At 43.4% G+C, this 265,446-nt stretch overlaps 7 protein-coding genes, 1 long non-coding RNA gene and 3 pseudogenes across 19 annotated transcripts; 4 read left to right on the plus strand and 7 right to left on the minus strand.

Annotated features, from left to right (window-relative positions):
• Positions 1-33,680: 33,680 nt before the first annotated feature.
• On the minus strand, positions 33,681-49,545 carry LOC113201112 (uncharacterized). Of its 8 annotated transcripts, XR_013344012.1 has the most exons (7): positions 48,791-49,545; positions 48,295-48,432; positions 43,681-43,882; positions 39,444-39,521; positions 36,633-36,717; positions 35,547-35,825; positions 33,681-34,892 (listed from the first exon to the last, which is right to left on the minus strand). It is a non-coding gene; the product is annotated as an uncharacterized LOC113201112 (long non-coding RNA). The 8 variants fall into 8 exon arrangements; XR_013344015.1 differs by lacking the exon at positions 35,547-35,825 and having other exon boundaries at positions 33,682-34,892; positions 48,791-49,543; XR_013344013.1 differs by lacking the exons at positions 33,681-34,892; positions 35,547-35,825; positions 36,633-36,717; positions 39,444-39,521 and adding exons at positions 41,375-41,479; positions 41,948-42,114; positions 42,880-43,108.
• Positions 40,413-77,217, plus strand: Synpo (synaptopodin). 2 transcript variants are annotated; one of them, XM_026414650.2, is made up of 3 exons: positions 40,413-41,368; positions 67,025-69,426; positions 74,551-77,217. In XM_026414650.2, the coding sequence occupies exons 1-3, from the start codon at positions 40,957-40,959 to the stop codon at positions 75,217-75,219; spliced, it is 3,483 nt and encodes a 1,160-aa protein (XP_026270435.2). In that variant the 5' UTR covers positions 40,413-40,956; the 3' UTR covers positions 75,220-77,217. The 2 variants fall into 2 exon arrangements, 1 of the variants encoding a protein (XP_026270435.2); XR_003303117.2 differs by lacking the exons at positions 40,413-41,368; positions 74,551-77,217 and adding an exon at positions 46,370-46,978 and having other exon boundaries at positions 67,025-67,112.
• Positions 77,218-79,209: 1,992 nt separating this feature from the next.
• Positions 79,210-92,829, plus strand: Myoz3 (myozenin 3). 3 transcript variants are annotated; one of them, XM_026414637.2, is made up of 7 exons: positions 79,210-79,473; positions 80,637-80,698; positions 85,811-85,965; positions 86,891-86,944; positions 87,087-87,213; positions 87,561-87,723; positions 90,565-92,829. In XM_026414637.2, the coding sequence occupies exons 2-7, from the start codon at positions 80,638-80,640 to the stop codon at positions 90,731-90,733; spliced, it is 729 nt and encodes a 242-aa protein (XP_026270422.1). In that variant the 5' UTR covers positions 79,210-79,473; position 80,637; the 3' UTR covers positions 90,734-92,829. The 3 variants fall into 3 exon arrangements, with proteins under 3 accessions (XP_026270422.1, XP_026270419.1, XP_026270421.1); XM_026414634.2 differs by having other exon boundaries at positions 79,211-79,473; positions 86,891-86,986; XM_026414636.2 differs by having other exon boundaries at positions 79,212-79,473; positions 86,891-86,965.
• Positions 92,830-94,280: 1,451 nt separating this feature from the next.
• On the minus strand, positions 94,281-105,269 carry Rbm22 (RNA binding motif protein 22). The gene is made up of 11 exons (XM_026414640.2): positions 104,937-105,269; positions 104,449-104,502; positions 103,475-103,504; positions 102,621-102,753; positions 100,896-100,996; positions 100,563-100,735; positions 99,692-99,892; positions 98,537-98,701; positions 96,934-97,022; positions 96,618-96,749; positions 94,281-95,443 (listed from the first exon to the last, which is right to left on the minus strand). Exons 1-11 carry the CDS (start codon positions 104,988-104,990, stop codon positions 95,313-95,315), a joined length of 1,263 nt encoding a protein of 420 aa, XP_026270425.1. The 5' UTR covers positions 104,991-105,269; the 3' UTR covers positions 94,281-95,312.
• Positions 105,270-114,416: 9,147 nt separating this feature from the next.
• Positions 114,417-147,185, minus strand: Dctn4 (dynactin subunit 4). Its single transcript, XM_026414654.2, has 13 exons — positions 147,010-147,185; positions 143,975-144,045; positions 141,794-141,972; positions 137,562-137,605; positions 135,376-135,483; positions 133,731-133,804; positions 132,977-133,089; positions 132,571-132,680; positions 127,587-127,660; positions 124,299-124,353; positions 122,882-122,989; positions 121,072-121,169; positions 114,417-117,039 (listed from the first exon to the last, which is right to left on the minus strand). Exons 1-13 carry the CDS (start codon positions 147,142-147,144, stop codon positions 116,826-116,828), a joined length of 1,383 nt encoding a protein of 460 aa, XP_026270439.1. The 5' UTR covers positions 147,145-147,185; the 3' UTR covers positions 114,417-116,825.
• A 16,619-nt stretch (positions 147,186-163,804) lies between these two features.
• Positions 163,805-164,214, minus strand: LOC144253992 (elongin-C pseudogene; annotated as a pseudogene).
• A 4,413-nt stretch (positions 164,215-168,627) lies between these two features.
• Positions 168,628-193,829, plus strand: Smim3 (small integral membrane protein 3). The gene is made up of 2 exons (XM_077796777.1): positions 168,628-168,871; positions 192,608-193,829. The coding sequence occupies exon 2, from the start codon at positions 192,619-192,621 to the stop codon at positions 192,799-192,801; it is 183 nt and encodes a 60-aa protein (XP_077652903.1). The 5' UTR covers positions 168,628-168,871; positions 192,608-192,618; the 3' UTR covers positions 192,802-193,829.
• Positions 181,976-182,175, minus strand: LOC113201104 (H/ACA ribonucleoprotein complex subunit 3 pseudogene; annotated as a pseudogene).
• A 26,276-nt stretch (positions 193,830-220,105) lies between the features above and the next one.
• On the minus strand, positions 220,106-228,505 carry LOC113201111 (interferon-gamma-inducible GTPase 10-like). Of its 2 annotated transcripts, none has more exons than XM_026414642.2 (2): positions 228,375-228,505; positions 220,106-222,134 (listed from the first exon to the last, which is right to left on the minus strand). In XM_026414642.2, exon 2 carries the CDS (start codon positions 222,111-222,113, stop codon positions 220,824-220,826), a length of 1,290 nt encoding a protein of 429 aa, XP_026270427.2. In that variant the 5' UTR covers positions 222,114-222,134; positions 228,375-228,505; the 3' UTR covers positions 220,106-220,823. The 2 variants fall into 2 exon arrangements, with proteins under 2 accessions (XP_026270427.2, XP_026270426.2); XM_026414641.2 differs by having other exon boundaries at positions 228,344-228,505.
• On the plus strand, positions 222,620-226,179 carry LOC113201105 (RNA polymerase II elongation factor ELL2 pseudogene; annotated as a pseudogene).
• A 13,587-nt stretch (positions 228,506-242,092) lies between the features above and the next one.
• Positions 242,093-242,869, minus strand: LOC144253996 (small integral membrane protein 3-like). Its single transcript, XM_077796788.1, has one exon. It carries the CDS (start codon positions 242,861-242,863, stop codon positions 242,681-242,683), a length of 183 nt encoding a protein of 60 aa, XP_077652914.1. The 5' UTR covers positions 242,864-242,869; the 3' UTR covers positions 242,093-242,680.
• Between the last annotated feature and the right edge of the window lie 22,577 nt (positions 242,870-265,446).

Genomic DNA, 265,446 nt, shown 5'->3' on the forward strand with positions numbered 1-265,446 from the left:
AGGAAGCAGCTTTTGCCTCTGCAGAGATGGATTCTGAATCTGAGGCAACTCCCAGAAGCCCCAGGGCTTTGCTCCCGGAAGTGCTGGGGCGGAGGCTCAGGAGCCCAGGAGCCAAGGGGCCCAACCCAGTCAGACAAAGCAGGCATCCTGATACACAGGGTGCTGGGGGCTGGGCTGGGTTTAGAGGACTAGTTATGGGGTGGGGAGGGGGACTCAGCAGGGGAAGCAAGAGCAAGCCTGGAGGTGGAAGCCAGAGGGCAAGGACAGCCAGGCCCTGACCACTCAGTCTGCCCAGGAGAGGTGGGAGAGGAGCCAGGGAGAGGTGCAAGGAACCGGGGACCTTTGCTGAACTGGAGTCCCGTGGGGCCTAGTGCAGGGGGTAGGAGCCTAGTCAGGATCTCCCTGGTCCAGCAAGGAGAGGTGGTGAGGTCTGGCCTTCCCCGGACATCTCTTTTCTCTCTTCATTCTGTTCTCAACGCCCAGCAGCCCCTTCTCTGTGCTGGGTGGGGGGATGCTCAGGTCGGGGAGAGGAGGAGGACATGGGTCCTGGGCCTTGGAAATGAGCTTATGGAATCTTTGTGGGTGGGAAAGGAAGCTGGGCAGGGGTGCTGGTGTGCAAAACAGCCCTGTCCACGGGAGGCCCACCGGGAAGTCACCCTGAGCTCTCTCAGGCAAGCTGCCCTCAGGTGGGACATGATGGTCTCATCAAAGGCAAGGTGCTCCCACCCGAGGCCACCCTCAGGTGCCGCAGGTGGGACATGGTGCTCCCTGGAAAGGCGAGAGGTATAGAGGCAAGGTCGGGAGCTCTGGAGCGGTACCCTTGTGGCTTTACAGCCCAGGTCCTCCTCCCCAGAGCTGCTTGGCCGTGGCCTGGCTGCCCTTTCTGACTCTGAAGTTTGTTGTGTGTAAATGGGAACAAAAACAAAAGAAGGAAGTTACTTGAGTCAAGGCCTGAGGTGCCTACGGCACAGCACCCAGTGAGTGCTGGGGGACATCAGTTGCTGCTGCCTGAAGCTCTGGCTGTCACTGAGTGGGAGGCCGAGGGCCCTCAGGTGCTGAGGTCTCTCCTGACGCTCAGGCAAGACTCCTTTGAGGTGAGGAAGGGGCAGCAGAGGCCCAGGCCCCAGGAGCTGATGAAACCCCAGAGCCAACTGTAGCCTCCCTCTCTTCAGAAATGCCACCCCCTGGCTCCTGGAGGCCAGCTCCCTTGCTCCTATCTGGGTCCTCTGCTGTCCCAGTAAATCTGGTTTGTGAGTTTCCTGCCTGTGCCCCACTCCAGGTGTGAAGTGCAGTGTGTGCCAAATGTCCCCTCACTGAGTCCTCACAGACCCCATCAGAGGCTCTATGACCACCCTTGTGGACTGAGGGTGGGCCCAAGGCTCAGAGCGGTCCCCTCAGTGGCCTAGACTCAGACTGTGAGTGGCAGGGCCAGGACCCGCCCCTCTCTGCCTGACCACAGGCCTTGGCTGGTAACTGCTGTGCTGTGCTCTCCCCTGTCCCTGCCCCTTCCACCACTGGGGTCCCCCCACTCTCCTCCCTCCCGGAGGTGGCCCCACCTGGCGCAGTCCTGCCGTGGAGGTGAGCCCTGTGGCGTTTTCACAAGGCGCCATTCATCCAGGCGGGCTGCTGATTAAAACCATGTGTGGTGTGGCCGGCCAAGGTGGCGGCAACTCCGGAAGCCAGGCCTGGCCCACAGCCTGTGGGCTCTGGGAGGTGGGGGAGGAGGGGGGCCTGCTGACCCACAGGTCTACCAGGCTGTTGGTGCTCGGGGCAGGGGCAGGGAGGGCTGACCTCCTCCCATCATCTACTCACACCAAGGGCACCCTGGACTGGGACCCTGAATCCTGGGTCAGGCTGGGCATGTGGGAGGCAGAGAGGCTCCCTCCAGGTGAGGGTGGGGAACCAGGCTTGGAATGCCTCAGCCCCTTGCAAAGACCTTTCCAGGAAGGTCGGACCCTGCCGGCAGCATTTGGTTACTAAAAAAGAGGTGCGTGTTTGCACATGGTGCGAACATACATGTATGTCTGCTGAAATCTATGAACTTTGGACCCATGATCCCTTCAGAGTTTCCCAAGCTTGGTTTGGTGCAGGCTTTAGAGGTCACAGACCTGGGCTTGAGTTCCGCTTCTGCTGCTTCTGGGCTGTGTGACCAAAGGCAAACTGCCCAGCCTTTCTGAGCCCTCTGTCCTCATTCACTGCATGATGATCTAGGCCTAGTTAATGTAGCTGAGTGAAAAAAAGATGGAGCCTTGTTGGCTGGGGTGGGGTTCTGGATGTCCATGGCTGGCTCTGCTGGGTTGCCACTCCTAGTCTCCCAACCCCAGGTTGGCTCCTGATCTCTGAGCTGTCACTTGTCAGGGAGCGAGGACATTCTGTGTGTAGACCATCTGGGTTTCCTCCAAGGCCCCAAGGTGTCTGCTGCTGGTGAGGGTGAGCAGGAGCGTAAGATGCCCAGCAGTGTGAGGTGTACCTGAACTAGCCACCCCCTGCTCAGCCCTAGAACAGAGTGGGCATTGTTCACAGGCCCGCCTCTCCTGGCACCGAGGCCCCCACAGGAAGGGGTGGGTGGGTAGGCCAGACCATGGCCAGCACTGACCGCAGGCTTGGCTTAGCTGCGACCCTTTGGGGGCTGGTTTCTGGGACTCTGGTTTCCCAAGGAATGCACGTTCTCTGGGGCTACTCTGGGCCTGTGTAGCTTGAGGCTGGGGAGAGGGGAAATTGGTCCTGAATGATTAGCGCCCTCCTCTCCTGCTCCCGAGGGTGGCCTCTCCTCAGAACAGCAGCTGTCTGCAGTCAGGACCCCCAGACTCTATCCTGGGTTCTGAGGCCAGGTCCTCAATGGGAAGCCGGAGGAGCCTCCTTACACAGGGCTATGCTGAGGCCAAGGGGAAGTGAGTCCATGGTCCCCAGGGTTCACGTGGAGCATCTGCAAGTGTGGAGGGCTGCTGAGGGGAGGGGAGGGACTAGAGCCTTGGTGGGACGGCCCTCCTCTCCCCAGCTAGTGGCCACTGCCTTCTCTGAGCCTCCAGGTCTTTAAGGCAGAGCAGACCATCCCACCAAGGAGGGCTGCAGGAAAACTGAGGTGGTGAGTTAGTGTCACAGAGTCCCCAGCGCCCTGGAGGCCTCCTGGGCTCAAACCCAGCTGTGTGACCTTGGGCAGATCACATTCTTCTAGGAAAGAGTTTTTAAAAATCTTCCTCCTGGGCTGGGGATGTGGCTCAAGCGGTAGTACACTCACCTGGCCTGCGCGGGACGCTGAGTTCAATCCTCGGCACCACATAAAAATAAAGATGTTGGATCCACCAAAAACTAAAAAATAAATATTAAAAAAAAATCTTCCTCCTGGGATTATTGGGGAAGCAAATCAGCTGATAGGGGTTTGGCATTACTTTTGGCACACGTGGTGGTCAGTTGATGTGTGAACTTGGCCAGGCCACAGTCCCCAGGTGTGTCGTTAGACACTTACCTATATGGCCTGAAGAGATCTAGTAGTGATTGAATCCATAATCCATTCACTCTAAGAGAGGGAGATTATCCTCAATGACCTGGGTGCACCTACTTTAGTCAATTTGAGGACAAGCAGATCTGAAGTCCCCTTGCAGAGGATAGTTTGCCTGTGGATTTCAGCTTCAGCTTGTGCTATGCCCAAGAGTTCCAGCCTGTCCTTCCTGATGACCTGCCCTCCTGGAACACTCAGGGTTCTTCAGAGGAAGGGTGTGTGTGTGTGTGTGTGTGTGTGTGTGTGTGTGTGTCTGTACAAAGAGGTCTGTTATAAGGAATGGTTCAGGCGACTATGGAGGCTGACCAGTCCTAAGACCTGCAGCTAACAAGCAGGAGGTCCAGGGGGGCCAAGGGGATAGTTGTAGTTGGAGTGTGAAGGCCTGAGAACCAGGAGAGCCGATATTTCGGTTCAACTTTGAGGGCAGCAAAAAGCTGATGTTCCAGTTCCAAGGTAGGCAGGCAGAAAGAATTCTTCCTGGGGGCTGGGATTGTGGCTCAGCTGTAGAGCACTCACCTACCACGGGTGGGACCCGGGCTTGAGCCTCAGCACCACATAAAAATAAAGGCATTGTGTTGTGTCCATCTACACCTAAAAAATAAATGAATATTTTTAAAAAGAAAGAAAGAATTCTTCCCAAAGGGTCAAACTTTTTGTTGTTTTAGGTCTTTAATTAATTGAACACCCACATTAGAAAGAGTCATCGTCTTTAATCAGTTCAGGGATTCAGCTGCTGATCCCATCCAAGAACATCCTCATGGGAACACTCAGAATCATGTTTGATCAAATATCTGGGCACCCTGTGGCCCAGTCAAATGTATGCAGAAGATCAGCCGCCACACCTGTGGATGTCAGACCTTCTAGTCAGCCTCCGCAGTCCTAGGACAGATCCGGGGAATCACTGTCGTAATAGAAATCTCTCACTATGTTCCTCTTCTTGAACCCGGACTGGTCACACAGTGAGCTGTCATAATAATAATCATGATCCTCTTTGAGGACTTCCCAACAGTGGGGCTGCACATAGTAGGACCTTGGCAATTACCAAGGGATCCTGTCTTAGAAGGGGGAGCAGAAGTTACGGCAGTTTTTTTCATAATTCCAAAGGGGTACAGGCAGCAAGAAGAGGTCCCTTCCCAGGCTCCCCCAGTATGAGAGTGGCCTACCCCACACCATACCAGGCTGGCTTCTCTGGGTTCCAAACATGCAGAAGAGGGACAATTCATAGAGATCCATGGCATGCCAGTCTCTATTAAATACTTGACCTATTAACTAAATCGATCCTCACAACAGCCCTCTGAGATGGCTGCTGTAGTTTACCCCATTTCACAGAAGGGCGAACTAAATTGCAGGGAAGCTCTTACGAGTCACTTTCCCATAGCTAAGAAGTGAACTATCAGACTCTCCACCTCCCAACAGCTCCGTGTCTGCCACTTGTAGAGCTTTAAAGGGGTTTTGAGTGACGGTGACGGGCTCCTTTCGTTTGCCCCTCAACCAGATGGAAGTGTGAGTCTGCTCGGGCTTTCTCAGTTTGAATTCCAGCTTTGACTGTATCCTGAGTCCTTGGCATGGAGTAGGTGTTTGGTAGATATTAATTGTCACATCTCAGGGGGCATCCTGGTAGGGTCCTTAGGAATTTTAGGTATTTAGGTATCAATACACTGACTGGATTTCTTTTCTTTCTTTCCTCCCTTCCTTCCTTCTTTTCGTCTTTCTTTCCCACTCACCTTGTACATACACTCTTCTCTCCTAATATCCCGCTCTATCCCTACTAGGGTGGAAGGAGGGGAAAAGGAAGCCTAGGAAGGAAGGGGGGTCATGCAGGGCATAAAGAAGAAAAGGGCCAAGACAGGATGCCCACTTTGGCCTCTTCTGTCCAACATTGAACTTGAAGTTCCACTCAGGGCAATTAGGCAAGGTAAATAAATAAATAAATAAATCGATCCAGACTGGAATGAAAGCCATTAAACTGTCTCTCATCACAGACGACATGATCTCATATATAAAAAATCCTAAGGAATCCACTAAATAATAATTAATAAGTTCAGCAAGATTGTGGAATACGAGATCGGTATAAAAAAAATCAGTTGTCTTCCTGTACATTCACAGTGAACAACCCAAGATTAATTAAGAAAGCAATTCTATCCACGCAGCATTCCAAAGAATAAAATCCCATAGAAATAACTTTAATGAAGTACATCATTTTAAAAACTACAAAACTGGGGGGATGAGATTGAAGATCTGAGTAAGTGGGAAGACATCATATATTCATGGACCAGAAGACACATTCACATAGTTAAAAAGGCAACACTTCCCCCAAACGATCTACAGATTCAACACCCTTCCATCAAAACCCCAGCTGATTTCCTTGTTCAAGCGGACCACCTGATTCTAAAATTCATACGGGACTCTGAGGAATTCAAAATAGCTAGAACAATCCTGAAAAGAAGAACCAAGTACAAAAATCCAGATCCAGATCGCAAATCTCAGGACGTAACAACGGTAATGAAGTCAGTGTGGTACCAGCCCAAGGCTAGCCCCTAAGATCAAAGGGCTAGAACTGCAAGTCCAGAAAACCCACACACCTCTGGTCAACGGGTTTTCAACGTGTTGCTAAACATTAATTGAGGAAAGAATAATTTTTTTTTCAACAGGAAGAGAAGGGCAAGGAAAGAACTTGAGTTTGAGGATCAAGCAAACTCTGCCATGGTCTTGCTGTTTGACTCTGAGCAAGTGACTTAATATCTCTGAGCCTGAGTTTTCTCATCTGTTAACATGAACGTAATGAGAAATGTTCCCAGTTCATGAGCAGAGACACAGAAGATGCCTTAGGTGAAGCATGCTGCAGAGCTGGCCCCTTGGGCAAGTCCATGTGCAGGGCAGGGGGCGTGGTGGGGGCATGCTGGTGAGCACTAGGGTCTGATGCTCTTGCAGCCTCCCCAGGGAACCTCATTCCCCAGGACAAGGCAGCACTGGTGGGGCTTGAGTCTGCAGACTGGGCTTGGCGGAGCTCTGTGGGCTGGTAATAAATGGACAGGAAAGGAGATTCCATTACGCAGGAATGTCTGGGAAGGGGGTGGGGAGAAGCCTGCTTCTCTCCCCGCACCAGCCAGCTCTGCAGCCTTGATTGATGTGCCTTGCACTGCGGCAGGCAGCCTCGGGCCTGGGCCTGGCGGAAGGAGGCCCCCCATCACCCTCTTGGAGTGAGGCCAGCAGCCAGATGTTCTTGGCCTTTGGGGAGCTCAAAGTGGGGGCAGGGAAGGCTGGCAGTGGGCCGGAGGGCAGTCACCCAGATGTTGGGCCTCTACCTCCTCCTAAGCAACTGGGCTCAGGTGGCTTTGGTTTTGTTGCTGACCTTGGCCATTAGCTGGGTCTCCCTGAACTTTGACTCTGTGCAGAACTGGGGATGGTGGTCCTCATTTACCCTGTCCTGCTGGGAGAGGCACATGGCTGCCCAAGAAGGGGCTTTTTGCTCCAAAGAGGACCATGTTCCACCTGCCTGAGGTGCTCGTGTTTTTCTATTCAGATGTGACCAGGGTCTGAACCTTCCAGAGGGTGAGTAGATACAGAGGAGGCTCCTCTATTCTGGTTTGGGTGGTGGGTCCGAAGGCAGACTGGACTCCTCAAAGAAGGTTCCAGCAGAGGGTGCCAAGACAGACTGGCATGCTGTCTCATGAGCTCCTCTCTAGCACCAAGCTTGGAGCAGAATTGCCAAGTTCCCAGAACATGAGGGTAGCTCCATGGTGGGGCCTCACCTAGCATGTGCAAGGCCTGGATTCCATCCTCGGCACCCCAAAGAAACGAAGAGAAAGAAAACAAAAAGAGATTCACCATGCAGAAAGATCAACTGCTAGCATGTTGATATAAATTGTTCTCGTATTTATATTCTAGGTCAATGAACATAAATATCTGTGTGTGTACATATATGTTCACCTGTGTGTGTGTGTGTGTGTGTGTGTGTGTGTGTGTGTGTATATATATATATATATATATATATAGAGAGAGAGAGAGAGAGAGAGAGAGAGACTCCTCATCTCTGTCTAGCTTCCTAAACTGCCTTTCCCCACTCTGTAGCAGGCCATGCACATCTGCTCACATTAGGAAATGAAAAGCCACATCGACCTTTTTAGTGCACTGTATAGTCACCCGTGTTGGAGGGATTCTAGGTGATTTTCAAAAATTGCCCTAATATGGTCAAGACAGCCCAGACTCTGACTCTGCACACTGGTACACATGTGGATTGTTTGCTTGGAAGAAATTCCAAGAGATAAAACTGTTCAAAGTCATATGAATCGGCTGCACTGGCCCGGGCAGGCCCTCCTACCCCCCTCCGGCCTTCAGCCTTCCCTCAGGAGATCCTCTCTGTGTCTGCCATGCCCTGGCCCTGCCTGGGGAGGAAGGTGGCTGATGGGCCCTGCAGGGCCCTGGCCTGCGTCTGTGGTCCCAGGGTTCCCTAGGAGTCTCCAAGGAGGGTAGGTTCCTGTCTGGTTCGCACTTTCCCATCGGGACCTGGGGAAGCCAGTGTCCAGATCCTTGGTTCATCCCACCTGGAGGCAGGGACTTCTGCAACGGGGGTGGGGACTGGTGGACACAATTAGGATGCCCATGTCATGAGGGATTGCCCCAGGCACCGGCCCGTGCAGGGTCAGACTGGCTTCTGGCCACAGGTGGGAGACCTGGCTAGGGTGGGAGCAGGGCAGCCCTCAAGTGGGCAGCTCAGGAAGAGTTGGCTGCTCCTCCCTGGGGACAAGGATGTGTGATGAGGCGGCCTGAGCTGTGACCCTCAGAGGAGGTTGGAGGAGGAGTTCAGACTTGGGGGTGATGACTCAAGGCTTCCAGAAACCCAAGAATCCTGTCGACTGCATGGAACCAGCACTTTTGTGACATTTGAATGCACATATTCACCTTGAACTTTGCTTGAAAACTTGTTGGTCAACTACTCCCAGTAGCATGCTTTGCCCTATGCATGTTCACAAGCACGCACACACACACACACACACACACACACACACACACACATATACACTGAAGCCTGCACTTTCAATGCCACAGGCACTCACGTCATTGCACGAAGATACACAATAATAGAATGATACTTTTAATAGCACACTCATTGATTTATTGAGCATTTACTATGTGCCAGGCCCTTCCCAGGCATTGTTTAATCCTTCCATTGTTAACTCCATTGCATGGAGGAGGTGAAATCCCTTGTCTAAGGTCAGAGGAGTGCTGAGCTGAGGAGCCCCACCCTGCACACACACACTGCCCTTATCCCACTTGGACACTCCCTGGCCTGCTCCCTCCGCTGCTTGCTGCCTTCCTGCCCAGGCTGTGGTGGCTCAGCGCTTGCCACATCGTCCCCACCTCGCCTCACCCAACCCTTGGTACACAGTTGAACAGACCTGACTTGTCCAGATTTAGGCTGCTGGAGATGCAGTAAATCTGGGTTATAAACTACCTTCTTGGATTCTCGTGTAGACAAGAATCTGTCCCAAACCTGAGCTTCTTAACTGGAAGGTGACAGCCGCCACACCCCCTCCATGTCTCAGAGTCCCCTTTCTTTCCCTCCCAGGCCTCTCCCCTTGCTCCCCGTTTGCCCTCTCAAGCCAACCGTGAGGATCTACCTACTGTGTGCCTGGCCCTGGGATGGATGCTGGACCTGTGTCGAGAAGAGGCCTAGCTGAGGCTGCTCATCCACTCCCACGAGGCCCAGAAGGAAGGGGCTTGCTCAAGGCCACACAGGAAGGAGCAGCAGAGCCAGGCCAGATGGCTGAGGCTGCTCTGCTCAGGCCAGGGCTTCCATCTGGGAACCAGTACCGGCTTGCCAGAAGGAACAGTGGAAGGCAGTGTAAACTGCGGCGCAAACTCATGGCTCAGATCTGGAATGCTCTGGAGTACAGCGCAGCCCTGACACAGGCCCCGGCCCCCAGGCATCAGCGCGTGTCTGCCAGGCACTCCTGTGCATTCTCCTTCTTACCTGTCCTGATGACCTGGCAGGTGGATACCGTGATGACCATCTTATTACCATTTTATAGGGAAGGAAACCAAAGCTCACAGACAGCCAAGGTCTAGGTCTGTTTTCTTCAAAACCCAAGCTCTCCCACCAGGTTGCTCTGCCCTGGCTGACGGCTTTGACCAGGAGCTGGGCTGTGAGCAAGACTTCAAAGGGATGGGAGGAGCTGGGTGCAGTGGCACATACCCATAATCCTAGTGATTCAGGAGGCTGAGGCTGGAGGATTGCAAGTTGAAGGCCAGCCTCAGCAACTTAATAAAATCCTGCCTCAAAATAAAATAGAATAAAATAAAATATTCCGAGGAAGTAGCTCAGGAGAAAGTGTGCCTGGCTTCAAACCCTAGTACTGCCAAAAAAAAAAAAAAAAAAAAATGATGGGGGGGGGGCCGTGGGAGAGTGTTCTGGGAAGTGGGCACTGTCTAAGCCAACATATGGAGGCAGAAATGATCCTTGTGAGTCCCTGCAACCCATGAGGGGACACAGCAATTAAGGGGCGATGGCTGGGGAAGCAAGGTGGGCTCTTGGTATCCTTCAGATTATTTCTCAAAGGAGGCGCCACCAAGTCAGTCTGGCCCAATACCGAGGTCCAGGAAGCCCTTGGAGGCTCTGCCAGAGGAGCTGCAGGAGTCCCTGAGCTGGTCAAAGGTCTCTTCAGTGTCATAAACCAGGCCTCATGGAAGGAGGAGCCAAGAGAACTCTAGTGGCTGTGCCACCCCCGAAGAGGGACACTATCAGGGGCGGGCACAGGTACCAGGCTCAAGGTCCTCAGGATGCGTGAGAATCCAGTTCCCCTGTGTACGCGGTGGCTGCAGGCCAGTACGCCAGGCTGACCCGGGTGAGTCCAGGCAGAGGCTGCCCTTGGCAGGCCTGCGGAGGGTGGTGGGGGTGGCTGGAAAGTGGGGACAGGAGAAGGGCGACCCCGCCGCCATGAGTCATCTCTCTGTAGAGTGGAGCATCTGAGGCCAGCAGAGTGAGGTGCAGGTACATCCCCAAATCAATGGAAGAATCAGCGACACGACGGGAGAACCCTGTAGGTGACCCTGTAGGTGACCCAGGCAGAAGCCTGCAGAGCTGCAGCCTGCTGCCCTCCTTGAGCTCCATCTCCCCTCTTCTAGCCAACACCTCCTCGTGCTTCAGGTCTCAGCTCAGTGACTCCTCATCTGGAAAACCTGCCCCACCCTCAAGGATGTGGTTCAACTCCTCTAGAATAGCCGTCTGCAGCCGGGCTGCTCCTCCTCTCAGTTTGTCCTTGTACCCTCACTTGTGGGACCATTTGATTGACATTGGGCCCTTTCTAGCTGCAGCCTCTGAAAGGGCAGGAAATATTTCTGTAATATTTACCAGGGAGATCTCAGGCACTGGCATTGAGTAAGAACCCAAGAAATGTTTGTTGAACAAAGGAATGGGCGGATGGGGACAGGGACCTGTGGATGGATGTGGGATGGATGGATGGATGGATGCGGGGGGTAGGTGGATGGATGGGTGAATGGGCGAACAGGAGGACAAATGGATGGGTGGGTGGTTAAGGGAAAGGATGCTTAGATGAATCGATGCTGGGTAGGTGGGTGGGTGGATGGCAGGGTAGACGGAAGGACGTGGGGGTGGAACTTGTGATGTTAGACTGTTAGAATATTAATGAGCATGAAACTCTAACTGCGAACATGAGGTATTATTTATTCGTATGGTTTGAATGTAACAGCCTCCACATCATCAGAAGGGACAATGACAGAGCTCACCTCTGTCATATCAGAGACCAGACGCACTCTGTGAGATCTGTCAAAGGTCACACAGCAAATTAGATGACCCCCAAATCCTTATTTTCTCACCACTGTGTGAAATAACCTCTGGGAAAAGGGTCAAAATCCCTCATTCCAGCCTTGAAGTCTCTGTGTGACCTGGGACAAGTTATTTGACCTCCATTTTCTCCCCAAGGATCCAACATGCAGCGTTTCCTTTGCCTTCTCTGGGCTTTGTCAGGTCTGGGTCCTGATGCCCCTCCTCATCCCTTCCTCAAAGCCACAAGGATCTAAGCAGGATTGCCGCAGGTGTGGGGTGAGGCCCCAGGTCTGTGTAGAGGACCAGCCTCCATCCCTATTTGAGGCAGCCTGGCCACCTGCCGGGTCTCACGCGTGATTTCCACTCCAGTGTGCTGGGCGTGGTCAGTGGTGGAAGCCCCTCAGAGCACATGTGGCCCTGCCTGGGACTTCCTCACTGTCCAGGACTCCTGCAGCCCCTGCCTCTGAAACTGGGGGATGCGTTTGGCCTTGGGCTGCCGGTCCCAGCCCGGAGGAAAAGGGTCTCCTGTTGGTAAGTAAGGACAGTCATGGTGCTCGGAGGCCCAGACACAGGGCTACAGAGTCAGGCGAGGAGGGCATCTCAATCTCTGCTGCTGGGCCCCGGGAGAACCATGCCACGTGACCATGCAAGAGTTGGGTACAGGAAGGGGCAGAGAGAAGAGGCAGGGTGACACTCCCAGGGGCCATAAAAATCAGGCTGAGGCCTTTGGACTTTATCCTCCATGATTACTCTGTTTTTGAAAAGGCTTTGGACAGTTAAAAATTCATATTGAATGCTTATTGTAAAAATGATTAAAAAAGCAAAGTGTACAAGTGAACTCCCTTCCCCTCCACTGAGGACCACTCTGACGCACATCTTTGGAGAGATATTTTTGGTTATATTGACTCAATGTGTCCATCATTTCCTTTTTATTGATTGATTTATGTGTTTATTTATTTTTGTGGTGCTGGGGATTGAACCTAGGGTCTTGCACATGCTCAGCAGGTGCTGTACCTGTACACTGAGTTACACCCCAGCCCAGCCCTCCTTTTTCACAAATGGTATCCTTTTTATTCTACACGCCAATCTGTCCAGTGTGGACTTTAGACAGCTTTTTCTTGGCAGCACACATAGGTCTGTGTCATTGATTTTACCCTTCAAGCTGGCCTGCTGCTATGGATGCTCTGCACTTTGTTACTTGGTCCTTACTGATAGACATTGACATTGTTTCTAGCCTTTTGCTTTTGCAAATAACCCTGCAGTGAATATACTTCCTGGCGCCTCCCTTCGAGCACACGGTCTGGTTCACGTGCTGGGTAACCTCTGAGAACTGGTGTTGCTGGGTGTGTGCATTTTATTCAGCAGATATTACCAAATTGTCACCTCCATGGTCTAGTTCACTGCTGCTGATGCATTTGGCAGGGAGTGGAAAGAGCCAATGACTGGATTATGAGCCGCACGGTCTCAAGGTCTGAGACAGGCTGGAGGGTCTTCTAATGAATCCATCCTGAGGCCCGGGAGCTCTTTCCTAACCTTGAACCCTGGTGGTCTGTGTAGTGCTTTCTGGAGCCTGGGAGAGGGGCCTCGTGGAGACCTTTCCTTGCTGTGGGGAGAGGCCCAGTTCCCTCAGCCATGCGAGAACCTGTCTCCCCCAGGGGCAGCAGCCAATGGCCTGGTAGGGAGAGGACAGGCTGCCGGCAGCTGCGCGGGCTGGGTTCAGCCAAAGCCCGTGAGCAGGCTGCCAAGTTTCTTCTTCTCATTTCTTGGGGCCTCGCGCTTGACTGGGGCACAGCATCATCCTCATGTTTCCTATTACTCTACAAGGCTCCCATCAAAGAGCCAGCCGCGCAGGCCCTTTGATGTCTGGGTCGGAGCCTGCCTCCGCCTTGGGGAGACACATCTTTGCTGAGGATCAAGAAGGGAGTGAAGCCTGAGATGGTCCCCAGGCCTTTCCTCGATGTGTTCCCCTGGCTGCACTCCAGCTGGGACTGCAGGCTCCCGGAGAGAGCAGAGGGACCCTCACAGTCTTGTCAAACTGCAAGGCCCTGCGATGGAGCCCAGGCGGGGAGGCAGAGGCCTAGAAAGGGCAGGGGCTGTGCAGGCTGCAGGGTGAATTGGGAGAGTCCCACAGCTGCCAGCATCCAACAGAGCCTGGCAGCCTCTGTCACTCTCGATCTGTTTCCCTGGTTGCTTCCTTGAACTCGTTTGGTGCAGATATTCTGCCACCGAGGGCGGTGATGTGTGGGCGTCTGCAGTCGCTGCCTCGTCAGATCCTAGGCTCTGTTCCTAATACCTTGTGACCTTGGGCAAGTTACTTAACCTAGGTGAGCCTCTACTCGCTCCTCTCTAAAACAGGACCATAGCAGTTCCCACCTTGGAGGGTCCCTGCAAGGGTCAAATGAGATCGTGGGACGCACTTAGCAAGCGCTTGATGTATGGAGAGTCTCAGAAAGAAGAGCTCTTGTTGATGATGGTGATGTAAAGAGGGTGGAGAAGGGTTTCTGCACGGGGGGCCAGTGCAGAACGGACTTGCTCATATACTTCCTCTCCCCTGGCTCGGTCAAGGTCCAGGAGGGACTGGGCCTTCACTGCAATCTGGAGAATTAGTGCCTTCTCTGCCCCCACCCCCAACCTCACACCTCTAATTCGAAGGCTGCCTTCTGAGCCCCAGGGTTGGAGTAGGATGAGGGAGGGGTGCCAGGCCCAGGGTGGGGGCCTGACTCTGTCTGGTCCGGAAGGCCTGGCAGGTGGGGGTGGGGGTGGGAGTCTGGTGGACACGGCCCTGCAGCCCTGACTCCTGGAGGCAGCCCGAGTGGAGAGGACGGGTGGGGGTGGTTTCCTGGCAAAGCTGAAAAGGTTTGGATTTGACTTGGAAACACATTGAGAAGTCCCTAGAGGCTGCCTCCTCAGAAACAGCCTCTCTGAAGTCGAGCCCGGACTGGGGAGGCTGTTTTGTATAAAGGGGCTCCAGGGAACTCAGCCATGGGGAGCGGGCTGAATCCTCTTCCCTGGAATTGTAGCACAGGCTGCGGTTTCTCCAGAGCCCCCCAGTACTTCCTGAAAGTGTGTCCCCCCAGGGTCTGGAGAAGTCCAGCCCTGGAGCTGTGCGCTAGGCACAAGGGACCAAGGCAGAGGAGGAAGGAGCCTTGGAGCCCAGGGGGGAAGAGGAGAACCACCTTCTCAGACATTCCAAGTCTCCGTCTCCAGGGCTCCACCTTCCAATTTTTCTGTCATATCCATGTTTGGCCTGTTACATGACATTTTTTTCTTTAAATTGAGTCTCGTTGAAAAACTTGAATACATTTATTTCAAAGAACGTTATATTGCTACTGTAAATGGAAGACTTATCTGACTTCCTTTACATAGTCACCGTCTAAGTAGAATACATTAAGAAAGAATGAAATGATGTTTAATTTTACCAAGTGCCTGGGATTCCTGTTCTTTCTGACGAGGGAAGATGGATAAATGTGAGAGCTGCTTTCAAGACAGGCTAGCACCCAGCTAAGAATCTCTCCTCCATTCCACTTGTCAGATAAGATACAAGGTGTAAACAGTTAAACTCTAATGTCAGATAAACAAGGAATAACCTTTTAGTAGAAGTCTATCCTAAATCTTGCATGGGCTATACTTGTAAAACTTATAAAAACTAAGAAAATGTTTACTCCATTTATCCAAAATTCAGATTTCATGGGGCATCCTCTATTTTCTTTGGTAAATCTGGTGGATCCTACCTTTGAAGAATGAAAGAAAGTTTTCAAAGGAAGAACTTTCTTACTGCTGAGAGAGTCCATGTTTCCATGGGGTGTCCCTATGCCACCAAAAATAATCTCGAGGAAGCCTGTTCTGACTCAAGGTGGGATTAGCCCAACCAAGTGTCTTTCTGTGGGACTTTGGAGGTAGGACAGAACATTCCAACAGGGGGATTTCTGCCTGGCTTCATGGAGGAGGAGGAGGAGGCTCTGGAGCTGGACCTGAGGGGACAGCTGTGCAAGGCTACAACTGAGGACAGAGGACACTCCTCAGGGATAAAGGCTTGACCCTGCCCTCAGAGGACAGAGGGGCTTGTGTCTGAGTGACTGGCATATGGGCGTGAATGACTGTGTGTTTGTCCTAATCACACCCTCTGGGGACAGAAAAGGGCTTTTGAGGCCATCTCCTGTTGCACCTCCTCCTGTCTCTGCCCGTCCCCTCCAGGAACCTGAAATTTGTGTCCAGTGGGGCAAGCTCACCACCTACCAAGCCTTCTCTTCCTGCCACGGGGCAGCTCTGGCCATTAGAAAGCTCTTCCTGGGACAGCAGAAATCCGGCCTATCCGATGTCTCTGCAGACGGACACAGTCCCTGCCCCAGGACAGTCTCTCTGAGATCTGCCAGCCCACTGTGTTGATAGCCCACTGAAGTCTGAGTAGACCCGATTCTTTGAGCCCTCCTTCTTATGGCTTGGTCTTGGACCCCAAACGGGGGACTCCTACATTATGCTCTGTCTTCATGCAAGAGCAAGGAATAGGCTGGCCCTGGGGGAAGGCTGGGGCCCGAGGCCACACAGAAGCAGAACAAAGAGAGAAGTTGCTTTCTCGAGATGCTCAGTCTGCAGGAACTGTAGGAGGAGCCCCGGAGACCTGGGTTCTGGTTTTTGCTCAGTTCCTAATTTGCTGTGTGACATTGGGTAATCTCCTCCCCTTTCCTGGCCTTAGCTATATTTTATATAGTGCTTGGGTTTTTTTTTTTAACAGTAAAAATATTTGTGCCTGTTCTAATTGGTTAGTGCCAACTGGAGTGCCGTAGTTGCAGGATCCAGAGCTGTGTTTGGGTTTGGGGGGGGCAACAGGCAGCCAGTGGCCAGTGATGGTGATCTGGGGGCAGCACAGGTGCTGATGGTGGTCTTGAGGGGCCTGCCAGCTTTGGCGACCTTTGGCTCAGGAACAAGAAAGCAGGAAGGCAGATAGAGCCAGGGGATGTCCCTGCTGGGTGGCAGAAGTGCCCTGGGCTTGGTCCTGTCTTCTCCAGCCTGCAGGCTGTCACATGTGTTAGCTCTGTCCTGCCCCTAGACCACCAGAGGACCAGGGCTGTCTGTGGCCCCTGTGCCCAGGCCAGGAGTCCTGGCTGGAGGGTGCCGTGTGAGACAGAGGGGGTGGGGGTGGGGCTGCCCAAGTGGGTGGGGGTGGGGTGCATGAGGGTAAGGATGTGGCTTTTCTCTTGGGCAAAGTCTTTAGGGAACAAAATCACGGGTCAGGGTTTGGACTCAGCTGCCACTGAAAGGGGCTGTCTCCCCACTTTGTCAGGAGGTTGGACCAGGGGAGGCCGGGCCCTGAGCATCTTGGAAAGGCCGCATTGAATCCTCAAGCTGGGAAGAATCTCTAAATCTAGCCAATGTTTCCTTGACCTATGGATAGGCTTTCCTGACAGATGACCAAAGAAGTGGGTCTCGCCACCTCCCTGCCCTCTCCTTTGTCCCTGGTCTGCTACTGTCTCACTGGCTGTGTGACCTCTGTCAAGTCCCTCTCCCTCTCTGGGCCTCATTTTCCCCAACCATATGAGGAAGAATTTGGATAAAGGGCCACGAGTCAAAAGGCCTCCCTGGCCTCGCCTTCCTTTGCAGACTCCAAGTCCTCCATGAACATCTTCTTAAGCTCTTAGGTTTACAGAGCACTTGTCTATTTTTTTCCTTTTAATTGACACAATAATCATACATATTTACGAGCTCCAGTGTGATATTTTAGTCCATGTATACCAAGTGTGATGATCAGATCAAGGTAATTGGCATATCTCTCACTTCAAACATTTATCATTTCTTTGTGTGGGGAGCATTCAAAACGAGCTCTACTCGCTGTTTCGAAATATGTAATTAATCATTGCCAACCACCCTCCTCCTGCAAGCGCTTCCCTATTTACTCTCCTATTGATCTGTCAACAACCTGGGGAGGTGGGCACGGGCGGGGAGGGGGCGCCAGCCCTCCAGCTTTTTTGGGTGATAAATTTGATCACGTTCTCACAGTGAGACTGGTCGAGTTGGGACTCCTGCATGCGCCCCGCCTGCCACTGACCCAGAGGAGCTCCAGGGGGTTTAGTGGGGTCCCGGGTGCTGTGGCAGAGAGCCAGGGGCCTGGAGGGCACACGTGGGGGGAAGTGGGGACAGGCACGATTGCTTCACATATCTGTTTTTCCCTATGGGTTTCATGTAGGATGTATTTTGAGGGAAAAAAAAAATATTTGGTTCTAAACACATTGAAAGCCCTATCTTGCTGTAGGATTTCTCCAGGGAGAGCTGAGAGGGACCCTCTTCTGAGTTGGGTAGCTTTGCTCGGGGCTTAAGCAAATGCTTTACGTGTCTCATGGAAGTAAAGGAGATTTGCACATTTTAGATTAGAGACATTTAGCATGTGATGGCATTTTGGGTGGAGGTTGGAAAACTTCCTACCACACAGAATCACAGAGCACAAAAATGTCAGCCTCAAGGAGTGTCACTGCTGGAAGGATCTTTAAGAAACCATCTGGTCCCTCCCTCCCTCCCTCCCTGCCCTTTTTTGAAGGGAAACTGAGGCCCAGAGAGGGCAAGGAATTGGACCCAGGTCACACAGCATCAGTGACAGAGACAGGACTAAAGGTGGGTCTTCTGGAGGCCCTGACAAATGTTGGCACTGGCTGCAGTCTGAGGAGCTAGCAGGGTGGGGGGACCGGGGAGAGGGAGGAGAAAAAAGAGGCCTCCAAGGCCCAGGGACAGGCAGACAGAGGTATGTGGGGCCCAGCTGCCTGCTGATAAGAGACCCCAGTGCCATTCCAAAGGGATATTTTATCAAGATGTAATTTTCCCGCGGCAGACACTATTTTCTTTCTAGCGCAGACTGTGCTGGCCTTCCCGATAAGGAGCCTAGACGTGTTCACACTAAGGCAGCCAAAACATGAGGCAGGAGGCAAACATTCCCTGCTTAATCTGCCCCCACCCGAGTCCACCCCCCCCCATTTCCTCTCATTCTCTCCAAGTTCTCAGGCCCCCCCTCTCCACTGGCTGGCCTCTTCCTGCCTTCCAGTAAAGCCAGCCCAAAGGAGCCAGGAAGGTATGTGGCCCCGTGGAGGTCAGAGGAGAGAAGCGTGCGGGGCCTCCCCTGGGGCGAGAGGCCCAGGCCACAGGCTGTCCTGGCTGTGCCAGGGCACGGGCGGGGGCTGGGGACACGTCGTCTGGGGCCTGGACCCAGAGAGCTTTCTCCCCACAGCCCACCCCCATGGTCTCAGCTAGCAGAGTGCCGTCCGCTCCAGGCTGGGGCTTAAGCTGGAGGTGATCAGGGCCTTTCCCTGTGGCCGATTCCCTACTTCCTGACCCCCCTCCCCCTGACCTCCAGATCCCAGGCTCCATGAGGATTTCTGGGGAAGAAGGTCGACTTCCATCTAAGACCCCAGGCAGAAGAGACCTGGCCTCCAGTCCCTGTGGGCCTCCTTGGCTCTTCTGCTCTCTGGGCCTCCGTTTTCCCCTCTGTCCATCCAGGGGGACGGGGAGAGACCCTGGCCTGGAAGTGCCCCCTGGCTTGTCGGAGGACGACGCTCTGCTCCCGTCTTCCTGGGTTGTTGGCCCCCGGGTATCCGTGCCCCGCCCCGGCCTTGCTCAGGAAGTCCACCCCACCCTCCACATCTGGATGGAATTTACCCCCCAAAGCCACTCAATTACCAGTGATTCCATCAGGACGGCTCATGTGTCTAAGGGGGCCCTGGTGAAGGCTGTTTTGCCAGAGATGCGGGTTCTCGGGGCCTGCGATCCATCTCTCTCGCCGCCCAGGGTGCCTTCTCCCCTGGGGAGACGGAGACTAATGAGCAGTGTTCTGCTGGGCAGGGGAAGGGGACATAGGAGAGGTTTCCCCCCTGTTCAAAGACTGAGCCGGGACGTTGAGGCTGGAGGGTGAGGGAAGATGGTATATGGATTTTTTTAAAACATTTTTTTGGTACCAGAGATGGAGCCAGAGCACTTAAATACTGAGCCACATTCTCAGCCCTTTTTTATATTTTATTGAGAGACAAGGTCTTACTGAGTTGCTTAGGGCCTCAATAAGATGCTGAGGCTGGCTTTGAACTCACGATCCTCTTGCCTCAGCCTCCTGAGCTGCTGGGATTACAGGCCTGCACCACCACCCCTGGCTTGGTATATGGATTTTTTTTATCCACTGGCCTCACCCAAATGCCCAGCTCATGGAGTCTGCAAGGGGTGATGGGCCTCATGTCCCTATTCACATCCTGAACCCTAGACAGGATCCTCCGTGGTCAGGCTGAGACCGTGAGGGCTTGGGACCTAGTGCTGGGTCTTGGTATACTTGCTTTGTGAACCACGATGATCCTGCTGTCTTCCTGGGGCTTCTGCTGAGTTGAGTAGTCAGGGACAGTGGCCTTCCTGTGATCAAATCTCCTCTTACTCTGAACCCCTACTTCAAGGACTGCTTTCCTGGTCACGGTGGCTGTTTGCTACCCGCTCCCCCACATCAGTTTACACAGGAGGATCAGGTGCCCAGGCGTTGTGTGCCACAGTACACTGCTGACTGGGTCTCCCGCTGCACTTAAGAGCACAATGGTGGCCTGGGGGGGGGGGGGCTGGGGTCGTGGCTCAGTGGTAGCATGTGTGAGGCACTGGGTTCGATCCTCAACACCATATAAATAAATCAATAAAGGTATTGTGCCCATCTACAACTAATATATATATATATTAAAAAACAAGAACAACGATGGTCTCAGGAGTGGGGGATCATCATATTGCTCCAGGGGTGACCTGGCTTAGGTGACAGCGGGTTTAAACCTCACGCTCATCTAAACCTCACTGCTCAGCTCTGCTGCAGACAGAAACAGGGTCTAAGGTTGAGTCCCACGCCCCTGGGACTCGAGCCGTCACTGGGGCTAGAAAAGACTGACCCAGAGTCAGTCTTGCGCAGTGGGGAGCGCGGGCTGCGGGTTGGCGTGACACTTGCATCCCAGCTCCGTGGTGCAGGCTGGGGGGCTTCAGGCCGGCAGCGTAGCCTCCCTCCTACTTCCACGGTGGTCAGGAACGGGAGGACTGAGCAGGGTGCCAGCAGAACCAGCACTTCACCAACAGCAGTGTTATTATTTTATGAAAACCTCACATCGAGACTGTAGTCTCTCGTCCTGGAAAACCTCCTGACGCAGGACCCAGCCCAGAATTTAGAGGAGCCCTGCTTCTAGAAAGGCCCCTGTGTTCACCAACAGATTCCACATCCAAGCGGCAAAGGGCGTGGACTTTCCTCAACAGTGAGTTGGTGACGGAGGTGGGAGGGATGGGCAGGTGACAGTGCAGGGTGTCCTGGAGGCCTGAGGGCCAGGCTGATGTGGGTAGAGGGTCTGGGTGGGGAAGAGAGGGTCCAAGTTCACAGGGGTCTTGAAGGCTCCCCTGGGCCCATGAGTTGTCCTGGGGCAACCAGAGCTGCTGTCAGTTCACTGTTGGGGTGTCAAGATGGAAAGGCTTCTTCAGGAAGCTGGCTCTGGGGGCTGGTGCAGGGCCACCCATGGGCAAGGGGGCCTGTCGGGGCCTGTTGGAACCCAGACAGAATTAGTGCCAGGATCCATCTATCACGAGATCCCAGACAGGGAAATCACCACGTACCGGTCCAAGCCCTTCGCACATCCTTGTGTCATGTGATTGTTGCTGGCGAAATGGGTTCTCTCTGCTTCATCCATGAGAAAAACCACGTCCTCAGAGAAGGGACCACTCACAGCTCGATGGCTGCCCAAGAGGCCAAAAAGCCAGGTGTCCAGCTCCTGTGCCAGTGGCCCCTTTCCATGAAGGGCTTGGGGGCGCTCTGCCTGGCAGGGCTATGACGCGTAGAGAGGCTCAGAGAGGTGCTGTGCAGTTCTAGGCCCAAGGCTGGGGACAAACAATAAGTGAGCCACAAGAAGGTCATGTGCACCGGCTCCAGACTCAGGACCTGGCTGGCGGCCCAGCCTGTCGCTCACCACCACTGTGGCCTGAGGAGCTCTGCAGCGCTCTGAGCCTCAGTTGCCCCTGATGGGAGTGACTGCGGTGCCCACGGCAAAGTGTGAGTGGAGGATCCCTGAGCAGCCACCCTTGAAGATGGAGGTGACATCCGCACTGTGAGCGTGGGGAGCTGCGGGCTCATCTCAAGGTAACTCACAGCCTCAATGTCGGGCACAGACTTAGGCACAGCAAAAACTCAGTCCCTATCGGCATCCTCTAGGGTTTGTGTTTTTAATGAACACTTTCTAAGTGCCGCGCTACCCGCTTAGGAAGTGCACACTGGACAGTAAAATGAGACTGAATGTGCGTGAACAGGAGGAGGGAGCTAAGGCCACCTCTGGAGGATGGCTAGACATGGTGGGGGGACTCTGTGCAGACCAGGAGGAAGTGGTCCCAGCTGGAGAGAATTGGAGATCTGCTTAGCAAGAAAGCCAGGCCCCAGGCATAGGCCTGAAGATCCGGGTTCAGTTTTCTGCCTGCTGTCGACTTGCTGTGTGACTTTGAAGGCCCATTCTCCTCTGGGCGTCTGTTTTCCTTCCCGGAGGACAGATGGAGGGCACCAGAGGACCAGGAGTGGAGCTGTCAGGGAAGGAGGCTCTTGCACCTGAGGCCTGTTGGGATCTGCCGGCCTGAAGGGGATTTCCTGGGGCCGGCCCAGTTCCCAGCCCTGCTGACGTCGTCTTTGGATGGGTGCCCGGAGTTGGGGGGTGCCCAGAGCAGTACACCAGTGGGAAAGGCAGGCGGGCACGCTCCCAGCCCACACGCTGGTCTTCCTTCCAAGGCCCTGGGGTCTCCCCACCTTTACCCCCGAGGGTGAGGAAGTGGGGGATGCCTCCTGTCGAAAGAAGAAGCACTGCCCCTTGGCCCAAGATCCTGATTTGTTGGCTGTGTGACCTCAGGCAAGTCCCTGCCCCTTTCTGCGCCCTGGCCCCGGTCTCTGTAATGAGGAACACAGAGATTTCCAGGCTCTCTTGGAACTTTGACGCTCTGGGATGGGATGGGGGTCTGGGGTCCTGGAAAAAGAAATTGGGAGAGGGGGCTGAATCCAGGGACTTCTTTCCCACATGGAGCAGAAGGTGTAGGAGCTTGGCGGGGGAGTGCTGTGGGGGAAACGGAGCCCCAGGGCTTCCAGGTGGCTCCAAGCGCGGGCAAGCCGAGGTTTGGAAGCATATTTATTTTTAAGTGTCCCGTGTCACTGGAGGCTTTTTCTTTGGGTTTGAAATGCTCCAGAAGTCAGCGCCCTGCCTGTGTGTTTGCTGAGCAGAATATGGGCTGTATTTATTCATCCTTTAGCCCGAGCCCTTAAAAATATAGACGGCTAATGTCTTCAGTATGTATGAAATATCCCATATGCTCGGAAACAAAAGGGGCTCTGTTATTAAAGTTTCATTTCCACACGCCCCCTCCCCTCCCTCCCGCCCGCCCCCTGACACCCTGCCCTCCTCCCATCCCTTCAGCCTGCTGGAGACAGAGCGGGAGTGAGGAGGCTGGCGGGCAGCGGGGCAGCCGTGGACGCAGGCTGGGCACAGCCGGTCCCCATTGAGTGGGTGCAGAGTCTGGCTCCAGGTGAGGGGTGACTGCAGGAAGGGATGGCACAGTCTTCCAGGGGAGAGGGGCTGAGGGTCCCTGGGATGGCCAGTGGGGAGTGAGGGCTGAGGTGGCCCTTCTCGAGGGCTCCAGTGGGGCTGGGGCCCTGGCAGGGCTCCGCTGTCTGGGACGGAAATGCCCGCTCTGCCGCTAACTGAAACCACATGTGTCTCCCAGGCAGCGGGACAAGGACGCCGCCAGGCCTGGGGCTGGGGACTGGGGGGAGCGAGAGGCAGGATGGCCCCATGTGTGCCCCGGAGTGGGTGAGGGGCTGTGCCGGCGGCTTGGGGTCGTTGCCTTTGTACCACGAGAGTGTGTCCAGGAGTGTCGTGGATGTCTGTCGTGTGTGCACGTGTGTGTGCGTGTGTGTGTGCACATGCATGTGTGTACGTACATGAGCCCATTTGCAGGTCGGAGGAGTGTCCCCACTCACTGGGCCAGTGTGGCCTCCCTCTTGGCCTCCTGTGGCACAAGTGCTGGGCAGACTCCTACCTGTCACCTAGAACTTGGGAGTCTGCTGGCTGCCTGGGGGAGGCGACAATCCAGCTGAGTGGGTGGGACCCCGGTATGGGCTGCCTCCCACCCAGGATCCCCTCCGTCTCCTCGCACCTGCACAGGCTCTGCCTACCTCCCAGAGGGAGACGCCGCCCAGAAGCAGAGCGAGGGGGTGAGGACGATCCCACCTTCCACATCTGCTTTCCTGGTTTGCAGCGTAGTCCTCTGCCTTCCTGGAGTCTGGCGTCGTCACTGTAGCCCTGGAAGGTGAGGAAACCAAGCCCGAGCGAGGGACCACTTGCCCATCGCTGTCAGGGAGACCGTGGCGGGGAGGGGGGGGTGTCCAGACCCATCCCGAGGGATTCCTGGGAGTAGGGGAAAGTTGGGGGGCCTGTGCTCAGGTTCCCTGGCAAATGGGCTCATTCCTGAGGGGCCCAGGTGACCCTGGAGAATCTCTCCCTAAAGAATGAGCCTTGCTGGGAGCTGGTTCTGTTGGTGGCCTTGCCAGCGACTTGCTGTGGATGTTGGACAGGTCCCTTCCCATCCCGGCCCCCTTTCCCCTTGGTGTTGGCAGGGTTGGGCCAGGGTGGTGTTTCCAAAGCCCGGTGGGCACACCTCTGGCAGCTCGTCTACGACGCCCTGTGGACTGTGAGTTTTCATTTTAACAAGGAATGTGTGTTACTTTACCCACACTGGGGGAAAATATAGAAGTAGCATAACGTCCAACCAGTGAGTAGATTTAAATTGCTCAGATGAATGAAGCCTAGGGACCAGTAGAAAGTCCTCTGGGTCCTGTCCATTGTGGCCTTGGGCTCTCTTCATGCTTTCACCATTTCAAACGTTTTTAAGGGTGTGGCTGCTGGGTGTGTGGGTGCACATTTGTAATCCCAGTCACTGGGGAGGCTGAATCAGGAGGATCACAAGTTCAAGACCAGCCTGGGTAACTTAGCAAGACCATGTCCAAAAAAATCAGCTCCGTGGTAGAGTTCCCCTGGGTTCAATCCCCAATACCCTCTCCCACTCAAGAAAAGTGTTGGTTCTGGCTGTCTAGGGCCAGGGGGTATGATCTGCTGTGTAGACTGTCTCTTGGCCCCCACAAATTAGCAGCCCAGTAATTCTGTGATTACAGAGTAGAGAGCCCAGTTACCACCTTGGGTGTGTGTGGCATATGCTGTGTGGGAAGGGGCAGGGGTGGTCCGAGCAGAGCTGGGGGGTCAGATGCACAAGGTTAAAGGCAGGAGCTTGGGAAAGAGAGTGTCCTCTGAGTAAAATGTTCAAGTGCTTTGTCTAGCCTCAGCCGTGCTTTGAATTGTAGGGGTGGTGGGTAGCTGGGAGGCCACCCCGGCTCTTGCCTTTCCTGCCATTCAGCCTGGGCTGCAGGCCACCTGGCTGCAATCTATCTACCCATCCAGGACTGGCCCAGGTGGGGTTCACTGGAGGGGTCAGGGGCTATTGGACGCCCCCCCCATCCTTGGCAGAGGGAAAAGTCACTTTTCCAGGCTGAACTTGTCGGAGCTGCCACCCTTGAGGACACAGCCCTCTCCCTCCTGCGCGGTTCATGGTGGCTGTTATTATTTCTTGATTTGGTTGCTTGCGTGTGGATCTTCCCTGGTGATGTTTCATTACCAGCTCCTTAGAGGAGCCCTGTTCTGCTCTGGGGCTGAAGGGGCAACTTCTAGAACTGTTCTTTCTTGTCTCATTCTATAACAGGTAGGGATGTGAAAGTTCAAAGACATGAATAGCACTCTTGGCCGGGGGTGAATTCATGACCCCTTTGTGGGAGGCAGCAGGTTCCAAGTAACCAGACCAGGACAGGTTCATTTTAACTTTGCTGCGAACATGCTGTGTGATCCTGGGCAAGCTCCTTACCCTCTCTGGCCCTTCTTTTCTCTGACCTCAGGCGTCATTGTCCTTGATGAGGCTGAAGTGATTCTCTAGCTCTGCCCTGGGGATTCTTGTTCCTCCAGATGGGTACTTTCTCTGGTTGGAAAAAACCTGTGTTTGGGGGTTGGGCTCCCTGAAGCACAGAAATTGCCCACACTCCTTAGGCCTATGTTCCCAGGGGCCCGTGCCAGCTATTTTAAACCTTGAGGAAGCAGCTGGCCAGGGTCAGGGGCACAGTCCCTGCCTATGGAACTTAACAATCGAACTGGCCTTCGGTGCCCTTGTGAGTCCTGCTGAACCACCAACAGCTACACCCAAGGCCAAGGGCAAACGGAGATGGGCTTGATGCTGCCCTGGGCGCCTTGGTCATCATTATAGAGGTCTGCCTGGCCAGGGAGTGGGGACATGGGAGCTGAAATGGCAGCTCCTCCCCAAGGAAACACCATGTAGAAGATGAAGCAGTTCACGCTACCATGAAGTAAAGGAGTCGGCCGCAGCGGGCTGCGCAAGGGGTTCAGAGGGAGCAGCGGTCGGAGTCCCCCAGGGTGACCCACCCACAGGGACACTGGACGCCCACTTCCTTAGATTTCATCTTGATTCTGCTTTCCTGGGTTTGGTAGAGGCCGTGTGGACTGGTTGATAAGGGAGTGTCCCTATAAAGTCCCACTGCTCCTACCGGTGACAGTTTCAACCTCAGGCAAAGGAAGTTTGCTGTCATGTGAGGAAGAAATAAAAAAGCAGAACGGAGTCCGGTGAACGGGCTCTGCACTCGGGCACAGCTGTGGGGCTTGCCAGGCTCTGCGTGTCCCCGAGCTCTCCTTTCCCCACCTGTGAAATGGGTCGTCAGGAAGGGTCACGAGGGCACAGTAGAGAAGCCCTGGCACACGCTGTGGCTGGCCCCGGGGTGAACAGAAGCCCGAGGTATCAGTCCCACCATTAGCTCCGCCAGCTTCAGGAGGGAGGTGAGCATCCCCCACAGAGGCACAGGGAGACGCCAGCCCTGGGCAGGATGAGGGAAGAGTGCCAGCTCCTTCCCAGGCCTGTCCAGTCCCAGCCCTGCCCCTGCTGGCTGGCGACTTCCAGCAGGTTACTGAACGCCCGAGTCTCGGTTTCCTCATCTGGACAGCTGAGCAGGGGCAGCACCCACCCCACAGCAGCTAAGGAGGCGAAATGAACCCACCGAAAGCTCTGGGCACACCGTTCGGTGCTCGGCAAACCCTAGCTGAACGGGGACCTGGAGGAGTTTGCTCCTCAAACTGATCCCCTGCATAGTCCCCTGTCGGCTCAGCCCTTGTCATCAGTGAGGCCAGGCGCCCAGAGACTCCGGGACCCCCAGTGGGGCCCTTTGGGGTCTTGAATCTTGCCATAAAGAATGCCTCCTGGAATGTTCTGCCTCGAGCCTCCTGCAATGGCAGGTGGTCACAGGGAGCTCCTCACTATCACTGAGAGCGGGCAGAGGGGACAGGGCTGACCTGAAGGGTATGAAGAGAAGGAGGGAGCAAGGGAAACTGAGTCTCAGCAAGGGAGGGGGCCTGTGTGGGCGGGGACCAGAGAAGGGAGGTGAGAAGACCTTGCGGAGAGGGTGGAAGGGCCGGGAGCTCCCTGGCAGCTGCTCCCTCCTGCTCCCTGGAAGCAGCAATGGGTTAAAGGGGAACCGGAAAGAAAAGGAGGAAAGCAAACAGAAAGGCTGGAGCTCGCTCACTGGGGTGCTTGGCCCAGCCCAGCCACCGCCAGGGCCACTCCCCACCACTGAGTGTGTGTACACACAGTCATACACACACCAACAGATGTGCACATCACACAGGCACACACACAGAGACACCCAAAGACATAAACATACAGCTACACCCAGGAGTACAGATGTACCAACATCACAGACACACAGATCCACACACATATATACAGAGATACACACAGACTCAAGACACACACAACACACGTGCACAATCATAGACACGCAGGACGACAGTTACACAGGTGCACACACAGACGCACGTATGGACGAGACATAGAGGTATGTGTGGACCGAACATGCGCACGTGGACACACGGATGCAGACACAGCCACACGGAGACACGCACATGCACATGCAGATACACATAGAAACAGACATGCACACATAAAACACAATGCACACGTGCACATGCAGACCCACGTGCAGACACTCACACACGTGCACAGACACACAGTGGAGAGGCTCCATGCTGGAGGGCCGCTGCCAGGCTGAGGGTTTCTGAAACTCCTTCCAGCTCAATCTCTTCCTGCCCCTCCGTGCCAACAATTGGTACCAAGTCAACCCCTTGACTGCAGTAAGGAGAACACCCACCGTGTAGTGAGCCCCTACCCTGTGCCGGACTCTAACTCCTCTCTGATATGGACTAATTTAATCCTCATGATCCCCATGAGGTGGGCACTGAGATTAGCCCTAACTGAGGCTCAGAGAGGGAAATCAACTTTCCCAGGGTAACACAGTTTGTTTAGCAGCTACTCCAAAACATGGCACCAGAAACACATGTGCACACATAGACACAATGCACACACACGCGTGTAGACCCACACGCAGACTGGAGTACAGGCTGACGACCGTTCCACTCTCTGGGGCACCAGGCTCTTGCTCTGGGGACAGCTGTTCACCTCTGCCATGGCTCCCTGTGAAGAAGCAATAGAATCTGACCTTTCTCAGGCCCAGGGTGGGGAGTGACCTGCCCTTGGTCACAGAGCATGGACAGATGAGGACAGGACGTCTTGGTGTGTGCCAAGCTGAGGCTTCAGTGAAGAGGAGTGGGGGAGGTGGAGGGAGGAACTCTCAGGCCTGCAGCTCGGCCCACGCCCCACGCCTCCTCCTGCAGTCTCTGCCCCAGGCTGCTCTCCTCTACCTGCCCCAGCCCGGGGACTGCACCTGGCCCCTGGACCTGACCCGTCCAGTATCTTGTTTTCTTGGCTGGACATTGCCCAACTGAGCTTCCTTAATAGTAAATCGGGAATTGTTGACCCAACACATTTCTCTCCTATTATTTTGTTTCAGCCTGGTGGGTGGTGGTGGGGGATCTCTTCTTTTGATAAGCTTGAGTCTTGACTTCATCCCTTACTGAGAGTCTTTGCCCACCGGGAGTCAAATTAACGAAAATATTTGTCAAGTCCTCCATTGGGCTAAAAATGCCAACTGCACAGATACGGGATGTGGAAGATATGGCATAAGAATACCAATTGTACTGTGAGGTCTTTGTGGACCATAGTAAGATCTAGCAGGGATGGAATTATTGAAAGAAGAAGAAGAAGAAACAAACAAGCAAACAAACACTAGTGTGATGTTAGGTGTATTAATAAAGGTAGAAGTCTCAGAAGAAGGGAGGTCATGGTCTAGCCATACCCTGTGCAGGCTTGGTTTTCCTGGAATGTTGTATTCCGTCCGTTCACTTCTGAGAAACTGACAAAGGGGGCTGATTGCAGGGAGCAGGAAGAGCATGTGAAGGGCTCTGAAAATTCTTTAAGGTATGGAATAGGCAAGGGTACTGAGGTTTAGCTGGAGGGAGGGGGGAGGAAAAAGAAACGAGGGGTGAGTTGTTCTGGACATCCTCTGAGGATGGGATTGTCAGTGGTGGGAATGGGGAGCCTCCAGGAGGGAGATGTCACCTTTATAGAAAAGGGAATTTAGCAGCACAGTGGCACATGTCTGTAATCCCAGTGCCTTGGGAGGCTGAGGCAGGAGGATCTCAAGTTGAAAGCCAGACTCAGCAACTCGGTGAGACCCTGTCTCTAAATAAAATATGAAAAAGGGCTGGGGATGTGGCTCAGTGGGTCGGTACCCCTAGGTTCAATCCCCAGTACCAATAAAAGGGGGGGATTCTACGGATGGAATGCCTGAGTCTGCTCCCCCTCACCCACAGGTGAACAAGCTGGGGTTGGGGGTCTGAGTGAAAGGGGTTCAACTGTCACGGCTTTGCTCCTGACCTGTCCCAACATTTCACCACCTTGAGTCTGTGACTCCTGACTCCTGGCTCTCTCCATGCTCCGTGCTGAGGACGCCTGTCCCCTGGGGAGACCTGGCCAGGCCCTGCCACCTCCAGTCTCTGTGTGCCGCACGGCCTCTGCTCACATGCCCATCCCACGGTCCCCCTGCCCCAGGACCAGGACAGGGTCTTAGGCAGGGGAGATCCCCAGACTCCCAAAGTCGGGGAGCCCTTGGTGAGCACCTTGTCTACCCCCTCACTTTATGGAAGAGCAAACTGCGGTGACTGAGGGAGCTGTCTTGAAGTCAGAGGGCTCCCAGGAGGTGGCAGAGCAGGTCTGCAGCCCTGGCTCCCGGCTCCCAGCCTGGCAGGGCACCGGGGGGCAGAAAATCTGACTCCCCCATCCCAGAAGGCGTCCAGGAAGAATCTGCCCCTCTCTTTCCCACACCCCAGGATGTTTCTTGTTTGTGATCTGTTCTCATGCACTTATTGAGCACCTACTAGATACCAGGCCAGCAGTGGAGTAGGTCTAGGGACCCGGTGGCTGCCGGACCAGAGGAGGAAGTGACACTGTCCCCCTGCCCTGCCGCCTTGGGAGTACTTTTCATTTTCTAAGGTTACCTGGCAGGGGTAGCAGCCTCCTAGCTCGTCTCCCCTGCCCTCCTCCCAGCACTCTGCAGTGCAGGACGGGCCCCGCCCCAGGCCCCCAGCTCTCAGAGCACTCCCTGCCTGCAGTCCATGTTCCAAAACGACTTGCCCAATGCATGGATGGCTGAGAAACCGCCGCGGTCCACCCACAGGGCATGGAGAAAGCCTTCCCCAGCCCGACCCAGGGCCTCGAGTGGTGTCTGGCTTTTCCTGCATCATTTCATTCCTGTAACAGGGCCTGGGAGCTGGCACAGTCCTTGGCCCCATTTTACAGATGAGGAAATTGAGGCCAATGATTAAGAGGCTGCTTGCAGCCTTGTCACCTCCTACCTTGATCAAAGACACTCAAGTCCCTGCATCATGCCCTCCTGTCCCTTCTAGAGTAATTGAAGGCAGGAGCACATCTGCCTTTCCTTGATCCTTCCCACAGCATCCTGTAGGATTCTGGCCCAGTGGGACCTATAGGGGTTTATCCCGTTCAGCTGGACTGAATGAAATCTGGGGAAGGGAAAAGGGCAAGAGGCAGGTAAGGGAGGATGAGTGGCAGATGCCAGGCAGGGGCGGAGGCCAGCAGGGGCAGAGGCCAGCAGGGGCGGAGGCCAGCCTTCCTGCCTAGCGTGTCTGCTGGATGCCATCCTCAAAGACCATTGCCCAGTGCAAAGTCCCAGGTTCCTTGTTTGGACTTTGCCCAGGGAAAGCTGATGATGTCCTTCCCAGGCTCTGCTTGTTCCCCACTGGTGAAGGGAGCTCTGTATCTACTGGGACATGTGACAATCTAAGAAAATCACCTACCGGTACCATGTGGTCCTGTGTCCTAATCTTTTTTTTTTTTTTTTTTTTTTTTGGCACTGGGGATTGAACCCAGGGGTGCTTAACCACTGAGCCACATCCCCAGCCTTTTTTTTGCATTTTATTTAGAGACGGTGTCTCTCTGAGTTGCTTAACGCCTTGCTAAGTTGCTGAAGCTGGCTTTGAACTTGTGATCCTCCTGCCTCAGCCTCCCGAGCCACTGGGATTACAGGTGTGTGCTATTGGCCCTGGTCCTAGTCTTTCTCCATGCCCAGCACAGTTGAACCTGCGCCACAGCTGTGAGAAGTAGGTACTGTTATCATCTAACTCTTACAAATGAGAAATTGGAGAGGCAGGGGTCATATGACCCATCCAAAGTCTCTCAGCTGGTAAATGGCAGAATGCAGAATGTGATTTGAAGCCCAGGGGTGTGGCATCAGACAGCATATCCCCCTGGGCTCTGTACCAGTGCTAGCCACCAAAATATAATATGACTGCATATGTAACTTTAGTTTCTAGCCGTCACACTAAAAGGTTTTATAAAAAGTCAGTGAAATCATTTTTCAATAATGCATTTATTTAAAAACCAAATAACATCATTTCAACAAGCAATAAACTTGTAAAAGTTATTCATGAGACATTTTAAACTGTCCTTTTTATATTAAGCCTTGGGAATATGGTGTGTATTCTTTATACACACATCTTGACTCCAATTGGCCACAGTTCAAGTGCTTATGTTACATGTGGCTGTGGACAGCACAGTTTCATACTGTATGGCCTTTCAGGGTCCTTACTGTGGAGTACCCTGGGGCACAGGAAGAACCCAATAAATGTCATCCACTTGTATGATTATTTTTACCACTGGTTGTTGTTGGTCCAGGAAGACGCTGGGTAGAGGTGCCAAGCCCTTGGCATAAACTGTACACTGATGTCCCTAGTCTTAATCCTCCAGGCCAAGAGCTTGATGCCTCCTAGGCTCAGCCAACTTCATGAACCTTTGGCCTGTGGGTTGAGAAGACCCAGCTTGACTCTCTAAGAGGGGAGGAGAGGCTGATCGAGACCCCTCCTATCCCTGCTGGCCAGCCGGGTACCACAATGAAGTGAGGCCTCCTGGGGGGTCTGAGCCTGAGGCCCATCTGCTCTGGGTTGTGCTGGTGACCAGGTCCACAGCTGCAAGGGAGGGGACAAAGACCTCTCCTTCTCAAGTTCCTGCATGCCTTCAGCCAGCTAGGACTTTAACAGGGGAACAACAAACAAACAAACACTATCTTTAATGTTGTTTTTTTTTTTAATATTTTTTGTTGTTGTAGTTGGACACAATGCCTTTATTTTATTTATTTTATGTGGTGCTGAGGATCAAACCTAGCACCTCGCACGTGCTAGACGAGCACTCTACTGCTGAGCCACAACCCCAGCCCCTTAATGTTGATTTTTTTTAATGGAAACCCCATGAATTAATAAATGGAGCAGGGATGTAGGGTCTGCACTGTCCCCTCCTGTCTGTGGTCCTAGGAGATACAAAGAGTGCTTGCAAAGAACCAGTGGCTCCCAGAGAACACAGGGATCACCCGGGAAGCATCAAAGGTTGCCAGTGGCCAGATCCTCTTCCCAGAGGTTATGATTAAATTCCCCTGGGTGTGGCAGTGGTTTGGGAACATATCAAAGATCCCTGGGTGGTTTTAATGTGTGGGCAAGTTTGGGAACCTTGTACTCTCCCTTGGGGCACATACTCAGGTAGTCCTCACAATAGGTGTGATACAGGTGTGGTATGGGTTCCCATTACCCATGAGGCTTAGCGAGGTCAAGGAACTGGCTCAAGTTCAGACCTCCAGGACACGAGCTTGCTTGGGATTCGCTGGCCAGGGTTTTAAGCAGTGCCGTGCTGATAAACACCACAGCGGGTGCTCTAGGGAAAACAAGGGCCTTGGTTTTCATCATCTGCCCGTTTCCATGGTGTAACTACTCCCACCATCGCCTATGCTAAGCTACCAAGTGACACCCCTAGGTGCAGAGGTGGGAAGAGATTTTCTGAGGAGTCAGCATGGTAGCCTCAGTCCTATCAGGTGGGTGGGAGAAATGGTTAGGAATTCTCTGGATGTTTTATCCTAGAATCTTTTAGCCAATGAAATATTTGAGAACCCCAACATATACAACAGATGAAATATGGCATCAGCAAAAGTATCAGAAACTTCAATCATACTCTCATGCTCTGGTTCCAATGGGGCTAACCCCCCATTTGAGCCTATAGCGCAGGGTGAGGGTGGCTGTAATAGCCTGAGAGTTGGGGGCCTTATGCTCCATGCCCACCCTTGACCCTCACTGGCTCCCTCACCTTGGGCAAGTCCCTCCCTATCTGGGCTCCATTTCCTCCCTCAGTCAGGAGGAGACCCCTGGGTGTGCTTTCCCAGGATGGCCTTGGACCTGCCATAACCCACCGGACCCCAGCCAGCCTCAGGCCTGTATTTATAGCCATGACTTCAGTTCCTCCAGTTCTGTTGAAGCTGGTTCCCTGGCCCATGTATTTATAAACCCAGCGGGGCAGAAATAGATGTGACATGCAGGGGACTTAGGTGATTTGTGAACAAGCTGGATTCCGTGAGTCCCTTTGGATCGGGCTCGAGTCCTTAGGTGCCAGGTTCCACAGGCAATCCTGAGCTGGAAGGGGGCTTCGAGATTCAAGCCCCAGCCCTGTGATTGTACAGTGGGGGTCACAGTGATCCAGGAATGGAGGGATGTGGCCAGAGTCATAGAGGGTGTGGCAGAGCCATGCCAAAGTGACGTGTTCTTTGTGCAGCATGAAATGGGGAACCCCAAGGACCACCCCTTGTCCCAGGCACCCGTCAGGTTCCAGCTTGGTCATTTCCTTGCTCTGGACAGGGCCTGAGTCTCTCTTCCCTCATCTGTTAATTGGGAATGGTAGTAGGTAATCCCAGAATGCTACTGTGAGGAATCAACAAGGTCATATTTGACACTGTGTGCCAGTACAGTGCCCAGCACACTGGCATGTTCAACAGGTGGCGGCTTTTGTTCTTATTGTGTCCTGAGTCACCCCCTCACCAAAGTAATTTTTATGACAATGATAATCGCACCATCTCGTTGAGCACTTATTTAACTTTCCCAGTACGATGTCATTCTTCAGGAGATGCCCTATCAATTTAATGAACTTGGAAGAGAATATTCTCAAGGAAAAAAAATGCTAATATATGAAACAGTATGTTTATATATAGATTACAAAAACATCATATCCTAAATGGTCAGCATAGTCATCGTGGAATAGAAGGTTCTACAGTGGTGAGCAATTGTATAATCGACACATTAGCATAAAAACTCATCTCCCCTGGGGCTGGGGTTGTGGCTCAGTGGTAGAGTGCTTCACACACACACACACACACACACACACACACACACACACACACACACGAGAGGAACTGGGTTCAAGCCTCAGCACCACATAAAAATAAATAAATAAAATAAAGATATTAAAAAAAAATACAACTCCCGGGGAATTTTCAGGGCTTACGTTTCTGAGTTTGCTACCTAATATTGATTTTATGTTTGTAACAGTTGCATATGAGAATTTAACATAATAGTGAACTTGAAATACACATGCCAAGCAAAGCCCAGAAAGACATCTGTCGAGGTTTCTCACGGTTTCCTCTACGGTGGTGATCCATAGCACCCCGCCTCCCGGCCCATCTTTTTTCCTGCTTAATTATTTTTCCATGCCATTTAGCACCATCTGATATGCTTTCTTATTTATTTATTATCTGTCCATCCCAACTAACATGTGAGCTTCCCGTGGGCAGGGTTTCTTTCTCTTTTGTTCACTGTGTACTGCCAGCGCTGAAAATAGCAACGGCATAGAGCAGGCGTTGGGTGAGTGTGTGCTGAGTGAACGAGGGGATAAATGAATGACTGAGTCCCCCGTGCTGCCAAGAGGGCATCTGACATTCACGGAGATGAAATGACTCATCCAAAGTTGCTCAGCTCTCGTGAGGCTGAGCTGAGACCTGGCTGGCACACGGGGCTCTTGAGCCCACCCAGAGGGCCAGCCGGGAGTTCTTCTCGGCCCTCCCTTTGTGCCAGAGAGGGTTTTCTGCTGCTCCCTGGGGGAGCTCCCCCGGCTCCACACACTGCCCATCCAACACCGGCCCCTTCTGCTGCAGGACGTGGACAGGAATGGAGGGAAGAAGGAAGGAGGAGGAGAGGTCCCGGTGGGCTGTGCTGCCGACTGTAGAGGCTGAAGGCTGCTGAGACAGGGAGGGAAGAGGCCAGCATCCCTCGGTTTATCCTGCAGGATGAGGAGCTGGGTTGGCAATGTGGGGTCACCACTCTCGCATCCCTCTGTGACTGCACTCATCCCTTGGAAGACAGGGCGTGGGGGCAGGTGCCGGGAGGAGTCAGGAGCAGCATCAACCCTGGCTGCCTCTGCTCCCGTCAGCCACGGGCTTTTCCAATTGGGGAGACAGAGGCCCAGTGACAGGAGGTGACACTTGCAGGAATGCATAGCAAGGAAGTGGCAGAGGCTGAATTCCCTTGTGCCTGGCAGTGCTAGTGTGGGGACGGGCTTGGGATCTTACCTTGGGCGCCAGGTAGAAGGAAGCCCCTCCCTCGACTCCCGTCCTTCCCTTGGGAGAGGAACAGGAGGAACGTCCTCTCAAATCGGATTCTTGAGGACAGCTCAAGTTCTCTTCCCAGTGGCAGGAGCAACTGGACAGGCCAGACACTGCCCCTCGCATACCCTCAGGCTAACGCTGCTGCTGGCAGTGGGGGGGGGAAGGCAGAGGCGCCCTGAGGCATCTGAACCTGTTCTGAGCTACCTCAGTCCCTGGGGAGACCGTTTTTGACCGTGGGATACAGAGACAGCTCTACCTTGGTTTCTCCACATTCCTTGTTTCACTTAATGGGTGCCTACAAGGTTCTGGAGAGAATCCTCCTTCCCCACCTTCCATCCTTCCATCTTCCCCTCCTTCTCTTTATTCATCCATCCTTTCATTTATTCATTGTGGCTGGGACAATGCAGGCTGGTAGATGAGTGATATCTGGAGCCAGACAATCAGGATCAGGATATGAAGCAGGACTTGGCCACGCTCTCTGAGTGAGCTTGGCAGGCCTGGAAGCTCAACTTCCTTATCTGTAGAATGGGGATAATAATAGCACCTTCCTTCCAGGCTCGTGATGAGGATCCGATGAGTTCACGCACACTCAGTGTCTGGAATAGCACCTGACATAGTACACGTTCGTGGCCGTCAGTTACCATCATCGTCATTGTTTTATCCGCCTGGCACTGTTCCAGGTGCTGAGGAGCTTGCCCCAACATTCTCCTCTCCCAGGGATCCCTCTAGGCCAGCCCTTGCTTCAGCCTCCTGCTATCTGCTCTGGCCTCACTGCCTTCAGCCCCCACCCATGGGACACTCTTGCTCAGTTCCCCAACCTACAGTCTCTTCATCATCTCTCTTCAGCCAGCAGGAGAGAGTCCAGGTCATCCAAGCCTGTCACGATCTGGCCCCCTTCTCCCTTAGCCCTAATTCTCTTCATCTTTTCAAACATGCTGCTGCCTCCGACTCTCTACACTGGATTCATCCCCAGTGGCCCTGCCTTCTTGTTCTCCCTGGGCCTTGATAGGTATTCTTCCTGAGGAAACCCTCCTTCATTCCCCTCAATCAAGAATCATGAAATCTGCCTTTAAATTCCCATTTCCCTTTGTTGGCAACATGATTTTATTCTGTGAGCAGTGGGGAGCCACGGGATGCTCTTGAGCAGGTGAGCAACACATTCAGAGCTGCACTTTGGGAAAAGAGGTCAGACTATAATAGTATAGAGACAAGGAAGAAAACTATAGGTGGAGGGAGGTCAGGTAGGGAGAATTCTGGCAGAAGGGCCTTGGAAGGAGTGAATTGGCTACTTCTCTCCTCTCAGCCTACTTTTGTCTTCCATGTGTGAAATCAGATGCTGTGATTTCCCTAGCATGACCCAGCGAGGCCACTAGAGAGATAAAACAAGGACTCCATGGCCGACCCCTGTCACGTACCTATTTGTGCCCTGCTGCTCAGAGCTCCTCATTCCCTTTAGCTTCCTCTGCAGGAATATCCATGCTCTTCCCGCCTGTGGAGCACCTGAGGGAGGCGGGACATGCTTTGTGCTCACTGCAGCCTGAGCACAGGCTCCAAGGAGCAGCTCCCCAAGCGCCCGCCGAGCCCAGCGGGTGAGCACACAGCAGTGCCTTCTCCTGCCCTGCTAGGTGCTGCAATGAGCCTATGTTTTCTCTATTAATCCCTGCAACAACCCTGGGGAGTAGGCCTCATTTCAAACCCTGTTCTGCAGAGAAACTGTAGCTCAGAAAAATAAGGCACTGGCCCAGGATCAGGCAGCCACCGGATGGTGGAGTCGGAATTAGAACCTGGGTCTGACTCCAAGCCAGTGCCCTTCCTCCACTCCAAAAGAAGCCCTGGAAAGAATGTGAGGGTCTCAAGGCCACGATCCCTGGGCCCACCCATCCAGAAGCCAACAACAGAAGCCCCAGCATGTCCCGTCAGGCCTTCAGACCACGGGGCCTCTGATGCTCAGCTGTGCCTCTGGTGCTGCAACCGGTGCCCCAGAACCTGCCTTATATAACCTGGGCTCAGAGTTCCCTTCTGAGATGAGATCAGCAGCTCTGAGGGCTCTACCAGCCCTGGCTGCCAAAGCTCAGGAGTTTTAGAGCTTTAGGGTCAGATGAGGGGTATGCAAGTGGGTAGAAACGGAACCAGAGCTTGGAAGGACCCTCTCCACTTCTGCTGAGGCCAGAGGTGGTCCTCTCTTGCCTATGGAGGGGACTGGCTCACACTGATGGGCCTGCCATCCAACTCAGCAGCCTTAGGGGCTGTGGGGACCCCTGGAGACAGAGTCCACAGCCAGAGAGCAGTAGGTGGAGCACAGATCCCAGCAACCTTGACCCACACCCCGCTTTCCCCCTCACCCCTGTGTTTTCCTCCCCGTGCCTCAGTTTCCTCATCTGTGGACCATGCTCATCCACCTGCCTCACAGGAGTGTATGGTCAGGGGCTGGCCCAGCACTTGGAAGTGGCAGTTACCATTATCACTGGGTCCTGGGCACCAAGGATGGGTGTTCCAGGGCTCAGGCCTGTGCAGGGCCTGCCCACACCTTCCAGCGGGGTTGGGAGTCCTCCCTCCAGGGGAGGGAGGCTTGAATTGGAGTGCTCCTGCCAACCCCTCCCTCCTGGCTTGGCAGCCCAAAGACAACGCCAGCCAAAAATATTTGTGTGGGTGGCGGAAAGTTAACTTTTCCGCCTCTCTCTTCTTTCCTGGAAACCGTGGCCACTGTCAAATGCAGCAAAACAGAAGCAGGGATAGAGTGAGGCGAGGCCCCTGCAGGGAGTCGGAGAGCCCTGCCCCCTCCCCTCGCCCACTCCCTCTGCCTCCTGCCATCTGGCTCTGGTGGCGGTGGGGGTGGCTGACTCCAGAGCTTAGAATCATGGGATCCTGCAACGCCAGAGCATAGGGCCCCTCCAGCACCATCTGTCTCAACCCTAAATTGTGCCCTTGGGGAAACTGACTCCAGAGTGCAAGGCCATCTGCCCAGGATCACATAGCCATTTAGGTCTCTTCAGAATTCTCCTGGCCCTTCAAGAGATGCTAAGATCTTTGAAGCTCAAATGGTAGAAGTGTGGCAGCAGCTGGTGAGTGAGAACGCTCCAGGAGAGGACTGAGGGCCGGCTGCCATCTCCTCTGTGTCCCTGGCTCCAGCATTACTGTCAAGGTGTCACAGCTAGGTCCCAATCCCAGCCCTGTCCCTTAATGGCTGTATTGCTTCACCTCTCTGAGCCTCGACGTCCTCACCTCTGAGATGAGATAATAATAAAGTGCCTGTCTTGGAGGCTTGTGAGAATTTAGGGTAATAACCTAAGCACTGGACCCACCTGGATCAGGGTAGGTGCTCAGCCTGGGAGCTTCTGTTCCTCCCCAGGCACGGGTCGTCAGCTTTCTCCTGATTCCCGCTGCCCAGGCTGCTCTAACAGGTGCCTGGTTATCTTTCTGATTCTGACGTACCTTTGCCTTTGCCCTGGTTGGCTCTGATTTGTCCCAGCGCCTGGTGATGCACTTATCTCTCCGCATGCCTACCAGACTCTCCTGGCCCAGCCCCAACCAGCAGCCAAGGCCTCCACCCAGCTTGCTGCAGTGGGGCGGGGGCACATGACCTCTGCTCGGGACGGAGGGGTGAGTGCTGCCACTGAGGTCGGTCCAGCCCCTGAGGTCATCCATGTCCACAGATTTCATGGCATGTGGCTCTCTCCCCATTTTCCAAAAGGATACATGAGACTTAGAGAGTCCACACAGCTAAGTCATTCAATATGATGAGGTGCAATCTGCCCTGAGCCCTCTCTGAAGTGCTACCTGCTCAACCTACGGGATCCCGTCTGCTTCCACACTCCACCCCCACAAACACTTTCCAAACCTTCCATCCCAATCTGGAACTCTCCCCCATCTGTGGACCTACTGCTCATCTCCCCCTGAAAATTCAAAAATCAAACCCATCTCCCTGCTCCACTGAACACCACCAACTCCTTCCCATGTATTCCTGATCTTTATTAACAAAATCACTCTGTCACCAGAGCTGGGGACCTGCGCTGTATCCTGGGCTCCTCCCCCTTCCTCCACACCCACTCTCCATCTGCTTCCAGGCCTGGCCAATTCTTCCGCCCAAGAACCTCTCTCATCCATCTCCTCCTCGCCTTCCCTTCAGGAAGCCTCTGTCCCCTCTCCGCTGACTCTCATCACTCTTAACGTTTATAAATAATCATACTATTATTATTATTGTCCTTATTATCATTCACAGCTCTTACCACCAGATTTTAAGGCTCATGAGGCAGAGTACCATATCTTCTTTATCTTCACTAAATCCCCAGGAATTTTTATGATATCTGAAATAGAATAAGAGCTTAAGAACTTTTTGTGGAAAGAGAGAATAGCCAAAATGTACAAAGATATGCCTTAGAAACCGTGCTCAGTCCTCTGCATGCATTTTTTCATTTAACCCTCAGTGGAACACTGAGACAGTTTAACTTTCAATGTGACACTGGAGAGACAGGTTGAGTTATCTTTTATCTGAAAAACTTGGAACCAGTACTGTTTCTGATGTTTTCAGATTTTGTTGGAGTATTTGCATATACATAGTGAGGCATCTTGGTGAGGAGACCCGAGTCTAAACTGAAATTCATTTTTGTTTCATATATACACGTAGCCTGCATAAGATTTTGCACAGTATTTTTAGTGTGCCTGTGTTTTTACTGCGACCCTCACATGAGGTCAGGCATGGAAGGTGGACTTGTGGTGGTATCCTGTTGTTCCCACCAAAAGTTTTGGTCTTAAAATGTTTAGGATTTTGGATTTCCAGTTTAGAGATGATTCACTGTATTACAATACCCATTTTGAGGTGGGGAAGTGGAGGTTCAGAGACCATCCCAGGTCAAACTCAGAGCCCAGGCATATAAGTGCCCACCATGGTGACCCCTCTGGGTTAGTGTTTGTTACTGGGACAAATACCTGAGAAAATTAAAGGAGGAAAGATTCATTTTGGTTCATGGTTTTAGAGGGCTGGTTTTATTGCTCTGGGCCTGTGGTAAGGCCTCTGGAACATTATGGGGGAATGTATACGTCCCCAGTCTTGTATCCTCACCCGCTGTTCCTGTGATTACTGTTGTGTATGTACTTTGGGTGGAATGTCAAAGAATTCTTTCTCAGTCATGCCCAGATAAATATTTTAAAATAACTAGATATTTATTTAATGTGAACCAGGGGAAATGACTTAGCACAATACACTTGTGATTTTTCTGTAATTATTGCTTAAGAAAGTCTAAAGTATTAAAGTCAGTTATATAAGTTGATTGAAGGAAAAAATGAAGTCCGTAGAGTGTCAGGTAGCACACACAGATGGTGCCAATCTAGAATGCTGAGTGACTGAAGCTTGGGCAACACTTCCCTGTGCATGTGTGGGGCCCTTACCCCAAACCCCAGTCCATTCTCAGGCCCACCCTCAGATGGACAGGTCTCAGGAATTCAGCCCAGACACTGGGTGAGCTGTCTCATGTGCGGTTCCTTTTCTCCCTGTACAGATAGATCTCCCTGAAGGGGACTCTCATTCCAGAGGTCAAGAAGGGTTAAGAAGAAGGTGTTGGGGGCCTACCTCCTCACCCAGCTCAGAAAGGACTTATCTTACTTCTCAGCTGGACCTCGCTCCAACTCTGTGAAGGTGGATCTGCAGAGACCCAGAGGACACCACCGAGAGGAGCCCAGAGCAGTGCTCAGGCAGTTGCCCCAGCCCAGGGCCAGCGCCTGCTCATCAGGAAAGGCAGCCTCATGCTGGGCCCTCACTTCCCACCACAGCCCCTGGGGCCTGGAGAAGGGAGGCCTACCCCCTGCACCTTTCAGATCCCCGATGGAAGCTACAGGTGCCTGGCCCTGGAGGCCGAGGAGAGTGGCAGTGAAGAGGGCCTGCAGGGAGAGGCAGGGCCCATGGACCTGGAAGACAACAAGGTGGCCAGCAACAGCAGCAGCAGCATCAGAGACAACTCTTCCTGCAGAGCCAACCAAGGGCTGCCACAGATGTCCAGAGCCCTGGGCATTCAGCCATCCAGCTGCTCCAGGGAAGCACGAGAGGGGTCCCAGCATGACAACAGGGCCAACCAGGATTGGGATGTGGTGAAGGCCCAGCAGGTGGTGACAGTCAGCCCCAGACCCGGCCCTGGGCCCAGGGTGGCCCAGAAACCAGGTAAGCTTGCATTCCTTCTCCCCAGAGGTCCTTCAGCAGGGGTTCCTCCATATATGTTCCCAGCAAACATGACAATCTGTCACAGTCCCTCAAGCATGCCCAGATTGGCAGCTGTGGAGAGATAGAAGCAGCTGTGGGTTACGGGCAGGTCCAGCTGTACTGTGTCTAACTTCACTTCTTTTTCTGCCAAAGAGGGCACGTGAGCAGGCAGTGAAAGAAAACCACGTTATCATGCTTGGTTGGAAAAAAGTCCGTTTCTCAGTCTCAGCTGCCCTTTAATGATTAGGGAATGAATGACCATGAAAGTCCCAATCATCTGATGGGGCAGGACCCCTCATTAAATGAAGAGAGTTCGAGTGACTTGGGCATATGAGGATGCAGACTGGACAAGCAGATGTGGTCCCTGCCCTCAAGCTAGCCACCAAAGCCCTTCATCTAATCCAATCCCAGTGGGGAAACAGACTCAGAGTGAGCAGGAGACTGTCAGAGGTTACTTGGCCAATTAGTGGCTGAGCTGGGTCCATATTCCTCACCTAGGTTTCCCATCTGTTAGAGATGACAAAGGACAAGTCGTGTCACCTGGGCTGCAGTGGGATCCAGTGACAGCATGTGGGGAGCATTGCAGGTGTGGCATGGAGGAAGGAAGGCAGGAGGATCCTTTTCCCCTCCGGCACTGGAGTCTGCCGAGCAGGGCGGGGCAGGGAGACCCACGCTGAATCACCTCCACCACCGGGGCCCATGGAAACCTGAAGTGGGTCCAGATGGGGAGGACGTGAGCCGGGCCATGCTCAGCTCAGGCAGGAACTGCTGCCAGCAGATCTCAGGGGTGCAGGGCGTGTGGGGGACATAGTCCTGGGAGGGCTCGTGCGTCAGGAAACTGAAGGAACACTTCATTTCTCTGCAGGCGTTGCTGACGCCCAGGCTGGCATCTCACCAGCCTTCCCGCCTACTCTACTCTCTGAAATAATTCTCTCCAGTCTCTGATCGCCCCCCATGAACACAGTTCCCACCCAGACTTGGGTCACCCAGAGAGCTGGGCAGCAGCAAAGAGGGGCCTTCAGTGCCTCCGGGGCAGGAGGAGGGCACCAGCCAGGCTCACCAGACTTAAATTGGGGAGGTGGGCCCCCACTCCAGAGTCAGTCCAAACTGGGCCCCCTGGAGCCTGAGACCCCAGGTTCTGCTGCCTCCCCTCACATAGACCAGGGCTCAGGGTCAGGAGACAGGGATCCTGGGTCTGGGCCTGATGCTCACTGGCCAAACCCTAGCAAGTCCCTTGGTGACTTTCAGTGTTTTCATCTGTGAAAGTGAAATAAAACTATGAATCCTATCTACCTCATAAAGCTGTTGTGAGGTCGCACTGACTTTGGAGGTGGCAAAGTTTTGGAAATTTTATAGTCATCTGGATATGTATGTGGGGACATTGATAACAATTGAAATGATCATCATCAACTCAACAAGTAGACTGTTTGCTGAGGTGTCTTGTGCTAAGCCTGTGGTGCAAAGAGCTTTACCTGTATTACTTCATTCAGTCGGATGGCAGTCCCCCAGGGATGCAGTGTTATCATCTCCATTGTACAGATGAAAAGACTGAGGCTCAGAGAATGTAAGGGATTTGTCCGAGATGCGGGGCATTTGTCCTAGCAAGATGCTAGGACATGTTTCAACCACAGTGTTTTGAATACGGGCATGTGCTCTTAGCCATCACTGTGTTCTGGAATTGCTTGTGTTGTCTGTGGAAACCTGGGGTGGAAGAGCACGGGTAGAGAGGAGAGGAGAAAGGATGACCTTGCATGTAACCCATCAGTGTCCCACGTTGGGGTCATTCTCCTTCTCTACTCTCTGAAATAATTCTTTACAGATGAAGTAACTGAGGCTCACAGATTCAAGTCGCCTGCCCAGGGCAACAGTCAGTACCTGCACTGAGACCATGATGCTGTTCTTTGCCTTGAATAGCCTGGTCATTTTTTTCCTTTCATATCCAATCAGCTGGTCACCTAGTTCTACTCTGAACATTTCTAGAGACAGGAGTGACCTCAGGAAGATAGAATGGGTAGATTTCTCAGAGGTGGGGACAGGAAGGAAGCTGGGTCTTGCAGGAGAGACAAAATTCAGGTGGTCTTGGGTCAGAGCCCACGCTGGACTTTCTGCTCCCTGGGGAAAGGGTGTGGCCGGAGTCACTTCCCTCTGCCTAAAAAGCCTGTGGTACCGCCAGGTTATTAGTGGATTAGGACTTCCTTTTAAAGCTTCCTCCATTACTGCCAAAGGATTATAAGCATCATCAGACAATTACCCCCATCCTTTTGCAATTATACCTGCTTCTTGGAGTGTTCCCTGGTGTTTTTAAAGTATGAGCATGGCATCTTTTGCAGAGATCTTCACTTGGGGTCAGTAGGTACTGGTACCATTTCTCCAAGGTCTGAATACCATCTGGCAGGCTGGAAGGGGAGGGGCTGCAGGCAGCCAAGGTGGGCAGCAGCCTGAAGCTCAAGTTTCTTGTCACCAGCTGTCTCCAACCTGGGAGCATATATGTGGGAAGGAAAATGTAACAGGGCTCACAATCAGGTCTTAGCCAAACCAGTTGGTCCATAACTCACCAAGAAAGCCCCATGCTGTAGCCATCCTTTCTAAAGTCTCAGCTGGTTTTAACTGAGCTCACTGAGATTATCGTTGCAGATGGAGGCTCTGAAGCCCAGAGAACAATCGACTTGTCCAAAGTCACACAGTAAATTGGTGGCAAAGCTAAAGGCTGGAACCCCTGGCTTCTACCTCACTGTTTGGTTGCCAGGCACTGTGTAGATGCTTCGTTTGGACCACTTCATTTCATGCTCTAAACAGCCCTCTGCAGTTCATACTTTTCTTATCTCTGTTTTACAGATGAGGAAACTAAGATATATAGAATTTAAAGGAATCATCAAAACTCTCACAATCTGTGGGTGGAGGAACTGAGGTTTGAACCCTGAGAGGTCTGGCCCCATGTTTTTAAACACCCTCTTGGCTGCCTTGTCTCCATGGAGACGAGGCAGCAGGCCGTGTTCTTCCACCCACCTGGGGCTGGTAAAAGGTTGTTCAGGCTCTGGGAGTAGGTGGGGGGATTTGGACAAACCACATTCTCTCTCCCCTTCAGATGCATGGGGGAGGCCTGAGACCCACTGCTGAGGTGGCGTCTCCCTTGCTCGTGACCTTTATGTTTTGGGGGTGGGGGTATTTAGAGGGTGTGGAGGCCTCTCCACTCTGGTGGACACTGTTCTGAGCCTCAGGATGGTCTTGGGGTGAGAGTGGGGGTCTAGGCTGTCAGATGAGTCACACTCCTGGCTGCGCACTGATTTTGATTAAACAGAAAAGCCTGCACCCAGGCTAAGAGCTGAGAGTAGTCACGGGCCAAGGATAAGGTCCTTGCTTTTCAGGCTCAGGCTGAGCAGAAAGCTGCCCACTGCCCTTTCCACCCCCACACCAATATACCTCACTGTGCACTCACACATACACACGTATCCATAGACACACGTGTTGCACACATGAATACCCTCAGGCACTCACACACCTGGACAATGGGTAGACACTGGCACGTACCCTCCTGAAGGCCCTGTCACCCATCATGCCTATCACATGTGGACATGTGCTTTAGATTTGCTTACAGAGCAACAGTCCCACCTGAAAACACATAGCAGACTTGTGCCCGCTTTCTCATACCAGCACACAGATACAGGTTAAAGCCTGTTCTTTTCTGTGTTCTTCTGCTACACACCTACACTTTGAACGCTCTCTTGCGTTCCCGTTCTCTCCTACAGGCACATCCACTCTTGCACACCCACGGCCACACACCTACGTACAGACAGAACCATTTTCTCTCCTTCTTTCTTTTCCCCATCTCTTTCTTTTTCATACCCACCCACGCAGTAATCTTAGCCTCTGTCTCTCTTTCCCTCTCACCCACACAGTTTGTTTCCTGGTTTCCCACAGGCTGGGCTGCAACCACTTCTCCAGCAAAGCGCTCTCAGGGTAAGCAATACTCTACCTGCTGCCAATCTTCTGCCCCCCAACCCCAGCAAAACAGGGTTAGAGGAATTCTCTGAGGCCCTTGAGGCCAGGCAGTGGGAAGGGAGCGGCCAGAGAAGGTTTGTCTCCTCAGTCACCTGACCTCCTGCACTCTGAGCTGGCCCACAGTGAACAGGGAACAACCAAGCCCCCCAACACCTATAAGTTAGTGTTTCAGAAAACCTTGGGTGGGGTGGGCTTATATCTGCACATTTCTAACTTCCTTTTGCAGAAATCTAAACACAGAGCTCTTGATACAAAAGACAGATGAAAGTGGAACCACCTTGGTTCAAAGGGTGAGAAACCCAGGAAACTTGTGAAAACCCAGCCCAACATTTTTTTTTTTTTTAATTTTTGGTTGTTGTTCTTATCCTGGGGATCAAATCCAGGGCCTAACACGCACAGTATAAGCAAGCACTCTACCCATGAACTACACTCTCAGCCTTTCCTATTTTATTTTGAGACAGGGTCGTACTAACTTGCTGAGGCTGGCCGTGAACCTTTCATCCTCCTGCCTCAGCCTTCAGAGTAGCTGGGATTACAGGTGGGCACCACTGTACTCTTGCTCAGGCCAGCATTTTTCCAAGTGTAATCCACTTCAAAATTTTTGGAGGGGGGGAGGGTGACTGTTTAGTCTTGTTTCCAAGCCCACCAACCCCTCCCCTTGGGAGGGGGACTGGAATGTGGAAATATGGGCTTTTAATAGCATCCCCATGGGGGACTCTGAAGCAGACTGAGCACCGCCTTGAGACTCTGCTGAGCTCCATGCGAATGGAATCCCCTTCAAGAAAGATGGCAGCACAGCCCCCGTGCCTTTGTTGCTGACCCACTAGTTAAGTCGGGAACAGCAGCTGGCTGATGGTGAGCGAGGTGGCAACCCTCCTCAGTCCCCATTTGCCTAGTCCTGCCAGGGTAAAGAGTTATTTTGGTTATTAAGGCTGAGATGAAAGTGGTGGGAGATGGCCCCGAGGGAACTTTTTCTGGTATGGGAGGTGGTGTCACTTGTGCCCCACGGAATCGCAGGGATAGATTGAAGGAAGGAGGGACTAGTGGGAAAGACAAGGGGGAAATGAGCCGGCCAAACACGTCGGGTCAGAAAGAGAATAGGATTTGAGGACAGACCGACAAACCAGGAGATGGAAAATGATGAGGACATGGGAGAGACAGGCAATCAGGCAGCAGAAAGGGAGGCACTGCGAGAGAGGAAAAAGGGAGAGAAAGGGGGACCCGCCTGGAGACCGGAGGCTGAGCCAGCGAAGGGGGGAGTCGTACCCCCGGGGGCTGGGCGGGGCGACCGGGAGGGGCGGCGCTAGGGCCCCGGGGAGCGGGCGGCAGGAGAGCTGCGGGCCCGCCCGCCCGCTCCCATCTCCCGGCTCCGGTCCGAGCAGCCCTCCCGGCGGCGGCGGCGGCGGCGGCGGCGGCGGTGGCGGAGGCGAGGAGGGGGCTTCGGGCGCAAAGCCCGCGCCTGGCGCGGAGCGGGGGTGCGGGGACCTCGGGGCGGGGCGCGTTGACTGACGCGGCCAGGTGTGCCGAGGCGGCGGCGCCCGGGAGCTCGGGGACCGCGCGCAGAGGCTGGAGGTGAGTGAGGGGCGCTGGCCTGGCGGGGTGCGGGCGCCTGGCGCCTCGCCCTTCCCACCTGCGCAGTTGGTGGCACCGCGCTGGAGGCGGTGGCACATCTGGGCTCCAGGCGCCGTACGCGGAGTGACCTTGGCCAAGTTGCTCCTCCACTCTGGGCCTCAGTTTCCCCACCTGTGTGGTGGAGGCTGGAGGGATCTCGGGCTCTCCCGCAGCTCCGGAGCCGCAGGACGCTTGACCACGCGAAGCTCTTCTCTGGGGTGCGGGGTCACCAGTCCTCGCGCCCCTTTCCTCCAGCTGATCGCGGGTCAAGGAAGCCCCCGGCTCACGGATGGCAAGAAGCCCGGGGTCTGCGCCCCACGGGCGCTTTGGGAAAGTGCGGCTGGCTTGATCCGGGGGAATGGCGGGTGGGGCTCTGCCCGGGTGGACCAACATGGGCGCCCATGGGGCAGCGGAACGGCCTGCGCTGGGCCTGCACCCCCACCTCCCGCGGGCGGGCCAGCCGGGCACCGGGGTCTGGCTGGAGCTTGGGGACGCCAAACGCGAAACCTGCTACGCTGTCGACCACCGGGCTCAACCCCACCTGGGGAAATCACGGGCTTTCCAGAGTGCCCTCCCGCTGAGGGAAACCCCTGGGCTTTTCACATCAAATTTTTACAACACCCTTACGATTGCCCCTATTTGCTGAGAATCAGGGCCCCAAAGGTGAAGTGAGTGGAGGGTGGGGCTCCTTTCTAACCTCCGTGCTGTGGAATAGGCGGTGGGAAAGCATCATTCATGGTCCTGGCAAGACCTTAGAGGAATTTGGGGAAAAGGTCTCCTTTCATTTCCCCACACTACCCCCAAGTTATATGCTTATTTGGGATGGGGACAGGGACCCTCTCTGTTCCATGTCTGAATTTTCAAAGAAGGGATAGGAACTGAGTGGAAAGCAGCATGTGTCCCATTCCCCCTTCCACCTGATTGGCAGGTGGCACTGGAACATACCAGCTTGCTGCATGATCTTGGAGTAAGCCCCTTGCTCTCTGGGGCTCCCAGTGGGAAGGTTGGCAGAATGGTCACTGGGGGGGGGGCGGGGGGTGCTGCACTGGGACAGTGCTGGTGGTTGTAGGAATAGTCAGTGCTCCAATCCTGTCCTGTTGGAAAGTGGAGGGTGAGATGGGATGCTAATTAGGGGAAGGAGGGTACACTGGGGCAAGGGAGTGAAAGCCTTGCTGGCCCCAGCCTGCCTGCTCACTAACCCCAGGACTGACCCCCATTACGTCTTGAGGTTTGAAGGCACAGACTGAAATTGATGGTTCACTCCCCCAACTACTTACGGTATTGCTTCAGAAAGAGGCTGAGACCCCCCTCAAGAGAGTTGGAAATGCCCTGTTTGCGTGGTAGGAGCATCTGCTGCCTTATTCTCCCAATGAGATCTTGGGATGATTCCTTCTCTCTGATCCTCAGTTTCTCATCTGTGCACGAGGATGAAATAGGATCAGTCAAGTTTGATATTTGAAGAACTTCTCCTACATAAATCATTGCTGCTATGTCACCCTGGCTTGTGGCCTCGACCTTTCAGGTCTGCTCCCATTCTGCAAGCCACCAGCCAACTCCAGGGCCCCCACCGCCAATTAGCACTTGAACTAAGTTGTGATTTTTCCAATCACAGCATTTATGTAGTTAAAATAAGGTCTTGAACTCTTTCTCTCCCTGGTCAGCTATTTCCCTTTTCTATTCTTTCCCTAAGCTGGGGGGTGGGGTGGGGGTGGGGAGCGCAAACTTGTGGCATTCTGGTGCTTGGTTCCTGGCTAGCCTCTTGAGTCATTTTACCTAGTCTCCACTTTTGAGTTGGGGAGAGGAGATGGAGACCAAGGAAGGGAAGCAATTTGCCCGGGGCGATTCTGTAGGTAGAAGGCAGCCGAACACTTTCTCCATGGGAAACAGCAAATCCTTGATAGGTGGGAGGGTACAAAGTGACAGTGGAGCATCTGGAGGGAGGGGAGAAGCACAGGAGGAACCTACTCCATCTCCCTTCCACACCTTGTCATGGTGATCTGGTGTGGATGGATGTCTCCCTGAGCTCTCCAGAGCTCCAGGAGGCAGACTAGGTGGGGGTCAGCAGGCTCCGTCCCCCTGCCAGGGCTGCCTTCCCACAGTCTCAGCACACCTCCAGCCCCAGAGTCCTGGCCCGGAAGGCACCTTTTCCTTCAGGGCAGCTCCCAACCTTCCAGACATGAGCTCATCGGAGCCGCTGATGCCAGGAAGGGAGGGACGAGGGACAGAGGGGAAGCAGGCAGGGCTGCCTAGATAGGGGCATTATGGGTCCCCGGGCAAATAAAGGGGACAGTGTTGGCAAGGACCTGCAGGCTGTGACCCTACTGTAATGAGGAGGCAGGGGCAAGACAGGCTGGCTGAGGGTCAGCGGGGAGAGAGTGAGGAAAGGTCAAGTGCTCAGGCTGCAGTGCCAGGCTGACCTCTGCCACCTGCTTACTGATTATGTGACCTTGGGGGAATCACTTGCCCTCTAGGGACCTGGGTGTCTCTGGCTAGCCATGGGTGGGTGGGTGCTTGGAACTGGGGTAGTAGTAAATAGAACAGGCAGGTTCCTGCCCCCAAGGAGCTTGCATTTTAATTGAGGGGATAAGACAAAAAAAAAAAAAAAGAAAAGAAAAGAAAGAAAGACAGAAAGAAAGAAAAGAAAAACCAAGGAAGCAAGTACATGTCGAGGTGATTCCAGATAGGTAAACTAGCATGGAAAAAAGTTGTGCTCTTAAGAAGAACAGCAAGAAGAGCTACTTTGGGTCAGTGGTTAGAGAAGGTCTTTCTGGGCGGGGAGCAGAAGGGGGGGACAGAAGTCTAAATGGTATTTGAAGCTGATAAGGCTTCCTGGGGTCCAGAAGAATGGGAGGGAGTGTGGTTGGGAGGAAGTGTGTGGCAGAGGGTGGTAAATGGCCTAATGGGAGTGGGTGGGTGTTGGTTATATCCCCCAACTCCCCAGGCTGTCAACTGCAGACCCCAAGGAGTTGGGCCTGAGATCTTTTTTGTGGTGCTGGGGATTCAACCCAGGGCCTAGGGGAAGTCTCTGCAAGTTAGGCCAGTGTGTGTGTGTACAGAGTCCTTTGTGACGATGCCCTGTCCTAGGGCACTGGGGTTCAATTGCTGCTCAGTGTGGCCAGAGGAGGAGTCAATCTGGGAACGGCCCCCAGGCCCTGCAATTCCAGAGGCTCACAAAAAGCTCTCTCTCTGGAATGAAACCGTTACCACTGGCTGCTGCCTGGAATTCCTCGGTCCTGGCTTCATCTTTTCCACTTGGTGAGGCAGGCTGGTGTGGTACTGGGCTGAGCCTGTCCTGCCCTGCCTCCCAGCCTCCCAGGGTGCAGCAGGTGGAGCAAGAGTCCATCCGCTCCTGTGTTACCCACTTCCCTGAGGTTAATGCACAAGGGCTATGGAGGACCCCTGGCTTCCAGTCCTGGTCAGCTAGAGATCTGGAGCACATTATGTAAGCTCTCTGGACTTTTGTTTCCTTATCTATAAAACAGAGACAATAATAGACCCTTATACTGTTTTTTTTAAATTTATTTATTTATTTTAATTTTTTTATTAGCTACACATGACATTACAATGATCTTGGTGATTTATACATTTGAATCAATTGGGGTATAAATTCTCATTTTTCTGATTGTACTATACTGTTGTTATAAAAGTGAAATGAGTGAAAATGCTTTAAAAATGAGCTGCTCCTTGTTAATAGTATTATCATATTTTGATCTCTATGAAAATAGCAATCCTTTGAGGAGATGGACTGGGGCCCAAGACTCATCCTATCTCAGTGTAAATTACTTTTTGATGTTTTTCCAGGAACAGGTTTTGATGGCGGGAGGATGGACACGAGCCCAACGGGAAGGGGTCTGGATGGAGCCTCAGGAATGGCTAACAGGCTGGTGGTCTTGGGCAAACCTTTAGTTCTCAGGCTTCAGTTCTGAGCTGCTGTGAAATTGGCAGTAAGGATTTACGATCACAGGTGTGAAAGGCACCGAAAACATGGGCTCAAGGAAGGGACAATTGGATAAGCAATACAAGACAGTGGGCTCCCTGAGACCCTTGTACCTAATCCTCTAGAATAAAATGTCTAACAGACTAAAGATCTCCAAGGAGGGCTTTACTTTTATTCATAGATAAAAGCCACAGTTTCTGTAGTTATTGTTATTTACTATGTGCCATGAACATTCCAAGATCTCTTTTTTTTTTTATGGTTCTGGGAATTGAACCCAGGGCCTTGTGCATACAAGGCAAGCACTCTACCAACTGAGTTATATCCCCAGCTCTATTCCAAGATCTTTACACATCAACCGCTCTATGAGGTGAGTACTGCATTATCATCATTTTATATATGGGAAGCTGAGGCACAAAGGTTGGATAAGTGAGCTCCCAGGCTCACACAGCTAGTAAGTGGCCAGATGCCAATCCAGGCTGTCTGACACCAAAGGCTGTGATCTCCACTAGTATACTACACAAACTCTTTTGTTTTAGATGGAGTGCCAAAGACAGAGAGACCAAGTCTCTTGCTTGAGAACACACAGCGTTCTTGAGCTGCATCATTTCTGTTCCGCAGGTCCTGGAAGGAGGAAACTCACTAGGTCTGAGGCAGAGGGCTCTGAGGTTGGCATTTGAACCAGCTCAGCATCTTTTTTTCCCTTCCCCTCTTCTCCTAGGATTAGGTCAGTGAGGATTAAGTGTGCCCTGTGGGCACTGTGAGTATGGGAGGCCCTGCCAGGGCCTGATGAGTGAGCATTGTTAATGTTATGGGGCTGGAGTAGATTCGAACGCTCGAGGTATAGTGCTCCCCTGGGGGTTGGCATAGCCCCATCATGGTATAGACAGGGGAAACTGAGGCCGAAGAGTCCAGGGACCAGTCAAGGCCACACAGAGGAGGGAGCTCTTCATCCCTGCTCCACCTGCTCTGCATTCCAGGCTGCTTAGTGCTAAGCAAGGAGAGATTGGACTTGGGGTGCCTTTCCAATGATCCCCAGGGTGGCCCTGATCTCAGCCAAAGCATGACTCCTGATACAGGGCTCTTTGGGAGTTGGGGGATGGGGAGGCTACCGATTAAAAAAATAGACTGTCACGTGCACGGGGAGGAAGCATGCCACGAGCCCGCCTGAGCCAGCTGGCTCCCCCATGCCCAGCTGCCGGGCCCCACTCAGATCTCCTACTGGAGGCCCCACCCACCTCCCACTGGCTCTGGGCCTGAGGCTCATCACTCTCCAGGCACCCTCTCCTCTCCTCCACCCCTGCCCAGTCTCCAGGCAGATGGTGCTCCCATTGAGCTTGGGTGGGCCTGAAGCAAAGCTCTTGGCTCTAAGCTATGCCAGGGAGGTCTGGTGTCACCACACACTGGCTGTGTGGCTTTGAATGAAGCCCTGTCCCTCTCTGGGCCTCAAGAATTGGCAGAATAATGACATCTGGTAGCTGAGGGCCCCTGAAGCCAAAGCCCTGGGAAGGTGGTCCAGATGCTTGTGTACTGAGCCCAGCTCTTCCGTGTGCTCTTGGCCATATTCCTTTCTCTAGGGGCCTTGGTCTCCCCATCTGTAACAGGGAGTACCCTGGTTTTTCTGTACTCAAATGTGGCCCATGGATGTAGTGTCCGCATCACTGACAGTTTGTTGTTGGAAATGCAGAATCAGGCCCCACCGCAGACCTCCTGAATCAGGATGTGCAATTCAACAACACCCGTGGGCAATTCCTAGGTACTTAAATTATGAGGAGCACTGTTCTAGGCCAGTCATTCTTTTCTTTATTTATTTATCTTATGTGGTGCTGAAGATTGAACCTGGTGCCGCACACATGCGAGGGAAGCTCTCTACCACTGAGCCACCACCCCAGCCCCTGGGCCAGTCATTTTTAAACTTAAAAAAAAAAAAAAGACTAAAATCCATACAATCTTCCCTCTCCAAAGTGTTTAATACGAAACACATAAGAGGAGACCTAGCCACTCTATATTCATCCCAGGAGTGAGGAGGGGTAAATTAGAAGCATAGACATTACTAGGAAGAGCATCAGGAGGAGGAGGAAAAGATAAACACTGTGGGGGCGGGAGCATCTTTTTGGGCCTCTCTTGACCCCTGGGAGAACTCCTGCCCAGGTGGCCTTTGAGAGCCCTCTTGGCTCTGACCTCCAGGGCTCTCTGTCTTAGGAGTTTGTAGGTGCACTTGCAGCAGGGCTGTGTGAGAGTCCACCGCCCAGTGACAGCTTTCCTGCTTGTCCCCATCTTGGTGTCCTGCCCTCTTCCCTTTGGAGTCCCTGAAAGGGTAGCCAGTGCTATTCTTAGAGTGTCAGGGTGGTGAGCAGAGAACATACTAGTGCATTATTTATGCCTCTGAGTCAACGGGGTTACCTTCAGGCCTCCTGGGACACGGCCCTCACAGAATGGCCTTCATCAGTGCGTCTGTTCGGAGGGAGGGGAGGGCAACTTCCCAGGACCCACAGCCCATCCCTCCCTCCTTGGCCCTTAAGCAGGGAAATGAAATAGAATGGTTATCTAGGACTGGGAGAAAGTTGCTTGGTGACATGATTTCATTTTTCATTCACTCAGCACATGTTTATGGAGCAGGGGTTACATGCAGCAGGCGTGGGCGCCCCGATGAATGAAACAAAGTTCTTGCCTTCCAGAAGCTCACACGTTAGCCAGCGAGTCAGCGTGCTCCGTCATCACCACTGCGTGTGCGCAGGCTTGATGCTGGGCACTTGGCACAGCTGGTCTGTGCAACCACTTAGGAGGGCAGGAATTAGGAGACCCTTTTACAGAGGAGGAAACTGAGGCTCAGCATACACAAGGCTTGCTCACAGTCACCACCGCTCATGATCAGATGGGACTCAGATTGGCTAGGACAAAACAAGTATCTTAGATCAAATGGTGGTGTGAAGGGAAGGCTTTGGGAACCCCTGTTCTGCCCCATGAGAGGGACCTTTCTGCTGAAGGGAAGTCAGCTGGTTGAGGTTGTCCTGTTCTTAGTGGATCCTGAGTTGCTGAGGAAGTTGTGTGTGTCTAGTTTTCACGAGCCTGGATGGAGGGTCTGCTGTGCTGTGGGCTGGAGGTCAAAATCATAGGGGGGTGAGTGTATGAGACCCCAAGGTGCACATCTCATGAGGCTGGGAGTCAAAGACCTGTGTCCCTGGGTGCTGAGATCCTGGGGAGTTTCCTTGGCCTTTCTCTGTCCCAGTTTTCTAGTCTGTAAAACAGTCTGACAGTCCCTCCTCTGCCTCTATTCATTCATTCCTTTCTTCCTTCCTTTTTTTGGTGATATTAGGCATTGAATCCAGTGATGCTCTAGCACCCAGCTATATCCACAGACCCGTTCATTTTTTTTTTTTTTAATTTTGAAGCAGGGTCTCACTAAGTTGCTGAGTCTAGCCTCGAACTTGTGATCCTTTTGCCTCAGCCTTCCAAGTAGCTGGGATTACAGGCATGCACCATTACATACAGCTTCTGCTTCTGTTTCTGATAGATAAACAGTGCTAGGAAAACTACAAAAGTGTTGCATGTATTCAAAGAACAGCATACATTTACTATATGTAATTATCAATATATTTTATTCAATGTGTGTTTTGTTAACATTATGGAGTTTTACTATGTGCTGACCACACAGATGTGTTCACTTACTATAGATTATTTATAAAATTATTGACTCTAAAGGCCAGTGAGAGCCGATGTATATCCTGTGTTGTCATGGGCCTAGGTTGGGGCCCAGGGATTTGCATGTTGAACTAATCCACTGAGGGATTCTGATGCACCTGTGAGTTTCTGGTCTGAGCAGGAGAGGGGAAGGAACATGCCCAGGGAGGCCTCAAGTACTGAGTTGGAGCCCAGGTTGAGGCTAAATTCCAGGCCTCCAGCACCTGGTCTGATCCTTTCCTCTTGTTCTTCAGCTGTCCCCAAGCATCTAAAGGAATGGGGAGACTTTGAAGGTGGCTGCTAACGTTACAATGCTGTGCTAGGCATTTCACATGGTTTATCCTGTTTCATCGCTGTAGGGGTAAAAAGGGGACATTCTCCTCAGCAGCATGATCCCTGGATCCCTTGAGCATTAGGTGGAAGATTTGGATGGATCCCTGGGAAGGGAGACTATGACTGAGGTTCAGAGATACTGAGACAGGAATTTGAAGCCACACCACCCTTTCCCCTTCTCCAGTAGCATGTGCCCTCGAGGCACTTGTTGTCTGGGAACTTGCCACCTGTCTACAGGGCAGGCTGGCAGAAGGGAAAAGGCACCCTCCCACAGGTGGGCACCTGATGCACTATACCCACGTTCCTCCATGTGCATGTCCTCCGGTGCTCAGCGTGCGCATGTATGTGTGTGCGTCTTGCTCCCGCCGTGTAGTGTACACATGCATGTAAGGCAGGCTTGACGCAAGCAGCCCTTCTGCGCATACGCACATGTGCAGAGGAGCTGTGCTGCTGCTGGCTGGAGTCTCTCCAGCATTAGAAAGTGAGAGGGAGAGAGCCAATGGATGCAACCCAAGGGGATCCTACGGATCTCAAAGAGCAGAAGTAAAGCTCCACTTAGAGAACCCCCTTTCCTTATTTGTGTTCCACTGCCATACCATCCTCCAATCTGCCCGGTGTAGCCTGCCTCAAGGACCTTAATGCTAGCTGCTCCGCCTGCCTCTCTTCCCCTAGATGTGCCCATGCCTCACTCCCTCACCTTCCTCGGTCCTTCAGTCAGATGTGCCATCTCAGTGAGGACAACTCTGATTACTGTATCTACCTTTACAAACCACTTCCCACTCCGTACATACATTCCATCCATGTTTTCTTTTTCTCCATAGCATTTGCCTTCTGAGTTAACCATACATTTATTATCCTGGCCCCCTACTAGAATGCAGGCATTTATTTATTTATTTGTTTGTACCTGGGATTAGCCACTGAGCCACATCCCCAGCGCTTTTTTAAACATTTTTGATTTTGAGATAGGGCCTTGCTATGTGGCTTAGGGCCTCACTAAGTTGCTCTGGCTGGCCTCAAACTTGCACTCCTCCTGCTTCAGCCTCCCAAGTCACCGGGATTACAGTGTGTGCCACTTCTGTACCTACTGGCACAAGCAGATTGTTTTTTTTTGGGGGGTGGGATCTGTTTCTCTCCATGGCTGTGAACAGTGCCTGGCGCTTAGTTGTTGTAACTATGGGTTGAATGAATGAGTCCATGTACCACCTGGATTTATTTTCTTTAAGTTGTCTAATTTTGTTACTGAAATATCCACTTTAGCCTCCCCCGCAGTAGTAATATACCTGAGACCACAGGTTTGGTGTATATTTTCCAATATGCATTTGAAACTTATATAGCTATCAAGGCTTTTAAATGTTAGGATTCCACCTGAAATCTTTTTTGCTTTCACCAGAGGAGAGAGGACACCATACTTTGGGACTCATTGGTTCAGTCCAATTGTCCCTTTGAACAGATGAGTAAACTGGGCCTCAAAGAGGCTTAGGGACTAGCCAAATGTCATCCAGACTGTGATAGGGACAGACAGTGGAACCAAATGTCTTGACCTCCAGTCTTCTTTTATAGTTTGAGGGAAAAGGGGAGAGCAGGACTGGATGATTTAGCCCTTCCGGGAGAGACCAGAACTCCTGGGAAGGGGCAGGGCCAGCTCCCAGTTGGTGATGGTTGGTGATGAACCAGGGGACCCTTTTGGTCCCCCAGCCAGCACAGGTTGCTCCTTCCCTCCCAGGAGTCCCTCCGGGTTCTGCCCCTGGGGGCCAGGGACTCAAAAGAAAACGCTCTCTCTTTACAGCACACCAGATAGAAGTCAATGCTGAGGTCTCCTGTGCAGAAGATGCTGTGAGGGATGGTGGCGGTCTGGGTGGGGGGATGGGGGGACACCAGGAGGTGACTGATGTGAACAGAATTGGGAGAACAGACCCTGACCCAGCTGGTGAAGAGGAGAGAGGGAAGGAGACAGCTAGAGCCCCAGCCTTGGCAGAGGTAGGGGTATGCAAAAGGCCAAAGTTGAAATTCCCCTCAGGTGTGCACAGTGCTTTATACTTTTAAATCATGTCTGCATCTCATTTGCTCAGTAGCCACTCTTTAAGCAGATAGTTTTGTTCTTGTTTTACTGATGGGGAAGTTGAGATTCACAGAGGTGAACCAGGTTGAATGGGGTGCCCTGTTGAACCACAGAGGGGAGGGGAAAGGCTGCATGTAGGTTGAATTTGGTGAAGGAGGGCTGTCTAGGGAGGAGTAGGCAGTTGGAGGGATATAGGACCTGAAAGGCAGGCGCCCAGAAACCCGCCTTCAACTCGCTGGCCAAATACTTTGGTGATTTCCCCGACTTTTCTGAGCCTCAAGCTTCCTCATATGCAGAAGGGAGAGAAGCGCACTCCCTGCCTAGCAGCACGCCAGGATAAAATCAGACATCAGACAAACGGTAATGGTGCAATCGCTCACGCACAGACGTGCGCACGGAGGCAGCAGCCTGAGTGAAGTGGAGGCACGGGCCCCTGCCACGTCTGCCCAGGGTGACCCCTCGTCATCCGCCCAAGAAAGCCGGGGTCTTCGTTGGCAGGTGCGAGCGAGCTGGGACCAGGAGAGGACGAGCGCTGCCTGGGGGTCCCGCGGGGGCGCGGGGCGAGGGGGCGGGTCCGTCCTCCGGAGCCGGAGTCGGTGCTCCAGCGACATTTGAGAAAGTGCGTCCCAGGAGGGCGCAGGCCCCCTCGCTGTCTGCCCCGCGAGCCCGCGCTCGTCCCCAGCGGGCTTGGGCCATCATTACCATTCCTCCTGCGTTTTTTCCTCCCGGGTTATTTATTTTTCTGGGAGGAAGGAATGTGGGGAATTTACCGCAGGGCGCTGGCCTTCGTTTTCGGCGGTACAGCGGCCTCTTCTATGAGAAGGAAGCGGCCGAGACAGATGGCAGGAGACGGGAGGCGGCGCAGGGTCCCGCGGGCTCGGAGTCTGGAGCAGTGGGCGTTATGTAACCCACCCGGAGACCCAGGGCAGGGACATGGTGCGCCTGGGTTCGGGGCATGGGCCTTGCAATACTCATGGCCCGGTGCAACTGTGCCTGCCTCACCCCGTTCAGCCTCTGCTTCTGCCTCTGCGCAAACCCGATGGGCGTGGTCCAGTCAAAGGTCCCTTCCTCTCCAGCTGCTCTAGATTTGGGGAATGGGGGTGGGTAAGGAAGTGTGGGGATTACCTAGAGCCTTTCAGCCCCTGCAGCGCTATTCCTATTGCTTAGAATGCTTCCTTAGATCATCTTCCAAGACTTGCAATAAATGCCGCCCCCTCCAGGGAGCCTTCCTGATTGCTCCCTCTTAATTAATTTCCCTCTGGGACTCCATGTTCTCCTGGCACCTTATGGAACATTCTGCCTCTTAGGTCCAACACAGCAACTTGAGGTTTCATCTCTCTCTCCACCTTCAGACTTGGTGCTCTCCACCACCACCACCACCACCACTGCTCCCCCTTCCCGAAGAACCATCCTCAAGATCTCCAGTCTAGAATCTTGAAGGATCTAGAATCAGGCTCCAGGGACAAATGGTGGAGCAATTGTGAAGCTGTTTGAGGCTTTGGATGTGGGAGTGTTCCTCCCCAGTGGCTAATTTAGTCAGCAGTTATTGAAGCCTTCCTGGTAAAGACCTCTGCTCTCTGGGGGCAGTTAGAGAAAGGAAGACTGGCTTTGGCCCTGGGCTGGCACAGCTAAGGGGAAGAGTCACATCTTTGTGCAGGACCCAGAGTGTGCTGGGCCCTGGGACAATGGTGGGGACTCAGAGATGACCTAGGCTCTGGCCTGCTCCTGGCAGAAACACAGACTCAGGGAATCCACCTCTTCTCTGCCCTGGCTTGCCACCTTTGCAAGTCCTGGATGGTGTGTCTTCTCTGGAAGGCTGGAGTGCAATAGTCCTGTTAGTCTCCCAAGGCTTCCAGGGATCTGGGGTGGAGGAGTAACACAATAGCAGGGGGCTTGGAGGCAGGCCTGGCATCCAAAGGGCCGGTAAGGAGCTGGGAGCTGGGAGCTGGGCTCTGACACTGGCCTTCTGGGAAACCGACCTCCAGTTTGCCATCTGCCTAGAACTGAAACTGCCTCTTTAAGTTTCTAACTTTCTAAAATCTACTGATTGTATTAGTGATTCAGCCAGCAGAACAGGCAGGAAGGATGCTCTGGTCCTGACTCCTGGTTCCTGGCCAGGACACTGAGGCAGGTCCTGGTAACCCAGCAGTTTGGACAGTGCTTATCGCCTGCAGGGATAGCCCCCAGCTCAGCCTGCGTTGATTTGGGACCCCACATCTTTGTCTCTCCTCCTCCCCCATCTGTGCCCTCCTTGATCCCATTCCGCTGTCAGCAGAGAAAAGCCAAGAGTCCAACCAGACCCAGCCGCCCTCCTCAGTGGCTTCTGAGCTGCCGTTTCCTCTGAGCCCCACTCCTGCTGGAGTCTGGATGGATTGATGAGGGCTCCCTGGAAGAGGTGGCAGCTGGGACAGGTGAGTGGGGAGAGTGCACATTGCAGGCAGAGCTCTCCAGAAGGAAGGTGCCCAAGCTTGGGATCAGACTGTCCCTGCTCCAGCTCTCTGCCCCTTGCAGGCTGTGAGACACTGAATGAGTTAGTAACTCTCCAGCACTTGGCCTCCTCCTCTCTAAAACGGCCGTAAAGCAAGTGCCTTTGTGAGTTGCTGTGAGGATTCGAGGAAAAACATTGAACCCCTCGCTTACAGCATGTGGTGCTCCCAAAACGCTGGCTACCGTCATCCCGACCAACTTCATTATTATTCTGCAAGCGGCTATGGGAGATGGGTGGGATACAGGAGGGAGATGGTTGAGACCCTGCCCTCAAGGCTCCTATAGTCTATTGGGGGTAGGGGGTGGCCAAGATCCAGATCATAATGGCTACAGAGCTAAACCTTGGAGACGCGGTGCAGGCCATGGGACAGGCCCTAGGCTCTATGGACTATTCTGGGTTTGAAAGCTAACTGTGCCTCTGAGACTGTGTGACCCTGAACAAGTCACTGTGCCCCCTGAGCCAGTTTTGGGTTGCTCAGTGAGTCATGGGCCTGTGATGGGGCCTGGCACGTGGTGAGCACAGCCTGAAGGGTGATTTTAACTAAAATGAATGATGCACAAAATGGTGCGGATAAAACATGGGTGGTCAGGGGAGGCTTTGGGGAAGGGGCGGTAGCCTTTGAGTCACTTGGGAGGCTGGGGGATTAGGGTACATAAAAAGAATGTGAAACAGAGAAGGGGAGGTCTGTGCAAAAGGTGCTCTGCTGGCAGGAAGTCCCAGGGCAGGCGTGGGAATGCTGAGCTGTGAACTCCCTCCGCCATTGCTTAGGGCGCAGAGAGTGCGCTAGTGAGCTCCCGGGCAGGCCCTGACGTCAAGGGCTTTGAATGTCAGAATGAGCTGGACCCCTTCTCGATCCCCCGATCCCCCGTGTCCTGGGGAGACAGCAAGGGTTTTGAGCAGGAGAGAAATAAGAGTGGAGCTGGGAAGGTGAATCTGGCTGCGTGGGGTGGGTTGATTGGCGGGGGAAGAGGCTGGGGGTGGAGAGGCCATTTAAAAGGCTGTTGCAAAATCAGTTTTCCTGATAAAGAGCTGGGCTGAGTCATCTGTGGAGGAGAGAAGTCATATCCAGCTTCTCCGTGTGGCTGTCGAGGTGGGATTTTCCTCTCTTCTTCGTGGACTGGGTGACTGGGCGCCTTTCCTGGAGGCCCTGAGAACCGAGTCTCTGCAGCCGGCGGGAGCACCCAGGGGGAAGCGGGGCTGCAGGGAGGACCCAGCCGGAGTGAGTAAGAGGAACACTCAGAGGTGCCTTTGTGGCTGGGGGTGTGACTCAGGGCATGTGGCATCCCTTTCTTGATCTTAGTTTCCCTTTTGGGCATCAAGGGGGATGCATACGGGTGACTTCCGTCAGCCCTCTGGTGGCCAGGCTGGGCTCCCCACTTCCACTCCTGTGTCCCTGTGCCTGCCGTTCTTCCCACCCAAGTAGCAGTTTTCTCCAGCAAGGAGATCTGGCCATCTGCTGGCCTCAGTTGGGTTGCACTCCCCTGTCCACTGCGGGCTGGAGAGCTCCTGGGGCTCAGCGAATGTGTCATTTCCTCCTTTCGGTGGGGAGGATGCCGGGGCCGGCCGGGGCTGGCTAGGTAGCCAGGCCATTACTCAGGCCTCTTCATCTTCCTGCCCCCAGCCAAGCCAGAGGTTGTGCAGAGGCCAGCCATTGGTTCCTTCCTGATCCCACCAGGGGAGCAGCTTACCCAGCCTGTTTACCCAGCCTGCTGCCAAGACTCCACAATGGGCGGCCCCACGCCAGTCTCTGTTCCCACCTCTGGCTCCCTGTCTGCCCCTCTCGACCTGGGCCTGGACATTTCCATTGACGGCAGCTGTGTGAAGAAGCATTTCCTTTAATTCTCCCTGTCCAAACTTCCTCCCTGGCCTCCCTGGCCCTGCCTCACCCCCTTCCTTCAGGGTCTGGATCCAGGCAGCCTCAGTGAGGGGCGGCACAGGCAGCTGCCCGCAGAGGGTGAGAGGGATGTGAGAAAGCTCTCGTCTCTGCTGGGAAAAACTAGAACCTGGGGTCTCCTGACTCCCAACCTCATGGTCTTTCCACTCCACTAGTTTTTCATACCCTATCAGTCATTTCTACCTTAGTAAGAATGAGTTTTCAGCTCTCCCACTGAGAGGAAGAAGGGAGAGAACAAACGAGTTATTGTAGGCAGCTGAGTTTTCAGGGGAGAGGGCACAGCCGAAGGCATCCATCATGGGATGAGGAAACAGGGCTGTGCAGCTCATCATCCGGGAGCCCTGCAGCCTTTCTTGATGCTCCTCCCTTGGGCTGGTCTGGAAGGCAGAGTGGTTAAGACATGAGACTTCACAGCCAGACTTTTCTGCGTTTTGAATTCCAGCTCTGCGACGTATAAGTGGAATGACCCTGGGCAGGTACCTCCGCCTGGGTTTCATGTGCAACATGGGAGAATGACCAGTATTTATTTCTTGGGGTTGGAAGGCTGGAAGGCTGGAAGGCCAGGAGTATGAAGGGCACCGTCGTGAGGTCGGGTGACTGGGCAACTGCTGCAGGCCTCCTAGGGCAGCACTTGGGGCTATCTACTTCTCCCCCACCTGGGGGCTTACCCTCTTGGACCCCGCCTGCTGACCTCAGGTAGCTCTTCCTTGCATCTGCCCTCCACCCTTCCTCTCTTTAGGGCCTGATCCAACATCCTGGGTGAGTCTTTAAAGGGCTAGCATCCCAACCTGGCCCTGCAGAGGCTGAGACCTTATGACCTACACAGGTGCAGGCCCCAGCCAGGCAGATTGAGGGCTCAGTGAGGTGTCTGTCTCCTGTGGCCCTTGGTCCTCTCTTGCCTCTCGGACATTAGGGAGCCCAGTGTTGGTCCAGGTGACTGTTGTTACAGGTTCCCTAGTCTGGGGAATTTTTTTAAATTATATTTTTAATTTTAAAGATTTTTTTTTTATTGGTGCATTATAATTATACATGACCGTGGGCTTCATTGCTGCGGGTTTGTACAAACACACAACATAATTTGGTCAATTGCATTCCCTAGTTCCTCCTTTTCCCCTCCCTAGGCTGGGGAATTTTAGATGGAGCTGCTCCCTGGAGCCCTGGACAAGGGACTGAGGGTGGCTGTGTTTGGTCAAGCCCTCCCCCTTCGTTCAGCTTTGTTTGTGCAGGGTGGCAAAAATCATCTGGTTTGTTGGCTGGGCCTGGTCCAGACCTCCTGCTGAATTCCTTTTCTGTGCAGTCACTGCAGACTGGTGTGGGGGTGCGGGAGCTGTCCTGGGGGGCAGAGCTCACTCCCTCTGACCTTTTCTGCTGTTCCTCCTGTCTCAGTCCAGTGCCTTGAGGGGCAGTTACAAGCTCAGAGAGGTGTGGGAAGGGGTCAGCAGCAGCATTTGGGCTGTGCGTGAAGCCCAACTTAGACCTGGGTGCTGAGCGCATGTCCTCCTCTGTGACCCTGTCCCTCTGAGCCTCCCAGGACAAGCTTATTCCTGAGGGCCCGTCACACTCTGGCATTTGAGGATTTTCTAAATCCACGGCCTTTTAGAGCCGGCCTGTGGGATGAGATTGAAGCAGAAAAGCAGAAAGATGCAGACCATTGGGAGGTCTGAAGATTCCCACCCTGAAGCACTTCTCATGAGTCTCACTCTGTGGGGACCTGCCGGTCAGGAGCTGGGCACTCTGTAGCCATATGGAGCCAGGTGTGAACCCAGCTCTACTCCTCTTCTGGCTCTGTGATGTTGGGCAGCTCACTTTACCTCTCTGAACCTTGGTTTTCTTATCATTAAAACATGCATAGTAACACATTTGTACCTGATTGGATTGTTGGGAGAATTAAATACTATGTGTAGAGGGACACAGTCTGTGCCCAATAAAACTTAGCTGCTGTCATTGCCATTGGGTCATAAGAAATATTGGTGGAACTTGATTATCCTGACCTTGTCCTATGATTTGAATTTGTGAATGTGTGCAAGGGTTGTCAGGCTGGAAGGAGAAAGCTTTCATATCTGTGTGGTGCTGGGGGCGCGGAGACACACCTAGTGGTGGAAGTGAGTGGCAGTTTATTACCGAAGAATGTACACGGGTGGACAGCACCTCCCTAGGATAGGGAACCCATGTCAAGGGGTGTGTTTTGGGAGATGCAGAAATTGTGAGGGAATTGGACCCTGTGCTGGTTGCCACTGAGATTCTGTGAAACTCTTCTTCCCCATAACTCTGGGATCCCCTGCTGTGGTATCCTAGCAAAGGCAAATCTTCTTTGCTAGAAGCACATCTGACCCCTTTCAGGGAGTAGAGTAGGGTCACCAATTGCCAACTCTTCCCAGGGTGGCATGAGCCCTCTGCTCTGTCCACCCGGGCTTGATGACTTTAAGCCCTTGGTATTCATGACTTCATGTGACCTTCCAACACTGACATCAAGTGCTTTCACCCCCCTTCTCAGTTACAGAGACTGTGGCTCTGAGATGCAGGAGCCTGCTTAGGTCACACAGCTAGCAAATGGCTTGGATTCAGGCAGGAGGTCTGGGTTCCAAGCAGAGCAGGAACAGACCCTGCATGGGCAGAGCAGCCTCTCATGGCCCCTGTGTGGCTGGTGTCCCCCACTACAGCTCCCCAGGGGGCATCCTAGCTGGACCTTGTTTTCTTTCTTTTTTTGTGGTCTCAGAGATTAAACCCATGGGCCCTCTTACCATGGAGTTAAATCCCAGCCCTCTGGTTTTCTGAAACAGGGTTTTGCTTAGATGCTCAGGTTGGCGTCAGACTTGCGATTCTCCTGCCTCTGCCTCCTGAGTAGCTGGAATTACAATTACAGGCATGAGCCACTGAGCCTGGTTTTAACCTTTCATTTTTTTTTTTTTTTTTTTTGCTGGAAGTGGGGTACTGGGGATTGAACTCCGGGGCACTCAACCATTGAGCCACATCCTCAGCCCTATTTTGTATTTTATTTAGAGACAGGGTCTCACTGAGTTCCTTAGTGCCTTGCAGTTGCTGAGGCTGGCTTTGAACTCGTAATTCTCTTGCCTCAGACTCCTGAGCCACTGGGATTACAGGCGTACACCACTGCATCCTTCATTAAAAAAAATATATTTATTTATTTTTATGTGGTGCTAAGGATCGAACCCAGTACCTCACATGCAAGGCAAGTACTCTATCACTGAGCTACGGCCCCCGCTCTAGCCCTTCATTTTTTACTGATGAGGTGACACAATAGGAGAGAAGTCCTCCCAGGGGCCGCAGGTGTCGTGGGCAGGTGGGGTGGGCTGTGTGTGTTCACAGTGTCCAACAAGTGGGGGAGATCCAGGCCTTAAGGGAAGCAGGGAAGAAGGAGTTGGGGCCTCAAAGCCTGTGGCTGCTTGGCCTGGACCCAGTGAAACCAGCATAGATCCTCTATTGGCCTCCCCCTTGACTCCAGAGTCAGAGGCTCTACCCTGGGCTACTCTCTGGACCTCAGTTTCCCCATCTATAAAATGGAGTGGCAGTGAAGTAGCTCTTCTCTAAGGGCCCTTGCAGCCCCAAGAGTCCTGGAATTCTGAGCCAGGCTGGCAGGGTGCCTAGAAAGACTGTCCCTGGAGACCCACTCAGCACGTCATGGCCAGCACTAATGAGGGCAAGTGGGAGGGAGGGCAGGGTCACATTCCTCAAGAACTAATTAGCTTCCCACAGTATCGGGGAAAGGGGTGACAGAGGAAGGAATTTTCTCAGCCATTGACAAAGCCCATGACCCTGGCCACAGGCTGATCCATCCATCTGTCCGTCGGTTCATTTGTTCATGTGTCCATTTGTTCGTGCGTTGTTCAACAAGCACAAATTGAGCACTGACTGGATACCAAGTGGGCACTGGGGAGAGAAAGAGAAATGGTTGCCCACAGTGAGCCTGATCCCTGACCTCAGCCCCAGACTGGACCTGCACCCCGCACTGATCTGTCCCCCTCCTGCTTTCCCAAGGGACTTCGAGCGTGGGCTGTGAACTGATTCCAGCTTTGCCACCCTTAGCTGTGTGACCTTGGTGTCAGTTACTTACAAGTCTCCGAACCTTGGTTTTCTGTTCTGCAAAACAGGGGCAACTAACGTTTGTCTCGTGGTGGGCAAATGAAAGGATGCAATGTTTTAGTGAGGTCCCTGCTAAATTAGCCTGATTTAATACTTTTCTAGTGTTAAAATATGTGAATTTTTAAATGACCATTGAGATAAAAACAGGAAGTAACCCTGGAAGGACATAGAAGAAACAGACGACAGTGGCTCTGTGATTGTGATGTGGAGTAATCAGGAACGGATGCTTTTCACTGAAGACCATTTTTATGTCTTTATTTTTATAAATGAAATGTGAATGTATCACCTATTCTATAAAGAAATGTTAGTGGCAACTCTATAAGATCAAAGAAAATTACCATGAGCTTGAAAGTGTAAAGGAACCTAAGAAAGGGACATAGAGTCGGGGGTGATGGCATACACCCATAATCCCAGTGACTGAGGAGGCTGAGGCAGGAGGATCCCAAGTTCAAAGCCAGTCTGGAAACTTAGGGAGACACTTTCTTAAAGTAAAATATAAAAAAGAGCTAGGGGTGTAGCTCAGTGGTAGAGCACTCCTGTGTTCAATCTCCTGTGCTCTAGTACTGAAAAAAGAGAGAGAAAGAGAGGGAGGGACAACGGCACATAGAAAATACTCCTGGGGCTCTTTTGTACGGGTCAGCAATCTTTTAAAAATATGTTTTAGTTGTCAATGGATTTGTATTTTATTTATTTATATACAGTGCTGAGAATTGAACCCAGTGCCTCACACATGCTAAGCAAGTGCTCTGCCACTGAGCCACAACCCCAGCCCTACTGTCAGCAATCTTACTCTGGGCCCACTTTAGGCCAGGCACCACACTAGGGGCCAGGGTTAGAAAGATAAACGAGTTGGGCAAGGCCATCATCTCCTGGCAGCTAAGCTCTAGGTGAGGAGACCGTGATAATCAAGGAAATACATAGAAGACCATTTCAAATTGTGGTGAATGCTAGGAACAAAATAAAGCAGAGAGATGGGATAGGAGAATGGAAGGCCTCTCCAGAGAGGTGGCATCCAAACCGAGACCTGAGTAGCAAGAAGGAACCATCAGGGAGTGTCATCTAGGGAGAGATCTTATTGCAAGCCGAGGGAACAGCATGAACAAAGGCTCTGGGGCAGGACCACTCATGTCATTTTCAAGGGACAAAAAGAAAGCAGCAGAGTGTGGAGAGGAGAAGGTGGTGGAGGAGGCATCAGTGCTCAATGGGGTCTTGACTTCTAGAGCAAAGTGTTCAGGCTCAGTTTGGTGATGTGCTGCATCAACAGATTTTGGGGGCAATCCAAATGGAGGGACAGTTAACACTGAAAAGGAAATCACGGCAGGCTTCCCCAAGGTGGTCCTGTTTAAGTTGGGTCATGTATCTTCAATTGGGTCATGAGCTGGTTCTAGGAAACTGTGAGTAAAGATCAAATTCTAGAGGAAAAGTCATGTGTAGGAGGGCGTGGATGACCACCTGTCTGCATGCCCCTGTGGCGCTGCATTCCCATTTCCTAACCGGGCCTCTGTTCCTCCCTGCAGCACTGGGCCGGAGCACTAGCTTCACTGAGAAGGATCTGAAAGAGGCCAAGGCGCTGAGCCAGCAGATTGCAGCCCAGCTGACCACCCCTCCCAGCTCCAATTCCCGAGGTGTCCAGCTCTTCAACAGGCGACGGCAGAGAGTGAACGAGTTCACTTTGGAAAGCCACGGTCAGAGGGTACAGAAGCCTGGCCAGGAGTCCCCCAGAGAGCCCTCTGCAAGCCCCCCAGGCCATGCCCCAGGTCTCAACTTGAGTTCCACCTTGCTGCCCAAGCCAGGCCCTTCCAGGCACCCAGACCCCGAGACCCGCCACAGAGGGGTCTCTGCACCCAGGATGGAGGGGTACTCAGAAGAGACCAGCTTGCTGCAGCACCTGGAGAAGATGGCCAGTGAGGAGGAAGAGGTACCACTGGTGGTTTATTTAAAGGAGAACGCAGCCCTGTTGACGGCCAATGGGCTTCATCTGTCCCAGAACCGAGAGACCCAAGAGTCCTCGCCCAGCCCTCCTCCAGCTGAAGTCCACAGCCCAGCTACAGATGTCAACCAAAACCTTTCCTCGCCCAGTGCCGCGCTCACCACACCAGCTCCTAACAGCAACCGCAACCTGCCAGCCACCGATGTCAATCAGAACCCCCCAGCAACCGTCACCCCCCAGAGCCTGCCGAGTTCTAGCACCCAACAGAATTCCCCTGAGGCACAGTGCTCACAGAATGGCACGGTGCCAGATTCCAAACCCAGCACCCTGTGCGCCGATGGGCAGCCCCAGGCACCGCTGGAGGAGGTGAGATCCGGTATGCTCCTGATTGACAAGGTCTCGACTCCGCCTTCTGCCACCAGCACCTGCTCCAGAGAAGTTACTCCCATCCAGGGCTCTGGGCCGCTGACCTCAGATTTCATGTCCAGCTCCCTGCTCATCGATGTGCAGCCCAGCACCCTAGTGATGTCAACGGAACAAGAGATGACTGCACGGCCAGCAGCCACTACACCCACCAAGGTGTACAGCGAGGTCCATCTCACGCTGGCCAAGCCCCAGTCGGTGGTGAACAGGACGGCCAGGCCTTTTGGGATCCAGGCACCAGGGGGCACTAACCAAATAGAGCGGAGCCCCATGCTGGAGAGACGACACTTTGGGGAGAAGGCCCCTGCTCCCCAGCACCCCACCATGGTAGATAGGAGTCCCCGGCCACAGAGACATGTCATGTCCCACAGCCCCATGGTGGAAAGGAGGCTGGTGGGGCAGCGAAGCCCGGCCTTGGAGAGACGCCCCTTAGGGAACTTCACCCCACCGCCCACCTATGCAGAGACCTTGTCCGCCGCACCCCCGGCTTCCCGGGTTAGGTCTCCCCCGTCTTATTCTGCCCTGTACCCTAGCTCCGACCCCAAGCCTTCTCATCTGAAGGGCCAGGCGGTTCCCGCCAGCAAGACGGGCATTTTGGAGGAGTCAATGATCCGCAGAGGCAGTCGAAAATCCATGTTCACCTTTGTGGAGAAGCCAAAGGTCACCCCCAATCCAGACCTGCTGGACCTGGTACAGACCGCGGATGAGAAGCGGAGGCAGAGGGACCAAGGCGAGGCCGGCGTGGAGGAGGAGCCCTTCGCGCTGGGGGCCGAGGCGTCCAACTTCCAGCAGGAGCCAGTCCCTCGGGACAGGGGCAGCCCTGCAGCCGTGGAGGAGGCTGTCCCCGAGTGGGCTTCCTGCCTCAAGTCGCCCCGTATCCAGGCCAAGCCCAAGCCCAAACCCAACCAGAACCTCTCGGAGGCCTCTGGGAAGGGGGCTGAGCTTTACGCCCGCCGCCAGTCGCGGATGGAGAAGTATGTCATTGAGTCTTCAGGCCACACTGAGCTGGCCCGCTGCCCTTCACCCACCATGTCCCTGCCTTCCTCCTGGAAATACTCCACGAATGCCCCCGGCTTCCGAGTGGCATCCCTAAGCCCAGCGCGGACGCCCCCTGCCTCCCTCTACCATGGCTACCTGCCTGAGAATGGGGTCCTACGCCCAGAGCCCACCAAGCAGCAGCCCCCATACCAGATGCGGCCCTCTCTCTTTGTCCTCTCACCCATCAAGGAACCTGCCAAGGCCTCCCCTCGAGCTGCCTCATCAAGAGCTGCCTCCTCAAGAGCCTCTTCACCAAGAGCCACCTCCCCTGCCAAGCCCTGCTCCCTGGACCTAGTGCCCAACCTGCCCAAGGCGGGTCTCCCACCGTCTCCTGCACTGCCTCGGCCTTCGCGATCCTCCCCAGGCCTCTACACCTCACCTGGCCAGGACGGCCTCCAGCCCACTGCCGTGAGCCCCACCTACAGCAGCGACATCTCCCCCGTGTCTCCCTCCCGGGCATGGTCTCCCCGCGCCAAGCAGGCTCCCAGGCCCTCCTTCTCTACCCGGAACGCAGGGATCGAGGCTCAGGTGTGGAAGCCTTCCTTCTGCTTCAAGTAACGGACCCCACCAGGGTCCCACTGCCTGTCCAGGCCCCTTCTCCAAGGGCCAGGTGGAGAGCACAGGTGGCAGGAAGCGGCCCAGGGCCTAGTGAGGAGGATGGGGAGTCCATGGTTCAAGGTCTGCACTGTCGCCAGCTAGCTATGTGACCTTGGGCAAGCTGCCTCCCCTCTCTGAGCTACAGCAGCCTCTTCTCCACTACAAGGGGTCCTGGACTCCATGTCGGGGTGGGAAGGAGGGTCACAGAGAGAGCTTCCCGCTGGCAGGCCATGATGAGGCCAAGCGGCTTCTTCCAGCCTTGGCGAGCTGCAGGGCTGCCAGTCTGAGGCCAGTGACTCGCTGGGGAATGGCCAGGACAGGGGATGCTAAGGGGGACTTCTGGAGCAGACAGAGCCACCAGTGCCTGAGGATTCTGCCAGCCAGGGGTCTGCCTGCTCAGCCGGCTGGAGGCCTTCCCAGGTGGCCCACGCTCCTGGCATCTTCCTTCCTGTTGCTGGATTCTCACCTCTGCAGGCCTGTCTCTCCCTCTGCCTCTGGACGTCTCCTCTCCACTGCTTCAGACAGCCTGCCTGGCCTCCACCCTTTCTTCTCTCCCGGGGCTTCCTGCTGGACGCGGACTTGGCCCACCACTGCTGTCTGCTGCTGTTCTTCCTGCTCTCCCCAGCTGCCTCTGCACCTTCTCCGAGACCTGGCTCCACTTGAGGGAGACTCCTGGCCTAGGCCTCAGTCTTGCTCCACCTGGCTTTCCCTTCTGTTGGGGGGTGGGGGACATCCCAGGGGATCCCTGAGGGAATGATGTGCAAACGTGTGTGTACTGCTAGGAGGGCGGCTCCTGTGTGAGGTATCATGGGCTCAGGCCCCAGGGAGAAAGGCAGAGGAGGAGGTCCCATCCAGGCCTTCCACTTGCTGTGTGACTTTGGCCAAGTCACTTCCCTCTCTGAGCCTCAGTTTTCTCATCTATACAATAAAGGCTCCTCCCCATGATAAGCTGTGAGGATTGAAAGGATAGGCTGGTGCTTTGCGAGGAAGAGCTTGTGAGTGACAAGATAGTCCCTGGGAAGACAGAAAAAGGAAACAGGATAGATGGAGTTAGATGTCTGTGAGGATGACCCGGTGAGGTATGGTTAGAATGAGCTGCTGCAGGAGGCCAAAGGCTCAGAAGCCTGGCCTGGGGTGACTCAGGTCGGAATTGCCTGTGGAAATGATGTTGGCTGGGATAGGCCCACAACAGCTCTGGGGGAAGGGACAGTAAAGACCCTAAGGCTTTGAGGGAAGTCTTGAACTTAGACCTGGATTCTAATGAAATGACTTGGTGTGAATCTTTGGGTCTCAGTTTCCCCATTCACACAGTGAAGGTGTTGAGTCAAGTAGCCAGACATCCCCACACCCCCCTACACCCCTTTGATATGATGCATCCCCCAAACTACACTTTGTGGGGGATAAGAAAAGACAGATACCAGCCGCAGGATTCAGATGGAAGCTGCCCAAGACTGGGGGCCGAGGACCACCCACTTCCTTTTTCCCAGTCCTATTTCTGGGCTCCCAGAGGGGCGAGGGGTGGTGGAGGCGGTGCCATGCTGGGCTGAGCCTGCAGTTTTCGTGAGCTCAGGGCTCGTCTCCATGGGAACAGGGGTGCCTTCTCAGTGAGCTCATTCTGCATGAACCACAAACTGAGGGGGCATGCCTGGGGAGCTGTAAAGGAGCTTAGTTCCTTCATGCCACATCCCCCCCAGAACAGGGTGAAGCCCCCTGCCCTGGACCCTTGCTCCCTTCAACCCTGGGGGGCCAGCCGTGGAGGAGCCCACCTTCCATCCTATGGCTGGGCTGAGCTCTTCTCCCAACTTTGTTTTCTCTCCTGTTCTCAATACACTCTGCCTCAAATCCATCTTGCTTCTTTCTTTATTCTCTGCTGCTGCTGGGTCATGGCTCCCTTGTTCCTGGTTCTGGCCTGGGCTGTGGAGTGGACTGGTCAGCCACTGTGTGTGAGTGGAGTGTGTCCTCGTGTGTTTGGATCTGCTAGGGCTACGTAGCTAGGTGCTACCTGGGTAGTGAAGGCGGCGGTCTTTTCCCCAGGTTAATTCACAGAGACCCAGACTCCCGTTCTGCTTCCTCCTTCCCTCAGAGTCTGACCAAAATGGCCGTTGAACAGGGGGGAAACATGCTGCCCCTTATGGCCCAGATTTATTTATTTATTTGTTTGTTTGTTTATTTATTTATTTACTGGTGCTGGGGATTGAACCTGGGACCTCGTGCACACTATGGAAGCTCTCTGCCACTGAGTCACATCTCCAGCCCTTGTTTGGGTTCTTGAAAAATGAAATTGAAATGCCTTTCACCAGAGCATTCGCTCTTCAGTTTCTTCATGTCCCCTCCCCCTTCCTATTATCTAAATTTGGCGATTTCCCACATTCATCACCATCACCTCCTGGCTCCTCAAAACACCAAGTTTCTGCCCCTGCTGGAGAGGGAAGAACTGCTAGATGTGTACCTGGTTCCTGTGTGGCCTTGCACCACCCTTCCCATCTCTGGCCTCAGTTTTTCCTTCTGTGCAGATAGGAGTGTCAAAGGTGGGAGGGACCTCTGTTTGGTCTATGCTAGCCAGTGGCTGACTGCTCTGCCTTTACCCCAAACATGTGCTCTGTTGTGGGACTGGGGCAGGGTTGACTGGGTGCTACTCTCTGAATTTTCCACCTAGTGCATTTCCAAGGAGATCGGCATATATGGTGCATTTCTACTTTGGCAGAAAGTGAACAGTTCTGATTTTCTGCAGCCTTTCTGTATTGTGAACCCCCCCCCAACCCCCATGCAGAGTCAGTCCCTGGACATGGAGTTAGTATGAGGTCAGACCTGGCCGTCCTCCAGAGGCTGAGGAGCTGCTCACCACTACCCACAACATCCCACCCTCTGCTCGAGCTGCTGGCTTTCAGGGTCCTGGCTAATCCTGTTACTCCCTCTACTTGTTGGACCCCGTAATCCCCTGTGGCCACAAAAAGCAAAGACAACATTTTAGAGTTTTTGACAGTTATTGTAGCCCCCCCTGGCCCGGCCTCCTTTTCTGGTTGAAGAGCCTGTTCTTCTGCCTTGATGGCTCTTCTCGGGTCATGAGCTCTTGTCCCCACCTTCCTGCTCAGGAGGGCATGGTAGTTGGGTATAGGACATGCCCGAGCACACCCTGAAACTCTGGGTTGTGCTTCTACTCCTTCCTATGTAGCCAGGACCTCCCTGTAACCTCCTCTCCCTGTGACATGGGCTCTGCTTCCACAGGTGGCTCGATGCACACTTCCCGGGACGTGTCAGACATAGAGCTGCTCTCAGGGTCTCCAGCTCAAACTCTGCACAACTCCTGACCCTGAAAGAGGGTTCTCATGCTGAGTGGTAACCTCTCTATTCATGGTTGAAGCTTGGATGTCCTCAGGAGGTCTCTAAAGTCCAAGGCACCATGAAAAACTTCCTCTCCAGGCTGTTGCATGACGTTCCTCTTTAGGTTAAAGGGCTCTATTCCCTGAGTCTGGGCTCAACTAGCACTGCTGCCTTGTGTTTGGAGAACAGTATAATCTCTGCCTATTGCTTCCTTTTTCTGGGAGAAACTAGATTTTTCAATAGGCTGAAAGGATGACTGGCTTGACTGTGGCTGATTGCTGATTGGAGGAAAGAATGATCTTGTGGGTGGGTCTAGATTTGATTGGGTATGAGGCAACGAATGAATGGACTGACTAGCTAGGGACTCGGATGGATGGCTGTTGGTGAATTTGGATTGGATTGCGAGCCCTAGTAGACTGGTTATTGCTGGAATCTGATTGGATCAACAGGATCATCAGTGCGATGGTTAGAGAAATATAAGCTTGGCATGGATTTCCAAGTCCTCCACTTCCAAGCCAGATAAAACTGGTGACACGGGAGGTAGCCTTTGAGCAGCAGAGCATTACACATACATTTCAGGGGAGGGGGGATGGCAGAATATACTGGGCTGCTATCTACACCTCTGAGCTTCATTTTCATCATTAGGAAATTGGGTGTGACTATGCCCGCTACCTCCTCACCACTTTGTTGTGAGGAATCAACGAGAGATATAGGATGAGAAACAACCTTGCAGACAGGCAAGTCCTTGAACGGAGGAAACAGGTATGGCAGAGTGCATGGCAAAGTAGTGCTTTATAGCCTCAAGCATGTTCACCATCTGGAGTCACATTCCTTTCCTGGTGCCAGCAAAATGTCCAACAAAGGGGAATGTGCTGCCTAGGGAAGACCGACTGGCCTTTCATCTGTCAGTAGGAACTCCCTCCCATCTTAGGCATCAAGGAAAAATAAGGAGGTCATTATAGCAACATAGCAAATGGTTTGGGGCTGAGGGAGTCTTTCATTAAGTCCAACTTTAATAATAGTAGCTAACAGTTTTAAATTTAACTCTTTTTTGTGTGTGTGTGTGCCAGAAATTGAACCCAGGGCCTGGTGCACACTAGCTAAGTGCTGTATCACTGAGCCACATTCCAGCCCTTAAATTTAACTGTTTTGAAAAAGATAATATATGCACATAAAAAAATCTAAACTTCTATAGAAAGTAATACCTTAAAAAGCCTCGGACCCACTCCCCTGAGGCTGTATGCTCTGACTCTACTGATAAAACTATTTCCTAACAGGTAACCATTTCAGTTAGTTTCATATGTACCTCTCCACTATCTCTTTATGGTAACTAACATCTATTGAGCACTTTCCTATAAGCAATATGCTAATACATGTAACTGCCTTTTACACCTCTCTTTCTCTCACAAGGACTCTACAGTGTACCATTTTACAGAGGAGGAAACTAAAGCCCAGAGGGAGCAAGAGCTTGCCAATAAATTAACAAGTCTGTCTCCAAAGCTAGCGTTCTTTAACCCTATCCCCTTGTCCTCCGTTTAAAAGCAGAGGCTGACCCCGATAGCGTGGGCTTTTAAAAACATTCTGGGCTGGGAGTTGGGTCACCTGGGTTTCATTGCAGGTTCTGCCTGACTTTGGTCGGTGCATTTCTACCCTTATAGAAAATACAAATCAGACTCAGTGCCTTCCAAAACCAGCACTAAAAACCTGCCCTCACCCTCTCTGTTTTCTCCCCAGGACCGCCAAGAGAGCCTGCCCACTTCCCCGCCCTGGACGCCCAGCGCGTCCCGGCCCCCCAGCAGCCTGGACGGCTGGGTGAGCCCAGGACCGTGGGAGCCGGGCCGCGGGAGCAGCATGGGAAGCCCCCCGCCGCTGCCGCCGCCGCCCATGTCTCCCTCGTGGAGCGAGCGTTCAGTATCTCCGCTGAGAACCGAGACAGAGGTGCGTCCGCCCAGCCGCCAGCTGCAAGCGCTCCTGGCGCGAAACATCATCAACGCGGCCCGGCGCAAGAGCGCCTCCCCGCGGCCAGCGGGCGCCGAGAGTCTGAGGCCCTTCTCTCCTCCCGGGGTGCCGCCGCCGCCGCCGCCGCCACCGCGCATGCGCTCGCCGCAGCCCACCCGCTCCAACCCAGGGGTAGCGAGGGGTGCGGCGTTCACGCCCATTCCGCCGAGCCCCTTGCTGGCCGGGCCCGGGTCCTGCGCCAGTCCCCGGAGCCCAGTGCCTGCGCCGCCTAGGCCCTTTCCCTACCGCCGCTCACCCACGGACTCCGACGTGTCCCTTGATTCCGAGGACTCTGGGGTTAAATCGCCTGGCATCCTCGGCTACAACATCTGTCCCCGAGGATGGAACGGTAGCCTGAGGCTCAAACGCGGCAGCCTCCCCACCGAGACCTCCTGCACCACCTAAAGCCCCACCCGGGAGGGCCCAGCAGTCAGAGAAGTCATCAGTGTTGGGGAATCCCCGCACCACGACCCCAACGGATCTGGCCTCATTGAATAGCCCCAGAGCTAAGTGGTCAGAAAAGAGCGTTTTGGGCTTGGAGATGGAGTAGGTACCCAAGCTTGGGTTTTAATCCATGCTGTATCATTCAGTGATATGACCCTGGGCTAGACCTTTCCTCCGTCTGACCCACAGCTTTCACATCTGTTTAATACAGCTTTGGACAAGGCCATCGCCAAACATCTAAATTTCCCCTTCTTTCAAACACACACACACACACACACACGTGCCTTGGAAGGGTTCAGTTGTGCATATGGACCCTTGGACTTGCTGCATTCCAGGGTTCCACACCCCTTCTTGGCTCTTTGCTCTCTGGAGCAAATAAGGGGTATATTCATAAGAACCTAGGCTATGTCCCCAGTCCAGGCCCTGACTTGACCACCCAGCTCCCTGGCACCAAGTCCCAGGCAGGAGCAGCTGTTTTCCATCACTTCTCAGACAAGCTCTATTTTTACCCAGTGACCTTTAGAGAGATCTCCCAAGCCAGCTCAAGGTGCCTTACTAGTTCCTCTGGAGAAAAGGAGCAGGAAGATTCTTCCTGGGTCTTGTCACACTACTTTCTCCATCCCAGGTCATCTCTTCTGCAGCCAGGACAATAATTTTCTGCAGTCTTGGGCCTCCAACCTGCCTGTCTTCTGGGCCTGTTCATGGCAGGTTCTGGTCTCAAAGCTGGGCTGAAGAGAGAAGAAGAAATAGAGTTACCCTCTGGCCTTACCTATTGCCCTCAGTTTGGAGCTGCCCATTTGGAAAGAGAGAGGCAAAAAGTACCTTGTTATAGAAAGTATGCAAGCTGCGGCCAGGATGCACAAAGGAGAGTCTAACAGGAGATAGATTGTCTCAGATCACCTCCAAGGGCTCTCCCAGTCCGCAGATGCGTTACATGGTATTAGGAAGTGGGAAGGGTGGTTGTCACAGATCGGCTGAGCTTGAATTCAGGGGCAGATGAGCTTAGGTAGTAAGTGAAGGATTAGGCCAGAGTCAGCCTAGGTTCTGGCCACTTAGGAAGTGCCTCCCTCTTCAGTTTTAGGCCCCAGCCCCAGTGTCCTTATCATAACCAGAAGAGTGGGCACTGTCCCACCCAACTCTTTATCATTGCAGTCTGGCCTAGCTCATGCCTGGTCCCAGTGACCTTGAGGAGCCTAGCTACAGGCCCTAGCCATCCTTCTTAGCTGATTCTAGTCCCTAGGAGGGAACTGGAGAGGAATGTGGCTGTTCTGTAGTTTCCAGAGCTGAGTGGTGGGGTCCTCTAGAAGTTCAGATGATCAGATTCAGAATACTTTGCCAGGATACAGCAGAGTGGTAGCTGAAACTGGTTGAGGATCAAGTATATGTAGGAGAAAGAATATTAGGATGTTGCTAAAGGTGAGGAACAGTATGATTTGGGGTTAAGGGTAGACTTACCCACCCAGCAGAGTAACATTAGTCATAGAATCTTCCATGTAAGGCTAGGGAAAGCAAGGGTCATGATGGAAGAGAATCAGGATTGGGATGGGGCACACTTGGAATAAAGGAGTGATCCCAGAGGGTTCTTAGGGCCTGGGGACATATGCCCTGTTGGTAGGAAGATGAGATGGGACTCCTCCTCATTTAATAAGTGACTACATTTATCAAAGCCCCCTACCTACAGGGACCCTTATAGCATAGGAAACCAGGGCTATGAGTACCTCCTCCTAGAGAAGAGAAACTGAGGCCTCTGGCTGATGCAGTGGCAAAGAGGAACCATTTCTAACTGCATTTCTCCACAGAGCCAGCAGGAGGTAGCCTTGGGAAGCTGCAGTTCTTTCTCTGACTGTTCTCTCCTTAGGATTGCCTTCTCCCTGACCCTCTCTTCTAACCGTTATGAGATTGCTTGTGTACTGCCTCTAACCTCCAGTAGAATTCAGCTAAATAAATGCTTCCTGCATTCTTCTGCCTCCTGTGTCATTTTTGGCTTAGCTAAAGCCCTTCCCTTCTCCCCAGATGTGGCATAGTCCATGGGACACTGGGGGGGGGGGTGGTGGGAATATCTGAGACACTTGGACTGAGAACTTGGGGGTATGCAGCCCTGAGGAGAGACGGTGAACAATGGAAAAACTTAGAACCATAGAAGTTGTGTTGTCCCTGGGATGAAATCCTGGTTCCATCATTGACTAGTTAGGTGGCTCTGAGTGAGCCCACTCCAGCAGGTCTCAACTTTCCCCTCTTTTTAAATTAAAAAAAAAAATGGGTAGTTTGCCTTTATTTATTTGTTTATTTTTATGTGGTGCTGAGGATCAATCCAGTGCCTCACACATGCGCAACAAGCACTCTACCACTGAGCTACAGCCCCAGCCCTCAACTTCCCCATCTTTGTAATGAGAGAGTTAGATCAGATAATGTCTCAGGGTGATATTGTCCAGGCCCTGACTCGATGTCACTGACACTGGAGTGGGCAGGGCCTACCTGGGTCAGGGTGTTCTGGGGCTGCTTCCTTGTGGAAGGTCAGGGATCCAGGGCAGGAACAGGAGCCATTATGAAGAGTCACATCTGAGTCTGGACACTAGTGAGGCCAGGACCCAGACTTTCAGGAGTAGTCTTCTCCTATATCCTTTGCCTAAAGAAGAAGACTATGGCCCACTCGCAGGTGAGGGCAAGCCTTCCTGGCGGACATCGCTTGCCTTTCTTCTCTAGACGCTCAGGCCCAGCAGACACTGAGCACAGATGCCCAGGGGAAAGGACCACAGCAGACTCCAGTCTTCCGTCCCTACCAGGTGTCAGAATTATGCCCTGGAACAACTTCACCAAAACATAGGCATGGGTGTTCCTGTCCCTCCTGTGCCCACACTTTCTCAGGAGTGGTTTGTATGCCTCTGACCCAGCCACAACTTCAGATGGAACCTCTGAAGTTTACTTACTGCTTACAGTTGATTTCGCCTTAGTACCCGACATCTCAAACTGAGCTCCTCCCAACAGAGCTGTCTCTGCCCCCGCCCCACCCTGCTCCTGCCCTTTTCTTACCTTAGATCCCGAGTCAGACACAGGAGTCAGGGGCAGCTCCCATTTCTCCCCTTTCACTTTCAATCCCTCAATGAGACCTGAGGATTCTCCAAGTATCCTTGATGCCCCTTCTCTTCTCCATCCCCTCTGTCCCTGCCCAGGCTAGCCACCCCTGTCTCACCTTGCTCCCCTTGGTAGCCAGATATCTGTGGCAAATGCCAATCTGACCACTCCACTTCGCCAGTGAGTTTCCTCAGCGGCCTTCATCACAGCTTCCTTCTGAGAAGCCTGCTGTGATCTCACGCCTGCCCACCAGTTGGGCCTCATCTCACACCCTGGCCCCACGGCCCTGGCTCTGGTTCTACTGGCCAACTTCTTACCATCTTTACCAGTGCTGTGTCCTTCACCTGCACTGCCTTTACCCACCTCTGTCCCAGGAACTCTCACTCATCCTTCAAGGCCCAAGTCAAATGTCTCCCTTTGTGGAAAGCCTCCCCACCCTCCAGGCTGAGTTGGTGACAGGCTCCCCTGCTCCCCTGGGCTCTCCCAAAGACTTTCCCATGATGCATCACAAGGCTTGTGGCCTGAGAGAGCTCTTTGAGGACAGGGCCCTGGCTTATTATTTTCAGTTCAAGAGAGAGGCTTAGAGAATGTGAGAAGGTGGAGGGAGGGAGCGAAGGGAGGAGGAAGGAAGGAGACAAAGGATAAGTCAAGCAAAAATATCAGGAAGAGTTCATTCATCCATCCACACATTCATTTATCCAACAGATATCTATTGAGCTCCTAGCCAACACTGTTGTAGGCCTAAGAACATGACAGTTAACAAGTTGAAGTGAGCAGCAGCTGATTCTCAGTATTTCCAGGTGACCTGGACATGTGCGCCTGTGCATGTGTACCCGTGGGTGCAAGCCCTTCTGTCTGCAAGGGCCTGCTGCCGGAGCACCTGTCTTCCCTAGGGCCTGGTGCTTTCTTTTAGCATCTGGCCCCAGCTCCTGTTGCAGCCCGAAATAAGGCTGTGACCCACGACAAGGCAAGAATGATTCTCGTCAGCTGAAGCCAGAGCTGGCTACAGGGCACACCCTGATCACTGACCGCTGACCGCCGACTGTGACAGACACTGACCACGCAACTCTCAGCTTCCCGACAGAGGTGTTAATCTTGAGGGTTGGATACTCCTTCCTGACCACTGTGGTTTCACCCTCTCAGGTACCAGGATCCTAAGGGAGCTGGGGGAGCTGTGGGGAGTGGGTGGAGGAGGCTAGGCGATTCCCAGAGGACCTCTTCCCCCAGCAGGGACAGGGCCCTGCAGAGGATCCGGGGAGTTTGGAGCCTCATGAAAGCCTGGATCCTGGTTGGGAGGAGGGGAACGAGTTCTAGGTTCTCTCCATTAAATGGGGAGGGGGCGACTAGGATCAAAGGTTGGGGATAGATGATGGCTTTGCCCAGAACTTCAGGGTCATTAGGCAGCGAAGGGAAGTCGATTCCTGTCTGTAAATAGGACCCCTTCCCAGCACCTGTCAATTCTGGTAAGGGGAGTGTTTATCCAGAAATAGATCCGGGGACTGTGGCATTCTAAAGATCAGAGCGGGGGCACTCTCTATCAACTCTTGATCACCCCAAATGTGTGTGGTCACACTCATGTTTACTTACAGTTTTAACTGTTCATGATACCCCAAAGCTCAGCATGGATCCCTCTTAAATCACAGAGGGGGCAACCGAGGCACAGAGCTGGAGAGCTACTTGTTCACAGTGGCAGGTTGCTTAGCTTAGTGCCCACCGACTAACCCAGGGTCCTTGCAGGTGTGTGTCGGGGGGACACAGATAGGGGCAAATTTTTTCCTGAGGGAAGGAATATGGTAAGACCTGGAATCAAAGGAGAGGGGGACTGGGGTAGGTGGTCAGCCAGAGAGCCCAAGGGTACTGCCTCCTTCCCTGGGAAAAAGTTCGGTAATCTGGGTTTGGGGCCTGAAAGGGTTCTCTGAGGCTCTAGGGCTTATTTTAAAGACAAATGGTCTCCAAGATTCCTGGAAAGTGCCCATGAGATGAAAAAGGGGAGATGGAGGAAGAAGAAGAGGAGGGTCGAGGGAGAAAAGAACACTGTGGAAGTCAGTGCAGGGTGGGCACTGGCTCTTGGTGCCTCCCTAGCAACATGGACCCCATTTGTCTGACCTCAGGCACCTCCCCTGTCCTCCCTGAGTCTAAATCTCCTCCCTTCTAAAAAAAGACCTGAAAGGCCCTTCCACCCTTGCTATTGATTTGGGGGTGGGTCAAGACTGTCCAGGGCTGGGGCTTGGAGGAAGCTTTGGGAGGGAGAGGTTCAGGGAGGAAGGGGACAGCCTGGCCTATTTGTGGGAGTGTCTCCTCCACAGGATGATCCCCAAGGAGCAGAAGGAGCCAGTGATGGCTGTCATGGGGGACCTTGCTGGACCAGGTAAGATGGGCCCAGTCCTAAGCTTTCCTCAAACTCCTCTCTTGGTCCCAGATTGTGGTCACTCAGGCCTGCTGGCCCCAGGCTAGCAAGCAGGTGTGAGTTCCAGAGCCCTGAGGGAGTGCCTGTGGAATCTGCCACCTGGGCCCAGGCATTTCCTGAGGCTTTGAAGGGGCCCTGCCCTTATGTCCACAGGCCAGGAGCTGAGGTTAAATGCCCCATAGTGGGTTCTGACCCCAAGATGACCCTGGCCTTGGTCCCAGCTAAGGCCTTCCTTCTGCCCTAAATCAATCCTTGAAGGCTCTGGTCCCAGATCAACTGTAGCCACAAGTTCTGGCCTACGTGTTCCTGCTAATGGCACCTACAGGCCTCTCGTGGGCCTCAGGATGACCCAGGCGGCCCAGCCCAGGGCTCAACACTAGTGGTGGGGGATAGCATGGCAGGAGAGCCAGAGCAGGCCACTCCGTCAAACTCCAACCATCTTACTTCAAAGCTGGCTCATCTAAAGAATAAATTATCTAAAACCATGTTTATCAACCTTGTAAGACCTCTACATGAACTCCTGGCATAATTTTGAAGTCAGCTTATTTGGTCTACATTAGAGCATTTCAAATATTTTAAAAATGAATTCAACTCAGGGGGGACCCTCAAGCTTTAGTGTGGGTCAGAGTGGTTCCATGTTTTTGATTAAAAATAAAGATTCACAACATCTACCCCCAGGGTCTCTGATTTCATAGATCTTGGGCGGGGGGGGGGGCATACATTTGCCTTTTGGACAAGTGTTAAGGTGACTTCAAAGCTGGTGACAGTGAGCTCCCTCTGAGAAATGCTTGTCCAAGGGCCCCTGTGCAGTTGGCCTCTGTCAGTCCTAAGAAGCAATCAATCAAGTTGTGCTTTATATGCAAACTTTTAACCTAGCTAGTTTGTGTGTTCTTGCCTCCTTTTGTTGGTGTCGTGTTTCTTTTAGCCCCCCCACCCCCGATTTTGTGTGCTGAAATATGCAAACATTGTGAGATACTCATACTTCAGTTGGAAGAGGCGGGCAGTGCCTCCTCATTTCTATTGTCTGAGTAATTAATTAGAGTCCTCTAAACATTGACACACATCATTTATGCCACACTTGAAATGTATAACTAGTTGAGAATTGCTAAGCCACTAATTAAAGAAGATTTTGAAATGAAAGAAAAATAGGAAAGAAAAAGAAATCTCACGGTCTCACCACTTAAAAAGTCATTTAAAAATAGTAATAATAAAAACACCATCCTTATTGGATGGTTACTGGGTCAGTGTGCTAGGAGATTTGCATCTTGTCATTTGAGCCCCAAAACAATTCTACAAGTTAGATATTATTATTCCCATTCTGCAGATGAAAAAAATTTTGACTCAAGGAGTGAGGTTTCTGCACACCTCTGGGTAACAGAGCTGAAATTTGATTTGCAATTTCTGTCTCCAAAATTGCTTCTTCTATGTGATTATGCAGAGAATACATCTTTTTCTTTTTCTTTTTTTTTTTTCACACCAGGGACTGAACCCAGGGGTGCTTAGCCACTGAGCCACATCCCCAGCCCTTTTTATTTTTTTTATTTTGAGATAGGCTCTCACTGAGTTGCTTAGGGCCTTTCTAAGTTGCTGAGACTGTCTTTGAACTTGCAATCCTCCTGCCTCAACCTCCCGAGCTGCTGAGGTTACAGGCATGTGTCACCATATCTGGCAGAATACATCCATTTTTAAAACTATTCAGACAAAACACCATGAACGACTTTGACAGTGAAAGTTCTTCATAATGGAACTATCTGTAGATGATCACTGTTAACGTTTTTGTGTAAGTTCTTCTGTCTACATATGATATGTTTATATAGATGCACATACACATAGGCTAAATACTGTGTACTGTGTTCTTCGGCTACTTCCTTTTTACACTTAGCAACATACCACGGATTCCTTTGCACACTACCTTGACTTATCTTACTGCCTCCCTCCCCTAAGTTCCCCTGTGTGTGAACATGTCATTTATATTTAATCAAACTTTAATGGGGGTCGTGAGGGTGGAATCCTTAGGAGTAGAGCCCAGGAGTCTTGTGCAGGTAAACCGCAGCACCTGGGTGGCCCTCATTGCTGCTGGCAGCTACATCCCTCTCCCCAGCCTGGACACCCTTCCAGATGACTTACTCTCTCAGGTGACTTTGGCAACCCAAAGCCTCCAGTACCTCTTCCCCCACTTTCACTCTCAGCTAGTGACCTTGCTGCTATAGTTTTCGCTGAGAAAAATATAGTAGCTCAAAGAAAACATCTGCAAGCCCCCTTTGCCACATCTGTGCACTGGCTTGCATCTGTTCTCAATCCTTCTTTGCCTGAGAGGGTGATGAACGCTCCTCACACCTGTCTGGTGCCAGCCCTTCTAGCTGGACAGGACACCCTGCTCTGCCCCTTCTCAGGCTCAAGGACATTCCTCCAGCATTTCTCCCTTGTGCATTATCAGATGGTCCCCACAGCTAACACTCAGGCCATTATCTCCCCATTACAAACAAGTCCCCTGGATCCCATGCAGCCTGCTGCCACGGGCCTTGAAAGCACAGCTTCTGCAAGCCGTTGTCGAAGCTTTTCTTCCCATTCTGTCTTTTTAACACATCATATGCCAGTTTCCAAACACACATGTAAGTAGAGGGTGCCACCCTTTATTCCTGGATCCCCAAGCAAATACCAAAGAGCACTTCATGGCATCCCCTAAATTCTTCAGCATCCATGAAAATAAGAAAAAAGACATTTCCTTACATGCCACTAAAAAATATTAGCACATTCAGCAAAATTAGCAGAAATGATTTAACAACATCTACTAGCCAGTCCCATATTCAGCTTTCTCCAGTTTTCTAGTTTATTTTAATCAGGATCTAAACAAGGGTCATAGTTTTTATTTGGTTGCCATGCCTCTTAAATCTCTTTTAATCTAAAACAACCCACCCCCTTTCCCCATGTCATTGACTTGTTTGAAGAAAACAGGCCAGTTGCCCTGTATGTAGAACGTTCCAAGTCCTGGCCGTGCTCACCGCTCCCCTGTGGGATGTGTAAGCTTGTTCTATGTCCATTTTCTCTTGAACCCTCTCCAATCAGACTTTCACACCCAAATGCTCCATAGAAACAGTGTTAGTGAAGATTACCAGGGACTCTATGTTACTAAATACGAGAGTCAATTTTCAGCAGCACTTGACCTCTTGGTCACTTTGTTATCCCAGAAATCTTCTAGCATTTAATTTCCAGGACACCATCCTCTTTAGATGGTTTTTTTTTTTTTTTTTTCCTCCCTCACCAGCTAACTGCTCCTTCCCAGGCTCCAGGTTCCTCTCATCTAAATGTTGGAAACCTCAGGGCTCGGTCTTGACTCTCTTTATCTTTTCTCATTTCTTCCTGATCTTTTTCAGCCTCCTGGTTTAAAATATCATTTTATAGAGCTGGCACATGAGCCTGTGTGATTCCAATTTTATTTTAATAAGTTAGTTAATTCATTAATTTTCTTCTGGCTGGGATTTGAACCCAGGGCCTTGCCTATGCTAGGTAAGTGTTCTACCACTGAGCTACACCTCCTGCCCTGTATCTGATTTCGGTTGGACAACATTGGCCATGCTGGTGACATACCTTCTGCTCTCCTTTCACTCTGCCCACCAAAAAGCTTTTCTCCTTAGTCAAATGTAAAAGTTTGCATTTTGCCGGCAGGGAAAGCACAGATTTTGGGGATGGATCCCACACTATTAAGGACAGTCATCAGCCAGATGACAAATCCTAACCATCAGAAGGGAAAGAAATGTAATGTTCTGCATTGAAAAACAACGGCAACAAAATACCATTTATAAGCTCACAAGTCTCTAATTTTTTTTAAATCTGCAGGTCAGTTTTCTTTCATGAACATCAGAGACACATGCCCTACTCAGCATTTCTTGGATGTCTGCAAGGCTCCTCAAACTGAATTTTGAACACAATTGGGAGTTTAAATATAGGCTAGATATATTAGAAAAAAACAAAATATGTTCATTTGGAAAAGTGATGTCTCTTTAATTGATAAAAACAAGTTACACAGCATGTTTGCTATGATTTCACTAAAAACTCACATATGAATATGTAGTTATTAAAAGACTTGAAGCCGGGTGTGGTGACGTACACCTACAATCCAGCAGCTTGGGAGACTGAGGCAGCTGGATCACAAGTTCAAGGCCAGCCTCAGCAAAAGCAAGGCCCTAAGCAACTCAGTGAGACCCTGTCTCTAAAAAAAAAATAAATAATAATAAAGAAAAAAAAAACAAGGACATGAAATGTCATACACTGCAGTGTTAATACTGGCAATCTTTGAGTGACAGATAATGATATTTCTTTTTCTTTTTTTTTTTTACTTATGCCTAAATTTTCTAACTTTTAAAATGCATATTTATGTTTTTATAATAATAAGAGACTATTTAAAACTTAAAAGAGAGCTGGACATGGTAGCACATGCCTCAGGAGTTTGAGGCAGGAAGATTACAAGTTCAAGGTCAGTCTGGGCAACATATGAAGCCCCATCTCTTTAAAAAAAAAAAATTAAGGGTCTGGGGATACAGCTCAGTTGGTAGAGTGCTTGCCTTGCCTGCACATGGCTCTGGGTTCAATCCCCAGCACCACTAATAATAATAATAATAAATTTAAAAGACAGATGTCTAAAATTAGACTTCTGGTGTTTCTCTTCCCTCATCCTTTTCCATCTAGCTGAGTCCCTTCTGCTGACTCAGGTCAGAAATCTTGCAGTTAACTCTCTCCTCACACCCCGCACCTGTGGTTTATTTAAAAAGTTTAGAATCTGACCATTTCTCACACCTTCACTACGTGGGCAAGAACCTGCATGAGAGATTTATGACATAGGTACAAATGGCCAAAGTACAGAGTATCATGCTCAAATAATTCAGTTCTGAGCAGGGCAAACCATCATCAGGTGGGCAAGGAGTCCAGAACGCAGCGACTCCCAGCGTCATCAAGTGTGAGTGGAGCAGCCGTTCTGGTACACAGCATATGATGCTGTGACAGGTGCCTTCAAGGCAGTGGCCAGGGGTGCCTTGGGGGTTGGGTAGTAAAGCTGGCTCTGGCCTCTGCCGGCAGTCCCTACGCTGGACCTGGGGAAGAAGCTGAGCGTGCCCCAGGACCTGATGATAGAGGAGCTGTCACTTCGCAACAACCCAGGATCCCTCCTCTTCCAGAAGAGGCAGCGCCGGGTGCAAAGGTTCACCTTCGAGCTGGAGGAGAGTCAGCGGGCGGTGAGTAGGTCTCCATTGTGCTCATGGAGAAACTGAGGCCAAGAAAGAGCCAGACAGAGAGCCTGGCCAAGGACCTCTGGCTCCTGGAGAGTCTCTGCAGCTGGGGAGACTGGGGTGCCCCCATCCGACCGAGCCCCTGCTTTGCTGTGTGATTCTTGAAAAGGGTTCTCCCGCAGGCATCTCTCCCAGAGACAAACCACAAAGTGAATTGGGAGGAGGAGCTGTGCAGTCCTGGGGGTACAGAAACTGATAAAGAACAGCCGGTCGCGTGCTCTGGGCTAAATTGCAGTGGGCAGGAGTTAGTTCAGACTTCGGCTTGATCTAAGATGGAAATCGCATGATGCTTTTTAAAATTTTGTCTTTCTACTTGAAGAAGAAAAAGGTCATGGGACAATCTGCTGGCAGAAAAGGGGGGTGGGAATGGTTTATCCCCAGGCTTGGAAAAGGCTGCAGGCAGTTTCAGGTACTTGTAGTGAAAACAGAAGTACTTTATCCGTACTCCACTCCATTTCTGAGCCACACAAGAGGCCACCGAGAGGGAACGATGTGACGGGAACAATAAGAATGCCAAAACACCTACCTCTGCCGTGCACCAGACAGTGCTAGCCAAGCGCTTTCCAGTTTATCCTTGCATGGAGTGCTCGGAGGTAGATACCGTCATCATGGTGATGCCCACTTGAAAGAGAAGAGAACTGGGGCTCAGGGAAGCATCTTGTTGAGACTCCATGACAAGTGCAGGGAACAGCGAGCGTTCTTCTGTTCCAGGCACTGAGCCTGGTGTTGTAACTATCCATCCTTCTAACATGCCCTGGAGATGAATGCAATTGTGCTTGCCCTATCCCCCTCTCTCTCTCTCTTGGGTGGAGGAGAACCCTGGCACCGTACCCCTTGAGCCTCCCTGTGGTTTATCCTCCCACCCCCACAGATCCTGGCCGGAAGCGCCAAGAGGAGAGTAACTGGAACCGCGGAGGCGGGAATGGTGAGCGCGGAGGCGGGAATGGTGAGCGCGGAGGCGGGAATGGTGAGCGCAGAGGGAGACCCTCGGGAGGGGCAGCTGCGGGAAGGGGCGGGGCAGCTGTCTGTGGCTGTCCGAGCCTCTGAGCGCCCTGCCCTGTGCCCAGGTTGCCAATGGCCCCGAGGGGCCGAACTACCGCTCCGAGCTCCACGTCTTCCCAGCTTCGTCCGGGGGTCCGGAGGACTCCCACCCAGCAGCGGTGTCGGCCCATAGCCCAAGCGCTCTGGCGCCAGGTGAGTGGCCCTTTGAGTCCTGGCCACCAGCGACCGCGCCCCCCAACACACCAGGTCAGAAGACAAGCCCAGAGAGTGGCAGCAGTGCGCCCAAGGTTACACAGCGAGTCAGAATCCGATCCCAAACTAGAAGAACCCTAGATTCGCTTGCTCAGGTCCTTCCTGGGATGAGGGAGGGTCCCCTTTGCTGGAGCAACTGTGACATTCCATTCTCCACTCCTCCTAACTCCAGCCTTCCGCCCCCAACCTCGTCAGCTGGGTAGGGATGGGAGTGGGGCGGTGGAGACACAGCCCAGGCGCCCGCTTCTTCACCTCCCGCGGGGCACCCACTGCTGCTTCTCCCGCAGGCTACGCGGAGCCCCTGAAAGGCGTGCCGCCTGAGAAGTTCAACCACACCGCCATCCCCAAGGGCTACCGCTGCCCGTGGCAGGAGTTCATCAGCTACCGGGACTACCTGAGCGATGGCCCAAGTTACACCCCCAACCTGCGAGACTATCGGAATTTCAACAAGTAAGGCCAGGCGGGGCGGCCCGGGCAGTTTCGGGGAGAGCCCAGGACGCACAGGGTACCATAGCAGTAGCCCGAATTTCCTAGTACTTTCCACAGGCAAGTTCTAGTTCCAGCACTTCATCTGTACTTATTGAGGTCCTGCTAGAACAGTGCCTCAGCACCTAGTAGGTGCTTCATAAACGTAGGAAGAATGAATGGTGAACGTGCCCCAGTCTTCTTGTATTCCCACAAGATGGGGTTGCGGTGCCTTGATTTCCTCTGTTCTGCCAATGAAGAGACCGAGGTTCAGAAACGACCTGCCCAAAGTCTCAGAACAAGGAGGGAGCAGCAGGACTGGGATTCAAGCCTGGGTTTGTTTGACTCCAGAGCTGGTGTCTTGTTCTCACTGCTGTGGGCCACCTTTATGATGGACATCAAGTTCTGTCCTGGAGAGTCCCAGATCTCCCCATTCCAAGGCCAACCCACCCTCTCTTTACTTGCATCAAGGGTGTGGAAGAGACCTCAAACGTGGCTGTGAGGCTGCCCAAAGCTGGGAGTGGGGCCAGAGGTCAGGGCCACAAAGGAGTGTCATAGATGATTGGTTTAGTGCATGAGTTCTCCATGTGGGTTTAAATGCAGACTCCAGGCCTGGCTGTGTGAACTTGGGTAAGCAATTTAACCTCTCTGAGTCTCCATTGCCCCCACCTGTCCTACTTCACAGCATTGCCATGAGGATGACAGGAGAAGCCATAGGCAAAGTTCTGGCAAGTAATAAGTTCTCAATAAACGTTAGCTACAGGTACTACTACTACTGTTACTGCAGCCTGAAATGATGGCTGGAAGAGCTAAAAAGGGAGAACTTCAATAGTATTTTGCCCTGGGGATCCAAAAGCAGACCATAGGAGTCAAGACTGGAGCTTGACTTGGAGGCGGGCCCTGGACTGGGGGTGCATTTCAGTTGCAGTTGGCTTCCTCAGTCCGCATCTATTTTTGAACCTACTCCTTTGGCTTAGGCTATATTAAGTGAGGAAAAGAAGTGTCCACAGAGAGGAGGCCACAGTCCAGCTCTTCTGGCACCTCCTCAGACCACACGTGGAGACTGTGTCTGTCTGATAGAGACAGATGGGTGCACTCCAGGGCCTGGCTAGGACGTTTTGAGGCACTTTTAGGGAGGACTGAAGGGTGGGAATGGGGGGGTGATCAGCCTTGAGAAGAGATGGCTCAGGAGAAAGGTGACCGCCCTCGGATGGTCAAATACCCAGGGAGGCCCTGATGGGAAGAATCAGGCCCAACAGGCGCTGTGTGAGCCACGAGCCATTGGCAGACATTCTGACTTCCCTGCCAGCCAGGGCTGCCCTGTCCTCCTCCTGGGCCCTCAGATCCCGCCTGCCTTGCTATTTAAAACCCAACGCAGTGCTGGCAGCCAGCTTCCAGGCTGGCTGGCTCTGGGCACATCTCCTACCCATCTCAGGCCTCTGATTGACAGGCAGAGGCACATTCCCACCAGCAGGGGGAAGGCCGTAGGGAGTCCTGGGCCCAGACCTCATCTGAGACAGAAGGAGGAACTGAGGCATAGAGAGAAGGGACAGCGGTATTGGGGGCCCAGTGAGGCTCAGAATGCTGGGCTCTGGGCTTCCAGTCAAGGCCCCGACTGTGAGGCCTGCTTGGCTTGGACACGGCCCAGCCTGTTCCCGCAGGGCCTGGCTGTTGCTGCCAAAGCTGGGGTGGTCCAGGCAGCAGTGCTTTCCTGGCAGGATCCCAGGCTCTGGCCCATGGTGTGTCTTTCCACCCCTCTCCCCACTGGCCCCTGCTGCAGGCAAACACCACAGGAGCAGTGCTTTATGTTTTCCTTAGGATTAAAACATTGTTTTAAAATCACACACATTCATTCTCTTTGAGAAAAAAAGAAAACAGGCAACTTCAAATAAAAGCAGGGCCCTTTGTTTACTGTCCCCCAGGTCCCTTTCCCAGGGCCCTTTCTAAAGGTAGCCCTGTTGTGGGTTGGCCTGTGTGTTTTTGGAACACATTGTTAAGGCCGTTGCATACTATACAGCTTGTGGCTTTGGTTTGTGAGTATGCAAGTGTTTTGATACTTTGTGTTTTATTTTGTAACTGGCTTTTTTCATCCAACATTAGGCTTTTGAAATCTACCACCCTGATACCTGTAGATCTAGTTCTTTCCTTTTAAGCTGCAAGAATTCTGTCCTGTGACACACAATTTCTGTCTTGTCCACTCCTCTGCCAGGGGACATCTGAGTTGTTTCTGGTTGTCACTAATACACCATTCATGTCTGCTTCCTTGTGCTTACATGCATGAGCCTCCCTGAGCTCCACACTCAGAGATGGAGTTGCTGAGTGACAGAGTTGACATAGATTCAAGGTTCAGAAGATCCCAGTGAATTGTTCTCCAAGGTAGCAGCACCAATTTGCGCTCTAACCACCCGACTACGAGTGAAACCGCCCCTACCCCCTCATCAATGTTGCCTCATTATCAAGTTATTTCCTTTTGCCAGTCTTTTGGGGGAGAAATGGCAAATCTCTGTGGTGATTTGCATTTCCCCGATTCTTGCTGCTCTTTTGGATCCTTCCTTCTCTCTCCAATTTGTGGGTATTTTGTTCTCAGTGGAGGTAACAAGAGGAAGGAAAATCTCTTACTCCTTCCCCACTAGGGGCAGACTTGGTAGAGGGCAGAACTGGAGAAACCTGTTAACCATAGTGAAAAATCTTTGCTGTATACAAGAGAAAATCTTTGCTGTATACAAGGTCCAGAGAGAGGCAGATAGGGGCCACATGTGACCTGAATGTCAGTGTTCTGCCATCCCTGCTCCACACAGCCCACCTTTCCTGTTGCTCTTTTCCCAGGACCCCAGTGCCATTTGGAGGACCCCTCATGGGGGAGACCATTCCCAGGGCAGGCACCCCTTTTGTCTCGGAGCCCTTCAGTGGCTTGGAACTCCTCCGCCTCAGACCCAGCTTCAACAGGGTGGCTCAGGGCTGGGTCCGCAACCTCCCAGAATCCGAGGAGCTGTAGTCCCAGGCTGAAGCTTCAATTCCTCAGTCTCCAGGCTCAGGTAGTATCTGAAGCCAAGACTCGTGGACAGCACTTCACAGTTTATGAAGAGCCTTCACACACAAACCATTATTGCAAATGGCCTCAAAGGTCACAAAGTTCAATAGTCCCCAAATGCAGATATGCTTCAAAAATCACCTGGGAACCTTGGTCCTAACACAGATTTCTGGCCTGCCCTAGACCTGTAGCATCAGGATTTCATGAGTAAAGAATTTCTATCAGAAACCAATACTCCAGGTGATTCCTGTGCGACGGGGCCACAGTTAGTGTCTTTAGGAATCCACACCCATGCAGCTTACACTCCGTTCCCTGATGGTGGTGCACTCACTAGCAGCCCATCTACCTGAGGATATCTCTGATAATTAGAAAGTTTTCCCTTTTACTGAGTTGCAGTTGGTCTTCATCTGTGCATGCTCTAAGTGTTTACTAAGTACCTACTATGTGCCAGACAGTGTGCCAGGCCCAGGCCTTCAGGAGGAAAAGATGGTGGAGACAGCCGATTTGTGAAGGAGTAAATCACCTTAGTTTTCTCTACAGCTCATTTGACAATGGAGGAACCGGATGTCGTGGAGCAGGGGAAGGGTCCCCAAACCTGGTGGTGGGGTGGGATTCCAGAAGTTTCCCAGAGGATTTGAGTGGGGTCTTGCAGAAGGAAGGCGAATTCATTAAGGAAAGAGGTGCGATGGGAGGGCTTTCCTGACAAGTGGATTGGCACGTGCAGAGGTGGGTGTGGCATTGAGCATAGATGCAGGTTGTTCTGGGGAAGAGAGAGGTTATATTAGGGGTCAGTGAGGTCCAGAAGTGGAGTTTTAAGAAATGGGGAGGTTTTAGCAATGGATTTCGCTGGTTGCTGTGGGAGACACATTGAAGAGGAGTAGTGCTGAGAACCAGGGAGTCTGCAAGGGGTGAGGCCTGGATAGAGGTGTGGCCATGGAGATCCAAAGGAGGGGTTGCCCTACTGGGCACTTTACAAGAGAGGAGTGGAATGAAGTTCTTATAAGGACTCCCTTCCACCCTCCATCTGAGCAGGTCCCTTAGTTCTAGGAAGGAGGATGGTGGTGGCGGTGCTTTTTATTGAGTGTCTAGTGCTTGGGCTGGGTTCTTGACACACCTGGTTCCTAGTTCTCAATATAGCCTGAGAGAAAGGTATTTTTGTTCTCAATTTACAGATGTGAATGTTCAAGCTGAAAAGAGGGAAATGTCTTAGCCAGGGGCAGAGTCAAAATGGGAACCTGTTTTACTCTTTTTACTATATTGGGTGGCCAAGCCAATGTCCATTCACTCTGGAAGCACTGATCGTGGTGCCTTGCCTTGGAGCTCACAGGTTGAGTGGAGACTGGGCCACCTGATGGGATGGGATGGGGTCTGATTCTGCCATTGCAAGCCTTGTGAACTTGGGCCAGTCATTTCACACCTGAGACTCTGTTTCTCCATCTGTAAGATAAGTAGAGAAACTCCTGTAGGGGGTGCAGGTCACAGTCATGAGGGTTCAGTCATTGTTAGGTTTCTTGCAAGCACCGTTCTTGGCCGGAATCTATGGTTCTTGCAATGGGTGTAGCTTGAGAAGTCAGCTGCCAGGATGGCATTGGGGTCAGAAAAGCTGTCACCTGAAGGAAACCCTCCCATCACTGCAGGGGTCCCTTTGGATGGGAATTCCTCTTCTCTAACTCCAGGCCTGATGGGAGAGTGGTTGCATTTTCCTTTTGGTCTGGAGTTTTGTTCCTTTTCTGGATCCCAAAGGGCCAGCAGACTCTTAAGATTGTTTGCAATGGTGTGTTCTCTAGGATTTAAGGGCCATTGTTTAGAGCTAGGCTTTATGAGTGTAAGACCAAGCATCAAAGTGTCTGGCAAGTAGAAGAGGGGACATGGATTGCCTTGGGTTGGTTCTACCGTACTCTGGAGGGTAACTACCACTGCCAGGCACAGAAGAGACTCGGGGAGACTCCTGCAGTCAAAAGTGGATCCTCATTCCCTTCCTCTGATCATGTGAATTGCTGATGTTAATAAAAGGCTTACTGTAAAAAATAAAAGTAAAATGTGAAAGTATCTGCCCAACACAGTTGCTCTCATGTACATTCATTCCTCTTCCCACCCTTCTGCATTCGTTTCTGTTCCTGTGTACTAGAGACAACCACTTGAAAGTTTGGTGCTTTTAGAATTATAAATTTCTGTGAATTTGTACCCATGTATAGGTATATGGCTATATCTTTGTTTTAATGGACTATTACTCTTCATTCAGCAAGTAAAATTTAGATCCTGAAAAATCAGGTAATTAACCTTTCATATAATCTGGGAAAGTAACCTTCAAATGACACTATTTTGCCTCTTTTTGTTCTTTATATAAACAAAAAAGGGCCAAAATGAGCCCAAACACTGAGAAACCTGACATTAGACACGGCAGAGAATGAACATCAAACTACTATTACATGTAGCCACATGGATGTATCTCAGAAATATAATGGTAAGAGACGGCAAATAGATGTTTATGAGTACAAGGAAATGTTTAAGATAAAAGTCAGAATAGTAGTAATTGGAAGGAAGGATTTACAAATGTGAACAGACTCATAAATGCCTCTGGGGTAACTGGAAGTTTTCTACTTCTAGACCTGGGTGATTATCACATAAATGTTACTTTAAAATATTTAATTTTACACCGATTTTACGCATTTTCCTGTGCACATTTTACCAATAATGCCTTTCAAAAAAGTTAATGAACAGATTAATAGCAGATTAGACATACATGAGGAATTAGGGAACTAAGAGTACCTACAAAGCATCACACAGATGAAAAAATGGAAAATATGAAATAGTTTAGAAGACATGGAGAATATGAAAATGCTCATAATAGCAATGTTTTCCAACATAATAGAAAATCATCTTGAAGAAGTGTGATGGTTAATCTTGGTTGTCACTTCTGAGTGTGTCTATGAGAGGGTTTCCAGAGAAGACTGAAGTGTGGGTCAGTGAACTAACTAGGGGAGACCCACCCCGAGTGTGGCAGAACATCCAATAGGCTGGGAGCCTGCATGGAATTGAAAATGCAGAAGGGGAAACTTGTTCCCTGCTCTGATGCATGGTCATCTGTAAGTACACATTTTAGATAAAAGGGACATAGGATTGGCTTTAAGTAAGGGGGATTACATAAATTTCATGTTTCCTTTTTTAAAATATTTATTTAGTTGTAGTTGGGACACAATACCTTTATTTACTTATATTTGGTGCCAAGAATCGAACCCAGGGCCTTGCACGTGCTAGGCAGGCACTGTACCACTAAGCCACAATCCCAGCCCCTTGTTTGTTTCCTTTTAAAATGACTTGTATAAGGATGCCTTTTAAGGCTGCATTTATCAACATGTCAGGTTCTGGGATATGTGCATTATTTTAACCTCACAACCAACTTCTGACACAAGAACTAAAAAGACCTGGTCTTTATTACCATTATGAAACGAATTTAAAGATAAAAATCAAGACAGTCTAAAACAAGATTTAAAAACTTCACATTTATGTATAAACTGTTTTTTAACTTCCACTAATTTAACTACTAAAGGACAGACAAAACAGAAATCTAGAAATAAGCCAACAATATTTGGAAAATTGACCCGTTTTAATCATTTAAAAACAATACAACACAACATCAAATTTCCCTTATCATCTACAATTCAGTTATATCCAAACATTCTAAGACCAACAGTCCTCTGCCCAGAAGCAGGGGATCACAGGGGACGCTGAAGACACACGAAGGTGAATGCTGAAGATCAGAGTTCCAGTGGTAGCTCATGAGTCTTCTGTTCAAACACACTCCAAAGTTTGCCTTTTAGTTTGTTACAGACGGAATTTTATGGGAAGTTCTTTGAAATAATTTCATTCCAGACACCAGATTTCTTCAATGATAGATGCATAAAATTTGTGTTTCTGATAGGAATTAAAAGTAACTCTTACTTTTGCCCCTTTTTTGGTGACACAGAGGAGTAAAACTATCAGATTCCTTTTAAAAATGAAGAAAAGAAAAATTCTGGGCTGTGCTGGGTCCTGGTTTCTTCTTGTCTGAGCATGTGACTTCAGAAGAGTTAAATCACACTTATGCCACTACGATGATTAGTACTATTTTTTTTTTAGATGATAAAAAAAGAAAATACCCAATAGACATAAAAATGGTCAAAAGGTTTTTTACCGCAGGTCAATTTTTGCTGCCCCCACCCCAAAAGGTACAAAATGAACATATAATTGGGATGGTAACTCCATTGGCTATTCCAATTTACCCATCTGCTCGCCCCCATACAGGTTTAGGGGACTAGCAGTAGGTTTTCTTAGTAATATAATCATGGTAACTAGCTGTGTTCGTGGCAGTTTATTTGAGGTCCACTGATCCTTTCAATATATGTAGGGAAGCAAGGCTATGCTTCTCCAACTGCCCACATCTGAACACATTCAGCTACCATGGAAACTACGAAGGAAGGAAAAATATATTTATTCCAAGATCCATTTACTGGGATTTTAAAGCGCCCTTTCTTCCATGGAGCCCCAGAATGCTGGCAATGTGCTAGGGGCTGCTGTGTTTTCCAGCATGTGCTCCCATCCTCTGAGGGTCTTGAGAAGGATAGTGGATTGGTCCTGGAGCTCTCATGAAAGGAGGGGGTGGTCCCATTGGGTGGAACATGTGTGGCCCAAAACCTGCACATGGGAGAGAATAAATTTGTTAGGTTTGTTGTTCCTTTGACAACCTTTCATATTTTTGAATCTTCCTAAGATCAAAACTACCTACATATAAATCAAAGTTGACATGGGCTTAAATGAACATCACTCCATTAGACTTGCTTAGGGAATATCTACGTGTATTACTTCCTTGGTTTTAAAACGTTTCCCTTCAGTCCAGAATACTCCTCAGGACTCAAGGCTTCTGCTAGCATATCATGTGAACCTCTGCTATGTATCAAACATGCCAGATCCTACCAAACAAGACTCATTCAGGATGTGGGAAGTGAACAAGAAATCAGGCCAATGGCAAGACCCTGTCATCATTAACTTCAATGCTTGATACCAGGATGAAAGGTGTTCAGACACCACTTTAAAGATATGTGCTCTCTGCCACAGAATTGGCCACACAGGGTTGCTTACACTGTTCATACTGTCACTGACATTTTCTAGAGCAGTGAGCTATACAAAGTGCTAGTTCTCTAAATTGTTTATTACTACCTTGGACAAGATAAAGATGTGGAGCCAAAATGTAACTCAATTACACGATCAAGTATGCTGCTTATGAATGATCTTTTTTTTTGGAATGAGACTTTCTTTTTTTTTTTTTAATATTTATTTTTAGTTCTTGGCGGACACAACATCTTTGTTTGTATGTGGTGCTGAGGATCGAACCCTGGCCGCACACATGCCAGGCGAGCGTGCTACTGCTTGAGCCACATCCCCAGCTCCATGGAATGAGACTTTCTAATGAAAAAAAGTGGCTCATTGCTTTACATTCTGGCACAAGCTAAAGACCTTACTGTAGATAGTTAATACTTCATGAAATGACAATCAAGAGCAGCCCATACTTTGAGCAACAGTGCTACAGGGGCATCAGTTAGGATTTAGTTCAGAACAGATTACAAATTAGTGGTAGATCACTGTTATCCCAGTAATTCCTATCTTGATAACACATATATTCAAATTTTCAGAAAACTGGTGCTTTTCCTCTCCTTGGCAGGCTAGGAAAAAAATGAAAAATTAGAACTCTCAACCTATCAGCATTACCTATAAACTTTTTCAGGGCAAATGCAAAGGATTTTGCTGTCTTAGACATGGTGGTGAGGTGTAGGACTTTCACAGAACTTCCGGGAAGGAAGAAGGAAGTTACCTGGGGGTGGGGGCGGGGCAATCCCAGGGGGTGGTGGCAGGGCGATGTTTACCACCGCGGGAGGACCACTTGGAGGGAGGTTGAAGTAGTTGGCAGAGGCTTCCTCTTCTGCTGCAGGAGGAGGAGGAAGAGCTGGAGAAGAGAAAACAGGCAACACTCAGAAGGGAAGACAATTGGCAACACTGTTTCTATCACCTTAATGTCCTCAAAAGGGCTCTCTAGAAGTGACAGTTGCTGTAGGAGCCATACAAGCTTCTCTTCTAATAGAGGAACATTGGGCAAATAGCTTCAGTGGTTAGCACAAGTCTGCACTTACCTCCTGGAAGTCCTGGAACTGGCTCCAGTTTGATCCCAGAGTCTGTGGTTCCGTCCTTCTCTTTTTCTTTTCCTCTGGCTGCCTGGGATCTGGGAGATATGCACGCACACAGGACATTAGCACCTTGTCCCACCTTCTCTCATACCTCTGCTTGTCAAGTTCCCCAGTCAAATGGAGTTCCTTCACTCCTTGCCTCCTCTTCAGCAAGCAGTCTTCCCATAAATACCAAAGTGCAGAGTGGATAAGAGCGATGGTTTTGAAGGCAGAAAGATCTGGGTTCACAACTTTCTAGAACCATTGTTTGCCAGGTTTTTGTTCTCGAGACTAAAAGGCTCAGGGGTCAATCCAGTTGAACTGGGCTAACTGGGCTGCGCAAAATAACCACACAAGAGATACAAATACTTTTTTCTTTGGGGTCGCTGTGACGGCTCCTCTGACCTTAAGGGTTCGCAGGAAGAGAGAGCGAGAGCATGTGCTGACCCCTTTTATTGAGGAGAATCTATTCAAATGAGGCAAGGGGTCAGGTTTCAGGGGGCTGAGTCTATCTTCATGATGTTCACTGTCAGCAGGTTGACTGACATCTGGGTAGGCCACACCCAGGGGCATAGTAAGAGAAGGGGACACACACAAGGCACTTCCATGGAAGATTCCACCCTATAAACAGGGCAAGGGGTTATATTACAAAGGAACAGGTGAGCATAGCTTCACCCATGGGGCTATAGGAAGACATAGTCACTCGAACCCTAGAAGAGCAGGGCAGTCTAGCAGCATGGGTGCCTGACGCCACATAGCTCAGCAGGGGAGTTAACTCAGTCACATGTGAGGTGGGTCTCCCACAACATATATGTGTTTGGCAAAGTGCTTAGCACATAAGAGCTGTTGCTATTAGTCACCTCCTCCTTGGTTCCAAGCTGGAAGTAAGTTCTCCCTCTGAACTTAAAATTCAGAGTGTTTTATCTGTATCTCTTACACAATTACTGTGTCTTTCTTATGTAACCATCACTTTCAAACTTAAAATAGATATTCTTCTGTTTTATCTTCTCCCCCAGTTTCTGAAATAGAATCTAGGTCTATAGATTCTATAAACCCTTGAAACTATCTATCTTTTATGCCTAGGCAATATAATTGGTCTATGATAGGTGGTCAAAAAAACATGAACCTTCACAGAGGCAGATTACTAACAGCAAAACCCTGAATACATTTCCAAAGCAGAACTCTTCTAACACCCCCATGGGAATTAGAGAATGACCTTCTTAAGATCTTTCTAAAGATCCTGTTGATTAAAGCCTATTTACCAAAAGCTTACTACTTTCCAAATAATGAAATAATTTATTAAAAGATTCAATATAGCCAAGTGCGGTGGTACATGCCTGTAATCCCAGTGACTCTGGAGGCTGAGGCAGGAGGATCACAAGTAGTTCAAAGCCAGCCTCAGCAACTTAGCGAGACCCTAAGCAACTGAGCAAGGGCCTACAACTCAAACCCTATCTCTAAATAAAATGTAAAATGGGCTGAGGCTGGGGATGTGGCTCAGTGGTTAAGCACAGGGATTCAATTCTCGGTACCAAAAAGTAAAAAGTCTCAATATATAGTCCATTCTTACCTTCCCCATTTCACATTGAGTCTGCGTCCATTGACAATCAACTTATTAAAGGACTTCTCAGCAGCCACTTCTGCAGCCTGCCTTGTGGCAAACTGGATGAAAGCACACTGTTGTCTCTGTACAACCGTGATTGTTCGAATCTCTCCGAACTGGTAGAAATGATTTCTGAAGGGACACAGGCAGAAAGAGAAAGGTCAACAAAACAGACGTGCCCACCAGATTGACAATGGATATGAAATCTTTCTCTGACTCATCACTAGGCAGGTGGGCCCCATGATTATGTACCTAACTACTTGCAGCTGTTTCCCCTCCATATCTTGCCCTTCTGTAATTGCAGATTACTAAGATGGGGGGAAAAAGAATAAGCAGGGTTCTCAAACATCTCAGTGTTGTTCCCATGGAAGAAAGGGGGCTCTAATAAATTCCTTAAGGACCCTAAGCCCTACATACAATGTTGGCAAAGTACAGTGCTCATGGACATGAACCAAGAATGGTTTTTTTTCTTTTCAGAAAGTTGAAAGGGAAAATAGAAGAGAGAAAGACTGTATGAGGCCCACAAAGTCTAAAAATATTCACTCTCTAGCCTTTCATAGAAAGTCTGCCAACCCCTGGGGATTATCTAGTTCACTAAGATAGGGTTTAATGGAGACAGGCTATCAAGGGCAGGTTATAAACTTACAGGAGTTTCTTCTCCACTTTATCTCTTTGGAAGAGGTAATTTCCATTACTATCTGCCCAGATGTCTCATCTAGCCAAGCATAATACAAGCCAAAAATAACACAAATTTATGAAATACCAGTCTCTCTTAAAAAAGCCAACAATTTAAACCATAAGAGTTTTAGAATCACAAAGCTCTCCCTCCCCTATGTAACTGATCATACTTGGAAGTGTGCCATTCTTTAAAAATTCTAATCAGCTATTAGGTTCCATGTAATTATTATCATATACAAGGATAGATAAGCACTCCTGATGAACATTACAAATTCCTCTGGCTTCATAAAAGATAATTTTATAAAAATTTGAGTCAGCATGATACTAACTACAGAACAGTTAAAAAAAAAGTACTTTATATAGATGATCATTCTTGTGTTTTTGCAAATAAATAATTTCAAGGCAGTTAAAAGCAAAATAGTTCTTAAAATTATACCCACAAACCTGAGATCTGTCTCAGTAATAGTATCGCCCAGACCACCAACGTATAGTGTGGTGATAGTTTTATCCTCCGGTGGGTCCAGACGAGGCATTGTTGAAGCCCGCTTGAGAAGCTTATCTGCTACAGGGTCATTGATTCCATAATACCGATCTTTAATATTCTGATCAGCAAGGGGGTCATCTGGATCTGTAGGTTTCTCATGTCTATGAGAAAAAAGTAATGCATATAAAGGTGAAAAATGCAGATATTACCCAATAATAACTACATAGTAAAGTCTTATGCCTTTTGAACTAGAAACCAGGGCCATACCAAAATATAATTATCAAACAGAGTTGATACCAAGGGTTTTAGTCTATCAGTCTTTCCCAGTCTCCTAAAAAGGGGCAAGTGATCACCCCTTTCTATGTCAATGGTTCTTAACATATTTGAGGTCTTGTATCCACTGAGAATCTGAAGAAAGCTAGGGACCTAGCCCCAGAAAAATGGCTTGCTTAATTTTTAGGGGAGTAGAGGAGTTAATCAAACTCAAGTTAAGAACTCCTAATCCAGATGCTTGGTGGTCTTAACTGGAATATACACACCCTTTTGTAGTCTGGCTCATTTTGACTTCCACTCTACATTGAGATTTAGGCCATTATATGACGACAGTGAGGATTCCCTTCTTATGCAGAAACTTTCAGGGTTAGAATCTACTTTACACTGCATAGCAATGTAGTTTCCCAAGTTTCAGTATAAGTCAAACTCACAATTTAATCAAGCTCTTCTAAATTTAGTAAGTTCTATGAGGCAGTACACTAGCTTCATGAGCTTTAAATTTTAAAGTACAAACTCATTATGCAAAAGCAAATACTGAAAGTTTGTCTCAGTTCTTGCCTGTATGGACACTCTTCTCCTCTTTTACACTCTCCTTTTACCCAGAAGGAGCAAATGTGGGGCCGATTCCTTTTGTAGTAGGGTGTAGTCCGGGCCAATTTGAGCAGCATGTCACTAGTGGATGTGGCTTTCCCAAGCATGCCAACTGGCCGTGTTCCATCAGAATTAGAAATCTATATGGGGATGACAAATTTGTAGACTGTCAATTTATTAGTATTTTAATCAAATACAAAAGTACATAAGTCAAGAAGGTCTAGGCTCAATCTTCAGCACTAGAAAAACAAATAAACACCCCCCCCCCCCGAAAAATACATCATGAAAGTGCCAGCATACTTCTCTTTCCATGTTTTGTGTGTAGTACTCTTTGTTGACATCTGACTTTGGCATGTCATCTTTAAAAGACAATCCTGCATCACGAACCTGGATGGGCAGGCCTGGTACAAAGGAATAGAGAAGAAAACCTCAAATATATTTAAAAACATGTCCATATTAAATAAACAAACAGAATAAAAATTCTTCCTTTCTCTTGGTCCTACTTGGTATCAGACACTTTACTATATATATATTTTAAAGAGAGAGAGAGAGGAGAGAGAGAGAGAGAGGAGAGAGAGAGAGAGAGGGATAATTTTTTAATATTTATTTTTCAGTTTTCGGTGGACACATCTTTTATTTTTATGTGGTGCTGAGGATCAAACCCAGAGCCCTGCACATGCCAGGCAAGCGGGTTACCGCTTGAGCCACATCCCCAGCCCTCTTTACTATATTTTTATTTAAATTCTTCAGCATCACCAGACTGACACCGCTACATGCATTCTAAAGACCTGTCTAAACTTCTAAGCTGCCATAAAATTTGATGGAGTATTTTTAGAAAATCTTTTTGTTTCGTTATTAGGGATTGAACCCAAGGATGCTAAACCACTGAGCCACATCCCCAGCTCTTTTTATGTAGAAGTAGACCACAATAGACATTCCAAAGTGGGATCAGAACCAGGTTTCGCTAAGTTGCTTAGGGCCTCACTAAGTTGTTGAGGCTGGCTTCTAATTCATGATCTTCCTGCCTCAGCCTCTGGGGTCACTGGGAATACAGGCATGTGCCATCGCACCCAGCATTAGAAAATCTTTTTTTTTTTTTTTTTTAAATATTTTTTATAGTAGATGGACACAATACCTTTATTTTATTTTTATGTGGTACTTAGGATTGAATCCAGTGCCTCACACATGATAAGCAACTGAGCTACAAACCCAGCCCTAGAAAATCTTTTAAATAAACTTGGGTTATAGTCATATTTGACCGGAAAATTAATAATGTATTTAAACTTTATTAACACAACTTATTTAAAATAAACGTAAAATTTATCTTAAAGAAATTTATTTCAAGGCTGATCCTACAGATGCTACAGATAGTCACAGACACACAAGGGTGATTATACTTCAGGACCAAAATTCTCATTAATAAATATATAAATACTATTAAACAATATGTGGCTAGGAGTCTGATTACCAGAGTCCTTTCTGAGCTTAACGTATATTAATACACATTTTCCTTTCCCCTCTTATTTAACTATACAGAATTCTTGTTGGCAAATTTTTTTTCTTAAAAAGTCACCTACAGTTTAAAAGAAAAAAATAATTCCCAAAGTAGCTGTTATAAAATAATAATGATATAGTATTTTGGTTCTAACAACCCAGCTGAGATAAAAGTTTAAAGCATAATTAGTCTTTGAGTTTCTGATTGGGATTGTGGGAAAAAAGCTCTGGCTGAAGAAAAAAGCCCAAGGCCAAGAATTTCCTATTATAGGATCAATGTCTTTTACCTCACCTTGGCTACAGAGATGGAGGTATAGGTCAGTTCTTTTACTTCTCAACTGTTCCTTAAGATCCTATTATATTGTTCAGGACTCTAGAGTGGATTAATTATGAGTCTACTCCTGGGAGAAGTAGACCACAACAGACATTCCAAAGTAGGATCAGAGCCAGAGGCAGGGAGAGAAGTGAGAGACAAGTTTGTTGTTTAGGGAACATTTACACTTACAGACCTATTGGACATGGCAAACATACCATACTCTAGGTCTAAGAGGCAGGTCTGACAGACATTCTTCAGTTTACTGCAGGTTTGGCACACTTCAGTCTTCTTGAAGCGCATGCGGACTCCAGGACACCAACGAAACACTGTGAATGGCCTGGCACAGATCTGAACACAAACAAGAGCCACAGAGTGTTATGGGTTCTGATCTGGATAATCAACCCAGGAGATTTAATAACAACGGGGAATTCAAGAAAGGATTCTTGAATCTAAGGTTTAGAAGAGACCTTAGCAATCACCTGTTTAAATACCAACTGTTTCAATACAATTTACAGCACACTTTGCCAATAGTTAAAAAAATCCACATAGTATAGAAACAAAATATTTAAATAGTTAAAAGTCCTCCCACCTTAGAGATGAGCAACATTAATAATCTGACTGCGCCCGGGGATGTGTCTCAGAGGTAGAGTATTTGTCTAGCAAGAGCAAGGCCCTGGGTATAATCTCCAGTACCACAAAACAACAACAAAGACAAATAATACTTCAATCTTTCTGAGAGAGGAGGAAGTGGGGAATATCACATAATCATTTGAGAATCTTATGTCAGCTATGACTTTCCTTCTCAGCTAAAATGCTCACATGCACAATCATAACAACACTTATTATACAAACTTCCGATGTTCAATGCCTATTCACCATCACTAGGTCAAGAATCAATACATTACAAGGTCATTTTTCTTATCTCCCACACTAAATAGTTACCAGCCAGTGATATATCGGTGACATATGAAAGTTACAGAGTACTGACTTTTATGCTTAGTATATAAAAGCTAGTTTTGTAAAGAAAAAGAAGAAAAAAATATCATTATTTCTTAACAGACATACTTACTTTGCATTCTTTCCCATACTTTTCTTTGGTCTGAAATAGAAAAAGATAGAAAGAAAAGAACTAGTTACAAGAAGAATGTCTATGCTTACCCTATAGACAACCCAAGAAATATGTCTGGAGATCTCTGGCATCCTAAAGGGGGGAAACCAAAACCAAACTAAATAGGAGAGTTTAGTTAGAATATTTCCCCCAAAAGGGAGAGTAGGATAGAGGAAATATTCAAACAACATACTCTGAGTTATTCTCTCTCAAGAGTCTATGAATCTAATACCAGGCAAATGTCTTTGCACAGCCATAACTCCTAGGTTCATTCTGGCTCCCAAGAACTAAATTCCTAATGATTTCCACAGTTCTTAAATCAGGATATAGCTATGGCTGGTCCCTTTCACAAAGTTTGGTAAGAAGATAACTACTCTAGCCTATGCAGATACCTTGGCATAGAGAGCATAGAGAGTAAAGGTTCTGTTTCCATAAGTTATTCACACAACATATACTAATCACAATAATGGAGTTCTAACTTAATTACTATTGCTCTTTTACCCTTGTCTTTTTGAGAAGAGTGTCTCTTACACTAAAGACTACTAAGTACAGTGGCTGAATTGCATATGACTTAGGAGTCATGAATCTAATCCTGGTTCTCCTCCTAATTGCTGAGGTCTCTGAAGTCAGAATATCTGAATTTAAATCCTAGTTCCACTCCTTACTTGCCATACGAGAAGACATAAGCTCTCTAGGTCTCTGGAACAGACGTATTTCCTAGCCAAATGCTCAACAAATATTAGTCGTTATGATTCCTACATTACAGGATCACTGCTAAATTCCTAAGTGAGAGAGTAAGAATGACAGTCCTTTGCAAATCATCCAGCACTCTGGGTTAGTAAAAAAGCATCATTTCTTCTGACGGAAAGGGAAACACTTTCCAGAGAATGTCAGAACATATGCAATAACTCCCTTTCACACACGAAATCACTCACCATTCGGATATATGGGTTTTCTCCAAGACAAGTCTGGCATAGAATGGGGAAATCCTGGTGAAAATGAGAAAAATATGGATGAGGATCAAGCTCCAAAGATCCTGCCACCCCAGAACCACTCGTGGGGGCGGGGGAGGGCGGGGAGAGAGAGCCGGGAGGAAAAGGCAGGAGGAACCCCAGGTCCAGCACGGGCCGGGTCGCGGGAGGGGGCGCTGTCTGCACTTCCGGCAGGCGGCGGGAGAAAAGAAAATCAGCTGGAAGGTTGGAGGGGGCAGGGATGGAAAGGCGGCTGTCCTGGGACCCTGGCTAAGTCCCCTCCCTCCAAGCCGCAGGAGGGCCACGCTCCAGCCTCCTGCTCCCGCCGAGTTAGGCCGCAGCATCGGGTCCTCCCTGGAGCTCCCTCGGTCGCGCCGCAGCCTCAGTCAGCCCTCCCGCTTGAGGCTGGGCTTCGCCGCCTCCTGCCGTTCTCCTCCGGCGGGTACACTCACCGCATCCTCCCAGTTCTGCCTGTTGTAGGTGTTGGAACCCAGCGAGGTCGCCATCTTGAGAGCGTCCGGGGGGCAGCGGTAGCTTCCGAGTTGGGAGAGAGGACCGCCACAATCCCGTCAGGCCCGGGGCTGGCGCCCCGCTGTCGACGTCTTATTTACGCGCCTAGTGCCGCCCTCAGGGCGGGGCCTTGTGCGTCGTGACGTCACCTCTCTTGGAACATTCGCTTAATAGTTGGGGTTTTTGTGTCCTACGCTCCGACGCTCCCTTCGCGTTGGTGTCTACTTGGGATAAAGCCACGCGCAGAGTGAAGGAGCAGATGCTGAATGAGGGGCTGGGGCTGGGGTTCAAACAGGCCTGGCCACCACTGGGCGGTAATCATGACAAACGCTGGGGGAACGTCTTGTGGTGCCAGTCTCGTTTAATTCTCACAATGACCTCTCTGTATGGTTGCCAGTGTTAGCAGACAAATAGAGAACGTCTGGTGAAGTCGAATTTGAGATAAACAAGGAATCATTTTTTTTCAACATAAATACGTTTGATACATATTTTATACTAAAGTTGGTGTCATTTTTTTAAAATCTAAAAATCATATTTAACTAGGTGTCCTATAGTATGTTGATTCCTCTTTTATAGATAAGGAAACAGATTTCGGAAGATTAAGTAACCGGCCCTTGCCTGTGGAGCTAAAATGGCGAAACACAACTGCAAAGGCATTAATACTATTTTTTTTTCTGAATTCTGACACAAGAAAGGTCTTGGGATATATATAATTATTTTTTTCTTAGAGCTAGTACCGGGGATTGAACTCTGGCACCTCCCATCTTAGCCTCCCGTGCCGCCACCGTGCTGGGCTTATACATTTTTTAAATTTTGGAATGACTCAACAGTTCTGCCAATAGTTTTATGATCTTCAAGCCATTCTAGTGTCACTTTTATTAAACAACCTAATAAGTTTATAACTTTTAAAAATCAAGTTTATTTGAAGTATAATTTATATTTGGTAAGTTTTTATCTTTTTAGTTGTACAGTTATGAATTTTTGCATCCATTCACCACAAATACAGAATAGTTCCATCATCTCCAAGGAGCTCCTTGGTGCGAGTAGAAGATTCACTTACTCCTACACTCAGCTCACAGCAACCATCCTTTGCCTGTGTTCCTGGTTTTACATAGGATTATAGATAGATCCTGATAGATCCGTTATTTGGAATTTGGTCCATCAGTTCAGGAACTGAGCTGGGTTTTGTTTCTTTTTCTTTTCTTTCTTTCTTTCTTTTTTTTTTTTTTTCTTTTTGGTACTGGGGATTGAACCCAGGAGCACTTTATCACTGACCTACATCTCCAGTCCTTTTTATTTAGAGACGGTTTTGCTAAAGTTTCTGAAATTGACCTCCAATTTGAGATCCTCATGCTTTAGCCTCTCAGTGCCTGGGATTACAGTGAGTTTGGGTTTTGTTGTTGTGGTTGCTTTTAGTGTCCTAGATTTTACATCCTCTAGCTTTTTTTTTTTTTTTTTTTTTTTTTTTTTTTGCTTTAGGCTGGGGCTGGAGAACTTTTCTGAAAGTTCATCCTTGAGCATATAGCTATTCTGCATAGCTGCTTAGTAGAGGTATGTTTCCTTCTGTGCCTTTGCCCATCCCCCAAGCACTGATGCTTGTTACTAGCTGCTGACTAGGCTATTAGTGAAGGAGGAATAAAGGGGTTCTCTGTTGCTCTAATTCAATGCAGCTTAAGTCTTTAGGCCTTGTGTGTCTGGGCTTTAGGAATGGTTCCTTACTCAGTTTTCTTTCCCCTCTTCCCTCTAGCAGTTAAACTCTGTGCCTGGTATGGTAGGGGAGAGTTTCTGTCCTTTCCACAGACCTTTAAGGGCCGTCTGTCCCTCTAGAGATAAAATGCATAATCCTTGTTTTACCACAAAGGTGTCTTCTTTGTGAGATTGCCCTATTCTTTCTTCAATATATATGTACTTTCCTAAATAAACCTCTGTCTATGCCTCTGGGTTGGGCAGGACCCTTTAATGGCATTGATAATCTGGGAAGACAGGATATTCTGTTCCTCTGTCAGTGGCTTAGGCCTTTCACTCATTATGAGGGAAGGGCCCGGGCAGGGAGGAAAAGTTTTACAACCTTTCTCACACGCAACCCTCCTACATCCCTCCTAACCAAGCAAGACTCTCTAGAGCTCCTACCTTGCCCATTTTTCTCATGAACACCTGGTGGAGGTTTTAGAAAGAGTTTGTGAGTGCTCACAAACTAGCTCCCTTCTTGTCTTGCACTTCCAGAATGTTATGCTGTTGTGTAGCTTGTATTTAACCTTTAGAAATTCTTTAACTTTTCAGTTGATTTCCTCTTACCTGCTTGTATGTTGGCTAACACGTCCCCCACATCTGCCATAGGTGAAGCAGTCTGCACGTTCTCTCTCTCCTTTGGGGGCTCTGTCTTTCCTTGGAATTGAGGCCATTCTGTTGCTGTGTCACATGAGCTCTCCAGTAGATCCAAGAACAGTAATAATTTTGTCATCTGTTCACTCTGGTTTTGAGTGGGGGTAGGATTCTTTACAGATGTCTACATGATAGTGAGAAGTTCTGTAGAACTCTGGAGTCAACCAATTTTATTTAAATTTATTTTAAGAGGAATATTTCTATCACTTCTGCAAATGGAAAGTTAGTATCACATGCTTATATGTGGCCTTAAAAACAAGTACAATGACAGTGAAACAGTGTTATTTAGTAAGTGCTATTGTTGACTTTGAAAGCCTCCATCCAGAAGTCTGATAAAAACAACAAAAAACAAAACAACAACAAAACAAACAAACAAAAAACCCAGGAAACAAGGATGTATCAGCTGTTACAAACATAATAATGGACATTTTATTCTTAGATGTTATAAACATCATTAGTGCTGATATTTTTTTCCTTTGACTTAACCACAAAGGGGATGGGAGCATGAGAATAAGAAGGAAAAAAAACTCTTCCACCATTTGATTTCCATATTATTTAATGTTACTTTCATTTAACACTTTAAGTTGTTGCTTTGTGTAGGAATTGAATACTGTGAAATATACTTTACTAAATTATTACTGTCCTGACTACCAGAAAATGTGTCAATGATAGGAATAAGTCTGAGAAATGCATTGCTTTGTAGTTTTGTTATTGTATGAATATCATAGAGTGTACCTTACACAAACTAAGATGGCTATAATCTCATTAAATAATATAATCTTAGGGGGACCACTGTCACATATTTGGTTCATTGTTAACTGAAAATGTCATGTGGCATATGACTGAATTGCCATTCAACAAGCAACTTAGCTTGAGTTTTGGAGTTTGCTGTACACTGCCCTTTGAATCGAGTGTGTGGGAGAAACAGATGGCAAAGGGACCTGGATTTGGCTCCTAGGGAATCTACTGTCCAATAAATGAGCTAGGCTCATATGAAACTCTACAATGAAAGGAAGAAAGAGGTGCTTGCCTTGGAGAAGTACAGTTTTGTGAATTAAGACGGAGAAGTACAGTTTTGTGAATTAAGACCATATTTAGGCCAGGGGTGGTTGTGCACAAGTGTAATCCAATGACTCCAGAGGCTGAGGCAGGAGTATGACAAGTTTGAAGCCAGCAACTTAGACTGTCTAAATGAATGAATGAATGAATAGGGGAGAGGTAAAGCTCAGTGGGAAAGCACACTTGGGCTCAATTCCCAGAACCAAAAACAAACAAAAACCTCTCACATTTAGGTGAGAGCAGAGAAGTAATCCTAACAGTTCAGAGAGCAGGAAGAGAATCCTAGGTATAAAAAACACTAGAACAGCTGAGCACAGTGGTGCACGACTGTAATCCCAGCAGCTTGGGAGGCTGAGGCAGGAGGATCATGAGTTCAAAGCCAACCTCAGCAAAAGCGAGGTGCTAAGCAACTCAATGAGACCCTGTCTCTAAATAAAATACAAAAAAATAGGGCTGGGGGTGTGGCTCAGAGTGCCCCGAGTTCAGTCCTTGGTACCAAAACAAAAACAAAAACAAAAACATCAGAACAAGAAAGCATAAAGTAAGAAGCCCTTGGGCTTTTTTTTTTTTTTTTTGGTACCAGGAACTGAACCCAGAGGCGCTTAACCACTGAGACACACCCCCAGCCCTTTTGTATATTTTATTTACAGACAGGGTCTCGCTGTGTTGCTTAGGACCTCACTAAGTTGCTGAGGCTGGCTTTGAACTCTCTATCTTCCTGCCTCAGCCTCCTGAGCTGCTGCCATTATAGGTGTGCACCACTGTGCCAGGTCCCCTTTGAATTTTGACAAAGTCTCTGTCCCCCTCCTCCCTGTATATATACACATATTCAACACATACACATATTTGTGTATATATATTTTAAATGATAAAAGATCAATATTCACTAAAAAAACAAACAAAAAACAAAAACAAAAACAAAAAAAATACCAACAACCAAGTTATCAAGACATGAAAACACATGGAAAAGAAAAGCCTTTAATGTATATTACTAAGTGAAAGAAGCCAGTCTGGCAAGACTGCATACTGTGATTTCAACTATAACATTCTGGAAAAGACAAAAATTATGGAGACAGTAAAAAGATTTATGGTTGGGGTGTGAGAGGGATAAACGGGCAGAGCACAGAGGATGGTACTGTAATAGTGGGTACCTATTGCATATCTTTGCCTAAATGCACAAAATGTACAACATGAATGAATTCGTGAACTATGGGTTCCGGGTGATAATGATATGTCAATGTAGGCTTATTAGGGTTTTTGTTATTGGTGTATTATGATCATATATAATAGTGGAATTCATTGTGATTTTTATATATGCACGATGTAATTGGTCAGTTTCATACCCCACTCTTCCTTCCTCCCCTTGGCTTACCTTTTTTCACTTCCATTTTCATGAGATCCCCCTCCTCCATTTTTTTCTCTAGCTTTCACATTTGAGAGAAAATATTTGACCCTTGACTTTTGAGTCTGGCTTATTTTGTTTAACATAATGCTCTCAAGTTCCATCAATTTTGCTACAAATGACATAATTTTATTCTTTATGACTGAAGAAAACTCACATTTTCTTTATCCATTCATCTATTGATGGACACTTGGCTACAGTCAATTGTGCTGCGTTTTAGAAACAGGTGTACATGCACGTATCACTATAGTATGTACACTTTAATTATTTTGGATAAATACCAAAGAGTGGTGTAGCTGGGTCAAATCGTGGCTTCATTTCTAGTCTTGAGGAACCTCCCTATTGGTCTCCACAGTGGCTCTCCTAATTTACAGTCTCACAGTGGTGTAGAAGCATTTCTTTCCTCTGACATTCTTGCCAGCATTTTATGTGTATTCTTGATATTGCTGTTCTAATTGGAGTGAAATGAAATTTCAGTGTAGTTTTGGTTTGTATTTCCTTGATTTCTAAAGATGTTAAACATATTTTTCACACATTTGTTGGCCATTTATATTTCTTCTCTTGAGAGGTGACTATTACCCATTTGTTGATTAGATTGTTGTTTTGGTGTTCAGTTTTTTTGAGTCTTTGTGTATTCTCAATATGAATCTTGTCAGAAGAGTAGCTGGCAAAGATGTTCTGCCATTCTATTAGCTCTCTTTTCACACTCATTTCCTTTGCTCTGCAGGAGCTTTGTGATTTGATGCCATCCTGGGTATTAATTCTTGGTATTATTTCCTGAGCTTTAGGAGTCCTATCGAGGGCAGTTATTTGCCTGTGCCTATAGATGTGTTGACATTTATTTTCTTCTAGCAGTTGCAAAGTCTTCTGGTCTAATTCCTAGGTCTTCAATCCATTTTGTGCAGGGTTAAGGATAGGGATCTAGTTCTATTTTTCTACATATGGACACTCATTTCACCCAGCACCATTTGTTAATGAGGCTGTTTTTTCTTTGGTGGATGTTTTTGGTGCCTTCGTCAAGGATCAGACGATTGTGTCTGTGTCAGTTTGTTTGTCTTCTATTTCATTGGTTTACATGTCTATTTTCATTCCAGTGCCATGGTGTTTGGTTACTATAACCCTATTGTTTGAGATCAGGTATTGTGATGCCTCCAGCATTGTTCTTTTTACTCAGAATTGCTTTGGTTATTTTGAGTCTTTTATTCTTCCATATGAATTTTAGGGGTGTTTTTTTCCAGTTCTGTGAAGAATGTCATTGATATCCTTTTTTTTTTTTTTTTTAAGATTTGTAGTTGTAGTTGGACAGAATGCCTTTGTTTATTTTTTTTAAATTTTTATTATTTATTTTTTAGTTTTGGCGGACACAACATCTTTGTTTGTATGTGGTGCTGAGGATCGAACCCGGGCTGCACACATGCCAGGTGAGCGTGCTACCGCTTGAGCCACATCCCCAACCCATTTGTTTATTTTTATGTGGTGCTAAGGATAAAACCCAGTGCCTCACACATGCTAGGCAAACACTCTGCCACTGAGCTACAGCCTCAGCCCCAGTCACTGATATCTTTTTTTTTTTTTTAAAGAGAGAGGAGAGAGAGAATTTTTTTTTTAATATTTATTTTTTAGTTCTCGGCGGACACAACATCTTTGTTGGTATGTGGTGCTGAGGATCGAACCCGGGCCGCACGCATGCCAGGCGAGCGCGCTACCGCTTGAGCCACATCCCCAGCCCAGTCACTGATATCTTAATGGAGATTACATTGAATCTGTAGACCACTTTTGATAATATGGCCATTTTAATGATATTAATTCTGCCTGTCCAAAAATGCAGGGTCTTTCCATTTCCTTTTGTCTTCTGTGTTCTATAGTTTTTATTGTAGAGGTTTTTCACTTGCTAGGTTAGATTTATTCCTAGGTATTATAGTTTAAATATGAGATGTCTTTCAGAAGCTCCTGCACTGATTCAGGTAAAAAAGATTAGATTCTAAGAGATATAACCTAATCAGTGGTTTAATCCACAGGATTACTGTATTGGGTGGGAACTGCAAGCAGGTGGGGCATGGCTGGAGGAATTAGATTTCTAAGGGCATGCCATTAGGGTTATCTTTTTCCTCCAGCTTCTGCCTTCCTCTCTCTGCTTCCCAGATGCTGTGAGCTGAGCAGCTTTCTCTACCACACTTGTCTGCCATGATGTTCTGCCTCACTCTGGCTCAGAGCAATGGAATCAACCAACCATTGACCGAGACCTCTGAAACCATGAACCAAAATAAACTTCTCCTATTCAAAGTTGTTATTGTTGGATATTTTGGCCACAGCAATGAAAAACACATGAGGCATTATTATTATTAATGAACACACTAGGTATTATTATTATTATTTTGCTCATCTGTTTTAACAGATGTACCACAATGGTGTTATAAGCTTTAGTGGGGGAGGCTGTGTACATGTGGAGGCAAAGGGTATGCAGGAAATCTGTTTTTGCCAATTTTTCTGTGAACTTAAAATTGTTCTAAAAGCTTATTAAAAATATAGCTCAGTTGGTAAAGTGCTTGCCTCGCCTGCACAAGGCCCTGGGTTCAATCCCGAGCACTACTAAATAAATAAAGCAGATACAGCAGCTACATAGGGATAGTATTTATCTGTTCAAAAAAGAGAGGGTGCCCACTACTTGTCATCATTCTGTTTTGTAAAATTAACAGTTATAAAGAAAAATAAAAATACCAGCCCTCATGGGGCTTCTGTTTTAGAATGGTGAGACAGAAAACAAACCAGAGTATACTATGTTGGAGGGCGACTAATGCTTTGGGGGGCAGGCATGAAACCAAGGGGGATAGGAAACAGTCGGGGATAGGAAACAATGTCAGAGAAAGCCATGTGAAGGCAACATTTGAGCAAAGACCTTGTGGTGAGGGAGAGTGCTATGTGTATCTATGACAGCAGAGGTAGCCAGTGCAAAGGCCCTGAGAGTGCCTGCCTGGGGAGACTGGGATGGCATGCGCACAGGAGGAATAGGAGATAGATTTTGGGAAGAGGTTGGAGAATATTTCAGGTCATATAGGACCTTATATGCCACCATAGGACTTTTATAGTTTACTGTTGTTGAGTGAGCTAAGATGACTTTCATGGATTTTAAGCAGAGAAATGACTTAGTTACTCTGCCTCATGTTGGAAGTGGACTAAGGTAGGTGGAGGGACCAGGGAGATTTCTATGCCACTGGAAAAACATTCTAGGGGTGTATATAGATGATGGTGACTTGATAGGAAAATAATGTTGGAGATGGTGCCAAGTGGTCAGGGTGTGAGGACAGCTGGCACGATTTACTGACTTACTGGATATGGCATGTAAGAAGCAAGGGATTATTATTTATTTATTTTATTGTAACTGAAAAATACAGTTGCCATTTAATTTAGGAACCCCTGGAGAACAGATTTGGTGAGAAATCCAGACCATGGTTCTGGACTTTCAGAGAATATTGTAGAAATGGTACTTGAGGGCTGGGGATGTGGCTCAAGCGGTAGCGCGCTCGCCTGGCATGCGTGCGGCCCGGGTTCGATCCTCAGCACCACATACCAACAAAGATGTTGTGTCCGCCGAGAACTAAAAAATAAATATTAAAAAAATTCTCTCTCTCTCTCTCTCTCCTCTCTCACTCTCTCTTTAAAAAAAAAAATAATTAAAAAAAAAAAAAAAAAAAAGAAATGGTACTTGAATATGGGAGATGGCCTGGAAATGAGTTGATACCACTAAAAAGCACAGAAAGAAGTGTTAAGAAAGGAGACCTGGACTGCAAGGCTGGGAAGACAGGAGGGAACTAGCAAAGGATATGAGAGACAAGTTCCCAGCCAGGCAGAAGAAAACCAGTGTTGTGTTCTGGAAGCAAATATAGTCTTTGAAGAAGAGAGAGATCAACTGCTGGATGCCACAGATAGATTACCTAATTAAGTACTGAGAACTGACCTTTGTATTTAACAGTGTGGAGATTGCTGGTGACCTTGACAGGGGCAGTTTTGATGAAGCAGTAGGAGTGAGGGCCTAACTGGAATGGGCTTGGGTGAGGATGGCAGGAGGAAGGTAAGAGTTGTTTTGCTATGAAGAGAGCAAAGCAATGGGTGGCTTTGTGGGAGGAGTGTGAGGTCCAGTTCTCTAAGATGTGAGAGTCATGCCAACAGAAATGATTCAGACAAGGAAGGAAGCTTAAGCTAATGTGATATCCTTGAATAGTTCAGAGGATGAGGTGAGTATTAAGAAGAGAAACAGAAATAACTCAATTGTAGCAACAGGAAGGGTTATGTGGGCACAAAAAGTGGATGAGTGTCTACTTGTGTAAGTAGGACCATTTTGTACATTTGAAAGGATATTGTTGTGAACAATGACCCAGGATATAAAAGCTGGCAGATGACTAACAATAATTATATAATGGTCATAAGAATATGTGTATAAGTAGCTCAAGCAATACCTACAATGAACTACCCTTATATGAAGTTTTAGTTTAGTTTATGTAAATAAAGGGGAGGGACCATCATCTTCTCAGTTTCAGCCATGCTACTTCCAACCAGTTGTGAAATGAAACAAAAGAGACACTCAAGCTTTGTCTGCTTTATTTCACTACATTAAGCAATAAGGCAAAACAGTAACCTTTCATGAAGACCAAAGAGTGCCTCTCATTCTCAAAAGGGACCAAAAAGGAAGCTTCTTCACAATATGCATGACACTTAGCTCATTATGCCTATAACATGTACTTTGAAACAAATAAAACTTTGGTGAGTGAATCAAATCACAAATCCAAACTAACTTAGCCTTATATTTCCAAAATTTTAGTTTCCAGTGCAGACGAGGTCTAACTCTCCTGTGGTGGTGCACACTAGCATTAGAAACCTTGCACCTGATCTAATGTAAGAAAGGCAACAGATGAAATTCCTAACTCACCAGCTGCAGGTGTTGAATCATCTCTATGAACACACAGAATTATCAACTTGCACTAAAACCCATCTCAAGGAAACATTACTCCAGTGGCTCTTGTTATTCTGTGTTAATTTGGCTTCTGAAGAAAAAAATTCTATGATCAAAAATGTTTTTATGTTTCAGTATCACACTGGAGTGAGGAGACCTATTACTGCAATATTATTACTTTTGGGAACAAATACCAGCTACAAGCCATAAAGGCATGACATAAAACTGCAAGCAGCCTATGCAAATGTGTAAACATATGAAGCTACTCTCTCCTTTGTTGTCCATTTCCTCCACTGGCAAATATGAAGCAGTGGTTTCACAATAGACTCTAGTACGTGGGGAAATAAAAATTAATTTGACATTCTATGGGATCACGAAAAATTAAGCTCTTTTTATAGTCTGCAAACTTATAATACCCATCTCCCTGCCCCAATTCCCAAGAGGCTAAACTTTAGTTATTATCACAATATTAGAGATGAGTATTTTTTCCCTTATGTTGCAGCACAATATATTGGGCTGTGAGAATATTGCTTCATAAAATTGACCTTGAGGGTGCAATTTAGTGTCCTTCAAAAGTTTCCCAAATAGCTTTGTCTTTCAAGGAGAGCTGACAAGTATTATGTATCTCTATTCTAGATTATATATCTTATTTTTTTTTTAAGACTGAAAATTAAAAACAAAACCAGGGTAAGTAGGAAATTTTTCTTTCCTCAAAAGTCTGTTGACCACACACCAAGAATACTTTTGAGAAAATGTGGTGCAGCTGGTGGTCTACTTATTGTATTAAGTCTCATATGAGAAAACATCACAGAAATTAAGGTTAGCAACCCAGCTGGGACCCAGGTGAAAACAGCATGTCTGCTGTTAGGCCAGCACTCTGGGCTACTTGCTGAATTATGTTATGGTTTACAATCAAAATGGTCTTATTTGATATACCATATGACAAAAGGCTTAGACTCAGTGAGGGGTGTTTTTTGCCCCCCCATCTTAATATCCAATTTTGGATTCAAGACATTGTAATAGTTCATTTCTTCTTCAAATCAGTGGAAAGTACTTTATTTCAGGTCATACTAAAAATCTAACCTTTAAAATGTTTTTTACAGTCTCAAAGTGAACTTGTCCACTCAGGTTTCCTGCGGAGTTTTTCAAGTCTCAAATACTCAGAACAATTTATTGAATTAAAAAGGCAGAGAAGAAAAGAGAGGATGAGCGGTAAGAACAAAGACTGTCTCCTGTGGCAGCATTCATTCCTAGGTATTGGGGCAAAACTTAAAGCAAATGGAATTTGCTACCCTCTTGATATGACATGTAATTCCTTGCTTCTTTCACATTCTTAAAAGGAAAAGGTTCATATTGTTCTGGGAAAAAATTAAAAGCAACTGATAAATTAGTGTCCTATATTCATCTAGAAAGAGGGTAAATGAGAGTGCCTTATTTCACAGGTTTTTCCAAACATCACAAAAGTAAAGGTAATATGTCTATTTTTTTTTTTTTTTTTTTGCCAAACAGAAATCTATGACAAAATGAGAGCCATGTTGGCAAATAAAGGGGTAAGTTTTAGATGGCTAGATGATATATAATGGAATGCAGAAAGCAGCTGGTACATTGAGACCAATGCTGGATCATTAATAGCAGGTCCACCTTTGGGATATCACTGTTAAGTTTCAACTGTCGGATTATGATCCTTTGTGAGATCAGATCAAGAGATAGTATAGTCAGTTTCTCAGGTGGTAAATATAACACCATTCTGAGGAACAGCCATCCCCTTTACTGGGATGGAGCTATGTTGCTGTTATTCAACGTGCAGGGCTCAGTGAGGGAAACACAGATTGACTGGTGTCAATAGAGGTGACAGCAAGAGGAACAGCAGTTACCCTGTGTTCCCGATGCCTGGCTTATGCTCCCACTCTTAGGAAGAGGACCAAGTAGTGCATGGGTACATCATGATAAACAAAGCCTAATGAAGCAGGAGCTTCCATGTTTTAACACAGGTCTGTGGTGACATTGTCTCAGGTGGAATCTGCCCACCAAAATAACCTTTTAAGGAAGAAGCGGGCCCAAGCTGAGTTCCACATGCTGGGTGAGCCAGATGACTTCTGTGCTCTGGTCACTTTCTTCAATGGGGCGGATTGGGGCTGCCAGATTTTTAAAATCATGCTTCATCTTGAAGGACACGGTCACTTCACCCTCCTCGCGCTGGGGGGTAACTTTGATGAAAATGCCCACTTTGTTGGCCTTTCTGAAGGCTATAATGCTATGAAAAGAAAAAAGTAGAGTATTAGGTAAGTCACAAGTCAGCCAAACCACTAAGACTTACAGTCGTTTTATGGCACGATGGGGAATCCCTGATAAGACTACCATTTTATTTATCAATAATGAAGAATTTCTCTAGTAAATATTGATCTCTTTATTTTCTTAATACTGCAAAAGTAAATACAGTCAAGAAACATTCAAGTAGGAAAAAATAAGTTCTTCTCCTTCTATTCAGGACAGAGAGACAACTCAAAACACTATTTCTTAACCTACCAGATATTTTCCCATGAGCTTATACTTTTCTGCTTTTCTAACCAACACAAATGGGACATACTATATTATGGTTTGAATCTGAGGTGCCCCCAAAAGCTCACATGTGAGACAATGGAAGAAGGTTCAGAGGAGAAAAGATTGGGTTGTAAAAGTCTTAACCCAATCAGTGAATTAATCCCCTGATAGAGATTAAAAACTGGTAACTTTAGTAGTGGGGTGTGGCTGGAGGTGGGAATTAGGGCGTGACTTTGGGATATATATTTATATCTGGAGAGTGGAGTATCTCTCTCTCTGCTTACTGATCACCGTGATGTGAGCTGCTTCCCTCTGCTACCCTCTCCTGCTATGGGGTTCAGCCTCACCTTGAACCTTGAGTAATGGAGCCAGCCTTCTATGACTAAGACTTCTGAAACTTTGAGTCCTAACTCTTCCTCCTTTATAATTGTGCTGGTTGGGTCCTTTAGTCACAGCAATGAAAAAGCTGACTAAAACATAGTATATAACTTGCTCCCTCCCTCCGCCCCCGTCTCTGGTTTATACTAAACACCTTTCCATATTGGTGTCCATAAATTTTCTACATTTCATGCAATTGTTGCATAGCAGTCCATCCTGAATTTATCACAACTGGTATGCTGGGGCTGCTGCCAATTTTTCTCTTATAATCATGGAGTGTAAACATCCATTTACCTTTACATTCACCTTCGTGCACATAATATTTCTATCAGTCATAGGCTGATGTCTGAAGTTTTAATAACACAAAGCTTTAAGGCAATGCCTTCAATTAGTGTGTTTGTATAAAACCTGTGCAAATTGGGAATTTTTAGAACAGAAAAGTCTCTTTGGTTAGGGTTCCCATTTCAGTTTTCCTTCATCTGTACCTGAAGTTTGTTCTTTAATAACTTATCTTCAAAAAGTAAAAAGGCAATTAAAAGAACAATTTACTGTTACTCTAAGAAAAGTTACTGGAATTAAGAACTTACATATTTATACAGTAGTATATAGTATATCCATATATCTGAATGTTCTGTTAAGTATAACAACATAAAATGTATTTTTTAAAACCAATCTATTATGTATTCAGACTGGAATTTGGTATCTCAGATGATCTTCTCAGACATTCACCTGGCTTAACAAATGTCTGTACCTAATTACTCCAACTGAAGGACCCACATAAAACAAGGATTTCAGAGAATACATTCTAAATTATATCAACTCAACACATTTTGTATTACAATAACTAACTGAATCCTTGCAAAAAAAAAAAAAAGTTAAAATCGGTAAAAGGGAAAAAGCCTTCATTGTCTTTAATTTCCAGGCAACCCCTGATATCTAGCGGGTTTTTTAAAAAACAAAATAAATTCAGATTTCTGGTCTCTAGCTAGACCTGCTAAAGAGATCCTCTGGGGGTGGAGTCTTTAATACCACACATAACAAAACAGAATACCTGCCCTGGTATCTTCTGAAGCTAACGGAAGTTTACTATCTCTGTACTAATCTTTACCTTTGCCTTCACTTAGTTTTCCAACCCATCCCATGTTCTCTCTTCTCCCCAGGAGGGAGCTTTTGAACCATTCTATTATAGAAAACCTTAAATGTTCCCTGTGACTGTTTGTCATGATATTGTTTTTCAGCTCCAAACCCAGCTTTTTCTACCTTGCTTTTCGACATAGGATTCCGCTTTGTAGGCTGGCCCCCTATTAGGTTCTGTCAACAGGGGACTCTAAAGGAGACAGAAGCTTAGAGGAAGAAGGGTCTTGCTTCTCCATTTCAGTTTCCTGTTTGCTTGTGGTTCTTGTAAGCATCGCTCTACCCAGATAGTGGCAGTATTCACGTAAGATTTCCAATTCTTTTCTGACTAGCTTTATCATGCCACTCTGAGATGCCAATAAGATATTGTTTCCTGTACTTTCCATTAGGTTTGAATTTTAGCTCCATGAAGTGCTTCTTTCAAGTTTCTAAATTTTAATAATTCTGAATTTTCATTGTTATTTTAGTTCTACGTATTTATGGGAACAGTATAATAATCTGATACATGTATACAATGCACAATCAAATCAGGTTAGTTAGAATTTCCATTTCAAACATTGTTCTAAAACATTTTTTGATTATTATTCAGCTTTTTTCAAGGATTTAACCTTGAATTTTCAATACCCACTTAATATGCAGGAGGATTCACTTACTGGCAAGCAAAATTTAATTTGATTAGTATAAAATAGATTCTACTACTATCTCTGAACTCTTAATTTTATTACAGTAATTAAAAATTACAGTGGCATTAGCACTTTTTTTTTTATTTTAAGAAAGCTGGTGTGCTGTGATTTTATGGCAAGTTCACTAGCTACAGAGACACTATTTTGTAAATGGAGAGAGATAAGTGTTATGCTTTTCTTTACATACTGGTGTTCTTGTGCTGTCATTGCAAAAGACAAGTGCCAGCTCTGCTACAAATTTACATGAATAAATCTTTGCAGTTTTATGGTGCATACAAGGCACCTGGGATCTTGTTAAAATGCACACTCCGATTCAGTAGGTCAGGAATGGGACCTGAGTCTACATTTCTTATAAACTCTCAGGAGTCACTCATGTTGTTCCATAGACCACACTTTGAGTAACAAGGGTCTTCGAATTTAATTACAAAATGAGAAATATTTTCTGTACCTGGGATCTGGTATTAAATCCTATCTATTCTATGTTGCAAAATTTAAAAATATTTTTTTATTACCATGTAATAAAACAGTACATATTTATGAGGTATAATGTGGTATTTCAATATATGTACACAATGGGTATTGTCCAAATTATGTTAATTATTGTTTGCATCTCATTATAATTCAGAGTTTGTAGCCTTTAAATCCTCTCTTCTAGTTTGAATTTTAATATTTCTAACTATTTCCCTTTGTTCTCTTAGCGCTAAGGGTGGTGGCTGCTTCATAAAATTGCTGCATCAGAGATCTTTTTAACCTCTTAAGTAGCCAAGTTAACAATTCTTTGTATTAAATTCTCTCTGCTCAAAAAATGGATGCAGTTTCTGATTTTAGACTGGATCCTACTAATGCATTCCCTATCCAAGGAAAAGTTTATTATTTTACTTCTCAATTATTAAGGATGAGAATAGGAACTATGAATTATTCTAAGGGGCTGTGAGGAACAAATCCAATAATAAATCTACAGGGATCGAATAATACCTTATCCTACTCAAAATCATTTAAAAAACATGTACATGAAACATTTTTATTAAGGTGAGAAAATATATTTAAGTAAAAAAACAAAGGCTGATTAGGCATGGTGGTACATGCCTGTAATCCTAATGACTTGGGAAGCTGAGGCAAGGCCAGCCTCAACAACTTAGCAAGGCCCTAGTAACTTAGTGAAACCCTGTCTCAAAATAAAAAAAATAATAATAAAATAAAAAGGGCTGGGATGACTCAGTGGTTAAATGTTCCTGGGACCAATCCCTGGTAAGAAACAAACAAACAAAAAGAAAAGCTAAAAATTGTTTGCAGAATAATCCCAAAGATGGAAAAAATATTAGGAAGGATAAACGCTAAAATACAAAAGATGCTCATCTTGGATGGTAGGGTAATTTTATTTTCGTCTTCATGATTTTAGATATATTTCCCAAAGTTTACACAGTGATTATTTTTATAAACAGGAAAGGAAAAAAAGTTATTTTCAATATTCAGATAAGAAAATTTAGGCATGTAAATAGACATCTTATATCAGCCAATTGTGTTCTGGGGGTCACAAAAAGATCACTCACTCAGGATCATCCTGAAAATCCTGGGGTTCTGCCAACTCATCATATTCTGCTGCTGCATCCTTGCCAGCTAAAATGAGCTCTTTGGGAGGCACCACCACCTGGAGAACACAGACAGACCTGCTTCAGAAAGGAGCAATGTGGTGTTGCACACTCATACAACAGAACATGACAAGTATTATACTGCTCTAGACATTCAGAGGTGAACAGCAAGTTTCAGGACTTATATAGCATATACTACTTACAGAAAGTTTAAAAACACTACTTAGGAATATGTGTATTTTCAATAAATAAGAATGAAGAAACTATGGGAATGATACATTGATTGCTTACTTCTTCACTGGAGCTGAAGCAGGGATATCAACAGGGAGAACTGATTGCTTCAGTTATATCTTTAATGTTTCATTTCTTTTTTTTCCTTTTAATTATTTTTTATTTTAATATTTCCTAAGGGGATACATTAGTACATGGTGTTTATTATACTATTTTTTGGTATATCTGAAATAGCTCAACAGTTTAAAAAAACATAAAACAGAAACAGTAGTTCAATACAACATTTTCTGACAAGGGACAGAGTATATTATGGTCATGCAGGCTTCAGACTTACCTATATGTAGCAATTAGGCCTCAACTTTGCTGTCTCAGAGTGTAATATAAACAATGCCAACCACATTTCTAATTATGGATATAAATGTAGCAGGGATGGTGTATAGAGAAACAGAGAGCGAGGGCATATATATTTTCAAGCTGGGTATCTGTATCAGGCACTCACTCACTTCTGCCTCTGTCCTATGAGTATTATTAAAAAAAAAAAATGAAGCAAGGACAGTTAAGTGCCTCTCTGGAGGTGATGCTAGTAAGGAAATTACTAAAAACAGAAGAAAAGGGATAAAGAAATTCTTTAGTAATATTATTTGAATAACAGCTAAAGATATAGGTATCCTTTTTACCAATTTTTGTTGAGTATCATGCTGAATTACAAATCAGTAATAAGTGATCTATAAAGAAAAATTCTTGTCCCCAAATTTCCAGTACTAGAAGAATCACTGAGTAGCAAAATATAAGAGGTTGTATTTCATTCATTCAACTCACACTAATTTTTAAAGAGTCAAAAACATCATCTTAATATTTAGTAAGTTCTATGCACAATTTAAGTAGATGAAATCTAGAAGAGACATCCCAGCTTTTAAAAGAAGATGATATTTTATATGGGTCTTGAAGAATGAGTATGCATTAGACTGAGGCTGAAAGGGCATCTACCCTAGGGACATATGTAAGGTGGCATTCTATGTAAAATGAACAGTATATGCCATTCCCCAGTATGTAAGTTTATAAACTCACTGGATCTGCTTGGATCACAATCATTAATGTAGTAATATCTAGAGAATGCTAAATTTGAGAATCTGGAGGAAGGTCAGGCTGGAAGAAAAGTAGTGATGTTATTATAGAGCTCTTCTGCTATGCCAAGGAATTTGGACTTCATTCTAAAGCCAGAATGATCAGCATGCTGTGCAGTTGGATTTTAGAAAGATCACCCTGGTGGCAATACAAATGATGGGCTGAAATAGAGGCGGGATATGTGAAATATGGTGAGGTTAGGTAGAAAGTACTATCACAAATCAGGGCAGAAATCATGAGAGCTTCCAACAGAGCAGTGGCAATATGTTTGGAGATAAAGAAAAACAATTAGAAGGTGGAAATAGAAGTTGCTGACTAGATGTGGAAATGACAGTGCAGAGTCTTTTAAGCCAGGTCAAATGAGGCTCCCATAGACAAAGTTAGGGTGTGTCAGGATGAGGCAAAACATTCCTACCTTAGCAGTGCTATTGATATCATCAGGATCCCCCTCCTCACACTCAAACAGAGTCACATGGGTAAGGTTTTCCACAGGATTCGTAAGAGTCAGAAGGACCTGGCTCTCCTGAAAGATGAGAAAAGCATCTCTCAGACATTTGCCACTACTGCCACCTATGTCCACTTTCTTAGCTGCTACACCAAGAATTTCACAAAATCATTCCAGTTCTCCTAAGCAATGAGACCTACCTATACCTCTACATTACTGCATTCTCTGTGTTAAGTGATCTCCATTCTATTATCTATATAGTAGGCTATATTCTCTGGACCTGCTACTTCACTGAGGAAATGAAAGATTCCAGTTACTAGCTCCAGAAATTCTCAGGAATGTGTATTATCCACGCTCATCCCACCTAGATGGCCATTTAGAGACTAAAAAGAGGAGGACCTCATAAATAAAATATGGGAGCCACAGGCTAGCAAAATGTATTTAAAAATTTTTTTTTAGTTGTAGATGGACACTATACCTTTATTTATTTTTACGTGATGCTGGGGATCAAACCCAGTGCCTCATGCATGACAGGCAAGCATTCTATCACTGAGCCACAACCCCAGCCCTAGCAAGATGTATTAACACAGAAAAAAATGACATACCAAGACAATAAGACCCTTTTAAGGCTTCTTGAACCATGGTGACTTACCTCTGTTTGCTATTCTCAAGATCAGCGAAATACTTTTTCAAATGAAGAGACTACATTTAAATGTTTTCATTAGCAGCATGAAAGGAAAGAGCTGTACAGATATTACAGAATATATTATAATTCACTGGAGGGCTGGGGATGTGGCTCAAGCGGTAACGCGCTCGCCTGGCATGCGTGCGACCCGGGTTCGATCCTCAGCACCACATACCAACAAAGATGTTGTGTCTGCCAAGAACTAAAAAAAATAAATATTAAAAATTCTCTCTCTCTCTCTCTCCTCTCTCACTCTCTCTTTAAAAAAAAAAATTCACCGGAGAGAGAGAGACACAGGTGTGAGAGAGAGGAGTGTGGAGGAAAAGGGTATACACTAGGACTTTAAGAAAAGGGCTACGGTAGAGAAGAAATTTAGTTGATTCCTGGTACAGATGTTTAGACACATGTAAGACCATGAAGCATCTCCAGGCTGGGAAGAGTGACAGATGCCTATGGGGTCCACCATCATCTTTCTTTCCCTCACTTACGAATCTATCTTTACAGAATGCGCATCTTGCTCCTTCTATATACATTCCAAAGTTGCTACTGTTGAGAATCCCAGCTTAAAACAACTTAAAGCCTCAATCTTTATTATTCCAAACTGACTCCTTTTCTACACCTTGCTCACTGTATCCAACAGCAAACACACATGCACACATCAATAATCAGTCAATTCTTTCTGCTAGTAAGTAAGGTACTAACCTTCATGTAGCGAAGGTTGGGAATTGACATGATTCTCACTTCTGGAATATAATTGCTATTGATGAATAGAAAAATGCATTAATGTTCACCGGAATCTCTTGAAATTATTATTACTTTTTAAAAAGGTAGTACAATAAATAAAGAATTTCTTATGTTAAATAGAAAATATAAGAGAAAAAAATTTTAAAGAATCTTATCGCCACAGTAACAGATAAGACATGAAAACCCAACTGGTAGCAAGTGCTTTCTGAAATCTTAGGTACAGAGTCTATATGTACAGCGCTAGTTTATAGCCTATGTTGTATTTGTTTCATGACTGATATTTTCCTCATTAGATATATATTTTTTGATCTTATTTCATTTTTATAGTTCTAGCAGGCAACTGCTTATACAATCCAAATCTCATTTAATATGTTTTGAGGCTATAAAAACATATTCTTACAAGTACTGCACACTAACCAATTGTGCCACTGCAGTTCCTACAAAAACACATTCTTACCAAATACTTAAATAGCACTTGTATGCCAGGCCATGTTCTAAGCACTTTATAAGTACTGGTTAATGCAATCTTCACTGCAACTGCATGAGATGGGATCATCTCCACTATCAAATAAATAAATAAATGAATGAATGAATGAATGAATGAATGAAACCGGGCATGGTAAATTCCAGAATTCAAACTCTGGCAGTTTAATTCCAATGACCTTGCTTTTAATCACTATGTTTTACGCTGCCTTTCTGAATGAAACAAAAGAATATTGCGTATGCTTGTAATCCCAGTGGCATGGGAAGCTGATGCAGGAGGATTAGGAGTTCAAGGTCAGCTTCAGCAATTTAGCAAGTCCCTAATAAGCAACTTAGTGAGACCTAGTCTTAAAATATAAAAAGGGCTGGGGCTGTGGTTCAGTGCCCCTGGGTTCAATCTCTTGATACCAAAATTTTCATTTATAAAATGAGGATAATAATGGCATTTATCTTTTGTGAAGAAAAGTTAAATATGTACAAAAAGTGTTTGCAATGAAACGTGTAAATGTTAGCTGTGCATGTATATTAACATAAGACAAAATCTCCTGCAGCAACACTAAAAGTGAAAAAACCCACATCTTATAATCAAGGAAATAAGATATTTTAAATTCAAGCTACATATTTGTCATAGAAAACAGCAGGATTAATTGAGTAATTTAACTGAAATTCAAGGGTTCCCTAAAAAGAGTTTGGATTCAGTTGGTATGAGGTATGTAAGCTAGGGAATCTATAGTAAGACTGCCAGGTGATTCTACTGTGATGATAGGAGGAAAAAAAAAAAAGCACTTTTCTCAAAGCAAGCTTAAGAAAGTGATGCTAAACATGGTCGACCATTCAGGGTTTCTGTATGAAATTAGTCTTAATTAAGAAAGTAGTTAATCCTAGAATTTACATGTGCCATTTTTGTAGTTCTCTTAATCCTAACCAGTTATATATTAAATAAAAAAGAGTAATTAGGAAAAAGAACATATATATGTATTTTTTTAAAAAAATTTTTTTATTTTTAAAACAACATATTTTAAAATGGTAAGTTAGAGTCACATGACATGCAAATAAAATAGCTTATATAATTCTGTTCAACAACCTCATAGGGAGGCATTACTCCTATTTCAGAGATGAGGGAAATAACTTTAGACAAATAGAGTGAGAGACCCCACACCTAACTCTCCTAACTTCCTAACTCACCAGTTTAGTACTTCCCAATGTTTTTGTCGCCCCCCCTTTTTTTTGTAGTATTGCAGACTGAAACCAGGGGTGCTCTACCACTGACTTATGGCCCCAGCTCAGTTTTTCATTTTGAGACAGGGTCTTGCTAAATTGCCAAGGTTGGCCTCCAAGTTGAATCCTCCTGCCTCAGCCTCCTAAGTAGTTGGTATTACAGGTGTTTGCCACTGCATCCAGTCCAATGGCTTTTTAAAAAATTGCTGTATAATAATGTATTGTAGGAATGTACCTCAATTTAATAAGTAATTTCCTCACTGATGGCTAATCAGTTTGACACTAAAAATTGTTTCCAGTTTTTACCATTAAAATGCTACAATACATGCCAGCAATAGTGCATGCCTGTATTCCTAGCAGCTTGGGAGGCTGAGGCAGAAGGATCTGGAGTTCAGAGCCAGCCTCAGCAAAACCAAGATACTTAGCAATTCAGTGAGACCCTGTCTGTAAATAAAATACAAAATAGGGCTATGGATGTGGCTTGGTCGTCAACTACCTCTGAGTTCAATCTCTGTTACCAAAAAAAAAAAAAAAAAAAAAAAAAAAAAAAAAGAGAGAGACTGTGCATCAACTTAAAAAAAATATGCTACAATACATTTTTAGGATATATCTGTGTAAAATGAATCCTTATGTATTGCTTTTGTTTCTACAGAATAGATTCCTGAGATAGCACTGTTGGGTTAAAAAGTCTGTAATTTGTCTTGATATTCTCAGACCATTCTCCAAAAAGATTCTAGCAATTCATAATCCTATCAATAATGTATGTGAATAAATATTTATCTACATTCTCATGAGCATTAGATGCTATTTTTAAATCCTTTCCAATCAAATCTTAGCATTTTTTCATATGTATCTTCTGGCCATTTTGAATTTCTCCTCATGCTGCCTGTTCAAACCCTTTACCCTTACAACCCATCTCACTACTTCTATTTTTATGTTGGAATTGGTGAAAATTCTACAAACCAGGGCTATTAACTTGTCACGAGTGCCAAATACTCTTTCCTATTCTACTGTCTGTTAATTTTATCTTTTACAGCTCATGTTTCATTTTGCCAATGTCAAAGGTGTTTCCTTAGTGGTTTCTTTCCTTGCTTGGAAGGAAATGCTTATTTTACATTTAGTCAATATTTTCATAATTTTTCAAAATATTTTTCTTATTTGATGGGTGATTTTTATTTACAAAATCTCCTTCTACTGATAAGCCTCAGTGAGTTAACACTACTATAATCACTTTTATTCCACTCAAAATAAAATTAACATTGCTTCAGGCATACTCTTTAATTTATTATACTTTATTATTTTTTAGTTTTTGAAAGTATTATCCCCAAACTTAGGTACTTTTTAATTTGTAAGGAATGAATAATGACTCTCTACCTAATAATCAACATACCACTCTGCCCCTCAAATTTCATAGAATGTAACTAAATTCAAAACTTGAACAGGAACGGAATGGTAACATTATTCTGATACAATTCTTCTATTTCTTTCATACTGAATAAAACCCAAAACCAAAATCAATACAAAACACCAACCCCAAATACTCACACAGCAACCAGTTGGATTTTGAATTTGATAGATGTTGGATTAAATTCCGGCTTGCTCAAATTATGTTCACATTTCTAGAAAGAAATATATCAGAGAAAAACAAGAATATACTTTGCTGATCCATAGAGCTGATAAATTCAGAAGGATGGCATTTATTAAGAATTTTCTTTTATTCTGCTGTAAGGCTATGTTTTGAAATACAGTGTATTCTATTGCTAACTGAAAATTATAAAAGACAAGTGATCACACTATCAAATACTATTATACCTTTATACTACTTAAAAACTACTGAAATCACTCATACATAGCAAGTAGTATTACTGTATATGCTGAAAAATGTGCTCACTGGATTAAATGGATTTAAACATCACATAAACTTATAACGTGGGTGTAAGTACTATAATGTTCCCACTTTACAGATGATTAAAATGGGACACAAGAAGCATAAATAACCTGTACAACCTCACAGAGCCAATAAGGTTGGAAAGTAAAATTTAAATCCAAGTAGCATAATTCCAGTAGTATAATCCCATGCTTCAAAATACCATAATAATTATTTACCACTTTTGTTGTCTTTTTTGGGCACTCTTTACTATCTCCTTAAAAAAAAGGGTATTATATAAAACTAGTTCAATTTTTTAAAAAAATTGATTTATTCTAATTAGGTATACATGACAGCAGATTGTAATTCGATTCATTATACACAAAATGGAGCACAATTTTCATTTCTCTGGTTATATGTTGTGGAGTGACACCATATGTGCAGTCATACATGCACCTAGGGTAATGATGTCTAATTTTTTTTTTTTTACCTGTACAAAAAAGGTATCCAGTGTAAAGATTACCCATTACCTGTGTCCTCCCTTGTTCCTTGCTCCAGAGCCAAACTAAATCTACATAAGACTATACACATAAAGATATAAGCCTTTCTTTCTTTACAATAATACAAAAAGGAACATTTTATACATTCTTTTGCCTTCTGCTTTTTTTCACTTAATCTAGCTTGATATTAACTGCATTCCAGCATACAAAGAAAAGCCTCTCAGTCCCACTCTAACAATTTTTGTTAATTTATTTAACCAGACATGAATTGATGGATATATAGTATATTTCCACTATTTTGCTATACAGGTAAAGCAGCAATGAGTATTCTTACACTTCACTTACATTCCAATGTATACATGTATCTATACGATAATTTCCTGAAACCAGGTCAATGGGTGTATGCATTTATTAATAGATACTGCCAAACTGCTAGCTTTTGATAATCAGATAATTATGAAGTGGTGTCTTACAATAGTTTTAATGTACATTTCCCTAATTACTGTGTAAGTTTGAATATCTTTCAGGTTTACTGGCTATTAGGATTTCTTGGCTATGATTTATATGTTACTATCTACTGGTTATTTTTTATATTGGGCTATCTTTTCTTTGCTGATTTGCTAAAGTTCATTATATATTCTGGGTACTAATTGTTTGTTAATTAAATACTTTATAAATTACTCTTCTCAGTCTGTGGCCTTTTGTATAATAGGTTTTTTTTGGGGGGATGGGAGCATAAATTTACTTTTAATGTGATCGAATATACAGCTTTTTACTTTATAGTAAAAAATTTAAAAACATAATTTTTTTAGTTGTAGATTAACACAATATCTTTATTTATTTATTTTTATGTGATGTTGAGGATTGAACCCAGTGCCCCATATGTGCGAGGCAAGCACTCTACCACTGAGCCACAACCCCAGCCCCTATAATAAAAAATTTTTAACTTAAAAATTACTCTACAGTAGAAATTTACATATTTGACGTTTTGGTCTCATTTATGAAACACTCTCCTACCTATATTTTCTTCTTAGAGGTTTTATGCTTCACATTTGCTTGAAATGTTCCTGAAATTGACTTTCATGTCAAGGTATGAACTCAATTTTTTTTCATATAATCATTTAACTTGACAAAATTTAATCATCTTATTCTTTTTCCCAATGACCTGCAACACCATATTTCATAAATATCAAATTTTCTCACATGCATAGTTCTGTTTCTACTTTTTCTATTCTGTTCTGATAGGGTATTACATATATATCTACGTATGTGTGTGTATCTACACATACATATAAGTATGTATATGTATATGTGTATACACACATATGTATATATATGTATATATACACATAAAATGTATACATATAATATACAAAGTTTTCTTTTTTCATGTTTGTACATATCTTTAGTTTTTCTCCCTTCTTATATAAAGCCATGTATCTTCCATGTACCCTTTCTCTACTTAAAATATGACCCATATTAATACATTATTTTTAATAAATTTATAGCATACATTGGGTGTATATACTGTAACTCTGCTTATTTTGGTTGATTCTTGTGGAAGTGCATGGTAGAATACTAGAAGTGAGGCTGATAGGACAAAAGGTTAACTGCTTATTTACATTTGGTAGATATTAGTATATTAATGCTATAATATATAACTGACAATATCTATTAATTTAATTTACTATTATTTTTACTCTTTTTTAAGGAAGTGACTTTTGATTTTGTTTCTTGTTTGCATTTTATATTGTTTTCTTAACTCATTAATATAGTACCTGCTCATCTTTCTGGTTCCTTTAGATTTACTTTGCTATTGTAACTTCTTGAAATGGATGCTAAGAAAGGGATCTTTTAACTTTTTTAATATACACACATACCCCTACCTACATCTATATCTCTACACACAGCTACACATACCTATAAATTTCTAAGCTTTGTTCTATAGGACTTCTGATGTCTAACTTAATTATATTATGATTAAATCATGTAATTCAACAATTTTATCTTCTGAAAAATGTTGAGACTTACTTTACAATCCAGTATATAGTCATTTTTTATAAGTGCTCTGTGTTTATTTAAAATCAATGTACATATTCTGCAGATATTAGGTAAATGCTTTATATATGCTCATTTGGTCAGGATTATAAAATTGTCCAAAGATTCCATATTCCTTAATGATTATTTATGTTTGGTCTCAGTTACTGATTATTTATGTCTATTTATGTAATTTTCTCAAACATTACTTCATGTATTTTGAGTTTCATTTTATTTGGTACATACAAATGTAGTCACTTGGGTGGGGCTGGGGCTCAGCGGTAGAGCACTCGCCTAACATGTGTAAGGCCCTGGGTTCGATCCTCAGCACCACAGATAAATAAATAAAACAAAGGTATTGTGTCCACCTATAACTAAAAAAAAAAAAAAAAAGTCTCTTAGTTTCTTAGTGAACTAAATATTTTTTAATAAATTATCATTCTTTTATAAAAGTCTATAAAATATATCTTTTTCCATATATCTATGACTTCAACTTTTCTGAATTCTCAATGTTTGTGTTTCTTGTAATCAGCATAAAGATGAGTGGTTTCATTTTGTCCATTTTATTAGTGTGGTAATCTTTATCTTTTAATGGAAGCATTCAGTTTATTAGTATTAAATGTAAATAGTAAAATATCTGTTTTTTTTTTTTTTAAAGAGAGTGAGAGAAGGGAGAGAGAGAGAGAGAGAGAGAGAGAGAGAGAGAGAGAGAGAGAGCGAGCATTTTTAATATTTATTTCTTAGTTCTCGGCGGACACAACACCTTTGTTGGTATGTGGTGCTGAGGATCGAACCCGGGCTGCACGCATGGCAGACGAGCGCGCTACCGCCTGAGCCACATTCCCAGCCCCAAAATATCTGGTTTTTAATCTAACTACATGCTTTCTAACTGAACCACCAATATATAGGTTACTTTGCCTGTTATTTTCTTTAAAAAAAGGGTTCTTCATTGTGGAAATTTTCGAACATACAAAAATAGAGTCAGTATCACAAATTCTTAGGTCCTTATCATCTAACTTCAACCATCACTACTTTGATACCCAATCTTGCTGCTTCTATTCTTTCATCTTACTCCTTATCCTTAATAGCTTTGCTTTGTGATGTCAGACATCATGACATTTGATCCATAAATATTTCAGTATCTCCCAAAGATAAAGTTATTTTTAAAAATAGCAATACTATTATTGTCTCTAAAACAAACCAAAAAAAAGCAACAATTTTTTTTTGGGGGGGGGGCTACTAGGGATTGACCCAGGGGCATTTTACCGACATCCCCAGTCTATTAGTCCATTTATATTTTAATTTTGAGACAGGGTCTTGCTAAGTTACTGAGGCTAGCCTTGAACTTTGATCCTTCTGCCTTAGCCTCCTGAGTAGCTTGAATAACAGATATGCACCATCACATCCGGTTAAAAAAGAACAATTCTTTAATAACATCAAAAACTCTGTCAGTGTTTAAATTTCTCCAAAGATTTCATACATTCTCTTTCATTTTTTCCTCTTTCCCTTCCTCTCAAGATCCCTTTTTTTCCTCTTAATTTAAATCAGGATCTACATAAAGTCTGTGCAGTTTTTTTGGTTGCTCTTAATCAACAGCTGCATTATTTGGTAACATTAGCTCAGTATCCATATGTGGTTATTTAAATGAGCAAAAGATTTAATGTCTTAGTTACACTATCATATTTCAAGTGCTCAGTCCATATGTGACTAGTGGATACCATGCTGGACTGTACAGATTCAGATGTTGTTTGTCCTATAGATTCCTAGAGCCTGAATTTTGCTCATTTTTCTTATTTTTTGCTCTCTTTTAAATTTCTTATTTTGTATTAGTGTTTTCCCCCCATCTCTACCAACCTAAAAGCTATACACTCTTTCATGGATTAGCACTGTGCATTAAACCTTCAGATATTTCAGACTCCACATTTGTAAAGTAGGATAACAACAGTATCTACTTCCATAGGATTGTGAGGTTTGAGTTTATATTGAAAGCAGATCAACTGAAATAATGACTGGGTTCCTCATATATTCTCTGTTTTCTGTATTTACCACACTGGTCAGATACCAATTCTATTTATTTCTGCTTTTCTCTTGTACAAATGCCAACTCTACAGAAAAGAATACTTACTCGGCAGCGCAGGGACCGTTTGATCAGAAGATGTTTGTGACGAGGATAGAGTTGTGAAGCACAAATTGGTTGGAAGTCAGGCTGTAAGAGGCGCTGCTGAAGGGTAGTCACTATTGTGAAAGGCAGAAACTAAGTTTAGTGACTTTAAAAATGTTTAGTGACTTTCAAAATCTGACTTATGTAGTCAGTAGTTACATGGAGCAATACTACCATTATAGATAGTGTCATTCAAAAAACTACAATTCAGAAACTTGATAGACATTTTATAGTTCTTCAAATGATTACATCTATTTTATTTTCTATGTATAATTTTACCACTAACAACTAGTCCATTAAACATCTCAATCACCAGGCATATAAATAACAAAAAGTAAGTATGTGTATAATAGAAACAGTGTAAAATTACCCTCTGTTAAATTTACTGGTCTTGTGTAATAGTCTTCAGGTAAAGGTTCCACTTCATCCACGGCTTGAGCTGGCTCAATCTTTATCTCTTTCTGGTCCTCTCCTTCTTTAAGGCTAAAAGATAAGAGATTAATTTCCCAAGGATCCATATGATCATCCTCCAAGTTTTATCAATATTTGACATATTCTTCTATTGTAGAATATTCATTAGTTTTGATCTTTTCTTTTTTTGGTACTGGGCATTGAATCCAGGGTGCTTAACCATTGAGCCACATCTCCAGCCCTTTTTATATTTTATTTAGATACAGCATTTTGCTGAATTGCTTATGGCCTCACCAAGTTGCTGAGACTGGCTTTAAACTCATGATCCACCTACCTCAGCCTCTAGAGCCGCTGGAATTACAGGCCTGTGACACCACATCTGGTTTTGTTTTGTTTTTCTAAGTATGAAAATCTCTTTCCCCATTGACATATATCCTTTTTCTCTTTTTGGGGGCACACCTGCAGTGGCTCGGGGGACCGAGGCAGGAGGATCACAAGTTCAAAACCAGCCTCAGTAACGTGATATACTAAGCAACCCAGTGAGACCTGTCTCTAAATAAAATACAAAATAGGGCTAGGAATGTGGTGCAGTGGTTGAGTACTCCTGAGTTCAATCCCTGGTACCCTCCATGGCCTGGCAAAAAAAAAAAAAGTTCCTTAAATATTAATTTTGATACCTTCTTTTCTTTTCAAAATCTAATGTTCAAACTTACGAAAGTCCAGCAAGGGTACTGATGGACGCGCCAGCTCGGGGTCGCTGAAGCCTGGTTCCAAGACCATATTTGTCCTAAACAAAATTCAAAAATCCCTATTAGAAAATCTATTTATACATTGTATTCACTGAAACAAAGAATTTGGGGTGGGATAGCATGAGAAGCTTAGGGAAATAAGCAAACACAAAACAAAACAAAACCAAACCCCAAAACTAATTTAAAAGCTGCTTTTAAAGACGGTGGTTTGTAAACCCACACCATTATTATTCTATTCCTAAAATAATAAAAGCACCAAAATGGAGACTGAAACTACATTAATACCAGTAAAAGTGAATTAAATGTGAGATTTTGCTATTAAGCTAAAAAATCTAAGCTGTGGCTCAGGCAAGAACTATGTGGAGTGTCTAAGACAGGTGATGAATTTCATCCTGGAACACCAGTGACCATCTGCTAACTTCTTCAGGGTTAGCAAGAATTATAAAAGAGAACTTACCACTACATGAATAGTATGTTGCTGTAGAGCCCCCAAATAGCAGCAGGTTGCAACAGAGACAAAAAAATGCAGCATAAGATAGAAGCAAACTCATACAGCAGGCAGGTATATGGGAAAGTTGGAAGGATAATGCATTTAATTCAAATTTCTCTCTTAAATATATAGTACCGCATGTGCTGATTATACCTTTGGACTTGAAAAAAATCTGGCTGCTTTGCAAGTGTCAATGTTTTATTAAATTCCAATCTAAATATTTTCATATGAACCTTACCAATCTTTAGGGTTTTAATGGCTTAACTCATTCTCATGTCGATACAGTATGACAAGTTACTTCATCCTGCCAGCTCTCATTATGTCAAGTGTAAAATGGGGATACATTATCTGTCCCACAAGATTGTTGTGAGGATTAAATAAAATAATACAAACAGAGTGCTAAGCATGTGCTTGACACATCATTGACATTCAATAATACAAACAAAGTGCTTAGCACAGTGCTTGACACATCACTGACATTCAATAAATGTTCTTTATTGAATGTCAATCTGTTGGGTCTCAAGCAAGCACAAAGAAACCAAATTGTTCCATAAAAGCAAATAAAACTTGGGGGACAACAACAAAAACTCAAAACTTTCATCTCTTGCATCTGCCTACTAGTATAAAAACTGATTAAAGAATAACTTCCATAAATAATTCCTATAAAAAATTGCATGTGTATCTATTACTATCTAACCACTCAAATGCACTGTGTAAAAGTCAGTGTTTCTGATTTTGGAGAAATATGGGAAGGTATCAAAAAAAAAAAAAAAAAAAACCAAAAAACTATAGAGTTGGGAAACTACTACTACCAGGGTGTCAAAGGTAGGCTACACGGGTAATCTCAATAAAATCTACCACTTGCCCACCTTCTTCTTCTCAGACTTTCTCGAATACACAAAAGTTGCAAGTAGAGTTAGGCGGTGCCTATAAAATTAAATAGTAGCCTTTTGAGGGGAAATATTCAAAAGATAGAAGTAATGGTGAAAAAAACACAAATGTCCTTTGGGCTCAAACGTCTGCTACCCAACACTCAGGAATCTAGGACAATGGCCACTTTTTGAAATGTTATGTCCCACAAGTTTTGCAATGTCCATTTTTTGGGTACCAAATCCTCACCGAAAAAGCCAGAGGCATATAGTTTCTACGTCGTGCCAATTTCTTGCGATCTCGCTCAACCTTCTCTTTCTGAGCAAGCTGCTGGTAATATTCAATCAATTTGTTCATCTGTAATAAATCAAAGACTTAGTATTTGTTTTGCAAAAAAAGCTAACAGGAAACATACAAAATAGATAAACCATATCGACTAGTTACATAATCAGTACAGAGAAGACAAATTAGTTAAGATGGGCAAGTATGTGCTTTTTCTTTAAAGAGAATTTCTTCATTACATGATCTGCTTTTAGAATCAAAATGAAACCTTCAAGTTCAACCACAGAAAGAAATGGGCAATAAAAAGACTTGAAAAATTCAGGTTCTTTTTTTCATTGTTGTTTTATTTTACTGCTTATTTCTTCTTCCAATTGCTCCTATTTTTTTCTGCATGAATCATTTATTTCCAAGAATATGACATTTCATATTCTATTTTATACTCCTCCATCATACTCTTTTACTTTTAAAGTATTTTAATCATAAAGCAGCATACATTATTTACAAACAGTTCAAATAATATATAAACATAAATAAACCATAAAACTTCTCTTTCATCTCTGTGTGCCTAAGCTGACCTCTTTACTCAGTTATCCACTACTATCAGTTTAGATATCATTCTCATACACTAGAGACATAGCACATTATATTTTGCATAATTTCAAAACACCTGTGTATAGACATACAACTTGAATTTCCATGTAAAAGGGAATGAAAATTATAACATTCTTTTTCACTGCAAATATCCTGAACTTTCTATCCAGTACAAATACATTGGGTTCATCTTTCTATCCAGTGCAAATAGATCAATGTCATTTTTTTAAAAAGGTTGTAACTTATTGGAAAGAGATACCCTACAAGGTATTTAACCAATTCCTACAACTGAATCAACTAGACTTATGGTGCCCACGACTGTACTCTGAATTCAGCAGTAACTACTTTTTAGGAACACTAATCTGATCCTGTTATCTCCTCCACTTAATAGTTTCTCAAACTCCTTAATTTGGGCCTGCATGGTCAGACCCTAAATTCCTCTTTGTTGTGACTATGCTCCACTCTAGTGACACTCCCTTTCTTACCTACCATATGTTTTGCTTCCTTCACTTACAACGTCTTTGCATATGTTGTTTCCCTGCCTTACATTCTTTCCCCTCTGTGCCTGTTGTCCTCAATTCTCAGTGGATGTCCCTCACCCCTTCACATGGCACAATTTCTCTCCTTCATATTACTTACCATGGTTTTCTCTTTATCTGGGAATTATCTGAATGATTGATTTGAATTTCCCCCCTCATTAGACTTAAACTCTATGAAAGTAGGGACCATATATGAATATGGTCCTTGGCATATAGTTATTCACTTTTTATGTCTGAAATGTGTGTGTGCGCGCGTGTGCGTGAGCACTCGTATGCATACATGTAAGCATTTCTATAATTCATGCAAGAATCCAAGAAGTATATATAGCCAGGAGCTCAAGAAATCTATATCAACCTACACTAATATTATAACAGTACAACAAAGAAAACCCATTTCCCCACACTTTGACCCAGGATATTTTCATATTTCTATTGCTGATATTATAGATGAATAATTACTGTTTAATTTGTACTGACAGGACACTTCATTTCTATAGCAGTTCATTACCCTACTCATATTGTTCTAATTCAAGAGGATTACAAAAAAAATCAGGTATAATACACAGATCAATTCACTACAAATTGCTAAAGGATGCTCAAGTCATGATCCTATAGGCAACCACTACTGAGACCAAAGGTATTTTCTAAATCATTAGTGTTTCCAGTGGTTGAAATGTCTACATGTTTATATTTCCAAAAATATTTGATAACAAATGAGACTTTAACTCACTGGTGGGTATGTGAAGAAAAGAAAAAATGCTATCTTTCCTTTTTTGGACATATAACTCAAACACAGAACTAAAACTATATCTAGATGTTTCCATTAACTTCTAAAAGAAGTGAGATTGTGATTTAATGTCTTACAACGAGAAGCATTTTCTATGTGTAAAACATAACAAAATAGACATCATGGACTTCTAGGCATAGGTCATATGCACAGATAAAATGGAAGATGTTCAGTCTTTTATTCTATATTTTCTTATTTCATTTTTTTTTTTTTTTGTCATATGACCCTTTACTTACCCGTTGTGTGTGAGGATTTTCTGGTTCCTGCCAACCACCACTAGCTAGAAAATAAAGAAACATTAAATGAGACTTTCATTATTTGACCATTTTCATAAAAATAGGTCATTTGTAGGCCATAAAATGAAACTTAAAGACAAAGTCCAAGAATTTCCCAGAAAGAATTCTATAAATTTTATAGACCAGCATGCTCAGAATAACATTTTTTTCTTTAGCTATAATGATGTTGATAATCCCCACCTCTTTCATTCCTACAGCACGCACAGCCTCCACAGTAGGCATTTGAAAAGTATTAAATTTCTTTCTATTCCCATAATAACCTAAGGAAGGGACTCTTATTACTAGTTTCATTTTTGCAGATAGAAAACTGAGGCTGATTAAATAACTTGCTTAAAGTCATATGGATAGTAAATGGTAGTCTTAGGCTTAAACTGAAGCAAGCAGCCTAATTCCAGAGACCCAGTTATTATCTGCATTATTATACAGATTCTATATTCTATTACTTCGAGTTATAAAAAAAATAGATTACTCAAGAGAATTGAAAATAAAATCATAATGAAAAATTTCAACTAATGATGCTAAAACAATTGAATAACCACATATAAAATAAAGAAAAAAGAATCTGAATGCTTACAACATGTACAAAACTTAACCTGAAAAGAACAAGAACTTAGTAACTCTAAGAGCTAAAACTAACATGTAGAAAGCATAGAAGTAAATCCTAGTGACAGTGGATAAAATTTTTTCAACAGGACACAGCACAAAGTATAAAAAAAAAAAAAACTGATAAACTAGACATCACTGAATTTATAATTTTATGTTCTTCAATAGACAATGCTGAAAAAATATAAAGGCACACTACAGACTGGGGAGCTTTAGAAGATATTTCTAAAATGCATATATGACAAAGAATTATATCCAGAATATGCAACTCTTACAACTCAACACAAAGACAAAAAGAAAAAAAAGAAAAAGATCTGTTAAAAAATGAGCAAAAGATTTCTAACAAATTCACTAAATATGCTAAATAGATAGCATATAAACACAGAAAGAAAACACAAACTAAAGACAATGAAGAATCACTATTCAAGTACCAGAATGGTTAAAATGAAGAAATCAAAAGCGTCAAGGATTGTCAAGGAATTAAAACTCTCCTATTTTACTGATTAGGATCCAAAACTGCACAGACACTTTGTTAAATAGTTGGCAGTTTCTAGTTAAAGTTAAGCTACACTTACCCCATGACCCAGCAATTCCACTTCTAGGTATTTTCTCAATTAAAAAAATAAAATAAAACATATACCTACACAAAGATTTGTAAGCAAATGTTCACAGCAGCTTTACTCATTTAAGCCCAAACTGCCAAACGACCCACATTCATCAAATGAAGAATGGATAAACAATCCGTGTTATGGCCAAACAAGAGGAACAATGAAAAAGAAATCTTACGAAGCAAAAATATAGATGAACCTCAAAATATTATGCTGAAGTGAAAGACGCCAGATACAAAGGACTATGGACTACAAGACACCAATTATATAAGCTTCTAGGAAAGGTAAAATCATAGTGATAGAAAGCATATCAGCTAGGTGTGGTGGTGCATACTGTAATCCCAGTGACTCAGGGGCTGAGGCAGGAGAATGGTAAGTTCGAGGCTAGCCTCAGCTACTAAGTGAGGCCCTAAGCAACTTAGCAAGAGACCCTGTCTCAAAAAATAAAAACGGCTGGGTATGTGGCTCAGTGGTTAAGCACTCTTGGGTTTAATCTCCAGTAAGAAGGGGGGAAAAAAAAGAAAAGAAAGTGTATCAGGGTAGTCAGGGACCAATGATGTGGAAAAGGAACTGATTAAAGGAAATAGAGGAAACAACTTGGAGTGATGGAAATGGTGTGTATCATCATTATGGTGGTGGTTATGACTATATATTTATTAAGCAGAACAGATTTCTACACTTAAAATTGGTAAGCTTCATTATATGTAATTATCTCAAGACTAAATAAAAATAAACTATAATGAAATATGATTTCACACCATAAATTTGGAAAAAACTTTAAAGAGCCCTAAATTGGTAAGAGTAACTCAGTGAGACTCTGTCTCTAAATGTAATACAAAAAAAGGACTGGGGATGTGGCTTAGTGGTCTAGTGCCCAAGTTCAATCCTTGGTACCAAAAAAAAAAAAAAAAAAAAAACAACAACAACAACAACAACAAAAAAAATTCCCCCAAACCTGGTATAGCATTTTGGAGAACAAAGGAAGTTTACATCTTCTGATGGGCAATTTTACTTCCAGTTATGGCAGAAAAATGCTTCTTTTTGTGCCTGAATAAACACATACATATTTTTCTAGCAGCACTGTTTTCAACAGCAAAAAACTGCAATATCCTAAATGTTCATTGAAAACAACTGAATAAAGTACACTGTGGTAAGTCATGTGCAAATCAATCATGTAGGAGAAACAATGTTGAGGAAAAAATGTGGTAGCAGTACCTATACAGTATATTTCTCCTTGCTTAAAACTAAAAAATACTATTTGTTAGTGGCTACATACAGATTCAGAGATGTATAAAGACAAGCGTGGACACTAGCAAACACAGAATTCAGGATTGAGATTATTTCCTGGAGAGGAAGATGAGGCAGAGAGGAAGAGGAATAAAGTAGGGGAAAGGTTACAAGAGGTCTTAAAACTGCTTTGGTTATGTTTCATTTCCTAGGCTGGATAAGTACACAAATACTCTATATTTAAAAATAATTTCTTCCCCCCCAACAAAAAGGACTTTTAAATACCTTGCTGATGGTAGCATTTTACTCTTTTGCAAAAAATGGTTGAAATAACACCTTGTAGCACAATATTCGTATTTTAGAGGCTGTCTTACTCAAGGCAGTCATGAAAAACATTTTTAAAAGTCTGAATGTTTTGTCAGGTACAGTGGTGCTTGCCTGTATTCTCAGTGGCTCAGGAGGCTAAGACAGGAAATCCCGAGTTCAAAGCCAGCCTTGGCAACTTAGCAAGGCCCTAAGCAACCCAGGGAGACTCTGTCTCAAAAATAAAAAGGGCTGGGGATGTGATTCAGTGGTTAAGTAACCCTGGGTTTAATCCCTGGTTAAAAAAAAAAAAAAATCCATATGTTTTAGCTACTTGCTTCTTTAGAACTAGTATTTTCTTCTCAACAGCAATTTGACAAGATTACTATATGATGTCATTATAATTTTTTCTCTGTACATTAAAGAGAAGTACTTAAAAATAATGAAATAAATAAAAGTGGTTTCAGGGCTTCTTAGGCACCAATGACATCATGGAGGAAATGAAATTATCTATACTATTTAAGAGTTCTGAGTATTCAATTATCACTTCTAGATACCCCAGAAGAGATAGGTTTCTAGAAGTCATCATAAGTTTTAAGTTCTGAAATAAAAATTCTCCAATCCTTAATGGCTCATAATATAAAAGGCTAATATAAAACATTCACTTACAGAGTAACAAACTGAGACATCTATCTGGATTTCTGGGTGTTTCTTTTACTTGAAAACAAGAAAAATAGCTGGATCATATATCACAGACTATAAACGAATAACCAAAAATGTGGAACCATTACAAATAAATAATGAAAAGTCAGAAGGACAATGGGCAAAGATTATGAACAGCAACTCTCATAAATGGAAATAACAATGTTCAATAAATATGTCAAAGGTTCAAGTTCATTAATGCTCATGAAAAGCAAATTACAACTTCCTTCCTTTCTTTATTTTGTGTACTGAGGATTGAACTCAGGGGTACTTGACCACTGAGCCACATCCACAGCCCTATTTTGTATTTTATTTAGAGACAGGGTCTCTCTGAATTGCTTAGTGCCTCACTAAGTTGCTGAGGCTGGCTTTGAACTCAGGATCCTCCAGTCTCAGCCTCCTGAGCCACTGGGATTACAGGCATGAAGCACCACGCCCCGCTAAAACTTCCTTTATTTGGCAAAAATTTTTAAATTTGGTTATATAAAGTGTTGGCTACAAAAAAGGAAAAATGGTTCTCCCATACACTTCCATCATGGTGAGCAGTTTGACAACATCTATAAAAGTTTTAAATTGCTTTTATTTCTTCTGCTTGGCAATTCCATATCTAAGTATCCATTCTGGAGTATCCAAACATGTTTAAAAAAAAAAAAAAGACTCATATACATGGATGAATACAGAGCTGACAGTTGCATTTTATGAACTCATGTTCAAGTCCACTTCACTCACCTACAGATTTGTCTGCCATGCCCACATCTCTAGATGTCCAGCGACAAAATCCACAGGCCAAGTAATAGGCTTTCTTCATGGTAGTTTTGGCTGGGTCATCTGGGAGCTGCGTGGAGATGCTTGTTGCCCTGGTGGATAGTGTGTGCATGCAGCCAGGACAGTCAAAGCAGTTGGCACATCTGCAATGTGACAAATACAACCATTTGTTCATTCAACAAATATTTATCAAACTATGTACCAGACACTGTTCTACATGTTAGGAATTCAACAGAGTACATGTTCAATTTGGAATATCTCCCAAGAAAAAAGATAAAAAATTATTCCTGGGGCCTGTTTTCAATTTTATCATTTTGAAAGAATTATATATTATTTTAAAAAATGTATGCAATTATCACCAAAGCTTTTGAAGAATTAGAACCTGATCCAATCCTGCTCCAGAGAGGAAATCACTGTTAACAGGTAGAATTCATTATTTCAGAATCTTTTTATGCTTAGCAGGTTACAAAGATTTCTAAGGGAAAGACAACTGTCACAGCATAAGCCTTGAAAGGAGAGCCCAATTATATGATGGAAAACAGAGTCAACAGCTCAAAGAGTTGTGAAACTGGATTTAGAAAATAAGGGCTTGATTGCTGTACCAGAGAGCTGAAACAGAAACCAAACAATGCCACTAAACTGCAAGGATCCAGAAACAGTATGCTTTCAGGGTTTTTTCTTCTCAGATGCTATTCTTCCTAGCCTCAGCCAAGATTTTCCTTCTAGGGGTCCTGTGCCTTGCTGCTTTTAACCTTCCCACCACCTGAGATTACCAATACCTCTAGTCTTGTATCACTTCCATTATCTGCAACATTTTGCCATCTGTATATTATCCTTAGGTGAGTATAATAGTATCCACCTCACAGAGATCCTCTGAGTATAAAATGATAAAATTAACATGTGGGAAGCAAACAAAACAGCATCTGGTTATCAGGAGCTCTTTCTTGGGGCAGGAAAAATAAATAACACATCCATAAAGGTATAGAAGTGTGACAGGTAGCAAAAGGACTTTCAAGCCAAACTAAAAACTATCATCCAGTAGCAATGAGCAGGTCTAGCAGCCAGATCTTGGTTTCTAATACTATTCTCCAATAAAAGGAACCAAAGTTCCTTTGAGAAATGGCGAATTATAAGACACACACAGAAAAATACATAATACAAGCATGGAGTATTTTGTAGTACTAGTAATAAAGCACTCAAACTAATGAACAGAACACTTCCCCCTAACTACCAATTATAGGGGTATGTTGAAGGAATACAGAAGTAAACTGAAAGAGCCCCATGGCCAAAGCTGGAACAACATGGGCAAAATAAATAAATAAACCAACAAGCAAAAATATAAATAAAGCAGTACTGGATTACAATCCAAGGTATAAAATAAATATTCATGAGCTCAAAGTGAAATATGATTCACATGATAAATAAATAAATAGAGAAGAGATAAATCTTTCATGCAAAATAAATTTTAAATATTTTATGCAGAAAGCTTTCAGGAAGGGGGAAATTTCCCACTACGTGTGGGCTATGATGTGATTTTTTTATTCGAAGGAGTAAAGAAAAGGAGTGGAAAAAAGACTAGCCTTACAGTTGAGAAACCTGACAACACTAGCTCATGCCAGGTAAGTGAGGTTAACATCCAGAGAGATAAATCATATGGACAGTTAATTCATCCTTGATCCGATGTGATGAGAGATGGTACTTTATCTCTGTGGTCCTCTTCCCTCCCTAAAACATATCCCTCAGTCTGACGAGGAAAACATCACACAAATTTTAATTGAGGTACACTCTATAAAGTTCTTCTCCAGTACTCCTCAAAATTCCTAATGTCATCAGATTTAAAGTTTAAAAAACTGTCACAGTCAAGAGAAGCCCAAGGATATATGACTAATATAATGTGGTTTCCTAACAACAGGGGAGACTGGGTTGGAGGTGACAAAGAATTCTCTGTACTATCTTTACAATAATTCTTAAATCTCCAACTGTTCTAAAATAAAAAGTTTATTTAAAAAAAAAAATCAAAGGGCATTTGATCTGAGGCAGTGATGAAATAAAGAGCAATTTAAAAAAAGAAAGTAATTCCATGTGCTTCCTTACCAGCTATTTAAAAATAGTTGAGGAAAACAGAAAAACTAATTATGTTCTTACCTATTTTTTTTTAGTTTGGCTTCAGCTGATGGCATATTTTCTAAGCAACTGGGACAATAATGGGAGTCCACCTAAGAGCAAATAAGAAATAATTAAAAAAAAAAAAAACAGAGAAGCTCAGTTTAGTTTGTAGAAATGTCAAACTACAAATTTTAAAATATCCCAGCAAAAGGTGAAATATCACTGATTTGGGAAAAAAAAAAAAAACCTTCTGTTTTTCATTTCGAATATTTCCTGTTCCCTTTTATTGTTAGATATGTCAAAAGTTGTCTACATCATAATTTAAAGTTTTCAAATGAATAACTCTATGATAACTTAATGAACAGATTAATTAAACAATACAATTATAAAGCTGTGATCAAATACCCTCTTATCTAGTCCAGCTTTATTTTTAAATTTTTATTTCTTTTGAAGTACTGGGGATAGAACCCAGGGTCCCATTACTAGACTACACTCCCACTGAGCTACATCCCCAGCCATATTCCTTTAAAATTTTTTTGAATTTTGTGACAGGATTTCACTAAGCTGCCCAGGCTGACCTTAAACTTGTGATCCTCCTGCCTCAGCTTTCTGAGTACCTGGGATTGCAGGCATGTGCCACTGCACCTGACTAGTTCAGCTTTATTTGAATACACTTTAACTGCTGAGGGAGACTTAAAAAAAAAGTTTTCTCATCAGTAAAGTAACATATTTTGTAAATGTAAATTAATTGCTTTAACTGGTTTATTTTAAAATGAAAAATTAAATAGGATAATCTTATCATAATTAATGCAAAGCACAGTCCAAACATTAAATTCACTATATTTTTTAAAGATCTGAAAGATCTGAATAAGTCTTTTCTTTAATGCAGGTAGATCCTATTCGACAATTATAGAATTCTACTCACCTCCATCTGGAAAGATAGTAATTTGAATGTAATTACTGTGATAGAAACTCTTTTTTTTTTCACCATCTGCTATAAATAGGCCCAATTTGAAAAAATCAATACAATTGCTATTCAATATAAAGTACAATATTGCTAACTAATATTTCCAGTGTGTTATGGTTTGGATCGAGATATCTCCCAAAGGCTCCTGTGTCAAAGTTTAGAGTTGAAATGATTAGATTATAAGAGCTGCTACCTACTCAGCAGATTAATTCATTTGATGGATTAATAATTTGAATGGCTTAATTGGGTGATGACTGTCATGGCTGGAGGAAGTTAGGTCCCTGGCAGCATGCTTTTGGGGTTTATATTTTATCTCTGGCTCCCTGGTTGGCTCTCTCTGTTTCCTGGTTGTCATAAATTGAGCAGCTTTTCTCTGCAGCACCCTTCCACCATGATGTTGTCTCACCTTGGGCCCAGAGAAATGGAGTTAGTCAACCATGAACTAAGACTTTTGAAGCAATGAGCCATAAAAAACTTTTGCTCTTAAGTTGTTAAGTTGTTCTTGTCAGGTATTTTGGTCACAGCAATGAAAAGCTAATACACACTGACATCATAAAAGGCAAAATGCAATTAATTCCTTATTGCCCCTTTTCCAAATTGTCCCTTCACATGCAGCTCTAGGCCCAGGTTTTCCATTAGTGCTTACTGGACTTCCTGACTCTTAGTAGCCTCATCCTTCCTAAACTAAAGACTTCCACAACACAGGTACACACCACATTGTAAAAGATGCTGTTATAGTCTGAAATGTCTTAGCTGAAGAGATCCTTAGAGATCATGGAGACTAAACTCTGTAATATCCGCCACAGGAAATTTGATCCAGTAAGTTCTGGGGTTGAGATGGAATAGGGAAACATCTAAGAGAGAAAGGACCTGACAAGGAGATACATGAACAGTGCTAATGGAGAATACATTATATATATATGACATTGATGTTTCTTGTGTTTTCCAATTGCTTCCCTTGATTCATCTTAATATTACCTCCAGTAAAATAACTGTGAATGTGTAAAATAGTTTATGGTACAAGACACATTTCAGGTGCGTTCTGACAGTCCAGAGATCTTTAGTAAAATTCTGTGTGTCAGGTTGTTTAGGTCCAAATCCTGATTCTTTCTTTCACCACCAAATTATTATCTGTGTGACATAAGGCAAACACTCGTTTCTTTGCCTGCAAAATGTTTTTTTTTTTTTTTAAAGCAAAATGTTTTTTTCCCCCATTGGTTTGAAGAGATTACATAATACATATGCCATATAGCAATTACCCAACAAATATAACTATTATTATTATCAGCTTTTTCTTCACTAAACTGAGTTATCAACAGCAGGGTTTGTCTTATTCCTCATTTAATTCCTAAAGCTCACTGAATGATTAAATTGTTTCAAGTGCTTTGAAAGTTTTGGGATTTTGTTATTTGGTGACTTTCTTTTTTTTACTGGCCAGGTCTCCTATTTCTGAGCAATTCTCTTACACTGACCACTTGTGCTTGGGAAGGATAGCACCAGTACCATCAAGGGAAGCGCCATGAATATAACTCTTTGAGCTTCTTTCTCACTTTATTCTAGGTGTCTTTCACTCAACTCACCCACTCAATTTAATCTCTTCCCTGCGGTAGGCCTTAACCTGAGCCAGGAAACAACCGGTTGAAGAGCAACCAGTTTCCTGGCTAAAACACGGGCGGACCTTCAAAGCTGGGAGGACCATGAATGAGAATGTCTGCCTCTCCCTTCCATCAATCCTGTAACTACAGGTATTTCGTCCAAGTGGCCTGAACTAAGCATCCCAGATCTTTCTCCCAAGCCCACTCAGTTACCAAGGCCCACAGGAGACAGCCAGAGTCTAAGTCAAATTTGCCCAACCAGAGGCCGCTCTAGAAAAAGAAGATCCGCTCAGCCCCACCCGGGGCCGCACTTCCTTTCTAAGTGACAGGTTATAAGCAAATAAAATCGCAGGCCAAGCTGAATGACGGGAGACAGAGCCAATCAATAAGCTAGTAAAATGACTGCCCGCCTCCACCAGGCGGAACTTCCCCACCAGTAGCAGTGACTAGAATGAACACCCCCCCACCCCAACACACACACACACACACACTCTCTATGGAGCGACTGTTACCTCGTGAGACACACATTCCAGCGACCGCAGCTCGCTACAATAGCGGCAGAAGTAGAGCTGCGAAAGCGGAGCCCGAACCTTCTTTTCTCCTTGGACTAGATAGAGAACCCGCTCCGACTGCAGCAAGGACGCCATCTTGGAGAGGGAGGAGCCAACGGCCCTCCCGCCGCCTCACGTGATCACAGAGCGGGCTGCATCCTCGCCGCCTACTTTACGTCTCTCTACGTGGAATTTGACGCAGTTGGGGTTTGCTCTGGTTGAATATCTAAGTGCTGGCCCGCAGCTGGCGTCCCAGATTTCGTCCCCACCCACGTCCGGCTCGGCGAAGTTTCAGTGAGCTTCGGCTGCCCGGAGCTAGCTCAGACCTATGATTATGCCCAGACCTGCAGCTCAAACCCAAACAGGCTCAGCGCCCTCCCTTTTCTTCATTTTCTTCCAGAGAAGAAGGACCTTCCTCACCTTGAAGGCAGAAATGCCGGAGACAAATCAAAGGTCTCAAAGAGACAGATTCCTTGGGAACTGGAAAATTAAGACCAGCACTTTCTTCAGTCAGTCTTGTCAATTATTCCTAGGAAACTTTTGCATATAGTATTTTGTTTGAAACTTATTATGCACCCTCACGCGGAGTAGGTACATTTATTTCCGTGTTTAGATTTAAGTCTGTATTGTGAGCATTCAATAAGTATAATGAATGAAAAAACTAAATCCACGAACAGTGTTGTTGGCAGACGTCATTTCTGAAGTGTAAACCAAAGCTTGAAGGATCACCTAAGATGCTTAGCAGAGACTAGATCCCATATTGCCTGCCGCCATGCCTGTAATTTTCTTATTGTACTAGTGTCGTGTTGTATTATTACCCATCTGACATTAGTGTTGGTAATAGAGGAGAAAGGGAACTGAAAACAAATCTTTATTGAAAACTTATTAGTGCAAGTTACTGTGTCAAACTTAATATACATTCTTTCATTGAATTCTCACAAAAACTCAGGAGAAGGAGGCTTAGGGAAGCGCAGTGACTTGTCTTAAGATTTCATAGAGAGAGGTAGAACCCCGTTCTGTTTGACTTCGGAGTTTATGTGCGTTACTTTCCTGTAAAATATCTACAGCTTATTTTAACTTATTTTCTAATATGATATTAATAATGCCTTACAGTTTATATAATGCCTTTCAATTTATACAGTGCTTTCATATATATTATCTCACAAATTATGTCTTACTTTATCAATTTAAGCCTAAAAGTTATTAAATTCCATTTACTCGTTTACCAAGCTATCGCCTAGTACTGATTTCATAAGTAGATTTTGCTCTTATGAGAAAATATATTATTAGCCTACTGATTTGCAGTTTTTTCTTTGGGTTAAAGAACTCTTCGGCATTATGGTTTATCAGTTAGCCTCTGCTGAGTTTGGATGCTTTTTCCTGAACTAATCTCCCCTGGTAAAATGAAGTCCTAGAATCTGCAGGTGCAGAGAGACCACAGACTTGAGCTGGCTCCGTGTGAAAAACACACTTTCTTGAGGACTGGCTTTGAACAATTAAATGAACAATGTATGTGGTGTCTGGGATATGCCAGGTATTTGGGAGGGAACCAGGGATAAATGAGATACTTTCTCCATTCATAGGGCTTAGAGTCAAGGTCCTGGGGCAGTGTTTCTCAAGTGTGGTTCCAGATCACCAACATAGGAATCACCTAAAGGGTTTATAACTGAAGGTTACAAATATAGATTTATATATGTAGATTCCCAAGACCCAGATAGGAATTTCTGGGATGGGACCCAAGAATTTAAATTTATAAGAAACTGCCTACTAAAGTGGAAAAGTACTTTTTTTGATAATCACTCCTTAAATTTGCTGTCTTTGACTTTGAGACTGGGCATGGAGAGCCCTACCTTTGCTGCCTTCTGGTTATTCGTAGCATTCACTAGCAGAATATCAGGAATTTTGTGGCCATCGTGTTATTGAATGTGGAAAGTCTCTATGTTGGTCAATTTTCCATCACTGGGACAAAATACTTGAGAAAAGCAACTTAGAGGAGGAAAGATTTATTTTAATTCACAGTTTCAGAAGTTTCAGTCTGTGTTCAACTGGCTGTATTGCTTCGGGCCTAAAGTGAGGCAGAACATCTTGGTAAAAGGATGAAGCCGAGGAAAGCTGTTCATCTCATGATAACATGAAAGCAGAGGGCAGGCACGCCAGCGAAAATGCGTGAGAGTGCTAGTACTCATGCATGGGATTGGAGACATGATATAGTCCCCAAGGGCACACCCGAAGGACTCATTTCCAGTTACTAGCTTCCACCTCCTATAGTTTACACTACTTCCCAAAGCCCATTTAGTTATGAATCCCTCAATGGATTAATACTTTGATAAAGTCAGAGGCCTCATAATTTAATATACTTTCCCCAAACCCCACCTGGGAACACTGCTGCACTGGGGATTGAGCCTTCAACAGTTGAGCCTTTGAGAGACATTCCAGATCCAAGCCATAGTAGTCTCCCATGGCAGAAAACTAAAACACCTTGCCTGGCTTTTGCCAGGCTCTTCTTCCCACCTCCAAGGGGCCTGGAATCTATTTTCCATAATTCAAATTCTACAGAGCCCTAGCTTTGGCCTCTGAAGGTTTGGGAGATCTGTGTTCCAGTGACCTAGGCTGAGGCCTTCCCTTATCTTTTTAACTTTTTGACATATATATAATTAATACATGAAAACAGTTTTGAGATACCTCTGAGAATCCACTTGGCAAACCTGGAAGTGTGAAAGAGTTAACATTCTTTGGAGTAAAAGTTGACCACCATAGGGTGGAATCCTGTGATTTATTGTCCCCCCATTTCTGCCTTTATACATTCTCTATGGTTCTGTTAGGGGACAGATGGATGAGTATGTGGAAACACGAGGTTAAGAGAATAATTCTATAAAATGGGCCCACTGTACTGACTCCACATGTTTTCTTTGCCAAAAAACAATTTACTTGCAGCAGTGCCTGGACAGGATATGTCACATTCCTCAGCCAACTACCTGTTATCTGCAAGGAAATGCAGGCAGGAAATAACATTGATAAGTAAAAATCAACAAACTCAACATACAAATCAGTTGTGTTTCTATATACTAATAACAAACTGCCTGAAAAAAGAAATTAAGAAAATATTATTTATAGTAACTTCAAATACTTCATAATAAACTTAAGGTGGTAAAAAATTTATACACTATGAAACTATAAAACATTGGTGAAAAAAATTGAAGAATACACAAGTATATGGAAAGATATCAGTATTGATGGATTAAAAGAATTGTTAAAATTGTTAACATACTACCCAAAGTGTTTGTTACTTGATGCTGTCTGTGTCCTAATAATATGGTAAATTTATTTATTTGGAAATATTACTTTCATTGCATAATGTAGAAAAACTCCATAAATAATAAATTTCTATGAGAATAAAAAAAAAAAATAAGGGAACCCAAGTTACTTTGAAGGGAGAGACTTTTGTGATCCTTTTTACAGACTAGATCCTGGAAGATAGGGATAATTCCTCCTAACCATAGAATTGTAAAAACGATTAAGAATCCAATTAGAACTAGTCAGCATGAGCCAAGGTGGCATAGCGTTGTCATGGCAATGGGGATTTGAAAGTCTATCACCCTGCTGTCAGTCAAAAGTCAAGAGGTGGACCTGGGCAGGACTCTCTGGGGTCCCCAGTAGAGCTGAGAAGACCAACTCTCTCCCTAGGGAGTGTCCCCTTGCCCTATCCCTCCCATAAACTAATTCCTGTTACTCTGAGCAACATGTCTGAAATCTTTCTGACTTGGTCACACGAGTTGGGGCCTGAAGGGGGTCTTTGCATTGCCTCAGTTTCTCGGAAGGCCCCAGCTCTGTAACAGTTTCTTACACAGTTTTGGAATTATCAAGCCCTATTTACACAAAATAGTGAGCAGCTTGATAATGCCGGATGTGTTCCTTCTTACTCCTCCCAGCCCTGAGCTCACTACAGGTCACTGGGATCACTTTGCAGCCCTGGATTCCGGGTCTGCAAACTCTCATTTTCAACTCTGCCTTCTAGGGTGAGTTCAGATCAAAGGGTAACAATATTGAATAAATATTGACACCGGTTGTGGAAATCTGGGCCAATTTACACTCACCATAAATGTATGAAACTTCCATTTTTCTATTGTTTTGCCAAAATGGACTATCAAATCGTTTTGGTACTTCCTAGCTATGAAATCTTGAAAAACCATTACACCTCTGTTTTATAACACATAGGATGGGAAGATAATTCCTGTCTCAATGAAAATAGAAAATATTCATGTTTGCAAAAACACTTTGTAAGCTATGAAGCACCAGAGACGCATAACAAAAGGTCCCTATATGTTCAACATATGAAAAATCTGGAGTGTTTTTCATTTCTCTCAAGAGTCCTTCAGAGAAAATTCACAATAACAACTGAAAAAACTGGGAGCTAGGCTTTGGTCAAATACGCTCCCACAGAAAAGGCTCATGGGCTTCTACAGTTTCAGAGAAACTGACCGATGTTGGCCATCTGCCAGGGCTGCCTTCCCTGCCTTTGGTCTCTTATTGAAAACGACATTTGTCACAGGTTTTCTTGCATCGAATCTCGCAGACGCATCTAAAAGTCACAGTAAGTGAACAGAAGGGCACAAACAAAAGAAGCCACCATCTCAACACCCATCTGGCACCTGCAGGAGCTCCACCCAGGAAATGTGGTGCTAGCAAAATCCTGTTTCCCAAATGTAAGCATGGCAAAGGGCTGCAGCATGCCTTCATTCTGGGAAACATTTTATGGGCATGGGACTTTAAGTTTTGGGGTTCTTGTTTGTTTTTAATGGAGGTGATTATTCCCTACTGGCCCCTTGCCCCCATGTCCCTGCCCCACCTATTGTAGTTATTTCATTCTCTCACTTGTCCACCCCAGCACAAAGCCCAGGAACTTCCTGGGTGATTCCCCTTTGATTCAGCCTGCTCAATAGCTCACTCCCCTTGTCATTCTCATGGCCTCTGCCTTAATTCAGAGTTGTACTGATTTCCTTCTGGACTTACTGCAACATCCTGCCTGCTGCCTCACTTGTTCTCTACATTGAGTTAGGGTGGTCTTTCTCAAACCCATCTTTTGATTTTGATCCTGTTTTGCTATTGCTTGGATTTCTTCAGTGACTCTTCATCACACAGGATAAACCCCCAAACTCTTGGCATAAAAGATAAGGCCTCTAGGATCTTCCTACCTTTATAGCCTCATCTGAAGATGGGTGCTGCATACATGGCCTATGTAACTCTTGTTGACCAACTAATGAAAACATGCACTATCTTTTTATGTCTTTAGGACCCTACATAAGCAATTACCTCAACCAGGAATAACCTTCTTATCTGCTTGCCAGCTCATGGGTATTTTTCTTTTGTGAAATCTTGTCCAGCCCTGCCAATGAGGGAGTTGACCATTGCTTGCCTTTCTCCTGTAATACTGTCCCATTAGAGTAACGTGCAAACTGCATTTGCCTTCATTTTCCAAAAGGTATCAGTCTAATTTCTAGAACATGAGCTCTGTGAGGGCCTGGCAAAGGGCCTGCTTCCAAAGTAGGCACACAATAAATTTTGTTTAATTTTTTTTTTTTTTTTACATTGGAGCATTTGGGTAATAACATGTTTTCATTGCTAAATTTGCTATGATTATCTGATAGGTATACACACATATAACCACCTCATGAGGAAGGCACTATATTTATAAACCCAATTTTGCAGGTAAGAAAACAGGCTCAGAGAGGTTATTTTCTCAAGGTCACACCTAGAAGTGGTAGAGATAGGATTTGAACCCACATCATCTAATCACTCTGTACCCTACTCTAATAGATTCTGCTAGAGCCCATGGATTGGCAACATTTTCTATAAAGGACCACATAGAAGTAGGTTGAGATTTGTAGGCCAAGGCAAAATCAAGGACATTATGTTTCTATATAAACAGAGAGACAACTTTGCCCCATCCCTTTGGCTTGCTGATTGCCTGGTTGTGGGTACACTTTGAACCCAGTTGGAGAGAAACCAGCTGAGGGAGAAGGACCAACGGGAGGAGGTGGGGGAAAGTGGGACAAGAAGAGAAAGAAGGAGAGAGGTCAGTTTAACTCTCTTCCCTGGTAACACCCAGCTTCCAGTACCCTTCTTTTCCTCCCGGAAGCCAGGCTGCTCAGCTTGGGCATGCTCAGTGACCAGCAGTCATCATCAGTGGAATTCCCAGTGCATAAGTGGCAGCCAGCAGTAGTCCTGGGCAGCAGGGGGGCACAGCCCAGGAAGAGGAGCAGAGGGAGAAGGAGGGACCCAGGAGGACAAGTGGCTTGGTTTCTGAGGCGCACAGTGCCAGCTTCAGTGGTGCTTGCAGGCTGTACAAAAACAAACACTGACCAGATTTGCCCAGGGTATTGGAGTTTACTGATGCTCACTCTAGTCTTCAGGTATAGCAGGCCGTGTATGATCAAGTGTCAGTACATAGTAGTAAGATTCTAGTTCAATCCCTGTATTTTTCAGATGAAAAAAATGAAGCCCAGAGAATTAAAGGGAGAAGCCCACATATTTTCTCACTCTTGATACAGCTTCCTGTTTTCTGGTTACACACATGTGGCTTTCTGCTTCACACAACATGCCTGCAACAGAGTAAGAAACTAGTTGCTCTTCTGACAACGCTTAAAAAGAAAAGAAAGCCAATGCAGAGGAAAGCAAATGCAAATAGATAGCCCATTTATTTTGCCTTGGAAATCTGTTGGACGATCTCATTTCCACTTTGGGGACATGAGTGTCCCATCTCTTCCCCATGGCTTCACCAGGAGTTTCCTAAATGTACTCAAAGCCTCACCAAATCTCATCCCTGTCATTGTCCTCTCTGTGCTTAGTTAATGTCAATTCTGTGGGACCCTGGTTCACTTCTCTTTGCTCTGCTGAGGCAGCAGGGATGTGGGTTGTGCATTTGCTTTCAATGGAAGGATGTGCCTCGTGTACTCAGGTTAACCACTGAGTAGTCACCCTGACTGCTTAAGGCAGATGCCTGGTCCCTGAAATGATGGCTCACATGAGACAGAGTGTGGCCACACGCTCTGTTCCACCCACCCTTGTGTGCTCAGTTGACTCAAGGGGCTCTAACTCTGTGAAATGAGTGTACAATCGTGAAATAATAGAGTCAGAAATGACCTTAGCAATTAACTAGTCCAATCCCCTTATTTTAAGATAGAAAAGAGTTAGAGTAAACCTGGGGTTGGAACTCAGGTCCTGGTTCCAAATTTCTTTTGCTAGACTTGGCTGGCCCTCTACTTCTACACAGCTCACTACCCAATCTTGAGGCTTGCTACTAGGGGGCCAATAGTGTACTTTCTACTGCTTGCTGAATTGAATACAGTTAAAGATTGAATTCCTGCTTAACTCAGTACCTGGCATAGAGCAGGTAGTCAGTAAATGTTTGTAGAATGAATGAATATTGTCTTCAACTATCTGAAACTAGTAGCAGATGGAAGTTAGCAACTAAAAGTTCTTTATCAACCAGGTGTGATGGTGCACACTTGAAGTTCTAGCTACTATGGGGCTGAGGTAGGAGGATCGTGAGCCGGAGGATGTCTGGGCAAGTCAGTAAGACCGTATCTCAAAAACTAATTTTTTAAATAGTTGTAGATGGACACAATATCTTTATTTTTATTTAATTTTATGTCGTGCTGGGGATTGAACCCAGGGCCTCATGCATGTGAGGCAAGCAACCACTGAGCTACAACCCCAGCCTCCTTTTTGTTTTTGATCTTTAAGCAGTTTCTTATCCTAGAAGGTAGATAAGAAGTGGAGAGAAGGAGGAATCTTGCAATTTTAAATAGAGTGGCAGGGTAGGACTAATGAGAAAGTCAGATTTGAGCAAAGATTGAAAGAGGTGGGGAGAGAGCTGAGTGGATATCTTGGGGAAGAGTCCCAGATAGAGGATGATGAAAGTCTCTAAGGTTCTAATCAGGGAAACAGCAGGGGAAGCTTATTGAAGTCTTGAAGAGCATTTAAAAGGACATTGGGCTTTGCTTTGTGGAGAATGGGGAGCAAATGCATGATGTCAAGCAGAGCAGTGATATGATGTAACCTACATTTTACAAGGGTCACTCTGGACACTGTTTTGGGAATGTTTTGTGAATAGAGAGACAGAAAATGATGGGAGCAGAGATCAGCTAGGAGATTGCTATAGTGATCAGGCAAAAGGCCATAGGGTCTTGAAGGAGGGGCTCTGGCTATATTTTGAAGGTAGACCCTATGGGATTTCCCAAGTTAGCTCTGAGGCATCATGGATGTAGACTGCCCAGTGAAGGTGCAGCTTGAAGCCATGGAACAGGGAGGCTCTGGTAGGTCCTGGGGATGATTCATTTTACAATTTGAATGAATTCAATCACTTCTAATACTATCTGTTTCTTCTCCCTGAGGTCAAAATAAAAAGACCCAGGAAAGAATCAGACACTTTTATGTTTAAGAGAAGGGAATAAAACTAACTTGTTCCATCTCTCATTTGCTTTGTCCCAACTCACAGAACACGATGATTACCACACAGGAAAGGATATTTCACAAGAGACCCAGAGAAAGAGCCAGTCGGTTGCTAAACACATTAATCAGATCTTCAGTGCTTCAACCCAGGCTGAGGAGACGCTGCTGTTCAAGAGCCCAGCCCATCTGGAATGGGGCCAGGGCTCTTCCCAACAAGCTTCACCCCTTGCCTGAGGATAAAATGAGTTGATGAAAGTAAAATAGGTAGAGTGTAGAGCACCATTAACCCTTTCATTTACAAGTAGAAAACAGGTTTGGAGAGAGGAAGTGATCAGTGCTCCAGCTCTTTTAGACTTTGAGCTGTCTCATCTGAGAATCTCTCTAGCCTCACAGGAAAGATCGTTGGGAGGATAACCACCATAGCGGTTTACCTTTGTTGTACTATGTACTTCTCTTCATCCATGCCCTGGCTGCCATTTTTGTTATTGTGCCTTGTGCCCTCCCCATATATTTTCAAAACCAACTGTCCTCTCTCAGGCCAAACCCAGAAGTCATCAAACCTGCTGTATTAGTCATGGTATCAACAGGAAACAGGTGGTGGGATAACATTGGTAATTTGAGAAAAATTTAACATAGGGACAATTTGCAAAATTGTGCTTGTGGATTGCACATTCTGATTGTGCATTACCCAGGGCAGGAATGAGTGCATTTCATAGAGCACAAAGTAGAGGCATAGAGGGATAGGACTTAGAAGAACAAGCGGGCATTTAGAACCAGAACTCCCACTTGATGGCAAGTAATTATAGACAAATGAACTTATCCTCTTTGGGTGTCTGTTTTTCCAGATATAAAATGAAGTTAAATAACATTTTCAACATGGAATTGTTTAAGGACTAAGTGGTACAATGCATGTAAAATCTTGCTATATAGTAAGTGCTAAAGATTTTTTTTTTAAGTAAATAATCTTTTCTAAAAAAAACACTAAAAACAGATACTTTTCTTACATATTTTTCTTGAGAACACAGTTTACTTCCAAAATTAGACTGGCTGAACTGAGATATATGCCAGTAATAGTTCTCTCTTAGCTACATTACTGTGTAATTGAACACATTGGAATTAGGCCACAAGAATTGATTCAAGTAATTACAACCACACTAATGAGACCATGTGACCATCTCTCAACTTCAAAGCTATAAAATGGATTTTTTCCATTTCCTTTTCTTTTTTTCTGTCTGCTCAACATCTTGTTTAATCTCATATTCCATGTATTTGGACAATTCTATCATTTTACATTCCTTGCTAATCATAAAATTCAGTGAAGTCTTTCAGCTATAATAAAAAAGTTTTAATTAAAGTAGAAGTTCCCGCATGTAGTTTTCAGGCTAAAAGCTTATTTCTTTTGAGAGTTAGCCAGCTAGTGAAGCTTCTCCAAAGAGTCTGAGGGCATTTTGCCCAAGGATCTGTAGACCAAAAAAAAAAAAAAAAAAAAAAAACTTTGGAATTTTTCCAGGAAGAAAGAAGAAGAGAGGGAAACCAGTAATTTCAGGAGGCCTCATGCCCAGTGTCTGACGTTTTAGGAAGAACTGAGATACTCAAGGGCCTGTGAGGGGGTTACAGCTGTCTGAACCAGGACATATCCATCAGTGGGCCAAGATGGATCACCCTGTACAGATTGCTTTTACTTCAAAACTATAGAAATCTTAAGAGCCTTGACCTTAAGCTTTAAAAGAATTTTTAAAAATATATACACAGTTTCTAGTTGGTGATGTACCTTTATTATTTATTTATTTATATGTGGTGCTGGCTCGAACCCAGTGCCTCACACATGCTAGGCAGGTACCGCTTTAAAAGAATTTTGAAAGTGCAAGTGACTTCTTTTCATTTCTGGAGCCTAAATACTAGGAAGACTCACTCAAGGTAACATGGCAAAACAGGGACAAAGTCAGGATAAAAAGTCATGACAGTTTGGTGCCATTACATTGTTCCAGTATCCTCCATTCTCTCACTATCCCGAGGACATCTTCTTGCAACATTGCCTGCATAGCACACCCCCAGCAGGGGGGAGCTCAGGACGTCCCAGGGAAGCACATTCTGTCCATTTCAGGTAACTATCTTACTAAACTCTTTATTAAAATGAATTGAGATCTGCTTCTCCTCTACTGACACTCTTTGGTTCTAGGTCAGTTGTCTTTGTCTTAGGACATTCTTCAGGTTTGCTCAGAGTCCCCATAGTGGACCTTCCCCTACATCTCTAGACCAAACATCCTGTTTTCTTATAATTCTGTCTTTTTGTTCCATTTTAGAAGAACATTGTATTCTAGACAGATCATCACCTAGTTGATATTTTCTTCAGATTGTAGTGTCTAGAAGAGGACACAGGGTGATGGTAAATTTTATGTGTCAACTTGGCTAGGCCACAGCTCCCAGATATTTAGTCAAATACAACTAGATGTTGCTATGAAGGTTTCTTTTTAAATTTGTTCTTTTTAGATATACATGACAGTAGAATGTATTCTGACATATTGTATATACAAAGAGTATAGCTTCCCACTTTTCTGTGGTTGTACATGATGTGAATGGTTGTGTATAATGAGAATAGACCTCATCCAACCAGTTGAAGGCCTTAAGAAAAAGATTGACCTTCCCCAAGGCAATGGGAATTCTGTCAATGGTCTGCCTTTGGACTCCAGCTGCAACATCATCTTTTTCTGGGTTTTTAGTCTGTTGGCCCACCCTGCAGATTTTGGACTTACCAGTCTTCATAGTCCTATGAGCCAATTCCTTGATATCTCTCTTACTCTCCATACCAAACACATCAATGAACTCTGATTTATCTAAGTTTTCAAGCACACAACTCTGCTCTAGGCACAACCTCAGAACTGGAAAGAGAAGTCTTGATTGACCTTTCTTCTTCCTCTCATTCATTCATTCATTCATTCAAGGAATGAAACATTTATTTATTTTTTTCCCCACAATTTTTTATTTGTGCATTATAGTCGTACATACTGATGGGATTTGTTGGTACATATTCCTACATGCACACAATACATAATATCAAGATAATCTTGCTAATATCGCTCCCTAGGAATGGCGCACTTAGTTTGCCCCCCAGATACAGGTAATAAAAAGGAAAATATCACAATCAGGGTTTTGAACATAAAGAAGACCTTGATAAAATCAGACCCAACTCAAAATTGTTGTGCAGAACAGCATAAAATTTAGGCTCAACAGTCAGATAGCCCTGGATTCATATTTTGGCTCTTTTGCCAGCTAGTGGCCATGGCAATTAACTCAATCTTCCTAAGCCTCTCAGTTTCCCCATCTGTAAAAAGAGGTGTTTGGACTATATCTTTAATTTTCCCTTTAATTTTGGATATGCAGTGTTTCAATTTATTGAAAATCTAGGAAGGGAAGAATTGCAGCTGTATGAGGGATCTACTTCAGGGCCCAAGAAGTAAACTCATATTGATATGTCATTCATATGTACAGTGAATACAGTGAGTGCTGTTTTCCAGTCACATGCTCTTTCACATTCATGATTTTACTTCATCCCATTTCAGCCCCACTAACACCCCCTGAAGTAGGCAGTAGCATTCCCAGTTTGTAGAAACTGAGGCTCATAGACATTAAATACTTTGTTCAAGGCCACACAACTAGTAAGTGTCAGAAACAGTATGCAAACTCAATTTTCAAAATTCTGAAGTACATAATCTTGCATTTCCTTGTTTTGTTTGGAAATTCTTGGTATTTGGGAAGAATGGCATGTGTTCAAGAAATCCAGGATCTGTTTCAGCTCTGTGTTTTCTTCAAATGGTTTGTCAAAGTATAATTTTCTAAATTTAAATAACATGATTTGTATACCTATACATAGAGAGCATGTGCATGGTTTGGATATGAGGTGTCTCCCCAAAGCTCATGATAGACAAAGCAGAAACTTTCACAGATGAAATAATTAGATTGTGAGAGCTATAATCTAATCAATGGATTAATCCATTTGATGGAATAAAAATTAATAATTTGAATGAACTAATTGACTAGTTGGGTGGGAAATACAGCCAGGTGGGTATGGCTGGATGTAACGGGGGGCATGCCTTTGGGGTTTATATTTTTCCCTGGTGAGCAGAGCTCTTTTTCTCTGTTTCCTGGCTGATTTATGCTAGTATCAGGCTGTTTTGATTACTCTGTAGTTTGTAGTAAGTTTTGAAATTGAAAGTGTGAATATTCCAACTTTCTCTCTCTCTCTCTTTTTTTTTTTTTTTTAGGATTGTTTTAACTCCTTGGGTTCCTTTGCATTTTTTTTTTTTGAGAGAGAGAGAAAGAGAGAGAGAGAGAGAGAGAGAGAGAGAGAGAGAGAGAGAGAGAGAATTTTTAATATTTATTTTTCAGTTTTCGGTGGACACAACATCTTTATTCTATTTTTATGTGGTGCTGATGATCGAACCCAGCGCCCCGCACATGCCAGGCTTTCGCATTACCACTTGAGCCACATCCCCAGCCCCCTTTGCATTTTTATATAAATTTAGTTTATAAGCTTGTCCATTTTTGCAAATAAGAGTTGGGCTTTGAGAGAAATTGCATTGAATCTTCCATCTATTGACATGATCATGTCATTTTTTTCCTTTATTTTCTTGATGTGGTATATTACATTGATTTTTGGATATTCAACCAACCTTCCATTCTAGGGATAAGACCAAGTTGATCATATAATTCCACTTGGTCAAAAGCCTTCTATTTTGTTGAGGAGTTTTGTGAATATATTCATGAGAAATATTGATCTACAATGTCTTTGTCTTGTTTTGGTATCATGGCAATACTGATTTCATAAAATAAGCTGAGAAACACACTTCTTTTGTTCTTTGGAAGAATTGGTATTAATTCTTAAATGTTTAGTAGATTCATCAGTGAAGCCATCTGGTCTTGGGCTTTTTTGTTTGTTTGTTTGTTGTTTTTGGATTACCAATTCTCTCTTAATTTGTTAGGAGTTTATTCTGATTTCCTATTACTTCTTCATTAAGTTTTAGTAGTTTGTTATCATTCTAGGAATTTTTCCATTTCATCTAAATGATCTCATTTGTTGGCAAAAAGTTGTTCATACCGTTTCCTTATAATTCTTGTTACTTCTGAATGGTCTATGGTAATGTCCTTTCTTCCATTTCCAACTTCCATTTCATAGATTACTTTTAGGTAAAAAATTAAAATTAAAAAAAAATTAAAAGCTAAAAATTAAGCAATTTCACCGAGGAGGTCAAAGAAATCACTTTTGGTTTTGTTGATTTTTTTCCCCATTCTTTATTTTTGTTAATTTCCATTCTAACTATTATTTATTTCCTTCTGCTTGCTTTTGGTTTAGTTTGTTCTTCTTTTTCTCATTCTCTAAGGTGGTAGGTTAGGTTGTCAATGTGCCATCTGTCTTCTTTCTTTCTTTTTTTTTTGTGGTGCTGGGGATTGAACCCAGGGCTTTGTCATGTGAGGCAAGCACTCTACCAACTGAGCTGTATCCCCAGCCCCTGTCTTCTCTCTTAATGTAGACACTTATAGTAATGGATTTTCCTCTATGCACTGCTTTCGCTGTATTCCCTAGGTTTTTTGTGTAGTATCTTTTGTTGTTATTGTGGTTTTGGGGATTGAACCTAGGCAAGCACTTTATCTCTGAGTCATATTCCCAGTCCTTTAAAAAAAACAATCTTTATTTTGAGTCAGGATATTATTAAGTTGCTTAGGCTGGACTTGAGTTTGGGATCCTCCTGCCTCAGGCTTCCTAGTAGCTGGGATTATAGGTGTGAACCACCATGCCCAGCTTGTTTTGTCTTCATTTTATTTTATTTTAAAATACTCTCTATTTTTCTTTGTAACTTCTTCATTGATGTACTGATTATTTAGTATTATGTTTTTAAATTTCCATGTATTTGTTAATGACCCAAACTTTTTTCTGTTATAAATTTCTAATTTCAATACATCATGATTAGAGGATATACTCTGTAAGATTTAAGCCTATTTAGATTTACTGGGACTTGTCTTATGGTCTGGCATGTTTATCTTGGATAATGTTCTGTGTATACATGCAAAAGATGTATATTCTGTTGTTTAGAGTGTTATACAGATGTCTTTTAGGTCTATCTTGTTCATGGTATTGTTCAATTCTTCTGTTTCTTTTGATCCTCTGCCTTGTTGTTCAATCTGATATTGAAAGTGAGGTATTAGAGTCTGTGACAATTATTACTAAATTGTCTTATTTCTTCTCTCAATTCTATCAACCTTTGTGTTATGTCATTTTCTTTGGTTGTTAGGTGCATATGTTTATAATTGTGATAATTTTCTGATGGGTTGACTTCTTAACATTACAAAATGTGCCTCTTTATCTCTAATAACATGTTTGTTTTATAGTCTATTTTTTTGCTCTTGTTGTAAATGTAACCACTTCGGCTTTCTTGTGGTTGCTGTTTGCATCATGTTTTATTCCATTCTTTTACTTTCAATCTATTATACCTTTGAATATGAAGTGTGCCTCTCTACTAGATACTGTATAACTTTGATTCTGCATTTTAAAAATCCAAACTGAGAATCACTACCTTTTGATTGAATTGCTTAGTCATTTGCATTTAACATTATTATTGATAATAGTTGTATTTTTATCTCTCATTTCACATTTTTAAAGTTTTCTGTATTTTTTGTTCTTCTATTCCTCTTTTACTACCTTCTTTAACATTAAATGAATATTTTTTAATGTAATGATAGATACTTTTATCAAAGCTCCTCTTTGCTCATATATTCCAATACCCCCAAATCAAAGCCAAGAAATTAATCTCCACTAGGTTTTATATGCAGTACTTAAAAGTGAGCGATTTCCTTTTTTCTCAAGGTCTATCTACTCTATTTGCTAACATTACTGGCCTGCCAGCAAGTAAATTTCCTTACTGACTTATCAGCATAATGTTGGAACACTTAAGCCAAATAATAGACACCAGACCGGTTTCCTCAGAGGGCTATAGTCTTGCTTCCACACAGGAAGTACAATTCTTGTTCCTCAGTGGTTATGTAATTATAACAGATTAAATGACATTTATTCCAGTATAAAACTCTTTGGAGGTTATGATTGTGTAATAGATTTATCCAATATATCCTGGTAAAGAGGAGAGCAGAGTCTGTGAATCTTTTCAAATAGTTATAATAGCCAGAGACTCTGTGAAAATATTTACTCCTCTTTTCGAAGGGTCAGTGGGAACAAGAGACCATTAAAAAATATTTCTTTTCAGTTTGCATAAGCATAGTTTGCTAAGTTGAGGATTATCCATAGACCACGAAGTCGGCAAATAAGTAAAAATGAAAGAGAAAAGAGCTTTCTTATGCACATCAGAAAACAGAACATTCAAAACAATCCACCAGTATTATAAAACAAATAACCATGATTATATTTCCCTCATTAGCTTATTAAGCTTATGTGATTTATTCTTGACTCACAAATCTGCAGTGTACTTCCGTGGCCATTTGCTTCTGGACTAAAAAGTGTCCTAGCAGTCCTAAAATAGCCCTATGGTTTAGTTTATAGATGTCCACTTGGGGTCAGTGAATGCTGAGGAGCCTGGCTCCACATGTCTCTCCCCGTTAAGAGTCACTCACTGCTGCAGTGTTCTCTGTGAAGGCACAGGGACTGTCTTTGTTGAAGACTCTAGCACAGGTCTTCAAGGCAAACATGAAAAGAAAGCAGAAGCCATCTGTTGTTGATTAACATGAAGTTTCTATTAGTTTATTACTGTAGACAATTATATCAGAATAGGGTGAATAAAACCCTTTGTTAGTATTTCCTCAAGAGCAAGAGTATACTGTGGACATGGGGAAAATGACATATGTATTTAAAAAAGTAACATAGGGAAGTGTGTTAGTCAGCTTTTTTGCTGCTGGGACTAAAAGAGCTGGCCAGAACAATTTTAGAGAAGGAAAAATTTGGGGGCTGGGGATGTGTCTCAAGCGGTAGCGCACTCGCCTGGCATGCGTGCGGCCCGAGTTCCATCCTCAGCACCACATACAAACAAATATGTTGTGTCCGCCAAAAGACTAAAAAATAAATATTAAAATTCTCTCTCTCTCTCTCTCTCTTTTTTTTTTTTGGCATAATTGTTTATTTCTCAGTTTGTGAAAATGTCCTTAATTTGTTGATGTATGAAACAAATTTTAACTTTGATTGCTATGCAAAAGAACAGAAGAAAATCTGCTTTGCAATTAAATTTGTAGTTCAATTGCATACAGGCAACATGCTACATATGAAAAAATTACTAACTGAACTACAAATATTAAATACTGAAAAAAATTAACAGTTTATTATAATTTATTTTATTTAACAATCTAGGAAGTTCGCAGCCATCAGTAGTTCCAATGCGATTTCAGGTGCAATTGGGAATTCGGGAATCTTGGTAGAGCTGTTAGTGTAGCGAACCTTGTAGGTAAAATACATGCATACTTTTGATAGCACATGAGATGGAATTTCTCTAAAATTGACCTCATTAGTTTCATTTTCGGCAAACTGACCTGGGCCACTCAACATGGCTTTTATTGTTCCTGATGTTAGTGCATGTTCTCTTTTTACAATAAATTCATGACCATCAGAAGATATCAATTTGACATACATGGCATCAGGGCCTTCACAGCCACCATAGGTTTTCTCTTCTCCATCCATTATGTTCTTATAAATTCTAGTTTGGTTCCACAGGAACGTAAGTAGTTTCCTTAGCCTTGAACACTCTAAACAGGAACACATTTAAAGCACTAGTTTTAATGTGAGCTTCTAATTTTCTAATTTGCAGATAAATAAGAATGTGTTGGGGCTGGGGACGTGGCTCAAGTGGTAGCACGCTCCCCTGGCATGCATGCAGCACGGGTTTGATCTCGTCAGCCTTGCAGCCACCGCAGCTGAGTCCCCTCTTACCGCCACAGCCCCTACTCCAGGGCCACCCCCCCACCCCCAGCTGCCCGCCCCACTCTCTCTCTCTTAAAAAAAAAAAAAAGAAAAAGAAAAATTTGGTTGAGGGCTCATGGTTTTAGAGGTCTTAGTCCACAAAGGGCAGTTTCATTCCTCGGTGCTCAAAGTGAGCCAAAAGAGTATGGTGGAGGCAAGCAGCTCCCATGTTGATCAGAAAGGAGAGAAAGACACTCTACTCTCCAGGTACAAAATATTTACTCTACAGCTATGTCCCCAGTGAACCACTTCCTCCAGCCACATCCCACCTGTCCTCCACGTACCAGCCAGTTAATCCCATTAGGGATTAATTCACTGATTAGGTTAAAGCTATAACCCAATCATTTTCCCTCCAAAACTTCTTGCATTGTCTCACACATGAGCTTTTGGGGGAACACCTCACATACAAGTCACAACAGGAAGATAAACATTATTTTTTGATTGGACAGCATGTCTGCTTATGTGGCTTAATATGTAATGCAATTCTTAGATTATTAACCAGTCAAGAAATATGGAGCATATAAACCATAGCCAGTTAATACAAGTATCCCTCCTGCTTGTGAATGACATATATGTCATAGGTAGATACTAAAATATTAAGCCTTTATTATTTGAGCTAACTGGGAAGCATCAAAGATGGTTTGGCATGTAAAAACACATTAACAATTACACCTTTCTAAATTCTGAAACTGAATCTGGGAAGAAAGCCTTAAAAATAATAATAATAAAAAACCATCACTGACCTAAAACAAAAATGTATATGCTGGGAAACAATGAATGGTTGTAGCTTTTCTAATTATTAACCAGAATGACAATATACTATTGCTAGATAAATATAACTGGAGGTGAAATGAGAAGGAACTTTAGCTATTTCACAATGAGGGAAATTTTCTGTTGTTTTGTTTTTAAATAATCAATGGTATGATGAAGTCAGCACAAAGCACAGAAGGTTATTCTGGTTTGGGTATACAATATCTGCTATTTGGGCAGATTACATAGAAGTTAAAAATAACTTTTACTATCTTTTGTTAAGAACAAAGTGAATGTTCCAAGACTAGTTTGCTATTTTCCATAGAGAAAAAGAAAACCAAATTCTGTTTATGCATTACAATTGAATAACAATTGAAAGTAAAGGATTCATAGTCCTTGAATTTTTTTTTTTTTTATGAGTAAGCCTATTAAAGCAGAGCCAATTTAGGCAGTTTTAATGCATTTCATTATTTCTTTCCAGACTCATTACTTGAAAGTATTATAAACCAAAGAAAACAATGGTTTTCTTTTCCTCAATTTCTACAGCTTGCCCATTCAAATTTCGTCTTTTACCAATCTTTCACATTCTGGCATATTTACTTCCAGACAAAACTACTCACTTTTCCCCTTTATGACTCAAGCCACATGCATAATTGTACATACACATTCATGTTTCTTAGCTACTTCAATTCTTAGTATAGTCTCAGTTAGGCCCAGAAATTGTCACTTTTAACCAAAGTGGCCTATCTATCTCTTATTTCTTCTCTGAGGTAACTCTAGGCAAGTAACTGAGTATGGTTTGAAATATGAATCAAAAGCAATTTTTATAAAACTTTCCATGGCCACACATCCCTTCTACACTTCTTAAAGTGATAAATGGAACACACATACTAATATAACCCAAAGGTTGTCCACTCTCAAACACATAACATAAAAATGAGAGGCCAAGCTGTACACATGTGTGTGCATTCTATGTTTGATGAATACACATGAGTGTGCATACTATGCTTGATGAATAATGTTTTGTAGTCTAGTTTCCTTAGAAATAAGTTAGATGATATTAGTTTGGAAAATTATAAACAATATAAAGCAAGATGATGGGATAGAGTGATGGAGAGTGTTTTTTTTTTTTTTTTTTTTTTTGTACCAGGGATTGAATTCAGGGGTACTCAACCACTGAGTTACATCTCCAGCCCAATTTTGTATTTTTATTAGAAATATGGTCTCACTGAGTTGCTTAGCACCTCACTTTTGCTGAGGCTGGCTTTGAACTCGTGATCCTCCTGTGTCAGGTTCTGGGATTACAGGTGTGTGCCACTGCACCTGGCTGGAGAGTGTTTTATTATGGAGATATAACTAATATAAATTTCTTAGATGTAGGCTCAATAAATGAAGATAATTCCTGTTCTTCATGCCTAGAATGTTTAGGAGTTATTTAATAAATAAATGCATGAATGAAACATTTACTCACAATAATTGTATTAAGAAGAATAGTTCTCATTTTACTAATTTACAAGTTAGAAAATGAGGAATTAATGATTCTTTAACTACTGAGAGACAGACTCAGAAAATTGTTTTCCTCGATTCCATTTTGATGTGTCACTTTATTCTCAATTGAATATATAAATACACTTGTATAGGTGAAAAAGGAAATGTAAAGGTCTTAGGTAGATCTAACTTAAAACGAGTCTAGCTGAGGCTGCAGACAGAGCTGTAAACTTCCCACAGGACATTCAAACTGTCTCTTGGCTTGTGTTTTGGGTACCAGAGTGAATCAATATTAAAAAGATATTAATACTCTGCTAAATGGAAAAAGCAGACTAAGCATGGCTGATACTGGCTCCAGTCTGGGGGCCTCTGCATTGTCCCAGAGGGAAGCCAGCATTCATGTTAGGGTCACATTCAGTTATGAACTGTCCACCCAAAGGATCCCATCCACTTCTACCAGGGAACATTGTAATAAATCAATATTGTCTTCCTTTAACTTATTTTTTCTTATTAAATGAGAGTTTTGTATTGAAAAATTTAGAATTGGGTTGTACTTGTTTTAGGGTGCCATTATTTTCTCTATGATTAAAACATGCCGTTAGCCAGGCCTGGTGGTGCAGGCCCGGAGTAATTCCAGCAGCTCAGGAGACTGAGGCAGGAGGATTGCAAGTTCAAAGCCAGCCTCAGCAATTTAGGAAGGCCCTAAGCAACTTAGCTAGACCCTATCTCAAAATATAAACAAACAAACAAACAACAACAACAAAATAAACAGGCTGGGGATGTGGCTCAGTGGTTAGGTGCCCTGGTTCAATCCCCAGTACCAGGCCCCCCCCCCAAAAAAAAAAAAAACCAAAAATAGAAACATGCTGTTGGATGATAACCCTTACAATTTTTGTCAAATCACTTCTCACTTCTATCTCATTCATCCTCATTGCCCTCCCTCTAAAAAATGACATGGCATGGGGTAATGATTTGGTGTCATTTCTGCTGACTTCATCTGTGAGTCAGAGGAAATGATAGTGGGTAAGTTCAGGGCTTACATTATCTCAAATTTAGGCCTGGGTAGGTCAGTATGGTTCTTGTTAAGTGGGTAAATAACTGGGCTCCAGGACTTTTCACTGGAAGTCAAAACTTATGCTTCTTTATTTCAGAAGAGTAAGATTGAAGTAAACTCTGCTGTGGAATTAAGAAGTGTGAGTGGGTGCTGAGGTGGGATGGGAGTCCTCCCTCATTCCATAGATTGTGTGTGTGTGTGTGTGTGTGTGTGTGAAGATCCAGTTAATGAATTCCCCTCCTAACCAAGGCATTAACAAGGAAATTGCAGAACTGGCATGTCTGTGTGGAAGATGGGCCATGAATAAAGAGATGGGAAGCCTTTTAGAGGTTGAATTTCAATGGGCCTCTGACCACCTTGGACTTCATTGTTATCGCAAACTAATCAGGAAGTCTGGAGTTTCCTTATGGCAACCAAGCAGCTTCACACTGGTCAATCTTTAAAAAAGGGCTGGAAACAGGCCTTATTATCCTCTTACAGAGAGAGTGAACAGAGAGGCAGTCTCCTAAGGATCCTACACGCAGCATACTGCAAAGCAGGAACTCTTTTGAGTCCTGGCTCCAACATCCAACCCTCACTAGACTTTCCCATGTCTAGACTGCAGCTGGAAAAGATCTTGGACACGCTGTAGACCAACCCTGTCTGCCTACAAGAGTGTAGAGCTGGAGAAGCCAAGTGACTTGTTTAAGGCCACACAGCGAGTGACGACGGGAACCTGAGACTCCTTTCTTTCCCTTGAAGGTTCCTTTTTTTCCCTCTACCAGTCAGCGAGGGAGACTGGGGAGGAGCTGAGCAAGGTTTGCACCCAGGCTGGGGGCCGTGGCTTTCCGGGGGCGGTCCTCAGAGGCCCGGCATTCCACAGCCACTCGAGCGCCGCGCGCTGGGGGTGGAGCACTGTCGGAGCAGTGCGGGAGCGCTCCAGGGCTGCGAGGAGCCGGGACTCGTCCCTGGCGCTGGCTGGGTTGAGGTTCTAGGGCTGGGGGCCGCTTCCGGCTGCCGGATCCCGCTGGATCCTGGAGACCTGGAGAAGCGCTGGGCAGTCCCGGCGCCAGGAACTTTCCGCAGACGACCTGCTGCGATCCGGCGTTGGCGGGGGCCTCAGGGTTTGAAAGCAGCACCGCGGCTCCGGGGTGAGTGAGGCCATGGGGTGTGGATTGTGGGGCTCCGGTGGAGGGGACCTCTTCAGACTCGCGACCTAGCTCTTAGCTGCTCCTACTCCAGTGCCCTCCCAGCGCTCCTCTTTCTGCCCTCGCCTCCCTCATTTCTTCCCCTTCACTTTTGCATTTCTTCCTCAACAATCCCCCCTTGTGCTGCCAGCCCCTAAGTCCCAGCCACTTTTTGCACACAATCTTGGGCCCTTAGGGAGGCTGGAATTTGGATCGGGAGCCGCAGCCTTACTCGCAGAAGGGCTGCTCCCAGGGTTGCCCTGCTCCAGTGATTTCGGAAAGCGGTCCCCCTCCTCCGGCAGAGGCTGCCCCTCCTGGCTCCCCTGGCCCGCCGTCAGGGCTCAGCCACCCAGCCTGATGCGCTTGGCCACTGCGCTGGATTTTGTCTTTGAAGCCAAACCAGCGGGCTGTCTGTCCACCTTTTCTCAGAACTCCACGTAGAAAGTGCCGGGAGTTTGGATTGATGGGTTCTAGCCCCAGTGGTGTTCCTAACTGCTTCACCATTATCTGTCTGTGTCTTGTTTCTCCATCTGTGAAGTGAAGAAAACACACTTTGCTAACTGAAAGCAAGGAGAAGGTATCTTGGAAAAGAGCCTTTCTTCCAAGTTCCTTCCTCCTCCAGGTTAACTGCTCCTTAAGTTAGAATGGCTGGTTCTTTTAGAATCCTTGCCCCCCGCCCCCATTTATTGAGTGTTGCACTCCCCATCTGTCCTTATTTCTGAGCCATCCTCAGCACTTGGCACAGAACATGGCAAATTGTAGCGCTCAATACATGCTCACTGTGTGAAAAGACAAAAGATGTGAGCCACGAAAACCTGAGCAAATGTCAGGAGTTGTTATTCGGACTGAATGGGCTGGCCTTTCATTCCTGCAGCCTCCCCTTCCCTTCCTGACTGGTAGTTATCCCTGGCTCCCCAGGGCTGATGATTCTCTGGATTGTGTAGACAGTGGAGCAGGCTCTAGTGGAGGAAGCTGCTCAGTCATTAACTTATCAGAGAGTCCTAGAACATCTGCTATGATCTGTGGTGTCACAGCCAGAAGGTTGGTGAACGTCTGATTGAAGTGGGTGGGGGTGGGAAGAGCAATTCTCTGTGGGTTAGGAGTTTCTCTGAGTTATCATGACTTAGGCAATTTGCCCTTTCTGGACTTTATCTTCCCTGTCTGTAAAATGGGAAGTGGGAGTGGGGCAGATGTGTTATTGTGGGTGAGCATGGCGTGCTCTGTGGGTTGTGTGGTGCACCCATCAACCATCTGAACACACGGGAGACAGCCTTAGGATTAGCTTTAGGACAATCTGAACTTTTTCAGTGAGAACAGAAGAAACTACAAAGTGCTTCTCTGTTCTAGTGGAGACATCCTGTTTCCAGGTCTTGTGGGTTGTGAATCATGCTGTGGGGTGACAAGGCATGCTCCATCAAGCTCCCACACTGACCTTTCAGGACCTCAGAACGGTGGGGCTCCATTTCTCACAAAGTCTGGGGATTCCCCCTCTCTTGTGTAACTGGAGGAGACTGGAGCTGTGATGAAGTGTTAGAGACACAAAACAAATGACAGGCTCTTGGGGCTGTGGTTGGGTCAGATCCTGGGACTAAGGGGTGACAGAATAAGAGTGTAAGGGGTAGTCACAGCCCAGATCATTCCCAGCTGTTTTCTGATACTCCTCTAAACGTGTATTTCTGTTTCTTCTCTATGGATTAAAATATACAAATGAAGGATATATCTCTAAGAAAAAAAAAGATCTTTATTTTGGTTGTTCTTACACTATTGTCAGTGGGAAGATAGATGGACTCAAGTTTTACTCTCCGATGTTTCTGGAAATAAGTCTTGACATCACCACACTCTGCAGTCCCCCACCCACATTGTCCAGGCATGCTGAATGATGGAATCATAATTCTACGTGACATACCATGAGCCAGGCATAATTCTTTTTTTTTCTTTTTCTTGGTCCTGGGAATTGAACCCAGCATTGCTTAACATCCACAGTCCTTCAAACTTAATTTTTTTTTGGTACTGGGGATTGAACCCAGTGGTGCTTTACCACTGAGCCACATCCCCAGCCCTTTTTATTTTGAAATAGGCCTCACTAAATTACTTATGGCCTTGATAAGTTGCTGAGGCTGTTCTCGAACTTGTGATCTTCCTGTTTCAGCCTCCCAGGTTGCTGAGATTATAGGCATGTCCAACTTCACTCATTTGGTCTTGACCACAGTTCTATTAGGGAGGGATGATCATTCCCTCCATTTAATAAATGAGGAAACTGAGCTCCAGAAAGAGGAAGCAACTCATCCATGATCACACAGGAAGTGGCAGAGTGAGGTTTGAGTCCTGGCAGTCTGACTTCAGGATCTGTCCTCTGAACTTCATTGGAATTTGGGGGAAGCAGGATTCAGATCTTACCTCTGTTACTTACTTGCAGGATGACCTGGGGGAAATCAGGTGACAATTTGACAGTGTACTAGAAGGTCACTAACCCTAGTCCCCTTATAGCTCTTTAGGGAGGCAGAAGGGGAATCTCAAGAGAGAATGGAATGGTAAAGTCTGTTGGGTAGCCAGGAAGGGGAACAGGTGAGAATTAGAATTGCCTGGCATATTAAGCAATAGCAAGCCAGATTCAAACTGAGTACATTGCTTGATTGTGTGTAGCTTTCTTATTTTATTCATTTGTACTATGATTAGCTGATGGATCTATGTTTTGCTGGTGACCCCACCATACAAGATCAGGGTGAATGAAATAGAGGAGGGACAGGAGATGCAGAGAAAATTGAATTTTCCAAATCAGTTTCAACTAATGATGACAAGTGTCTGGGACACTTGTCACTACTTCTGATCCCTTCTCAGACAGACCTTGATGATCAGAACTTTTCACCATATCTCCACAAGGCCCTGGAAACTTAAAAAAATTTTTAAAAAATGTTTTGATTATACATTATAATTATATATAACAGTGGGGCTCATTTTGACATATTCATAAATGCATATAATTTCCTCCATTTCAATCCCCAGTACTTCCCATTTTCCTGTCCTCTTTCCTCCCCCTGATCCCCTTCCTCCACATTAATGGTCTTACTTCTGTTTTTTTATTGCTTTTTTAAAATTGATACATTAAAATTATACATAAAAATGGAATTCACTGTGATGTATTTATACATGCACATAATTTGGTCCATATCATTTCATAGTTCCTTTCCTTTCCTATTCCTCCTCTCTCCTCTATTCCCTTCCTCTACTGTCCTCCCTTCTGTTTTCATGAGATTGCCTTTTTAAAATTCCTTGCTTCTCTCTTTCTTCCAAATAATGAGAGAAAAATCTGATTCCTGACTTTCCTTTTTTTTTTTTTTTTGGTACTGGGGATGGAATCAGGGGCACTCTACCATTGAGCTACATCCCAAGTCCTTTTTGATTTTTGATTAGTGAGACAGAGTCTCACTAAGTTGCTGAGGTTCTTGCCATGTTACTGAGTTTGGCCTCAAACTTGTGATCCTCCTGCCTCAATCTCTTAGTTGCTAGGATTATAGGTGTGTACCACTGACCCTTGATTTTCTGAGTGTGGCTTATTTTACATAGCATAATGTTTTCCAGATCCATCCATTTACCAGCAAATAACATAATTTCATTTTTCTTTATGACTGAGTAGAACTCCACTGAGTATATATATATATATATATATATATATATATATATATATATATATATACTGTACTTTCTTTGTCCATCCATTTGTTGACAGACATCTAGGCTGGTTCCATAACATGACAATTGTGAACTGCACTTTAGGTATCACTGGGGACTTCCGGTATCAATAAAGTATGCTTCTTTCAGTTCTTTTGGATAAATACCAAGGAGTAGCATAGCTGGGTCATATAGTGGTTTCATTCTTAGTCTTTTGAAGAGTCTCCATACTGCTTTTCAAGGTGGTTGTTCATAGTTTGCAGTACTACCAATTATCTATATGTGTTCTTCTCTCTCCACATCTTCACCAATGTTTGTTTATATTCTTGATGCTTGCCAATCCAATCCAAATGGTGTGAGATGAAATCTCAGTGTAGTTTGATTTGCATTTCCTTGACTGCTGAGGATGTTGAACATTTTTTCATATATTTGCTGGCCATTTGTACTTTTGAGAAATGGCTGTCTACTTCATTTGTCCATTGATCAGCAATAATTATTTGTTTTTCCTGGTGTCAAGTTTTTTAAGTTCTTTTTTATTTCGGATATCAGTCCTCTGTCACAAGAGTGGCTGGAAAAGATTATCTCCCATTCTATAGATTCTTTCTTCATGCTTGTAATTGTTTCCTTTGCTGTGGGAAGCTTTTTAATTTGATGCCATCCCACTTACTGACTCTTGGTTTTATTTGTTGAACTTTAGGAGTCTTATTAAAGAAGTCAATGCCTATATGTTGAAGTGTTGACCTTGTGTTTTCTTCTGGCAGTTTCAGTGTTTCTGGTCTAATATTTAGATCTTTGATCCACTTTGAGTTCACTTTTGTGCAGAGCAAGAGATAGGGACCTATTTTTATTCTTCTACATATTCAATTTTCCCAGCACCATTGGTTAAATGGCGCTTTTTGTTTTTTTGGTGTTTTATGTTTTTTGGTACCTTGGTCAAGGGTCAAATGTGTGGGTGTGTCTCTGTGTCTTATTCTATTCCATTGATCTTCATGTCTATTTTTATAGCAATATCACCTTATTTCTGTTCCTGTAGCTCTTCAGTATAATTTGAGTTTGAGTATTGTGATAAGAGCTCAAAATCTTTAGTTCCCTGCTCTGGACTGCTTCTACCAATTGAAGCTGGAGCCTTCTGCTGGCTTTCCCAGACTTCCCACTTTATTCCTCTAAAGTAGTTCAAGAAAGAAACAAATGGCAGAACAGGAGACCCTCTGTTTAGTGTCTTAGACTTAACATCTTGGAGCTTTTTAAAGATTGCTTTTCTCTTTATTTCACTCTCTTCTGTTTTTTCTTAAATGGTTTTCAACCCAATTTCATCCTGGAACCAGGGATAAAGCTGTGGTGGAGGCAGAGTGTCATGAGGGTGATCCGTCTTCCAGAGGGGACCAGACTTTCAGAAATCACTTTGTCCATTCTTTCTAATGGACTGGCAGTAAACCTGGGGTCCAGTGGGAAAGAGTCATTTACTCAGGATCACACCACACCATGTATTCATTATCTAATGCAGCAATAGCAATTTATGAGTCTTGAATTTAGCAGCTTTAAACATTTTTTTATTCAATTATAGTTTTGAAAGTCAGAGTCCAGTATGGGCCCCATGAGAATAAAATCAATCAAGGTATTGTCAAGTTGCTTTTTTTTGTTGTTGTTCCCTGGAGGTTCTAGGGGAGGATTACTTTCCTGCTTATCTGAGTTACTGGAAGAATTTACTTTCTATGGTTGTGGGGCCACAGGTCACTACTTTCTTGCTGGCTGTAAATAGAGGACCTTTCCCAGCCTCTGGCAGATTCCTTGGCTCTTAGTTAGCTCCCTGAATCTTCAAGCTAGCAAGAGTGAATCAATCCTTCCCCTGTCCCATGTCTCTAACCCTCTCTTCTGCCTTGTTCTTTACCTTTAACAGTTCATGTAATAAGGTTGGGTCCACCTGGATAATCCAGGGTAATCTCCCCATCTGAAAGTCCTTAACTTTAATCACATCTGCAAAGTCCCTTTGGTTTGTGTTCTTATGTCTCTGCCCTCTGAGTCATGCTTTCTTTTTTATATTCAAGGTTCTGGGGATGAGGACATGGATATCTTTGGTTTGAGACATCTTTATTCTATTTGCCATATACATGAGGCCCTCTTTGGGAGAGAGACTTGTTTGGGATCACTCAGTGATGCAGTGGGTTAGCACCACATTCCAGTACTTCTGTAGCTCTTTCATGGACTACCCTGTGGCCCCTCTCATGGAGAGTCTCCTTTGTGAGCCCAGCACACCACAGCACTTTGTAACTGGCAAATGACAGTGATGGATGGTAGTGGCTGAAACAGGATGCTGTGGATTTGGCCTGGGTTTTCCCTTCTACTGGCTCTCTGTTGGCTTTTGAAACTATATGATTGGCTTGTCTGAGAGTACGTGTGGTCTTAGACATTGCTGGTTGCATTTCTGATCTCTCTGAAACAAATGTGCTCGTGTTTTTCCATTTTTCCCCCCCCAGCCACAGAGAAACAGATAGAACCCAGTCAGGGAACAGGTCTTTAACCCGCTACCAATTTTGGAGGAGACAGGGACCAGTTGGAGTGAAATGAGAATAGAGTTTTCCCCAGAGACCTTGGGTCATTGGAGAAAGTTCTTTGATTTGATTCATTTCACATTCTTGATAGTTTGTGTGCCCTGTCTCTTTTTTTCCTCCGCCCCCCCCCCTTTTTTTTGGAACAGAGGTCCCTAGTGAAATGACTCCATGATGGGCCAGCAAATGTTTGAGGCTGACTATTACACAATGGGACGAGAGCTGTTTCCAAGAGTAAATGTGAGGCTAAGATGTCCTCACACTGGTTTGGTCATGTGAAACCCACTTCCTTCTCCATTAGCCTCTCTGTCCTCTTATGAGAACAGAGAAAAAGTTTTACACCCTGGGCAGCAAACTTCCCTTCTCCCAGTGTCCAGCTCCTGCACACAGGGAGTCAAAACTAGGAGTGCATCAGCCCAAGCTAGTGAGCAGCAGGGAATTGAAGGGCTTGATTCTGAAAGGCCAGTGCTCTGCCTGGTGCATGCACAGAGTGATCCGGAAAGAAAGAAGTCCCTGTCATCTTTCCTGAATGTTCAGAGTCTCCAGAAAATGACAAGATGAGAGGATGTCATTTTGTTTTGGAGATATGGTTGTGATTTTAGGGTCATTGGAATTTCCGTAGGGATCAGGATTCTTTCTGGACCTCCACCACCAATCATGTTCCATGAGGTGAGCTCAGATCTGAAGTCACCCAGTTTTCCCATATTCGTGCCTTCATCCATCTTGTGTTTATTGGCACTGACGATGTGCCAGGCCCAGGGACAGGTGCTGAGGATGCACAGGTCTTCCGTTCTTTGACTATTTCCATTTGAGGGGTCAAAGGAGCAAGGCTTTAGCCTGATAGGAGTAAAAGTCAAAATAGATAAACAAGTGGCAGATGAACTAATTTGTGAAAAGTATATGAAGAAAACAAAATGAGATATGAGACAAAGAATGTCTGGTGGGTGAGAGTGGCCATTTAACAGGGTGGTTTTGGAAAAACTGAGCAGTAACAGTTGAGGTCATGGACACTGAGGCCCTGGGCTGGAGGCCATTCTAAACATTCTTTGAACTCTAAGAGCAGGGGACAGCAATAGTCTTTAAGTGGGATATGCCCTTGGGACACGGGTCATTATGCGTCCCTCCAGATGGCTGAGGGTGCCCATGGGTTGTTTTCTCTGTCTTGAATGCTCCTTTCTTTCCTGGCAATCTTACCGGCTCCTTCTGAGGATGGTCTTGGAAAGTGGTCCTTGAAGGCGGATGATGCTGGATACCCTGGAGGCCTGTTGTCTCCCCCTCCTGCAAAACCATCAGCTTCACGGTTCTCAGCCTTGCAGAGTCTGGAGTCTTTACACATACCCAGCCTCCTTGACTCAGAGCTGGTTCCCGCTGCCTCCTCTCTGGCCTCTGCATCTGGTAGAAAGGAAACAGTAGTGGCTGTGTCTGCTCAGAGCTCTGGCAGTGCTGGCCTAGGGCCATACCTGCAGGATGCCACCTGCTTCTCTCCGCCTTTTCTCTCACTTTGGGATAATTCAGCTTGTCTGCTAAGCAGGAAGTCTTTTTTTTTTTTTTTTTTTTTTTTTTTTAATTTATTGCCCTCTTCCTCTGTGAGCTCCTTGGCAGTAAAACTAGTTGGATAACCATTGGCAATCTCTCAAAAGTTAACTATTAGCGGCAGTTTGGAGTGGAGGGGTGTGCTGTTTCTGGTAGAATGTCAGAGCTGGGGACAGATTTTCAAAGGCTATTTGCTTATGAAGCATATCACTGTGGTTTCCTACATTGGACTCAGATCAGTCACAGAACAGTCACAGCACCTTAATGAATAGTAAGGCCTCTGAACGCTTTTTTTTTTTGTACTGGAGATTGAACCCAGAGTGCTTTACCACTGAGTTAAGCCTCCAACCCTTTATGAATTCTTATTTTGAGACAGGGTCTTGTTAAGTTGCTTCGGGCCTCCCTAAGTTGCAGAGCTGGCTTGGAACTTGTGATCCACCTGCCTCAGCCTCCTGAGTTGCTGGGATCAGAGGCATGTACCACCACACTAGGCTTCTGAACGCTTTAAAAAAAACAATGTTTGTTTGTTTTTTTCCTTATCAGTTATACATGACAGCAGAATGCTATTCAATTCATTGTACACAAATGGAACACAATTTTTCACTTCTCTGGTTCTATACCAAGTAGGGTCACACCGTTTGTGCAATCATACGTGTACCTAGGATAATGATGTCCATCTCATTCCACCATCTATCTCCATGCCTTCTCTGAACTCTTTTTTAAGAGTTCTTTTTTTCCTGTGTTCACTATTTCAAGTTTAATTCTGTGAAAATCTTTATTTCAGATATTGTCTTGAGTGCTTGTGTTATTCAATTTTCTGCTACTGTAACAAATACCCAAGAACCACTGAGTTAAGTCTCCAACCCTTTAATAGGATTAATAAACCTGTAAGAAAAAAGGTTGATTTTGTCTTATGGTTCGGAGTTTCCAGTTCATGACGAATTGGCCCTATTACTTTGGGGCCTGTTGCTTTTGGGTAGGTAGCACATCACGGTGGAGCAATCTGCTCACCTTATGGCAGCCATAGTAAAGAAGACAGGAAGAGGAAGGAGCTGGGGTCTCAGTGTTCCTTTCAGGGGCAAACCCCCTTGACTGAAGGCCTGTCAGTAGGCCCTCCCCTCTTAAAATTTCAACCACCTCCCAATAGTACATTTAACTCATTTAACCTCCACAGCATCCCAATGAAGTAGTATTATCATTCCATTTTACAAATGAGGAAACCGAAGTTCAAGGAGGTTAAGTCTCTTGTCAAAGCCACCAGGACTACACACGCCCCCAACCTCTGGGCTTTGTTGATGATGTCTATTCCGCCTAGCCTGCCTTTCCCCTCATTTCTTCCTTTTGAATTTCAGTTTATACTTTCAAACCTATATTGAAAGCCCTTGTTTTTGTGGTCTTTCATTTTACTTAGGCAAGAGAAAGGAATGAGGATTGAGCCTCTGTTATGTTCCGGGATGTACATGTTGTGTCACTTCACCTTCATGGCAGGACACTGTGCTGTAGTACTTTTAATGTCCCTCCTTCATGGAAGAGAAGGTCAAGGTTCAAAGATTCTTATATAACTTTGCCGAAGTCTCACCTCTCATGAGGGTGGAAGACAAGGTTCAAATCACGACCTTCCATTCTAGAATCCATGCTCTTGCTATTTCATTCCTCTTTTCTGGTGGTGAGTGGCTTATACCATCAGCGTAGCAGTCCAGGTGTTTTGCCCTTCTCTGCAATTAGTGATTATAATGGATATCTGGTTCTTTCAAAAGAGCGTGAACTTATTTAAGGGCAAAATCTGTATTTTTTTTTTATGTCTGTCTCTTAATCCACTCCTATTCAACTGGAGGAATAGGTCACTTTAATCACTCTGTTGTTAATTCAAAAAAATCATCAATATAGATTATCATGTAGCTTGTTTATTTTGTATTGCTATAACAAAATACTCAAGGCTGGGTGAGTTCTAAGACAAGGTTTATTTCACTCTGGAAGTTCTGGAAGTTCAAGAGCATGACATCAGTATCTGCTTTGCTTTTGGTGAGAGCCTCATGGGAGAAAAGCAGAAAGGGAAGTATGTGTCAAAAAGGCTCAGCATGTGGGATGGCCTTGCTGCGTAACAACTATCTCTTGTGGTAACTAACCCACTCCTGTGAGATGGGCATTTGTCTTTTTTAAGAGTGGCAGCCCCAGGCCCTAATCACCTCTGGGTACTGTATATTGAGGACCCGCTTCCAGCACAGGAGCCTTTGGGGGCACAAACCATATCCAAACCATAGTATCCTCTGTCATCTTAATTGATGAACTAAAGACATGGTCCCAGTCTGGGATGTTAATATACTAGCTGAAGGAATGTAGGCTATTTATTTGCTGAGTTTAGTGAGTCCCTACAGCCAGGAATTTCTAACCATATTAAGAATTAACATTTGTAGAGTGTTATTCTGTTAGAACCCTGTTCAATGCTGTGTGTGATTTTCTTATCTAATACTCTTCATCTTATGAAGCAGATAACTATTTTCCCATATTTGGTTATGTTTTCAGTCGAGTAACTAGAAGCACAAGGAAGTGGAAGTAGCATTTAAGGTTGCTAAGCCAGAAAGTGGTGGAGCCATATTTAAATCCAAGCAGACTGGCCTCGGAGTCCGGGTTTTTAACACGACTCTGTAGCGTGACTCTAAAGGAAAGAATCTCTTTATATTTCTTCTTGTTTCAAAATATTCTCTCCACTTGAAAGAGTTTCCATGGCCTTACGAGAATATAAGATCTTGAGGATTTGTTGATTTAATAAATGTTTACTTAGTACCTCTTCCTGAGTAGAGGAGGCATTCTGGACAGAAGCAGGCAGGAGCTGTATTGGGTGACTTCAGTGTTGGGCAGGGTTGGAACCTAGGCAAAGTTGTTTCTGCCATTCTTCTCCCTCTTGTTCTGTGTGCATGTGGATTTTCCCCGTTTGGTAGAATCTCCCACCATAAGTGGATTCTATTGCCTTTTCCTCTCTTCTCTGATGTTTGCACCCACCGTAGGAAATAAGTGACTTACAAGGTTTGTCCATTACTATCTTCAGTAGACTCATTTGCATTTGGGCCTCAAGCCAATGGATGAATCGTAAATGTAGGACTGTGTCACTGATTCTGATGGCGTGTGTGTGTGTGTGTGTGTGTGTGTGTGTGTGTGTACATTTGATCCTGGAATACCACTCAGCTCACCTTTTGTGACATTCTTTATGGCTCTGGGCCTTCAGCAATCTCACATGCTCTTACGTAGCAGAAAGACACAGTCAGGAACCTGCCTGGCTTTCATTGTTTGCATCAGTTTATTGTAGCACCCCTCTACCACTGTGTTTTCCAGCCAGCACCTCACTTGGCATCCCCCCTCCACCCCTGCCCCCGCCCCCCCAGCTCCCATCTCAAAAAGATGATGAAGGAATTGAAAACAGCTCTGCCAGTCAGAGCCCGAGTTCTCTTAGTTCTGCCATTAGCTTACTCGGGCCAGTCATTTCCTTTCTTAGGCCCTCATTTTCCTCAAGCATAAAATGGGAGTCAGTTTACATGGTTTAAACTGGATAGTGTCTGAATTCTGTGCAGATTTCTAGAACATCCTGAGTTTCATTTCTACAGAACAAAAACCAGTCGGATATATAGAATAGTTGCGTTAGTTTTCATTGGTGCATAACAAGTAATCACAAACTTAAAATAATATCTTTATTATCTTATAGTGTCATTAGGTCAGGAGTCCAAGCACATCTTAGCTCGGTCTCACAAAGCTGCAGTCGAGGTCTTGGCTAGGTTGCTTTCTCATCTGGAAGATTAACAGTCTGTCTCCAGCCTCATCCAGGTGTGGGCCGGATTCTTTTCCCTTGCTGCTTTAACATTCATGGTGCGTCATTTCTTTGAGGCCAGCCAGAGACTTGACCTGAGGGAAATCCTAAGCTCTCTTTTGAAAGATTTCCAACTGTCCCACTTTGATTAAAGTCCTCTAAAATCTACTCCACAATGAGGAATGAATAACTTTCAAGGGTTACCAGTACCTTCTTCATTAGCTGTATTTGTAACTGGGCCTTCAGCCAAAGTGATTAAAAGGAAGAGTGGCATTTTGTACATCAGTGATTCAGTGGAACCTTAAATTACATCTGCAAAGGCCCTTCACCTTTGCTGTATAACTGGGGTAATACTAGGAGACAGAATTCATGGGGACCATCCTAGAATTTTGCATGCCATAATTGCTTTCTAGTAATATATTATTTATGGTTGTACCTGAAACATGCTAGAACCAGCTCCCTATTTTCTGAGTCAGGTCAAACAAATTCACTTGAGAAATTAATTCAAAAGTTACCTGTTCCTAGACTAAAACTATTCTGTTTGGAACTTTTTTTTTTTTAAACAATATGTTACGCTTTCTTTTAATTTAATTATTAATTACATTAATTTTTTCCCCAAACCATTAGATGAAAATAGTATTCTCAGAGGAAACTTTTTAAATGTTAACTTTTCATATTTAATTCTCTTTGATGTGTTTTTACTTTTTTGGAAACTGGGATTGAACCCAGGGGTGCTTAACCACTGAACCGCATCCCCAGCCCTTTGAAATATTTTAATTTTGTGACAGAGTCTTGCTAAGTTGCGTAGGGCCTCACTAAGTTGCTGAGACTGGCCTTGAACTTGCAATCCTCTTCCATTTCCTTCCATAGCCTCTGGGATTACAGGAGTGCACCACTGTGCCTGGTTCTAGATGGTTTCCTATTGGAAATAATATATTACAGAAACTATTAATTTAGGAAATCTTCTATGTCCATAGTTGATTTTTTTAAAAAAAATATTTTTAGTTGTAGATGGACACAATAATAATAAAAACAAAATGTACATCTATTTTTTTTTTTTACAAGAGACATGGGGATTAGAAAGGTTGTTATTGTCTACCACTGAGCTACAACCCCAGCCCCCATAATTGATTTTTAAAAACTTTTTTGTTATGTATTTGAGAGACATATGTTGTAACCTTCCAATACAGTATTGAATTTGTCACTTTCTGCTTATAATTCTGCAATTCGGTACATACAAATTAAAGATCATTTTACCTCTCTTGTATCTTTGGTAATCCTTCCCCCCCCAAATAATTTAATCTTTAATAATGTGGCAATAATTCAAAATATTAAAAACATGTTCCCTTTAAAAAGACGCCACCGTGATGGCCTCATACAAGCATGACAAAGGCAAGGAGGAGACCGGACTCCCAAGGGTGTGGGTGGTAAGAAGGCTTCATGCTCACAGATTGACGCCGTAGGTTACAGATTCTCCAAAATGGAGCAGGCAACAGAAGAGACATGAAATTTAAGGGACCCTCAGAGAACACGGTATGGTTGCTGGGTCATGAACACCTTGAAGCATTTCTTGATGATGATTCAGTGTCACTAGTATTTGTTGTTGGGGAGAGCCGAGCAGGATGGGCTGAGCAGGTCTGTTGCCCTAAAGGGTCAAATGCCTTCAGTGTTTAGACCTGGTCTCCTTGCTTGTTGAGGTAATACTGGAGAAACACGACCATGCTTAAACCCGAGGCTCCAAGCCTGGTTATACTTTTTGCTTAAGTCTACTTTGTGTGATAGTCGTATAGGTCTACTAGTTGACATAATTCATAGTTCCATGGTGTTTCTTTAAAAAAATTTAAATATATTTTTAAAATTTTTAGTTATGGATGGACACAATATCTTTATTTTGTTTACTTATTTTTATGTGATGCTGAGGATTGAACCCAGTGCCTCACATGTGTGAAGCAAGCGCTCTGCCACGGAGCCACAATCCCAGCCCTTACATGGTGTTTTGTTTGTACCCTTTTAATTTCAACCTTTCCTATCCCCATGTCTCTTGTAAAAAAAAAAGATGTACATTTTTTTTTTTTATTGTTATTTACTGGAATAGTCTTTGTTTGGATTTAAGTCTGCCATCCATCTTTCTCTGTGCTTTCTCTGTGTCCCATCTGTTCTATGCTGCTGTTATTTTCCTGCCGTTTCCCCACCCATGGAAGTTGTGTGCTCTTTTAATATTTTTCTTAATGACTAAAGATTACGTATTTTTTGATTATTAATCCCATTTGAAGATAACTTGTCTTATTTTTCTGTTATCTTTGGGTTTTAGCAGATTTACTAATTTGTGCTTAACTATGGATTTATAGTTATTTTTCAGTGCCATTAAATGAAAATATAGTTATTCTCATTTCATCTTCTAGGAATCCCTAAGCCTTCTAATTTAGCATGTGGATTGATGTCTTTAATTAACTTTGGAACATTCCAAGCTATTCTTTATTCCAATTTTGTTTCTGCCCCATTCTCCTTTCCTTCTGGTGTTCCAGTTACATGGGTATTATATCTTGTCACTATTTCCTGTGTCCCTTATGCAGTTTTCATTATTTTCTACCCTTTTGTTTCTTTCTGTTTCATTCAAAGGATTTTTCTTTATCTATCCTCCAATTCACTAATTCTCTTTTCAAGGGTATCTACTATGTATGCTGTTAAGCCCTTCTATTTTTTTTTTTTTTTGGGAGAAAGAGTTTATTTTCAAATGCCTCCAATAATACTGTTAATGATAACATAACAGGAAGGAGTTGATATTTATAAATGGGCAAACATAATTTCAAATTGGCACATTTGTCATTTAGAAGCAATCTTTGTATTAAAATCCTTCAGTCTCAATCTCTAGAAGAAAATATTTTTAACAGTTCATTGTGTATCTTTTTGGGAGTTTGTAATGAACATATAAGCACATTTAAGCATATTTTATATGTTTTGCATAAAGAAGTAAGGCAAGTTATACCATGAAAATCTTTTCATATCAGCTCATATAGAACTTTTTTTTCTTTTTAGCAGTTTTAGAATATTGTGGGAAGTACATGAATATACCCAATTAGTCTTCTAATGATGGATATTCAGGTTGTTTACAAATTCCTATCTTTAATCTTTTACAAAACATTCTGAAAAAATAAACTACTGTTCTTGTGACATTTTGTACAAATGCAAGTAGACACGAAATTCCTAGAAAACAGAATTGCTGGATTAAAAGTTATGCACATTTTATATTTTGATAGATGTTGCCACATTTCCACCCAAATGATAAATTCCTTGGGTAGAACTGCTGGGTTGAGTGGTCTATGTATTTCATTCAGAAATGTTGTACCAATTTAAATTACTGCTAGAATAAGCCCTTCTATTGTATTTTTAATTCCTTAAATTATATTTTCAGTTCTAATATTTCTATTTGGCTTTAAAACTATTTTTTATGTGATCCTTCAGTTCATTAATCCTCTTTTCATCTGGTATGCTATTAAGTCTACCTACTGAATTTATAATATCTCCTATTTTATTTTTATAATTTCTACTATTTATTCTGCAGTTGTTGTATTTCTGTTTGGTTCTTTGAGAAACCTGATGTGTTCTTTATTGTACTTTCAAGTTCTCTATAAAAATTCATATCCTTAGATTTTTTCCCCCCAAACATAGTAAATAAGTTTATTCAGTGTGTGTGTGTGTGTGTGTGTGTGTGTGTGTGTGAGAGAGAGAGAGAGAGAGAGAGAGAGAGAGAGAGAGAGAGAGAGAGAGAGATAACGCCAATATCTGGAGCCCCTAAAGTTTTTTTCTATTTTCTGCTTTCTAATGGTTTAACTTTTGCCATGTTTTCCCCTCCATTTCTGGTTACTTTTGGTTATGTATTGGACATTGTATATGAAAAAAAAATGAGTCTTGTCATGATGTTCTTGTTTCCAGAGAGGATGTATGTTTGCTTCTGTCAGGTACAGGAAGATACTAGAAATGAAACAATCTGACTCAGTTTTAGAAACTGATCATTCCAGCTGGTTACTGTCTCTGGGAGGACAGTTGTATTTCCAGGTCACCCCTAGTGCCAAGGGTGCTCCTGAGGTCCCAGCTCAAAGTGCAGAGGCTCTCCTTCCCCTGCTTTGGCTGTCTTGGACTCCAGGTTTTGTCCCCTGAGCTTTTTGAGTCTGTCAGAAGCTCTATTCAGTTTCCATTTCCTGCTGAGAGAAATGCTGCCCCAAATGCTAAGTTCACCTCCCTGGAGTTTTGATTCTCCTGGATCTTAGCCTGTTAGTCTTCATTGTTTTGTTAGTTCTTAGTGATTTCAAGTAGATTTGTTTTTCCTTTTTGCCTACTTTTCTAATTGTCTTCAGTAAAAGGACTTCTCCAGTTGTCTAGGTTGCCACTACTAGATTTGGAAATCCTGATCTTTGTAAACCATATACCTCTTCTTATTCTTTTCAATTTGGAAAAGCCTTTGGTGAGAAACAATGGGAATCTGACCTGGACTGGGAAGAGAGCTTTGGGTCTGACCCACTCTGTGCTTATACATGAGGGTGTGTGTGTGTGTGGAGGGGAGTGGTGAGTACAGGATCAGGAGACCTGAGTTTGAATCCTGTTCAAACTTTATGATCTCTGGCCAATTAACTTCTCTTAGCTGTAGTGTTCACAGCAGTAAAAGAATATGTCCCATATAGGATTATTGTGAAGGTTTAATATGTTAATGTATGGGGCAAGAGTAGAATAGTACTTAATATTTGCTTTTGCTATAAGTTTGCTAAACAAAATAAAGCTTTAAAGAGATTTGAATGAATAGCATTTGTTAACTGTTGGTTTTTATGATCATACATTTGAGGAAACAAGGGGAGGCTACTTTACTTCTCTGTGCTTCTTGGAAGTAAAACAGTCATAATGAGTAAGTCATAGTTATTCCTAACAGAACATCTTGCTTATAAGCAAGTCCTTGACAGATGAATAAATAAATGACTATTCTGGGCAGAATGACTTGTTCTAATAGTTCTCAAACAAAAGTAAAAACAATATCACCTTGTCAGAGAAGAAAAAAGTTGCTTGCTAAGGAATCTCATAGTTGAAAAGTGAATAGATAGTATAGCATTGTTGCCTTGAATCCCCTTATTCTAAAATTATCCACATGTGGGAAATTTTTATTTATGAAATGTATTATTTTTTCACATAACTAGAAAATTGGTTGTACCTTGAGATTGGTTGGAACAATGATTCATTTTGCCAAAGAGTTTAGTTGCTTAATAAAAAGAGTACCAGGAGTAGAATTTAGAATTCGTCTAAACACACAGTAGGACATCTCCTTTCTTGCCTGAAGGAGAGCAAGTGGAGAACTTGATGGATTGGATGAATTTTCCACCTTCAGGAAAAGTACAAAATTTCCCTCTTTAGAGACTCTACTCTTTTTGCCCTTACACTTAATCTTGTTAGAGGATATAAAATTCAGCATTTTGTGGTTATTGACTTTTCCTTTGCATTGGCTAAATTGCTTGAGTCCTGTGGACTGGGGAGCAGCAGTTCACTGAATTGGCAGTGCAGGACTGATAGGGTGGCATGTTTGGTATCAGTGGCTTCTCTGCTGTGAGCTCAGGGAGGTGTTGAGGCAGTTTCTTAGACAAATTTACATTGAACATATGTCAAGCATTTCTTATTAATTAATGAGGTAAATAGTAGATAAAGGATACTAGTTCAAAATGACAGGGGTTCAGGCCTGGCTGCTGTTTTCCTTCCCAGGGTTATTGAAACATAATTTTCTTATCAGTGGACAGGGTTAAATTTGTGACGCAAATGGTCTCGGCTAAATCCCTTCATGACCCATTAATCAGAAATAACAAACAGTCTATCTGTGAAGCAAATTATTAGCAAAGTAATCTGTGAGTATTAATTAGATGTATCTAGAAGAAAGTTTTGAAGCCCTGATAAGGAGCCAGTGCCCTGGATGCCAGATAAGATCAAACAGAAGTCAGCTCACAGAAACTTCAGAGTTCTGCTTTTTTTTTTCCAAGCAAATTCATCCAGCATGAAATTAAAGATACTGAATGTATGATTTGCATACTTCTTATTTTGGGGTCAAATTTTTTTCTTTATTCATAGTGTCTAAAAACCCTCCTACATGGGAAGGAACAGCCTGTAGAAAGACACGTGTTTGAGGACTAGAAAGAGGAAACAGGGAAATAGAGTACCCTGTGCCCTGCTGACCACATGTCTGGCCAGCCTTAGAGTTCTGGAACAGTAGTTGTGGAAGGTCCAGTCCCTTGGAAAACATCGTGACCTGCGGTTTTCCAACTGTGTTCGGGGAAGCCCAAGGAGTCAAGAGGAAGCTGAACAGCTGTCCTAGACCATCGCGTAGGCAGACTGCACTACAGAGGGACACCAAAAAACAAAAACCAAAAAAAACTGGGTAAAATTATTTTCACAGAAGAAAAAAAAAACCTGCTTGAATTTCATACCATATAAATTTTGTGTGTTATAATTTAATATTGCTTTTAGTTTTAATTGCATATTGTAAAGTGGGTGGGTACCCTAATATCTAGTGCGTAGGCTCCTGAGGATATTTATCCTGCCTTGCTGAGTAGGTAGGAACAGTCTCTCTGCATTTCTACTAGAGCAGTTTTACTTTTATTTGTTTTTGTGACTGTGGTTTTAAATATGATTTCATTTGCACAAGAGTAATATTGGTCTAGGATACTGGTTACAGAAAATGTTTCATTTATTCACCTACTTGCTTTGCTTTTGTTTGGTTGTAGTTAGGGACAGTGATATGATCAGATCATGTATTTCGATGATTATTTTGGAAGGAGGAAGGAGTGAAAGTGGTAGGGACCCCAGGATGTCAGTTTCACTGTCTGTAAAACAGGACTGGCTGTAGCTGTAATATTCCATGATCAAGTGTGGATGAGCCTCAAAGCCTGCGTTCCTGTAAATGACAGGTTTTGCTTAGGAAAATCAGTCAGGGAGATTATGTATTCCTGGCATTTGGAGTCCCAGCGACTGTTTGATGTTAATGGATTTACCGGAAAGTGCTTTTGCAGGGTTCCTCTGGCTTAAGGCAGGCTTGCTGCTGATGTAAGTAGGAGACCACAAAGAATGGTTTCTCCCACCCTCATCCTTCTTTAACCATTTGCAGTTTGCTGGATCCTGTGACTCATACTTGTGTGTCTGAGATCTTGGAGAAAATGACTCCATGTCCACCACTGAGTCAGGGCCGGCCTCTGCCTCTCCCTCCTCTGCAGGCCACAGCCTGATCATCCTGTGACCCTGGGGACCCTTGCCAGAGGCTTCTCCTTCATCTTGGAACTTGCCCAGATATGGCCAACCTGGCTACAAGAGCCCCTAGAAATCAGTTCCCAAATCTTAGTGCTAGAAAAAGTTTGAGAGACCTGGGTGATGGCCGAGCCCAGGACCTCCCAAACCTGGCTGCGTATGTAGATTACCTGAGCTATGGGGGAAAATGGGCCTTCCCATCTGCTTTTTTTTTTTTTTTTTTTTTTTTTTTTTAATCAGGGATTGAACTCAGGGGCACTTGATGACTGATCCACACGCCCAGCCCTGTTTTGTATTTTATTTAGACACAGGGTCTCATGAGTTGCTAAGCGCCTCTCTGGCTTTGAACTCGTGATCCTCCTGCTTCAGCCTCCCGTGCACTGGGATTACAGGTGTGCGCCACTGCGCCTGGCCCATTTGCTTTTGAGTCTCATTCACTGAGTCAGGGTTGGGACCCAGAAGTCAATTTTTTAATACTATCCTGAGGTGATTCTCATTTACTATGTGGGCAATGGGGGGAGATGCTAGTCAAAGGGTACACGTTCATTTCAATTAAGCAGGAGAAAAATTGTCTTTGAGGTGAAAAAGATAATTTATTTAATAGCTATTTAAAAGAATCTACATTGGTGAGCTCCAGTGAGATATTAGTGTTTTTAATACCATCCTAAGGTGATTCTCATTCATGGCATTTGGTAATCTTTGATCTAGTCTCATATCTTAATTTTATTTAAAAAGTATATATGTGTTTACTTTTTAAAATATATATATATATATATATATATATATATATATATATATTTTTTTTTTTTTTGGTATTGGGGATTGAACCAAGGGAAGCTTTGTGACTAAGCTATATCCCCAAATCTTTTAAAAAATCTTAAATTTTGAGACAGGGTCTCACTAAGTTGCTTAGGGTCTTGCTAAGTTGCTGAGATTGCCTTGAACCTGTGATCCACCTACATCAGCCTCCCAGGTGCTGAGATTACAGGCATGTACTACCACACCTAGCTTTATTGATTCTTTTTAAATATGAGAATTTTAAATAAAACTCCCCAAATCCCATTTTCCCCTCAGTGGGGTAAAAAGATTAGAATACATACTTATGTTTAGAAAATTCAAATGGTATAAAAACATGAAGAATGAAAAGCAAAAATGTATCTTATATTCCTGGTCCAACTTCCCAGAGGGTAACCACTATTAACCAACCTTCCTTGGGATTATACTCAGAAATATTTTTCGTGGATATGATCTTACCTATCCATCTATTTAATTCTACAAAGTCTGAACCCCCTCCCCCCAAAAAAATCATCCTATGCATTCTATTTATTGTTTTTCCAACTTAAAATATTTTGGAGCTCACCAATGTTAGATTCCTTTTAATAATCATTAAATATTATTTTTTTCACTCCATAGACTTACATTTTTCCTCCTGTTTAACTGAAACATTGCATCCTTTGACCAACATGTTTTCCCCCAACTCCCAAACTCCAGGTACCAATATTTTGCTCTGCTTCTAGGTGATTTTTTTTTTTTTTTTTTAGCTTCCATAGAACATGTAAGTTTTTCTGTGCCTTTTTTATTTCACTTAGAATAATGACCTACAGGTTTGGCCATGTTGTCACAAATGGCAAGTTTTCTTCTTTTTAAAGGCTAAATTATATACCATTGTGTATATTTACAGTGTTTCTTTATCCTCTCATGTTGATGGACATTTTGGTTCATTCTATAACTTGGCTATTATGATTAGTGTTGCAATAAACATGAAAATAAAGATGTTTTTTCCACATATTAATATCACATCCTCTGGTTATATACCCAGAATTAGGGTTGCTGGATCATAAAATAGTTCTGTTTTTGTAAAATGTATGTGGAACATTCCTGGTGTGTACTCAGTACTAAATATTTGTTAAATGAATGAGTGAATGTATGACAATTGCTGCCTGGTATTCCATTTATGGTATTAGTTCATTTTTTATGTTAATAACAAAATATCTGAGGCAGGCTAACTTTATAAATAAAAGATGTTTATTTAGCTTTCAGTTTTGGCAGAAGGGCAAAGGGTGCATCTGGTGATGACTTTCTGGCTGACAGAGTCAAGGTGTAACAGATGGGGTCTCTTTTGGTCTCTCTTCTTATAAAGTAACCAGGATTCAATTATGGGGGCTGTACCTCGATGATCTTATATGATCCTAATTACCTCTAAAAAGCCCCACCCCCAAATATCGAAGTTAGATTAAATATCACCCTCTTAATACCCTCCATTGGGGATTGAATGAACTCATGAACCCTTGGAAGACACACTGAACCTATCTACACCATAGCATATGGGTATGTCTCACTTTACTATTTGCAGACACTTCTGTGTTGGTTATGATAATAGATAATGCAGAATCACCCGTGCATGGGTATCTTGGGTACTTATGTAGGATGGCAACAGTGCGCATTGAGCCAAAGGCATTAGAAAATGAAAGCAGTGACTGAGTAAGAAAAGGAAATAAAACTGGAATGGGGAATTTTTTTTCTGGGACCTAGGCTTACAGAATTACAGAACTTAGGGCTGGGGTTGTGGCTCAGTGGTAGAGTACTCACCTCGAACGTTCGAGACCCTGGGTTCAATCCTCAGCACCATATAAAAATAAATGAATAAAATAGAGGTATTGTGTCCAACTACAACTAAAAAATAAATATTAAAAAAAAAAGAATTACAGAACTTAGGTTTAGAGAGAACAGTAGAAGATTGTTCCTGCCTCTTGCCCTCTGGGCAGGGAAGGGACTACATCTTTGGTTGCCAGGTTCTGCACTGAAGTAGCTTGGGGAGCCACAGTGAACTCCCTGGACCCAGGGAAGGGGTGCTGCAGGATCTTTAATATTTTGGGCAGAAAGACTGATCTCAGACATCATACAAAGTGGTATGTTACAGTTAAACTTGAAACATACTACATTCCTTTTGGTGATGTCATATTTTATGAAGTTAAATTTTTGATGGTTGCCATGATACAACAACTGTTGGGCAAAAATTACTGTGAAATAAGAAAAGAGGATAGCACTGTCCAAAGTTTGAAAAGTTGTACAGAGCCCAACAGTGCACACATTCTGTTAGTAAGTAACTAGTTAAGAATGAAATAATATATTTTTTCTTTTAAATTGTGTGTTTTCCAAACAGCTGCTAAGGTGTTAGGATACAGATACTTATTGAACTGTTTCAACCTAACTATTTAGTATATAGGACTTTTAGGTATTTCTTTTGGCCCAGAATGCTGTGAAAAAATAATTAAGATCCTAAGGTTGAATAAAAGGTGAATAAAAAATAATTAGGGATGACTGATTTACATTCTGTTTTAGTCAGATTTTTCACTGCTGTGACTAAAAGACCCAACCAGACCAACAGTAGAGAAACCATTTATTTGGGGACTCATGGTTTTAGTCCATAGATGGTGGCTTCATTCTTTAGGGGTCGAGGTGAGGCTAAACATCATGGCGGAAGAGTGTGGCAGAGGGAAGCAGCTCACATGATGATTGGAAAGCAGAGAGACTCCACTCTCCAGATCAAAATATATATCCCAAAGCCACGATCCTGGTGAACCACTCCCTCCAGCCACACCCCACCTGCCTCCAGTTAACTACTCAGTGAATCCCATTAGGGATCAAAACACTGATTAGTTTAAGGCTACAATCTAATCATTTCTCCTCCAAATCTTTTGGCATTGTCTCACATGTGAGCTTTTGGGGGACACTACATCTAAACTACAACACATCCTCACTCATCTGAATTATTTTAGCTGCAATGGAGAGACACCAAATGAGCTGTGGGTTAAGAAAAACAGGGAATTATTGGCTCCCACAACTGGGGTGTCCAGGGTTACAGATGGCATCAAATTCTCTGAGTTCAAGGGCTCAATGAGCATTGAGGCTGGTCTGTCTTTCCATATCTAGGACCAACTCTCCAAATGTAAGTAAGGCAGTCCTGGGCCCTTCCTTTCCAGACTCACATCCTTTTATTTTAGCAATCCCAGGAGAAATAATCCTTTGTTCCAAGAGCTTGTGCATGAAAGTACTGGGGAGGACCTTAGTTGACCATCCTGGGTCACTCGCCTACCCCTGAATCCCCTGACTATGGGGATTTGTAGTGGGCAAGGCTAGGCCGCATCTCCATCCCTGTGCTCAGGTAAGGTCCCACCTAACCCACAGGTAGGTTCTCCTTAGAAAAGAGGGAGTTCTATTACAGGATAATGAGAAAGGAACACTGGACAAAAACAACGAATTTTTCACTTCACAGCTCAGGGGAACAGACTGGTAATATGGTGGTTTAATAAGTAAGTGTGGAAACTCTGGAGTGCCACGCAGCTGGGTTCACCCCTTGGTCAAATTAGAAGCGTGTCCTTCTTTCAAGGATTTGACTCCTTCTCTGTAAATTGGGCATAAGGGAAGATACAGGTGAAGAAACAAAACATGGATCGTTAGTACAGTCCCTTCATCATAGGTGGTTGATGTGAGTTCTGAATGAGTAATAGGAAGTCCCTTCAAGACATGGTCATAGGAAGCCTTCAGCAAGGAAGCCATTACAATTACTGATCAAGAAACCATAAGGATGCCAGGCGCAGTGGCACCTGCCTATAATCCCAGCGGCTAGGGAGGCTGAGACAGGAGGATCACGAGTTCAAACCTAGCCTCAGCAATGGTGAGGCGCTAAGCAACTCAGTGAGACCCTGTTTCTAAATAAAATACAAAATAGGGCTGAGGATGTGGCTTAGTGGTCAAGTGCCCCTGAGTTCAATCCCTGGTACCCACCCCCCCAAAAAAATAAAATAAAGAAACCATAAGGATCACATGCTAAAAAGTGACCCAAGCCTCTGACTGCTGATTTTCCTTTCCTGTGTGTTGCAGAGTGAGACGACATGGATGCCATCAGCCAATCCCCCATGGAAGCTGTGCTTCCCAAGCACATCCTGGATATCTGGGCCATTGTCCTCATCATCCTGGCCACCATCGTCATCATGACCTCCTTGTTGCTGTGTCCAGCCACTGCCGTCATCATCTACCGCATGCGGACTCACCCAGTGCTCAGTGGGGCTGTTTGAGAGCCACCCAAAGCCCCAGCAGAAACAAGGATGCAAGTCCCTTGCCCCAGCCTGTTCTCAGCAAGACAGTGGAAGGACTTGGGAGGTTGCATTCTGGTCTTGGTTCTCCACTGGTCAGCTGTGTGGACTGGGTCTAGGGACCTACCTCTGTGAGTTCCGGGTTCACTGGCTTTCAACCAGGGATCGTGATCCCTGCCCCCACTACCTCATAGGGTTGTGAGAACCAAGTGACAAAGCTGTTTGAGAACAGTGAAGCCACCACAGATGTCCAGGGGTCACGCCAAGAGCTGAGAAGCTTTGAAGAAGCAAAGAGCCTAAAAGCTGGAGATGGCCTTCAAGGTGGTGAGGGAGACCCTGGGGACACAGCAGCCTTTTCCTGTGCCCCTCAAACCAAGCAAAGGACACCCTGTCCCCAATCCCAGGGGCTAGAGACACACTGGCTCAGCGTTGGTTTCTTTGAAGCATCACTCCCTTAAATTTTCTCCCTTGTCAAGGAGGGCAGGAGCTGAACATGGCAGGGAGAAGGGAGTTGAGTCAAGCTGTCCAGAATCTCTTCTGTGCCTGAGGTTTGTCCCTGTATACTCTGGAGGAAGGCTCTGCCATTGTTTGGCAATGCCCAGGGAGTTAGGGTTATGGGCTTCTTTCTGCAGGGGAGTCTCATTTCTCTGTAGCTTTGCCATTCAGGCAATGTTGGAAAATGCAAGGTGTCCAATACCCTGCTCAGCTTTCAGGATCTGCAGTCCCCAACCCCTGTGTGTCCCACACTAGAGATGCTATGTCCCTCTGTCCTGGCTCCTGCTGTCATTAACTCCACATATACTCCTTACTCCCTCCCACCAGAACTGCAGTCAAATCCAAGGTATTTATATTTTAAGAGATGTTCTCAAGACTTTTGGAACCAACTCAAGCCAGTGATAATAATTTTAGATGCTATGATTTGTATTTATATAGAGATATTTCTGGACCACTCAAGCTGTTTGATATCCACATCAGGAGCATCCTGGGATTTATTAAACTATGTAACAAGATAGCACAGATATTAGGATATTATTGTGTAAAAATGATGCTTTTACTTTGATCTTATTTCATTGACGTACACAACCAATTTCCAATAAAGTGCTAGAATGACCTTGTCTGATGTCTTTCTTTCAAGAGCACCTACTGAACTCAGAACTCAGATAAAAGGATTCCACTGAGTTTAATGGGCCTTAGTGACTATTTGAATGGAGGAACAGATGAGGAAACAGGAGAATCACATTAACTTCCAGGGTTCTAACTTCAGAAAATGGATGAAGTTATATGGTTTACACAAATAAATAATTCCAGAGGTAAAAACTGATTTTGGATGTAATATAATGGATTTAGGACTGGACATGTTGAGTATGAGGTGCCTGTTATGCAGGTGGATACTTTCAGGATGTAGTGAAAATCTTGCTCTATTCCTTAGGGAAGATTTTGATGTTGGAGTAATGGTTTGGCGGATTGCCATGCTACTCCAGAGGACAGGATCAGAGTATGCAGGCCAAGAGAACTGAGGTGCTAAGTTCAGAATGAAGAGAATGCTAAATAGAAGTGGAAAGGGAGTCAGGGAAATAATTATATCAGTCAGCTTCTTGTGATGGTGTCCAAAATACCCAATAAGGCAACTTAGATGAGGAAAAAATTTATTTTGTTTTATTTTATTTTTTGGTACTTGTGATTGAACCCAGGGGTACTGAACCACTGAGCACATCCCCAGTCTTTTTTAATTTTTAAATTTTGAGACAGTGTCTCACTAAGTTGCTGAGGCTGGCTTTGAACTTGTGATTCTTCTGCCTCAGCCTTCAAGCTGCTGGGATTACAGGAGTGTGCCATCATGCCCAACAGGAAAAGTTTATTTTCAGCTCACTCCTCCCAGGAACAACACCGTAGTGAAGAAGTCAGAGTTAAGGGATTCAGAGAAAGAGCTGTAGAAGGAATTTCCACCTTGTCCATTGGACTTGCTTTAACAAAATACAGTAGACTGAATAACACACAGACAATACAAATTTATTGTTTACAGTTCTGAAGGCTATGATGTCCAAGTTCAGGACACTAGCAGACCCAGTGTCCACTGAGGGTCCTTCCCTCAAAGATGGAGCCTTCTGTGTGTCCTCACATGGTGGCAGGGTACTAAAAAGCCCCCTCAAGCTTTTACAAGGGCACCAATGTCATTCATGAGAGCAGAGTCCTCATGACCTGATCATCTACCACAGGCCCCACCTCTCAAGATCATCACTTTGGAGGTTCTTGTTCAACACATGAATTTTGAGGGGGACACAAACATTCAGACCACAGCAGGGGATACATATTCGTGATGAGATTCTGATTGGTCTGCTCAGCATTTCTTCCAACTCCTGGTGTGCATTTCTGGATGTCACAGGCTGGACAGTGAAAAACTACATCAAGGGTGAAAGCCTGCACGGCCCTCACTGCCCTGTTGCTAGAGATTCCAATGTGCTTGGAGGCTCTGCTGTTCAGAAGCCTGCCTGCCTGCCAGGTTTATTGTGGAGCTCAGTGGAGTTGGGAGGGACGTGATGAGGTGTGAGGCATTCACAGTGCTGGTGGGACTCCAGCTGCATCCGCATGGCTCTGGGGACAGGCTGGTAGCTTTCTGATCCCTGGATGGCAGATGAGGTGGGACAGTTCTGCTGCCCACAGCTGAGACTGTAGCTTTCTTATTCCCTAGGCTCCCAATGGTCACACTGAAATTGCAGTTCTCTGAGATGGCCAGCTTCACAGTGCTGATCTGGGAGGAATTCTGGTAACCCTTGCCTTCTCTGTTCCTCCAATTCTCTCAGTAAATTTAAGCACATATTTTCCTATGCTGAACCTTTTTGCTTAAGCTTGCTAGAGTACATCTTGATTGGTCCAGATGGGAAAATCTATTAATTATTGACCTAGCTGTTCCACTTCCAAGTCCAGCATGTGGTCTGGCATCAGTGAGGAAAGAACTGTGTTAATGAGGGGCAGATGGGTGTGAATAAATAGAGATGCCAAGAGGCATCAGGGTCTCAGAGGGGTCCATGAGTAGTGATGGAATGATAAATTTGCCAACAGTTGCTGGAACGAAGCTTTTAAGAACAAGGAGACAGTTATTTTTGGATCATCCAAAAGTGTGAGACAATATATAGAATCTTTTGACAAAAAAGAGTGAAAATAAAAAATTTAAATCTATATTTGTTAGCTACCTGGAAAAGTAGTCTGATAATAAATAATAATAGAGTTCCAAATTGTTTTATCTATTGATATTAGTGTTTAGTTTGTGTTATTCAGCTCTGAGGAATGATTTATATCCGTAAATGTAGGAAACATATGTATGCTCATAGGTCAGAACAATACATGGATATAATTTTCATACACTCCCAATACATGTTTCCTCATTTAAGATCCTTACTAATATTAGCAGAAGTAAAATTCTGGGGAGAAAAGGATGTTTGGTAAATCAGACAGAATACTACTTATTGCTATAACTAAAGAGCCTTAGTATGTTTTTCTCTAAACTCCCTTCACCACAACCCCAACTCCAGAAATAACCAACTCATTGGAAAATGACTAGAAGGAAAAGAAGAAACAATTGCAACATTTATACAGTCATAGAGGAGTGGTCTGGTAAACATGGCAAAATAATAGGATAAAAATGATAACAATTAAAGCACTATTCCTATAAATGGTAAGCAACAAAACATAAAATTCAAAAATGTACCTTTTCAGTGGCACCCCCAGCATTTTTATATAGTGGGCTAAGAGGGGATAATTTGCTTGGAAAATGTAACATGAGTCTATAATTTTTCATAAACCTTTATGTAAGACTGGGAAAAGGCAAAAATGCTCCTGCAAAAAAATTTTGGGGAGCTACAAATAGAGTTAATATTTTGAACATATATGCATCCAAACAAGAATGGCAAGGAGGGCTGGGGATGTGGCTCAAGCAGTAGCGAGCTCGCCTGGCATGCGTGCGTCCTGGGTTCGATCCTCAGCACCACATACAAACAAAGATGTTGTGTCTGCCGAAAACTGAAAAATAAATATTAAAAAAAATTAAAAAAAAAAGAATGGCAAGGAGCATAGAGGAGATCTAGACAATTTTAGTTGGGGCAGAGAAATTATAGTAACCACTTTTTTTCTTGTTGATATTTCATTAGTTACAATTATCTATAATAAAGTTATGAATGCATATATTGTCACTAGTGAATTTATTCCTGTGATATTTGTTTCATTTATTGTTACATGGTAATTCCTGCTATTGTATTTCAAACGTAAACTGAATTCCTCAGATTTCTTTTTTAAACTAAACCTATATCTTTGGAAACCTACATTTCAAGGGCTTGACTCTATACATACCTACCTAGTCCAAATGAATGCAGTTTGGGAGATTCTGTGTGTGCCTGTGCACTGCTGTGTGTGTTAAGGAGTAACACAATCCACCTGAAATACCCGGCAGCTTTTCACATTATTTGCTTAACTATCCATTTAGTGATAAATATGTTTGGTAATACACATGTTTTATAGTGTTATCTACCAAATGTTCACATAGCAAATCTTACCTTTCTTTTTCTTTTCTAGAAACAGTATTTAGTATTAATTGTCACTAATATGAGTTATTTTTATTTTGCCGATGGAAATGTCATTGATTTTGGTTGATCCTGGACAATCTAGCTATGATGATATCAATGTTTGGGTCACGAGTAGATAGGTAGATGGCTGGAAATTCTTCATGGTTGAAAGCTTCTTTCTCTTTCTTTCTTTCTTTCTTTCTTTCTTTCTTTCTTTCTTTCTTTCTTTCTTTCTTTCTTTCTTTCAGATGGATTCAATATCTTTTACTTTATTTATTGTGTTTATTTTTATATGTGGTACTGAAGATGGAACTCAGTGCCTCACCTGTGGGAGGCAAGCATGCTACCACTGAGCTATAACCCCAGCCCCTCCACCTTTTTTTTTTTTTTTTTAAACGAAAACTTTTTGTAAGAATCTTGTAATCAGAAGTTGATGTCTGTTTTTTTTTTTTTAAACCCATCAAAGTGTTTCTACACTGGTTGTGATCCTTGGTGATCTTATGGGTGACTTTAATTTGCATTCTATATGCCAAGAGTTGATCTGAGCAGATGCTGGTGCCATGCTCTTGGACTTCCTAGCCCCAAGAATTGGGAGCTAAATAAACCTCTGTTCTTTTGTAAATTGCTCAGCCTCAGGTATTCTGTTACAGATAGAAAACAGACTAAGTGCATTGCTGAATTTTTAAAACTTAACAAATGTTTTATTTAGTATTTTGAAACGTGATATGCTTTCTTAATAACAGCTCTGTCACAGAGAATGTGAATCTCGCTCATGTCAGGTGTGGGCGAGGGAAAGGGTTCCCTTTGAAGGGATGGGTTGGCTGAGAAATAAAAGCTATGAAAATTGCACCATGAAATAAACATGAAAGACCAGAAACACAGTTGAAAAAGAGGGCACAGTGATGGGTTAAGCCTACCAGAGGGTACAGCATCTAACAAAAATGGAGCCCTCACTTGCTTTATTTATAGCGGTACAGATCAAAGTGGATTGGTAGGCATAAGGTTTCAGTGTGATGATTCTTGTCTCCGTGCTAGCTTCTTCAAGAAAAACAGGCTATGGGTCGGGGTAGGCAGGTTTTGGCTTTTAGGGTCCTGCCCATCTCCCATGCTGTGCTGAACTTGAGATGGCCCTAGGCAGAATGCCCCAGGAACCAGGCATTCCCAAACCAGTGGGATTGCTACTGGGAGTTCCTGATGCAGGGATTTCCTGCCTAATAGCCTCAACATCGCTTTTAGTTCACGCATAGTTTATGGATGGCTCCCTACACTTGAATATTTCTATTTCAGTACTACACAATTGAGAGAGATGGAGATTCTGGTAGAGATGGCTAATTGACTACCCAATATCCATTATTGTTGAACTTACCAGTAAGATAGCTGGGGACCACCACAGGGACAAAAGGAAACTACATTCTTGGGCCTGTTAGTCATTAAAAAGGTCTCAGTTTAACCCATAATTTGTCAGATACCAAATGTGCTTCATTTATCCACCTTCAGACTGTCTTTCCATATGCATTATAGAGCCAGGGTGCCCAGGCCACAGCTCTTCCAATGCTAAAAGGGAAAAGCCCTTGAGGAGACACTAAAATGGAAAATTCCCAGGCCCTTGACTTGCTAGTTGCTCTTTCACTTAGCTCATCCTTCTCACAGGGCAAAGAGCTTAATGTAGAGCCCCTAAAACCAATTCACACCCCAGACTCCAGCCCACCCCTGTAAGCTCTCAATAAACCTAGCTCGTTTCTTCTGTTTCATCAAGCCAGCCTGTCACTTTTAGGGGGCAAGGGTGCGTTGGGGATTTGACCTAGGGGTCTTTTACCACCAAGCCACATCCAGCTCTTTTTTTTTTTTTTAATTTGCTCTAATTAGTTACACATGACAGTAGAATGTACTTTGACACATCATGTTGTAGGGACAAACGAGGCAAGGCACCAAAGGTAGCAGGAAACAGGGTACAGCCTTTGCTGTAATCAATCAATCTTCTGAACCCCAGTTCAGGGAGTTTCAGAACTTCATACCCATCATGTGAGGGGAGGGGTTCAGAAGTTCACAGTCTGTAGAAGTTTACATAAAAGCAACTTTTTCTCTCACTGTTCTGGGCAAGTTAACCCTTCAAGGACAGCACCTGAGAAGGGGAGAGCTTCTTCTCCCCTTTCTTTCCTCCCCCTGCCAGCTGTTACCATGGAGCCCAATTGGTAACTTCTCTTAAAAATGTAGACATCTCTGTGAAGCCCAGCTCAAGGCCAGAGGCCTTGTTTGCACATTTCTACAAACTACTATACTGGATAAATGTTTGTGAAAAACTAGTAAGGGGGTGTCCAGCACCTGGAGTGCTGATTTCTTCCCAGCCCGTGGCCATGTAAGACAAGGCAACATGAAAATAGGAAGTTTATCTACATTAAACTCTTTTGTAGAGACTCTTTTGCTGACAGTCCCAAAATCAGCCATGGTGAAGATTCTGGAGAAGCCCAGTTTAGACTTTTCTGTGGAGAAAGGGGGTGCCACTACAATCATACATAAGTGGGGTATAATTTCTCATTCTTCTGGTTCTACGTGATGTAGAATCACACTAGTTGTTTGGTCCTATATGTACATAGGGTAATAATGTCAGATTCATTCTGCTATCCTTCCTACCATACCTCTCCCCTCCCTTCACTCCCCTCTACCAATACAAAGTAACTCTATTCTTCCTTAGTGCTCCTCACACCTTAATGTGAATTGGCATTTGTATATTAGAGAAAACATTCAGCCTTTGTTTTTTCAGACTGGCTTATTTCACTTAGCATGATATTCTCCAGTTCCATCCATTTACTGGAAAATACCATAATTTTATTCTTCTTTAAGGCTAAGTAATATTCCATTGTGTATATATACCACATTTTCTTTATCCATTCATCTGTTGAAGGACACCTAGGTCGGTTTCATTGTTTAGCTATTGTGAATTGAGCTGCTATAAACATTGATGTGGCTGTGTCCCTGTAGTATGCTGATTTTAAGTCCTTTGGGTATAAATCAAGGAGAGGGACAACTGAGTCAAATGGTAGTTCCACTCCAAGTTTTTGAGGAATCTTCATATCACTTTTCATAATGGTTGCACCAATTTGTAGTCCCACCAGCAATGTGTGAGTGTACCTTTTCCCCCACATCCTCACCAACACTTATTGTTGCATGTATTCTTGATAACTGCCATACTGACTGGAGTGAAACGAAATCTTAGAGTAGTTTTGATTAGCATTTTTCTAATTGCTAGAGATGTTGAACACTTTTTTCATAACTTTATTGACTAATCATATTTCTTCCTTTGTGAAGTGCCTGTTCAGTTCCTTAGCACACTTATTGATTGGGTTATTTGTGTTTTGATGTTAAGTTTTTTGAGTTCTTTATATATCCTGGAGATTAATGCTCTATCTCAGGTACATGTGCTAAAGATTTTCTCTCATTCTGTAGGCTCTCTCTTCATGTTATTGATTGTTTCCTTTTTCTGAGAAGCTTTTTAGTTTGAATCCATCCCATTTATTGATTCTTGATTTTACTTCTTGCACTTTAGGAGTTTTTATTAAGGAAGTCAGTTCCTAGGCCAACATGATGAAGATTTGGGCCTACTTTTTCTTGTATTAGGCACAGGATCTCTGTTCTAGTTCCTATGTCTTTGATCCACTTTGAGTTGAGTTTCATGTAGGATGAGAGATAGGGGTTTAATTTCATTTTGTTATGTGTGGATTTCCAATTTTCCCAGCACCATTTGTTGAATAGGCTATTTTTTTTCCAAGTGAATGTTTTTTTTTGTGCCTTTGTCTATTATGAGATAACTATATTTATGGGGATTTGTCTCTGTGTTTTCTATTTTGTACCATTGGTTGATGGTGTGTTTTAGTGCCAATACCATGCCATTTTTGTTACCATGGCTCTGTAGTATAGTTTAAGTTCTGGTATTGTGATGCCTCCTGATTCACTCTTCTTGCTAAGGATTGCTTTGACTATTTTGGGTCTCTTTATTTTTCTAAATAAATTTCATAAGTACTCTTTCTAATTTTATAAAGAATGTCATTGGGATTTTAATAGGAATTGCATTAAATCTGTAGAATGTCTTTTCGTAGTATGGCCATTTTGACAATATTAATTCTGCCTCTCCAGGAGCCTGGGAGGTCTTTCCATCTTCTGAGGTCTTTTTCAATTTCTTTCCTTAGTGTTCTACAGTTTTCATTGTAGAGGTCTTTCACCTCTTTTGTTAGATTGACACCCAAGAATTTTGTTTTATTTTTTTTAAGGCTATTGTGAATGGGGTAGTTTTCCTAATTTCTCTTTCAGAGAAATGTCTGTTTAAATTTTAGCTTATTTTTAAGAATTGGATTGCTTTCTTACCATTAAGTTTTACAAATTCTTTATCTGTTGTGTAAAAAGATCTTTTGTTTGATACTTAGTTTGAATATATTTTCTTCCAGTAGATTTCTTCAGTAAATTCATCACGGATATATAGAAACATGTTTGATTTATGGGTGTTGATTTTATATCTGGCTACTTTGCTGATTTTGTCCAGCTATTTTTATCTTTTGTTTTGAGATAGGGTCTTGCTGAGTTGCTGAGGCTGGTCTCTTATTTGTGATCCTCTTGCTTCAGCCTTCCAAATTGCTGGGATTATGGGTGTGTGCCACCACTGCAGGCTCTGACACTTGGAAATGTGTCTCCTTTCCCATGTGGGGGCTCAAAGAAAGGCTTTGCTTGTGTATTCATAGTCACAAGCCTGGATTTTGTTTCTGTCATCATCAATCCAAGTTCTAAGTATCTAGCATCATTAACAGAACCTGAATATTATTGAGACCAAGACCCTCACTGCTTTGGTATCTTAAGATTCTGGGGCAATTAAAGATAAAAATCTAGCACAGTATTTTGACACTAACATTGAATTATTCTTAGGACGTTGACCGAATATATTTTCATTTATATCACTTGAAAAATCTTTAAAAATTTTATGTACAGTATAATTGACTTGTTTGCTATGAGATTTGAAATATGTATAGACTCATGTAACTGTCACTGCCAACAGGGTACAGTGCAGCCCCCACACCCCAAACCACTCTTTTGATTCTATTTAATAAAATCAATTTCCCATTCCCAGGCCCTTGCAACCAATGATCTGTTCTCTGCCAGTATAGTTTTGCCTTTTACATAATGCTAGCTGAATGGAATCACAGTGTGTATTCTTTTGAGTCTGACTCCTTTGATAGCATATTTCTCCTTTGCATCCATATTCTGAGTCCCAATACTCTGCTCCATGTTGTTACAGAAATGAACCACATATTAGTTATCTGTTCACTAATAGGAGGACATTTGGGATATTTTCTTTTTTGATTGCTACAAATAAAGCAACTGTGAACATCTGTGTATAGGGTTTTATATGAACATAAGTTTTTATTTCTCCTGGTAAATACCTAACATAAGAGAATGCTAATTCATGCGGGAGTTAGATGTGTATAAGGGATTGCAAACCATAACCATTTTCCAGAGCAGTCACCATTTTTGCATTCCTACCAGTGTTGAGTAAGTGTATGTATCATTTGTTCAGCATCCTCACACATACTCCTTCCTCGGTTCTAATACACATGCAGTACATGATACGTGATACCATGTGTACTTGCTATGTGAATTTCCTGAATGTTGAACATGTCTTCCTGTGTTTATTAGGTATCTATGTATCTTTCTGGCCAAATGTCTGTTTAAATTTTAGCTTATTTTTAAGAATTGGATTGTTTTCTTGCCATTAAGTTTTACAAATTCTTTATCTGTTGTGTAAAAAGATCTTTTTCTGATACTTAGTTTGAATATATTTCCTTCCAGTCAGTTGCATATCTTCTATATTCTATTAAAATTATTTTTTTGTAGAGCAAAACTGTTAATTTTGCAGGGTTTGGTGGTGCATACATGTAATCCCAGTTACTGGGGAGTCTGAAGTTCGGGGATCGCAAGTTTGAGATTAACCTGGGTAGCTCAGGGACATCTTGTCTCAAAATAAAAAGTAAAAAGTGCTGGGGATGTAGGTCAGTGGTGGAGTTCAACCCCCAGTAAGAGAAAAAAAAGAGTTAATTTTGACAAGTCTATTAATTTTTTTCCCTTGTGAGATTTTTAGATTTTCCTGGTTCTTCACATGAATGGTAATTTTGAGTGGTATTTGGGATGCTTTGAATGTTATGAAACCTTAGGCAGAATGTTGATATCTTTAATTTTTATTTAGTTAGTGAGGTTCAGTTACAGTTTCTATCTGACATCAATGAGTGTTTGGCTCCAATGTCAGTTCAATTTTCAAAACCTTTGCAGTGCTGTTTGGAGCGATTTCACACTTGCACCACCTAGTGGACAGTTCGGCACAGTCTGCCCATACTTCTGTTAACAAAGCTTTTGGTATACTATTTATATTAAAAGACATGTGCCATTAGCTTGGTGTCAATAGACAACTTTATGGGATTGCTTTATTTTTGTATTTCTTTTAATTTTTTAAAAATTTTCTCATTAGTTATACATGACAGTATAATGCATTTTGACACATTGTATACAAATGGAGCACAACTTCTAATGCCTCTGGCTCTACATGGTGTAGAGTTACACTAGTAATGTAATCATACACGTATATAGGGTAATAATGTCCTCCTCATTTTATTGTCCTTCCCATCCCCACATCCTGGGATTGCTATCTTGAGTTCCTTTCCATAGAAAATACCCCAACACTTTCTTATGTCCTTGAGCCCCCCACTTTCCTTTCTTTCTCAATAGAAGCTGAGGCCTTAGTTTGCCCATTTTGTTCTACACTTTCTATAAATGTTCCAATTCTGATACTGAGCAGTGAGAACACACACACACACACACACACACACACACACACACAGAGAGAGAGAGAGAGAGAGAGAGAGAGAGAGAGAGAGAGAAGAAAAAGAATCAGTGTGATGCCTCATAAACTCTTGGCATTATCATATCCCTGGTCAGAGGGAGAGCTGCTATTTCTTGATGGCTTAGGTGCTGCTTTGCCTCTGCTACTACTGGGGTTTGGAGGGGAGAATGGATAAGATTTCCCTCTTACCCACAGGGATCCCCTAGTCCAGAAATGAAGGGCTTCCATTGGAGCTCTCTCTGCCAGTGCTGCTGCAAAGCTCTGGCATTTGGCTACATTTGAATTAGACAAAGAGCCAGAGAGTGAGAGATAGAGATAGGCATAGAGATAGAGATAGAGATAGAGATAGAAATGAGAGAGAGAGAGAGAGAGAGAGAGAGAGAGAGAGAGAGAGAGAGAGAGAGAGAGAAATAGTTGGCTTATTTCTGAGCCCTCAGCTACTGGTGCATGCATTGTTTAAAACTTTTGCTTACACTTGCTTATAATTAAGATTATTTTATCTTCTTGATACATTGACTTTTTGCCATTACTAAATGGCCCTTTATCCCTAGTAGTTTTCTATACTCTGTGTTCCAATTTGATGGGTCTTTAGCATAGATAATTCAACTTTCTTTACATTGACATTTTCATCTATTTTAAGCAATATTTTGTAGTAGGTCTCTTATAGACAGGATTTAGTAGTGTCTTGCTTTTTTTTTTTCAAGATCCAATTGGACAATCTTTGACAATTAGGTCTTACCATGTATATTTAAAGTTACTATTGGTATGTGTGTTTGCTGGATTTCCATCACTGAGACAAAATACCTGTGATAAATCCATTTAGGAAGGAAGGAAAGAGGAAAGCTATATTTTGGCTTATGAGTTCAGAGGTTTCAGTCTGTGGTCCGTTGCTTTTGAACATGTTATCAATCAGAACAGAATGTAGGGAGTGCATATGGATGGAGCAAAGCTGTTCAGGTCAGATTGACTGGGAAGCAAAGAAAGAGAGGAAGTGACCATGGTCCCAATATCTCCTTCAAGGGCACACCCCAATGAAATGATGTCTTCCACAAGGCCCCATCTTCTGGAAGTTCCACCACCTCCAAGAAGTGCCATCAGCAGGGGACCAAGTCTTTAACACATGAGCACCTGGGAAATATTAACAATCCAAACTATAACGATAGGTTTGTTTAACTCTAACACCTTTCTATTTATTGCGTATTTGCCAATTTGTTTTTTCATTAGTGCATTTTAATCATAGAATAATGGGTTCTGATGTGACGTATTTCAACATGCAAATAACATATTTGATCATATTCACCCACATTACCCTTTCTTATGCCCATTTTTACATGTTCTACTTTATTATTATTAGTTATATTTATGATTTTATTTCTTGATGGTTTCTTGGTAGCAAATTATAGTATATATCTTTAACTTATCACAGAACACATTCAGATAATATTATACTTTAAGACAGGTCGAGAATCACAGGATAACATCCTTCCATTTACCTCATCCTTGCATTGGAGCTATTTATTTATTTATTTTTGAATGTGGGGTACTAAGTAGATTGAACCCAGGGCCTTGTATATGCTCGGCAAGTTCTCTACCACTGAGCTATACACTCAATCCAATTAATTTTATTTTTAGACAGTGTCTTGCTAAGTTTCCTAGGCTTGCCTTGACCTTGTGAGCCTCCTCCCTCAGCTTACAGTGTTTCTAGATTACAGGCATGCACAATTGTGCCAGGAGCCATAGTGCTATATTTATATTCTTTTAAAAAATTAAAAAAAAAATTTAAAAACTTTTTTTGCATTTTTTAAAAATTTATTTATTTATATATGACATATTGTATATGTTATAGAACCCACGTTACATTGTTATTTTTCTGCTTTCATCAGTAAGTTACATTCTGAAGAAATTTAAATGTTAAAGGAAACAGCTATATTTGTCTATACATTTGTCTTTTCCATGATAATATTTCTTGTGCACATGTAGAGATCTATCAAAGTTTACTTATGATTACAGGACTTTCACATTTCTTGTTGTGTAGCTGTGTTGATTATGAATTATTTCACTTTTGTAGATATAAAAATTTTTTAACATCTTTATTTTATATTTTATGTGGTGCTGAGGATCGAACCCAGCGCCCCGTGCATGCCAGGTGAGCGCGTTACTGCTTGAGCCACATCCCCAGCCCAATAAATTTTTGACATTTGTTTTAAAAATTTATTTATGCTGCGCAGATGGAAAAGTCACAGATTTATTCTTTTTATAATGGCAAATTATAATTATATGTAATAATAGGATTAATTGTGATGCATTTGTACATGCGCACAACGTCATTTGATCAATCTCATACCTCTTCTTTCCCTCTTCTCCTCCCTCTCCCTGATCCATATGCTTTTTCCTACTTGATTCCCTTATGTTATTATTTTTTAATTAATACATTATAATTATATATGCAAAAGCAGGATCACTGTGGTATTTTCATACATGGACATAACATAATGTAATTTGGTAGATTTTATTCTCCAGTACTTTCCTATGTTCTCCCTTCCTCTCCCTTGACCTCTTTCCTCTTTTCCATTAGGTCTCCTATTTTCATGAGATCTCATTTTTTTATTCATTTAAATTTGCTTTCTAGTCTCCACATAGAAGAGAAACCATTCAATTCTTAACTTTCTGGGTCTGGCTTATTTCACTTAGCATGATGTTCTCCAGTTCCATCTATTTAGCAGTAAATGACATATTTTTATTCTTCTTGGCTTAGTAGAACTCCATTGTGTATATATGCCATAATTGCTTATCCATTTGTATGTTGACATCACCTAGGCTGATTTCATATCTTGGCTATTGTGAATCGTGGTGCTATAGACATTGGTATGCATGTATCACTTATAGCATGCTGCTTTTAGCTTTTTTGAATAAATACCAAGGACTAAGATAGCTGGATCTTAATGGGTTCTTTCCTAGTCTTTTGAGGAATCTCCATACTAGTTTTCATAGGGAGATCAGTTGTATTATTTTGCAGTCCCACCAACGATGTATGTGTGTACATTTCCCCCCACATCCTCGCCAGCATTTATTATTATTTGTATTCTTATTTTTTTATTTTTTTTATTGTTGGTAGTTCAAAACATCACACAGTTCTTTTTTTTTTTTTAAAGAGAGAGTGAGAGAGGAGAGAGAGAGAGAGAGAGAGAGAGAGAGAGAGAGAGAGAAAGAGAATTTTTAAATATTTATTTCTTAGTTCTCGGCGGACACATCATCTTTGTTGGTATGTGGTGCTGAGGATCGAACCCGGGCCGCACGCATGCCAGGCGAGCGCGCTACCGCTTGAGCCACATCCCCAGCCCCCACAGTTTTTAATATATCATATTTCACAGTTTGATTCAAGTGGGTTATGAACTCCCATTTTTACCCCGTATACAAATTGCTGTATCACATCAGTTACACTTCCATTGATTTACATATTGCCATTCTAGTGTCTGATGTATTCTGCTGTCTATCCTATTCTCTACTATCCCCCCTCCCCTCCCCTCCCCTCCCCTCCCCTCCCCTCTTCTCTCTCTACCCCCTCTACTGTAAATCATTTCTTCCACTTGTATTATTCTTCTCTTACCTCTCCTTTCCTCTTATATGTAATTTTGTATAACCCTGAGGATCAACTTCCATTTTCATGCAATTTCCCTTCTCTCTCCCTTTCCCTCCCACCTCTCATCCCTGTTTAATGTTAATCTTCTTCTCTAGCTCTTCGTCCCTACCCTGTCCTTAGTTACTCCCCTTATATCAATGAAGTCATTTGGCATTTGTTTTTTAAGGATTGGCTAACTTCACTTAGCATAATCTGCTCTAATGCCATCCATTTCCCTCCAAATTCTATGATTTTGTCGTTTCTTAATGCAGAGTAATACTCCATTGTGTATAAATGCCACATTTTTTTTTATCCATTCATCTATTGAAGGGCATCTAGGTTGGTTCCACAATCTTGCTATCGTGAATTGTGCTGCTATGAACATCGATGTAGCAGTGTCCCTGTAACATGCTCTTATTAGGTCTTTAGGGAATAGACAGAGAAGGGGAATAGCTGGGTCAAATGGTGGTTCCATTCCCAACTTTCCAAGAAATCTCCATACTGCTTTCCAAATTGGCTGCACCAATTTGCAGTCCCACCAACAATGAACAAGTGTACCCTTTTCCCCACATCCTCTCCAGCACTTGTTGTTGTTTGACTTCCTAATGGCTGCCAATCTTACTGGAGTGAGATGGTATCTTAGAGTGGTTTTGATTTGCATTTCTCTGACTACTAGCGATGGTGAGCATTTTTTTCATGTACTTATTGATTGATTGTATGTCTTCCTCTGAGAAGTGTCTGTTCAGGTCTTTGGCCCATTTGTTGATTGGGTTATTTGTTATCTTATTGTCTAATTTTTTGAGTTCTTTGTATACTCTGGATATTAGGGCTCTATCTGAAGTGTGAGGAGTAAAGATTTGTTCCCAGGATGTAGGCTCCCTGTTTATCTCTCTTATTGTTTCTTTTGCTGAGAAAAAACTTTTTAGTTTGAGTAAGTCCCATTTGTTGATTCTAGTTGTTAACTCTTGCACTATGGGTGTCCTATTGAGGAATTTGGAGCCCGACCCCACAGTATGTAGATCATAGCCAACTTTTTCTTCTATCAGATGCCGAGTCTCTGATTTAATATCAAGCTCCTTGATCCATTTTGAGTTAACTTTTGTGCACGGCGAGAGATATGGATTCAGATTCATTTTGGTGCAAATGGATTTCCAGTTTTCCCAGCACCATTTGTTGAAGATGCTATCCTTCCTCCATTGCATGCTTTTAGCCCCTTTATCAAATATAAGATAGTTGTAATTTTGTGGATTGGTTTCTGTGTCCTCTATTCTGTACCATTGGTCCACCCGCCTGTTTTGGTACCAGTACCATGCTGTTTTTGTTACTATTGCTCTATATTATTTGTATTCTTGATAATTGCCATTTTGACTGGAGTGGGATAAAATCTCATGGTATTTTTGATTTTTCTTTCTTTGATTTCTGAGAATGTATAATATTTTTAAAATGTATTTCTTGGATATTCGTATTTCTCTTTTTGAGAAATTTCTGCTTAGATCATTTGCCTATTTATTGACTATGTTCTTTGTTTTTTCTGGTATAGTTTTTGAGTTCTTTATTTTTTTATTAATTTTTTTATAGTTGTAGATGGACAGAATGCCTTCATTTTATTTGTTTATTTTTATATTGTGCTAAGGATTGAACCCAGTGCCTCACACATACAAAGTAAGCACTCTGCCACTGAGCTACAGCCCCAGCCCTGAGTTCTTTATATATTCTGGATATTAATCTCCTTTCAGAAGAGTAGCTGGACAAGAGCTTTTCCTACTTTCTGTAGGCTCTCTCTTCACATGCTTAACTGTTTCCCTTGCTTGTAGAAGCTTTCTTTTTTTAAAATATTTATTTTTCAGTTTTTGGTGGACACAACATCTTTATTTTATTTTATATGGTGCTGAGGATCCAACCCAGCGTTCTGTGCATGCCAGGCAAGTGCATTACCGCTTGAGCCACATCCCCAGCCCCTGTGTAAAAGCTTTCTAACTTGATGCTATCCTACTTACTGATTTTTGGTTTTATTTCTTGGGCCTTGGGAATCTTATTAAGGAAGGCAATGCCCGTGCCAATATGTTAGAGTGTTGACCCTGTGTTTTCTTCTAGTAGCTATAGAGTTTCTGTTCTATATTCCTAGGGTTTGATCCAGTTTGAACTGATTTTTGTGCAGGCTAAGAAACAAAGATCTAGTTCCATCCTTTTACATATGGACACCCAGTTTTCCTAACACCATTGATTAAAAAGGCTATCTATTCTCCAGTATAGATTTGGCACCTCTGTCTAGAATCAGGTTACTGTATCTATGTGGATTTTTCTCTGTGTCTTTTACTCTATTCCATTGGTTTTTGTGTATGTTTTCATGCTAATACCATGCTGCCTTTATTTCTATAGCTCTATAATATGATTTGAGATTGGGTACTGTGACGCCTCCAATATAGCTGTTATCGCTTAGGATTGCTTTGTCTGTTCTGGGTCTTCCAATCTTCCATATGAACCTTATGACTAATTTTTCTAGTTCTCTGAAGAGTGTCATTGATATTTTGATGGGAATTGCATTGAATTTGTAGTTCTGTTTGGGTAATATGGTCATTTTAACAATATTAATTCTGCCTATCCAAGAACATGGGAGGTCTTTCCATCTTCTTATGTCTTCTTCAATTTCTTTCTTCAGCTTTCTATGATTTTTATTGTAGAGCTCTTTCACCTCTTTGTTAGATCTATTCCTACACATTTTATTTCGGGGGGTCTATTGTGATGAAATTATTTTTTCTCATTTATTTCTCAGGAGGTTCACTATTGGTATATAAAAAAGCTATTGATTTTTGTATGTCTATCTTGCATTGTGCTACTTTACTGAATTTGCTCTGGACATTGTCTGGTAGAGTTTTCCTGAGTCCTACAGGATTATATCATCTGTAAACAGAGATAACTTATTGTTTTCCTATTTGTATTCCTTTAATTTTTTTCTTGTCTCATTGCTCTGGCTAAGATTTCAAGAACTATATTGAAATAGGAATGGTGAAAGTGGACATGCTTGTTTCTAATTTTAGAGGAAATGCTTCCAGTTTTTTCTTCATTAAGTATAATGCTGGCTTTGGCTTTGCCACATGATGCGTATATGATGTTACGTATATGATGTTGAGGTAATTTCTGTCTCTCCATAGTTTCTTTAGTGTTTTTAACATGAATGAGTGTGAATTTTGTCAAAGGGGTAGTGCAGTCATGTGAATTCCAGAAGTCACCTTCTCTGGGCTCTGAACCTATGACAACTTTTCTTCATAGGCAGAAATTTCCCCTGATTCTGAGCTGATTCCAACTGGGACATGGGCAGGGGAAGCAAAATGTTCCTTTTCCCTTATATATGTGGCCAGACTAAGTTTCTGTGCTGTATAGTATTTCTGGTATACTTTTGCTGCACTCTGGTGCTCTACTTTCATTATTTTGGTTGAAATATAGTTGCTGTTCATTTCTAAATTTATTTTTTTTCTCTGGGAGTACACCTGTAGGAACTTCTAGTCAGCCACCTTCAGTTTTGCCCATTTTTCACTTCAAGTTTTCTTGTGTGTATTGCTGGTGCTACTTTTTAATTTGAAAATATTTGTGCTAAGAATGTAATTGAGAGCATTTTGGTGCAGGCTTGTAATCCGAGTGACTTGGAGGTTGAGGTAGGAGTATTACTTGTTGAGGCTAGGGTGGGCCACTCAGCAAGACCCTGTCTGAAAAAAAAAAATCAGAAGGGCTGGCTGTGTATCTCAGTGGTAGATGAATGTTTTGTTCAATCCCCAGTACTGCAACAAAATATAACAAAAAAAGAAAAAATAATAATTAAAAAATCAGCCCAGTTTGTATTAATATCATTAGATATATCATGCAGAAATAACACTAATAATGATTTAAAACTTTTATACAATTTATATAGTCAAAGGGATTATTTTGAAATTTATTTTATTAAGAATGAAGAAAATAACATTATTAAAAGTGTATATTCAGTTTAAAAGTTTAACATCAAAGAGAAACTACATGTTTTATGATGGTATCATAATTGAAAAATGTAGATGTCATAGATAAATCCAAAATCTTACTATATTGGAAATCAATGGATAAAATTTTCATTGTAGTGAAGAGAAAAATCATATATGTGTATTTATTTTATTTATTATTTTTAATGGTGTTGGGACTTATCAGGGCCTCATGCATGCCAGGCAAGCATTTTATCATTGTAAGTTTATTTAGTATGTTGAATATAATTTTACTGTTTTTTCTAATATTCTATCTTATCTTGTCAATGGTGGTTCTATTTATTTATTTATTTATTTATTCATTCATTCATTCTGATTAGATACATATGATAGCAGAATGTATTTTGATTCATTGTATACAAATGGAGCACAATTTTTCCTTCCTCTGGTTGTATACAATGTAGTGTTGCACCATATGTACAGTCATACATGTACCTAGGGTAATGATGTCTATCTTATTTTGCCATCTTTCCTGCCCCCACACCACTGTATGTTTTTGGCACCTTTGTCTAGTATGAGATAACTGCATTTATGTGGGTTTGTCTCTGTTTCTTCTATTTTGTACTATTGGTCTATGTGTCTATTTTGGTGCCAATACCATGTCATTTTGTTACTATAGCTCTGTAGTATAGTTTAAGGTCTGGTATTGTAATGTCTCCTGCTTCATTCTTCTTGCTAAGGATTTCTTTGGTTATTCTGGGTCTCTTATTTTTCCAAACGAATTTTATGATTGTGTTTTCTATTTCCATGAGGAATGTTGTTGGGATTTTAATAGGAATTGCATTAAATCTGTATAATGCTTTTGGAACTATAGCCAGTTTGTTCATATTAATTCTTCCTATCCAAGAGCATGGGAAATCTTTCCATTTTCTAAGGTCTTCTTAAATTTATTTCTTTAGTGTTCTATAGTTTTCATTGTAGCAGTCTTTTATCTCTTTTGTTAGATCAATTCCCAAGTGTCTTATTTATTTTTTTTTGAGGCTATTGTGAATGGAGTAGTTTTCCTAATTTCTCTTTCAGAGGGTTTATCACTGATGTATAGAAATGCATTCGATTTGTGAGTATTAATTTTGTATCCTGCGGGCTGGGGATGTGGCTCAACTCGCCTGGAGTGCTTACGGCCCTGGTTCGATCCTCAGCACCACATACCAACAAAGATGTGTCCGCCGAGAACTAAAAAAAAAAAAAATAAATAAATATTAAAAATAAAACTCTAAAAAAAATTTTGTATCCTGCTACTTTGTTGAATTCATTTATTCTAGAAATTTTCTAGTGGAGTTTTTTGGATCCTCTAAGTATAGAATCATGTCACAGGCAAATAGTGATAGTTTGAGTTCTTCTTATCCTATTTGTATCCCTTTAATTTTTTTCATTTGTCTAATTGCTCTGCCTAGAGTTTCAATGACTGTGTTGAATAGGAGTGGCGAAAGAGGGCATCCCAGTCTTGTTTCTGTTCTTAGAGGGAATGCTTCCATTTTTTCTCTATTTAGAATAATGTTAGCCTTCGGCTTATCATAGATAGCTTTTACAATGTTGAGGTGTATTCCTACTATACCTAATTTTTCTAGTGTTCTGAACATGAAAGGGTGTTTTATTTTGTCAAATGCTTTTTCTGCATCTATTGAGATGATCATATGATTTTTATCTTTAAGTCTATTGATGTGATGGATTATGTTTATTGGTTTCCATACGTTGAACCAACCTCAAATTCCTGGGATGAACCACATTTGATCATGGTGACTATCTTTTTAATATGTTTTTGTATGTGATTTGCCAGAATTTTATTGAGAATTTTTGCATCTACATTCATCAGGGATATTGGTCTGAAGTTTTCTTTCCTTTGTGTCTTTGTCTGGCTTTTGTGTCAGAATGCCTCTTAGTATGAATTTGGAAGAGTTCCCTTCTTTTCATGGAATAATTTGAAGAGTATTTGCATTAATTCTTCTTTGTAGTTCTTGTAGAACTTATCTGAGAATCTGTCTGGTCCTGGGCTTTTCTTGATTCGTAGGCTTTTGATGGCATCTTCTATTTCATTGCTTAATATTGATCTGTTTAAATTGTTTATGTCCTCTCAATTCAGTTTGGGAAGATCATATATCTCTAGAAATTTGTTGAAGTCTTCAAGATTTTAAATTTTATTGGAGTATAAATTTTCAAAATAGTTTCTAATTATCTTCTATATTTCAATAGTATCTGTGGTGATATTTCCTTTGTCATCACAAATTTTAGTAATTTGAGTTTTCTCACTCAAATAGGTTGTTAGGGTGGCTATGGGTTTATCAATTTTATTTATTTTTTCAAAAAATCTGCTTTTTGTATTTTCATTTTTTTCAGTTGTTTCTTTTGTTTCAATTTCATTGATTTCAGCTCTGATTTTAATTATTTTCTGTCTTCTACTACTTTGGGTGTTGATTTGTTTTTATTTTTCCTATGGATTTTAGATGTCACATCAGGTTGTTTATTTGTTGATTTTTATTCTTTTAATGAATGAGCTCTAGACAATGAATTTTCCTTTTAACACTGCCTTCCTATGTCCCAGAGATTTTGGTAAGTTGTATTGGAGTTTTCATTTACCTCCAAGAAATTTTTTTATCTCATCCCTGATGTCTTCTGCTATTCATGGATCATTCAATAGTGTATTATTTAGTCTCTAGGTGTTGGAGTAGCTTCTATATTTTACTTTATCATTGATTTCTAATTTCATTCCATTATGGCTGATAGAATGTAGGGTAGTGTCTCTAGTTTTTGTATTTGCTAATGTGGGAAGCCGTTCTCGCACATGATTGGGCACCTCCCTGGCTGGGTGTGAGGCGTTCCTGCCAAGCTGTGTCAGAACTAATCCCCACCCTTTTTAGGTGGGAGAGCCCATCTGTGTGGGGGCGTGACTGACCATTGACCCCGAGACCAATCACTGACCCTGACCTTGGAATGCTGTCCCCCTCAACCTTCATTGGATGGAATTTTCCCCTGAATTTCTTGTTCCCCAATAAAAGGCCACTCTCTGGCGTGCCCTGTCTCTCTCTCCTGCTGGTCTCTTGTGTAAACCTCGCTACCCCACTGGGTAACTCTAGGCAGGAGCCAGAGGGGGGGCCGTCTCAGACCTGATCAAAGAAAAAGGTAAGTTGAGTTTATGTGTATTTATTTTGATCTCACTATTTAACTTCTATGCTTAGAACCTCTAGTATGAAGCTAGCGTGCTGGTCTCGTGGCAGATGCTAAGACTTTCTTTGTGGCATAACACATGGTCTATTTTAGAGAAAGATCCATGTGCTGCTGGAAAAAAGTGTATTCACTTCTTGATAGATGAAATATTCTATATATGTCTGTTAAGTCTAGATTATAGATTGTATTATTGAGTTTTATAGTTTCTTTGTTTAGTTTTTGTTTGGAAGGTCTATCCATTGATGAGAGAGGTGTGTTAAAGTCACTGGTATTATTGTGCTGGGGTCTATTTGATTCTTGAAATTTAGAAACATTTGTTGGATATACGTAGATGCTTCATTTTGGGGGGCATAAATATTTACAATTGTTATGTCATGTTGATGTATGATTCTCTTAAGCACTATGAAATGTCCTTCTTTATCCCTTCTGACTGACTTTCATGAAATCCACTTTTGAAGTTTGAAGTCCACTTTATCTGATATGAGGATTTAAACCCCTGCCTGTTTACCTCCCATATGAGTGGTATATTTTTCCCCATACTTTCACCTTCAGTCTGTGGACGTCTTTTCTAATAAGATGAGTCTCTTGTAGGCAGCATATTGTTGGCTCTTTTTTAAAAAAATCCAATCTTCCAGTCTATGTCTTTTAATTGATGAATTAGGCCATTAGTATTCAGAGTTATTATTGAAATATGGTTTGTATTCCCGGTCATTTTGGTTTTTGACTTGACTTGGTTTTTCCTTTGATTGGTTTTTCCTTTAGTATAATGTGGGAGACCAACCTCCCACATGACTGAGTTAACTCCCCTGCTAAGTGATGAGGCATCAGGCAGCAGCCATGTTGCTAGATAGTCACACTTTTCTAGGGTTCCAGTAACTATGTCTTCGTGCATGGCATGCCTTTCTACATCCCCATGGGTGGAGCTATGCTCACCTGTTCCTTTGTAATATTACCCCTTGCCCTGTTTGGGATTGAATGTTCCATGGAAACACCTTTTGTGTGTCTCCTTGTCTTACTGTGCCCTTGGGTGTGGCCTACCTAGGTGTCAGTCAACCTGCTGACAGTGGACATCATGAAGCTAGACTCAGCCCCCTGAAACCTGACCCGATGCCTCATTTGAATAGCTTCTCCTCAATAAAAGGGATCAGCACATGCTCTCTCTCTCTTCTTGCGGACCCTTAAGGTCAGAGGAGGCACCACAGCAACCCCAAAGAAAAAGATATTTCTGTCTCTTGTGTGGTTATTTTGTGCAGCCCAGTTAGCTCAGTTTCCTGGAGTGACCTCTGAGTGTTTTAGTCGTGAGCCACCTGGCAGTGAATATTGTATGCTTGGTGTCTTATAAGCCTCTTGTATTTGATTTTCCAATTCATTCTTCAGGTTTGGAAAATTTTCTGATATTATTTCATTAAAGAAATTGTGCATTCCTTTGGTTTGTATCTCTGTGCCTTCCTCTATCCTGATCTTAGATTTGATCTTTTGATATTATCCCATAATTCTTGGAGGTTCTGTTCATGGTTTCTTACCATATTCACTGTGTGGTCAACTTTATTTTCAACATTATATATTTTGTCTTCATTGTGTGAGGTTCTGTCTTCCAAGTGGTCTAGTTTGTTGGTGATGCTTTCTATTGAATTTTTTAATTTGGTTTATTGTTTCCTTCATTTCAAGGATTTTTGTTTATTTTTTTTCAGAATTTCTCTTTCTTAAAGTAATCTCTTGTTACCTGTAATTGCTCTCTTATGTCATTGTTTGATGGCAGATCATTTCAAGTATGTGCATTCTGAACTCCTTCTCTGACATTTCATCTACTGTGCTGTCAATGGATTCTATTATTGTATCATCTGGGTTTGTTTGGGGCACATGTTTTCCTTGCTTTCCATGTGACTTCCCCTCTAGCAGTGCAGATCCAAGGTGCTACAATTTTTATCCTATAATCTTATAGTGTCCCTGCAGGTGTCTGGTGTCTCAGCGTTAAGAGAGAAGTCAATATTAACAGCACCCAATGCAAATGATATACAGCTTTAAATCAAATAATTCCTGTTTAGGTGTTTACAGTTTTGTCACAATAAACAGAAATGATGTATTCAATTAATATCTGCAATATAAACAGTAGGTTTGCAAAGGGGTCTACAGTTTCTACTGGTGGACAAAGAAAGAAATAGGGGAGTATAGGCTGTGATGATTATGAGGTAGAAGGTGAGAATATAAGGTATAGATCACAGGAAGAGTGAAAGATGAATCAAATGAAGTTGGCTATTAATAGGAGAAAAGAAAGAGGCAACCCCGTGCAAGGCTCTCTCCTATCTCTGCAACAAGATGGTGGCTGTTAGCACACCTAGCAGGGATACTCTGGCATAACCAAGCCTTCAGGGCTCTTGGTGGTGGTCTTCCAGGTCCTGGCTGTTGTCCCTACAGGGAAGTTGCTATGCTCCTAGTTGGTGGCAGTGGTAGTGTCAAACCTGTAAGTACCTTCGTGTTGGGCTTCCAGTCCCTGGCCAGTGTCCCAAGGTGGACATTACAGCAACTAAAGATGGTGGCAGTATAGTGAAGGTAAGTCAGTTGGCAGTGGGGGTGTCCCAAGATGGAGGCAAACACTTTCAGAGATGGAGCTGAAAGGGCAGGTCTTACAATGGCTTTGGGCTGCCTGTTCAGAGAGGCAGTGCTGTGGTGGGAAGCTGCCTCCAGGCTCTGTCTATTGTCCCAAGGTAGGGGCAACTATGTGGTGGGGCTATGTGGCAATGGCTGCAGTGTCCCAAGATGGAGGTGAGCCAAGGGAGCCATGCACTGGTAAATGGGGAGCCACAGCATGGTCCTACATTCTGGGTCGGGGCAGTCCTTGGCCTGTTCTCTCACATAGGTCAGTGGGGAGGGGGGTCTTGGGCCTGGGCCTGGGCTCTGGTGTGGGTCAGCAGTTTGGCGGGTCAGTTTGCATTTAAACAGATTATTTAAAAAGGAGACCACACCAGGAAAAAAATTTTAATGTTTTTATATTTATAGAATTTGAGTAGCTAAAATGTATGTGCTGTAGATGATACTGAACATACAAAATAATCACTCCGATGTGAATGTCCATATTTTCACAAAAGTGTGAGTTTTGAAAGAATTAACTTAGAAGTCAATCTAAGTGATGTTAAGAGGGGGAGCCTGGTGTGAGGTCCTTGAGTCACTGAGGTTTGTCCTTGGAAGGGATTGAGGTGGTTCCCAGGGGACCCATGAATCAGATCTTACAAGAAGATTGTTGTGAAGGGACAAGTCCGGCCCCTCCTCAGACTCTTTGGCTCCCTCTGGTGATGAGATTTTTCACTCTCACAGGGTGAAAAATCACACTCTCTTTTCTGCCATTAATAAGAGAAAAGAGAGAAAGAGATGACCCTGTGCAAGTCACTCTCCTATCTCTGCAACAAGATGGTGGCTGTTAGCACACCTAGCAGGGATACTCTGGCATAACCAAGCCTTCAGGGCCCTTGGTGATGGTCTTCCAGGTCCTGGCTGTTGTCCCTACAGGGAAGTTGTCCCTACAGAGACGAGGCAGCCAAGGGGACCCCTGAAAGAGAAAGTTTGGGCTTTCTTCCTCCAACACTGAGATAAGTAAATCTGATTTCTTTATATGTGCTAAACATCAGATATGTCATTATAGTAATGAAAAATCAGCTAATTCATTGTTGTTAATTTCAAATAGAGATTAAGCATATCTATTTTGCTAATCTAAATGCAAAATGCTGTAATCTGAATCTTTATGAGCACTGGCATGGTGCTACCAACATGTGACCTCATGTGATGGAAAGTAGTCAAATGGTAGGTCCACTAAAAATATCATATAAAATTATCTCCAGCCTTTGTGTGTAAGGTAGACATGAAACATAAGGGAATTGTGCATTTAGCCTTAAGTCCGACCCCCGAATATCTCATTATATATATGCAAATATTCTACAATCTGAAAAGCATCTGACATCTGAAACTTTTCTTGTCACCGTTTATATGTTGGATGATTCTTTAGGGCCCTTGTGCTGAAGGCTTGATGCCCAGGGTGGCTGAGGAGGTAGAACCTTAGGAGGTGGGGCAGAGTATGAGGTACTCAGGTCCATTGGGGGTGGGCCTTTAAAGGGGATTATGGGATCCTATTCTTTCCTTCTTTGTTTCTGGCCACAAGGTGAGTGCTGTGTTTAGCCACATTCTCACAACCATGGCTATCTGGCATCCTCACCAGAGAACTAAAAGCAATGGGCCTGCCTAGTCATGTAAAGGAAGCTCTAAAACCAAGAGCTAAATAAACCTTTTCTCCTTCTGTGTTAATTTTCTCAGGTATTTGGTTATAGTGATGGAAAGCTGACTAATATGTTGTTGGTTCCAAGCATTTTGGATATGAGATCTGCAACTAGTATCTCAATTTGTGTTCAAAATATTTTGAAGTGTTTCATGTTGGCAAATGAGTATCCTGGGTTCTAATAAGAGAGCAACTGAACTAGAGGTGTAACTTGCACAATCCAGCTCTTATGGACTGCCTGTTTCTTTATTTCCCCCAAATTCACATGCTAATAATGTAACAACCATTGGGATCATATTAGAAGGTAGTAATTATGGTCAAGCAGGTCATGAGAACACTGACGCCTTTAGAGAAAGAGGAGGACACAAATGAGTCCCTTTGCATACAATCACCAAGGAAGGCCATGTGAGAACATGACTGGGATGAATGCTTTACCCAAGGACACTACCATGCTGGTACCTTAGTTTTCCAGTTTCCAGAAGTGTGAGAAATAAATTTATGTGGTTTAATCCACCGAGTCTAAGGTGTTATTGTAGCCGTCCAAACTGCACGGACACTGCCACTTATGGGTAAATCATTTTTGCCTCCTTTTGTCTTTCAAAATCAGATACTATATTTCACCTTAAGGAGTATCAAGTGATAGGCTACAGAAGGGGCAAGGAGATTATCAGTTTGTTTTTTTTTTTTAAAAAAAAAAAACCCAACCAACTAACCAAACCAAACCAAGCCAAAAAAAAAAAAAAAAAAAACACAATACAATAATCCATCTGAAGCAATTATGTATTGAAAACATCAAATCCCAACAGCAAATACTTTTTCTCACCAAGCATTTATTAAGCAACTGTTGGCATCAGATATAGCTTACAGCAGTTCTTCACTATCATGACCATCAAAAGTCTCAAACCAGAGAGATCTCATAGGGTTCACCATTCCTCCCAGTTCAGAATCATGGAGTTTCTTCAGTTATCTTCTCAAAAAAAGATTCTATCTAAATAGGATTCATATGAATTGGCTATTAACCATTTATTAGAGTTGGGTTTTGTAGAGTTATGGGTTTCTTTCTACTTTGGTGTTGAGGTCTCCCTGTTGAGAGAGCCAAAAGCTATGGTAGTCACTCTCTTAACACAGGCTTCATGAGGGCACGAAGGAGTCTAAAGATCAGGTGTGTGTGTCAGGTAAGACCATGAAGATGGGAAACTGAGTCCGTGAAACAAAGAGCTGATTATTCCCATGCTCCAGAGAGGACAGGAGAACAGACAGGACACAGAGAGGAATGGCAGAGGTGACAGGGAGCTTGACAATGTGTGTGTGGGAGAGGAAGGGAGACAGGGAGAGGAGGACAGAGAGACAGCAAGGGGGGGGGAAGGGAAGAAGGGGAGAGGGACAGGGGGAAATACACACCAGGATTTTGCTAGAATTCAGATCCATGGGCCTTGTCCCCTAGGAATTCCCATGGGGGTGGTGGATTGGGTTGTTTCAGGATAACAGGTGAGAAGGGAGATGGCTCTGGTGTTGATCATTAGGTTCTATTGTGATTAGAACCTGTGCATTTTTTGGGTTTGAACTGTTTCCCCAAATATGTTTCCTTAAGGAGAACCTTAGCATCATCAGCTACTGTGTCAAGCATAAGAAGTTGCATGTAATAGATTTCCTGACAGTAAAGACCTGCACCAAGGGGGCCTCCACCATTGATTAAAACATTCTTCAAATATCTCATAAACATTTCCCCTGCTGTTTCTTCCTTCTCAGTTTCCAACAAAGTTGGAGATTTAATGCTATCCTTGAGTTGTTCTACTGGCACTCGCAAGTGTTTAGCCAAGGCTTTCAGGGATGGCTCATCGACTCCAAAGAGGACTTGATAGTTGTTTAAGATTTTCTGCAGCTTCTCCATTGTATTGTTACTGATGATTATTTGCAAAGGCATGATGGCGGATACTCCAGCCCTGAGGGCATCTAGCCAGATATACTGCTGCTGAGCATCCCTCTTTCTTTCAATGGCTGCCTCAGTAACATTAGGCAAGGAAAGCATAAAAAGGTGGCGCTTTTGAGCAGGCAGATCCTTCATTAAGGTGTCCATCATGATTGGGAAATCATACTCAGATAAATTGTTGTTGGAAATTAAGAATACTTCTGGTTCATCAATGTTATTATTCTTCATATTTCTCACACAATCCTCTCGGATCTGCTGTAGGACTTTTTCTCTGACAAAGGTAGTTGGCTTAGATACCTCTTCATTTTGTAAATCAGAATCCACCTTGGTTCTTACAAAGTAGAAATTCTTCTTCATAATTTTGATTGCCTTGGCCAGGTCTAGGTCATTTTTCTTGAATCGTGTAGCAGAAACAATGATGAAGAAGTCATACTCCCTAAATTTTACTTTTTCCAGATAATCTTTTGGCTGGAAATTAGGGGATCCAATCCCAGGCAGGTCCCAGATTCTCACATTGGGAAAGTTTGGGTGTTTGTATGGAGTTCTCTTCATGGTCGTCTCCACCACCCCAACAGGAGCTGCATCTTTTCCCTCATGTCCAACCCCTCTCAGGGCATTGATGAAACTAGACTTCCCTGCTCCAGACTCCCCTGTCACAGCGAGGTCCAGTGGGGCATTATCAATTTCTCTTAGTGCAACACTGATTACCGAGGCTGCTCCCTGAATGTCCCCTTTTTGCAGGTGTGACTCTATCAAACTGATGGTGTCTTGAGAAATGATTTTGTTTTCCACTCTGAAGTTCTTAAAATACTTATTGAAGCTGAAAGCTGAATCTTGGTGGTGAGTATCATCAGAAGTACGAGAGAACCACTGACCCATGACTGTGAGCAAGTGAAGTAACTGAAAGAAAGAGAAAAGAGTTACTATGATAGAGAACATTTTAGAACTTTATCTTACCCAAAGCATTGCAGTCTCAGTGTCCTTATGGCCTCAGTTATGTCCTGAGATGCCTCAGTTCTCATGTCTGTCTACTCTTTCTTATTTAAACAATTTATTAGGGAAAGGTTTAAACTGAAACGAAGTTAAGGGAGACATCATAAAAAACTGCATGTGTCTTTTAACCAGCTTTAACAATTGCCAAAACATGGCCAGTCCTAATTCATCTAATCTGATTCAGGACTCCAAAGCCAGCTCAGGACAACATCATTCAGTGTGTTTCTAACAATTATCAGGGATTTTGATTAACATAAGTGTCATAAAGTGACCAAACCGAATGATCAATAATACTTCATAATTGTCCTCACTGCTTAATCAGATCCCACTTCCTCCACAGCCACATAGGTTTTTGTTTGTATTTTTGTTTTGCAATATTGGTTTGAGTCAAGATGTCAACAAAGGTGAGCTATTTTATTTGGTTGATGTACTTCTTAAGTTCCATTGGTTTGCTTTTTAGGTATTTCTCTTGGCTTTGGAACTCATGTTGGTGAGTCCTTGTCTTTCAAGAGCATTATTAACTTGCAATAAGCTGAGCCTTCTTCATCCTTCACATCCATGGTTAAGCCCATTTCCTGAATGAAACATTTCAGCATATTTGAGCCCATGTTTAGCTCCCTTGTTTTCTAAGAGTATTTTAATTATACAGAATCCTTTTTGAAAAGCATCACTTGTTGGGGAATAGTGGTAGAAAAACCCAAACAAGAAGCTGCTACTCTCTACCATGTGAGCTCATCTCTTTTTTATTGAGATATCACTAGCATATAAAAACTGTATATGCACTATTAATGTTTCGATATATGAACACTGTGAAATGATAATCACAGTCTATTTATCTAACAAAGCTAGCACCTCTAAGGTGTGTGTGTGTGTGTGTGTGTGTGTGTGTGTGTGTGTGTATGTATGTGTTGTGTAGAGAGAATGTTAGGATCTATTCACATGCAAATTTCAGGTAGACAGCACAATATTTTTAATTATCATAATTGTATGATACATTAGATCTTCAGAACTTGATCATGTTGTGTAACTGAAACTTTGTATCCTGTGACCAACACTACCATATTTTCTCCTCCTCTCAGCCTGTGGCAACCATTCTGTGCTTCTATGAGTTTGATTACTGGAGATTCCACATATCAGTGAGACCAGGATAATCATTTTTTAAGTGGGCAGCAGAACAAACTGAGAATGTCTAATGTGACTTTTGTGTTCGATCCTCCATTGCTCTTTCCAGATCCATCTGAACCTCCTCCGCCTGTGTGCCAGGTGGATAGCCATCTCAGCAGAGCCTTCTTACCTCCTAGCTGCCAGTCAAGTTCAGCCACTGAGAGGCAGCAGCAAGCTTCTGAGTGTGGGATGAGAGACAGGTGAAGGCCTGGCCTCCCTGCTGTCTCCCTGCTTGGGCTGCATTTCTGACAGTAGCTGCATCTGCCACTAAGAAAATCCCTGCTAAGTGGCTTCTGTCAACTGGTCTCAATCTCATAGGGTTTTTAAGAAAATATATTTCTCCCTGTCTTTCTCCTGCCCTAGGTTTGATAAAGGCTTCTCATACTTCCTGGTTCCTGGTGCCTCACCATCCCTTATTGATCACCTGGGCCAATTTTCTGAAATTTCTCTCTCTGGAATTCTCTTCATTTAAAGTTTCTTCATTTGATGAATTCTCCTTATTACCATAATACATGTCTTATTTTTTTCTTAAGTGAGGTGCTTCAAGGGTATGTGAATCCTTTCCTCCCTAAAGATACCATGTATCTGAACAAGTGATAAGAAAATATAATAGCCGAAAATTCTGCATTAATGTTCTACAACCCAAATATATATTTGATTGTGTCATGCCATATCAAATGGTACTTATCCTATTGTTTCTGAGTTTGACAGAGGGGTGACAATTACATTGTGAAGAGGACTACTAGCCTCATCATCAGAAATTGATGAGTTCTGTTCAACTTGCCCTTGAGAACCTAAGTTGTTGTGGATTTCTAGTTTCTACATATGAGAGGTGCCTAAACATTATGTGTGCTTCAAGACAACTCAGAATTTTCAGAGAATAAATACTAAGTGCTTTCTTACTTTTCCATAGATGATTAGATAATATCATGCTTCACTTCAACTGAGTTCCCAAGGCAAAGTCTTGTGTCTTCCTGTCCTACCTCCAGTTGGTGGATTCTTTCTCTGTGCTATGCTCCCTGGCTACTGGAGTCTACCGAAATAGCATACGGATAGCAAAGGGATGATAGAAGGGAGAAAGAAGACAGAATTTACCACAACTATAAAAGACAGCAGTCCTTATAAGAAGTGTTGGCATTATTCCTACCTCTGTATCTAAGCTTCAAAAAGCCAAAGGGGATGGAAACAAGTGCACTGAGGAATTTAGCTCAGATCCATAAAGAATGAGCAAGAATGAACCCCAAAGAGCAAGAATAAAGACAATAGCAGTGTTTCTCAGTTGCCATACAGGGACAGGGTGATTCACTTACTGCCACTCAAGTCCTACAAAAAAAATCTGAGCTGCTGTATCCACTGCAGAAAGGAGAGTCAATGAAAAGGACAAGGACTCTGGAGGCAATTCTGCAACAGGTAGCCAATCTGAATCCAAAAGACCTCTCCTGTACTTTAAAGGATTATGGGTTTTAGGAGCTTCAGCAAGACTGCTCAGGATACAATCAAACAGATGACATTGGATTTTGTGCTCTCTAGAAAACCAAATCCACCCCAGAATTCTGCTTGCCCCAGTGGTTCAGTATCTCCCATGATTTCCACTAGAGATGTCCTCCTCAGATTTTATGGATCCTTTAATGAATAAAAGAGATCGGATATCTCATCTGACATATAGAGTACAGCCAACACTAAATGGTCATTTGAATCCCACTGGTGACAAATCTGCTGCAGGCCTCCCACTACCCTCTCTAGCTGCTGCCATCCCCAACCCTCTGCCACAGCCTTCAACTCGCATGCCTGTCTCAAATCCTCCTCAGACTTTACAGTCTAACTCCGATTCTCCTAGGACTCCAGGAGGCTGGGGGACTCAAACCCTAGCTTTTGGAAATTTTAGTGGAAATGGTAGTATATATGAGGCCCAGGAAGACAAAAATACCTCTAGGACTTCTCTGGAAACCTTACCTGCTGGTTCAGCTCTAAAGTGCCCACGGCATATGGAAGAAACCATTCAATGTCTCACAAAAAGTCCAGAAAGAAGTCTTAAAAAAAAAAAAAGCTGGGCCCAGTGGCACATGCCTGTAATCCCAGTGGCTTGGGAGGCTGAGGTAGGAAGATCATCAATTTAAAGGAAGATCCAGCAACAGCAAGTCACTAAACTACTCAGTGAGATCCTGTCTTTCAATAAAATACAAAATGGGCTAGGGATGTGGCTTGAGTCCCCCTGAATTCAATCCCTAATACCCTCTTGCCCCCCTGGAAAAAAAGGTCCAAAAAAACACAAAGACCAAATAAAAATTAACACAACGTTGAGATTATGAGAAGGAGGAAGATGTTCAAAGAGAAGAAGAAATTGCCAAGCTGAGTAACTCCAGTCTGAATTCCAGACTTAGAGCAGGCTGCACTGCCTCCACAGAGCCTTCCTCAATACTGAACCCCAGATTATTTGATAACTATATTGCCATCGTCTCCTGTGAGCGATGGTGGAATGACAATGATAACTTCAATGCTGAGTACAGCGAGAACAGGCTCGGCTTGCCAAGATGGAGGTGGCAGCTAGGAGTTTTACCAAACACTATACAATAAAAACACCATCCTCCAGATTTAAAGGAGTATCAGAAGGTTCATGAAGAAGTCTTACAAGAATATCAGCCAATAGAGCACTGCAGTCCTGATTACCAAGCAACATACAGACATGAGTATCTTTGTGACAAATGGCTCACACCAAAAGATTAATGATGGCTTTGACCAACAGCAAGCTGTCATGGTTTCAGCACTCTGCTTGGACCAGAAGATGTGAATTAATTTAAGTTTATTTATTTAAAATTCCAAATGAGTTGTTCTAAATTCTAAAGAGATGCAAGTTGGCCTGGTGAAAGTTTCAGTAGTAGTCAACTTGAGTCCCCACATCCCCATTTTACTTTGCTTCCCTGCATTTGAAGCTGCTTTTTCTGGCTATTTTTTCTTCCTTGAAAAACTTGTTTGTCATTAGAAATGATTTTTAGTAAATATTTTGGGCTCCAATATCCACACTTGAAAGTTGTGTGTGTGTTTATTTTAAAGTAATGTGCGGGTTGGGTTATAGCTCAGTGATACAGCACTTGCCCACCATGTATGATGCACTGCGTTCGATTTTCAGCACCACATATAATCGAACACTGCGGTCCTGATTACCAAGAAAAATACAGACATGAGTTTATTTGTGACAACTGGCTCACACCAAAAGACTAATGGTGGCTTTAAAATAAAGGTCCATTGACAGCTAAAAAAATATTTAAAAAAATGTGCAAGGTGAAATCCTCCTGGATAAACATGAGCCTATTTTCTGATCTTCCTTGAAGTGAACTCTTTGCTTTTAATGGTGTAATATTTAGATATTTGCACAAGATAAAAAAACACATTATTTTGGAGGGTTAAAAACAAAATTGTATGAGGGTTTATGTATATGATTTTTATACATAGCTTTATAGGCTGACTTGATCTGAAATATTATATCTGCCCTGCAGGTTAACCCCCCATTACAATGGTGCTTTAATTAATGGGACTAACTCTTGACAGGGTCTATTGATGTTGATGTGAAGCTAGGAATTATAACTATAGGTGTCTCCATTTGTCTGGGAAAGAAGAGTCCTTAGTAGTGAAGTTACATTAAGGTAACTTCTGACCAGCTACTGACCCCAGTGCCCACATTAACATGGAATTGACTTGTACATGAAGTCCCCCTAAATAGAACGCCCCACCATGATAATTCTGGAGAGGACCAATTATGGTCAAAAAACTCCCATGCTGACATGGAGAAGTTGAACACCTGACTGGCAGAGAGTTCAGAATGTGGTCCCCAGCTCTCCTGGGAACACATCAAACAGTCATAAATCTGGAGATAGTATTATCTCCTTTGTTGTTTTCTGCTCATAGATAACCCACTCTCTCTCTTCAGAGTGCTCTCTGCTTAAGCATCACTTTGCTTTCACTTACTTTCACCCATAATAAAGTTCTCTTTTGCACGTTTTTTTTTTTTGTGTGTGTCTGTCTTTAGAATTTCTTTGATTGGCACACAAGAACTGAGGTTTGAAGTTTCCACTTCCTACTTTCCAATGACAAGATAATTCTGACTGTTGATCAGAAAGATGGGGAAGAAGGGAATAGAATAGTAGAGATGCAAAACCTGCAAGTGACACAGAAAAAAATGCTACAGTCAGATTCACTGAGAAAGGAGACAAGAACACTCTAGGCATGTCCAGAAGGTAACCAAGAGCATATGCTGTTTAATCAGATTTCTCATTTTCAGTTTTCCTCTCTCATCTACTACCAATTCCCTGATTTAATAACACACTCCATAATTTGTTTTAAATGTCTTGTATACTAACCATGAACAGAAGTGACAGGGATTTGAACTATCAATTGTTACAAAGGGTTACATGTGTCATTGACATTATTTTCCCAATGTATTCTGACTTGCCCTACTTTTCATCACAGTAGCATTCCTACTTTCCATTTAAAAAATGAAAGACTCCCCAGTCATAAATGTTAAGTGGCATACAAAGTGTGCCTCTGCTCCAGTGTAGCTCTGCTCAATGGAAGGAATGAAAAATGCTGAATTAGAGGCAAAAGAATAAGAACAGGATAGAAGAGACACAGTGATGTTCCCTAATACACTGTGATTAGGGAACATTTCCAACCATTCTAGGGGGAGATGCTAGAAACAGACACAAGAAAAATGAATAGCCATTTCATCAAGTAAATAATATCCAAAACATTTGGTTTAGATTTATCTGACCTTCAGTGATTAGCTAGGAAGGTCCATTAGCCCATCCTGCCACCCTCCCATTATGGCATCATAGCTCCTAAGTGGAGCTTCCCAGCCCTCCAGCCCATGCTCCCAAATGTTTTGATAACCAAAAGTTCCCCAGAGAAAAGAGACCTATTGGGTCAGAAATCAGCTCTGAACGCCCTTGTTGGATTACCAGAAAATCCTGAGTCTGGTTGAGAACTCACTGCTGTTCAAGGCTCAGGAGTAGTCCAGTCTGCTGTAGTCCAATCTCTTCTTGTGAAATCTTCCACTTCTTAAGTCTGTGCAAAGTAGCAGATACAAGGTGGCTGAAGAGGGTTTCTATACTCACTTGGCTTCTCTGTCACCCCTCTGTGTGTGGCTGACCAATCATGGATGGGGGTGGATCTAGTCTGATTTCAGAATCCACTGTATTTCCAAGAACTGAAAAGTGAAACTCAAATTTGTCTTGCCAGAACTCAGTCAGTTTTGGAAGGAGAACTTGAACAGTCCTGAGATTAAAAATAAGCTGTCATAAATTTACAGCTTGACAAGTGAGGTCAGCACAGAGAAGGAACCTATTAATAAGACTGTTATATATTCCACAATTCCTGAATTGTCATTTTCCCCCCGATCCCTGACTCCACAGATGCAGTAGAACTCAGAGTCACGTGAGAGCAGTCTCAACAGAGACACTCCCTACTTCCAGCCTCTGTGACCATAACCTTGTTTCCTGACTTCTGTGGGTTTACTTTCCTCAGATCTCATCACTATTATTGTAGACAGGAGGGAGAGTTGAACTGTGGGAGTTTTCAGTGAGGCTGTGAGAAGACAGACAGGAGGAGGAAGTTGGTATTACTGAAATTGTGTTTCAGTCGAGTGCTCACGGGCAATACATCACTCCCATCAACAAGCCTTGGTTCTCAATAACTCCACGAAAGGATGGTCCTTACCCACATTGCAGTCCAATTGTTTGAGGCACTCTAACAATTAAATCCATTGCCTCAAATCACACAGATGTGAGATGGAAGATTTGAGATTCAAACTCCACTTTGAATCTTTATCATTTAGCTAATGTTTGAAGATCTAGAGGGAAGTAAAGTGTACACGACCACTGATTTTGTTTACTTTGAAATCTCTTGAGGAAGAAGAGGCAAGTCACTAAAAACAACTGATTTGAAAATCTTAAGTCCCGTAAGGAACCTCTGCTGGACAGTATTGAGTAGGATCAGGTGACAAGACAGGAGAGATCACCCAATCCTAATAAAAATATCTATCATGGCCATACTTTCATTTGCTTGGGTCCACGAAGCTCATTCCAGCAGTTGTAATTGTGGTAGATCCTTTTGACTCAGGGCTATGTTATACCTTGTAATAGTGTCTGCACATAGTCCTTGAAGAAGAGTGAAGACTCTTTTGACAGTGTTAGGAACTCAATCTTTGGTCCCTCACCAACATGGCAAGGGAGCGGTCTGTCTGGAATCCACTGCTGGGATTGTGAAAGTGAAGCCATTCCTCTCTCCTGCTCACTAATTAGAAATGAGATATGTAAACTCCAGAGGTGGGAAGAAGTGAAAAGCACTGAAGGGAGGCTCAGTGGACGCTGGGTGAGAAGAAAACGAGCCTCCTTGTCCTGTTTCTCTATCTGATTCTCTCTTTGAATCTTTTCCTATATTACCAAAGCACCCATCCTCTGGCCTTGCCACACTGCAGTCATTGCCCTTTGCTTTCTAAAATGAAACTTGAAACATCAAAAAAAAAAAAAAAAAAGGTAAGATCTTAATAGGCTCTCATGTTAAGTAATGAGTTTTTTAAGAACTAGAATCAAACAGTAATACAAAGCCATAACTAGTAAATGACATAAACAGAAATCTTCAATCTGTCGTAAGTCTGAAGTCTAGTTGTTGAGAATTAACAATCCATATATTATTTTTTTTAAAAAAATTATTAGTTAACAAATCATTTATAAATCACATACTTTTTATAAAATATAAACAGATTTGAAAACTCAAAAATAAGCAAATATGCAATTAAAAATTAACAAAACATATATACAGGCATTTCATTGAAGAGAATAATCAAATGGTACATAAGTATATTAAAAAATGTCTAGCATTATTTATTATTAGAAAAGTTCACATTAAAACCATAATGTGATACCTAAGAGATTGCTTATGATTATATATATGTATAAGTATATATATATATATATATATATATATATATATATATATATACACACACACACACACACACATATATATATATATATTTATATTTGCAAAATAAAAACTGTTAGCAAACAATAAAATGAATCTGTTGCTGTGTACCATATGATAAATAAAAGAATGAACAATTGCAACAAAAGCATTTCAACAATCTTCTCTCTGAGCCTGACAGCAGGACTATTTAACCTTTTTTTCAAAATATTACATCATCAAACCTATTATTTACCCAATTTTCCTCTGACCTTCATGTTAGGTGTTCTTTTTTTTTAAACAATATCAATAATTAATTTAAATACAAATGATTTAGATATTATAATTAAAATGTATAAATATTCAACATGTGTAACAAACAATAAGTATATGCTTTATACATATGTTACACTTTAAATACCAATACACCAATAGGTTAAAAGCAAAAGGAGGAGAAAATAAGAATTATAAATCTAAAGTAGAGCTATTTATATAAAATAAATATCAAGAAAAAGTATTTTCAGAGATAAAGGGGAACATTTCATAACCATAATAGTGTAAATTCCTCAGGAAAGTATAACAATCCTAAATGTGTATGTACCTAATAAAAAATTTCAAAATACATGAAGTAAAAATAAAACTAAAAAGACAAATCCACAATTATATTTGGAGATTTTAAGCCCCCTCACTTTGATGGAAGTAATAATGATTTAGAAGGCTTAAAACATTATTAACCATCTTGACCTATTTATTATTTACAGAGAACTATACACAAAAATAACAAGTAGAAAATTCATAAGGATAGACTATATTCTGTCATAAAATAAGCTTTGATAAATTTTAAAAAATTTAAATCATACAGACTGTGTTTCCTGCATGATTTATTTCAAAACTGAATGGCCACTTATAAAAATATATGATAGTTCAAAGAAGAAAGCACAAGATAAATAATAAAAATTGCTTTGAATTATGTGATAATACAAACTTAAAATATCAGAATCTCTGGAATAAAATAGTGCTCAAATACACACTTATAGCAAAGCATTTGTATCAAAAGAAGCTAGATTAGCAATCAAGATATTATCAAATTAGGTAGTATGAAGGAAAAAATAAGAAATATGTGAAATAGAAAAAATACTACAGCTAAAAGTTGATAAAAATCAAACAAGTTTAATCAAGAAAAAAGTAAGAAAAAATACCAATGGAAAGTGAGCTATCAGAATAACCTTACAGTTGCTAAAAAGATATTAAAGTAACATTACAATTGTATAAATGCAATTAATACAATTATACAGCTTATATAACTTGGTCTGTTTTAGAGGATAGAAACCCCTGCTTGTTTACATGATCCATGTGAGTGATAGGTTTTTCCCATTATTTCACCTTGAGTCTGTGGGTGCCATGCCTATGAGGTGAGTCTCTTAAGAGACTGCAAAATGTTGGGTCTTGTTTTAAGCCAGTCTCCCAGTCTATATCTTTTGATTGAAGAGTTTAGACCATTAGTGTTTAAGGTTATTTTTGAGGTATGATTTGGGTTGCTGGGCATTTTGGTTTATATCTAGTTTTTAATTTAAATTAGTTTCTCCTTTGATTGACTATTCCTTTAGTGTAGTTTTTTCCTTCACTGGTTTTCACTTTTTTAAAAATTTCATCTTCATGGGATATTTTGTTGAGAATATTCTTAAGTGCAGGCTATCTAAATTTTTGTCTATAATGGAAGGTTTTTATTTCATCTTAAATATGAAGCTTAATTTTGCTGACTATAGGATTCTTGGTTGGCATTCATTTTCTTTCAGAAGATGGTGTATGTTATTCCAGGACCTCCTAGCTTTGAGGGTCTAAATCAGCTGAGATCAGAATTGGTTTCCCCTTGTATGTGATCAGATTTTTTTTTCCAGCCTTTAAAATCCTATCATTATTCTGTATGCTAAGCATTTTTATTATAATGTGCTTTGATGTGAGTTTGTTGTTTTTGCACATTTGGAGTCCTGTAAGCCTCTTGTATTTGATTTTCCATTTCATTCTTCAGCTTTGGGAAATTTTCTGATATAATTTCATTGAAAAAATTGTGCATTCCTTTCATGTAAATCTCCATTATTTCACCTATCCCAATAAATATTAATTTTTTTTAGTTGTAGATAGACACAATACCTTTATTTATTTATTTTTATGTGGTACTGAGGATCAAACCCAGTACCTCATACATGCAAGGCAAGCACTCTGCCACTGAGCCACAGTCCCAGCCCCAATAAATATTAAATTTAGTCTTTTCATGTTATTGAATAATTCTCAGAAGTTCTGTTCATGGTTTCTTTTTTTTTTTTACATTTTTTTTTATTGGTTGTTCACAACATTACAAAGCTCTTGACATATCATATTTCATACATTAGATTGAAGTGGGTTATGAACTCCCAATTTTACCCCAAATGCAGATTGCAGAATCACGTCGGTTACACATCCACACTTTTACATAATGCCCAATTAGTAATTATTGTATTCTGCTACTTTTCCTATCCCCTACTATCCCCCCTCCCCTCCCCTCCCATCTTCTCTCTCTACCCCATCTATTGTAATTCATTTCTCTCCTTGTTAATTTTCCCATTCCCCTCACAACCTCTTATATGTAATATTGTATAGCAATGAGGGTCTCCCTTCATTTCCATGCAATTTCCCTTTTCTCTCCCTTTCCCTCCCATCTCATGTCTCTGTTTAATGTTAATCTTTTCTTCCTGCTCTTCCTCCCTGCTCTGTTCATAGTTGCTCTCATTATATCAAAGAAGACATTTGGTATTTGTTTTTTAGGGATTGGCTAGCTTCACTAAGCATAATCTGCTCTAGTGCCATCCATTTCCCTGCAAATTCTATGATTTTGTCATTTTTTATTGCTGCATAGTACTCCATTGTGTATAGATGCCACAGTTTTTTTATCCATTCATCTATTGAAGGGCATCTGGGTTGGTTCCACAGTCTAGCTATTGTGAATTGTGCTGCAATGAACATCGATGTCGCAGCATCCCTGTAGCATGCTCTTTTAAGGTCTTCAGGGAATAGTCCGAGAAGGGCAATAGCAGGGTCAAATGGTGGTTCCATTCCCAGCTTTCCCAGGAATCTCCAAACTGCTTTCCAAATTGGCCGCACCAATTTGCAGTCCCACCAGCAATGTACAAGTGTACCCTTTTCTCCACATCCTCGCCAGCACTTGTTGTTGTTTGACTTCATAGTGGCTGCCAATCTTACTGGAGTGAGATGGTATCTTAGGGTGGTTTTGATTTGCATTTCTCTGACTGCTAGAGATGGTGAGCATTTTTTCATGTACTTGTTGATTGATTTTATATCCTCCTCTGAGAAGTGTCTGTTCAGGTCCTTGGCCCATTTGTTGATTGGGTTATTTGCTATCTTATTGTCTAATTTTTTGAGTTCTTTGTATACTCTGGATATTAGGGCTCTATCTGAAGTGTGAGGAGCAAAAATTTGTTCCCAGGATGTAGGCTCCCTATTTACCTCTCTTATTGTTTCTCTTGCTGAGAAAAAACTTTTTAGTTTAAGTAAGTCCCATTTGTTTATTCTTGTTATTAACTCTTGTGCTATGGGTGTCCTATTAAGGAATTTGGAGCCCGACCCCACAATATGTAGATCATAGCCAACTTTTTCTTCTATCAGGCAAAGAGTCTCTGATTTGATATCAAGCTCCTTGATCCATTTTGAGTTAACTTTTGTGCATGGCGAGAGAAAGGGATTCAGTTTCATTTTGTTGCATATGGATTTCCAGTTTTCCCAACACCATTTGTTGAAGATGCTATCCTTCCTCCATTGCATGCTTTTAGCCCCTTTATCAAATATAAGATAGTTGTAACTTTGTGGATTAGTCTCTGTGTCCTCTATTCTATACCATTGGTCCACCCGCCTCTTTTGGTACCAGTACCATGCTGTTTTGGTCACTATTGCTCTGTAATATAGTTTGAAATCTGGTATCGCTATACCGCCTGATTCACACTTCCTGCTTAGAATTGCTTTTGCTATTCTGGGTCTTTTATTTTTCCATATGAATTTCATGATTGCTTTATCTATTTCTTCAAGAAATGCCTTTGGGATTTTGATTGGCATTGCATTAAACCTATAGAGAACTTTTGGTAATATCGCCATTTTGATAATGTTAGTTCTGCCTATCCATGAGCAGGGTATATTTTTCCATCTTCTAAGATCTTCTTCTACTTCTCTCTTTAGGGTTCTGTAGTTTTCATTGTATAAATCTTTCACCTCTTTTGTTAGGTTGATTCCCAAGTATTTTATTTTTTTTGAGGATATTGTGAATGGAGTGTTTTTCCTCATTTCCGTTTCAGCAGTTTTGTCGCTGATATACAGAAATGCCTTTGATTTGTGCGTGTTGATTTTATATCCTGCCACTTTGCTGAATTCATTTATTAGTTCTAGTAGTTTCTTTGTAGATCCTTTTGGGTCTTCTAGGTATAGAATCATGTCATCTGCAAATAGTGATAATTTAAGTTCTTCTTTTCCTATTGTTATGCCTTTAATTTCCTTTGTCTGTCTAATTGCTCTGGCCAGTGTTTCGAGAACTATATTGAATAGAAGTGGTGATAGAGGGCATCCCTGTCTTGTTCCAGATTTTAGAGGGAATGCCTTTAACTTTTGTCCATTCAGAATGATGCTAGCCTGAGGCTTAGCATAGATAGCTTTTACAATGTCAAGGTAAGTTCCTGTTATCCCTAGTTTTTCTAATGTTTTGAACATAAAGGGATGCTGTACTTTGTCGAATGCTTTCTCTGCGTCTATCGAGATGATCATATGGTTCTTATCTTTAAGTCTATTGATGTGGTGAATAATATTTATTGATTTACGTATATTGAACCATCCTTGCATCCCATGTTCATGGTTTCTTAATGTCTTCTCTCCATTTCTATTTTCAAGATTATAGATTTTTGTCTTCATTGCCTTAGGTTCTGTCTTCCAAGTGGTCTATTCTTTTGGTAATATTTTCTATGGAATTTTTAATTTGGTTTATTATTTACTTCATTTTGAAAATTTCTGTTTTTTTCCCCATCACTTTTTTGAAGTGATTTTTGCTACCTGTATTTGCTCTCTTACATCATCCCTTACTTCACAGATCAGTTTAACTCTGTACATTCTAAACTCCTTCTCTGACATTTCTTCCACTGTGGTATCAATGGATTCTGTTATTGGAGTATCTTGGTTTGCTTGAGGCAATTTATTCCCTTGTTTTTTCCTTGTCATTTCTGTGTCTACCCACCCAACAGTATGGATCAGAGGTAGTAGAGTTTCTACCCTGTGGACCTATAGTATCCCTGAAGGCTTCTAGAAACTCACTTTCTAGGGGGAGACAAATAATAATGACAACTAATGCCCAATCCAAAGTTCTTCCATTTTTCCCCTGGCACACTTCATTATGGATCAGCATCCAATTATCAGAGAAAACATTCGGCCTTTGATTTTTTGGGGATTGGCTTACTTTGCTTAGCATGATTTTCTCTAACTCCATCCATTTACCTGAAAATGCCATAATTTTATTCTTTTTAAATACTGAATAATATTCTATTGTGTATATAGTTTAGTTATCCATTAATCTATTGAACGGCATCTAGGTGGGTTCCACAGTTTAGCTATTGTGAATTATGCTGCTATAAATGTCAATGTGGCTGCTTCACTATAGTATGCTGTTTTTAAGTTTTTGTTTTTTTGATATAGACTGAGGAGTGGGATAGTTGGGTCAAACAGTGGTTCCATTTCAAGTTTTCTAAGGAATCTCCATACTGCTTTCCACATTGGTTGCACCAATTTACAGTCCTACCAGCAATGTAAGAGTGTGCTTTTTTCTCTAATCTTCAACTTATTGTTGCTTGTGTTCTTGATAACTGACAAGAATGTCATACTTATTTAGTTACTGTTTTCACTAGTTTACTTTTGAAAATGGAATTATCAACATAGATACAAAATTAATGCAACAACCTCATCACTCTCCCAATTAGCATTTCTGCATGGATGTAGTTTGGAAGACACACAACCCTCTATGCACTGCTTGCTGAAGCTGGGTGCTATTTTCTGTAGGATACAAAGATGACTCATTTGAGTCTGGTGAGTTACTTATTAAAACCATACAACTATTATGTTTTCAGTATATTGTGGTGATATATTTGGAGAAATGTGGTACTCAGTGAAATACATGGACTGCTTTAAATCATAGTCATCATCATTTTTTTTTTGCATTTAAGGTATTGTAGTGGTTTCTCATTCCTTACCAAAGGTAAGTTCCCAGATTAGAGATTTTAACAGCATTCCAAAGAGAGATACAGATAGACACAGAGATAGAAATCTGTCATAAACAGCTATATCTCTACATCTCTATCTATCCTTCTAATACATGGAAATTTGCTTCCACACAGAATTTTCTTCTCAATATTATATTCCTGATTTCCATCAATTTTGTGGATAGTAGACACCAGAGAGCCCTGAGGATCTATAGCTCTGCAGATATAGTTACCTTCAAGCATTGGATCTACTGAGACCTGTCATAGTCACTGTTATGAGAGGCCTGGGCACTGAGGCCTAGATCCATCAGTCACATTCTGCCCCCTTCCTCAGTGCTGTGCTTCTTATGCTCACCACCATATATAGTAGACCAAAGAGGGTGACTCGAGAAGACATGAGTGGTGTCTACTGGCTTGGAGAAGTTTATCTTAACATAAGTTTGGAAATATAATAAAATGGTTCTAAGTTAGAAACTCAAAAGAGAGGGTGAGAGACATTGTGTTGGGAGACTGAACTTGTGACCAGGAAGTGAGGGGACTGAAGGAGACATAGATGACTAAGAATTGGCTCCTGAACTAAATGAGTAGAACCCAGGTATCTTCTATTCTAGCAGTATGGATCTGATGTTTCATCCACCAATGACTGAATACACTTTTTTCTCAGCAGCACATGGAGTCTTCTCTAATATACACCACATTATAAGATATTACAAAGGTTGGCATACAATTGTAATAGTATCATAATATATATATATATATATATATATATATATGTATATATATATATCTGTAGAATTGTTTTGATAGCTGCCTTTCCACTATATTAATTTTTGTGTTCTTGCTTTTTTTTATTAGACTTGCTTGATTTGTATCAACTTTTAGCCATATTATTTCTTTTTTATTTCATATATTTCTGCTCCTTCTCATATCTTTTCCTTCCTACTACCTAACTTAAAAACAATTTGTTAATCTGGCTTCATTCTGATACAAGCACTTTAAGTTATAAATGTTCATCTGAGTACTGTTTCACCTCAGAGAGTCTTATATTTTAAGCTTTTATTAGAACTTAGCTAAAATCACTTTTTATTTACTTTTCTTGTGTTCTCTTCTTTGATCTGTGAGATATTTATAAGTGTGCCATTTAATTTGGAAGTAGCTGAGATGTGGTTCTACATATCTGAAGGTAATTGATCTCTAATGTAATAAATCACAGAGGAAACAAATGGTTTCAACTAAAAATAATGGAAAATGCTTTTTATTTTGATTGCATTGGATTCATACTGTCAAAACATGTCAAACTGATCAAACTCCAAACTTCAAATACATACATTTTGTTGTATTTCAATTTTACCTCAATAAAGCTATGGGAAAAATTATAACACACTAGTGACAACTAATACTAAATTGTATTTCTAGAAAGAAAAAAAGGTAAGATATACTGTGTGTTTTGTAGTTGACACTACAAAATTGTGTATTGCCAAACATGTTTATCAGTAAGTGGATGGTTAAGCAAATAATGTGAAAAGCTGCATGTCTGTTTCAGATGGATCATGTTATTCCTTCACACAAACAGGTGTGCACACACATATACACACAGACAATCTCTCAAACTTCATTCCTTTGGGCTAGGAAGGTATGTATAAAGACATACCCTGGGAATGTAGATTTTCAAAAACACATGTTTAGTTGAAGAAAGAAATCTGATGAAGATAGTGTAAATTTGAAATACAAGAGCAGAAATTACCCTATAACTAGAAATGGAACAAATGTCACAGATATAAATTCATTAGTGATAACATATGCATTTATAATTTTATTACAGATAATTATAACTAATGAAGAATTGAACAGTGGTGGCCAATATAATCTCTCTGCACCAAATAAAATTCTCTAGATCTCCTCTATGCTCTTTCACGTCCTTGTTTGGATGCATATATGCTCAAAATATTATCTACATTTGCAGCTCTCCCAAGATATTTCACAGGAGCAGTTGACCTTTTCCCAGTCTTACATAAAGGGCTATGAAAAATTATGGTTTAATGTTACATTCTCCAAACAAATTATCTCCTCTTAGCCCATCATATAAAAATTCTGGAGGTGCCAATAAAAAGGTTCAATTTTCTATTTACTTTCAGTTGCTTACCATTTATACCGAACAGTGCTTTAATTTTTATATTGTGTTATTCCATTATTTGTACCATGTTTACCAGACCACTCCTCTATGACCATGTAAATATTTCAATTGTTTCTTTTTTCCTTATAGTAATTCTCCAATGAGTTGGTTATTTCTGCAGTTGAGGTTGGGGTGGAGGATGTTTTGAGAAAAGCATAGTAAGGCTCTTTAGTTATAGCAAGAAATAGTATTCTATCTGATTTACCAAACATCCTTGTCTTCCCCAAATGTTACTTACTTCTACTAACTTCAGAAAGGATGTCAGATGTGAAAACATGAATTAACATGTATTGGGAGTATAAAAATATATTCATGTTCTTACCTATGAGCACACAATGTTTTCAAACTTTCATGGGAAACTAAATAATTCCTCACAGCTAAAAAACAAAAAGTAAGCACTCATTTCTTTTCTTTTTTTTTTGATTTTGATGAAAACAATAACTTTAGTTAATTAATCAATTAATTATTTTATATATGGTCTTGAGGATTGAGTCCAGTACCTCACACATGCCAGGCAAGTGCTCTACTACTGAGCCACAACACTAGTCCTAAGCACTAATTTTATTAGATAAAAAAAAATTTAAAAATTTTGTTATTTATTATCATACTATACTTCCAAGCAGCCAATACAATTTAGACTTCAAAATTGAATCTCACTCTTTTTGTCAAAAGATTCTATATATTGTCTCACACTTTTGGATGATCCAAAAATAACTGTCTCCTTGTTAAAGGCTTCCTTCCAGTAACTGTTGGCAAATTTCTCATTCCATCACCACTCATGGACCTTTCTGAGACCCTGAGACCACCATCATCTTGGCATCTCTATTTATTCACACCCATCTGCCCCTCATTAACACAGTTCTTTCCTCACTGATGCCAGACCACATGCTGGACTTGGAAGTGAAACAGCTAGGTCAATAATTAATAGATTTTCCCATCTGGACCAATCAAGATGTACTCTAGCAAGCTTAAGCAAAAAGGTTCAGCATAGGAAAATATGTGCTTAAATTTACTGAGAGAATTGGAGGAACAGAGAAGGCAAGGGTTACCGGAATCCCTCCCAGATCAGCACTGTGAAGCTGGCCATCTCAGAGAACTGCAATTTCAGTGTGACCATTGGGAGCCTAGGGAATAAGAAAGCTACATTCTCAGCTGTGGGCAGCAGGACTGTCCCACCTCATCTGCCATCCAGGGATCAGAAAGCTACCAGCCTGTCCCCAGAGCCATGCTGATGCAGCTGGAGTCCCACCAGCACTGTGAATGCCTCACACCTCATCACGTCCCTCCCAACTCCACTGAGCTCCACAATAAACCTGGCAGGCAGGCAGGCTTCTGAACAGCAGAGCCTCCAAGCACATTGGAATCTCTAGCAACAGGGCTGTGAGGGCCGTGCAGGCTTTCACCCTTGATGTAGTTTTTCACTGTCCAGCCTGTGACATCCAGAAATGCACACCAGGAGTTGGAAGAAATGCTGAGCAGAGCAATCAGAATCTCATCACGAATATGTATCCCCTGCTGTGGTCTGAATGTTTGTGTTCCCCTCAAAATTCATGTGTTGAACAGGAACCTCCAAAGGGATGATCTTGAGAGGTGGGGCCTGTGGTAGATGATCAGGTCATGAGGACTCTGCTCTCATGAATGACATTGGTGCCCTTGTAAAAGCTTGAGGGGGCTTTTTAGTACCCTGCCACCATGTGAGGACACACAGAAGGCTCCATCTTTGAGGGAAGGACCCTCAGTGGACACTGTGTCTGCTAGTGTCCTGAACTTGGACATCATAGCCTTCAGAACTGTAAACAATAAATTTGTATTGTTTGTGTGTTATTCAGTCTACTGTATTTTGTTAAAGCAAGTCCAATGGACAGGGTGGAAATTCCTTCTACAGCTCTTTCTCTGAATCCCTTAACTCCGACTTCTTCACTACAGTGCTGTTCCTGGGAGAAGTGAGCTGAAAATAACCTTTTCCTGTTGGGCATGGTGGCACACTCCTGTAATCCCAGCAGCTTGATGGCTGAGGCAGAAGGATCACAAGTTCAAAGCCAGCCTCAGCAACTTGGTGAGACACTGTCTCAAAATAAAAAAAAAAATATAAAAGTCTGGGGATGTGGCTCAATGGTTCAGCACCCCTGGGTTCAATCACAAGTACCAAAAAATAAGATAAAACAAAATAAATATTTTCCTCATCTAAGTCGCCTTCTTGGAAATTTTGGACACCATGACAAGAAGCTGACTAATATAATTATTTTCCTGACTCCCTTCCCACTTCTATTTAGCATTCTCTTCATTCTGAACTTAGCACCTCAGTTCTCTTGGCCTGCATACTCTGATCCTGTCCCCTGGAGTAGCATGCCTACCATATTCGACAATCCCCCAAACCATTACTCCAATCACAAAATCTTCCCTAAGGAATAGAGCAAGATTTTCACTACAACCTGAAAGTATCCACCTGCATAAAGGCACCTCATACTCAACATGTCCAGTCCTAAATCCATTATCTTACATCCAAAATCAGTTTTACCCCTGGCATTACGTGTTTGTATAAACTGTATAACTTTATCAGCTGAAGTTAGAACCCTGGAAGTTAATGTGATTCTCCTGTTTCCCCGTGTGTTCCTCCATTCAAATAGTCACTAAGGCCCATAAACTCAGTGGAATCCTTTTATCTGAGTTCTGAGTTCAGTAGGTGCTCTTGAAAGAAAGACATCAGACAAGGTCATTCTAGCACTTTTTTGGAAATTGATTGTTTACGTCAATGAAATAAGATCAAAGTAAAAGCATAATTTTTACACAATAATATCCTAATATCTATGTTATTTTCTTGCATATTTTAATAAATCCCAGGATGCTCCTGAAGTGGGAATCAAACAGCTTGAGTGGTTGTCTGTATAAATAATTTTAAATATTAAAATATGAGATAATTTTTAATCTCTATATAAGTATAATTATGACATCTACAATGATTATCACTGGTTTGAGTTGGTTCTAAAAGTCTTGAGAACGTCTCTTAAAATATCAGTAATTTGGATTTGACTGCAGTGCTGGTGCGAGGGAGTGAAAGGGATACCTGTGGAGCTAATGACAGCAGGAATCAGGAGAGAGGGGAAATAGCATCTCTAGTGTGGGACACATGGAGGATAGGGGTTGGAGATCCTGAAGGCTGAGCAGGGTATTGGACACCCTGCATTTTCCAACACTGCCTGAGTGGCAAAGCTATAGAGATACGAGACTCCCCTGCAGAAAGAGACCCATAACCCTAACTCCCTGGGCATTGCCAAACAATGGCAGAGCCTTCCTCCAGAGTACACAGGGACAAACCTCGGGCACTGAAGAGATTCTGGACAGCTTGACTCAACTCCCTTCTCCCTGCCATGTTCAGCTCCTGCCCTCCTTGACAAGGGAGAAAATTTAAGGGAGTGATGCTTCAAAGAAACCAACGCTGAGCCAGTGTGTCTCTAGCCCCTGGGATTGGGGACAGGGTGTCCTTTGCTTGGTTTGAGGGGCACAGGAAAAGGCTGCTGTGTCCCCAGGGTCTCCCTCACCACCTTGAAGGCCATCACCAGCTTTTAGGCTCTTTGCTTCTTCAAAGCTTCTCAGCTCTTGGCGTGACACCTGGACATCTGTGGTGGCTTCACTGTTCTCAAACAGCTTTGTCACTTGGTTCTCACAACCCTATGAGGTAGTGGGGGCAGGGATCATGATCCCTGGTTGAAAGCCAGTGAACCCATACTCACAGAGGTAGGTCCCTCGACCCAGTCCACACAGCTGGCCAGTGGAGAACCAAGACCAGAATGCAACCTCCCAAGTCCTTCCCACTGTCTTGCTGAGAACAGGCTGGGGCAAGGGACTTGCATCCTCGTTTCTGCTGGGGCTTTGGGTGGCTCTCAAACAGCCCCACTGAGCACTGGGTGAGTCCGCATGCGGTAGATGATGACGGCAGTGGCTGGACACAGCAACAAGGAGGTCATGATGACGATGGTGGCCAGGATGATGAGGACAATGGCCCAGATCTCCAGGATGTGCTTGGGAAGCACAGCTTCCATGGGGGATTGGCTGATGGCATCCATGTCGCCTCACTCTGCAACACACAGGAAAGGAAAATCAGTGTGTGTACCCTCTGCCTGCCTCCCTGGTGGGAAGGAAAGCTCAGCAGTCAGAAGATAGGATCACGTTTTAGCATGTGATCTTATGGTTTCTTGATCATTAGTTGTATTGTCTTTTTTACTGAAGGCATCCTATGACCAGGCCTTGCAAGGGACTTTTTGTTAACTCATTCAGAACTCAGCTCCCTCACCAGCACAATGAAGGAGGGACTGTACCAACCATCCATGTTTTATCCATGTTTTTTTTTTGGTCAGTCTTTTTCTTCCCTTATGCCCATTTTACAGATAAGAAGTCAAAGTCTTGAAAGAAGAACATGCTGCTAATTTCACCAAGGCATGAACCCAGCTGGGTGGCATTCCAGAGCTTCCATGTTTACATCTCAAACTATTGTATCACCTGTTTTCCTCAGCTGTGAAGTGAAAAACTTTGCTGTTGTTGTCCTGTGTCCCTTCCTCATTACCCTGGTAATAGAACTCCCTCTTTTCTAAGGAGAGCCTACCTGTTCCCTTTGGGTTGGTTTGGGCACTCACCCAAGCACAGGGAAGGAGATGTGACCTAGCCTTGCCCACTACAAATCCCAGAGTCACATTCAGGGTTAGGCGAGTGACCCAGGTTCATCATCCAAGGTCCTCCAGTTCTTTCATGGACAAGCTCTTGGAATAGCGGACTATTTCTCCTGGAATTGCTAAAATAAAAGGATGTGAGTCTGGAAGGGATAGGCCCAGGGCTACTTTGCTCACAGTTGGAGAGTCTGTCCTAGAGCTGGAAAGACAGACCGGCCTCAAAGCTCATGTGAGCACCTGAACCCAGCCAAGTTTGATGCCATCTGAAACCCTGAACATCCCACATGTGGGAGCAATAATTCCCTCTTTCTGTTCAAGCCATAGCCCATTTGGTGTCTGTCTACTGCAGCCAAAAAAAAAAAAATGCAGATGAGAAGGATGTAAATCAGTCATCCCCAATTATTTTTATTCGTTTTTATTCAAATTTAGGGTCTTAATCATTATTTCACAGCACCCTGGCCAAAAGAAATACCTAGCATTTATGTATGTTAAGTAGATAGGTTGCATCAGTTTAATAAGTATTTGTATCCTAACAATTTAGCAACTGTTTTAAAATGCACACAATTTGAAAAAATATTGTTTCATTATTAGCTAGTTCCTTACTAACAGAATGTGTACACCTGTTGGGCTCTGTGTGAGTTTTCAAACATTGGAACAGGAACTGGCCAGTGCTATCCCCTTTTCTTATTCCACAGTAATATTTGCCCAATAGTAATATTATGGGAACCATCAAAAAATATAACTCCATTATATATGACATCACCAAAAGGAATGTAGTATGCTTCATGTTAAACTGTAAGCTAGCTACCTGTTAGCATAATGTCTGAGATCATTCTTTATGTCAAAAAATGTTAAAGATCCTGCAACACCCCCTCTCTTGCTTTTCATCAAGATTTTTTTCTTTTCTTTTTTCTTCTTTTCCCTGTTTGATTGTGACCTTGATGGTACATGTACATTTATACATCATCATATTTGTTTTTTTCTCATTTCTAACATTTCTGAAGCTAGTTATTATTCATGGATTTGCTTTTTGTGAACTAGGATGTTTGATTAGTGTATTTTAGTTTTGTGTTGTATTCTTTTATTTTTATTTTTTTTTAAATTTTACTTTATTTATATATATTTTTTCTACTACCTACCTGTTTCCCTTGATTCTCTCTTTTACTATTCCTTTAATATTTTACTTTGATCTTTTCTTCTCCTCTCTCATAACCATCACGTCCTATATCACTTCTGTTCTCTCCCTGTCTACCATTTGAAATTATAAACCTTTTGCAAACATGTTGTTCTACTGTAGAAAATAACTAATCATATCATTCATGTTTATTGTGATAATTAACAGTGACGATATCATAGAATAACTATTTGTTTTAATGGTATATGTCATTTTCATTGGTTGTTGTTATTATTTGTTTCTATCTAAACAATGATGTAATGGAAACCTTCAGGGACATTGTAAGTCTACAGAGTAGAAACTCTACTTCCTCAGATCCATACTGTTAAATGGGTAGAAACACAAAACAACAATAAAAAGCAAGGGAACAAATTGCCGCAAGCAAACCAAGATACTCCAATAACAGAATCCATCAACACTACGATGGAAGAAATGTCAGAGAGGGACTTAGGATGTACATAGTTAAACTGATCTGTGACGTGAAGGACAGTATAAGGAATGAAATCAGGGAGAAATAAGTGATTGAAAAGATCACTTTAATAAAGAAGTGATCATTTCAATAAAGAAGAGATTCTGAAAAGAAGTGAAGCAGAAATCATCAAAATGAAGAAAATAATAGTCCAAATTAAAAATGCAACAGAGGGCTGGCGTTGTGGCTCAGTGGTAGCATGCTTGCCTAGCAAGTGCAAGCCCCTGGGTTCAATTCAGCACCACATAAAAACAAATAAAGGTATTATGTCCAACTACACCTAAAAAATAAATATTAAAAAAAATGCAACAGAAAGCATCACCAACCAGGAGAGATCATCAGGACACAGCCTGGGATGCAAGTGTCCCCAGGCTCTCCCCTTTGAGTATCCTGCCCAAATGATATCACTGGATTCTCTTCCTTAGACAGAGGCTGAGGAGTCTTTATGAAATAGGAGGAGGCCCTTTGGAAGGTAACCCAGGGATCAAGTTCAAGTAGAGAGTGGCAGCAATACCAAGAGAGAACCAGACACCATAGGGAGCATCTTCCTGAGATTACCAAGTGAGAATTCCAAGGAGGATGCATTCCATATAGGGACCAAGTATACACGCACACAAATAGATCAAAGGTGTCACAAAACAATTTGTCTTATATCCACCCCATATCTGTTCTGTTATGTTCTGTTCTCCAGTCTGTTCCATTTCATAAATGTTCTGTCATGTGTTTTTTTTTTTTTTTTTAAATGCTGGACAGAAACTACTAACCTGATTTCATGATAGAAAGACCATGACAGGAAAAATGTCACATCTCAATTTTGGTGTCTTTATAGATAAAACACTAAGGGCTCTCAGTTTACCCATGTAGACACAATTTGAAAGGTCAGGCAAGAGAAGCCAAATTACAAAGTGCACCTTTGCTTTGAATCTGTAGACTGTGGAATTCACACCCACTTAAAGCAAGACCACAGAGCTCAGTATGCAGAGTGCACATTGCAGTGTGGGCTCTTTTGTGAAAGATACTCTTCATTTCATTGGGTTAACTTGTCTCATGGAGTTGATATTGTTCTTGTTTAGACTGTTACCATATAATTCTTTTAAGAAAGGATCTCTGATGCAGGAGCATGGAGGTGAATAACACCTTTGTCACATACCCAGATGTTGTTTATTTAAAATCAGGACCAAACCTGGTGTGTGTATGGGGGGGTGGGGGGTGGGAGGCTGAGGCAGGAGGATCACAAGTTCAAAGCCAGCTTCAGCAACGTAGTGAGGCCCTAAATAACTCAGTGAGACCCTGACTCTAAATAAAATATTTTTCAAAAAGGCTAAGAAAAATTCTTTTAAAAAGGGATGGGGACTAGGGATGAGCTCACTGGTTAAGTGCTCATGGTTCAATTCTGGTACCAAAAACAAACAAACAAACAAACAAATAAAATTAATACCAAGTGTTTATACTTCTACTGCAGACCCTTAGGGAGGAAAGAGGAGAGGAAAAAAGGAGAAGTGTGGTGAAGAGAAGAGAGAGCCAGGGAGGGAGACAGAAAGACAAGGACAGATAACAAGGAGGTCAGGAATTTTGCTTGGGTAGGTTAAGACATTTTTAAGTAAATGAAAATCCCACTGAGAGTGGCTTGATATCTGAAATAGTTTACTGGCTCCGGGGGACTAGCAATCCAGGAGCAAGGACAGAGTGGGCATGATATAGGTGGTTTGACTGTCATTGTTTGAGCTCTCCCCTTCCTGACGTTGGCTTTGACATTGTAAGGACTCTCAGAGCATAAAACTGGCACTACAGTGATGTAGATGCAAAAATCCTTGGGAAAGAAGAGAATCCTGTCTTTCTGCAACATTTCAACAAAATTTATAAATTTTGCAAATGGTGGGTCATTCATCAAACACCCAGTTTAGGAAATTGGATGCGATTATCTTTTCTGGCCTTTACAAGCAAGACAATGCCATTTGACTGAAGGAGTGGTTATTTCCAGCCCACAGGGACGGAGGGGAGTGGGTAATAGGAAGGATGGTGTAATGCCAAAATAAATGCTCAAAGTAACTGAAATAATCTAAAGATCACAAATCCACTGCTTTCTTTGCCCCATTGGAAACTCAGCAGTCTCCTAACCAAGTGCACAAACCTGAAGATACTGGCATTCACAACATAGGAAGTCCTGAAATTCTCATTTTCATAACAAGTAGTTTGCTGGGGCCAGAGAATAGCAGAAAACCTGAGCAGCTGTATTTTATGAAGCTAGAATGATCTGTATTCTTTGGTGATAGGCAATGCAGGCCTATTTGGGAGGATTCTATGTTAGAAATTCTTGTTCAGTAGTTTCCCTGCAGAGGTAGCCTGTTAGTAAATAGTAGTGATGGAATGCAGCAGGTTAGAGGCCTTTTTTCCTTCACACTCCTCCCACGTGGCTGTTACTCCTGGTCCAGAATTTTGTTTTCTTGCAATTACCTCCACAATCCCTTGTCCCTCTACATTGCTATGGCTCTTTCTTGTAGCTGACCTTGAAGGGCCTCAATTCGGTAAGAAAATGAGATTACATTCTGCAGGCAACTTGCTCAACCATTGCTCAGGAGAACTACACAAACCTCATTATCTATTAACTCCTGAAGCCTGTTTCCTGCCCCCTCTCAGTAGATTATTTTTTGTTTCTCTGTCTCACTTAAAAATAAAGGCAGTGTCAGGGATACCTTGAAACATTTGCATTCATATTGAAAACCAAATGCTCCTCATCAAGAAAAGTCAAGAATCTTTCTAGTGCCAATAACAAGAAAACAAGTAGGGAAGGAGAATTGGAGGAGACAGAAGGATATGGAATAACAACCTCCAGGGAGAAAGGATGAGTTCCGAGTGGAAAAGACAAAAATCAATCAATCAATCAACCAGTCATTCAATAAAATAAAATAAATTTAAAAAAAGGGGCTGCAGGCTCTGAACTTTCATCCCAGTAATTATGGTTTTCAAACTTTTACATCTGTTTTCCTGATTTAATCTTTGAACTTGCGCAACTAGTTTTTGGACTGCCCAAGTCTCTAATGACTAAGTCACACTAAACATTCTATTCTGATTATCTCTCATTAAAACCTCTAAAAAACAGAACCCTGTTGAAACCAGTTTCCTTTTTCTTTCCTCAAAATTTACCATTCTGCCGCTGGTTAGTAAAGACAGCTTACTGATCCCTTGAGGTCTGCTCCTGATTCAGTTATTTTTGCTTACAGAGACCATGTGGGAGTTAAGTCCTGGAGTTGGCAGTGGGAGGTGAAGGAGAAGCAGAACTGAAATCTTTCTGGACTCTTCAGCTAATTCCCTTTCTGAGCACTTTGCCTTTAAATTCACCATCCCAGGATAAACAAGGGAAGTGGAGGTGCTGGCTTAGCTTGTCTTCCTGAAAATGTTAGTTCTTAAATGGAAAAAACACACTGCTATCATTTTTACTTTCAAATTCTGGGAAATGCCCTGACTTCTCTGAGTTCAGGACACGGATCAAGAAAGATCTGGAATGTCTTATAGTAGAAGCCAAAGTTTCTCCTAGTCCTCAAGCAGGGCCACAGTACAATATCAGTAGCAAGACACATATGCTGGAACAGCAGCTACCACATCTAACATCTCCCCAAACTGGTGCTCAAGTACCTCCCCCCACCCCAGTCCCACACACTGAGGTTGCTGCTGTCACAAGTATGAGGTATTGCCATTTCCTACACAGAGTTGAAGTCACCTCTGTCCAAATCTCAGAATCTTTCATCTGAATCCAAAGTTTCTAGACAGTACACCTCATGCCCAAGAAAGACTGATACACAGCAACCTAACACACAGGGGACCATTGTCCCTGACGTGAGAATGTCTACTTGTGGCCGTGTGTGGTCCTCAGGAAAGGGCAGTAGTGAGAGCCGGGATGCCGATGCACTTGGCATACATTTGAGTCCTGGTTGCTCCAAACACTGACAGTTTAAACCTTGGGCACTTTTCTTACTACCTCAGTGCCCACTTCTTCCTTGGTGGAATTTGACAGTGTCCCCTTAGTGAAATGACTCAAAATGCTCAGGACACAGGAAAGGTTGTGTGGGTGGTGGTTCCAGATTTCTCCATCTTACAAAGATCTCCACCACTCACCACTTCTGTGATTCCCATATCAATGAGTTCTGACACCAGCTCCTCTCACACTTAAGCCCCAGCCAGTCAGTCCTGAAGCTGGGTTGAGTTTCCCTCCCAAAGATCTCTCTCAACCTGCACATCCCTACTTCTGAAACACAAATCTCTTTGACCCATCTGCCTTGGAATACTGTGACCACTTGGATTAGGCACTGTGTACATTGACACATCACATATAAATGGAGTGTAACTTCTCATTCTTCTGGTTGTACATGACGTAGAGTTACACAGATCATGTAATCACATGTGCACACAGGGTGATAATTTCTGATTCATTTTACTATCATTCCTAATCCCATGTCCCCTCCCCTCCCTTCACACCCATCTGCCTAATCCAAAGTACCTATTTTCTTTCCTAGCTCCCCTATTGTCAATTAGTATCACATTTCAGAGGAAATATTCAGCCTTTGATTGTTTAGGATTGGCTGATTTCTTGTAGCACAATATTCTCCAGCTCCATCCATTTACTGAAAATGCCATGGTTTCATTTTTCTTTAAGTCTGAGTAATATTCCATTATGTGTATATACCACATTTTCTTGACCCATTCATCTGATGAAAGGAACCTAGGTTGGTACCATAGTTCAGCTATTGTGAATCTATAAACATTGATGCTATAAACATTGATGTGACTGCATCATTGTAGTATGCTGATTTTAAGTCCTTTGGGTATAAACCAGGAGTGGGATAGCTGGGTCTAATGGTGGTTCCATTCCAAGTTTTCTGAGGAATAACCATATTGTTTTCCATAGTGGTTGCATCAATTTGCAGTCCTACCAGCAATGTATGGGTGTACCTTTTCCCCCACATCATCACCAACATTATTTTTGCTTGTATTCTTTTTTTTTTAACTTTATATTATTTATTTATTTTTATGTGGTGCTGAGGATGAAATCCAGAGCCTTGCACATGCAAGGCGAGTGCTCTACCACTGAGCTATGGCTTGTATTCTTGATCACTGCAATTCTGACTGGAGATGGAATCTCACTTGTCTTTCTGTTTCCCTCCCTATTTTTTGTTCAACCACATTCTTTTTTCTCTCCTCTTTCTTCTCTAGGGGTCTGCAGTAGAAGTACAAACATTTGGTGCTGATTTTAAATAAACAACACCTGATAAGTGATAGAGGTTCTATTCAACTCCCTGCTTCTCCATCAAAAATCTTTTCATAAAATAATTATATGGTAACAGTCTAAACAAGAACAACATCAACTCCATGGGATAAAGCTGACTAATGGAATGAAGTGTATCTTTCATAAGTGAGCCCACACTGGAATGTGCATGCTGCATGCAGAGCTCTGTGGTCTCACTTTAAATGGGTGTGAATTCCACTGTCTATAGCTTCAAAGCAAAGGTGCACTTTGTAACTTGCCTTCTCTTGCCTGTCTTTTCAAATTGTGTCTACATGGGTAAGCTGTTATCCTTCTACAGCCCATGGTGTTTTATATAAAGACATCAAAATAGAGATGAGAGACTCTTTCTATCATGGTCCCCAAGTCCGTGAGAACTTCTCCCCTTGCATTAATTGTTACATTGACCAACAGGACCCAGAATGGAATTGCTTTTAACTTCATATTGAAGCAAAATATGTAAGAAACACACAGTAAATCAGCTCTCTACCTTAGGAGCAGTAGCTGAACAGGAAAGTGTTGATTGAGTTCCAGCCAGAAGGCTCCCAGAAAGACTGTCTGAAAGATTTCTGTGATAAAAGATCCAACCAGGGACTTTGGGTAACATGCTATTTCAGAGCTGGTGGGGGGCTGTTGATCAAAATCAGAAACAACAAAGGGACACATGTTCTTAACGGTATTTCCTAGAACAACTGTGGGAGCAGCATTCAGTTTTCCTCTAGCTACAATTCAATAAATTTCATTTTCAAAAACTGGTCATAAAGATATATCATGTGAAGCCTGAAACAGAACACTTTACAATAGAAATTAAGTTTATGAGAAATAATTGAGCTCCAGTAGGAGTAAGAGACACATGCAGTGCTTTTTGGGCTGCACTCCCACCCCCAGAACTCCCTAAGCAGCCAGCAGCTCAGTTGGTGCCACATGAAGAAAGACCAGTCACCCTTGACACTGCCTCAAAGGGTCCCCAGGATAGGACATTTTGATTTTTTTTTAAATTTATAAAGAATGGAGATTTATTTCTTACAGTCTGGAGTCTGGGAAGTCCAAGTTTGAGAGGTCCACATGTGGCCAGGGTCTTGCTGTGACATTTCCTGGCTGCAGGTGGAAGGACAAGAGAGCAAAGGGGTCAGACACCATTCTTTTATCAGGAACCCCTCCTGCGATAGCCAACCCACTCCACCATCACAGCAGTAACCCACCCAGGAACAGAGCCCTCAGGACCCAGTCACCTCTGAAAGACCCCATCTCTCCACACCATTGCCTGTGTTGAGCATTGAATTTCCAAATGTGAACTTTGTGGACACATTAAAACCACATTGTCCTCCATGCCTTGGGGTTCTTGATTTTCTAGCTGCTTCTTCTTCCTTTTTTTTTTTTTTTTTTGCTTTTAATTTGGGCTTTATAGTTATACATAGTAGTTGGGTTCACCCAGACCAACTCATACACGCATGGAAATCAGTTCAATCTCACCTCATCGGCTCTCGCCATTTCCCTCTGGTCCTCCCTGCCCTCTCCCATTCTCCTTCCAATACTCTACTTGACTTCTTTTTGCTCATCTGTTAATTCATATTTGATTGGTTCTTTGTGGCATCCTCTCCTTGCCTTTCTCTTTCCTCTATTTTACTCTAGCCTCTGTGGACATTTTCATTTTCATGGATACAGCAATAACTTTTTAACTGTTTCCGTGAGGAGGTAGGACATGACGTCTAGAATGAGGCTGAAGGAAGATTCTGGTTGGAATCCCAGCTCCATCAGTGCCTGTCACTGTACTCCCTTTGTTCCTCCTACTAGGTCAGGTATCAGAAGGGGAAGTTTCCAAACAGCAAACTATTCCCAAGCATATTGACAAAGGACACACCAAGGGGGTGCTAGACAGAGCACAGATCTCCTTTCCTCTCAACCTCTATAGGAAAGTTGAGGTTTCTTCCACAGGTATTATAGTGGAACTTATAAACCCACTCCCATTTTTGGTTTTGCTGGGGGAAAAAAAGGTATTTCAACTTCTTACCAATTTCTAGTAATAAAAGTCAACATTTATTAAAAAAACTTTTTTAATGCTTTTTAAGATTTACATGGTTGTTAGAATAATTGATTTGCATGATTAAATTACCAAATAGTAAGTGGTAGAGTGCCGCAGTCTGGCTGGGCACAAATCACGAGCCACTGAAGCAGGAACAAACTTTATTTTTGAACTCCACCAAAACACTTCACACACGCTCCAGGGGAATTCTCCCGAATCACGTGGCTCCTCCAGGAACCAGCCACCGGAAATTATCTTCTCCGGAAAATCCCTCCTCCTGCACTTCCCCAACCCATGGGAACTCTCGGGGAATCCCTGGGAATCCCCAGGAGAACTCCAAAGTAGTGCAAGAACTCAAAAGTAGTGGCCGAGGTGGATAGTAATGCCTTGCCTGTCAACCAATACTGTTGGCAAAATGCCAGGGGCCGTGGCTCTTAGCAGTAGAGTCCAGATAAAAGATTCTTCATCCCCTCCCCCCCCAACCTAGTGTCTATGCCACAGGGTGTTGAGAAACAAAAACCTGGAAATTTGAGAAAACAAATACATTCCCATTATATATATATTTATATATAATGGGAATATATATATATATATATATATATATATATATATATATATAGTCCTCTAAGACTCCTCTTTTCTTCTGGGCTGGAAATCACAGTTTTGATCCATGCTGAAGTCATCCATTTGTAGGAAAAAGGCTGCAAGTTTCTATCATCATGGACACTAAATAAATCTGATGATGTATGCATTTTTTTCTGTTTTAGCAAATATTGGCTGTTGTCACAAGAAGGAGGGAAGAAGGGCTGACAAAACCCTGTGGCCTACTGGGGCTGGTCGGTGGTGGCAAGAACTGTAGGGGCCCTAGGGAGTGAAGCCTGCCTGGGGCCCTTGGGTCACAGGGCACCTCAGAGGTTTTCATCATGTGACTCCCAGAGCCCTGAAGCGTCACTGCTGATTAATATGCAAAGGCTCCCAGGCCCAATGCAGAGCTTATGAATTCCCGATCTCTCCTCAGGTGGGGGTGGCAGAGTGAGCCTCACATCAGATTGTTCTGCAAACAAAGTCAGTGGAAGAGGAAGCCTGTTGTGGGATGATCAAGTGGGAGAATGTTGGACAATAAACAAAGTCTTTGGCTTTTCCTTTGAAAGCCTCAAATGACAATAGGATTGGAAAGTGAAATTAGACCTGTTTTCTTCTTTTCCCAACATAGCAGGTATTTCAAGGAATAGGAAACTGAAAGTTTCTGTGAGCCCTTGTCAGGCCACCCTGTTAGATGGCTCAGGGTCGCATGAAGGGCAAGAAGTCAATTGGACTAGGTCTAGGTCTTTCAATGATGGACAGACCACCTGGCACAGAGCCCTGATAAGAGGATTGTTTTCTGTAAGTGCAGTTTTTATCTGCATGGTTGGAACAGGGTTCTGATGTCAGTGCAAATGCCAGTGAGAGCCTCTTCTCCTGGCTGCTCAGCTCTGGGGCCTTTTTCCTCCAGGAGTGCTGGTCAGGCTGGGATCTCTGTTCTACCCACACTCTTATTGACTAAGGGAGAGCTGCCATTGGGCACTAGGGACGCAGTGAGACAGAGCTGAGGGATCTGCCTAGAGCCACTGCAAGCAACTAGACTCCTCCTCATCACTGCCCTTGCAGCACTGCTGTGTTTATGAAATGCACCCTCCCTAAGAGTTGGCTGAAATATCACCCAGGGAGCATCTCTCTTCATGGTCCACTCAGGGAATCACACATAAGAAATAAAGTGTAGACCCTTGTCCCACTAGAATCTACCTGGCTCAGATTTGGTCCCACCTCACACTGAGAAAGTAGCAGTAGGGATTAGATAAGAGTCAGCTTCTGGTCTTTTTCTTCTTCTACATCTTCTGCTTTGTGGTTCCACAGTTTTGGATCTTTATAAGGGGTATGGACTGTGGACCAAAGGGAGAGGAATATGGAGAGTAGGAACAGCTGTCAAAGGTTGAAAAATCTCACTTGTGTGTTACATGGCAGTCTGGCATGTCAGACCCCTTTAGGAACTGAGCCATCTTTTAATGAGGCCCCAAAACCTGGCTGCATGGGCAAGTGGGATAGGGCCAGATTTTGGGGTGCAGTGATCATCAATTATTTAGTCGCTGCCATGAATAAAAGCAGGACATTTGAGAAGACTTCCTCAATGGCCTCTGGATTTGGGGAGGGTGTGCCACTGCTGGTCTTCAATGAGGGACCATGGGGCCTCAATCTGATATCGTCCATGGAATAGGTAAGGCCCAATCCACAGTCCAAATAACAGTGGATCTCTCATCTATTTCCTCAGTGGGTCCTTTTCTTGCTTCTCAGAGGTGGCCCAGTTTTCTTGGTTTACTCTGACATCTAATAGAAGCCAAATACTGGGTAGGTCTGTTGTCCCAGGTGTGGAGAAGAAAAAATTCTGTGTTCATGTGAGGATGTGAGTATGTGTCACATAAGAGTGTATGGGCATCACGTAACCAAGCATTCAGCTACGTGACCAGCACGCTAGCTTCATATTAGAGGTTTGAAACATAGAAATTAACTAGTGAGTTCAAATTAAAGACACATAACCCTCAAATTACCTTTTTCTTGCCCAGCTCAGAGATGGCTTCCCCCAGCTCTTGCCTCTAGCCACCTGATGCGGTAGCGAGGTTTACACAAGACACCAGCAAGAGAGAGTGAAGCACGCCAGGGAGTGAGCTTTTATTGGGGAACCAAAAATTCAGGGGAAAATTCCATCCAATGAAGGTCGAGGGGGACAGCATTCCAAGGTCAGGGTCAGTGACTGGTTTTCAGGTCAGAGGTCAGTCACATCCCTACACGGACAAGCCCTCGCTCCTGGGGAAGGCTCTGACACAGCTTGTCTAAGCGCCTCACACCCAGCCAGGGAGGTAGCTCAAATCATGTGCAAGAACGGCTTCCCACTAAGCATCAATGAATGTGGATGAGTGAACACATCAGCCTAACGTGAATATGTACAGTGTGAATGTATATGTTTGCACCGTGGATGGGTATGTGTCATCCATGAATGAGTGTGTGAATGAGTGTGTATGAGGAGTAAGTGAACATGTTGCCTACTGAGTGAATGTGTGAGCACATGCAGCAAGATGAAATGAGTGCATATGTAGCAGAATTACATGTGTCAACCTTACATGAGTATGTTAGAGTGTGCAAACATGTGTCAGTGTAAATGAGTCTATATGGATATGTGTATAGAGTGTGAGTGTGCACATGCAGATGCCAATTGTGTGTGGGTGTGAGAGTGAACATGTTGAGGGTGGGTGAGGGCACACACCAAGCTTCTATTCTGCAGGTGTATTGATGTGTCTGAAGCATGGTGCATGTGTATGTATATGTTCATCATGAATGTGTGAAACAGGCATGTCAGACCCCTTTTAGGAGCTGAGCCATCTTTTAATGAGTCCCCAAAACTTGGCTGCATGGGCAAATGGGATAGGGCCAGGTTTTGGGGTGTAATGATCATCAATTATTTAGTCACTGCCATGAATAAAAGCAGAACATTTGAGAAGACTTCCTCCTTCCCTCTCTCACTTTGGCTGGCACCCAGCATGACAATCTAAGGGAAAAAAGTCAAAAGAAGGCTGCTTACTTCATATATAGTGCAGCATTTCAATATTGCCTTGCATGTGTGCTCTCCTGCCTGATGAGGTAGGTTAAGTGTTAAGTGTTAAGTAAGAGAGAGGCCATAGCTTCAAGCAGGCCAAGGGAAGTGGCTGTTTTAGTTTCTTTGGTGCCACCTAGAGTAGAGAAGTGTATAGGTGGCTGTTGCTTGCCTGGTAGTTTCCCAGTCTTGCAGTGAGTACTGAAAATTATGAAAGAGCAGACCTCTATTAGGAGAGAGGAGTATGTTTTTTTTTTTTTTTTTGAGACTAGGTTCATCGGCTGCTCAAGTCCTCTACAACCTCCTTCTCGCTTTAGAGGATGGCTATTGGAGGACCAAGCCTCAGGGCATTCTTCAAGGACTCTGATTTTCTCCCCTCCCTCAATGAATGTTCACCAGGGTGCTTCAGTGAGTTGTTTTCCATTGCTTTGTTTTTATTCCAACTGTCTTGGCTGTGACCTTCTTGGGTAGGTAAAGTCCTGAGTTAGGGACACTGAGTCTGGTGATTCTTTGGTGCTTTGCCAAGCCTATTCATTCTAACTGGCTCATTCTGCTGTTTTTGCAGGTTCTGCTGTTTTTGCTCATCAATAGTACAGCGTTTCTATGGTTTCCTCACATTCTGTCGTCTGCATTCTTTTTTTTTTTTATTTTTTATTTTTTTATTTTTTTTTTGTCGTCTGCATTCTTAACCTCTGTTTGCCACACCACAAGGACTTGGGTAATTTATGAAGGTGGAGGCTGTGAACACTGAGAAAATGTTAGGGGATGGGAATTTGCTGAAAGTGGTTTCTGCCACCCACGGAGACTCTGGAGACAGTATCCAGGACAGTCGTTAACTTTGCTGTAATAGAGTAGGGTAGAGCATGAGAATCAGGGAGAAGGAGGAGAGGAGAGAAAGTGGGAGAATGAGACTGATCAAATGACATTTTTTGCTTATCACAATTAATCTTATTATTATGTATAATTATAATTCACCAATAAAAAGGATAAATCTGTGAATTTGCTATTTGCACAGCATAAATAAATTTTAAAACAAATGTAAATGATTTCCTTATGCCTATAAAAAGTGAAATAATTCATCATCAACAAAGCTGCACTACAAGAAATGTTAAAGTCCTATAATCACAAGATTATGGGATGGGTCTCTGCATGTGCACAAGAAATATTATCATGGAAATGATAAATATATAGACAAATATAACTGTTTCCTTTAACATTTACATTTCTTCAGAATATAACTGATGAAAGTAGAAAAATAATAGTGGAAAATAGGTTTATAACATATACAATAAAATGGATGAGAAAACTTGCACCATGGTAATTGGCACAATGGTGCACACTTGTAATTGAGCAACTAAGGAATCTGAGGGAGGAGGCCAGCCTGGGAAGGCACTCTCTCAAGAGAAAATTAAAAGGACTAGGTGTATATCTCAATGGTAGAGCATTGCTTAGCATGCACAAGGCCCTGGATTCAATCCCATCAACACCACACATTTGAAAAAAAAATCGCACCAACAGAAGGATAGGGTAAATGGAACTATGGTATCATATGGTTCTTGAACTGTCATAAAGTATAACATTATTTGAATTGTTCTGTGATAAGTTAAAGATACATACTATAGTTTGCCACAAAGAACCATAAAGAAATAAAATAAAATCATAAGTATAACTGATAAAAATGAAGTAGAACATATAGAAATTGGCATAAGGAAGGGTTTGAGGGCTGGATATGATCAAAGTATAATTTTTTACTTGTAGAAATACCTCACAACCCATTATTCTATATAGTTAAAATGCACTAATAAAAAACCAAATGGGCAAATAGACAAAAATAGACGGGTATTAGAGTTTAAACAAACATATCTTTGTAGTTTGGACTGTGAATGCTTCCCACATGCTCATGCATTAAAGACTTGGTCCCCTGCTGATGGCACTTGTTGGAGGTGGTGGAACTTCCAGGAAATGGGTCTTATGGACGAAGTCTTGTCATTGAGGTGTCCCTTGAAGTAGATATTGGGACCATGATCACTTCCTCTCTCTTTCTCTGCCTCAGTCAACCTGACATGAGAAGTTTTGCTCCATACACATTTCCTGCCACGAAGTTCTGCTTTATAACATGCTCAAAAGCAATGGAGCCAACTGACCATGGACTAAAACCTCTGAACTCATGAGCCAAAATAAAGCTTTTCTCCTATAAATTGATTTATCTTTGGTATTTTGTCTCAGTGATAGAAATCCAAGAAACACACATACCTATACCAACTTTAAATATAAAAGAAAGAATTTTAAGAAGTCTTTAGATTATGGAAATATTTCACTTATGTTCTTCGTGGAAGTTGACAAGCAGTCACGAAATTCATTTGAAATAAAAAGAGGTCTAGAGTAGCCAAAGCAATCCTTAGTGAGAAAAGTGATGCAGGAGGCATCACAATACCAGACCTTAATTATACTACAGAGGCATAGTAAAAAAATAATTGCATGGTATAGGCACATAAATAGACATGAAGATCAATGGTACAGAGTATAAGACACAGAAACAAACCCACAATACAGTTGTCTTATACTAGACAAAAGTGCCATAAACATACATTGTGGAAAAGATAGTCTCTTCAATAGATGGTGCTGGGAAAACTGGAAATCCAAATATATGAAAAAATATGTTCAACATCTGTAGCAATTAAAGAAATGCAAATTAAAACAACACTGAGATTTCATCTTACTCCAGTCGGAATGGCAATTATGAAGAATACACTAACAATAAATGTTGGTGAAGATGTGAGTAAAAAGGTACACTCATATATTGTTGGTTGAAGTGCAAATTGGTACAACCACTCTGGAAAACAGTATGGAGATTACTCAGAAAATTTGGAATGGAACCACAATTTGACCCAGTTATCCCACTCCTTGGCTTACACCCAAAGGACTTAAAATCAGCATACTACAGTCATGCATCCACATCAATTTTTAGAGCAGCTCAGTTCACAATATCTAAGCTACGGAACTAACCTAGGTGCTCTTCAACAGATGAATGAATAATGAAAATGTGATACAAACACACACACAATGAAATATTGCTCAGCCATAAAGAATAATGAAATTATGACATTTTCTGGTAAATAGATGAAACTGGAGACTATGCTGAGAAAGAGGGAGAGGGCAGAGAGAAAGGAGAAAAGCAGAAAACAAATTCATCAAAATAGAAGAAAGATCAGTGAAGTAAATGCAGGAGACATATGGGGAAGAGGAGGAATGGGATAAGGACAGAACAGTGTAAAACAACAGAACAAATCTGACCTAACTTTCCTAAGTACATAATGGTGAATCTCACCATCATGTGTATGCACAAGATATTAATTTAAAAAAAGCTAGGGATGAGGCTGTGGTTTAGTGGTAGAGCGCTTGCCTACCACGAACAAAGGTTCAATCCCCTGCACCACATTCAAATAAACAAATAAAATAAAGGTATTGTGTCCATCTACAACTGAAAAATATTTTAAAAAACCCCCAAAACTAAAAGTAAATACCAGAAAGATCCAGAGAGGAAGGAAGGAAATAGGTATAGTGAGCAGAGGGGGGAAAGTGGAAGTCCTGGGGACTGAATTAGAGAAAATTATATTGTATGATTTTATAATTATGTCAAAATAAATTCTAACATTACATATAACTAAAATGAATCAATAAAAATTTAAATGAAACATAATAAAGTGAGATATGACAGCAGGGGAAAAAGACTACATACTAAAGTTTCTCAAATCAAAACATTTTAAAATGAACTAAACTTTTTAAATTAAAAAATTAAAATATTTTAAACTATAATATGAATGTAAACTGGATGTCATCATATTCAGATTTTATCAACTAAGCATGAATTAAAAATGGAATGTGTCTACACTGGAGAAAAGGTAGCTTCTTCAAAAAATGATGCTGGGAAAACTGGAAATGCATAGGTAGTAAAATATAATTAAACCTCTATCTCTCACCATGCACAAAACTCAACTCAAAATGTATCCAGGACCTAGGCACTAGGCAGAGAGACCCTGCACCTATTAGAAGAAAAAGTTGGCCCAAATCTCCATTATATCACCTTAGGAACTGACTTCCTCAACAAGACTCCTTAAGCAAAAGAAGTAAAATCAAGAACCAATATATGGGATGGTATCAAACTACAAAGCTACTTCACAGGAAAGGATACAATCAAGAATGTGAATAGAGAGCCTACAGAATGAGAGAAAAATCTTTGCCACCTGGACCTTGGATAGAGCATTAATCTCCAAGATAAAAAACTTAATACCAAAACCACAAATAATGTAACCAATAAATGGCCAAAGGAATGGGACAGGCACTTCACAAAAGAAGAAATATGAATGGTCATCAATATGCAAAAAATATTCAACATCTCTAGCAATTAGAGAAATGCAAATCAAATCTGCTTTAAGATTTTGTCTAAATCCAGTCAGAATGGCAATTATCGAGAATTCAAGCCATAATAATTGTTGGTGAGGATGTGGAGGAAAAAGTGCACTCATACATTGCTGGTGGGACTGCAAATTGTTTCAACCACAAAGGAAAGCAATATGGAGATTCCTCAGAAAACTTGTAATGGAACCATCATTTGACCCAGCTATCCCTCTCTTGGCTTATACCCAAAGGACTTAAAATCAGCATAGTACAGTGATGCGACCACATCAATGTTTAGAGCAGCTCAATTCACAATAGTTAAGCTATTCAAGCAACCTGGGTGCCCTTCAATAGATGAATGGATAAAGAAATGTGATATATATATAGACATTCCATCCAAAAATGGAATCACTCAGCTTTAAAGAAGAATGAAATTATGGCATTTTCTGGTAAATGGATGAAGTTGGAGAATAACATGTTAAATGAAATAATCCGATCCCCCCAAACCAAAGGCCAAATGCTGTCTCTGTGCTTATGCTAATTCACAATAAAGGAGCAGAGTGCTAGGGAAGAATAGAATTACTTTAGAATAGGTAGGGGTGGGTAAAGGGAGGGGAAGTGGTATGGATAGTAGAATGAAACAGTCATTATTACCTTATGCACATATATGACTGCATGACCAATGTGATTCTACAATATGTATAATCAGAAAAATGAAAAATTAAACCCCATTTATGTATGATATATCAAAGTGCCTGAATGAATCCTGCTGTCATGTATAACTAATTAGAACAAATAAATAATTCATTAAAAACTCTCATGTTAAAATTAAAAAAATTTGCATACTGAATCTCATAAACACTTATATAATGGGTAGCACCTCCATTTTCCATAAGAAAAAATGATGTTTAAGTTGGTTATATATACACTGTCCCAAATTACCCAGCTAATAAAAGGCACTGCAGGAATCTTAAAAAAAAAAAAAAAGAATCAGTGGGGATGCTTTATACACTCTTGGCATTACCATTTCCCTGGTCAGAGAGAGGGCTGCTATTTCTTGATGACTTAGGTGCCTGCCTTGCCTCTGCTACTACTGGGGTTTGGAGGGGAGAATGGATAAGATTTCTCTCTTACCCACAGGGATCCCCTTAGTCCAGAAATGGAGGGCTTCCATTGGAGCTCTTTCTGCCAGTGCTGCTGCAAAGCTCGGCATTTGGGCTACATTTGAATTAGACAAAGAGCCAGAGACTGAGAGATAGAGATAGAGATAGAGATGAGAGAGAGAGAGACAGAGAGAGAGAGAGAGAGAGAGAGAGAGAGAGAGAGAGAGAGAGAGAGAGAGAGAGAGAAGGGAAAATATGTGGTATACCTTTTTCTAAGCCCTAAGCTAACTGGTCCATGCATTGTTTAGAACTTTTGCTTATACTTACTTATCATTAGGATTATTTTATCTTGATAAGTTGACTTTTTGTTATGACTAAATGGCCCTTTATTCCTAGTAGCTTTCTATACTCTGTGTTTGATGGATATTTAGCATAGACACTTCAACTTTCTTTAGATTGACATTTCCATCTGTTTTAAGCAATGTTTATTAATGTTTGTAGTGGGTCTCTTATAGACAACATATCATTTTAAAAAATCCAATTGGACAATCTTTAACAATTAGGTCTTATCATTTATATTTAAAGCTACTATAGATATGTTTGTGTGTTGGCTTTCTATTACTGAGACAAAATACCTGTGATAAATCATTTTAAGGAAGGAAAGCTTTATTTTGGCTCCTGAGTTCAGAGATTTCAGTCCGTGGTCAACTGGTTCCCTTGCTTTTGAGCATGTTATGAAGCAGAACATTATGGTGGGAATGTGTATGGAACAAAGTTGCTCACCTCAGGTTGAACGGGAAGCCATGAAAGAGAGAGGGAGTGTCCATGTCCCCAATATCTCCTTCAAGGGCACGCCCCAATGACCTGACTTCTTCCAGGAGGCCCCATCTCCTGGAAGTTTCACCACCTCCAAGAAGTGCCATCAGCAGGGGACCAAGTCTTTATCACATGAGCATGTGGGAAATATTCACAATCCAAACTATAATGATATGTTTGTTTAACTCTATTACTTTTCTATTTATTATCTATTTACCCATTTTTATTAGAGCATTTAATTATATTGAATAAGAGGTTCCACTGTGACATATTTCTACATGTAAATATTATACCTTGATCATATCCAGCTCATTACCCTTCCATTACCCTTCCTTATGCCCACATTTATATGTCCTACTTTATTTTTATTAGTTATATTTATGATTTTATTTCTTGATGTTTTCTTGGGGGCAAACTTTAGTATGTATCTTTAACTTATCACAGAATGCATTCAAATAATGTTATACTTTATGTCAGTTGAATAACTATATGATAACATACTTCCATTCACCCCAATCTTGTGTTGGAGCTATTTTTTTTTTGGCATGTATAGTACAATGGGGAGTGAACCCAGGGCCTGTGCATACTAGGCAAGTGCTCTACCACTCAGCTCTATACCCAGCCCTATTAATTTTATTTCAAGACAGTGTCTTGCTAAGTTTCCCAGGCTGACCTTGGCCTCAGAGCCTCCTTCCTCAGCTCTCCAAGTAACTGGATTACAGGCATGCACCACTATGCCAGGTGTGCTGGTGCTGATTTTATCATTCGTTTTATTGTATATGCTTTAAAACCCATATACCATTATTATTTTTCTGCTTTCATCAGTCAATTATATTCTGAAGAAATTTAAATTTTAAGGGAAACAGTTATATTTTTGTATATAATTGGCATTTCCATGATAATCTTTCTGTGCACATGCAGATATCTGTCAGCTAAAATTTACTTGTGATTAAAGGACTGTAACATTTCTTGTAGTGCAGTTTTGTTGATAATGAATTATTTCATTTTTTGTATGTATAAATAAATATTTGACATTTGTTTAAAAATTTACTTATGCTGTGCAAATAGCAAATTCACAGAATTATTCTTTATTTTTATCATTTTTATTGGTGAATTATAGTTATATGTAATAATAGGATTCATTGTGATGTATTTATACATGCATACAATGTCATTTGATTAGTCTCATTCCTCCACATTCTCTTCTTCCCTCCCTCTCCTTGACTCCCATGATCTACGGTACTGGTCATCCTTATGTTATTATTTCTTTATCAATACATGATAATTATATATAAAAGCATGATTCATTGTGGTATATTCATACATGGACATAAGATAATGTAATTTGGTAGATTTCATTATCCAGTAACTTTCCCATGTTCTCCCTTCCTCCCTCTTGACCTTCTTCCTCTATTCCATTAGTTCTCCTATTTTTATGAGATTCCTTTCTTATTCATTTTTTAATTTTCTTTCTATCCTTCACCTAGAAAAGAAACCATTCTATATTTCACTTTCTGGTTCTGGATTATTTCACTTAGCATGATGTTCTCTAGTTTCATCCATTTACCAGCAAATGACATAATTTTATTCTTCTTGGCTTAGTAGAACTCCATTGTTTATGTATGCCACATTTTCTTATCCATTTGTATGTTGAGGTCACTTAGGCTGGTTTCCTTCTTCAACTTGGTTATTGTGAATTGTGCTATTATAAACATTGGTATGCATGTATCACTTATAGCATGCTGATTTTAGTTTTTTTTAAAAATAAATATGATGGAGCAAGATAGCTGGGTCTTATGGTGCATTCTTTCCTAGTATTTTGATGAATGTCCATATTGATCTCCATAAAGAGATCAGTTGTATGATATTGCAGTTCTATCAACAATGCATAAGTGTACATTTATCCAACACCCTCACCAACATTTATTATAATTATATTAGTTATTATTTTTTAAATTTATTTTTTATATACATGACAATAGTGGAATGTATTATACTCTTTATTACCCATTTACAGCATAAATTTTCATAACTCTGAATATAAAGTTTGTATATTAATTATTATACTTATAATTGCCATTAAGAGTGGAGTGAGATGAAATCTCAAGGTAGTTCAATTTTTCATTTCCTGATTTCTGATGATGTAGAACAATTTTTCATATATTTCTTGGCCATTAGTATTTCTTCTTTTGAGAAATTTATGCTTAAATCACTTGCTTATTTATTGACTGATTTTTTTTTTGGTATTAAGTTTTTTTAGTTCTTTACATATTCTGGATATTAATCTCCTATCAGGAGAGTAGCTGGCAAAGACCTTCTCCTAATTTCTCTAGGCTTTCTCTTCACATGCTTAACTGTTTCCTTTGATGCAGAGAAGCTTTCTAATTTGATGTCATCTTACATATTGATTCTTGGTTTTACTTCTTAGGCCTTAGTAATCTTTTTTTTTAAATGAATTATTTAGAGAGAGAGAGAGAGAGAGAGAGAGAGAGAGAGAGAGAGAGAGAGAGAGAATTTTTAATATTTATTTTTAGTTTTCTGCGGACACAACATCTTTGTTTGTATGTGGTGCTGAGGATGGAACCCAGGCAGCACGCATACCAGGTGAGCACGCTACCGCTGGAGCCACATCTCCAGCTCCTTAGCAGTCTTATTAAGGAGATCAATGCCCATACCAATATGTTGGAGTGTCCAGCTTGTGTTTTCTTTTAGTAGTTGCAGAGTTTCTGGTCTATATTCTTAGGGCTTTGATCCAGTTTGAGCTACAGGCTGAGAAAAAGGGATCTAGTTCCATCCTTTTACATATGGATATCCAATTTTCCTAATACCATTTATTAAAAAGGTTACCTATTCTCCAATATAGATTTGGCACCTCTGTGCAGAATTGGGTTACTGTATCTATGTGGACCTTTCTCTGTGCCTTCTATTCTATTCCATTGGTCTTTGTGTCTGTTTTTATGCTAATACCATGCTGCCTTTATTTCTACAGTATGATTTGAGATTGGGTACTGTGATTTAGCTGTTATTTAGCTCTTATTGCTTAGGATTACTTTGTCTGTCACAGGTCTTGTATTCTTCCATACAAATCCTAGGACTATTT

The sequence above is a fragment of the Urocitellus parryii genome, chromosome 1, assembly GCF_045843805.1.
Source record: "Urocitellus parryii isolate mUroPar1 chromosome 1, mUroPar1.hap1, whole genome shotgun sequence".
Classification (NCBI taxonomy): domain Eukaryota; kingdom Metazoa; phylum Chordata; class Mammalia; order Rodentia; family Sciuridae; genus Urocitellus; species Urocitellus parryii.

What these genes read in the sequence shown, in the direction of transcription:
- Synpo (XM_026414650.2), top strand. Translation starts at nt 40,957, where the DNA reads ATGCTGGGCCCTCACTTCCCACCACAGCCCCTGGGGCCTGGAGAAGGG. An exon ending in CAGGGTGGCCCAGAAACCAG is followed by an intron (nt 41,369 to 67,024) that starts GTAAGCTTGCAT and finishes TCCTCCCTGCAG; the next exon opens with CACTGGGCCGGAGCACTAGC. An exon ending in ACGCAGGGATCGAGGCTCAG is followed by an intron (nt 69,427 to 74,550) that starts GTGTGGAAGCCT and finishes TTTTCTCCCCAG; the next exon opens with GACCGCCAAGAGAGCCTGCC.
- Myoz3 (XM_026414634.2), top strand. Translation starts at nt 80,638, where the DNA reads ATGATCCCCAAGGAGCAGAAGGAGCCAGTGATGGCTGTCATGGGGGAC. An exon ending in CCCAAGCGCTCTGGCGCCAG is followed by an intron (nt 87,214 to 87,560) that starts GTGAGTGGCCCT and finishes CTTCTCCCGCAG; the next exon opens with GCTACGCGGAGCCCCTGAAA. An exon ending in GACTATCGGAATTTCAACAA is followed by an intron (nt 87,724 to 90,564) that starts GTAAGGCCAGGC and finishes CTCTTTTCCCAG; the next exon opens with GACCCCAGTGCCATTTGGAG.
- Rbm22 (XM_026414640.2), bottom strand. Translation starts at nt 104,990, where the DNA reads ATGGCGACCTCGCTGGGTTCCAACACCTACAACAGGCAGAACTGGGAG. An exon ending in AGTATGGGAAAGAATGCAAA is followed by an intron (nt 102,754 to 103,474) that starts GTAAGTATGTCT and finishes GTTTGTGTTCAG; the next exon opens with ATCTGTGCCAGGCCATTCAC. An exon ending in TGCCCCGCCCCCACCCCCAG is followed by an intron (nt 95,444 to 96,617) that starts GTAACTTCCTTC and finishes TCCCATGTGCAG; the next exon opens with GTTTTGGGCCACACATGTTC.
- Dctn4 (XM_026414654.2), bottom strand. Translation starts at nt 147,144, where the DNA reads ATGGCGTCCTTGCTGCAGTCGGAGCGGGTTCTCTATCTAGTCCAAGGA. An exon ending in AAAATCCTCACACACAACGG is followed by an intron (nt 135,484 to 137,561) that starts GTAAGTAAAGGG and finishes GATTTATTACAG; the next exon opens with ATGAACAAATTGATTGAATA. An exon ending in AAAATCCAACTGGTTGCTGT is followed by an intron (nt 124,354 to 127,586) that starts GTGAGTATTTGG and finishes ATTCATCAATAG; the next exon opens with CAATTATATTCCAGAAGTGA.
- Smim3 (XM_077796777.1), top strand. Translation starts at nt 192,619, where the DNA reads ATGGATGCCATCAGCCAATCCCCCATGGAAGCTGTGCTTCCCAAGCAC.
- LOC113201111 (XM_026414642.2), bottom strand. Translation starts at nt 222,113, where the DNA reads ATGGGTCAGTGGTTCTCTCGTACTTCTGATGATACTCACCACCAAGAT.
- LOC144253996 (XM_077796788.1), bottom strand. Translation starts at nt 242,863, where the DNA reads ATGGATGCCATCAGCCAATCCCCCATGGAAGCTGTGCTTCCCAAGCAC.